This window comes from Netta rufina (genome assembly GCF_964035555.1).
Source record: "Netta rufina genome assembly, chromosome: 1".
Classification (NCBI taxonomy): domain Eukaryota; kingdom Metazoa; phylum Chordata; class Aves; order Anseriformes; family Anatidae; genus Netta; species Netta rufina.
Genome location: NC_140123.1, coordinates 44,853,094 through 45,141,451, shown reverse-complemented (window position 1 = coordinate 45,141,451; position 288,358 = coordinate 44,853,094). Strand labels below are relative to the sequence as shown.

The 288,358-nt window shown below is 37.3% G+C and overlaps 3 protein-coding genes across 5 annotated transcripts; 1 reads left to right on the top strand and 2 right to left on the bottom strand.

The window, feature by feature from the left end:
- Window positions 1–61,057: 61,057 nt before the first annotated feature.
- EDNRB (endothelin receptor type B) lies at window positions 61,058–77,987 on the top strand. Its single transcript, XM_084282392.1, has 8 exons — window positions 61,058–61,132; window positions 61,318–61,812; window positions 70,344–70,456; window positions 70,628–70,832; window positions 71,162–71,311; window positions 72,284–72,417; window positions 73,007–73,115; window positions 74,620–77,987. The coding sequence occupies exons 2-8, from the start codon at window positions 61,360–61,362 to the stop codon at window positions 74,749–74,751; spliced, it is 1,296 nt and encodes a 431-aa protein (XP_084138518.1). The 5' UTR covers window positions 61,058–61,132; window positions 61,318–61,359; the 3' UTR covers window positions 74,752–77,987.
- A 66,095-nt stretch (window positions 77,988–144,082) lies between these two features.
- On the bottom strand, window positions 144,083–192,607 carry SLAIN1 (SLAIN motif family member 1; the record flags this gene model as incomplete). 2 transcript variants are annotated; one of them, XM_084291224.1, is made up of 8 exons in its annotated part: window positions 144,083–144,158; window positions 148,557–148,836; window positions 150,734–150,898; window positions 159,643–159,981; window positions 162,205–162,354; window positions 164,218–164,367; window positions 188,869–189,008; window positions 192,204–192,607. In XM_084291224.1, the coding sequence occupies 8 exons, from the start codon at window positions 192,605–192,607 to the stop codon at window positions 144,083–144,085; spliced, it is 1,704 nt and encodes a 567-aa protein (XP_084147350.1). The 2 variants fall into 2 exon arrangements, with proteins under 2 accessions (XP_084147350.1, XP_084147351.1); XM_084291225.1 differs by lacking the exons at window positions 159,643–159,981; window positions 164,218–164,367; window positions 188,869–189,008; window positions 192,204–192,607 and having other exon boundaries at window positions 162,205–162,265.
- A 12,100-nt stretch (window positions 192,608–204,707) lies between these two features.
- SCEL (sciellin) lies at window positions 204,708–278,502 on the bottom strand. 2 transcript variants are annotated; one of them, XM_084306407.1, is made up of 21 exons: window positions 278,370–278,502; window positions 257,143–257,251; window positions 256,456–256,490; window positions 254,921–255,120; window positions 247,968–248,041; window positions 243,468–243,582; window positions 242,720–242,782; window positions 242,326–242,397; window positions 236,781–236,849; window positions 234,947–235,012; window positions 231,321–231,386; window positions 229,612–229,647; window positions 228,355–228,426; window positions 218,010–218,069; window positions 216,272–216,328; window positions 215,157–215,216; window positions 213,622–213,711; window positions 211,771–211,845; window positions 210,320–210,428; window positions 207,499–207,601; window positions 204,708–206,389 (listed from the first exon to the last, which is right to left on the bottom strand). In XM_084306407.1, the coding sequence occupies exons 5-21, from the start codon at window positions 248,008–248,010 to the stop codon at window positions 206,373–206,375; spliced, it is 1,173 nt and encodes a 390-aa protein (XP_084162533.1). In that variant the 5' UTR covers window positions 248,011–248,041; window positions 254,921–255,120; window positions 256,456–256,490; window positions 257,143–257,251; window positions 278,370–278,502; the 3' UTR covers window positions 204,708–206,372. The 2 variants fall into 2 exon arrangements, with proteins under 2 accessions (XP_084162533.1, XP_084162534.1); XM_084306408.1 differs by lacking the exons at window positions 254,921–255,120; window positions 256,456–256,490; window positions 257,143–257,251; window positions 278,370–278,502 and adding an exon at window positions 249,341–249,447.
- Window positions 278,503–288,358: the final 9,856 nt, after the last annotated feature.

The window sequence follows — 288,358 nt, the reverse complement described above, 5'->3', positions numbered from 1 at the left end:
TCACAGATGAACTCCCTGCTCACAAAAAAAAATAAAAATAAAAATAAAAATAAAAATAAAAATAAAAATAAAAATAATAATAATAATAATAATAAATTATGTGGCCTGATGACCTAATGGTTTATTTGGGAGACAAAGCAGACTTAAGTCCTATAAATTATGAACTTATTTTTAAAATGCAGTTGGGTGCGGATGTATAGATAACCTATTGCATGAAACTGAACATTCTTAACACTTAAGAGATGAGCAATAACCTTTTAATATGGTTATTGGTTACATATTACATATATAGCTACATGGTTTTTCCTACTGCCAGAAATACTGCCAGAATATCAGTTGTCAGCAGTGGAGGGAGAGATGGGTCTCGAATCCTAGTTCTGCTGCCACTTATATTCATTTTACATAGTATAATTTCTCTGGCTTCTGTGTTAAAGGTAGGATAAGTGATGATGGAATCGATTCCAAACCCCAGTTGTTATAGAAGCTGAAAAAAAAAAAAAAGTGAAAATTCTGTATTCTTTACTTATAAATAAATTAATGATTCCTACAATATTAAATTTTGTGGACTCTTTGCAGAAGAATGTAAATGGATGTTGTAAAGTCTACTGTCCAGTGTGCTCCTTTACAATTTAGTAGTCATAAATTTTTGGGGAACAAATAAATATTTCCTACCCCTTAAACAAAGCTGAAGCATGAATTCATGTAACTTTTCTGTACACATAATTTAACACACCAAAGTAGCTATTACCTTCTCAAAGCAAAGATTGCCTCTCAGATTAAATCATAATATTCCCTGTTTTACAAATGAACTAAAATATAAAGAGATTAAACATGGGAATAATGTTCTTCTAGTTTAAGAACATAAATTAAAGGAATGTGTAAATCAGAAATAGTACAATCTGCTCAAGTCAATGAGCAGAAACAGGTAATTCCATCATATGATTCAATTAACCTATTTTGAGGAACATTATGAAAAACACATCCAATGCTAAGAGCTAAGGACATAGATAAAATGAGTTCAGAACAAAAGTTCAGAAAATTAAGTTTGTATTTCATGCTATGCCATGTTGTACTAAATATAGAGATGGGATGTAATGGAGATAGTTTAAAAGTATATCTATTTTAACCACTGGAGTTAAGCACACTGCTTTTCTGCTTATACTATTTACATTTGTAGGTAAAATGAAAAGGTTAAACATTTTTCTTCCTTTTTTTCATATTTTGAGGAGTTGGTGATCCTTTTATTCTAATAAAAGCTAAACTTACCTACTAGTTCCCACAGTACATTTTTGCCTTTTTAGAATTGAGTTTCATTGTTAAAGTTTCTTCTACTTTCAAGAAGAGCACACAATCATTTCAAAGCAAGCTGCCAACATATAAATAAAAGCTAACACTAATGAATCTTCCAACACAGTGAAAAGTTTTAATATTCTAAAATTTCATAAGACAAAATGTAACTAAAAGCTCTTGAAATAGCACAAAAGAGAATTTTTTCACAAAAGTATTTTGCCTTCAAAAAGAAAAAAATATAAAGAAATAAAAATCGTACTTTTATTTTAATTTATTCAGCCATTTTTGGCAGCTGAATTATGAGAACAGCACTTCAGACAGATGTTCAGCAGAGGTTTCCAGCTGCTAGCAGAAATGATGTCAGAGCATTGCATAATTCCCGATGTTTGTAAATGGTTGGAATAAACAGTCACATCTTTAGGTCAATTATTAGTATCTAAATTCCTTCCAAAGCTTCTGTGTTATGAATTGAACGGCACTGTGTACCTTATAGCTCATTTCAGTGACCTTATAAGCATGTGGATTCTGGACATCTGTTTTATTTAGAACTGCTTGTCTTAACAGTGTGCATAATATGAGACTGTACAGGTAAAAAATTAACCCATTACTTTTATCTATACTTGATATATCAAAATTATCTCTTGAAGATGTGATTCTGAAATTCTTGCATCAGACAAAACTTAGGCTGCAGCATCAGACTTACATATATCTTTTTGAACTAAGCTTCATGGTTCAGAAGTTTCTTCATAAGATAGTTTCTTAGGAGCACAACGGGTGAATCATTTAACTGTGCCATGTTCTCCCATAGCCTCTGTCCCCCCCTTAAAATTTAAATCCAGAAAATCAAATTATAGTCTGTGAAGAGCATCCACTACACTTTATACTTCCTGCATGACGCTTCGAAGTTTGCTGTATATCTGCACAGTTCTAGAGAATACCATTAGATGGGAATACATGTGAGAATTGGACAATACACCTGCCTTTGAATCTGTTACAAAGAACTTGTCATACTGTATTATGAAGGAAATGTGTACACTCAAATCAACATCCAATAGTACATGTGTTAGACGAGATAATACCCGTTTTTCATACAATAAAATTGGTAAACCCTTTCTAAGCAGGTGGCTTACTCACATTGCTATGTATCTGAGAGTAAGGAATGAGGAGACAATACGCATTGCCCCAGCCAGAATTTTCATACTGTGAAAGGAACTCATCTATTTCAGATGATTTGAAAGTCAATGGGAAGTTGCTGACTCTACCGATTAGCACTTAACTCTTAAGAAGTGCAAAACGTTTATGTTTACTGACCCTCCCTAGTCTTCCCACATGGAAACTCATTGAACAAAAGGGCATTGTAAAGGCAAAGATCAGGAGGCTGCACTCATTCATGTACTTTTCCCTTTTGTAACCAGTCTTCATGTAGACGTTAAACTACGTATGAAAAATGACAAATTCACTGTGGGTTTTAAACACATCTGCACTCAACTCTAAAACAGAACAGACTACTGTGGGAGAAACAATGAGACATAATTTGCTCAGTCCAGTAAAAAATAGGAAAAACAAAAGAAGCAGGACAAGGTGGGAAAAGTCTAGCCAATCAGCTATTCAGAAACCATAATTTCACAATAGAAAGGTTAATATTTACATATGTATTTATATTATAGTAACCATTAAGGTAGACTTTTTTTTTTTCAATGTAGAAGACAGTGGTTTCTAAGAACTGAAAGATACAAGACAAAGGATATGTTTCTATTCACTCACTCCACTAAATAAATTATATTTTATTATCAATTAATGATTACTAATAAAAGCCTGGATCAAAATTGTAACTTAAATCTTTTCTACAATACCTTGATTGAATGACATGTTGACAAATTCTTCAAATATTACATAATATCCTAAAAGGCATGGCAGACTTTCTGGTGTAGAGTTCATAATAATCTCAAGGACTTCTCTGACTGCCAGGACTGAGAGCAATTCTAAAAGGGATTGGTTCCTGTTAGATGTTTATCAGTACCATATCCATGAAATGAATACATTGCAACAAAAGGAAAATGATAACCTATCACCATTCTTCCAGGCCACTATACTGGGGCAGAGACCTCTCCCATGATTTGTTGTCCTCAGATCAGCTTACTGAATCAATCATTCTTTGAAGACAATGAAGGAGTTTTCTCTGAGGAAGAAGCCACAAACCTCAAACAAGTTGCTTTAGGGTGGATCATGGGAAACAGGTTGTGAAGTTATATTTATCTCTACCTACATTTCAACTATAATTTCTGTTGACAAGTTTAAAATGTTTTACAATACATATTGATAAGTATAGGTCAAATGTTAGATGATAAAGGAAACCCAGAAAAGAAAAAGGAAAGCCTTGCTAAAACTGAAGTCTGCTAATATCCTTTCTTGATAAGGATTTCAAGTTATTTTGGGAATAGAGTTCTTGATTTTCTACTCCACAAACCAGGATCATGAGTCTTTATGGGCAAAATTAATTTTAAATTGAGAATTTGCCATATGTATCACATTTTCTATGAATTAATGAAATGTTTCCAAATGTATGGATCTGAATTAAACCTCATTTTGAATTTGAATTATAGCATAATAAACTATTATAAATTATAAATGCTATTATGAATTATAGCATAATAAACAGATAAACTTCCATATATTTTTCAATCATGTCAGAAAAATAGAAAAGTTTCATTAACAAACAGAATACTGAAAAAAAGACAGTCACACTTTTCTTCATTTGAGGTAAACTTTGTCTTGATGCACACAATGCCCAATTTTCCATTTTTTATAAAAGAAATAGTAACATTTTAGCTTGTACCTGCACCCAATTAATTTTTTTCCACTGACATCACTGTTACACAACCAGATAATTATCACAAACAAGGAAGTAGATACTGAAGTCAAAAATTTTTGGAAAAGTAGGCAGCTGTTGTTCTGTTGTCTCTGGAATTACCCATGGAGTGGACAGCAATAAATGGGGCAGTTCACATGATATAAGGCAAAAAAGCCTGAAAAATAAGGTAGGGCAGCCTTTGATTGCCAAGGTAAAAAGAAGCCCCAAGGTCATGCCTTCTTCAAGGCAGGGCAAGGCTCCTATTTACGTTTTTACACCAGTAAAAAGATGGATAAAATTGTTCCTTGTGGAAATCTCTTTTTCCTACTTCTTACTTTACCTATTATTTACCTAAGTCTATTAAATCCTGTTTTTAATAACTGTTTTCAATGTGCTAAAAATACATACAGTTAAGGAATATAAATGGATTCAGAATTGCTGGCATAAATATTTAGTCTGATATTTCCTGATTTACATAAATAACATAAGCCAGAATATCCTTATAATAGGAGTCTGGGTGCAATTATTTATGTTAGATATGAGCTAATACCCTTCTTCATCCCTGTAGAAAGCATTCACTGAATGCCAAATGTTACAAACTCCCTTTGAATACTCCTGAGCTATGTCAGTTATAACTATGTTATAGTTAAGCTGTTCACTGTACATGATGCATTGCTGTGAGGACATGCTCCTCTACCTAAGAAATTATTGTTATGTTTCAACCACTCTGATACTCTGGCAACAATTTTACTGCAGGAAGAAAGCAAAGAAGTTTCAGACAGTAGCCCAGGACTTAGCAATTCATCAGTTGGGGTTTCTGCTCTTCACCAGCAACCAATGTTATCAGACCATCATATAGGCACATATTGTTGCTGATGTTTGTGCATCTTATTTCCTGTGACTGGAACTGAACAGAATTATCCAACAAAAATGTTAGGCAATACATGTAGATCTCATGGCTGAATGGATGTGCCAAGTGCTTGCTTTAACTAGGAATAAGTTAGGATTTGGGGCTAGGATTCACAATAAATTTTATTCTACATTAACCAGTTGAAAACAACAAAGGAGATTTGTGTCATCTCTTCCAGATACAGAGTCATGTCTGAATTGGTATAGAAATCACTGTCAACCTAGTCCTTACAGCCTTGAACACTTTCTTGTATTTAGATTCTGCATTACTCTAAGTTCAAGGGACTTTGTTCATCAAAAGAAAAGTATACTTTTATTTGAAAATTTGGTGCCTGACATATATGGAGGTGCATTTCCCCTCTCCTGTCTTAGAGAGGAAATCATTCATTCCCGACTCTTTTGTTTCAAAATGTCATGAAATAGGCAACAGAAAATTTTGAATGGAGATTCTCCTTTGTCCTATACAATCACACTGACTGAGAAACCAATACCAGATTCTTAGGTCTGTGAGGAGGGCAAGTAAGGCTACCTTGAACATCAGACATCATTAGAAGTAGGGTTACCTTCATCTAACTTAAAACATCCACACTACTGATGTCTACAGCAGTTTGTCACTTCTATAAAGACAATGATAGAAATACATAGGTGTGATTTACCTTGCCTATTTTAGGCAGCACTGTAGATACCTTCAGTTGATCTCATGCATCCACCCCATGTAGTCTTTCTCCAGCATAGTCAGAGATGCAGGCTAGACACCAAAATAAGGTCTCTAATGACATGACCATTAGCTGCTTTTAAAAGAAATCAAATTGATATTCTGTGTAAATTGCTAGTTCTACTCTCAGGGCTTTAAATTGTACTATATCACTGATGATTTCATTATTTTTCTCTATGCAGTGCTGTACTGGGTCTGGCTGGGATGTTAACTTTCCCTGCAGCAGCCCATAACAGTGCTGTGCTCTGCACTTGTAGCTAGAACAGCAGTGTTATCACACCAGCGTTGTGTCTGCTGCTGAGCAGCACTGGCACAGCATCGGGCCTCTCTCTAACCCTCCTAGGGGGTGGACAAAAAGTGAGAAAAGAAACATCACCAGGGCAGCTGACCTAAACCAACCAAAAGGATATTCCATACCATATGATGTACCACACTCAGCAATAAAAGGTAGAAACAGGAAGAATAGGGGAGGGGTGGGTGCTCGTTGTGAAAACATCGGTCCTCCTCCCAAACACCAGCTACATGCGTTGAGGTCCTGCTTCAAGGACGTAGTCAAGCATCGCTCATTTGTGGGAAGTAGAGAGTAATTTCTTTCCTCTGCACTTCCTCTGTTAAAATGTTAAAAAACATTTAATTGTTTTGTTTGTTTGTTTGTTTTCTTTTTCTTTTTACCCCTTCCCTCTCCCTTTTCCCCTTTCCATTTAGTTAAATTGTTTAGTTAATAATAATCTTTACCTAATAATAATAATTATTATTTTCCCTTTAATTAAATTATCCTTATCTCAACCCATAAGTTGTTCTTTTTTAAAAGGAATCAATAAGGAGGATAGTGAAACATAACTCAGTATGAAATAGACATGCTAACGACAATGTAACAAGCATCTTGTAGGACAAAAAATTTGCAAAGACTTCTATTCATAGTTCATTTCTGATAAATAGACTTTTACTGCTAATGCAGTTCATAGAATCATAGAATCATAGAATCATAGAATGGCTTGGATTGGAAGGGACCTTAAACACTATCTAGTTCCAACCCCCCTGCCATGGGCAGGGATGCCACTCACCAGACCAAGTTACCCAGGGCTTCATCCAACCTGATCTTGAACACCTTCAGGGGTGGGGGATCCACAGCTTCTCTGAACAACCTGTTCCAGCACCTCACCACCCTCATAGTAAAGAATTTCCTCCTAACATCTAATCTAGATCTCTCCTTTTTTTTCATTTAAAATTTTTCCACCTTGTCCTGTTCAAGGATCTTGAATATAGGATCTTCAAGGATCTTGAATATATATTTCAGAAGAATTTGGGAATTTGGACTTCTAATGTAGACTATTAGCACTTACGAATAGTTTAATCAAATATGTGATTTCTATCCCACAACGATACATATGCTTCCATTAATACCAAGCACCATTGAACAGGTATGCAGTCAAAAGCAAGAAACAAAAAGAATAAAGAGATCCTCCTCAAGAGCACTTGTATGAGATCAAATCCTCTCTATATTCATAGTGTATTAATATATATATCTGTTTTCGATTATCATTTTATGATTCAACAAAGGGAAATGCAAAGTCCTGCAGCTGGGGAGAAATATTTCCATGCACCAATACAAGATGGAGGATTCAAATGTGAAGTGATGAGAGGCAGTGGACAAAAGTTTGAGCAAAGAAAATTCTCAATAAATTTATGGAAAATCTTTTTGCTGTGAGTATTGCCACTTAAGTAGGTTCCTCGGAGAGTCTGGACTCTCCATACACAAATATTCAAAATGACCAAATGTTCTTCAGCCACCTGGCCTCCTCTGAGTGGGTGATTGGACTAAATTGCCTTCCAGAGGTCCCTTTCATTCTGAATTGTTCTATGATTTTACTGAGTTTTTGAACTCTTCAAATTTTTTTTTTTTTTCTAGATTGTTTCTTCTTTCTTTCAGTTGCTTTAAGATGATTTTTGGAGCCATTTTCAGACTCAAGCTTAACTTTGTTTTGTTCTCTTAGGATATACTAAACCTTTCTCAAAGTTTGTTTACCTCTCCTAAGAGGCTAAAGGAAAGGATTTTGGAGGAAACAGCTGTTCAGGAATAGATAATAGAGTGGATTTATCCATCTTTTTATACAAAGTGCTTTCATCCTCTGTACTTAGAGGAAAATAATATTCTGTACTATTGACTCCCATATTTGTACTGAGACTACTGAAAGGAAATAGTCCAGCTCAAATATAGAATATTTCCTTTGTTATCTCCTACAACACATCATATTTTGTTTTTATTTTAGCTCTTGTAAAAGACAGTACATCTGTCCAACTGAGAAAAATTTTACAATCACTTGCTAAACCTTAGAGTTTAACAGGTAGACAAGAAAGATTTTTTCAGTTTGTAGAAGAACAGACTTGGATTCATGTAGGAGATTTTCTTTGGCTCACAGTAAAAGGGTCTAAAATCAAGGGGACTACCCATGTGACCAGTGGTTACTGTCAAGAATACTGGTGTACATTTAAAGCCTTAAATTTGAATTACAAATGTAATAGGTGTAGGAATACGGTCTTTACTTCAGTCATTAGTTGAAACACTGTAATGAGAAGCATTTTTGATTTAGGCTACCTCTAAAAGAAAAGTCACATTCTAAGAACCATTTAAGGTCTCAGATGTTCAAGCAAGTTTCAACTCAATTTTGGCCCACTGAACCTGACCTGCCTTAACAAAGGTATGCGTCTAGTCTCTATCTATTCTGAAAAGAAAGAGACTCTTCCCTTTAGAAGATGATTTTTCCCACCTCTTTTAGCATAGGAGTGTTGTCCTATGGAGGAAATTAATTCTTTTCACTGGCTATATATAAGGCTGTAGTGGGTTTACATGGCAAGGTTTTGGTAGCAGGGAGCCATAGGGGTGGTGTCTGTGAGAAGGTTCTAGAAGCTGCCCCATGTTTGGGAAGGGCCCCACTGCTGACCAGAGCCGAGCCAATAAGCGATGTTGTTTTGCACCTCTGTGAGAGCATATTTAAGACAGGGAATAAAAACGCTGTGCCACACAGCAGCTGGGAGAGTGAGAGGAGCGAGGAACAGCCTTGCAGGCGCCAAGATCAGTGAAGAAGGAGGGGGAGAGGTGCTCCAGGCGCCGGAGCAGAAGTCCCCTGCGGCCTGTGGTGAGGACCATGGTGAAGCAGGATGTCCCCCTGCAGCCCATGGAGTACCACGGTGGAGCAGGGTTCCAAGCTGTAGCCCGTGGAGAGGAGACCACGCAGGAGCAGGTGACCTGGCAGGAGCTGCTGCCCGTGGGGGACCCAGGTTGGAGCAGTTTTCTCCTGAGGGATGGACCCTGTGGTATGGACCCATATCTGGAGTAGCTCTGGAAGAGCTGCTGCCTGTGGGAAGCCCACGCCGGATCAGTTCATCAAGGACTGCATCCTGTGGGAGGGACCCCACAGCACAGGGGATGAGAGTGATCAAGAAGGAGCGGCAGAGAAGAAGCGCTGTAGACTGACCATAACCCCCATTCCCCCATTCCCCTGAGCCGCTCGGGGGGAGGAGGTGGAAGAGGGTGGATGGGGGGGGAAGGTGCTTTTGGTTTCTTTCCTTTGTTTCTCACTTCTCTAGCTTGTTAGTAATAAGCAATAAATCTTACCATCGAGTAAGATTATGCCGAGTCTGTTTTGCCCGTTACAATAATTACTGCGTGATCTGCTTGTCATTATCTCAAACTTTGAGCCCTTTTCATTATATTTTCTCCCTGTTCCTCTTTGAGGAGGGGAGTGAGAGAGTGGCTGTGGTGGAGCTCGGCTGCCCACTTGAGCGGAGCCATGACACAGGCACATGCCTGAGGCTGAAAAATATGATTTGGGAAATCTGTTACCGAATCACAGAATCACAGAACTGTAGGGGTTGGAAGGGACCTCGAAAGATCATCGGGTCCAACCCCCCTGCCAAAGCAGGTTCCTCAGAGCAGGCTGCCCAGGTAGGCATCCAGACAGGCCTTGAATATCTCCAAAGAAGGAGACTCCACAGCCTCCCTAGGCAGCCTGTTCCAATGCTCCGTCACCCTCACCATGAAGAAGTTCTTTCACATGTCAGTGCGGAACTGCCTGTGCTCTAACTTGCAGCCATAGCCCCTTGTCCTATCCCTACAAATGACTGAGAAGAGGTTGGCTACATCCTTCTGTCCCCCACCCCTCAGAAATTTATATACACTGAAGAGATCCCCTCTCAGTCTTCTCTTCTCCAGGCTGAACAGACCCCAGTCTCTCAGCCTTTCTTCATAGGGAAGATGCTTCAGGCCCCGTATCATCTTTGTGGCCCTCCGCTGGACTCTCCTGTATGAAGATACAGGGGAAAGGGAAAAAAAAGAAAAAAAATCTTGTGCAAATTTTAAATGTCAAAAAACTATTTCATTGTCAGTAACTAGTTTTGAATGCCAAACCCTTTATCTCTTATAATATTTAAGAGAAGGTGTGCCTTAAAGTTGCCCAAAGGATAATATCATTATTTTTTCATTGAAATGAAGTCATTAGTCTCTTTGAAAGAATTTTCACAGGACAAAAATATTTTTGGAATTATATTGAGAAAAGTGGGAATAAAATTTAAATCCAACATATCTTCATCAACATATTGAATACTTTATATAGTCTTATTAGGAGAAGTTTGTTGCCCACCAGGGGCTCATATTAGTGATGTTGCCAAGAGGCAGCTGAGCCTTGTACAGCCTACATACTTTTATCAACTGTTGTTGTTTCATATGGGCACCAATGACACTTTCAAGAGCAGTCCAAGGTGTATCATGGAGCAGCTTGAAGCAACTGGAAGAGGGTCTGGAGCACAGATGGTCTTCTCTTCAGTCTTACTGGTCAAAGAAAATGACTTTGAAAGGACCAATCAAATTCAGTGGATGAATGTATGACTGCAAGAATGGTGTCATAGCTAGGAATTTGGCTTTTTAGACTATAGGACTCTCTTTCAGAAACTTGGTCTAGTGGGGACAGATAAGGTCCATCTGTCAGAGGAAGGGAAGAGCATGTTTGGTTGCAGGCTTGCCATGCTGATGAAGAGATCTTTAAACAAAAGTTGCCAGGAGAGGCAAATCTCCATCCACCCAATTGGCTGGATACCAGCAATAGATGCCTAGAGTCAGGAAAAGGATCAGAAGTCAGTCAGAAAGCACCTGAAGGGCAGCACAAAGGAATTCCAGCCACCTCATCCAATAAAGCAGTTTCAATAGGGCCCCAACTTAAGTATCTCTACATAAATGCATGCAGTGTGGCAAATAAACAGGGGAAACTCAAAGTTGTAGTTAAATCTCATGGCTACGACATCATTGGCCTCAGTGAGACATAGTGAGTTGACTGGCATGCCAGGAGTGCTGGGATAGATAGTCACAGGCTCTTCAGGAGAGATAGACAGGGAAGCACAGGAGTTAGAATAGCCCTATATGGAAAGGATCATAAGGCTGATATTATGGTGGGAGCCTGTTACAGACCACCCAACCAGGATGAAGAGAGAAATGAAATATTCTATAAACAACTAGAAGTCTCATGATCCTTAATTGTTGTTTGTTGAGGGATTTTTGAAACAGCAAAGATCCCACAGCTTGCTGCAGCTGAGCAAACCAAGCTACCAGGGCAACTATGAGAAGTTCCCATGACAGTGTTCCCACATCGCCCAATTGAGGAATTCAGAAAAATATTGTTACCAGCAGCTGGCTTCAAGGACAAGGTCTATGTGACTGCTAATCACAAGGGGGTTGTTTTCTTGCAGGTGGGGTTGTTTTCTTGCAGTTGTTTGTCTGAGTGCTTTTGACCAATAATCTTGTGTGAGACACTATCCGCCCCTGTTAAGTTCATTATAAAAGTCAGGCTATTTGCATAATAAAATGGAGCATGATGTGACCATACTAGTGTCTGTCGTGTTTTCAGCCATTCTTCCTGCAACAGTTGTTCATATGGAGGACTTCAAATTTCCTACATATACAATATCTGGAAATATAGTATAGAAGAGAGAAAACAGTCTAGGAGATTCCTGGTGTGTGTCGAGGATAACTTTTTGACACGTGGTGAGTACACCTACCAGGGAAGGTACACTACTTGATGTGTTGTAGAGAAGGACTTGTGCAAGCAGAGAAGGATTTATGGGTGATATAATAGTTGGAAGCTGTGTTGGGTATAATGCTCATGAAAAGATAGAATTTTTTATCTTTGTTGAAGTAAGGAAGATGGTTAGCAGGATTGCTACCATGGATTTCCAGAGGGCAGACTTTATTCTGTTTAGAGACCTGGTTGACAGAGTCCATTTGGAGGTGGTTCCAAAAGGCAAGGGAGTCCAGGAAAGCTGGACTTTCTTCACAAATTAAATCATAAAGGTATTGGATCAGGCTCTCCTAATGTGCCAAAAGTTGAGCCAGTTGGGGAGAAGGTCAGCCTGGCTGAACAGAGAGCTTCTTCAGGAACTCAGGAAGAGAAAGAATTTATGAACTCTGGAAGAAGGGGCAGGCAACACACGAGGAATATACAGCTGTTACCAAGCTGTGCAGAGAGAAAATTAGAAGTGTTAAAGCCCTTCTGGAACTCAATTTGGTAAGCACAATAAAAGAAAATAAACATACTTTTATTAACATTAACAGCAAATAAAGGATTATGGAAAATCTTTATCCTTTATTGGATGTGGAGAGAAATGTAATGATGAAAGATAAGGATAAGGCTAGGTATTTCATGCCTTTTTTGCTTCAGTCTTCATTAGATAGGACAATTATTCCCAGGGTCACCAGCCTCCTGAGTTGGGAGGCAGTGACAAGAAGTGAGATGAAGTCCCTCTAATTCAATGGGAAATTGTAAGTGACCTCCTACATAATTTGAACATCCGTAAGTCTATGTGGCTGGACAGGATTCACCCAAGGGTAGGTAATGAAGGAGCTGGTGGAAGTGCTTGCCAAGCCACTTTCAATAATTTGCAAGCAGTTCTGGCTAACTGGGGAGGTCACAGTTGACTGGAGATTACCAGATGTGACTCCTACCTACAAGAAGGACAGGAAGAAGGATCCAGAGAATTACAGGACTATCAGTCTGACCTTAGTGAGAAGGAAAGTCATGGATCAGACCATCACACTGCACATGTGTCACAATCTAGTGATCAGAAGCAGCCAGAATGGATTTATGAAGGCAGGTCCTGCCTGACTAACCTGATCACATAAAAGACAAGATGTTTCACTTAGTAGATGATGTCCAGTCACTGCTCTTTATGGCTCAGTCTTGAGGCCAGTTTTGTTTAATATTTTTATCAGTGATCTGGATGAAGGGATTGAGTGCACTCTTAGCAAGTGAGATGGGGCTTTTGATTTAGGCTTGAGGGTAGGAAGGCTCTGCAGAGCGATCTGGATAGAATAGATCAATGGGCTGAGTCCAGTCATATGACATTCAAAAAGGTTAAGTGCTGCGTCTTGCACTTGGGTAAAAATATCCCCACCATGCAGTGGTATAGGCTTAGGGAAGAGGGGCTGGAAAGTTGCCCAGCAGAGAAGGACCTAGGTGTGCTGGTCACGAGCTGGCTGACACATGAACCAGCAGTTCGCCCAGGTGGCCAAAAGGGCAAATGGCATCCTAGCTCACATCAAAAATAACGTGGCCAACAGGACTAGGAAAGTGGTCATCCCTATCATCCCTCTGTACTTAGCACTGGTGGGACAGCACCTCAACTATTGTGTTCAGTTTGGGGCCCCTCACTGTAAGAAAGATATTGAGTTGCCTGAGTATACCTGGAGAAGAGGGACCTGAGAGCAGACCTCATTGCCCTCATTATCATTGCTATCCACAACTACCAGAAAGGAGGTTGCAGCAAGGAAGGTCTTAGTCTCTTTTCTCAGGTGATAAGTGATAGGATGCAAGGAAACGGTCTCAAGTTGGACCAGGAGAAATTTAGGCTGGACTTAAGGAAGAATTTCTTCACAGACAGGGTGGTCAAGCATTGGAATGGACTGCCCAGGGAAGTGGTAGAGTCCCTGTTCTTATTCCTGGAGGTATTTAATAGACATGTAATGGGGCACTAAGGGGCATAACTTAGTGATGAGACTTGGTAGGTTGGGTTGATGATTGGACTTGGTAATCTTGAAGGTTTTTTCCAACCTAGATAATTCTCTGATTCTGTGATTCTAAATGTACAGTACTTCATTTTTTTTTTTTTTTTTTTCCCTGATTATGCCTTTTAAAATACAATGATTTTCTAAAGTGCAATTGTCAATGTGCAAAAACCATTTGGTTCTTTTATCAGACAAAAATATGACATTATCTTCACAATTTTACTAGCTATATAGTCTATTCTTGGATTCATCGTATGTAGCATGTACTTATTAAATTAAAACCTGTCCCAAGACTTTCTGCTGCAATGCACAACATCTTCCATATTGATTGTATTATTATTGCCTCTAAAACTTTTCATCAAAAATAGAATTGAATTAGCTGAACAGTGGCTTACAACCATCATATAAGACACAGGGCGATTGTGATTGAGGAATTAAGTTTTGGTGAAAGATTAAGTATATTTCCATCTCTAAGAGCATGTGTTCAAATGCTACATTAAACTGGGCTCATAATCATCCATTAAAAGAAATATTAAAAATGTAATATAGGGTGAACTTTTTATGTACTTATTTTTTATGTTCTTCATGCTGATCATTGAAAACACCAGACAAGAATTTTTTAGAATGTTCTTCACTGCCTTGTGCTTACTTTATAGGCAGGGAAATGATTGGCCTCACTTTGTTTCAGGGATTAGAGACTCACTGTGTAGCCTGTAACCTGGTCACACAGAAATACCCACAATCTGAGAAAAATTATTAGAGTACTGCTTGGGGGAAAATTCCCTAGCCAGTGATGAATAGCTTCAACAAAGAAGTTTGTTCTCCTCTTCTGTCTCCATTTGCACAGAGCACGACCATGAATAACAGTTTTATGAATCCCATAACTATTTTTCAGACAAAGCTTCTCTACTTTGTGCAACATTGAATTCTAATGAAACAGCGAGATGATTAGCATACCTGAAAACATAAAAATATGTTGTAACATACATTTAGATGACTGAAGCATTTTACTAGAATAAGGCACAAGCATTTTAATTCTGACAATTTTGTTTTTGTTCAAAACTAGGCATTGGACAAAAGCAACTATGTGTATGATAGAATTCTGTGATAGACAGTTGGCATAAAGAGCTGGATAACAAGATAGATATCTTGACCCAATCACACAGGAATGGAAAATCTGGATAAGGATACTGGATGAAAAGCCTTCTCTGGAAAAGTTGTTCTGGAACCTTCACAGTTTGGCACTGAAATAATAATAATAAAATGTCCAGGTCTCACTTGAAATGCCATAATGGCAATGTAAAAAAAAAAAAAAAAAAAAAAAAAAAAAGTATAAATTAAACATTGCAACAAACAAAACTGCTCAACCTGCAGGATCTATTTTTAGGACCCCATTCAAAACAGTTACACGTAATAAACTCCAGAGAGCTCAGAATATCTGTTTTAAAAGTATAAAGAGCAACCATTCTTCCCATTCAAGGTTTCTATTTCAAATTAATGCTTAAACCAGGAAGTTGTTTTTTTCTGGAAATTTCAACCTTGAAGCTTCAATTGCTTATTTCTTTAAATTCCTTTGTATATCAGATGTAAAACAAGCTTTTTTAGAACACTTTTTAACAGCAGTGAAAATGTTCCCCTGCTTTTTTTTCCCTTTGTAGTAAAACCCAATCACTTCAGCATGTGTATAAAAGAATACTAATGTTTAACCAAAAATGAAAATCTACTTATATCCCTTCTTTTCTCCTTTAGTTATATTTATTTGGCACAACAACCTCTAGTATCAACTGCTTTCATCAGATTAAAAGGAAGGAAGGAAAGACTTAGTTTACAAAGCTCTGCTGTTGCTGGCTCTAGTATTTTAAGTCAAGAGTGAGTGAAGAAGGAAAATGTGAACTAACATGCACAAAACAAAAGACTGTAATTTCATTCTGAAAAAAAGAAAGAAAAAAAAGGGTAATAAAATTTTGATTTGTGTGGCTATCTTGGACTGTAACATCATTTGCCTTTTTAAAATCAATGACAGAATTCATAAAAACTTCATTATGAGCAACACTGAATCCTTGAATGCACAAATGATCATTAGAGTTATTTCATAAACTTATTTTAAAATATATTTAGTTTATTTAGTTTAGATCTCCAGTTTGTTGCTAATTTGAATGCAAACAAATCAGTGTTTATTAGAATCTTTGACTCAGCTAACTGAAGATGAAATTCTGAGCTTTTGAGTTTTGATAGCAACACAGATTTTGTATAGCCATTCTGGTTTACCTAATTCAGTGTTTTTGTTGTGTACATAATTTCATCTGACAACTGGAAAGTTGGAAAAGTATAGAAGGTATCAAAGTAAGGTTGTCTACTGTCTACTTTAAAAAAAAAAAAAAGAACATTTTCTTCAGAATGCAGATTGCTAAAATGGAGTAAGAGAGATTATTGGAGAATACCCTGAAATCTGTCAGAGTGTCAGAGGGTTTGTTGTGCAAAATATACATATACATAACTGTCCTCAGGCTCAGGTAAGAGAAGGGAGTTTGTGTAAGAGAAACGGTCTGAAAACTCTGTCAGGGCATTATTGCTGTCCAAGCTTGGACCAATGAAAGGGATCAATGTCCCTTTCAATGAGAAAAACTGCTTCAAAGTGCCTCTGTGAGTAGTGGTTTTCAGCATAAACAAATAAATAGAAGTCTCACAGACCGTTACTCAGAGTTGGAACCAAAGGGTCCTCAGATGTAAGATTAAAACAGGCAACCTCTGAGAAAGGGTGAGTTGAACTTGTCCTCTACAGCAAATTAATCAAATAAATAAATAAATAAATAAATAAATAAATAAATAAATAATATTTTTTTAAAAAAGAAAAAAAAAAGATAAAGAAAAAAAAAATGGAGAAGGTTGTTTGCCTTATTTTTTTTTTAGCAGCTATGTAATTTTCACTGCTCAGTAACTCAGGAATTGAGAAGTAACCATTCAATTTATTAGTAAGGAGTTATTTGCTTTTTGGACTGAATATCTTAAAATGTATTTGGAACTGTGCCTTGAGAAGAATGGTGGAAGCTTAATGGCTAAGTGATAGAGTGATAGGACAAAGTTGTGGGAAAGCTACAGCAAAAGATAATTTCAACATTTGCCATTGATGACTTAATATAATTTTCAATCTCTGATGAATTCTATGGCTCTTTTATTTACAGAGAATGCCAGATTCAAGTCTTTTCACTAGGAATGACTAGACAATTCATAATTATCGACTGCACATTATACTGTACACATTCTTTGCACCCTGATGCTTTATTGTTCATTCTCTTTTAGTGCCATAAAAATGTATGACTGTTTAATTGAATCTGTGCATGTAAATGATCTTTCCTATCCTATTTCACTTATATGTATTTGAAAGAAAACAGGGCCTTTCCGTGAAGGGTCTAGCAACAGTGATGTTTCTTTGATTTCCTTGCTGTCTTGCACATAAGTAAAAACTCCAGAAGTAGTTGTAATATAATTGTATTTTGTACTTTCTCCAAAAGAGTTACATCTGGACAGGCATGCCAACAGCTGCAAAGTCTGTCCTGTTCTCAGAGGAGCTTTCAGCAGAATAAATTTGGAAGCAGCAGTAAGCTCTGTATGGGGTAATGGTTGATCTTTGACCATGCTGACAGCCAGAGCTCTTATCTTCTTGCTCAGTAACAAGTCAAATTGGGCATTAATTGCTGTTCAGAGAACAGTGCACAATTAAACATATGAGACACGGATACTGGTACAGGGCAGAAGGGAACAAGAAATGTCAAGGAGTCATGAGACAAAACCTTTTTTTGATACTCTGTTCTAAAGACAATGTGAGCTTTATATGTAAAATACAACACTTGAGAAGGTTCCCTAATTACCAGGCACAGCCCCAAAAAATCAATACTTAATAACCAGTTTCTTATCAGCAGAAACTTGAAATTTATTTGGGACAAGTCTGTACCAAAGGTGTGTGCATCAAACTATCCTGTCTGGATCCACTTGCCTACTGTTCTTTTTATTATTATTATTATTATTATTATTATTATTATTAGCAAATGGTCACTGAGAAACTCAGATAAATTCAAATTAGCTACTGTGATGAAATAAGCTATTTTTTGTGAATATTCTTATTTAGATGTGAAATGGCTTTGCTTCCTTGTAATTCATTATTCAAATTTAGTAAACATTAATGTTTAGGCAAGCCTATCATCTCTTGCACAATATTACTCTATGAAACTTACCTATTCTCCTTTCTTCAGTTCTGTCATACTTGCCTAGAAATTACAGACAGCTAATGTTTAAGCTAAGTTTTCTGACGTTTTGGTAAGAGCTGTCCAGCAAAGTGTGTTTTCTTAAACAGGAGTAAAAAAAGGAGAAAAGATTGTAACTCTGTTTGCATTAATAACACTTTCCACATACAAACTCTAGGCACAACCACTTAAAACACATCTGCCTATTGAAAAAACAGAGACAAATCCAACCACGCTTGATATCTTAAACTTCTGTAAAGCAAGCTATAAAGGCCGGAAAACTGTAAAACCACAAAACTCAATAAATTGCAGCCACAAGCCAAGGTAAGCATGGGACCAAAGCTGGAATTTCATTTTAAAAGTAGAGACCAAATCATTCTGTCATAACTCCTTTTAAATGCAATTCCGGGATAAAAAAAAAAAAAAAAGCATTATATGACAACCTAAGTTCACCAGGTTCACCTTTGTAGGCGTTAGGGATTTGAATCAGACTGATTATGAAGAAACAAAAGCTGACAACCATTCACCTCCAGATAGCTTTGTGAAGCCAACAACTTTCTTCCATAATATTCTACAGTTCTTGCTGTAATCTAGAAGTGGAGTATGTGTAACCCTGCACAAGATCTGTACAGATAAGACCTCCAACTTGGTATTTTCAAAGGAAGCCACTCAAATTCAATAAATATATACTCTGCTCAAACTTTTTACTTAGTTTATATTTTAGCTAATATGACATTTTAAAACAGTGCTCTGGTATCAGAATATGTGAAAAAGCATTATGGTTTTCAGCTGATTAGATCTATAACTACACAAATGAAAATGCTGATAACATCTGTTGAAATTGGACAGACAGGTAAGATTCTGGGGGGAAAAAAAAAAAAAAAAAAAAAAAAACATGATGCCAAAGTGAAGCTAACTCTACTAAAGAGCTATATTTGTTATTTGGGCAGCCCTGAAAAATCTTTGTTCTGCTTTGATACTATAAAGAAAATGGAGAACATTGTATTTTACAAATTATTTTTCTTTTAAATTCAATTCTCTGTTGCAAAACATTTGAAGATAAGAACTACTAAGCAAAACAAAATAACAATGATAAATATTGAACTTATATTTATCTGGACAGCATGCCAGTGGAAGAAGGGATCTTGTCAAAATTAAAGAGATCAAGTTCCTGCATGACTCCTTATTAGTCCTTATTAGTCATGTGACTGAAAAGAGGTTATTTCATGTTTCATTATTTTACCATTGTTTTTGTGATAATGGTTCTAGTGAATTTTATTCATTTGAATTTGCCTGATGTTTAGACCCTTACTAATTTATATTCTTTTACATTATTTTACATTATTTAAGGTTAGATTTTTTTTCAGTGTTGCCAGAATATTCCTAGAGAATAAGTAGGCTTTCCATAGTTCCAGGGGTTCAAAATATCAGACAAAATGTTGTTCGTGCTAAGCATATTATAAATTCTTTCTTCCTCCAAAACTAACTCACATTTTGAAAAACATTTGTTTTGAGAAACATTAGGATAACTTGAAATATTGCAGCACCAGGATAAGCTATTTGAATCCCCTGATTCAGTGAAAGGATTATTCTACGTTATCTCTCCATAAAATCATTATATATTTAATCCAACTGAACAACATGCACAGTTTTAGCATTGTTCTAGCATGCTGAGAACTGCAAATGTTCAGGCTGGTAAAAGAATTGGGTGCTAACTCTGTTCCCATCTATTCTCTTTAAATCATTGTCCTAGCCTCTGGCTTTAGACATTTTCTGGGAAAAGTATTAAATGGGAGAATATAATCTCTTCAAATAAAGCAGAAATTTAGCATGATTTTCATACTCATCAAATTTGTTATTACACACCTGCAGATCTGACAAAAAGAAGAAATGAGAAAGAAAACCAGGAAGGAAAGGCAGCCTTCCAGTACTACTCAGAACTCAGAGAGAGAAAGCTGATAAATTGTGTCTACAATAACCTATTGTAGTTTCTCTCTTGATTCTGACCTTTATTTCGTAGAAGTTGCTCAAATTAAGGTTCAGGAGTCACTTTTACCAAAAGTATTGTACTCCTACTATGATTATAGAAATCTACGTATGCTCTAAAGTACGTGTTTTTGGATAAGGCATGCTATGTATTAATATAACACTTTTTTTTTGGGGGGGGGAAGGGGGGAAGATGTATTATGTTCAGCAATAATACAGTCAATAGCATAAGCCACATGTAACATAGCTAAAGAACCACAAGATTAGAACACAGGTTGTGAACCACCAGTTGTCAGGCAAATTCAATGTGATTCAGGAGATCAGAGAATACAGAAATGGAGGAGAAAAGAATAAGAAAAATATTCTGGACAGATGGGAAGAGTGTCCTTTTACACTTCTGATTATTATTTTCTTTCTATGTATGTTGCTTGCAAATTATGCTCTTTTTTTACCAGCTGAGTGAAAAATGAAGGTTGTCTACACTTTGCCACAGGCATCTGGTTTTCACCAGGTTGTAAGTAATAACGTCCTGTCTCATACTCATGTCAAGATATTTGCTATTTATTTCAGTGGAGCTAGGCTCCTGAATGCCTTTACTCATTTACATAATTTCTGAAATATAATTGGATTTTCCATTGCACTTACATTTTCTTAATTTATGTTGAATTTGATATAAGCTTTAGGGTCTCATGATCACCCAAAATCCACCTGGTTATCTGGAAGGATTAGAAGCATATTTTTTTTCTATTTTGAAAGATTTTCTTTCAACAGAAAAAAGCTACTTGCAGAAAACAGAAGAATCCACATTGGTCATATTTTTCCTCTTCCTTTTCTGACAATAAATATTTTTCATTGCAATGTCTTGTTGTCTTATAAATGTATTAGTTCATGAAATCCCCAAAATTCTACATGACTTTATAAAATGCTACTGACTATAAAGCATCACTATCCACATGGTTTAATCTTGAAAACAAAAAAAAAAAAAAAAAAGAAACAAAACAACAACAAAAACAACAACAACAACAACAACAACAAAAAGCACAGAATTAACTGCACATTGCTTAACTTTTAATCCAATCCACAAGAAATATTTCCAAGTGAAATGTTCTTTCAAAGGGAGGATTTGGAAAGCAATTATTTATGAAACTCTATATGACAACATAAAAACAGTAAGATGGTGATTGTGCACAAAAAAATTATAATAACAATAAAAAAATCTATATAGAGATGAGTAAAATTAGCATGGAAAAACAAAACAAAACAAAACAAAACAAAAAACTAACAACAGTTTCTAGGCTTCAGTCACATGGGTAATTGATCCTCCAAGAGTGGATTGTTTTGAGAGGAGCTAGAGGGTATTCTAATATCCCTAACATTCATTTAAGGTGAATAAGATAGATAAGTAAAGAATCGACTCAAAAACTGATAGTATCCCTACAAAGCTTTTTTTTCTTTCTTTCTTTCTTTTTTTTTTTTTTTTTTTTTTTGCCTTGTGTGTGTGTGACAAGACAGTAATGTTTTGGTAGTAACACATTTTTTAGAAGAAGTTCAAACTATCCCAACCTTTGAAATGGACAAAGACAACATATAGTAAATGTTCATATCCCCTTGCCTACACTGGCTATTTAGCCAATGTGGAATAAGGGCTTGTTAATTCATGTATCTTTACCTTTTAGCCAAAAAAATAAAAAAATAAAGTAGCCTTAAGAATTAAATCAAGACAAGCTTGTAAGCAGATTCTGTTGAATTTGAGACTGTGGAGACTATGATCAGAAGCCAAACCCTAAGACTTAAACCTTTTTATAACCAAGATAATAAAAACATTTTTGGATTTAGTCTCCTGAAGAAGATTTTAATGAAACATTATGAAGATAGTGGCTATAAAGAATGATAACAGAATTTCAGTCCTGGAGCCCAGAACAATTCTTGTAAGCAGTTTAACATCTGCCTACTCTTCTGTTGCAGATTAAATTGCATACAGAACCGATTCTACTTATTTTAGGTAATTCACTTGCAAGAGCTTGCATGATCCAGGTCACCTAAAACAACTGCCCAAATTCCTAAAATAGTCCTTGGAGATTGTGAGGTAAATCTGAAGATCAGTAGAAAATAATGCTGTCTGTACAACAGAGACATTTCTTTCTCTACACTTAGTAGAGAACTCGGATACCTCTAGATAATGATATTGCCCCACATCATTTCAATCTCTAATTCTGTTAAAAATACAGTGTTATTCAATGAGACATGTAAGTAACTCTAATTACCATTCTCCCCAGAGAATAGCAGCCCATCAGAGAAGAACGGGAAGGTAATTTCCACTCTTTGGTAGTATGATGTCTATGGCTGGAACTGTTCCCCAGGGGACAGGAGGCTGTATAAAGGCTGTATAAACCCCATGATCTAAGTCAGTGCTCAAAACACCAAGGAAGAAAACACTGTGCATAAAGACATTTTTTCCTCTTAGTACTGAGCTACCAAACCATGAGGCATTTTTACTGAAGTGACATAATTCAATTTCAATGAGAGGGTCACCTTATATACCCTATGGCTTGTTAATCAGGATATTCTCCAGCATTTCGGAGATGCTGGACCCTGCTCAGACTATTTCAGGTCAAACATTGTCTGATTCGTTTATTACTGTTCAGACTATTACATATTCTTTCCCAAAACAAAACAAAACAAAACCAACAAAACACAATCTTAGAATTTAGAAACCTAGAATTTTAGAATATTTTTAGAGTTTAGGTACCTATATATCTAATCTTGGATCAATTTTTTCGAAAGTGTTAAATTTAATTTTTTTAAGCAGTCACCAGTGACTTCCCTTAAGTATCCCAGAAATATTCCAGTTTAGCAAGGATGCACCTAATGAAAGCTGGCATGTAGAGAGTTAAGCAGTCTTTGAAAGTTGCTGACTCTAACTGCTATGGGTATTAGGCACTTGTGTACTCCAGCTAAATTTAGGCCTACTAGATACAATCTAGGGTTGTTTTGCACTCAAGCAGCCTCCATACATGCAGATTTTTTCCCTGTGAAACATCTGGCCTTTGAATATACATTATTATATCTTTTTTGAAATAAACTGTTAAAATGCAGGATAACTTTATTCACATCAAAAATACATGCAAAATGCTCAGAACACTATACATCTGTCAAGTTTGCTATCCTACAATATTCTGCTAGCTAGCTAAATCTGGTTATGTAAGCATTCTCTGTGATTCCTGGATCATTTAAAAGGGAAGTGTATTAAATTTAAATTTAATAGATTCTTCAATATTTAAATTTAAAGTAAATGTTGTAAAATGTTGTAAAAGTAAATCCTGGTGTCTCATCAGAATATGTCCTTTCATCTCACAGACTTCTGTCATGGTCCTAATAATTGACTCCACACTTGTTTATAGAGATTATTCTTCCTGTGTTTTGACATCTTCCAACTCACTACTAAACACCTTAGTAATTCAGAAAAACATATCAATTCTCCTGTCACTTTTTTTTCTGTGCTGATGCTATCTTGGCATTTCCTTTTCCATAGCCTCTTGACAGACTGTTCATTTGCTCTATGGCCTTTACTTGCACCTCTGACCACTGCACCTTCAGTCAAGTGGTGGCAATGCAAGGACAAACAAAGAAACAAACAAACAAAAAAAAAGTTTTATAATTAAGACTTTTTTTATTAGTGTTGCCTTTGTAGCACCAAGTGCAGGGAATTTAAAGCATATATCTGTACAGATATAGCTCACATTTTGATCAATTCCTTTAGCCACTAAATAATCTGAGCTCTTATCAGGTAACATCACAAAAGTACTGTGTTGAAACACAAATCGAACAACAAAATTGAACGATAATGTAAAACGTACTAAAAGCATCACATAAAAGAAAAAATTATATCATCAATCATATTTCTGGACAGGGCTTGATTAGTTTTCTCATTTCAGAGGGAATGAGAGCTGTAATGAAGTAAATCATTCTAGTCTTGCTAAACAAGGGTAAAAATTAAAAATAAAAGAAATAAGATCCTAAGTTCTTTTAAAGAATTCACACACATTATTTTATGGCCTGTAGAGTTCTACATATTTCATACAGTACTTGGCATAAAAGCCCACAGTCTGGAGCACCAAGGTCTCTTAGCATTACTTACAAGAGTAACAAGAATAGAAATTCTGGAAAGAGAGTTTTGTATTGTGTGAACCCCAAACAAGAATAGTCAGGACAGAAAACCCACTGGCTGCACCAGCCACATGATCTGCATGAGATAATTCACCACAGAGTTCACAGCTTTGGCTAGCCTGGGAGCAATGCTATGTGGTTGTGACTAAACTGCTTCCAGAACCTGAGCTACCAGCCTTCTTTTGAACTGTGTTGTCAGGGAGACCTACCAACACATGTAGTACCAAAGCAGAAATCCCTGTGTGATCATCATGTGGTCTAGACATACCCCAAATGGTCAGCAGCATGGAAACTTCCATCTGCTTTTCTTTGAACTCCAAGTATGTGTTGTTTTAAACTTCTCACATATTTCAAAGTGATGTAGCAGCATATCTCTTAAAATGTTTGTTTGCCAATACCTTCCTCATAAGCTAGACATGGATTTCACAGTAAGCTTTTTCCACCATTTCCCAGCTACTGATTTCTCATATATTCCATAAAGATAGCTGTCATTTTCAAAGCATTATTTCAAATTATAGTAGACATATTTCATAACTTGTCATTAAAATACCTGCATGTTTTTAGAGGACTCAACTTCAGACTTGTACTAAAGAGCATTTCTTTCTTCTGCTAAGATACATATTATATTTAAATTTCATATTTACTCTCTCCTTTTTCTTTCCTACTAAATGACTCATAGGTTTTCTAATCGTATTTCTACTGGTTTTCTGATGAGCTGCAGCTAAATACTGACTAGTTCCACACACAGGTTGCTAAATCTAAGAATACTGGAGGTAATGTATTGTGACAAGTACATTTTTTCACAGTGAGATCTTAAACTGAGCTTAGGAACTCAAAGGTATCCTGGGCTAAACAAAGATTCGACATTTGGTAAAAGCTTCTTCTCTTCCTCTTCAATTCATGAGTGCTTCATTGAGTGTCCAAACTCCATTCGCCCAATAGTCCTCAGGACTCTCTCTACTAGACACAATCTCTGAAATGCTTTGTACAAAATGATAATTAATATATAGATAATATATTATCATAAAGATATATTATCATAAGATATATTATTTATAAAGATAATATATTATCATAACATTATAATGCAATATGCAATAACTGACTGATATAATAATATTATAAACTTTATAACAGCATAACAAGTGTAAAGCTTCATCTATTGCTTGTTAATTCTGCTGTCACTCTGAAGCTACTCAATATTCTCTGTTTCCTATGTAAAAAAGATAGTTTAGGTGGTAATCTTCAAAGCAGAAGATAAGCTGTTTCTTCAAAGAATCAAAAATCACATTTTTCTGGATGACAATGACCAAGAACTTTCCTTGCTGAAGAATGTTTGCATGGAGCTGGTTCACCATTGCTTCCTGGGGTGGGGTTGAGATTTCTGAGGAGTGAATCCATCCCAGGAGAAGATTTGAGAGAATTACTTGCTTCATATTAATTTCCTTACAGTCAATTCTTGATGAGTATAAGCTACACACCTGTAGCTATATTTGCATTTTGTGTGATGCCTATACATATATGTCTGTATATGTGTACACTAATACACATAGGCAAACACGGTTGAAGATTGTGTATGTGCTTGTTTAGATGAATAACATATATATAACATTAACCATTGCTTCATCCAGATTCACCATCAATGATTTCCTTGAAACAGGGCCTAAATTACAGAAGCAAAAGGATAAAAGATGAGGAATGGGTAGGAAATGTTCACTCTGACCAACTGTGCCATATTCTGTTTTCATAACATCATCATTTTGGTCTCATTATACTCATACCCTTATAATACTGATAATTTTTATTTTACATTTATAAACGTAGCAGAGGATATTAGAAGGACTTCAAGATATCTCTAATCTCTCCTCTGATGAATCAATAAAATGTTCCATTGGAATTTGAAAAATATAGGCATACTGGTTTGCAAAAACTTTATAAGTGAACCTTACACATCACAAATCAAAATCAGAAACTATTTGAAAGCTCACATGTTAGTCGAAACCAAAAAATTCCACACATTATTTTTTTTAGCAGGAACAGTGTACACCAGAAAGATTCTTCTTCAACAGACAGACAGTGAAGCCATTAGCTGGAGACTCAATATTTATTTATGAAGGAAAATGCAAAGATAGATAGAAATCTCAAAAGCATTTATCAGCCCTTTAAGTTCATGCACTCATAAGTGTAAGAGATTTTCCTCATACTTTGAAGTGTGGAATAGAATACAGATAATCTGAAATAACTAAGCAATAGTGCTGGCAGAAATAGGAACAAATAAATTAACTGTCATTTGTTACTCTATTAATCTGAGTGTAAAATCAAAACAGACTAGAATACTCTCTTTTTAATTAATTTTGTTCTTACTTCATGAAGAATAATATCTCGACTAGTTTGCTCAGACAAATGTTTTAACGTTTTAATATAGCATCCTTATAATACATATTATTCCTTATTTGAAGCAATTATTCATCATAATTAAATATAAGTTAATTGTGCTTTAAGGAAAATTGGTGAGTCACAAGGGAAAAGTACCATGTTGCAGCTCTTACATTGCTTATTTTTGATGTCAAGTAAAACTATTATTTTAATAGTTTATTCCTTTAACAGTGTCTGTGCAGAATGCCAATGGCATTCTTAAACACACTTCAACAAGCAGATTTCATAACAAAGAAGGGCTTGTTGTGTCTCTGTTTTTAGTCTGGGAAGGTAAGGAAATTAACTGACTTCTTTACATTAATTTGCTTATATTATTTCATAAGCACAGAAAAGTCTACAGACACTTATGCCTTCTCTAATTTCTAAGAATTATTTATATGAAAAGGACAAATTACTCATGCTAGTGTCAGTCTCTTAAAGACCATACAATCAAGATAAGGCTTTTTCTTATTTTTTAACAGCAACATTGCTGTGCATCTGGCCTGTGTCTAGAGAATTCTAAAAAAATCACACTGGAGTTAATCCTAACTCAGCTGCAACAGTGATTAAGCTAATGGGGACAAGCTGTGGCAACCTCTACCGTTCCCACTATAATGTCCAATAATCAATTTTCCTACAAAGAAATAAACATGGCCAGGCTGAGCACAAAACAACCACAGTAATTTGTATAAGACCAGAATGATCTTCATAATATGAAATATTGCATAGAAATCCAATTTTTACCAGTTTCTAAGTTAGCTAAATTAGCAGAACGAACTATTTTTTTTTTTTTGGTTAAGTAAATTTGAACTTCCTAGCTTACTTTAACCAAGTATAACATGGATGTTAGATATAAAGCAAGCTGCCTCTTTCATCAGTAAAGAACATCCAAAGGGCAATTTATGGAGGTAATCTTGGACAAATCCCCTGAAAACACCTAACTTTTCCACTGATTATAGAAGAAACCTAGGTGTTGACCTTGGTTTAGATGTTTAATTTCAGTACAGCTCAAAGCAGCCAAGGTCAGTTATACTTCATCCATAATAAAATTTCAGTACATAATGCATATATTATATGTATACATATTATTCTGTGTAGATATAATTTTTACATGTGTGTATATGTATATGTGCGTGGGAGGAGTATAAATGGATTTTTGTGTGTGTATATATAAGCTCAAATTATAGAATCTGTATGTCCTAACTGGTTTACAAACTTAAACTAACACAGATATAATGGAGCACATAAAAATATATATACCTGGATATTTTTATACAATAAAAAATTTAAAGTTTTTAAGATAAAGTTCAACAGTGTACCAAAGAATATTTCCTTTTTGATCTCTGTTTATTTGCTTAAATTACATACATACTGAAAATTATTTGATAATTCAGGGCCTTAATCTTGAGACCACCATGAAATAAAAATAATGCCATACAAGGGTAAGAGAAAGCATGAGGTTTTAATCCATCAGCAATGAGATAAGTTTTATTTATGTCTAGTGCCCAGTGAAATCATTTACATTCATAGACCAATTTTCTTTTTGCCTACATGTTTCCTCATTGATATGATCTGTTTTTCAACAGTTTTTCTGCTTAATCAAAAACAAATAAATTCAATTTCTTTAGCAATAATTGACCATTCTCCAGTATATTTTCTACAGAGACGCAAATGAAAGAAGCTGCATAAGGAGGATGCAAAACAAAAGTAAAATGAGGAGCCAAAGCTATCACCACTGCTATGATGGAACAAAAATTGCAGATTTGTATTTAAAATAAGAGCTAGTTACCAAATTTTGATACTAGATTTTATTCTTGGATGCATGTACAGAACTCCCACAGATTTCATTAGGACTTGTTCTTCTGTACTGAAGAAGAGAGTTTGGCTTAAAACTTGTAATCCTATCACATTAAATAAAACTTGTTCTTCAGGTGCAACCAGAAGTTCAATGAGTTAGCGTCATGCAAACCACAATATGTAAATATTTGGACTCATTACTTTTTCTTTTATAAAACATCTCAGAGTGAGCAATGAATCTTATTACACTACTTGTCTTATTAGGGACAGTGTTTCTTGCCAATGGTCAAGTCAAAAGAAAACAGGAGAACTAAAAAAAAACATAAGGTAAAATGCAGTAAATAATGCATGATAAGATGACTCACTGAGAAGCACAGTAATAAGACATTAAAGGATTCTAATAGTTAATCTCTTGTTCTGTCCAACCAGCTAGTATCAGAAAGAAGCTAGGATGTTCTTAGCAATGCTGTTACTTCTAGCCACTGACACAATTACATATAATACAAGAATTCATTTTCAAAAACACCCTGACTATATCTCAATAAATATATACACAGAAGACATAATCAGTATTGTAGGTTGGAATAAGTGGAATAAGATTTACTGCTCTTTGTTCAGTTCTCAGTATTGTACCAGCGTATATGAACATGTGTCTGAGTGGGACTTTTTTCTGATTAAAACACTTTAATTCAGGTATTCATCACAGTGTATCTGTGTACTATGCATTGACTTCACATCACATTATAGACATGGTAATCTATTCAATTGCCTAAACATAGATGTGTGGTGTTTTCTGTAACATCTAAGGTTATCTAAGACCCAACACAGGGCTGACAAATATGAGTCAGGATGTACATAACAGCTGGATTCCTCTAATTAGCAGCAGAAGACCAAGAAGAATAACCCAAACGAACTGAGTCAAGGCCTTGGAAAATGCACAGTCACAGTTCACGTCCCTGGTAATAAGTATTAAGTGCCATTAAATATTCCAAGGATGCTAAAATATCTGTACAGATCTGATGAATGTGACTCAAGACCAACGGGAGACCTGTGATTTTCCACAAAAGTGGCTGCATACTACATGGAAGACTGTAGAGAGTATGAAATGTCACAGAACATAGTTGTTTAAGCAACCTCATCATGCCAAATGTAGAGCTGCTGGATTCATCCTATAGTAGGCATCCTGGGAGAGATTAATTCTGTTGAAGATAGGTTTTCCATTTGAGATTCCTTGGGGTACGTGAGAAACCTTCACAAGACAAAGTATGGGAGCACATATAGGAGACGTCCTGTTCTTAAGGGCCAGCTGGATACATCACTGATCCTAAAAGACCTAGTCACCTATCAGCAAGAAATAGCATGTATCTTTATGTTAGATGAGCTGAATAGCTCAATATTGCCCGTATGGACTTCATTGACTACAGTGGGATCTTGCATTGCGTGTTGGTATTTATACTATAGACACATATATTTGTGTGATTGCATCTAGAGATGAAATTGAACTAATAAATTAACTAATATCTGTTCTGAGTGCTTTTGAATTGTTGATGGAAAACTGGACAGGAGAAGCACCATTATAATACCCTGGATCTCAAACATTACACCAGCCAACATTAATGCTAGAGGACATCCCTAGTTTTTTTGTAAGGCCATCTTGCATCTAAACTGCAATACATAAGCCATATATTTCAATATCTCTGTACAATGACCTTCATTTGAAGCCACCTCTACTTCATAATCACAAGCAGTGCTAAAAATAGCTCTAAATACTGTGCAACATGCACAGAAAAAGCCTTGAACCTTTGTTGCATTCAATACTTTCTATGCAAGGTTCAGATGTTGTAAAATTCTTTGGATTTCTTTCACACCGTTTTATTAAACTTTCATTTGTTCTATCTAATATGCTCATTAACCTATGCAACTTAAAGCAAACAAATTTAAGAACTGGAAACTGAACAGGTAAGTTTAAGGCTCTGAGGCAGGGACATTAATATAATGCAAGAGCACAGATTTGATCTTACATTTCTACCTTGAAAACCAGACAAATGCTTACAGAACTGAGAGGTAAATAAATGTTTGGTCTATTGCAAATAAGTAGTCTACACAATTTTTATGTATTGTATACACATGTAACATGGCCTAAACCTTCGAAAACTGAGCTATCTTACTTCTGTCTTCCCACCAAATAAAAATAAATTACTAGATTAATGTTCATGTCTTTTACAAAGATTTGAACATGGAATCATTTTTCAGCGGAAACACAGTTGACTCTATAAGTCTTTTTTTTTTTATATATATATTCTTTTTTACTTCTACAAGCTAAAGATTTAAAAATTAAATACCACATAATTAATCACCAGAAGGTCAGATTTTGCACTCACTTGTGCCAGAATGTATTCAAAAAAGGACTAGTGAAAGCAATGTATTTACATTAATGATACATTTATATTCACTGAGAGATGAATCAAGCTTAGTGTATTTAAAATGAGCAGGGCACTAGTCTAAGCAACATAAATTCCCACAAGAATTGCTTTTCATGTGAGGTCATCAAGATTTGACACACAGAACTTATATGACAGTCCAAATAGAAGTACCCTGCAGAAAATTCTCCCAAGGTGATTTCAAGTCCTATGTAAGTTTAAGTCAGTGGAGCTCTGTTAAAAGCTCCAGTGAAGCAGAGTACCACATATATTTCTATCAACATGGAAATGACATACACTAATATAACGAGCAGGGCTACTTAGGGTCTAATCACTTTGGTGGCATAGAACCATAGTATGTAGTCAGCAGCTCTCAGTGTGAAATCAGTAGCTGTGAAAAGCAGGAAATAAAAATAAATCACTGTATTTTACAGTCCACATTCAGAAGATCCTGGCAATTGCTATCTTTTGCCATTCTTTTGTTTGAAGCACCCAAATTGCTCGATCATTTGGTAGCAGGGAACTGGGAGTGTGTGTTACACACCGTGGAGTGTGAGTGCACGAAAGACTTCTAGGTTTGTGTATACCTAAACTGAAGGATTCCTGAGGAATACATGAAAATGTGGCATGGAAGCAGTCAGCCATGACACTTCCATACAGGGAATAACCTCTGCAGTCAAGTGTCTTCCAAACTTCACCTAGGTCTTACATGGAGGGATTTAGTTAGCTTATATTAAACAGACACAGAAAACTAATACATATGCCGTTTTAGGGCCAAGATCCAGGGGTGACTTGGGAAGTTGCTTTCTTGGCAATGGAAACTTGACCTATGTCATGTTTAAGACTAAGGCAGCTTTTCTTGGAAAATACAAACTGCAAAGAATGACAATGTGTTCTGAAGCAGGAATCAAAATGGGAGTTATAAATGTAAAATAAAATGCATAATAACAACAACAAAAAATGTGTAGATAGTTTACTTTCCCTGGTGTTCTGTGGTTTTTACCCCCAGCATAAGGTTAAAAATCCTCTTCTAACAGGTGAAGGGCCTATCAGCAAAATTACTGTGATTCATCAGATGTCCTTTGAGGAACAGCCAAAACAAATACAGATGGTTGATAATGCACAATGTCTGGCATCTATAGAAAATTTTCAGTCTGAATACATGCTAGTATGAAAGAACCTGAAATTTGAAGATAAAATTTAGTCAGCCTAACTTAATCATCTACTCCTTCAGAAAACCCACACAAGAGAAGAGGAGGTAGTCAAAGTTTCTATTGCCTTCTTATAGAAGTTTTTCCAGGGAAAAATAAATAAATAAATAAATAATAAAAATAAAATAAAAATAAAAAAAAATTGTGAGATGTATTTTCCAGAGAAAAATATGCAGTATAAGTGTTCTGAACTAGTACATCCCATGGGTATCATGACCATCATTTTTAAGGTAATTTTGAGATAAAGAGAAACTGTGCAAGCACTTTGCATGATGGCAGTCTGTCCTGAAAGTCTTTTACTTATGAGCTCTGTAACTTTCCTGTAAATCTTACTGCAGCACACCCCAACAGGAACTGGGAATGATTCTCTTATTTTCTTATCTTTTTTTGCATAAAATGAGAAGCTTGCTGGAATAATTCTTTTTGGCTGTTAGATAAAATAAAATACAATGCTATATACTGTAAAGTAAAGACAAGGAAAGTCCCCCCTTTCAGTTAGTTCGTCTAAAGCTACCCAGCTACAGCTTGCTGGTTCTTCCTTGCCATTTCTCACAGCTAAATTGCGTTACAAGACAATGAGAAATACACTGAATACTTCCACAGTGGTTGCTACAGGAATGTTATGTACTTACAGATGTGAAGAGAGCTCGTCTGTATGAATACAAGTGAGGGGAAAGGCAATTCCCTTAGACAATCTCTCCCTTTCTTAGAACACTACCAAGATTCATATTCCAGGACCATGAAAAACTGTGAGAAAACAATGAATAATTGGCAGTCTCTTACAGTTGCTTCAGAACTCAGAGTTACCATGCAGTTAAGTGACCTCTGGTGCTGCTAGGTCATGAAGAGGTAAATAACAGGAGAAAGGCAGTAAATGAAGCATTATTGTGCAGACTCTGTCTGTACTGTATCAGTTCTGTAGAAATATAAAGGTTTCTTGTGTTCTTTTCCTACATGGCTTCAACTGTGCAATTAAGTGCAGCACTACACTATGTGTGGTGTGAGTTGCTTTGCCTCAGGCTTAAGCACTAGGAGGTTCAGGGAAACAAAGATTCACAGAATGATGTGGTTTACACAATGAGAACTTGGGTAAACTGTTTTATATCACTGGTCTGGAACATATGCACGGACTGAGGGACAGTTTCATGGCTGTGCTTCATACTGAGAGGCAAGGAGAGACACGGTCTTGCAACCTAAACTCCCTTTTCCAAGTTGTGTGTACCTCCTCTACTCCTGTCCCCCACGTTACTCAGGCCATATAATGTGAGACACTATCTTTCCAATATATGTTTACTACAAATCAGTGATTGTATTTCAATATGAAATATATTACTGGGAGGGGGTAGAAACAAGGTGTATTGGGCTGAACAGAACGCTATAGATTATGCTAATATCATGCTTCCAGACCCTAATCTTGATCATTCAGAGCTAGTTTATGTACACATGGCATTACAGAATTCATTGTAATGAGATTCTCAGGGATGTTCTTCTCCTTCCTCTAGCAAAAAGGAGAGTTAGAACACCATGGAGTTTTGATTATACTTAAAACTTAGAATAAAGCAGGTATATGAAATGCAGAATTACAACAAATATTTTTTTGTGTTTTACTCTCATGATTTCTAGTCAGTCTCACAGGTTATGATTTACAATTTTTAAACATTCAATACCTAGAACATCATGTTAAAGTTATTTTGCTCCAGCTAAAAGGTGATTGGCTTCTCAGCCAAAATATACATCATGTTCTGCTGCGTTGAAACCAGAGCTGGGCTTGCTCTTTGAAGCTTTTATAGTTAGTTATCCTCCTACACGGGAACAGTCCCAATTAAATAATCTAGATTATTCATTTCAGGCAGGATAAATAAATATGTTAGACTCCTTATCTTGCATATTCTGAGTCTCACTTTAGATTTTCGTCTTAAAATGCACTGGGTCAGAATTACACATTATATTTACACTTCCTTTGAATGTCATATTGGCTCCACCAAGTTTTTCACAAGCAAAGATTTCACTTTCACAATCCCCAAAAATTTCACTTTCACAACCCACTTAAGTCTAAATAATTTATCTTCTAACACTCTTCCTTCAATGATCCAGGCTGCAATTTATACCTTATTTTTCTATTACAAATGAAATATCACATGCTTAATGGAAAGAAAGAAATACATGACTTCTATGAATTAGAAGCAGATTTGAATTAGCCATAGCTGTACCATAGCTGCATCACTACTTTGTTTGTAGCTTGCTAATATTTATAATAAATACAAATGACAAAATCTCCAAGTAATGGAACATATTTCTCATTAAACGCCAACACATACTATGCTTACAGGCAAAACTACACTATTGACCAACAATATAAACTTAAGTAGCTATTTTGTACCCAGTAGCTCACTAGCTAGAGTGAGGAAAGTGCTGAAGTTGATATGGTTGTAATTCAATGAACAGTACAGGCAACACTGATGCAGGAATGATGGAAACTTTATTAAGTTGCATGCGTTTACAAAAGAAAGAAGGGAGGAAGATGAAGAAAGCCCACAATAGACAGTGTATCTGGAAAATGTGTAGAATATCTGTTGAATATCTGAGTCTGAAAATATTTCTCACAACAATCTTATCTGACACAAAGAGAATTAAGAATTTATTTCTTTACATCTGGCTTTCAACAAAGTATCTGAAACTACATCAGTGCTGGCTTGGGTGTCCACACTGCTTTGGTGGTCACTTATTTTCCCATCAGAGACATTTAAGTTTATCTCAGATTAAAGTTCTGCCATAATTAAATTTTATGATCTGCAACAGCAATCCATCCTCATTTAGACTGATGATATATCACCCTGAACATTCTGACAAGACAGAGAAGGTCTTGGAAAACAGGCCAAAAAATGTTGTAAATGTTTATATACATCATACCACTCAGCTATTTCACAATGAATCGGCCTGGAGATATTTCTATTTGTATTTTCATAGGAGATAGGAGGTTTTTATTTTTGCCACAAGAACTGTTGATTAAATAATGTTTGTTGACTAAACTTTAAGTTTGCTCAGTTTTCATGAAGCAATCTGACAATTAGCTTTTTAAATGTTGAATCAGACTTTCTTGTAGGAAGCCCGTAAAACTGAGGCCTTATTAAGGACAACTATGTTCAAACTGGTGTCTTGGGGTTTAAAGCTGGTTAGATTTTGGTTACTAGTGGAGACAGCCACCAAACAAATACAACAAACTACTCTGGGCTTCATCTGGAGACATCTACTCATGTAAATATTCCTTACTCAAACAAGTTCAGGGGGAAGAGCTGGGCGTGCCATCCAGCCAATAATAATCTGACTAGTACCAGTGTCAAAAATATACCCTTATGTCTGGTAGCATGCAGGCACAGAGGGAGCTGAGTGACCCAAGTGAATGCAGTTGAGCATGTTAAGTCATACCACCTTCTTCTTGCTTTGATTTCAATTCTTACACAGTGGTATCATTCATGCTTACATATTTCTGGGGTATAGGTGGGGGTGGAGGGTACATAAGTAATAACTGTACCCATACACTGCAACTTCAGTTTGGTCCTTCACAGAATGATTTTGTCCTTAGTTTCTTCTACTTTGAGAAACATTGCAGTCTAATATACTCTCAGCCAAAAGATTCATTTCATAAAGCTGCCAGAATAGCTCTGTATATGTATGTGCACAGAGTCCTAGTACCTGGTTGTTTCCTACAGGAAAGTGTCAGACAAAAGCAATAGTTCAGAGTATGAAACTCTTAATACATGAATCTATGAATCTCAGTTAGTGACATTGTCACAAGGAAAACACTTCATATGCAGTGAAGAAAAACCTCAATGGGGGAACATTGACAGCATTTGTTGATGTGTGCACACTGAACCTAGCCATGAGAAACTCTGCCTGACAAAACATACAAGTGCTTCATTTTCTAAATAATCAGTGCTTGGTGAAATATTTGTGCACACTTATCATCATGTCAGACATGTCAAGGCCAATTGAACGTCTAAGGCATTCCTCAACTGAGATGACAAAGGCCCTCCACTGCGCAATTCAGGCTGCTGTGGCTCACTGAAACCTTTTATGTCACATGTCAGACAGACGTGCTCAAATGTATCTGCTCTGCATGACATTGGTGGCATTCCTTCTTGATAGCAATGGACTTTCATTTAGGTTGGATCTGTTCAAGTTATGTGAGCAGAAAGGATGTGAATCTCATACTGAGTGCAGTTTGCCATGTGATACACACAGGATCTTTTCTTAAAAAAGCTTTCAAATATTTCTCGTATCTGTGGGTTGCTATTTCACCTGATTGTTATTTTAGTCTCCAGAGGACATTCTGCTCTCTTAATATCAGTCTATAATAATCAGGGGAACTTAATTTAAGCAATACCAGAATATCATAAATATACAACTATACTGGAATTTACTATTTTATTTCATATTACCAGGAATTCTATTACAAGCAAGAACAAACACCCTCTTTCTTTATCTCCAGCCCATCATTAAAGAAGAGAGCGCTCCATCTGGTATGCTCTAATAGCCCCATGCCATGTGAGATATGCAAAGCAATCATAAATCCACTTTAGCTTGTTAGTTTACTGCTGTTTTCTATCACCAGACAAGCACAAAGCAACTGGAATGTGTCAGTGAATCTGGCCCTAAATCACACTTCTTTTTTTCTTTTTCAAGTGGTATTTTTAAGCCATGCCAAGTAATAACATTCCAGAGAAGAGAGTTACGCCATATTCAGTGGCTTTCTAACATGCAGATGGCTCAATTCTCAATTCTCTCTGCATGGCACTCTTCAGGCAAAACAGTGTGAGACCAACTCAATTGACTAGTTAAATTGAGTTTACTAGAGTAGGATGTACAAGTATGCTATTTCTGAAAGAATTGCAGCAGTATTCAGCAACTTTATTTTTTGTTTTATTAAAATTTTCTGAGGCATTAATCAAACCATAATTGCAGTGGAGGAAATATTTCTTCCTCTTCCTACCTTCCTTCTATTTTGGACTGTGCTACATCTACATTTTACTGTTGTTTTGTCAAGAGGAAAACCAGAGGTATGAGTGATGGTCAGCAAGATAAAACTGCAAAAGCTAAAAACCAGATCTGCACCAAAGGCATGCATAGAAGATACAAAGACAGTGGCTGGTAAACCTAGAAAATGTCTTTCTTTGGAAAGACATGGAGGTACATAAAAGTCTTAACATCACATTCCTGAGTGACTATGCCTGGTTCCATACCCTGACTAAACCATATCTCAGCGATATGGTTTAGTGTTTGACTGTTAGTGTTAGGTCAGAGGTTGGACTCAATGATCTTGAGGTCTCTTCCAACCTAGAAATTCTGTGATTCTGTGATTCTGTAAATAAAATGGCAATTGCTTATCCATTACATTTTACAAGGATACTGCTGCTATTAAAAATCTTCTTTATCATGTCTCACTGTGTCCCAAATACAACCATGAGAGTACACCAATGGTTTATAAGATTTCGAGATGATCTGAATGCTCCTGTGACCAAGGAATGACTTTTAAAAATATGACTTTGAACATTATGGGACTTCAGTATTATTTTGGTTAACGTGCCAGGAAACAGCATCAGTTTAATTCTGTTTTTCTCAAAACCATGAATAACAGCTTTACTTGTTTTAAATAAATTAGTGGATCAAATTAGCTACATACATAAAAAAGAAAATTATCAAGGCCAACTTATAGACATCAACAGCTCAAGTAACCTAGGCAAGGAGAGAGAATATTTATACTAGGAGACAGTTTCCACGTTTGTCACTTAACTCTCCATCTCAGAAGGGTTTCAAATACAGCCAGCAATTAAAGGTAGTTAGGCAACCAAAGGTTTCATGGAGACTAATGAGGCCATAAAGGGGCCCTGCTTGTCAAAAAAAAATGTTGAGAATTACAGATTTCTTTACTGTTTATTATTCTACTCTTTTTCCATGGGTAATGTATTTCATAGGTATTCCACAGCATTATAACTTAGAGGCATGTGGCTTCCTAGAGCAGTCTAAAAGTGAGATAGTAAATTCGCGAGGTAGAGGTCAGTATAAATTAATGGCATGACTTCACAAAGACAAAGAATATTGTCATTTTTACCTTAAAGCCTGTATTTTTGCCTGATTTTACAAAGTTAATTAAGTTTTGTCAAGTATTTCAGCATATAAGAAAACCTTGATGCTACAGCTGTGGCTATCTGATGATGATGATGATGATTTGATACAATCATCTTAAAAGTGCTATGGGAATGTATTTCACATTCAGACTACCCTCTGTCCACATGTTTATTATGTGGGTCAAATCCCCATATGCTTCCCCTGAGCATACTACCATGCAATGTGGTCCAGAGGTTGTATCTATATTGGATAATAAAATAGCCAGAAATGTTTGTCTGGTTAAGTGGCACAGTAATTTCTTTTGTTTGTGCATTTCTGAAGTCTTATTGTAGAAGAATGTATTACTTGTGAAGTTTAAAATTCAGCCATTGGAAGTGTCTGTCTGCAATTCTGAAAATAAAACAGTATCTGAAAAGAAGGGGGAGAAGAAGTCCTAGAAATCATATATGACCCAGTATCTCAGTTTCTGTTTAGATCAATAGTTAGTCAACTTCTCAGAAAACTTTTTTGAATATGTACCTTAACATATTTCACCTGTAAACATGATGTGGGTATGTTGGAAGTCACCATAGGATGACGGGATGATTCAGGTGGGAAGGGACCTCAGGAGGTCTGTACACCAAGCTGCTCTTCAAAGCAGGGTAGCTCTGAGGTCAGATCAGGTTCCTCAGGGCTCTGTGCAGTGAGGCTTGGAAACTTCCAAGGACAGAGGCAGCACAGTGCAGCCTGCTCCACTGCTAACTCAGGACATTTTTTATACTTTGTACCACTTGGAAGATCCTCTGTTTCAATTTATCACAGAATCACAGAATCATCTAGGTTGGAAGAGACCGCCAAGATCACCTAGTCCAACCTCTGACCTAAGACTAACACGTCCTCCACTAAACCATATCACTAAGCTCTACATCTAAAAGTCTTTTATGACTGATGTCTCTTGTTCTCCTGCCATGAATGTCCTTAAAGAGCCTGATTGTCTCCTGATATCCTCCCTGTACATACTAGTGGGCTGTAAGGCCCATCTCCTCTCCAGGCTGAACCATCCCTCAGTCTTTTCAAAGGGCAAGTGCACTAGTCTCCCTAAGCACTCTGGTGGCCCTCCACTGAACCATTCTCAAGATCTGCACAATTTCTTCTTCAGTATATGCAGCTCAGAACAGAATTTGGGTAGGACCATTCCTTATTTAAGTTATTTAATTCAGTATGTATTTGAAGTATGTATCTATGGTACAGTGTCTTTAAAAATTGTTCATGCCTAAACTTTCCATTGTACTTCAGAGCTTCCAAATATTTCTCTTTAGACTTTCACATCTCACATGAGACTCCATGTGACATTCCATCACTGCCTTGAGACTTTCACCTTTCTCACACTCTCTCCCTCTTTTATTTCTCATTACTTCTTTCTTTCCATATCCCATCACCCTTCATATAGAATAAATAAATAAATAAACAAATAAATAAATACATAAGTAAACGTTTTGCTTTATACTTTCGGTGAGAACACTTTTATACTCACAAGACTGTAAAGTTACAACACACCCAAAAAGAAAAGACGTATATTTCCAGTTTTGTTTTCTCTGGAAGAATAATAATAGCAATAATAGCCATAGCACATCTTGATGCAAAACCTGGCAATACATAAGAATTTGAAATGAAACAAAACAAAACAAAACAAAACAGTCACTTCTGACAGGTACAAAATGTTTCTTTTCTGTGACTATTTTGAAATAGTTATCCCTGCAATTAGTTAACATTTTAAAAGAATATTTTTCTTAAGCTGACAGGCTAAAACATTTTCTAACATATCTAATATTCATTATCAGACTTCATAAGATTTCAAAGACTTATTAAAAATAGAAATATGATATTACTTATCAAAGTGTTATTATAAAACATATACTATTTTGGCAGCTACTTGCTCTCTGTTTTGGATAGGGAGTTCCAATTCACCTTTAGGCAGGAAAATAATTTTGGAATTAGCATGTCAGTTTTTGTACTTTGGTCCTCATTAAAATGAGCTCTAAGACAGTCAACAAAACAGAGAACAAATCAAGGTGAGTTTTTGTGCCATTAACTCTCTGTGCATCAGAACTCTGCTTCTCAGAACAGAAATCTTTCCTTCTGTTATCTGGCCTCCTCTATTTACACTATATGCGTAAATACTTCCACTGAGTGCAGCTAAATCTTTAAGCCTGAAAGGGAAACTAACTTTTATGATCATGATGGTCTCTATGAGCTAAATGGTCAGCACAAAGTCAGGAGAAGAGGCCAAATTTCTCATTGCTGTTCCTAGTTTACTGAAAGCCCAGATACTGAAAAAGCCCAGTTACTGAAAGCTAAACACAGCAAAAGTCCTTGTAGCTTGTGCCAGAACCCACTTAATTGTTGTATGCATCACCATATAGCCATTGGCTCTCCACTAAGGAAAGTACGCAGTACTTTGGTTGTATCAAGTCTATCAGGAAAGAAAAGCATAGGAATATTCACTTTCCAGATTCCAAATCTGTTAGCTCAGGTGTTCAGCCCTGCAAGAAACAGAGCAATCCTGGGTGTAGTTAGAAACAGGGAAGTCACAGAGGGAATTTTCTATGTTATTTAAGTAATTCAAGTTGTGATAGCTGAGTGTAGTCTAATTTGTATGCATACAATTGCAGTTTAAATTATGCACTACCTACTTAATTCCTGAGACATGATATAGCTCTTATTGTAACCACATCAGCTTTTTTCTTCTGTTTTCTTGCTTTGTTTCTATTTATGTCAGGTATCTACATAATAAGGATGCAAATGGTCATACAGCACTGGAGAAAAAAAAAAAAAAAAAAAAAAAAAAAAAAAAAAAAAAACAGCTCCCATCTGACCTGGCCTCCCAAAGTCAGGAGTACTTTCCAAAGCAGTAATTTCAAAGGAGCAAGATAACTGTAGATGAACTGAACTTGTTTAAATATCTTGGACAAAATAGAATTACTCGTGTTCCATGCCAAACCCCATGCCAAAAGTGTTTCTATCTTAGGTTTGTGAGATCTGTTCTTATGAAACCTTAATCTAACACAGCACATTTCTGCAAAGGATTTCAGTTTCAATAAGTGTTTTCTAATAAAAATCACTTTCCTGAGAAAAGCTTAACTGCTTCTACCTACGAGCAGAACTTCAGTCTCTTTTAAGTCAGATTATGACACACCCATTAGATATACCATCTTAGGAAAGACAGCAGACAAAACAGTAATTCAAAGTGAGCTTCAACAAATCCCATATTTGTCTGTTTTGTACTGTTTTATAAGGGGTCAATAGCAAGTAAACTTTGCCCCTTTGATGCAATAACAAAAGCAATGTGCATGACATACTAAACAATAAAATTCTCATGTCTCAAGATTATCCTGGCAAAATCCTATCAAATTTTCTTTAAGGCCTTGAAAGAAAGTTGGATAAAAACGTTGTTTTGTTCTCCAGTCATGACATAGTCTCGTTTGTTAGGCTCTCAGACAATTAATTCCTTGTAGAAATCTAGTCTTTTCTTAGTGGTCCCTTGGAAGTCAGACTGGCGTGGGCAGGAAAATGAGCATTTACCCCTTAGCCTCTTCGAGAGAATGATATTAAAAGAGAGAAATCAAATTAACTCAAATTTAGAATGATTTATTTCTATATTGTCTCCTGAAAAAAAAAAAAAAAATTACATTGCCCCAAAAATTGCTACAACCATTTCTGTGGTCTGTTTTTAGATTACTGCTAAAATTGTGGGCTTGTTTATTCAAAACAGTAAGTGTTACATAATTAAAACCAAAAGAACTCAGTATTTTATACTGATGAGGGCCACTTTGGATGAGATTCTGAATTGTTCATTTATTCTTTTGCTTGTCTCATTGTTCTTTAGCTAAAACAGCATCAGATGTTTATCTGCATTGAAAGAAGTTCAGCAGTCTAGAGTAACTAAGGACTTAGCCCTTCACAGAGTCCTCAGTCAAGGGAAGTTCAAATGGGAATACACTGAAGCATATGTTTAACTGTTTTACTGGATGAGGCAAAGAGCAACCAGCATGTTGGAAGATAAACTCCACCCGTGTAGTCCTTTGATCAGAAAAAAATAAATAAATAAAATAAAAATTAAAAAAAGGTTATATGAAACCTCTAAAGTTTTTGCATATATTATGCATTTGGGACAAGCAAGCATTCAGGATTTGCTATTGGAAGATCAAGCAGCAGTCTCTCTCCTGTATATTGAAGAGAGGGAAGAACAAATTGTCAAAGGAAAGAAAATGAACAAACTGTTATGGTGAAAGAAAAAGAGTATCAAACAGATGTCTCATGAAGAATTCATCTTATTTCTGAAAGATAAAAATGGAGTACATAGCATTACTAGGATTTTATTAAGAACTTGTTTTAACATCCCTTTCTTGCCTCAAAATTTATTAATGCCTAATTATTTGTGTCTTGTAATACTGTTGCTGCTTTCTTCAGTTCAGTCACAGCCAAGGCAAAAAAAAAAAAAAAAAAAAAAAAAAGACAATACAAAAAGAAAGCACAACTGAATCAAATATGCTTAAAGGTTCAAAGGTGCAAATAGAAATAAATATGGCGACACAGTGTCTTGTGTAATAAATGAACTGTCAGAAATCTTTAGGCCATTTTTTTCTCATTTTTTTCTCCTGCACTTAAATGATCATCCGTAATGCAGAGGATAATCAAGTCTTCTATATTCCTCTAGGCATCTGTGGATCACTTTTAACACATTTTTAACATGGAAAAAAATAATGAGATGTTAGCATTATTGGTGGTGGTAGAAAAGTTTTCCATAAGTGTATGAGGTAGGAAGCAGTGTGATTTCAGCAGACACAGAAAATATGTAACAGATCTAAACTTAGCACTTATCACCGTATGGCGTCATCAGACAGCAAATTTGTTACTACTGAACAGACTCTAAACTATGCACCAAAAAGTACTTATAAAGGTCTGATCTCTGCAATGATAACATAGATATATTTTACCAGGATCAGTATATTTACACATATTTCATTCTGTCCACATATCTGTATATATTGAGACCAATACTAATTTTCATTCAAACAGTAAATTCACACGGCTGAATTGCCTAAAATAGCCTTTCATTTTCTATCATCTCTGTAGGGCAGAAGCTTTTTATTGAAGACTTATTCTCAGAGCACAGGAAAATTGCACAACTATATACAAACAAGGATAGGCCGTGTATGAATAGCACAAAGCTGAACCAGTGGAGGTTCAGATAAGATATTAGGATTTTTTTTTACCATAGAACAGGCTTTCTACAGCAGTGGTTGAGGTCCCATGCCCGTCAGTGTTCAGGAGGCATCTGGATAATGCCCTCAATAGTATGTTTTAATGTTTGGTTAGCTCTGGTTTGGTCAGACTTGGATTTTATGACCTTTGTAGGTCCCTTCCGACTCAACTATGCTAGTCAAGTTTAATTGATTCAATTTGATTTGATTCTGTATGATGAGATTGTGTCATGTTATTTAGGTTTCATTTTAACTGTCTTCAAACACTGCAAGTATGAAATCCAGCATCTCTGCCTGTTCCATCTGAACATCACAAAACACTTCTTTACTGTGAGGATGACTGACCACTGTCAGAGGTTGCACAGAGAGGTTATGGAGTCACCTACCCTGGAGATATTTAAACACCATCTGTGCATGGTCCTGGGCAACCTGTCTAGGCGGCTCTGCTTGAGCAGATGGTCTCCAGAGGTCCCTTCCAAACTCAGACATTCTGTGGTTCTGTGACCTCCAAAGCCAACAAACAAAGCCTTATGAGGTAAGACTTTCAAAGGAAGGATTATAAGGAACTGGGTAAGGATAAGTAAGAAAGATGGATAGAACAGGGAATTTGAGTAACTTCCAAATATTTAGGATGAAAAGATACCTCAAGTTACATCTTAAGTAAATTTCATTCTCTGGTAAAGCCAGATTCTCCTTTCAGGAGTTGTAAGTGCTTTGGGTGGAAAGTCGAAAGAAGTCTTCACCCAGTAAGGCATAATTCCCCTTTTTGGTCCACAACTCTAAAATTCTTTTAATAAGGAGTTTTTCTGACTGACTTTCAGAAGGCATCTTCCTGTATTGGATCTTGGTTATCTGCGGCAATGTCTGAAGTCCCTATCTGTGTAATCTAAAATAGTTTAGACATTATTTTCAGCTTCCTAAAAATTTTCAAGTACTTTTCTTCTGATAGTATTCAAAGAAATCTTTCAAGACTTCATTCACACATCAGTTCATGGGTCAGCTGTATGTTATAATCCTGACATGAGTTTATCTAACTGGAGTTCACAGGAATCTTTTGAGATGTAACCAGATTTCCATTCTTTTGAGCAGTTTCATAAAGGAAATATGTTGCTTCATCTTTAAAACACCTAAAAAGTGTAACTGTTCTGTTACATTACTGAATAGTTTAGTTAAACAGCAGTTAAATCATGTAATTTACTGTGAATGCATTTAATTTTACTTAGATTGGATATTAAAAACCACATAACAAAGATTTGTTATGTTTCTGTCAGGTTGCATTCACATCAGACTTGGGAACTATGTAGGTACTTAATGAAGTGTTTCCATACAGAAAATCATGACTGAAGTTTGGTAAGCTTGGATAAACCAACAGATGTCCAAATGATTATTTAAAGGTCTTTTGAACTTGGTCAAGTTGTGTTTCATGACAACCTCATGGTATGAGTTCTCTCAAATGATTCCTAGCTTTGGCTGGACTAAAAATATATGGAAATTTCAATTTTTTAGAAAATACTGACAGAGGCATAAATAAACCAACAGCAAATAATGCCCTTTAACCATTTTAAAATAAAGTTAAGCAGGTTTGATTGGTTTGATTCTGGAAAGGGTTTTAATTAATTTTGTTCAATGACAGGTCTGTGCTTCTTATAATATTATTTCTTTTTTACAAATGAAGTAATTTTGTAAAAGTATCAGGAATAATAATTAAAATTAGCAATCACTTATGCTAAAGTAGGACATTATAATACATTTGCAAAAGATTCTATAGTGACTGTATGACTTTATATCACAGTTAAACACAGCAAAAGAAATTGTAGAAGAAAGAAACTAGGAGGGAAGAACAAGACAATTATAAAAATATTAAAAAGGAATAGGAAAAAAAAAGGGGGAGCATGTTTCAAATGCCTAGAGTTATGTCAGGAATCAGGAGCTGATCTGTCTTATTAACAGCAAACTCACACAGTGGCTTGTTGAAGTAACTAACACCTTTGCATCAGTTTTTCCACTTTTAACAAGAATACTTATCAGCACAGAAGTAATGGTTAAAGTTAGATTATCTTTTGTGAGATAAAAATTAATCTTTGGAATCTTACACCTTCATAAGATGTGCAATTATTAACTAGCTTATTTAATCAAAAGTTTTTAAAGCATAAAACATCATGACAAGATTCTTTTAGTAGAGCTCAAACAGCCAATAAAAATGTTTTTTCTTCATGTGTAGAAATAAATCGTTTGTATAAAATAGAAATTGCCTGCTGTGCTTTTTATGAAAATAACAGTAGCACTTCAGACAATGAAGCCGAGGGTGGGACTACTAACAGTTATAAATACAACATTAACAACGTCATTGTATTTCCCTTGACTTCCACACTTGTATCTCTGGGGAAATAAAGGCCCTGTTACTTACTAACTTGAATTCCTGTCATTGTACTTTGAGAATCAGTTGCTTGAGATGAAAACTTACAACATATGCCTAAGGTTATCATATCTGGGGTCATACACAAGCACTCATGTACAGTTAAAAGATTTTTTTTTTTAATTGGGACAGAGAGAGAGAGACACATGCAACAAACCAGAGTAAACAAAACATTGTGTGATGGCAGAAATAATAGCAGGAAAATGGAAGATCTCCCACAGCATTTTTCATTAGAAAATAACTATACTGTACTGTGACAATGGTAATTTTATTTTTAAGTTTTCAGCTAGTCCAAAGTGATGATGTGTCAAGCTTTGCAAAAACACCAATTCCATCATTTCCTTCCTGGTATCTTTGCCTTCCTCCTGTCACTACACAGTTAAAATGAACTGATGATATGAAAACCTTAAGCAAAATTCTTATCCTGTACTCAAGCTAAAGCCAGTGGGTACTTATGTCTCAGCATTTGCTAAAAATCTACCCTACATTAAAGCAGAGCTGCTGCTAAACTTCTTCCATCAAGCTAGCAAATTTCTTTCCCTCTAAAAATATAGATTTTTTGTTTAGAAAAGTCTGCATTAATGTCATTACCTGTTAAATTTCATTATACACTTATAGGCCCTTCTTTGATTGGTGTGGAAACCTGTTGCTTCTGCAAGTGGGTGACTGAGAGTCCTGGCAGAGCTAGGCATAGCATGGATAAACTAAGGATGGACCAGTCTGACAAAACAGTGCCAGAAGAAGTCAGCCAGACCTCCGAGGTCCAGGAATTTGAATGCCATCTCAAACATGATCTGGCTGTCCCTCAAGGGCCTCATTCAGAAGAAATTCTTGGAAACATAAACAAAACACAGGAACGCAGTCACACAGGAACAGAGGAACACAAAGGCAGTAGTTTTAGGCTGCATTGGGGTGCTTCTCCATAACCCATTTGTGCTTGTGTGTATTTTACTTCATATTTTACTTCATATTCTCATACGTCATATGTATTTTACTTCATATTTTACTTCAAGAATCTCTCAACTGCTTTGGAGAAATAAGGCAGCACAGTAGCAGCAGTCATTTATTTTGGGGTTGGATGTTACAATTCTTTGCTATTTCCAGTTTGTTTGAATAATCTATAGCTGACCATTTTAAAAGGAATTGCCAAATGACAGTGTCAGTTATATGGGAATACAGCAGCATCACTTTCTTGTCACAATATTGCTCAATCTGCGTAGTTAAGATAAGTCAAGGAAGAGTCTTTTCACTTCTAGCCCCTGGACTATGGCTACTTCTCTGATAGTGAAATAATATGTCCAAGCTATTCCATGGCATTGAGGTGGAAAGACTTCGGACAGCCAATATCCTTACAGTTATATTTCTAGTATTCAAGACAGAATAGTAGTACCCTAAATGATTGTTGGGAATAGCTCTTTCCCTGCTAATTCTGGAAGCATGAACAGATATTGTCTGGGAGCAACATAACTAGACCACCAGACCCAATGGTTTAACAGCATAGAACTCCACTTTTGAATGGGAAATTAAGTTTCTGAATACAGGGGAGGGGAGGGGAGGGGAGGGGAGGGGAGGGGAGGGGAGGGGAGGGGAGGGGAGGGGAGGGAAGGGAAGGGAAGGGAAGGGAAGGGAAGGGAAGGGAAGGGAAGGGAAGGGAAGGGAAGGGAAGGGAAGGGAAGGGAAGGGAAGGGAAGGGAAGGGAAGGGAAGGGAAGGGAAGGGAAGGGAAGGGAAGGGAAGGGAAGGGAAGGGAAGGGAAGGGAAGGGAAGGGAAGGGAAGGGAAGGGAAGGGAAGGGAAGGGAAGGGAAGGGAAGGGAAGGGAAGGGAAGGGAAGGGAAGGGAAGGGAAGGGAAGGGAAGGGAAGGGAAGGGAAGGGAAGGGAAGGGAAGGGAAGGGAAGGGAAGGGAATTCACCAAAGATATTTGTTATTAATGACCCCATCCTATCCTTCCAGAAGCCCAATGGGAGAGCTGTTATTGATTTCCAGAACAGTAGGATTGGGTCCAAATTATGTGAATCAGTGCCAAATAAAAGTTTGTTTTGGTCTGAGGTTTTGGCTAGTTCCTTATGACAAAAATAGAGATAAAGGAAATGTTTCCTCTTGATCGTGTATATTAACCCATTTGAATCAAAGTATGTGTTACACTCCGATTGTGATTTTAGAAATGGAAACTGTAAAGAACTGACAACAAGCTACTGCCTAGAGAAACTGATCCAAATTTATTGGTGATAATTGAAGTTACACATGACTACTTAGTTTATTAAGAAACAGAAATTAAAAAGATAAACAAATGACAAAAGAGGTGATATAACATCATCTGGTTTTGAGTGATTATAAAATGTATGTGACAAAACAGAGAAAGATGAGGAATCTCAAGTAATGCAACTAACAGACACAGGAAAAAGCTCATTCGTTTTTTTAACTTGTGTATCCTATCCTAAACATTCTTCCCACTAAAGCTCAGACACTGGTGTTCATTTCATCTAGTTTAAAACATCTAGAAGCCTGGCAGTTAACAGAGATTAGTAGATTATCTAGAAGGCAAATCCTTTGATCAATCTCATGTCCTAATCTCCAGAGGCAGTTAATCACCTTCAGAGACAGCTGGTTTCAGTCATGCAAAAAAAAAACTTATAGAAGATACTCCAGGTTTAGCATCTATCATGCCGATGTCTAGCTGAGAAATGACTCTCATGCAGAGTACAGCCTCTAGCACACTATTTATGGGGAAACAATCAGGTAAAACAGAACTCTGTTTAGCAAGAACCTGTCCACCATTGCCTAGTCATTGCTGTAGGCCTTATTTGCATCAGACACATCACTTTGAGACACAACACATCACTACACTACACAGACATCCTATGGCCAACCTACAGTGACCCATTATCCTATTTAGATAGCTCTGCACCTAGATCTAAAAAGGGATGGGCTTTTCTTCCATATTCCACAGCTGTCAGTCCCCTCTCATCTGAGCCTGAAACCCTTCTGTTTTTGCCACATGACCCTTTTCCATCATCTCTCATCTTCTCCACTATACGTGTTACAAGTGAACCCTGATCTAACTGTGAAAGTTCTGCCTTCTAACATTTGAGTTGAGTGGCTTACTAACTGCATGTCATTCTTCCCTAAGAAGACAAGGCCAAGTTCTACCATCATCCTTTCTTCAAGGCTTCTGTGGGACTTGCAGGCCATGTCTGTATCAGTAAATAGAATTATCCAGGAACCTAAAGGTCAGCAGCATAACACAAACTGGTTGTAGTCATTTAAATCCTTTCCCTTCCCCTCATCCCCACATGCATACACACCCAAACCAAGGTGGCTGTGTCCAGATATCTTACTGGGACAGTTTGTATCATGTATTACCCCTGCAACACACCCAGACATTATCTAGGACAGCACTAGCTGGCAAAGACATAGCAACACTGCTGTGTGGGGGTTCTTAAAAGAGATTCACCATCCATCAGTTAATAAGAAATACATGGAATTACTCTTCCTTGTTTGCCAAACCTTGCTCTTGCACAAGTGTTTAGATCCATAATTGTTCATGGTACATAACACACTGACATGCTCTTGAAGCAAATCACCTGCCAAGGGGAGGTAATAAGTGGGATGTGAAGCCCTCAGAGATTATGTTTGACTCACATTCTTAAAAACAGATTCATCATTCAGCTGATGATATGCCACATATCCACCCATTTGCAGCTAACATAAAAAAGTTAGGGAAGGAAACCATTTCTTTAACTGTTCCCTTCCTTTTTGTTTCAGGCCCAAGAAATATATTCATCAGCTTCATGTTTGGCCTGTTGAGCTTGATGGGGTTTAAAATGGTAAAAGAGGTAAAAATGTTGCTAAAAATAGCAACTGAAAAAGGAGTGATGAGAAAGGGAGTGGACTGTCTCTTTTTTTTTAGCACTGAGGGCAAGCACAGAAACAGGAGGGCAGACTCATGGCTGGTCTGAAGTATAGCATTATTAACTAGTCCTAACTCTGTTATATTATCAACAAACAGCAATAAATCTGCATCTCTGCATTTATCAATCCCTAAAAAGGGTATAAATTCAGTAGGAATTAATCTTGTTACATCCGTACTAACAGGTAACTTTTAGCAAATTGAATGATACTAGAAAAACTATCACACAGCAGAGAAAATTACAATTGCATTATTAAATATTATGGTATCTTATCTTCTTTGCCCTAATTCTCATGGCTTTTTGCCCTTTGCATCTGGACTTCTGGCATAACACAACTATGAAATAAATGTGCATTTCAGCTAAGTGTTTCAAAGGAAGGACTGCATCAATCTTAATACACAGGAATCATGTCTGAGGGATGCAACTTGTATTTATCCAGGAAATTCTCACTAAAATAAAGTGTCTTGTTTGCAAGGGCATTCTGTGTCTAAAATAGAGGAAGTAGTGATCTTCATGCACGTCATTAAAGTAAGGAGGCTACACATCTGTAGTGAGGACATGGGGGAATGGGTTATCATTCTCTTATATTTGACCTAAAAATACAACTTTGGCACTTTATTTTTAACATAATAGGAGCAAGTTCTTTCTGCTGACAAGGAACAGAAATAAGGGAAATGGCTCAGATATAACAGAACCCTCTCTGACACTTCTCCCAAATTAGAATGACCTTTTTGGAAGCTGCAATATTTGCACTTGCTTTTCTTCGTTATCATTTAATTTTCTGTCTCTGATTCTAATGAGAAACATAAGTGATGAGGAAACAAGTGAAAGATAGCTATTGCACAATTTCTGTTCTGACTAGAAAATAAAAATTGTAGAAGTGGCCATATACCCAGTTTTCAGTGTGCTAAAACTACTTCCAAAAACTTCTCAGAGCTGCATTTATTTACTTAACCAAACTGAGCACACAATCCAGGTAATATAAGGAAATACAATGCTGTCAACTTCTGCTCAGTTACTATGCGCATTTTACATGGACTTATTCTAAAAGACAATCACATATAGATGTCAGACAGACCAGAGAAGAGGAACACATGGCACACACACAAAGTCATGAACCATTTGCTTTGCTGTGCAGATTAATCAACACAGAAAGAAAAAGGTGTGCTAGAGTTGGGCTTGTAGGCCACCTGGAGACTGAAATTGCTGAGAACAAGAAATAAGTAATGATCAAAACTGGGAATGGTGAGAATGATGTGAGGCAGAAGAATCATGAAAACCACAATATCTACTTGTAGTTTTTCAAGATGCTGGTTATTTACCTGTAGAATTTATTTCCTGAGTACAGAGAGTATTTCAAGATGGACTCATCTGGACTGAAGCTAAGTTTGGAACTACCTTTCTAAGACTTTCTCACCTTTACATAATGTCTTTCTGGAACTTAAGGCTGAAATTTCATTAGAGAATTAAAAGTACTTTATCAGTCTGCTTATTGCAGAATGACAGCCCTTACTCCATTATAGCTGAAAAAACTATAAATACATCTATAAGAAGACACTGGCTTTGTGAAGTACTCAGAGTAGTTTCAAGCCTCCACAAACAGAAAATGAGCAAAATCAAGTTTCCAGAGGTAAAAATTGACACAATAGAAGAAAGATCAACAAATTTCATCTACAAAGGACAAGAGAGAGGACAGCAGCAAGATTTGAATACCAGTTTTATTCAGACCAGATATCTGGATGTTATTAGTTAGTCTATACACCTGTGAATGTGGAGGTCTCTCTGCACCTTGTAAAAGATCTATATTCAGAAATTCTGAAGCAGAAGGACTGGAGAAGAAACAAGATGGTTGTACTGAGAAGAAAGTATTCTGTGGCTGTGGCTTCCAGGAAAGTTCAAATTCTTCTATGGAAAAAAATCAGCAGATGAGGTCAAGGCTACAGAAAGTACTTGAGATATCACAGGAAGAGATATGCCAGAAGCAGGATTTCAATGCCTGGATGAAAAAGCCAGAAAATTGGGAAAAAGAAAAAAAAAAAAAAAAAAAAAAAAAAACAGGTTCAGAGAACAGTTAAAGGAAAAGAGACAGAGCAGAACATCTACAAATGTAGAAGGCTACATTTGTACCTCATGAAAACAAGGGAAAAATGAAGCTTGAACTGAAAGAATGCCATATTAGGGAAGCTTACTTGGAAAAATAAATACTAGCTGTAGAAAGTCTCCAGCTCAAAAAAAAAAATAATAAAATAAAATAAAATGAAATAAAATAATAAAATAAATAAATTGTGGGAGGAGTTGTAAGAAGTCATTTCTGATTGATGTTGGGGACAATATGATCATGCTAGTCTGGAATTTCAAGAGAAAGAGGATCCCTTCTCTAGCAAAGCAGAGAGAGAAGGAAGGTTCAGGAAGGGAAGGTCACTAAAAAATTATATGTGAAGGTCAAGGATGGGGAGAGAGCTAAAAACAAGTTAGGGGGAACTTTTCCCTGGAGAAATCAAAATGTATTTTTGAGCAGGAAGTAGCTTTGGAGAGTTCCTCTTGAAACAAGAATACTCTATTTCCTGGAGATAAAAAATAGATTGCTGTTAGGAGAAAAGAGGTCCACTTCAGAGAGCAGTGGCTTGATCTGACAACAAACACATTAGCAGGCTACCAGGAGTTTACTGTAAGTCTGTAGACTCAGAAACAAGCAAGACAATATTCTTTTAATGGCTACAAATGGAGTGGGTGCCATGGAACACAGGTCTGTGCAAGCCAGATACAAGAGTTCTGGGCTCCCTGGTACAAGAGATATATGGAGCTACTGGAGAGACTTCAGTGAAGGGCCTCAAAGATGATTAAGGGGTTGGAGCATCTTTCATATGAGGAGAGGCTGAGAGAGATGGGACTCCAGCTGGAAAATAGGAGGCTCAGGGGAGATCTTATCAAGGTGTATACGCATCTGAAAGGAGTGTATGATGGTGCCAAGCTCTTTTCAGTAGTAACCAGTGACAGGACAAGAGGCAATGAACGTGAACTAGAACAAGAGAGTTTCCCTCTGAATATTAGGAAATATTTCCTTACTGTGACGGTGCCTGATCATTGACACAGATTGCCAAAAAGTGGAGTCTCCCACCTCCATGGTGATATTTAAAATCCATCTGGACATTGTCTTGTTCAACTTGCTCAAGATGTCCTTTCTTGACCTTGAGCATTGGACCAGATGGCCACCATAGGCTCCCTCTAACCTCAACTATTCTGTGATTCTGTGAAGATTGGTGATGATGGTACTCATGGGTACCAAGCTGGCTCATCTGAAGGACTGAAGTCTTCAGAAGATGTCACACAAAATCAAAGCATTTAGAAAACAAAATGGATTCTGGGGGCAGGGGGGGAGAGAAAAAGAAAGAAACAAAACAAACAAAAACTCCAATGCACGTGGGGGAAAAAAGACAGCAAACTAAAAAAGCATCCTTTGTGTAACAACAGAGTGGTTTGTCTCTTTACAGAGGACTTAGAAGTTGTGAGTCAATACCTATACAGGTTCTATTAAGGGATTATTAGTGACATTGCACCTGGGCGAAAGAATGCACTTAGGCCATTAAGTCTGCATTGTGTGCCAAAGTAATGTAAAACATGACTGGAATGGAATAAAAGATTTTGAAGCTAAAATCATCTTGGTAATGTGCCTGTATCATGGTTCCGCTCGAGTGGGCAGCCGAGCTACACCACAGCCGCTCTCTCACTCCCCCTCCTCAAAAAAGAAGGGGGAAAAAATAAGATGAAACGGGCTCAAAGTTTGAGATAAGGACAAGCAGATCACACGGTGATTATTGTAATGGGCAAAACAAACTCGGCATAGGGAGATAGTAAGATTTATTGCTTATTACTAACAAGCTAGAGAAGTGAGAAACAAAGGAAAGAAACCAAAAGCACCTTCCCCCCCCCCCCAATCCACCCTCTTCCACCGCCTTCCTCTGAGCAGCACAGGGGAACAGGGGAATGGGGGTTATGGTCAGTCTACAGCACTTCTCTGCCACTCCTTCTCGGTCATTCTCGTCCCCTGTGCTGTGGGGTTCTTCCCACGGGATGCAGTCCTTGATGAACTGATCTGGCGTGGGCTTCCCACAGGCAGCAGCTCTTTCAGAGCTGCTCCAGATATGGGTCCGTACCATGGGGCCATCCCTCAGGAACAAACTGCTCCAACCTGGGTCCCCCACGGGCAGCAGCTCCTGCCAGGTCACCTGCTCCTGCTTGGGCTCCTCTCCACGGGCTACAGGTCTGGCCCGGAATCTGCTCCGGCAGGGGTCTTCCACAGGCGGCAGCCTCCGTCGGTGCAGGGCCACCTGCTCCACCGTGGTCTCCTCCACGGGCTGCAGCGTGGAACCCTGCTCCACCGTGGTACTCCATGGGCTGCAGGGGGACATCCTGCTTCACCATGGTCCTCACCACAGGCCGCAGGGGACTTCTGCTCCGGCGCCTGGAGCACCTCTCCCCCCTCCTTCTACACTGACCTTGGTGCTGTGCCTCACTCCCTTGACTCTCCCGGCTGCTGTCTGGCGCAGCATTTTTTTCCCTGTCTTAAATATGCTCTCACAGAGGCGCAAAAAACATCGCTTATTGGCTCAGATCTGGAAAACAATGGGGCCCTTCCCAAACATGGGGCAGCTTCTAGATCTTTCTCACAGAAACCACCCCTATGGCCCTCTGCTACCAAAACCTTGCCACATAAACCCACTACACAATAACAAAATCAGGGGTTGAGGCTCCTTCCAGAGGCCACTTTCAATTTAAAAATAAAACAAAGTAATATGAACAAACAAAAAAATGACCATATTTATATGACCATATTTGTTAATTGTTGAAGACTAGATTTTTCTGCAAAATGTAAAAGATAACAAAAGCACATAAACTTATGCCTGTTTTCAATACTGTAAGAACGGGGTTTGATGATCCCCTGAGAAAACATACGTCTATAGTAACTACTAAATGTCTTTGTAGAGTACAAAACCTTTAGCAATACCTTGAAAAATGTAGTTAAAGTTGCAACCTCAGCAAACAGCTGCACTGATTTGAAATAAATAAATAAATAAATGCAGTTTTATTTCATAAAAAAATGATGATCTGTGTTTCACAAACAACTCCTGCAAAAAGTGTGATCAGTAGGACTGATAGTATTGGAAGCTTCCTAAAAGGTATCAGACAACTTCAGTCTTCACCATCCATAGAATTATAGAATCATTAAGGTTGGAAAAGACTTCCAAGATCATCTGGTCCAACCATCCCCCTACCACCACCGTCACCCACAAAACCATGTTCCTAAGCACTATGTCCAACCTTTCCTCCACAGCCTCCCTGGGCAACCCATTCCAATGCCTGACTACTCTTTCTGAGAAGAAATGTCTCTTGAATTCCAGCCTAAACCTCATCCGGCACATCCTGAGACCATTCCCTCAGTCCTATCATTAGTTATGTGCAAGAAGAAGCCAACACCCAGCTCCTCACAACTTTCTCTCAGGTAGTTGTAAAGAGCAATAAAGTCTCCCCTGAGCCTCCTCTTCTCCAGAATAAACAACCCCAGTGCCCTCAGCCACTCCTTGTAGGACTTGTGTTCCAGGCCTTTCACCAGCTTTGTAGACCTTCTCTGGACACACTCCAGGGTCTCAATGTCCTTCTTGTGGTGAGGGACCTAAAACTGAACACAGTACTCAAGGCGCGACCTCACCAGAGCAGAGTAGAGGGAAATAATCACCTCCTTGGTCCTGCTGGCTACACTATTCCCGATACATGTCAGGATGTCATTGGTCTTCTGGGCACACTGCCAGTTCATGCTCAAGGCAAGCTTTGACACACCCCCAGATCCTTTTTCCTCTGTACAACGTTTGACCCACTCTGCCCCAAGCCTGTAGCATTGTATGGGATTGTTGTGATAAAAGTACAGTACTTGGCACTTAGCCATGTTGAACCTCACACCAGTAGTCTCTGCCCATTGACCCATCCCATACATGTCCCTATGCAGGGCCTTCCTATCCTCTGGCAGATAGACACTTCCCCCCAGCTTGGTGTCATCTGCAAACGTACAGAGGGTTCATTCAAGTCCCTTATCCAAAACATCAATAAAGATATTAAAGAGGATGGGCCCCAACACGGACCGCTGGTCCATTCTGACAGAAGAGACTGTTCTACCCTTCTCTGCACTGAGAACTGATGATAGCTACTTAGTTATTTCCATGGAAATACACTACCAATATCCAAAACCTGAGATGACCAAACACTGCTTTTCATCCACAGTCCAATGCTTATTTAAAATGATAGTGAGGAGCTTCTCCAAAAGTCTGAACAGTGAGGACTTATTTTCACATATAAGATTTCTTCATATCTTATACACATAAGAGAAAAAGAAATTGCCCGAGGACATGATGTAGATCTGTAGAAAGCCTTTTCTAGGTCTCTATGAGAATTTGAGCTTTCATCCTCATAAACAGTACTTCCACCTGTAGGGGTATATGGAATTTAAATAGTAACTCTTGATTATTTACTTAGGTAAATATATACTGCATTCTGTTAATGGGGTTCAGCAAGAATCCCTTTGAGGGAACAACTCTCACCTTGGAATTAGGAGTGACCCTCTCTCTAGCCTGAGCAGAGGTTCCCAGGGATTTCTTCAGCTGCTAGCCATGTTACTGTGCAGAAGAAGCCAATGGTGTTAGGTGGCAAGAATTGACTTTCATCAGCACTGCTAAGGGCTGGCCCCACAGTAACAAATTTGTTAAGGAGCTAGTTGGAACAATCCTGAACAAAAGATGCATGAAAGAAAAAGGGACTCTGTCAACAGTCAGGTGTCCAGCACTTGAAGATGTCTGCCTGGCCCTCTTTTATTTCACGGTACAGATTTCTTTTTTCTAGTGATTTTTAACTGAATGTGTTTTCTGTTCTATGATTGTATCAATACATTTTAAAGTCAGTATGTACTGGAGGATTCATTCTATTCTGAAGAATGCTGTGTTTGTGTTGTATGGTCACATTTGCAGAAAAGCATGGATGAGTGAATCACTGCACCTCTTTTCGAAGTCAGACATTTTGTCTGGAAATGAATTTAACCCAGACTGGAAAGGTTTGCCTGGAGTGATCTCTGTGCATCAACATAAACAGTATATGGTCAGTTATCACATTTCCCAGAAAAAAAAAAAAAAAAAAAAAAAAAGATATATAATATATATATATATATGTATTACATATAATATGTATTACAGCTATCTTATCTAGGCTTCCTGGGAGATTCTGGTCCAACCCTCCACTACTAAAAATGGAATTCACAAGTAAACTTGGTCACCTTTAATCTATTGAAATACTATGGAAAATTTGTCTTTAATCATTTCAGTAAAATAAATATATATATATATATATATATTCCTTATTCAAGCCCATTCAAACCTGCAGCTACATTCACAACTCCCTTTTGTAGTTTTTCCCTTAAAAGACAGTGATTCTGTGTATTTTATCATACCTTAAGTTAATTACATGAGGTACTACTATGTTAATTTTAATTTTAACTTTCATTTACCTTGTGATTTTCTTTGCTGATGTTGAATAGGAAGGATGAGATGAATAAGTTTTACTAAGTCCCATATTATTTTTAATCTTTGACTTAGAGGGGGAAATATTTTTCAGTTAGTGACCAGTCTGCCTGAAAGGCTTGAACTTTATTTCATCTAAAAATCCTTGAACTTATATAAATAAGGACTTTAAGAGACAGACAATTATTTTTATTTAAGTACAAATTTGATTGTCTTTCATTGTTTTGCATCTTACTCCTTTAAGGTAAATTATGGAATCATTTAAGATGTAAGCTCTTATATTAAAATAGGTATCTGCACTCAGATTTCATGTTTCACTTGTGATATCTTCTGACATTGTTTTAGTATAACCTTTAGTGATAAAATAAATAATGTTCAACTGTTTCAAGAATTATGTGTAACATCAATACATTGCAGTTGACAGGCGACACTGTAATTTATAGGAGGTGCTCAGCTTTGTAGAAGGAGATGTAAAGCATAGCCATACATTACACAAAAAAGAATTTCGAATCTTGGCATGAATTTAGACTAAGGGAGAAAAACGAGACAGATAATATCATTCTTTGTATCATCTGTCCAACATATAACCATGTGTAGTTACAAAGCTCTGTATCTTAATTTCTAAATTTCTCAAAGTACATTGTATTTATTCCGTTTAAAACTTGCTGCCATCGGTAATGTTTCTATGGTAACTTTTAAAACACTGAAAACAATTTTATGACTTTAATTCACCTCATGAGTCTAATGACCGGCTCACACAGAGATGCCTATTCTTTCTATTCATCCTGAACTTGCCCCAGTTAGTAGGCAAATTTCCACCAGACTCAATAAAAAGAAAAGAAGGCTTGATGGGGCAGATTTCCAAAGCTACTTAGTTACTGAACAACATCAACAGAAAAATAATGAGAGCTGCAAAAGTATCTGCAAACTAATGAAAAAATTCCCATTGATTGAATGAATACAGCATGCATTAAAATATAAATTCCTAAGATGTGTTTCATCTTCTTAATAGGAGGATTTTTTGGTGCAATAATCTGTACTGCTTCTCATGATTTATTTTACACATAATGGAATATTTTTTTAAAATCTTTCTGTTGTTGAAAATCATTCTGGTGGTGACTAAAAGTTACCCAGTCTATATACTTTGTGTATGACATTTAAAAAAAAAAGAGAGAGAGCATTATCAACCATGTTGCATCTGTCTTATAATTAAGAGAGTCACTGGATATACTTCACTGAAGTGGTAATAGCCAGTGGGATAAAATGCAGGGGAAGTACAAAACGTAGTAAAACAAGTGTCAGACTGTCTGGAGGATCTTTTTGATGCAACATTCCCCATTTTGTACAAATATGAACTTTCCAAAGGACGAGGAGTATTTCTGTTTTCTGGGACAAAAAAAAAAAAAAAAAAAAGTAACAACAAAAAACAACAAGCAAAGATATACAAGCAGCATTACTTTTTCACTGATTAAAGGAGACTTGGATCCTAGCGTATACTCTTTTTAATTTCTCAAATACTCCAAACTATGAAAAGACAGAGTAGAGAAAAAAAAAAAAAAAAGTAGCAAACTTAGACAATTTTCTTTCCTTGACTATCCCTTTAGTTCTGATGAATGGGCAATTTTCATTATTGATTGTTCACCATATCTAACAGTAATCAGGAAAAAAAGCTGGTCCAGGCAAACTGCTGGCAGACAGAAAGAGGTTAGATTCTTTTTTGTGCGATACCACAAAGTAATTCTGCTTCAAGTATCAGCAGTTGTCCAGAGTTCTGTATGAACTAATGACATTACTAACATTTTCTGAAGCTAAATTTCTATTACTAATAATTCTGATGGTGAAATAAGTGCTACCAAACAGTAACAAACATATCTAATGGAACTGAGCTAACAAAAGTGTTGGCAAACATATTTCAGTGTAGTCACAATCTATTTCGTGATGGTCAGGGTCAACACAGAATGTTTCAAGACCTATAACCTTGCATGTTATACAAGCTTGTTAACAGGCATGACCAGATAAAAGTTAATTCTATTTTAATTGGCAAGAGTTTCTAATAAAAATCGGTGCTGCAAACACAGACTGCAGAACAGGAAATGCAGAAAATGTAGAAGTGAAAATTGAAAAGACTTTAAGTCCACAAGTCTCGGAATTCTGTAGGGTTAATTCAATTTCACACTTGTGTCATCCAGAGCAGAATCAGACAGTGTTGCAAAATGTATCCTACTGCAATACATAATCTGAAAAAGTCTGAAAAGATCACTTTTTTAGCTGGAGTACAATCAACCTCCAGCTACACTCATGCAGTTGAGAAGTGAGTCTGGTGCCTTCATTTCACAAATACAGAACAGGGAGGAAAAAGGAATGTGCCAGCTAAATGAGGAAATGAATCAAGGGTGATTAAATGGGAAAGATGCTTTATATTCAACAAAGATGGATATGTGAAAAATGAGTTAAATGAGGAAGGGAAAAGGCTTTTTGCCACAGTGGCTCGAGGTGTTATCAGGAGATGAAGGGAAGACAAGAGAGATCAGACCAACAATTTAGTGAGAAGTTTAAAAGAAACAATTGGGTTTTGGTGTTTCCCCCCCCGGGCATGTCAATAATATAGGTGAGTGGGTCACTCTGTAATGAAGTGTTCACACATTCATGTTCTGCATATGCATGAAAAGATCGGGGAGCTTGTTCACAGATATGCTGGGAAACATCTTTAAATCTATTTTACTTAGATGTGCAGTTGTTTCCAGCCTCCTGAGGCAGTTCTCACTCTCCACAAGAGCCCGCACAAATCTCTCTGCTCCTTTTCTTACGCTTCACTGAAGGGCCCAATAACTGGGACGAGCTGGCTGAGATCAGATGCATTGCTCAAGCTGCCCAAAGCAACAACGAGATAACCGGGCTGGATTACTACTAGCCCGTGATGGACAAAACACTAGCGCTTATCTAAGGGCAGTATACGAAGTACCCCAGCTTGTAAAGTGATTTACATAGCGGCACCAGTCTCTCCGAAGTCTCAGCTTTCTGCAAGCAGCTCCTACAGCCCTGGATGTGCTGGGGGCTTGTTTGCAGGCAGGAATAAAACGCAGACACGGGGAAGGGTCTCGGGGAGGACAGCAGGGCAAACACCTCTTCGTCCCCGCAGGCGTCCCCTGGCAGTGACAAAATCTCCTTTAACAACCGCGTCGATTCGCCAATTGCTTGAAACCCCCCAAAACGTCTTCTCGCTGAGGCTGACACGCTCGACCTGCCCCAGGACGAGGAGGACGGGCTCCGAGAAGGGACGGCGGCGGCGGGGTACCGAGGTAGGGAACCCCTCGACCGGGGGGCGGCGTGAGGGGCGTCCCCAGCCCCGGCAGCCCTCGGAGCACCCCCGGCGGCAGCGGCCCCGAGCCCCGGGAGCTGCGGGGAGGGGAGGGGGGAGGAAAGGGGTGGGAAGGGGGTGCGCGGTAGGAGGCGGAGGGGAGGTGCGGGTGGGCGGAGGGCGCGGGTGGGGTCTGTCCGTGACGGATGGGCCAGCTGCAGGCCAATGTTTTAGAAAGGGGGGGGGGGCCGGCTCGGCTTTAGGCGGTGGGTTTGGCCGCGCTGCTGACAGCCGCTGGGGTCCCTCCGCAGGATCCCGACCCTCCTTCATTCCCTCCCTGCCTCCTTCCTTCCCTCCGGCCGCGGCCCGGGGCGCCCATCGCGGCGGCAGCCGGCCGGGGCGGGGAGCGACCGGCGGAGCGCGTTTCCCTCGCTCGGCAGCCACAGCCCCGCAGGCGGCGGGCGGGGAGGGAGGGAGGCTCGGCGAGGCTCGGGAGGCTCAGCGAGGAGAGGCGAGGCGAGGCTCGGGGGTGAGGAGCGGAGGGGGAACGCAGCGGGGTCCCCCCCCACCCCCGACGGGGCTTCCCCGCCCCAGCCTCCGCTCCGGTGCTGGGTGGCGGCACCCCCCCGGGGAAGGCACACACGGAGGCGACCACCCCCCTCTTATCTTCCCCTCTCCGGAGCTCACCCCCTGTCCCCTCTCTCCTCCGCGCAGGTCGGAGCTGACAGCCCGACGGGGGTCCGGCCGCGCCGCGCCATGCCCGCCGCCCTCCTGCTGCTGCTGCTGCTCGGCTGCCGCCCCGCCGCCGCCGCCGAGGGCAACGGAGTCTTGAGACCCCCGGGTCCCGGCCTGCAGGGCCCTCCGGGGGCCGCCGAGGCCGCCCCTCTGACGGCCGGGCCCCCCATGCCGCCCAACGCCTCCCGGGCGGCCGCGCTGCCCAAGGGCTTTGGGGGTGTGGGCGGCGGGCGGACCCGCTCGGCGTCGCCCCCCATGTGCACGGGGCAGACGGAGATCAAGGAGACTTTCAAGTACATCAACACGGTGGTGTCCTGCCTGGTCTTCGTCCTGGGCATCATCGGTAACTCCACGCTTCTGCGGATCATCTACAAGAACAAGTGCATGAGGAACGGCCCCAACATCCTCATCGCCAGCCTGGCCCTGGGTGACCTGCTGCACATCATCATCGACATCCCCATCAACGTCTACAAGGTGAGCTGGGGATGGGAAGGGCCCGGCAGAGGGCTCGGGGGTGCCTGCAAAAACCTCAGAGGGGGGCGAGCAGGTCGGATGTCCTCCCTCCCCCCCGATCCCTGCCCTGCCAGCTGGAAATGGGGCTGAGGTCTGCACTTAGGGGTGGTCAGGCTCCAAAAGCTGCATGGGAGCAGGTGCTTCAACCCAGGGATGAAGGACCTTCGCGGAGCAGGTCAATGCTCAGTGGGTACATTGCCTCTCTCCCTTTCCCGAGGAATGGAGGAGAGGCACTGAAGGCCGGCTTCTTCTGTGTCTGTGGGTGCTGCTCAGTGCTATGGGTTCTGCTGGGGCAGGGTCAGTTGTGTACTTCACATGGGCCCACACGGTCGCTGATGGCACAGGGGCTTTCAGACATCTCTTTAACATGTGAAGTGGTTGTGAGGTGTGATGCTCTCCTGAGCTGTGAACCCTTTCCCCAGTGTTGCAGCACGAGCAGCTAAGGGAGGGAGCCACACCTCCTGCTCTTGCACCCCTACTCCTTAACGTGGTAAGACTTGCTACAGGAGTATTATCTCGGTCTCATCTCTACCCAGCTTGAGCAGTCCATGTGTCCTTATGAATTCCTTGTGCATGTGAATCCAGCCTCTAGTTAGGATGAGCATTCCTGGGAGGGATGCTGGAAAAACAAGATACCTTCTGCCATAAAAATTTGCAGGCCAGGTTGCTGAATGCCCGTCAGTTATTGAGTAAAGTGAGCACAAGAGCCTTCACCTATTGCATCTTATATGTGCGGTTTTAAGCTCTGGGTTTTGTTACTTTTTTCTTCGGGGAAAAAAGTAACATTGAAAGTTCAGGTTTTGAGTTTAGTCTCTTGTATCTATAGTGATTATTCACAGAAGCTGCTGAAGTGGGAGAATACTGTATATCTATCCCGTTAAGTACGGAAGCATTACAAAGCAGGGAGTTTAAAACTCATCATGACAGTGTTAAACTCCTGAGCTAGGTAATTTGGATTACATGAGAGTCATTCATTTTGTAGTGTCAGTATTTTCCATGCTATATGTTTGTCATAGTTTTTTGAGAGGTGTGTGAGATTGAAATTTATGAAACAAAATACTTAAACTGTTTTGAAAAAGCATTTCTCTAAAATATATATTATTTTTTTCTTCTCAAAAAAAAAAAGTACATGGATAGCAGTTGCTCAGTACAAGACTTTGCAATCTCAGTGACACCGTTTTAAAATTAAATTAATGATAAAATGCAGTTATATGCCACAGTCCTTATCTTGATTGAATGTCATCAAGTATATCACCATGAGAAGGTTGGAGTGGGAGGAATAAAAGGTCAGACTGCAAGCTGATAAATATTATACCAGCTGCAAGTCTAAGATGTTTATTGTGTTAGCAGGAGAATTTTGGGAGCAGCACAATAGCTCTCAGGTGCTGAATGCTGCACTGCATCTTAATGAAGGGCCCGTAATAGAATTAATTCATTGGTTGGAATAGTGAGAGAAATACTTGCTCATTTAAAACAGGACTTTTGAATAAATGTCATTAAAATCAGCCTTTAAATATTGTTTGTTTAATCAAAATTAAGAATTGAATGCAATTTAAGGTGGTAACTTTTTTATCAATTATGCATCCACCCAGAAAGCAATGAGGGGCAATACTGCAAAGCAAACACAAGCTGGGTATAATCACCCAGCAGTGTGGGAAAAACAAAGGCTAGAGAGGCCTTCGTTTGTAAATCAAGTATAACAGTTGTAACTTGCAATTTGAAACAATTTCAAAATGAATGAAACAGATGTTCAGAATTGCTACCAGATCCTCAGTTAGACAGCTACATGAAATAGAGTGTGAAAGAATTTCTTCTGTTAAAAGAATGCCATCAGCTTACTCAACAACTCATGTAGTAGAAAGTATGGAAGTGCCTGTGAACACTTTCCAGACAGATCCAGAAGACAGAACTCAGAATTCACACTAGGAGCATATTTTTATTAGCTATTAAATGTGATAACTGCAAAAGATGTCCCTTGTGAGTATTTAAGTTAAGTGAGTAAGTAGCTGAAAAAATACACGAATGAACATTTAGATCACTCATTTGAGGGTATCTGAAGGGAAAAAAAAAATAATAATAAAAAAAAAAAAACAGATATTACGTATACTGTGAGATAAATGCAGTCCAATGTGTAATATGCCTATTAGTCCATTGAAGCTGGTAAATTTAGTGAATACTTTCTGTAGAAAATGTGAAGAATTGGAATTCTTCACACAATCAGCAAACAGGGTACAAAATTAGGGAAAAAGGAGTTGTGTCCTGGCAAGCTGAACATGGGAGACCTTTTCAGCTTTCAGGGTCCTGGCTTTGGCTGTACCCCCAGAATTGCAGAATGTGAAGTAGAGAAAAGCCTAAGACAATCATTCTTCAGTGTGCAACAAGATGCTTCGCCAAATTCCTGACAGTTGTAGCAAAAGTGTGAAGATGCTCTTATGCCTAGATCAGCTTCTTCACTGTGTCTTTGTTAATATGAGGCTGAAGTTCTTTAAGGTGTGAATGTAAGGAGCAGAAGGGTACAGTAGGAAATACTGTATTCCAGTGGTCAGCAAGCCTTTTATGTCCTCTTAATCTAAGGAAGATAGGAAGCAGTGGCCAACTGTCCTTCTGATTCCTCTGCAGTTCCAGAAGGCTTATACTTAGTTTCTCAAATTGTTAAAGGTGATAGCTCTCATGTGTCAGATGCCAAAACAACATCAAGACTGAAAACCCTAAACTTAATGTAGTTCCACAACATTTGGGTAGTCCTGTGCACAGCCAGGAGTTGGACTTGATGGTCCTTGTGGGTCCCTTCCATCTCAGGGTATTCTATGATTTCTATGGTTTCTATTATCTCTGCTTCTCATGTATATATCTGTAATAATAAAGGAACATATAATTTTAAAAGCTGTGATCAAATAATATAATACCCTGCTCTCTCTTCTGACATAAAAATATCTCTCTTTCTCTTGTTTTGTAATACTCATACTCATATATTAAATTCAATTTATTGTCATGTTCCAATAGATATTCAGCGGGGTAAAGAACATATCCTCTGCACACTTCTGTGTGGCTTTCTGAACTTCAGCTGTCAATTTGCTATGACACAAATGAATGAGGAATGTCTACCTGAAAATACTGTGACAGGTTCCTTTATCTCAGAGATAAAGAGAGAGTAGAGAAAATAAATGTCAGAGAAGGGACAAAAACTGGTCTTTATCCAAGCGAGTGATCAAAGGCCAAAGTCAGCTTTGTAGGCAATGATTTTTTTTCTATGATACATTTTAGGGATTACATAAAAATAGTTAAACATTATATAGCATTGTCAAGCATTGGTAAGATAAGAAAGAAACAGATTAGGGACTGCATACCACATGAGGACTTAAATCAGCCCCCTTGTTAATCCAGCTGTGTTCTGAAAAAAAAAAAGGCAGGGTTTCCATGGAAATGTCTTTGTGATGATATAACTCCTACAATGCAAGTACCTACAGGGCATAAGTCAAGGTTGCCTCCATCACGATAAGGCCAATTTTCCTAACTTTCCCCCAAAAGTAAAGCTGCTTGTCTTCAGAGAACATTGTTTCTGTTCTATTACAACACCTTGCCACCTGCCCTTTTGGTGTCAAAGAATATAACCATTTTTTAATGTGGGAAATGTGAACTATTTTCTTTTGTTCAACATCTGAACCATTTACTTGAGGTCTTTCAAAGTTCATCTTAGAATTTCTTACTTGAAGTTTATTAATCTATGACCATATAAAGTATGATGTTTAGTTGGCCTAAGATCATGGTCAGCAAATGCACTTGGCAAATACCTGAATTGTCCAGTGGAGGAACCTGCCTAGACTTTACAGACAATAGTGGCTAACTTTGTTCTGTAGTTAGATGGGAAAAGTCTATGCTGATGTCCCATATATGGAGTAGTAGAAATGCCTGTACATTGAAAGTGTAGTGTACACAAACAGTTTTCATGACAGATCTACAAGTCAGCATACATTAGACAACATCTACATAGATTTGTAAATTAATTTTTTCATTACATATACATTTGTTACTTATACATTCACTCAAAGATGCATGTGACAAATTTCAAAACAAGATTTCATCTTCTCTTAATTATTTAGCTTCACCCTGTGTTTATGCTTCCCTATCTGACAGCAGCACAGCTCAGCTTTCTTTCTTGTTACTTTTGATTCAGTCCTTTTACTGGGTTTGTGAGAGTGCAGAAACTTTTGACTTTGAGAAGACAGGATAAGGTTTCTGTCATTTTCAAGATGAATGTATGATATTGCTTCATCTTAATTCAGTATTAAAAAAAAAATAAAAGTTTGCAAGCAAAAGTTACTCATAAAGACACATCAAAAAGAAAATAATTATGTGCCTCATGTTAAGATGTACACTGCTTATTGGATAGATCAGTAAAATATTCTTAGCTTAGCTAGTGAAAGAGAAATAATTTTTTTATCTAAAGAGAGAATCCCACCCCGACATATGAATAAGTCCTAATTATTGTTAAACATTACTAAGTATTGCAATGTCTGACTCAGCCCTGACCGTAACCTTAATTTCCTGGGCAAACTCATTTTTGAGAAAGTTTACTCCTGTGAAATACTGAAAAATTCTTTATCTGCCAGCCATTTCATAAATATATTGAAAGAAATGTTGCTTATGAATTAGGTGTGCGATTGTATGTCTGATTTCTTGTGTAACTCTGCAGTTGATAAATATGAAAATCAAGTCCTATCATTGTGAACTAGGCTCACTGTGAATGCAGAGCTAGCAGGAAGTAAGAGTTCCTGCTTTGCATTTCCATGGGCATTCATTGCTTGGAACTAGGACACAGACATAAATAAGTGCACGCCTTGCTTCTTCTTCATGTCTGACTGTGGAAAGTCAACAATAGTGGGTTGAAGCCGTGGCATCAGCCCTCTCTGGCTGGTGGCCATAGCAGCTGAGCCATCAGGAGCAGCATATTGTCCTCACGTGCTAGCATATTCCAGCAGCAGATTGCTAACAAACCTGTCTTCCTACACAACCAAGAGGAAGCAGGGCAGGAATTGTAATTCACAGGTGTGTTTCTGAGTCACAATATCTCTTGGGGCTACTTTCATTACTGTGATGCTTTTACATCATCTCAGGCTCTGATCTGTGCCTAGTCTGAGAAGGAGTCTGCTAGGAGTCTGTCAGGTAGAAACAGTGCTATCACAATATAATTAGATCATTTCAGTATGAATTCACATCATTCTGCAATGTTTTCTTTCTTTTTACTCAATTTAATTTTCAACACGTTTCTGTGCCTTAGCTAAAACTTCACTCATGTAAAACAAATGACAATACAATACTGGAAAAGGTCAATCGGAATACAGCCAGTGGTAGACTTCTTTTGGCATTTTACTTCTGAAAACGCAACATTATTTTTCCTCTTTCCTGCCATTTGGCAGTACCTCATGACTCAAAGTCACTTGTCATTTCTAAGACTGCAGTCTCTTTGTACAGATACCCTGTTATGAATCATAAGAAAATAATTCTACCCATATGAAATTTTATTAGGCCACATCTGTACTTCAGTAAGAATAATCAATTGTTCTTGTCCACAAACACTTTGCAATGAATTTTTATTGAATACTTTATAAAGAATTTTCACGGTACCGTAAAGCACTGTTTTGAGGAGATGGCAATACAGAGTACAAATGAACAGAAGCATAGTTCAGTAGTTAAAATATTCTGCTTTTATTTTACTATCTATGTTTTCAAGCTTTTGCTGCAAAGCATATCATTAGCCACTTGCAATACCATGGTAGAGAAATTTGTGACTCATGCATTAAAATTCTCAAATTTCACAATACATCAGCTGCAAGAGATAAAGGACATGTTTTTCCAATCCAACAGACAGCTGTGTGTCCATTCTGCTCCTGATTTAAAAGCTGGATGAATGAAAGTAATATTTTGATGTGATGCTAAACCCAAATTAATGCACCCTTTCTCTCAGTAGAGCACATCCACTCATGTGCAGCCCAATTATAATCCAGCCATATGGCTTCCAAACTAGAGCTGGCTTAAATCCAGGCAGCTTGGAGCACAGGTGTGACCGTCTGCACCTGAGAGATAAGCATTAGTTCTGGGAAGTCTCATGTGTGGCTAAATTTTTATGATTTTAGTGCAGAGAGACAAGGGAGTGTTTTGTACAGACACCGGCTAGTTGTAGCTAAAATTTTTCAATAGGATGTGTTAACAAAAACTTGATCAATGTTCTGGGATTTTAGTTTGGTGAAGAGCAAAATACATAATTTAAAAATTTGTATACATATATCAGTTCTGGCTTAATATATACAAATGTACAATATACAATATATATTATAAACAAGTATACAATGTACTTGCTACTAAGATCTTGATTTCTATAGCAACTTGGTGTGTGGTAAGCTGGATGTTCACTGCCTGATTGATATTTATAAATTATTCCAGGTGTTGTTTGATTCGGTAGAGTGTATATTTAGAAAACCTGTGATTTTTCACATTGCAATCTTAACAGCAGTTTGTTACTATCACCTCCTTACAGCAATTAAAAAGAAGTCTTAAGGAGAGGCTTTACTGAAAATACTTTAATTACAGTCTGAGTTATTTTCCCACATCGCATAAGCAAAACATACTGTACAGTCCTTACAGCCTCCTCCCTGCTTCCTCTGTTTTATTGCTTTCCATGCAACTCTCAAGAAACATAAATCCTTAGAATTTATTTTTCTGCTTCATTTCTGCAGAAGCATTACACTCTTCATCTTACTTAAGTAGATCAATGTAGAAATAGATCAAAGCAGGTTTATGTTACAATTTTCCTACTGCTGCTCTTTCAAAGATCCCATTTCAGCATAGGACTAAAGCAGAGTTTTTGGAGGTATTCTGGTTCTTGAAAATACTGGTGGGGACTTCATAGGGATTTCTAAAAGCATATGCTCATGAAATGTTGTACTTAACTTCCTTTGTGTTAAAAGAAAATAAAATTATATTACTGTTTTTGAAAAATTGTCTGTCTTGGCCCATTTAACTGCTTATCCCTAGATGCATATAGACACGTTCTTGAGGGCTCTGCTGAACCAAACCAACATGAGCAGGCAATTCTGTGGCTATCTTCAATCATTTTGGACCTCAGCAGAATCTAACTATATGGTGATCTATTTCTTTTCTTACATTCCTCTTTAAAAAGATGATTGAGGAGATCTGAGATGAGGGAAAGATTTTGTAATCTTTTTTTTTTTTTTTTTTTTTTGGCAATTGCTTGAATTGTTCTTTCTTCTCCTTTTATATTTTGAACTCCTCTATCCACAATAGATCCAAGAGGCCCCAATTGAAGAAAGTTATGAAAAACAGATCCATAGAGATGGGCTTAGATAATGTAACTAATTACAGAAACTCAGAAGGTTTACTTTTGTATACAACAATTGCGACTATTTCTTGGCATAATCTCTATTCTGGAGGGCCTTGTTTTTATGAGGAATTGGAAGATTTGGCTGCTGCTGATGTATTTGAGCCATTAGAGCAGCTTGCAGCAGTACAAAGATTAAATATTTCTAAAATGCAGCTACAGGCAAACGGTTCATAGTGTCAGCCGCGAGGAAGTGCTTTCTGTGTCCAGTAAATCTTGTTCTCTAAATTAGCTATAGTGTACCACTAGGGATGTGATGGAAGATTTCCATGAAAGTGTAAGACCCAAACTGCCAACCTAAATCCAACCTAAAATTAATCCAGCCTGAGAATTATTGTGCTGTTTTCTTTCTTCCATAGCAGATACAGGTATATGCAGCTAGCTCTTTTGGTGTATTGTAATATAGATTATTGGAAAACTGATCAGTTGGTCAGTAAAGATTTTCAATGCAGGATGTATCTGATCTATCTTAATCTGAAGTAAATGAGATATTTACTTCAAATTAATTGGTTAGGTGTCAAGTGGAAGGAAGAGGTCCCACAGGAAGGCCCCTCCTTTCGTCACTAGATGGTCAGCTAAAAAATATGAGATGCATTGCCCTCCGGTGTTGCTTACTTTCTCAGCTGAGGGAGTCTAGACACCAAGCTTCAATTACACACCACCCCAGCTGTGCAGTTGTAGGCTTTGCCTCTGTTCTGATGAACCTCAAGTTACTTTCTCTTTTTCTAGTAAATGGAGAGTTACTTGCAACATTTAAGAAGCCATGAACACTCTTCCCAAGGGAGAGGGAAATCCCCACTTCTCAGTCACTTTTCACCATGAACACTGAGTTGGTGAAGCTGGAAGCAAAATGAGTGGAATTGTAGGGCTTGAAAAGTGAGGACTAAGCTCTTATGCTTATTCTTGCTCAGACAGGGACTGCCTGTGTTGCTACTGTCCTGTTTTTAGGACATGTACCTTAGAGACTACTTTGTAAGATGGCTCTAATTGACTTAAGTTTTATAAGCTGGAAAAGAAAAACAAGACTATTTTGCAGCTTTGTGAATTAATAAAAAAAATAAAAAGTTCCATTCTAATCTCTGTACTCTTTTCACAGCTACTTGCAGAGGACTGGCCCTTTGGTGTTGAAATGTGTAAATTAGTGCCCTTCATTCAAAAGGCATCAGTGGGCATCACAGTGTTGAGCTTGTGTGCCCTCAGTATAGACAGGTGAGAATGTTTTTTCATCAGACTCTATAATTTCTTTTAAATAAGAGCATTGGCTCAAATTCTCTTCTCCATTCAGCTGATGTGACACTAATAAGTTGAATTTAAGCCAATTAAACCAGATGGCTTTATATATATATATATCTAATCTGCAAATGCATGCTGTTGTTTCAGGTACCGAGCAGTAGCTTCTTGGAGTCGAATTAAAGGAATTGGAGTGCCAAAGTGGACTGCTGTTGAAATTGTACTGATCTGGGTTATATCAGTGGTATTAGCTGTTCCGGAAGCTATTGCATTTGACATGATTACGATGGAATACAGAGGAAAGGATCTCAGAATCTGCCTACTTCACCCCACACAAAAAACATCCTTTATGATGGTAAGACACTGAAATTTGTACCATAGCTCTCTAGAACAGTTCTATCATCTGTTCCAATGATCTGTGGATTGCAGTGTTCACAAGCATATATAAAACTTACTTGAACATAATGTTCAAATGAAATTCTGGCAAATTTCTGAAATACGTTGGTTAAAAGAACATTCAGAAAACTGTCCTTTTGTGGGTGTGGGGCATTTCATCTGTAATGTATGGATGCTTTTTAGAGACAGACTAACCAATTAGTTATAGTACACTTTTCAAAATGGTCAACATTAAACTCCTAACAATACTTTTTTGCTGTTGTGTTTTGTTCTGCTTTTCCCTTCTAGTTTTACAAGCAAGCTAAAGACTGGTGGTTGTTCAGCTTTTACTTCTGTTTGCCACTGGCTATCACAGCACTTTTCTACACTCTCATGACCTGTGAAATGTTACGAAAGAAAAGTGGGATGCAGATTGCTTTAAATGATCACTTAAAACAGGTAAAAATTTATCCCTGACAACTTTGCTGATAGTAATACCTTTACTGACTCTACTGCCACATCATTCTCTTGTTATTTTATGAAAAATTCAAAATAATTGCTAAGAAGTACTTCCCTAGCAGTGGTGCCAATGACCTTGCATATATATCAGAGCCATCAGAAATCTAAGACATTTACTGACAATCACAAGACACTTTTTCTCATTTGGTGTTAATCCTTCAGACTTTATAGGTTTTGTTTCTTCTTTATAATAATGAGAGATGGATATTTTGTAATTAAAACTAAGATCATACTGTAATATAGAAACCGGTGCTGTAAAGTTGTTAATTGTTTTGAATTAATTTCATGCCAAACTGTAGTGAGGTTAGCAGTGTATCAGAACAAAACACATTCCAAAATACATTCCAAGTTAGGAGTGCACCAGAGGGAAACATCAAATGTCATTAATTTAATTCTACTAAGGCAGAATTAAACTACATTAGTACATATATATGTGTTTCTTCCTTTCCTAATAGCCTTTTAGTTTGCATGCTAATTTGCAATGGTAGTGTAAATAAGTGTAATCATCTTACCTTGATAAAGCTGTAATTTAAATCTCTTGGGACCTTTAAAGTAAGGCCTGAGATCAAAGCACAAGAAAATGCAGTTGTAAACAAGTTGTCATTTGAAAGTGATTAGGCAGATGACTATCTTCCACATTTTAATTTAAATGACTGTTTTTGTGTTTGCCATTTTTCATATTATTACTCATACTTCTGTAAATTAGAGATATGGAGAATTGGTGGAATACATCTAAAACAATAGAAAAGATTAAGTACATATTCAAAGAAAATAAGTTACTCTGATGTTCTCTTAACTCCTATTATGATAGGGTTTTTATTTTGTTTATTAAACATTTGGATATTAGAAGGCAACAACAATCAAGAGAGAGACAGAAACTGTAATGATGTTCTTTCCAATTTTCATTTTCAGAGACGTGAGGTGGCCAAGACTGTGTTCTGCCTGGTACTTGTTTTTGCTTTGTGTTGGCTCCCTCTTCACTTAAGCAGAATATTGAAACTCACTATTTATGATCAAAAGGACCCAAATAGATGTGAACTTTTAAGGTGAGACTATAAACAGAAAATACCTATGTGCTGCTGGCATGCTCCATAAGCATACTTGGATCTCCTAATGAACTAACTTGTTCTGTATGCCTGAAGTTGTCTCTGCTTTCTCATCTAGTACATTCTGGTTTCACTCTGGTAGCAGACTTGGGAAATTATGAGGAAGCCCACGAACAGAGGGCTTCTGTCCTGTTTGCCTGGTCTTCTTCCTCATCCCTTTTGGGACCGATGTTCTATCTTCTGGTGTTATGTGGATATAGGGGGGAGATTCTGTCCCCATTTTCCCTTTCAGCTGAACAGCTAGGATTAAAACTGTGAAGAAAACCTCACAAATCTTTGCTCTCACAAGTTATGATGATTAGATCTTCTGAAACTACTTTCATAAGAATGGTCTACTGATTCAAACCTTATTATTTTGCACGGTTGTTACTTTCATAAGTTAATTCTATTGATGGAGGTCCATTTACTGCTACATTTAATAGATCATCTTTGTTGAGTAAAGCTGAATCTAGTTTTCATAACTGTAAACCTCCACTAAGCCTTTTCAGAGAAAATGTGAAGAATCTCACTAACTTTAATTTCCACACAGCTTTTTTCTTGTGATGGATTACATCGGCATTAACATGGCTTCACTGAATTCCTGCATCAATCCAATTGCTCTGTATTTGGTGAGCAAGAGATTCCAAAATTGCTTTAAGGTAAGAGACTGTTGAGAGCTACACCTCTGGTTAAAAGACAATGTCAGCAGTAAAATGCATTCCATAACACAGAGAGTGTTTTAAATGTTCATTAAATTTTACTTTAAAGTTATGATAAGTATTTCCTCCCTTTCCTGATGAAGCTATGTAGAAAGGTATTAAAGCTTTATAGGGACTAAAAGAGAAAGCAAAAGAGAGAAGCATAAAATAAAGCTTGCTGGTATCATGCTCATCAGGCTACATCACTTCCTGACTGGACCTGGCATGTGGCCATTTTGAGAGCCCTGACAAAGCAGGCTCAGTCTGCTCTGCAGAGATTCACGTAGCCATATCCTCTGCAACCCGACAGGGAGGGCACTGACCACATATTCCTCACATCCTGACTGAGCAGTTGAGTCAGTAGGCACTTAATTAACAAAGAGGGTACACGTATTCCCTTGTGCCTTTCCAACACCAAGCGACACACCTGCTCAGAGTTTTAACTTGGTTTAGGTGAATAGCCCCCTGACACTCATTCTCCATATACGATTTGAGCCTCTGGATTACAGTCCATCTCCCAGCAGTACTACAGCCTTCTAGCCACCTCGATCTATCATGTTTGCTTGGAAAATGTGTAGTTGGTGCTCAGCAGCACCAAACAGCACCAGTGTACTTGGAGCTTTTTTGAGGCCCCTAATTGTCCTCAGACACTGTATTGGGGTTCTTACATTACCACACACAAATTCGTAGACTTTTCTTTTGTTAAGAATGTTAACAGTTGACCATTGCTAGGCTTAGTGCCTAGTTGTGCAACTTGTTTACTGTCTGCATCTTTCAGTTGGATATCAGTCAGCTCTACATCTAGTAGCACTGTGATATCTCCCTCATAATTATAACAGCACATTACTGAAGCTTTAATGTTGGTCTCATCTTCCCTGTCTACATTGCTGGAAACTGAAAGAATCACTGGGTCTAAACACACAGCAGATCAAGCCTCAAGTGTGGAAACAAGTGGGCATGGGGAGAGAAGTCCATGGTAAAAACCTGACATGATTTTGAGCACCCAAAGCCAGTCCATAGCATCAGCAAAAGGACTGAAGTGCATCTAGTAAACTGTGTGTGGCTTTTCACTATTCTACTGAGTTCTTGTTGTTTTCTTTCCTCCTCTAAAAATGAACTAAACAGCATCTCACTCCAGAAGTATAGATTATTGAGTATAATTTTTACAAGAAAGATTATCAAAAAAAGGACAAAAAGAAGTCTCATTTCATTTTGAGATGCATTTAAACATTTCTCTTCCTGCCGTCCAGCACTCAGGATGCTAACGGGATATCCCACTGGGTAGTTGCCACTTGAGCAATGCAGAGCATAGCCTTGTTTCTTTGCTTATGCTGCAATGCCAAAATAGCATCTTTCATGCTTTCCATTTCCTACTGTACCACTGAAGAAGGTCAGTGTTTTGGTGCATTTTGCAACATGTGAAAAACAAAATGATGCAAAATATTTATTCTTTTTATTTTTACAGTCATGTTTGTGTTGCTGGTGCCAGTCCAAAGATCTGTTGTCCCTGGAGGAAAGGCAGTCCTGTTTAAAGTTCAAAGCTAATGACCACGGATATGATAACTTCCGCTCCAGTAACAAGTACAGCTCTTCATAAAAACAGGCATAAAAGGTATATTCTCTTACATTAATGCTGGTGCCTTTTTAAGTAAAAGTGGCAATTACTTTTAATGAAATGGTAACATTTAGAAAACTCTAGTTTTGCGTTTGCACAAAACCAAAAGAATATCATTAAAAAAAAAAAAAAAAAGTGAAATCTGTGCAACTCTCAAAGTCATGGACATTTACAAAACTCTAATCTATAGAACATGAGGAAAAGCATAAAAAGTCATTGTTAGCACTTGAATACTTCTGAATCAGCACTTCCAAATGATCCCCATTTCCTGTATATTAAACCGTCATTTGTATTCACTGTAACAGTTGTAGGAACTGGAGTCACGGTAATTACTAAGCAGTATAATGTAACTTTAATTGGATCAAAGCCAGTATTATTATATAACTCAATATATTATCTTTTATAAAGCAAATTAACCACCATCACTATTGTTTTGTTTTGTTTTTAAAATAAAACCTGAGATATGTTGTAATGCGAGTTTAAATGTAAAAAAGTAGAATTTATCAGGGTTTTATAGAGGTAGATAATGAAATATTAAAGGATGCAGTCAAGTTGAAAGTGCATTTCACTCTGATGATTGTTTTTACCTACTGTTGTTGGAAGGAACTTCCAAGACCTCTATAAATACCATTCTGTAGCCACTTCACTTGTTCAGTGCATTTGGCAGCACTTGGGTATGGTCCATTTCACTGTTTCCATGTTATTTGTGTTTAATGGCAGCAGAGGAGAGGAGAGAGGGAAAAAAAAAAAAAAAAAAAAAAAAAGGAAAAAATGTAGAGTAATAAAACCATAGAAGCAATGGCTAGTATTGAAAACTAGTTATTTTTAATTGAAAACAAAATGATTCTATCCCGTGTAAACAATGGGCATTCAGGAGCCCTGACAGCTTTCTCAGGATACATTTGTGACAATTTACAACTGTTTTTTTGCAATCTGTATACTGTCCTGAGGCAAAATCCTTCAGAAACAGCAGGTTGAAAAAAATGTAACAAAGCAAAACATTGGGAGAATTTGAATATTTGTTTTCATACAGATTTAAATTTTGATAAAGAAAAGTAATTCACAAACTGTACTTCTAAAGAACAGTACTATGTAGCACACTTGTCTTGATTCTGTTTTAAAATATTCTACTTCTGTAGTGCCGTATTTATGGGCTTAAGAAGATGTGTGATAAGTTTCTGCTTCTGTAAATAGTTTAGTGAAGCTTGATTAATTATAAAGTATTAAAATATGGGCAGGACCCTATAAGAAAGCAGAAAGATAAAAATGCCTGTAGTAAACACTATGTGTATTGCCAGGAGCAATGCACATTTTGTATATACATGACAGGTCATTCTTTGGCTTTTCATTTCCTACGAATTTGTTGCAGATGTCCCCAAAGACTTATTAACATATTTTGTGCACTAAGGCATGAGGTTTTTTTTTGTTTGTTTTGTTTTTAAGAAAAGACATGTTTTCAATAGGCGTGGTATTTTATTGTAATAAAAGTATTTATCAAAACTCAGGATTTTTTTTTTTAATTTCCAAATTTCGCATGTAATTTTTATCTTTTTTCCAGCGTTAATTAACTTCACTTTTTAAAAATTTTTTATCTTCCATGAAGTGCCTTAAATATACTCAAGATGAAAACAGTTTTTCTAAAATGTTCAGCTGATATTGCCTTGGTTGGGGTTCATCTCAGCTGACTTGAGGTAGCTTACACCTTGCAGACAACCGAAAATAGGAGAGGTGAACTCCATCCCTGGTGTTGCCCCATCAACAGCTAGTAAGTCTATGCCTGTAAAAACAAACTGAGGATGTATGCACATGCATTTGGGCATGTGTAAGTGTGTATTTGTGTGTGTGTACATGCAAGTGTGTATGTTTTCTGCCATTAGGTTGCTATTACTATCTTTCTCTGCAACACATACACCCAACTGCTATAATGCTGAACCTTTGAAGAACAAAACTTCTAATACATTTATACATTTATATTTATAAAATATTTTTATTTTAACTTTTGTGATAACTTTCTCATGGGAAACCATGAATATCACTTCACTTCACCACATCTACAGCTATTTCTGTGAAATGCATTTCATCTGTTAAGAATGGATAATCAGTTAAAACCTAAGTTTGATGCTGGTCAGTGTTATTTTCATCAAGTTTTATATCATTACAATATTGTACATGTATATTATTGTTAATTTTTATTTAAAATATAGGTGTTGTATTGGCAAGTGTGTAACATTTTTTATTTTTCCTGGACTAACTCTTTGTTAGGATGAGTTCTGCTAAGTCAGACATTTAAGTTTTGCAAATAAAAACCATATATGCTGCCCAATTTTTGGAGTAATATATACAGATTAGCACACTTTTTGTCTTTTTTTGGCAGTATTTTTCAAAGCAGTATTTTTACTGAAGGTATAATTTTCTTTAATAATTTTTTCAAAAATTCTACTTCCATATACTGAAAAGAATACACAGGAGAGCTCAAATGCATTTGTGTTCTAAATAATATTAAACCTTCAATAGTGAAAACTGACATTTCATAAAGTCCTCAGTACAACTCTATTCCTATGTCCACTGAAATCAAGGAATGTTTAACATTCATTTCAGTTTAACATTCAATTGGAGCAGAATTAGAACACAAGAGCTTTTTAAAATACTGAGCTGAAATGTGCTGCCTTTAATAAAAATAAATAAATATAAATAAAAATAAAAAAGCTAACTACTCTCTTCTTTTTTTGTATGAGGGAGTTGAAAATTTAGGAAGAGAAAGGGTAAAATCAGCTGTTGGTGTAAAACAGCCTGCGCAAAGCTCATTTCAGCCTCAGATAGAAGGTCACGGGTAACAGGACTGCAGAGAGGCACTCGCATCTTTGCAGGAGTTCAATCTTGTGTGACAGTCATCGGTCCCAATAGCCTGAAGAGCTGATATATTATGAAAACAAACTTGAAAGAAACTACAACACAACTCTGTATTTTGGCCCTCAGAGGGTAGCTTGATTTTACTTCTTCTGGCACTCTGAATTCTGCCTGCATACAGCTGTCACAGAGTTAAGAGAGGGGATTTCAGTCTCAGTGGTCTGAATTGATACACTGACAGCATACCTCAGAGAATCAAATGGAAAAGTCAGTAGTTATAGAGCATCTACTGTGAGCTTTGGTATTTCACTGTCCTGACCAGCTCTTAATTGGTTATAACACAGTTGGCTTAGCAAGAGAAGGTTGTTTGTACTGGAATAATGTTAAAAGAATTTTTTTATTGTTCTGTATAGCTGTGTAAAATAATTTTATATGTCATTTTCTGTGGTCACTCAAACTAGAAACCTCTTTGGTTCAGACAATGTAAGAAAACTAAATTACCAATAAAATATTCAAAATTTTCATTCATTAAAAAAAATAAAATAAAAGTCTGACTTTTTTTTCTTCTCTGGGATCTCATTTAGTGATTTAACTGACAGGTAAAAATGAGGTAAGCATTTCAGAATTAAAAGTTAAAGTCTTTGGTCAGGATAGCTTTATACAGCTTGTTGAAAACTGGAAAGAGTTCAGACTTGCATACGCATTGCAAAATTGTCTGTTTGTTGGAACAATCAGTCATGCCTATCTTTGCTCTGCTTGTTTTTGCTCAAAATGCCAGTTGCAATCTCTTCTCTACACACCCATATATAGTCAGAAATCCTCCTGTGTTAGGGACATAACAGAAAAAAAAAGGCATGAAACTTTAGACTTGCATGCATTCTATACTGGAATAAGCCTCATGAGAACCATCACCCCTTTGTATGATGACTGTAATTCCCTACACATTTCAATTTACCTTTCCTAAAGCAGTGGAAAGCAATATCAATCTAAATTTTCTGTAGCTGGTCAAGGATATAACTTTTTATGTTTGCAGTATTGCTACATCCCAAAATACATGTATATTTCCTGTTATTAGTGTTTGGATCCAAATAGTTTGGTTTCCTTCTGTTTAGTTGCCGTTTTGCTGCATCTGCATAGATTTGTCTTTTTTCCTGGTCCTTTATCACATAGCTTCAAGTATCCTGTGCCTGGAACAGAAGCACCTGTAGAGATGAGATCCCTTGTAAGTAAATATTCTATTTAATAGCTCTTATCACCACTTCCATTTCTTTTCCCTTCATTTTTGGTCCTCAGTAAGGCTACGGTCCAAAGTCTTTACCAACCAAACGTTTATTACGAAGAACCATTTTTTTAAAGCATATTTCTTTTGATATCCCAAAGATTTATATACTTAGAAAATGCATGGTGTTTGCAGCACAGCTGACTTACTCTATTGCCACAATTTGCTTGTTTAACTGTCTTATCCACAGTTTTATCTACTGCAGTCTTGTTTGGTTCATTTAGGGCATTAACCATGAAGATAACAATCAGTCAGATTTCCAAACATACTAGAATTTACATAGCAACATGGATATACGTGTAGTTTACATCCTTCAAATACTGGTTCATACTAACCACTGAGAAGAGTTTAGTTAGCACTGTGGTGTTGGTGGAGCAGCATGGTCCAGCTGGCTACTTGTGGCTGGTTCTGGCCCATGGTTCATGTTTTACTACACCTTCCTGTAGGAGAGGGTGCCATCCAATGAGACTTGGACAAGCTTGAGAAAAGTGGGTACGTGTGAACCTAATGAGGTTCAACAAGGCCAAGTGCAAGGTGCTGCATCTGGGTTGGGTCAATCCCAGTCATGAATACAGACTGGGAGAAGAACTCATTGAAAACAGCCCTGCAGTGAAGGACTTGGGGGTTCTGGTGGATGAAAAGTTCAACATGAGCCAACAGTGCATCCTTGCAGCCCAGAAGGACAACTGCATCATGGGCTGCATCAACAGAGGAGTGTCCAGCAGGTTGAGGGAGGTGATTGTACCCCTATGCTCTTCCCTTGTGAGGCCCCATTTGGAGTGCCACACTCAGATCCGGAGCCCCAGCACAAGAAGGACATGGATATATTAGAACAAGTGCAGAGGAGGGCCACAAGGATGATCAAAGGGCTGGAGCACTTCTCCTATGAAGACATGCTGAGAGAGCTGGGGTTGTTTAGCCTGAAGAAAAGGCTCTGGAAACACCTCATTGCAGTCCTTCAGTACTTAAAGGGAACTTAAGAAAAAAAGATATAGAGTGACTTTTTACACAGGCATAGTGATAGAACAAGGGGGAACAATTTTAAACAAAAAGAGAGAAGATTTAGATTAAATGTTAGAAAAAAAACCTGTACTATAAGGGTGGTGAGGCACTGGCACAGGTTGACCAGAGAAGCTGTGGATGTCCTATCCCTGGAGGTGTTCAAGGCCAGGCTGTACTGGGTTTTGGGCAACCTGGTCTAGTGGGAGGTGTTCCTGCCCATGGCAGGGGGGTGGGAACTAGAGGAGCTTTTAGGTCCCTTCCAACCCAAACCATTCTGTGATTCTATGATAATGTGATTACAAAGAGAAATTTTTATGAAACCATTTTATAATTTGGTTACTTTAGTAGTTGGCAATTTAATTGTATTTCATAATTATGTATTTTTTTTTATAACCATTTTACCTTTTCTAATAGAGAAAAATGTTATTTTGAGCAAAAATTTTGGAATTTTTTATTTTTATATGAGATGCGAATAGACTGTGAAATAAACCAACAATTCAGTATTCTGTTTCAATCTCCATAGGTCATGAAGATACTTCCTGTAGGACTAACTACTCCAATACTCTTGTAAAATTTGTTTAATTTGTTTGCTTGAATTTCATGCACATGAAAGAAAAAAAAAAAAAAGAAAAAAAAAGTGTGTTCCTGGAGAAGTCGTTAATATTTGCCACTTGCTTAGTATTTAGTATCCTGGAAGCATGGGATCTTTGTACATGTAGTTATGCTTAAACTGAGGTGTTTCAACCAAAGTACTCATAAGAAACACAAGATGTCATAAATAGTTGAGGCCCTGCTGAAGCCACACCTGGAGTATTATGTATTATGTCTAGTTTGGGCTCCCCAGTACAAGAGGGACACAGAGCTACTGGAGCAAGTCCAGAGGAGGCCTACTAAGATGATTAGAGAAGTGGAGCACCTGTCATATGAGGACAGGCTTAAAGAACTGGGCTTGTTTAATCTGGAAAAGAGAAGACTAAGGGGAGACCTCATCAATGTGTATGAATATCTGAAGGGAGGGTGTCAACAGGATGGAGCCAGTCTCTTTTCAGTTGTGCCCAGTGACAGAACAAGAGGCAACAGGCACAAACTGAAACACAGGAAGTTCTGTCTCCATATGAGGGGGCACTTCTTTACTGTGAGTGTGACAGAGCACTGGAACAGGTTGCCCAGAGAGGTTGGGGAGTCTCCTTCCTTGGAGATATTCAAAACCACCTGGATGCCATCCTGCACAATGTGCTCTAGGTGATCCTGCTCTGCAGGGGGGTTGGACTGGATGATCTTCAGAGGTCCCTTCCAACCTCGTCCATTCTGTGATTCTATGATATTGTTTATGTATATATGTAGTTTATGCAAGAGAATTTAACATATTATTTTTTAGTTGACTAAAAAAAAAAGATATTGTAATGATATATGATACAAACACATTATGTATATTCATATAGTTTAAAACATACCTATGAATGTGCTTCTTTATCATATATTGATATGTATATATTACATAAGTGCAGGTATGATTATATTTACCTGTATTTTATTTTTTATTTTTTTAACTGTAATTACATTTACAAATTATCACGGTGAAAGAAGCAGAAAAGACTAGAGACAGCTATACTTGGGAGTAGAAATGCCAGAAATTTCTAATGTATATGATTTGCCAAGATATCCATATTTGCCTACTTGGGCTTACAGTTTTGTTACAAATAACCGGTTTTCCAACTGTTTGAGATCTGAACATGATTACTCCAGTCTTTCAAATGAGTTGTTGAACCCAGAGTGCAATCATGATTTGTGGCACTCTTACAAAAGAGCAGGATTGCCAATTTGGCTCTTGCCCAAATTCCAATTTAAATAATTACAATCTGCTTCTTCTGTTCCTCTTTTGTCCTATCAACTGCAATGTGGTGGAGACAAGCATACAGCTCAGTTCTGCAGTTTCACACTCTGTGTGGAGACATCTGCTATGTCTCACGCAGAAGGTGACTACTTCAGTGCTAGAAAGTGGGAGAGTTCCAAATTCTCTCCATTTGTAAAGTACTCGGGGGTGGTTTGGAATGAAAAGCAGAATTTAAACATAAAATCAGTATCTTAACACTCAAGGTTCCTTGCAATTTACGTCAACTCAATGTTAAGTGGATCTAAATCACTCCTTTTTTTACTCACTCTGTTAAGGAGTTTTATAAACATATGCTTTAAAAGGTTTTTAAATTTTTGTGTATCTTATTTGTGTAGCTAGAAAGATTTATTATGATCTAGAATCCATTAAATAGTACTAAAGTACTTTAAATAGGCATTAGGTATGTCTACAAGGTTAAATATAGAAAGCCAGGAGCTGCAAAGCTCAGTGTGCACCATGCTGAGTCTAAGATAATTGTATCACTTCAACTAGAGCAGAACAGACTAACTTACATTCAGTTCAAATCTTGGGTAGAGGCAGCTAGTGTTAAGTTTGCTTCCAACCATGCAGGTAGATCCTAAATGACATGTGACTTCTTACTAAGGCAAGTTTTGAACCATTAGACAAGTATAACAAGATCATCACCCTCAATTTAATGGATCTATTAAAAACCAATAACAAACACAAAGATAATGCCTTGAGCAATTCTGAAGTTATAGAATTTTATTGGCTTCTTGTTTGCTTATATTCAGAAACTTCAGAATTCCCAAAGAAAGTATTTTCCAAACAGTAATATATGTGAAGTAAAAATTGCTTGGAAATGAACTTGATTTGACCGCATTTGTTTGATAGAATCAGTGTAGAACTGGCAAGATGGATTTTAAGGTATTTCATTGTTTGGTATTTCATTACATCATTGACCTGATGTTATCCAAAAGTTTCTGCCAACTTCAGCAATTCTATGATTTAAGTGTAATCTATTCTATCATGTATACTATCACTTTCTGAACCTATAAAAGTTTCCACTATTGGAGAATGGGTATTTGATCAGGCAGATAGGTTACTGCATTAGTAAAAAGTGGAAATCACTTTACCTGTGCCTACTTCAATCCCAGTCAAGCCACTTTTATTTGACTAAAAGGATACTGGGAGATCCTGTGTTGGTTTTACTCAGGTGGTCAGCTAAGCTCCACCACAACCGCTCTCTCACTACCCCTCCTCAAAAGGAAAGGGGTGAGAAAATACAATGAAAAGGGCTTGAGGGCTGAGATAAGGACAGGAAGATTATTGTCATGGGTAAAACAGAAGCAGCACAGGGAGAAATATGTAATTTATTGCCTATTGCTAGCAAGTTAGAAGAGTGAGAAACTAAAAAAAAAAAAAAAAAAAAAAAAGTCTAAAAACACCTTCTCCCCATCCCCCTGAGCATCACAGGGGAAAGAGGAATGGGGGCTGTGGTTAGCTCATGAGGCTTTGTCTCCACTGCTCCTTCACAGTCACTCTCTGCCCCTGCTCCACATCGGGTCCTCCCATGGGATGCCGTCCTTCCCGACCTAAGCCTGTGGGGGCTGCCCACAGGCAGCAGCTCTTCAAGAACTGCTCCCACACGGCTCCGTACCACAGGGTCCATCACCCAGGAGAAAACTGCTTCAGCATGGGTCCCCCATGGGCAGCAACTCCTCCCAGATTCCCTGCTCCTCCATCGGCTGCAGCTCCGGCCAGGGGCCTGCTCCTGAGGGGGCTCTCCACGGGCTGCAGCATGGAGATCTGCTCCATGTGGGACCCATGGGCTGCAGGGGGACAGCCTGCTCCACCAGGGGCCTCTCCACAGGCCACAGGGGAACTTCTGCTGGGTGCCTGGAGCACCTCCTGCCCTCCTTCTGCACTGACCTTGGGGTCTGCAGGTCTGGTTCTCACTCCTCTCTCCCAGCTGTTGTTGCACAGTAGTGTTTTTCACCTTTTTAAACCTGCTCTCCCAGAGGCCCAACCAATGCGACTCGCTTGGTTCTGGCCAGCAGTGGGTCCCTTTTGAAGTTGTCTGGAGCTGGCTCTGATTTGAAATGAGGCAGCTGTAAAGAAAGCCCACCATTTTAAGCCCCCTCCTACCAAAACCTTGCCATATAAACTCAATACATATCCATAAATATGAAACTGATATTTTGGTATGTAGCATTAAGCATGAATAGATGTACTTACAACAACTAGAGTCTATGGAGTTTGGAAAGGTTGTCTTACAACCTACCAAAACTGACATCATTTTTGTGTGATAGCTGGACAGTTGAAGTCAATGGAAGTTTTCCAGGCAAAGATGTGTTCACATGCAAGAGAAATGACAGGATTTCCTTAGAAAAGACCCTTCAGGGATGTAATTTTTTTAAAAAGTAGCATGGGAGAGTCATGTTGTACTTGATGTGTTGATTTTATGATAGCTGAACAAGTTGAATTCTGCTGAGTGATTTATTTATTTTTTTTAATTGTGGGCAAAATGCATGTCAAGAAAAGTGCTGATAATGTGAGGTAGGTATGTTTAGGTTCTAGTTTAAAATAAATATTTGAAGCCTACATATCTTCTTTCTGTAGACTCTGGCATTTTTATCTATCTTTTTATAGGCTTCAACATGGATTAAGTTATGATTGTGTCTCTAGGGATTTTATACTTACTTATAATTCATTGCATTGATTAACTTAATGCATAGTAAATACAAAGCTGTGATCTCTCAAGACTTTCTTCTTCTGAAGGATATTTTTTTCCATAACCTGATTAAATACAAGGAACGTAGTGTGTCTTCTGGAGCATAAAAAGCAAAATATTTTATTTGTAAGGTGATGCTAGGGATAATGAATACAGGTTCTTCCATTTTGTCCCATTAACAATTGTATGCATTTTGAGTGACCTTTGAAGTACTAATTCTGTTGTTCAGAAACCTTTGATTTTGCTGGGCTTTTGAAAAGCAGGAAGGAAGTTGTGAAACACATATCGTATATATACAGATGTCAAGTACATTTAATGAAGATAAGCAGATGCGTTCCATAATAGTAATTAACCAAAAGGAGGGAACACATTGTGCACTACAATTAAGAATATTCTCTTCAAGGCTCCCTACCTCACAAGGGATGTTAGTTCCTTCACCTCATTTATACCATATAAAATATGCTTTCTTTTTTTTTTTTTAATTATTCCTTAAAATATACAACGTATTAAAAACAACAGCAGAGTTCTATGTATTACAGGGTTACAGATTTGCAGCTGTAACTGCAGTGTAAGTACTTAAAGTCTGTGGCTTATTTTGCTATAACGAGCACACAGGAGACACTGACAAACTAGTATTACAATATTTGAAATATATAAATATTATTTAACACTCCACAGCAAGTTTATCCTAAATATGATTCTCCTTTCAATATATTCCAGAATGAGATATTTCTGTTTTTTTTTTTTTTTTTACAATGTTATCATGATGTTGAATAATCTTTACACAGTGATGCATTCCCACCCCCAATCTTCCCTGACTATTGTAGTATAGTTTCACACTTGATTGCAGACTACTGTATTGCTCTCTGATCCATCAAGACAGTTCTGAATTCTAATACAGTAGTGTATTTCCATACTCTGTCATATACAATTCATTGTGTACACTACCTGTAATCAATCAAAGCTGACTGTAAAAGTACAGACCAGGATCATGTTCACAAATGGTCCTTGCAAGGTTTTACATGAAATGAACTCGATAGAGCTCCTATTTAAGGGTGGTTTCTAAACCATGTGGGTTTAGAACAACATTGTAGATTACTTTTTAGATAAATCTTCTTCAGGGAGTTCATGAGATTGTCACGTGAGACAAGGTCAAAAGTCTTGACAAAGTCAAAGTCATGCCTCTAAGCTAGTCCATCCTTATTTGTCTCAAGTAAATCAAACTATTTCACCATGACCATCATTGCCTATACAAGGTCTTTTGCACAAAGCCTTATTTCTGTACCTGTTCATGCTGTTTCCAAGCAATACGGTAGTGCCTCCTGCCCACTTCCTGCTCCAAGTTTGGATACTTGGATTGTAAGACATAATAAGGGAGGAAGAAAAAATTAACCCTATGGTTACAGTGGCTATCCTCCAGGTCATTACTTTGACAGAACTGTCCTCTGGGATCTCCCTTTCTCTCAAGCAGAAAACAAGCAGAATTGGTGTCTTTGCCTCTTCTTCTGCTTTGAGCACAGTCAATTGGAGGTTCTGGGCCTGGAGAAAGAACGCTTGCCTTGTTTGCAAGGGACAAGATCTACAACATTGAACTGAGCAGTATTTAAAGGAGCTGTGTTCTGGGAGGGGAACGGTACACACAATGGGGTTTTAGTACAAAAACCTTGGAAATCTATTCTTAGGGCTGAAACTACAACAGAAAAACAAACAAATGAACAAAAAAAGACAGAACAGTTTCTAATGCATCTACTTGGTATATAGATTATTTCATTTAGCACATGGTCCTCTAGCTTTAAAAGGCACAAAAACACTTAATGTCAAAGTCCATGGCCCTTAACATAAGAACCAATTCAGAGTGCCCCAGGATTTCCCAATAGTGTTCTACTGTCACATCTGTTAGTTATACACTGGGCACTATGTGCTGGTGTGGACCACTGAGAGGTTCACACATCTGTATCAGACATTGGAGGACACTTCAAGTGAAGGTTCCAGTTTAGTTTCTTCCAAAACTAATCTAGTTTGAAACCACTGAAATTCGTATGAGACACAAAATAAATCCCAGCAAGTAAAGAAAATCAAGTGCTTTGCTTCAAAACCCACCACACTGCTCTGCACCAAGCAGATGTAACAGTGACCAAAGCACTTACTTTAGGAAGACTGATCCGCATGGCATCTAAAATTTGACACAGATTAACCCATCTTGATTTAACCCTCTTAAACTTTCACTCTTTTTATACCAATCCCCAGCCTTCTCTACTCTCTCCTTTTTCTAAAATTCATTATTATTAAAGTGTTTATAGGACAGCATTTAGAATGAGAACTGCACTTTTAATGCTGAGGTTTCGTTGAATATTTATGTATTAAGATTTACTTGTGGAAGGATTTTTATACAAATGTTGAAAGGTTCCAAGTGATGATCCTATCTAGAAAACCTTGTTTGAATCAGAATAAACAACATACCCCTTTAGCGCACAGAGGTATCATGAAATAAGAGAACAAGTCTGTGAAATACCAGGGGTGAGATCCAGTAATGCAAATAATTACTTGCATGTTGCAAATATTTACGTGGAGTAAATAAGATTCTGGTGCAATGAGTCTCCTACTGACTGAGGTAAACAATTACAAACAACTGTGAAAAGGTTTCCAGTAGATTTTTGTTTTTTTTCACATAGTTTTGCAGAGGAGTTATCCATTTTCATGTTATCTATTTCCTTTTCTCAGTAGAAATAATGTCACAATAAATCTCTGTTCAGCGTTTCTCCTTATGATACAAGTAGGAATGTCACACACATTAGAGCCAAAAATATGAATAGTGTGTCGTAGTATGGCTAGAATATTAAGGGAACCACACACCCTGTGCTGTCTCAGCTATCACTGGTAACCAGATATATAAAGCAATTTAAAATACCACAGTGGAACTTACAGGAATGACTTTACCTTCATTAAAGAGAGAAGCACTTTATTGCAGATGTTTTTCTAGTACCCAAAAACATACTTGCTTAGGGTCTATATTGAACTGTCCATATATCAAACAGCTGCACAACTCTAGTTGGTGTAGAGCCGGTTCTGCAAAGGGAAGCACCATAGTTGTATTACCATAGAAGATTGATTAGCCAAATTCATCGCCGGAACACTCTCGTACTGCTTATAAGATCTAAGGTAGTATTGTTCCAACATCATGCCAAGTAGATATAAACTAGATTGCAGTGGAGAATGCACATATACACACAGTTGTAGATAAAGGATGAAAGGACTCAAATATGCTTGTCCAGTCTTATCCCATCCATGATAGAGATCACAGAGTTTCAGAGTTATTTCTGCATCAGGATAAGTAGTCCCCTTGAAAATTAAAGCTTGTCTTTAGAGAAATGTCTAATCCAGACTTAAAAAATGGCAGTGATACTAGCAATATCACTACATACTTCTTTGGTGAGTAAATTTGATCACTAATTTCACAGGTTATTAAGGAAAACAAGTGCTTTGCTTTTTCATTTAAATTTTTAGTTTCAGAGGAGCTTGTCAGACCTTTGACTGCTGGACCAAACAGCCCTTCACTATTTGTCCTGCTTTTGTGTACCATGACAAGTTATCCTTGAGTCATCATGTTGATAAACTAAGTAGATTGAACTCCTGGAGACTTTCCAGGTCTTTAATATTCCCATGACTTTTCATTGACCCTTTTCCAAGTTATTCACATCCATCACGAACTCTGAACACTAGAACTGGACACACTATTCCGGTAACAATTGCTTCTCTGACAAATGCAGCAATATCCACTCCTATCCAGTGGATACACCTAAGGCTAGCATTTGCCTTTTTTGTACATGTGGTCTCAATTGAGTATTATAGTATGTTATTTTCAGGAGCACAACTTCATGGTAAATTTTTCTGTCCCATTTTTATGGCTTATACTTTTGGTCCTAGATGTTAGACCTTCTATTTAGCTCTAAATAAATGCCTTTTTTTTTTTTTTTTTTTTTTTTTGTCAATTCTTGCTTAACTAGTGTCCCTGTACATTCTTTATCAATGATCCATCTCTTCTTAATTTTCTATTCCTGTTATCTTTGTTTCATCACCATTTTTTTTTCGGAAAAAATGTCGTGCCCTTTTCCCCAGACATCAGTAAAAATGATCAGTGATTTCATGGAAAACAGCTAATCCAGCAAGACAAGGATACACCCTTATTTACGATTACTATGAAAGTAAACAGTTTTTCATCAATGCAATGTGTGTTATGTTTGCCTGTTTGTCAGTAGTGTGTTAATGAAGATGCAGTGCCAAGTTCTAGTGGAAGTTTCCATCAACAAAAGTTAGATATTCATTCAAAATATTCAGTATCTTTGTAAAGATTTATTTCTCGTGGTTTTGTTGATTGGAATTAATAATACTAACCTTTCTTAATCTTCTTTCATTAATTTTCTTTATGGTCTGTTTATTTATATCATTCAAAAAATCTCTCTCTCTATATATATATATAATATAATATTTATTCATCCCTAATTTATCTTACATCCAGACTGCTGCTTTTCTTAGATACAGCCCTCTGTCTTCTTTAGAGTACTGTAGTTTTTTCAACATGTAGTAAAATAGTGGGTCCTAGACATCATTCATGTTTCTTTTCATATTATTTATTCTAACTACACATGTTTTCGTGTTATTGAATGGTAAGATACAATAGCTGTGAACAACTAAGGGATGCAGACCAAATGTCAGAGACTGTCACTCTTGGACAAATCAGTCATCCAGCAACTTCAGACATCTGGTAATGGACCATCACAGGTTTAATTGGAACCAAGAAATCCAAAAGGATCTACTAGACATTGATTTGCACATAAAGCAATGGTACACAATAGTAGTTTCATCATATAAGCAGACAAAGGCATATAGGAATTTTGCATTGAGAATGAGGAATTGAATTCACAAATCCATGGCATTCAACAACATACACAAGAACAGTGTCAGACATGAAATTTTATTAAAATGCAATAGTGTTCCTTTTTAATTTGTGAAATCTCAAAACATATTTTCTTCTCTGTAAGAATAAACAGCAGCTTTGTTAATTAGATACATTGCATGTTTTGAGGCAATGAGAGCAAGCATCAGAAAAGAAAGTACACGGTATGGGTTTTGTTTTTCTTCTGGATTAAGAAGATGTGTTTGGTGTGTATATTAGGACAAATACCTGAAGACTGTGACATACCTTGTTGTCTGATCCCAGGAGGGGCTAAGGTTTGTTTTGTTTCATTCTTTTCTTCTTGTCTCCACATATTTATACTGCCAGCAGGTATGTTTCCTGTAGCACTTCTGCAAACATAATTGCAAGGGTTAACAAACCCCAGTTGCATTTTTGATGTGTGACAACAACATACTTCCTGTTAACTCTTCATGCCAACTTGCTTTCTTTGCACTGGCTTCATGGCAGACCATCATAGTGACAGAAGCCAGATGCACCAGGTGGCATTAATCTCCACTAATTTAAGATTTCTACAGTATAGATAACCACAATTTGGCTAGTTGTACTAGGATTGGCTTTTAGTCAATGAGGAGAAAGAGACAACCTCAGACTGAGATCCATTTTACCTGTTTTGGGGGTCTGTATTAGAACACTAGAGGGGGCCTATAATAAGTAGTGATATTTATAAGTGCAAAACCTTGCATTTTTTTAAAACCAGTGTAAATTTAAAATAACACAAAAATGATGAGCAGAAATCGGACTCTGCACTGTAATTTTAAACTGTAGTAAAGTTTCTGAAACATATCTGTATTTCCCTTCTCACTGAGAGCTATGGTAAGATAAGCCCAAAAGTTGCGGCTTTAGCACCTGAAGTATTAAAATCTCAGTTTATGTTAAACCTGAAATGTTTTATTTTGAAAAATATACAGATATTCTGAGATCCTTCAAACAGAATACCTGTGATGATAACGGTTGCTTACGCCTAGGATGAGTCAGCAATTAGCTAATAAGAATAAGGGAGAATAAAATGCAACGACACAAGTACTTCCTCATCTGCAAATAATAAATTTAGTAAACTAAGTAATCTTTTCTGATTACGAAATCTAACACAATGTATTACAATAAAAAAACAACAACATCAGCCCATCCCTGCTTCCAGTTTCTGTGGATGTCCATTTTGTGTTGGAGTTCAGTCAGGAGTTCCCTGTTCAGCCAAGCTGGCCTTCTGCCAAACCTGCTGTTTCCTGCACAGCTTGTGCTTTGAGGAGATGTCCCTGGAGATCACTGCCCTGCCCTGCCCTGTTCTTTAAGTGGCTTGCCATGCAATGCACGAAGATTGTAGCATTTCTGCTTTTCTGCTAAAAGAAAATTTATATTAATGCTTCCTAATTCATTTAGCACAAAGTAAGTCAGGTAAAATGCTTAAACAAAAGACATCAGTCCAAGTAATTTTTCCTGAAATGATTTAGGGAGTATTCACAAATAACTTTACTGGCAAGATGTAGGGCAGTGTACATGTGCACATATATTGAAGCTGCATCTTCATGACCTGGATTATGGGATAAACCTGGAACTTTCAAGGGGAAAAAAATAAATAAATAAAAAATAAAAAGCAATAATTTCTTCCACTGTTTTTGTTTGTTTGTTTGTTTGTTTGCTTTTTGTTTTTTTGTTTTTTTTTTTTTTTCATAATGATTTTATCATTGATAAGTCTCCTCCCCTTTACTGGAAATAACATTTCATTTTTCCTTCTCTTCATACATCCTAGTCTGCAGATGAGCAGGATACAGAAAAAGGCACACCTATTTACTGAATCTAAACACGCTCGAGTTATCATGACATCTTCAAAGTGCTCCTCTTCCTTCCACTCTGCCTCCCACCCTTGTTGCCACATACATATTACAATTGTTTTTGATGTCAATGTGTCTGAATTCCTGGTTCTAGTGTCACCCGTCATCTAGGATACTTAAAAGAAAAATTGAAAGAGGAAGAACAAGTCAGACTAGGCCTCATTTTGTTCTAGGAAGCCTTGAGAACATTAGTCATTTTAGACATGGAAATAATCGGATTAAAATCAGGGTTCTTTGAACCATTCATCTTAAGAAGCTGTAAAAGTACCTCACAAAACCAAAGACTAAGAGACAAATCTAGGTCCATGTTTTTGTATACATAGCATAAATAAGTGCTTTGAGTTATGCTAGATTTCATGAACAAAATAGATATGTTAATGTCTACTGTAATCAGGTAATCTGCCACACTAAATCCCGAATGGTGGTTTTCAAACAGGTGACTAGTATAATTTGAGGTGTCCTACACTTTGCTTTCTTTCCTACAAATCTTGTGACATATTTTCCAGCTCCTTTGGTTCTCAGACTGCACAGCCAAAACCCTTTCAGAGTGCCCAGCTAGAGTTTTGTGCCAATGCAGCCACACTGCAACAGCTATGTCGACTAGTTCTTTTATAGCTAGCTCTGGATCTGACGAGTGACCCAGAATTGCAGCCTAATATAAGATTTGAGCACCATTCAGCCACCTAAGACCAAAAATTGCCTTCCTGAAAATCATCGGTTGATACCTGGCCCCGGAAATGCCTTCATTTTGTATTTTTCTTACTAATTGCACTAGAAACTGCAGAGATGAATTCCAGATTATGGGATCTGCAAGTTTGCACTCTCTTAAATCAAAAGGCCTTACCACAAGGTTTTGTGCTGTGAGACACCAGCCTACAGTGCATTTTGAATATTGTCCATTTTAAGAAACTAAAGAGAAAACAACCCTACAGGTCTGTCTGCAGATGCCCCTGACAGCAAAGGGACTTCCAGGCTGATTTCAGATTGCCAGAGACCTCTGTGTGCTGCCAGGAGACAGATGCTTGAGTCCCACCAAAAAGTCAAGTCAGTCACACTTTCCACCCCAGTGTTTCTTTTTATGTGCCATAGTGTGGTAGTTTTACTCAGGTGTTCAGCTGAGCTCCATCACAACTGTTCTCTCACAACCCCTCCTCAAAGGGAAAGGGGGAGAAAATATGATGGAAAGGGCTCAAGGGCTGAGATAAGCACAGGGAAATCACTCAACAACTATCATCATAGGCAAAACAGAATCAGCACAGGGAGAAATATGTAATTTATTGCCTATCACTAGTGCACTAGAGCAGTGAGAAACTAAAAGAAAACTAAAAACACCTCCCCATCCACTCTCTTCTACCTCCTCCCCCCAAGCGGTGCAGGGGAGTGGGGAATGGGGGCTGCAGTCAGTCCCTAATGCTTCGTCTCCTCCACTCCTTCACAGTCACTCTCTGCCCCTGCTCCACATCGGGTCCTCCCATGGGATGCCGTCCTTCCCGACCTAAGCCTGTGGGGGCTGTCCACAGGCAGCAGCTCTTCAAGACCTGTTCCCACATGGCTCTGTACCACAGGGTCCATCCCCCAGGAGCAAACTACACCAGCACGGGTCCCCCACGGGTGGGTGACAGCTCCCCCCAAATCCCTTGCTCCTGCATGGGCTCCTCTCCATGGGCTGCAGCTCCAGCCAGGGGCCTGCTCCTGTGGGTGCTCTCCATGAGCCGCAGTCTCCTCCAGGCCACATCCACCTGCTCCACCGTGGTCTCCTCCATGGGCTGCAGCGTAAAGATCTTCTCCACGTGGGACCCATGGGCTGCAGGGGGACAGCCTGCTCCACCAGGGGCCTCTCCACAGGCCACAGGGGAACTTCTGCTGGGTGCCTGGAGCACCTCCTGCCCTCCTTCTGCACTGACCTTGGGGTCTGCAGGTCTGGTTCTCACTCCTCTCTCCCAGCTGTTGTTGCACAGTAGTGTTTTTCCCTTTCTTAAACCTGCTCTCCCAGAGGCCTAACCAATGCCACTCACTTGCTTGGTTCTGGCCAGCAGTGGGTCCCTTTTGGAGGTGGCTGGAGCTGACTCTGATCTGACATTGGGTAGCTGCTGGGCTCTGCTAACAGAAGCCACCCTGGTCACCTATCCCACTACCAAAACCTTGACACTTAAACCCAGAACACATAGTTGTTGTCGACGGAAGGAAGACACAGACGCTCAATATGAGTGAACAGTGAACTTCAACTTTAATGGATAGCTCAGTCGCCTTTTATCTAGTTCGAATATAATCAACTCATACATATTGCAAAAACTAAGCTCAGGATTGGCTAACATTTCCCGCTCTTTTCAGGTAGTTCCTCCTTCTTTTAGCCACCATCCCGCCTTAGGGACTTTCCCCATCGCTCAAGGGCATCGTGTCCTTGAGCCTGATTGGCTCTCAGCCAGCTGCGTACGTGCCAGACTCATGTGAGTTGAGTACGGTACTTCACTAGCCCATTGCCTCTTAACTGCCCAACATCCACGTGTCTTATTTCACTTAACCATTCCTCCACACATAGTCAATACGCTCATTGGGATAGTTGGTGAGAAACATCCTTGAGGTTTCTGGGTCACCTCCCACGTATCCCCCACCTATTTACCAACCTAACAGGTCTACATACATGGTGCCATTTTAGATACAGTCCTATGTTAGTCCTATGTTTGTACAAGTGAAAACCTGTGGTAGTCTGCTACTAAGCACACACAGACTTGCTACCATTTTGGTACATTTTACCAGCTCACCACATATCTCATGTTTATACATAAGTAGGTTTTAAAATTATGCCTTCTTCTGCCTATTTTCCCAAGAAGCCCAGTTTGGCAGTTAGATTTTGTGTACACATAACACACATTTGAGACATAAACTCCATGAAGAATACAGCAGTCTTGACCATCTTCCTTCTAAACTTCAGAAAAAGGTTATTTGCTATTAAAAAAAAAAAAAAGAGTTTATTAATTATTCAAAAAAGGTTATTCATATTCTTCTCTTCCAGCCCTTTATATAATAACTCAACAGATGTAGTAACTCTAAAAATGGAAGAGGAAACTGTTTTCAAATGTCAGTTTGCCTTTTCTCACCTCTAAAAAATGCACCAGACATCAGACTGCAGGCTGCTAGTGTCAAGAAGAAAAGATTAACCATCTCCGCTGTTCATCTGCGTGTTGTACAAAAATTAAAAATACAGCCAAGATTGATTAGTCTGGAGAACAAGCAGAAAACTGATTACTCTTTCCTAGCAATTAGGGAACTCACAAAAGAGGGAAGCTGGATTCTCTCTACAGCTTCAATTTCTTCATTTCACATGAAGCAGTCACCAGCTAGCACAAGCATCAAGTGCATTCATGATTTCCTTTTCTTGTTAAATTATGCAGAATCCTGAATGTAAAGAAAAAAATACTGACACACAATGAAATCTATCTTTCTTCACTGGAAAGAGAATACTTCATCAACACATTACAAAAGTCATCACAAAATAAAAGATGGGTTTGCTCTCTGTGATTAAATAGTATCTATTCACATCTTTATTTAGAACAGGGAGGGTAAGGTCAATGCAAATTAGTTTTCAGAAGTATTTAACAGAAATCAAATTATTTTGGCTTGCTATTTGTACTACTTGTTATATTTGAACAAGAGCAGAAATTCACTATGCTGCAACTTTTGAGGTAGGCAAGGAATTAGCTCTAAATTCAGATTTTCAGTGTGCCATAGGCAGCAAAGACACATCAGTGTTTTCATTGGAACAGATACTTACAAATCTAAGATTGCTGATGAACAAAATCTTTTCTTCAAACAAACTGCAAATTAGATTGAGTCTACTTGTTATGCGAAAGATTGCTTTGTGGCTCAGGGATTTCTGTCTTTATTCACATCTACTTGTTATCCTGTAATATGAAGAATTTCTAAAATTTGTCTGGGGGGGGTTCTTTCTTGGGCCTCAGGAAAAATAATTAAATTCAATTTAATTTGCAGCTCTATATATTCTCTTTTTCCAGCTCTAAGCCAAAATAAACAATAAAGCATGTCTTAAATTCCAAACCTAGAATTGCATATGTGGGCTTTGTTTCTTTACACACGCATATTATTTAATGTTTTAAATTTTAAGATTTGGATACAGCTTTCTTTAGGCACTTTTACTTAGAATAATGAACTTAATATGACAATATGACATATTGGGTGTTTTCAGACCAAATGCAGGCAATTCATTTATTGTATCTACATCTCTCCGTGGAAGAAGACTGGGAAAACTTGGTCCCTGCAGCCAAGGGAAACTATGCTCAAAACCAAGCCACAACACTTACAATGTGGTCAGTCAAACCTTCTCAATCATTTTAGTCCTTTCCCTTCAAAAAACAGCTATACAAGAGAGGGGCAGTTCCCCTCAAGCCTATCATCTCATCTTGGGGGCCATCATCTATGGCCCCCAAGCTCATGGGCCATACACATTCCTTATTGAAGAATAATGTACCTGCAACACTATAGACCATTGGCCACTGCTGAAATATGATAAACAGGTACTAAGACACATCTATGCTTTTATTTTATTAGTAGGTCCCCATCACAGTTTTGGCCCATGTAAATCATGTATTTTCCAAAACACTTACTAGGGCCATTCCACCTATATAAAGTAGCCACACTATTTGAGGGCTAAGGGAATTCAGCTTTATGGATGCAGGCCATTCCATGCAAGCAAATGTTTACGGACATATTTAATTTACTTACATGTAGGTCCATTTAGGCACATACTTCAATACTATTAAATAGAAGAGAAACAGTGGGTAAGGTCACACATTAGACCCCTTCATGATAGTCTTTCATTAATAATTATTATCTTTCCTAGACATTTTTGGTGTTGTTGTTATTATCTCTCACCAAGACAAATCTCTAGAGGTGGGCTAACCCTGAACAGTTTGGATGCTGGACAATCTCTGCTGCTAGCCTTCAGAACTAGGAGATAGTCCATGGTTCATTTTAGCTAACAATACAGGTATAATTTTAATTTTTCAAGGACATCGGCATGCTATAGGTATGGTAGAGGTATTGATAATACTTGATAAGACACTGCAAATCAGTACCAGAAAAGTCATGAGTTACTCTTCATATGCAGCATAAAACAGTGAGTGCAGACAGGGCCACAAGATTGTTTCACTGAGACAACACAGGAAAGAAAACACCCTTTTCAGTAAACCAGGGACTCAGGCAAGTTTGTGTTCTGGTCCATGATCAAGAACTGGTATAATCCCACAGCTTCTTAATAAAAAGTGGTTGAGCACTCCCAGGAGAACAGAGCCAAAGCCAGGATGCCTTCCTTCCACAAATTTCTCTTCTCACGAGGCTTCAGAAACAGCAATATTGATGACAAACCATTTCCTACAGATGTTCATCCCATTATAACAGAATCACAGGATGGTTGAGGTTGGAAGGGACCTCTGGAGTCCATCTGGTCCAACCCACTGCTCAAGCAGGGACACCCAGAGAAGGTTGACCAGAATGACGTCCAGGTGGATTTTGAGTATCTCCAGGAAGGGAGACTCCACAACCTCTCTGGGCAACCTATGCCAGTGCTCAGTCACTCTCACAGCAAACAAATGTTTTCTGATGTTGAAAGAAAGCTTTTTTGTATTTCAGTTTGTGCCCATTGCCTCTCATTTTTATACCTGCATAGTGTTCATCTTTAACAGCAAATTAAAACTGGCCCTGCATCTATAATTTAATAGTGATTATTTAATCAGAAGAAATAGCAACTTGGGATTCGAAGCTCTTTATATAAAGAAGGATGTGTAAAACAAAGCTCCCACTGCCTAACTATTTCATGAAAGACGACACGCCCTGCCTCTAGCCACATAATGAACTGAACCACATGTTGTCCATATATGCTTAGTGAAGCTGTCAATTCCAGCTGGGATTATCTTTACTTCATTCAGGTACTTTGCAGATTCAAACAGAATTGCTACAAGTGAGTCTATATGCATCTAGGGTCAGGTAGCTCTTGTTGATGCTATTTGGAATTTCTGTATTCTATATAGACACCATGTATATACAATATTTTTGTTGAAGCAGAATTCAGTATAGGTCCGAAAATGATTCACTTAGCTATCGCAATTGGTAGGGTGCATATAGCCCTACATATTTCCTTTAGCCTGTAAGTTGATCAAAGGATACATTAATAGAAAAGGGACACTCCTTGACAATATCAGATGGAAAAAAAAAGTACCTTACAAAATAAATTGTTAATAGTATCTAGTAAACACATCATGTCTTAAACATTATATTGTACTTTAATGGAATATAACAAAGATTAGAAGACATGAAGAAAACTAGCAATTATATTAATAATCTTGTTTATTGCTCACTGAGTTACTCTTCATCATCCTGAATGAGACTGAATGACCAGTCTGGCAAGTCTCTCTGAAGAATGGGTACTTAACATTTAACAGAAGCATTATTAGTTTGGCCTTTAATACCCCCTCTACTTCATCCCTGACAGCAGTTCAGCATTCAGCCTTCTCTGCACTCAATCTAAATCCCATTAAAGTCAATGCAAGTCTCTCCCATTTTAATAGGATTTAAATCAAGCATTTAAAGCTCAGTGTCTGTGTTACTGAGAGAGAAAATAATGAATCCGGGTTTGTGATGTAGATACCACTGCACTGGAAGTTGAATGGTAGCAACCAGTGTAAGTTACTGTGGAAAAAAAAAAAAAAAAGAAGAAGAAAAAAAACCACTTTGTGTATCTTCTTTTCTGATGAAAGCATAAGATGTCTTATCCTGTAAGAAAAGCTAAAGAAAAATAGATATTTTAAAAAATGTTAAATTTTGAAGCCTTTCACTCTGCCACATTTACACGTCAGAAGGAATTCATCTGCTTTAAAGAACTTTCCCAAAAATCAAAAGCTAATAAATACTTCAGGTTCACTTCACACTAAAATAAGACTCACCTCCAGAGGACAATTAATCTGATCTGTCTGATGTATAACTTCAGCTGAGATGAACAGCCTTCTTCTGACTCTTATTTCTTGCCATTGATCATACTGGGAAGTTTGAATGCATAACTCAGACATAGATGTCTAATTTTTAGCCATGTGAAATGAAGGCACCGTTTACTGGATTGTTTGAAAACTTTTAGAGGAACTCTTTAAGACTGAAAATTAGGCAGCGTACGTATATTGCGCTGATGTTCAGTTCCATTTCTAAGGCTAGATGCAACAAGAATAACACCCTGGTTTGACTTGCTTCTGAAGATCATAATTTTTTTGTTGAACAAGAATACATATTTTAGGTAAAAACTACTCTTACATACACCTTTGGTATTATGGAGATATCACATCTCTTGTTAGGTTATTCCTATGATTAACCATCTTCGCTATTAAGCATATTACCCAAGTTCCAGTAGAATTTCGTAATTTCTCTAATAGCGTAAGTCCTTTCTAATTTTGTAGTTCAGAGTCCATAGATTCAATGATTGCAGTAGCCTTTTTAATCACAGCAGTATTTGAGGATCTCATAGATAATTTAGTGTTCACAGAAACTCCTTAGATCTTTTAGGGATGTTGCCTTTCTATGCACATTTCCTTGAATAGTAATATAGTCTGTATTCATTCTTCATACAGTGAATGCTCCATAATTAGCTGTATTACAAACCTGTTTGTCTTCACTAAGGAGAGTCTGCAAATTTGCTCTGCTAGTAAACCTATTTTAGCAAAACAAGCTGTTAAAGGAGTTTTTTCCACTCACTAGTGTATCTACCACGCCCACTTTAATGACACTAACTAAACCAAAATTAGAGCTGCATTTTGTAAATACAGAGTTTAGGGTGTGTGACTTTTTCCTTAGCTCAGATGATATATGATATGATATATTTACTGCCAGAAAAACTGTTTATCATAGATCAGATCTTTACTTAACATCTTGCCCACAGAACCTTACTTATATATTTATACCACGGAAAGTGAACAAACGAACAAAGAAAAAAATCCCACAAAAAAAAAAAAAGTTATTTCAACATATGCAGAACATTTAGCAATCTATATATATACACAAATATAACTATTTGGGAGATAAAACTTGGAAAGCTACACTAGCAAGCACCTTATTCTGCTCCTATACTTTTACACTATTTTTTACTGCTTCCATTGATATAGAAGTGACATACCCCTGCCACCCCATCAAAAAAAAAAAAAAAAAAAAAAAAAAAGCATACCACTTGTCTCAGTCTAACTTGTAATATGAGTTGCATGAATGATCTTTCTTCCTCGCTAAGTAGCTGTTAATTTTCTGTGTTATTACCAAAATAGAGCTGATATAAAATTACAAGAGTTCAGTTATGGAAAATGTGTTGAAGTTGCTTTGTTATATAAGATGTGATCATCAGACTATGAGTGCTTTTGTTCTTCTGCCTGAGAAATAAAAATCTTAGAGTTACATTTTTTTCTGGATTTTCCAAAAGTTTGAAAAATTGCTCCTAGAACTAGAGGAGAGGAGAGGAGAGGAGAGGAGAGGAGAGGAGAGGAGAGGAGAGGAGAGGAGAGGAGAGGAGAGGAGAGGAGAGGAGAGGAGAGGAGAGGAGAGGAGAGGAGAGGAGAGGAGAGGAGAGGAGAGGAGAGGAGAGGAGAGGAGAGGAGAGGAGAGGAGAGGAGAGGAGAGGAGAGGAGAGGAGAGAAAGAAAGAAAAGAAGAAAGAAAGAAAGAAGAAAGAAAGAAAGAAAGAAAGAAAGAAAGAAAGAAAGAAAGAAAGAAAGAAAGAAAGAAAGAAAGAAAGAAAGAAAGAAAGAAAGAAAGAAAGAAAGAAAGAAAGAAAGAAAGAAAGAAAAGGAGAGGGAGGGAGGAGGGAGGGAAGGAAGGAAGGAAGGAAGGAAGGAAGGAAGGAAGGAAGGAAGGAAGGAAGGAAGGAAGGAAGGAAGGAAGGAAGGAAGGAAGGAAGGAAGGAAGGAAGGAAGGAAGGAAGGGTTATATATGGACTAGTAATTCGTGTCGAGAAAATGGTTGATATTAATAAAGATGGGGGAGATTTGCGAGTGTGGCCATAGGGGGTTGGAAGCCCCGTGGTTGATGATAACATCAGACTCTTAACAATGAGACCATCAGGAATGTAAAACAGTTTAGAGGGAACAAAGAAGGGTGATTCAGGAGGACTCCATGCAGTCTCAGGTTTCTTGTTCTCCAGCCCTTAAGCATGGAAGCTTCTGGGCATTTGCTGTTGTTGTTATATTCAAAGTTGTTTGACCAATGAAAGTTGTTTTCAAAAGAACTGTTATGGATGAAGGTATAAGAAGGGAGCCTGTCCTCAAGATAAAAAAAGAAGGCGACACGATGTAATGAAGTTATGTCATCAATAAAGAAGCAGAAAGAAGGAATGAAAAGGAACAGGCTGGCAGAATGGAGACCAGGACAGGAACAGGCACACTGATCGCCTCATGAAGATAGGTTCAGCCAAACTTGGCAAACTGCTCAAAGAAGCTCTTACAGAAAGTTTGCTGGAAATAGGCACACTGTAGCTGGAAAGAAGGCTCAAGCTGAGAGAAGTGGACCCGCACACACAACTGCCCCTCACTGATAAGCAGTTGTGCCATTATGGGGAATCATACGTCCTTAGAAACAAAGACTGTCCTGGTAACCTTTACAGCTTATTCTCCTTATTAGCAATCGGACAGTTTATGATCCTGAAACATGGGACCAAATTGAGGTCAAGGTGTGGGACTCTGCAACTAAAAACAACAAGGTTGTGGCGGGATTGCTCAGCACCTGGAGAGCAATCTCTGAGGCCTTAAAGAGCCACGTGGGACCACAGTCGGAAAACATGTGGTTTGCCAGACAGTGAGGAGCTGCGGCTCATTTACTAATCTGACTGCTACGCCATCGGCTCCTCTGCTGCTACAGCCATCGAAGGCTTTTGCTGTTACGCTCCCTGATGACCTGGACATGCCTTTTGACCCAGGCCCTATTGGCTTTGAAAAGTAGATGGATATGCTTTTCTTCGATCTGGGAAGAACAGGATACATAAGGCCTGAAGACCGAGTTGCTTAACAACTTAAAGCGAGACATATTGTTCACATGACTAGCCCTGGAATTATGGAAAATGGAGACTGTTGTTTGTAATCAGGAAAATGGAGACTGTTTAAGTCATGGAACTTAAAGGATTGTTTGTTACCTTTTCTGATTGTATAACTTAAAGGATTGTTTGTTACCTTTCCTGTTTGTATGTATGTGTAGGCATACTCGGGTTTAGTATGTAAAAGCAATGTTCTGTATATTTGGAATGTTTGATGTTCATGTGTGCGTGTTGGTGGAGTGTAGACTCCTGCACACCCAGCGCTGTTTACTTGCCTTTTATACCTTTTATACCTTTTATAAATATTCTTTTATAAATATTACTAAATTCAGATTGAGTTGAGACTTCATTTATAATGGAAGGAAGGAAGAAAAGAGAGAAAAAGGGAGACAGAGAGAGAAAGAGAAAGAAAGAGAGAAAGAGAGAAAGAGAGAAGAGAAAGAAAGAGAGAAAGAGAGAAAGAGAGAAAGGAGGAAAGAGAGAAGAGAGAAAGAGAGAAGAGAAAGATGAGAAGAGAGAAAGAGAAGGAAGGGAGGAAGGAAGGAAGGGAGGAAGGAAGGAAGGAAGAAGGAAGGAAGGAAGGAAGGGAAGGAAGGAAGGAAGGAAGGAAGGAAGGGAAGGAAGGAAGGAAGGAAGGAAGGAAGGAAGGAAGGAAGGAAGGAAGGAAAAGAAAAAGAGAAACGTATGAAGAATGAAGTAAGGAAAATCCAGCATCAAGAGTCAATTTCCAATTTGTTTCAAGGACCACTCGAGTGCTTGCAGCTCGCAATTACGCTGCTGGCAGATGTAACCACAGCACTAGCACTAGGTTGCATGTGTCTTGTCATCACAATGCTTTCTTTTGTCTGATGGCTGCAAATGTTGACAGTCATTAGAAAGTCATCCACGGAAATACTTCCTTTCCATGTACAAGATCCTTGTAATGGATTTTTAACACTGAGCTTTCTCAGTAATTCAGCTAGCATTAGCAAAAGAATAGTTTCTTACAGCCTGCTTCTGCCCTTAAGGGTCTTTTATAAAGAGGACAGAAGCTCTTTGTTGTTACTCCTTCATACGTTATTAACAGAGGTTTAACAGAAAGAAGAGGGGCTTGTTACATGCCCCTTGCAATTTGTCTTTTTTCAGTTCATTCAGATCATCATCATGTCCAACCAGAAGATGGATTAACCAGATCCAGGGGGACTGTTTCCATACTAAATAGAAAATGAATTTTCAAAAGGCAGACAGAGTAATCTCTGCAAAGAGCTAACTGAGCTAACTAGAAAGTGAATATTCCTGCATACCAAACAATATTTTATAAAGTGGTGTTACACAAATGAAAGTAAATTTCAGTAATAGATAGATGCATTATCTTGTTAATTTGATAAAGTTATCCTTTCTTCTAGTAGATGTTTTTTACTTTTTGTCTCTGCCTAATTCTTTTCATGCTACCTATGCACATCTGTTGCTGAGCCCACTGATTTGTGCTGTACAAGGCAGTAACTTACAATGATTGTTTCTAATCCTATTGCAAATTGATATCCATGATGAGGTTGTCAGCCTGTGTTAAACAGGATTGCTCTGCTGATGATGGAGAAGTAAGGCTGACTCACACTTGCTGAGCCTCAGCTTCCTCAGTTCAGCCTTTGGCAGGCAGGGTCCATGCACCCACGGTGACTTGCAACTTTTTACAACTCTAGTAATACTTTTGGTGAATTTGGGATAAGGCCGAGTATGACTCATAAGCAGCTCCCAGTATTGCAGCTCAGGATAGAAAGTTGTAGATTCTTCCATTACAGCCCAATGAGTCACTTAGGTTTCTGTGAAACTCTTTTAGTTCAGAATGTTATAAAGGGATGGTGAAAACCATTTCCCAGTTTGACTAGATGATTTTTGAAGGCCATTTCCAAATGAACTATTGTATTTTATTCTATTCTAAAAACAGAGAGGCAAATACAGAAAAAGGGGAGTTTGCAACATGGAGTTCAGTGCTGCACTTCATGCTGTAGTACTAAAAACCTCCCTGACTTCTTGAAAGTCGAGAGCTCTGAGCCTAAGATATTTTGAATGTACCTGAATGCTGAAGCTCGGTTAACACTGCTAAATGCAGCTTATTCAAATAATAAGATCTAACCTATCTTTTTCTTAGAGTGCTGGTTATGTGTTCTGTTTTATTGGGCAAGAAAATTAATTTCTGAAAAGCCCCCATCCCCTTCTGTTGCTTGTTCCCATTCTCCATTGTAGTTTTAGCTAGTTAGCTCATAAAACTAGGCTGTGGTCATAAAACTTCACAATGATGTGGCAGGTCTCTACAGTGATTTAGGTTGAAAAAAGAAAGAAAATCATCCCTCTCACCCCCTGCCAAATATAGTTATTGTAGCTTTGGGAAAAGTCAAAGCAGAGGAGCAAGTAGTTGGGGGTGAACAGGAATATTTCAAAACAATTTCAACACTGAAAAAAAATAAATCTGCAATGTGTAACTAACCTCCTATCCAAAATAAGGCAAAACAAATCAAAACACAAACCAAAACCAAAATCATCCCCCTTAAAAAAAAAAAAAAAAAAAAAAAAAAAAAAAAAAAAAACAGAGAGGGAGAGAGAAATTGAGAGAGAGAGAGAGAAATTGAAGGGAAGTATTTAGATTTAGATCTTCAATACTAATAACAGTGTTGTGCAGGTCTGCTGATCTGGTTCACTGGAAACAATTAGTTAATTAGTTATCAAGCAGAGGGACTACTCTCTCCTTACAGATCAATTTTATCCACATATCTGATGAACTGGGGAGACATCCTCAGTTCAAGGGGTGTAATACTTGTAGAGCCAGTGTGAGTTGGGTCATGTGTGTGAAGTTCAAGACAGCCTGTAAAAGACAGCCAACAGTGTGTCAGTGAAGACTATGGTTGATATGAAGTCATTCTGATAACATAAAAAAAAAAAAAAAAAAAAAAAAGCAGTGTAAAGAACCACGAAAGAACCTTAAACGATTAAGCAGTGAAACAGCAGGTGTAATTTAGAGTAAATAAATGTGCAGTAATGCAGAAAAAATTCATGGTTGCCCATACCTTGAATACTGTGTACAGCTCTGATTACTTCATCCTAGAAAGGTTATTAGGAAATGTCAATGACTTGCCCTGTTTTTCCTCTTCCATCCATGTCCACACATGGACACCGCTAGGGCAAGGTACTGTGCTAGACATGCTTTTTGCTTGAACCATTTTATGCCCTTACATGTATGTGGAATTATTTTATGTCTGAGAACTACTGCTGACTGTTCTGAGGAGTGTTGGCAGTGAATTCCAGCTGAAAAAGATGTGCTTTGGAAAAGGTTTACCTGTTGCATACTCAACTCTGCACTTCCATGTGAGGATAGAGGGATGGAAGACCTGATTACAAAAAGATTAGAAACTCTATACATGTGAATATGTTCTCCACATGTTCATCAAGTATGAAGCGTGATCAGTCTGAACTTTCTATCCCACCTATATAGATATACAGTCAAATGCTTATGCATATTGAAGTAATGCTATATAATGCAATGACTGCTCAGTACTGTGATCAGGTTTAAAATATGGCTCATACATTTCCAATGTCTGTGGCCAAACCATGACAAGGACAGACATGGATTATAATCATCTAATGTACTCTAACTGGGTTATAAAATCACTTAAAGCTGCTACATAGACAGGTCTTTTGGTATCATTCCCCATGCTCAGCTTAAGCCTACTATAGCTTTCCTGCCATGACATACAATCCCAGCAGTACACCACCAATGCTAGAAAGCTCATAAACACATTTATTTGAATATTCAACTGTTAGTGGTTACAAATCCCATGAGAAGCTGATTATTTCCATTTTGTATCAGCAATATTTACTATGTGGGAAAGTACAAGTAACTCAAATGATGTATTTCTGCTGCTGAAAATAAATGTCATTTTCAGATCTCTTTGAAAATATCAGAGATTCTGGTAACATCAACAGTACCCTATTGTTGGTAACAGTTACAAGTAACACACATCCCTTTCACTTGACTGCTTGAACACTAAGGGTTGTATTCTCTTTCTCATTCTGCTTTCCCTCTGCTCAGCTGCCAAAACGACAAAAGGAGGCCAGCTGAATACTATTGGCATTTTTATTTAGTATAAAGCTAATGCCTTCATATGGTCTTAGGAAAACAGTAGTTCAGATATACCCAGCTGCTTTAGAGCAATTGGGCAGCATGAAGATAAAAAATGGACTAACAGAGATTAGCATCAGCTAATACACATTAGCATTGTTTCCACACTGCTTCCCAGACATTAAAGCAAATTGAACTGAAGTCCTAGATACTTCTGACAATGCCTTCCTCAAATACTTTTCCTGGATTAGGGCTCACAAGCAGTTGGAGTAGCCGGTCTCTCCAATTACTGATAGTTTGGATGTAGTCTAGGAAAAACAGGTTCAAATTTAAGTTGGATCCTGTTCAAAAATATAAGTGATGAATTCTGGTTGAAAATTGTCCAACAGTCATTCAGCAGCTAGGTAAATGTTAAAAAAAAAAAAAAAAAAAAAAAAAAAAAAAAAAAAAAGCCTATTTCCAACCAAAAGCAACAGATGTTAAAAATAAAGCATCCCATCCAGAATAACAGTAGTAGAAGAGATAAGGACAATTATCCCTGAGGCATCATTCACTATAGAACCACAAAATCATAGAATGTCCCAAGTTGGAAAAGACCCACAAGGATCATCAAGTCCAACTCCTGGCTCCACACAAGACCATCTCAAATTAGACCATGTGTCTGAGAGCATTGTCCAAATGCTGTGGCAGGTTTGGTCCCATGATCTTGGGAGCCTGTTTCCTGATGCCCAGCCTGACCCTCCCCTGTCCCAGCTCCATGCCGTTCCCTCTGGTCCTGTTGCTGTCCCCAGAGAGCAGAGCTCAGCGCCTGCCCCTCTGCTTCCCTCATGAGGGAGCTGCAGGCCACCATGAGGCCTCCCCTCAGCCTGCTCTGCTCTGGGCTGAACAAACCAAGGGACCTCAGCCACTCCTCATGTCTTACCCTCTATACTCTCCACCACCTTTGTAGCCCTCCTTTGAACACTGTCTAGTAGTTTTATGTCTTTCTTCCTTATATTGTGGCACCCAAAACTGCACAGAGCACTCAAGGTGAGGCCGCACTAGCACAGAGCAGAGCAGGACAATCCCTTCCCTCAACCAGCTAGCAATCAAATAAAAGCAAATTAAATAGCTTTAATGTACCGCGGGACACAGTTGGCCCTTTTGGCTACCAGGGCACACTGCTGGCTCATGTTCAATTTGCTGTCCACCACGACTCCCACATCCCTTTCTGTGGGGTTGTTCTCCAGCCTCTCATCCCCTGGTCTGTACATATAGCCAGGGTTGCTCCATCCCAGGTGCCTCCTGTTAAACTTCATATTATGGTTGGTTGTCCAGCCCTCTAATTTGTCAAGAACTTTCAGCAAGGCCACTCTAGCCTAGATTATTTAGTATAATCAGCAAATGTGCTTAGTATGATTTCCAGACCTGCATCCAGATTATTAATAAAAACATTGAAGACAAATGGGCTTGTAGGGAACTGGCCTATTGTAGACAGTCTGAGACCCTGAGCAATTAATGTGTAGCTAATAAGAAAGGCTTAGCATTGGTTCATTCCTGTACCAGTGACTATCCCAAGTAATACAGAGAACAGAGAGGAAGCCTTCTGAAGCATAAGAAGATGGCAGGAACAGAGGACCAAATCCCAGAACCTCAAGGAGTCTTCAGGAAGTGTCACCCCATTTATGGTGTTAAATTAGTGTCTTTCATATGTGCTTACCAGTCTGATCACTGTAAATCAGCCCTGATCAGAGGAAACTGCTGGAGCTGAGGTTCCCACATGTCTAGAGCGGGAGACTTCTAAGCATGTTTTGTGCTCAGGAAACTCTGCAGTGCAAGACTTTTATAGTTGGATGTTTTCAAAGGATGTCAGATACAGATTGTAGATATTCTTAATTTCTCTTTTTAACCTTGAAATTTAACCTAAATGCATCCCAAATCCCTGTGTGAATATTTTAATTTGACACTGAGAGTGACTTTCTGCAGCTGAGCTTAATCCCAAATTATATCCTTTCCCAAAATACATTAAGCAAAACTTTACAAATGCATTGTTATTGCAGATAAATTAGTACATGTGACAAATTCAGGCTTTTCTTTCTTGGTGCCTTAATCTGTGTGAAATAAAACCAGAAAATATAGCCTGAACAAAAGGCTTCTCACATTGAACAATGTCTAGCTGAGACTCCATTTAAAGTCTGAGTGATTTCAATGGGGTAATCATGAAGTAAAGTACTATTCATATACAATATGCATGTGGGAAGCAGAAACATTCTTTTTACAGACTGAAAATCTCATTAAGAAACCCTGCTGTATTTCTAAAGCAGAGGCAGATCAACATACCAGGCAGAATGTTCAAGTCTGAACTCAGAAGAGAAATCAGGAAAAAGAAGGAAAAACAACAGCAATGACCTCCCTCTAATACTTTAGGAAATGCTTGTTTGGAAGATTTGCATGAGAACGTACAGACAATGTTTTTGGTTTCTTATCAGGCTGGACCAAACACAAAACAGTGACCTCAAGGTTAAAAGCCCTACATGACTTTTCCATGTTCTTAAACAATCCAGCAATTCCTACCAATAAAATATCTTATTCAGGATTCCATACCACTGGATTACATATAGCTTCTAAAAACAACTGTCTAGATAACCAAATGACAGTTGTATGCCCTCAGACAATATGAAGAAAAAGAGGCTGATGCTCAGCTCCTATAAAGTGCTTCCTCCAAGGTAGTGAAATAATACCTGTGAAGAGCAGATATGGGTCTGGTATTTGGTGCTTAAGGGTTTATATGTTTTAAGGATGGATTACTTATTAGGTATACATATGGGAGATGTTTCATAGTATCTATTCCTGAATGAGCTATGAACCTCTTAGATTGCCATGTAATTCAACTTTCCAGTATTTCATGTTTTACACTGGGAGATGGCAAAAAACAACAACAAAAAAAAAAAAAAAAAAAAAAAAACAAACAAAAAAAACAACAACAAAAAAAAAAAAAACAAAACAAAACAAAACAAAAAAAAAAAAAAAACCACTTGTCTTCACCATAGAAACATTGAAAGTTTCAACAGTGTCAAAGAAAATCTATTTCATAGACGTATTTCCTACAGTGCTATCTTATTTGGGGGGAGTAACACACTTTCTGTTTTTGTATACTTTTACCACTGACTTTTGTCTGACATAGGAAGCACAAAGGTGGTTAAGTTACTTACCTGTAAGTGGAATACACCAAGATGTGTGATTCATATGTTTCTTCTTCCTGCAGGCACAAACCCATCAAATGCTTGAGTTCTTTTTTTCCCTCCACATGCCCTTTATGTCCTTAGTATTATGAAGAAAAAGATTCAGTTTCTGATCCTATTCATGGTAAACATGTTGGTTTTTCTGTAGGCCAGCAGAGGAGTGAAATCTTATCTGAATCTTATCTTGTTGCCTTCTTCCTTCAGCTCTTCACTTATACAGGAAACATACTTAGTTTCACTCTTTCTAGAAAGAAGATGGTGGAAAATCTGTACAGAGAGAACTGGAATTGTGGTATGACAAGGAAAATGTGTTGTCAACAGCACTTGTTTCTAGGAAGGTTTGTATTCAGAAAACTTCTTGTCACAAAGCTGACATTCCTGTCTCTGCATATAAAGACTCTCTGACAGTTCAAAAGTTTGACAGGAAAAGAAGTTCTTTATTTCCACTCATGAGACACCTAAGGCTATTATAAATATTCCTGAGCAGGATACACAGCAAATATTTATTCCCCCTACCCCTTTATTTCTTCTAGAAGTCAGTGATTGTGTGAAAAAGGATGAAACAGACAAGAACATAAAAAATTATATGGCACAGAGCCTGAGTGTATATTAGGCATCCAAGCATCTTCTTTTACACTTGTTTCAAATTTCTGAACATCGAGAGAGAAAGAGAGGGAGAGAAAGGAAAAAAAGGGAAACGGGGGGGGTAAATGAGAAGAAAAAAAAAAAAAAAAAAAAAAAAAAAGAAGGAGAGGCGTAGGAAAAACCTGGTCTGAGTCAGTTGGTGATACGTCATTAAAATCCTAATTGTCATCCAGACAAACAGTCTTTTCTCAGTAGAAGTAATTTAGATAGAGAGTGTAAAAAGTTAAGTTACTGTTGTGCACAGAAACCCTCAGATCCAATTCAGTCTGGACAAGCTATTCCAAAAGACTCAATTTCATTGTCTGAAACATGGAAAAAATACATCAGAGAATAAATACGCTTCATAACAATGTTGGCATTCCAGAAACAGATACTTTAAAAGGTTGAAAGATACATTGTCTTTTTATGACTCATTTCTATATAGACACAAAAAGAAGTCACACCTTTTTTTATGTCAATTAGCTTGACAACTCTACTGAGTAAATAATAAAACACATCTTCATTGCATTACTTTTTGCATCCCTGAAGTTATCCTATAATAAAGTTGTTAATTAAAGCATATACTGCATTTGCAAATTGCAGTATTTCCAGTTTAGTGGATTTTTTTGTTCGTTTCACTAATTCAGTTCTCTGTGTCTGCCTCTAAACACTGCATATATTAATATTGGATATATATTTAGATCAAAATGCTGTTTAATTACCTAAAAATGTTAGTTTATTACAAGGAAAAGTAGTTCAATATATAGGAAAATGAATGTACAAATACTATGATGTTACAATGATGAATGAGTTGAAGGAATGGCATTAATATTACAGGGACACATTCCAAAATTAATGGACACTAGTTGAAAGAGCTTCATGTCATTAACTTTATTGGGAGCCATTCCAAAAGACTCAAGTTGAAAGAACTCATGTCATTAATATTATTGGGAGTCACTCCAAAAAAACAGTAGTTGAAAGAGCTTCTTGTAGGATGATTTATTTGTTGGTTTAAGCAGATAAGTTAACCCATTTGGTATTTGATGCTGAATTTTGACAGTAATTCACATTCATGAAGGGAGGTGGATTGTCCTGGACTAATATTCAGGAAAGGTTGAAGTTCGTAATTTGTAATCAGGAAATAGGTTTTCTGTTTTCTTCAAGACCCTTTAAACAAATCTTCGTTTTCTTTCTTTTTTTTTTCATGGCATAAATATAAACTTTTCATTTTTTGGCTCTTCACATCTCTGTCCTTCTCTATATCCTTCTGTCTTGTATTTATCACTGCTGCATGCAGTTACTACTACATTTTCATTTGAAGTGCTCTTTCTCTGCCAGGACAGATGATGCCCCTGCAGACAAGTTCTCAACATTTTTCATTTATCGCCCAGTGCTTCTGCACTGACAGCAGCTTGAAATGTTCACTTGTGGTCTTCTTCCAAACATATCTCTGCATGACAGTCTTACACAGGATGTACTCTGAGCATTGGTCTGTGAATGAATTACTATGAAATTTTCCTTGGTCTTTTGCATGGTGAGGGAAATAGATAGCAACCGTGTTTTTTTATGCTGGATAATGCTGTTATAGTTCTCTCCCATTTCCACATCTTTTTATATCCTTCTGTTAGATCTTGTCTTAGACCATTTGGAATGGGATCTGTTTCCCATATTTGCTTGAGAAGCACTCTGTATAAAGGAGTCCTGGACACTGCAGAATTCCAAACAGTGTCATATCTGTATTGTCGTGTTCCTTTGTCCATGTGTCATGCTCAGAACTCGGTTCTTTGATCTTCTTGGCTACACACATGTTATTTATCACCCAAAATCCCACTGTCGGGTGGTGAGTGGTGTTGAAGGTTGGGGGGAGCCTAAATAGCAGCCTTGACAAAAATAAATAAACAAATAGATAGATAGATAAATAAATAAATGAAGGCATGAACTGGAAAACATTGCATGCCTAGGTTTAATTCCTAATACAAAAATAAATGCTGGCATATCTGACTTCTTCAACCCACAGGCATCACAGCCTTGTGTGCCCTTCCTGATTCTCATGCTACAGACAAAAATGATATGTTTTAGCCTTGGCAACATGCTATAAAACATTCCTATGTTAGATTGTGAGGCAGTTATCTCATTTGTGTCCACAGCTGAATGAGTATGATGCTAAACAGCATTTAAAGAAGTGTCAGTTAGGGTGAAGAGGAGATCAACATTTATGGTTTCACCAGTTCAAAATCAGAAAAATATCATCTGAGGTCAAAGAAATAATCTGGATTTTGAGGAAAATTAGGAAGAATCTGGAATTTGAGGGACGTTTCACTATTTCCAAAATATGCACAAGTTGCATGGAGAACTAACCTTACAGTATGCTCCTCCATGCTCAGGCCAACCCTACACAGAAGTGCCAGAGTCTAAGAGCTAGGTCTGTGTCTCAGAGTCTCCAGACACCCCAATATCTAGCTGTGCAACATCACACAGGATTAGCCTTCAGTGATGATAGCTTAGTTCCTCAGTGGTGAGGAACCAAGAAGAACTGAACAGGCACATGATCATGGCATTCATGAATATCCACAATGAGCAGCAAGGTTCTGCAGAATCAAGTAGTGATGCCCCCACCAATTCACATATTGTAGGTGCTGACACTGGGAAATTTGGTGGACTGTGTCCCTTTAGTATCTTACATGCACAGTGGGAAGATACACTTACTGGTTCAGAGGGGTCAAAACCACAGTAATGCAATTGAACCACAAAATAGAATCATAGAATGGTTTGAGTTAGAAGGGACCATCTAGTTCCAACTTCCTCCCCCCATGGGCAGGGACTCCTCCGACCAGACCAAGTTGCTCAAAACCCCATCCAACTTGGTCTTGAACGCTTCCAGGGATGGGGCATCCACAGCTTCTCTGGGCAGCCTGTTCCAGTGCCTCACCACCCTCTGAGTGAAAAAAATTCTTCCTTATATTTAATCTAAACCTACCCTCTTTTAAAGTTATTATCACTTGTCCTATCACTACATACCCTCTCCTGCTTTTTTGTAGGCCCCCTTTATGTACTGGAAGGCTGCTGTAAGGTCTCTAAGAGCTTTATCTTCTCCAGGCTGAACAACCCCAACTCCCTTAGTGTGTCCTCATAGGAGAGGTGCTCTAACCCTTGATCATCCTCATGGCCCTTCTCTGGACTTGTTCTAATAGGTCCACATCCTTCCTGTGCTGGGGCCCCAGAGCTGAATGCAGGTGTTACTTGTTACCTTGTTACTGGTAAATAGTGAAAGTTACCTTGTTATTTGTAAATAATTGCAAGTTACCTTGTTACTGGTAAATAGTGAAACACCACTAGAACTGGCTCTGCACCCCTGTCAAATCAAGCTCCAGAGCTCCAGTACTTCAGCTGGGGCCACATGAGAGCAGAATAGAGCAGGAGAATCATCTCCCTCGACCTGCTGGCCACGCTGTCCATGCTGCTTTTGATGCAGCTCAGGATTGAGCTGCATCAAAAAAAAAAGGTTGGCTTTCTGTGCTGCAAGCACACATTGCCAGCTCATGTTGAGCTTCTCATCAAGCAACACCCCCAGGTCTTTACCCTCAAAGCTGCCCTCAATCTATTCTCTACCCAACCTGTATTTTTGTTTAGGATTGCCCCAGCCCAGATGCAGGACCTTGCATTTGGCCTTGTTGAACTTCTAGAGGTTCTCGCAGACCAACCTCTCAGGCTTGTCCATCCCTTCCCTCCAGAATGTCAAGCACACCTTATAGCTTGGTGTCATTGTCAGAGCTGCTGAGGGAGCACTCAGTTTCACTGTCCATATCACTGACAAAAATGTTAAACAATACCAGCCCCAATACTTGCCCCTGAAAACCATCACTCATCATGGCTCACCACTTGTACGTCAAACCATTGACCACAACTCTTTGAGTGTGACCACACAGCCATTTCCGTACCCACCGAATGGCCCATTTGTCAAAGCCATGTCTCTCCAATTAGAGACAAGGATGTCATGTGGGACAGTGTCAAATGCTTTGCACAAGTCCAGACAGATGACATCAGTTGCTCTTCCCCTGTGCACAAATGTTGTACCCCATCATAGAAGGCCACCAGATCTGTATACCATGATTTGCCCTTACTGAAGTCATATTGGCTGTTGCTGATCACCTTATTTTCCATGTGCCTCAGCATAGTTTACAGGAAGATCAGCTCTGTGATCTTGCCAGGCACATAGGTGAGACTGACTGGCCTGTAGTTCCCCAGGTTTTGCTTTTTTCCTTTTCTAAAAATGACATTTATGTTTCCCCACTTCCAGTCAGTGAAAACCTCACCAGACTGCTATGACTCCTCAAGTATGATGGCTAGCGTCTTAGCAACTCAGCTAATCCAGATTTGCCAGTCAACAAGGGCTGTGGTTGTCTCCCTGACAAAGCAAGATAAAAGTTAATGTCCCAGTCAAAACAGCCTAATTTGATGTCAGCTTCTGAGAAGAGAAAGGTCCATCTTGCGTGCATCTATTTTCCTATGCTAGACATCTTTGCTCCAACACATGAAGCATGAAGAAACTTGAAGTATTCTTCCCAGTCAAGGCCATATCACTGTCACTAACAACACCAACAGCAACAGCAATGGATAAATTATGCAGCAAGTCCAAGGAAGAGCTTAAGTGCCTGTCTCTGTCATAAAGGGAACTAGAGATACTTAAAACTCAACTGGACAAGATCCTGAGCAACCTGTCCATTGAGCCTGCTTCAACCAGACTGTTTTACTGAGGTTTCTTGGAATTTAAATTACTCTATTGTTCTGGGATTCTAGCTTATATTTATGTTAGCATATCATCACACAACTGTAGGGGAAAAAGACCATGTGACTTAAAAGACCAATGTACAGCCCAAATGAATCACTGAGGGAAACTGTGATGGTGAAATGCAAACCTTGAAAGTTCTTCAAAGACTGAACATATGTTTCTTTTCTCTGTCTTTACTATGTATATGATCAATTGTATATATAAAGTAGACAGCATAGGCTAACTTTCAGATTACTTTTCATGTACTGTACTCTTCCTTGTGGTAAATTATTCACTATGCAGCAAGACACAATGTGATGAATAATATACATAGCATGCAACTACAATCTTTTAATGACAGTCTATGTCATGGACAAATTTTCAAAGATGTGGCTGTTTGTAGACTTAAACATGAACTCCTGTTCTGTAGTATGTTTTTCAAGGCCAGAGTATATGTATTCAAGTAAGAGATGAGTTAATGATAGTCTTCAGTGTTACTTTGTGTATCAAAACACAAGAACCCATATCAAAGAAACAAATTACCAGTGTCCAACAAAATGACAAAGTGCTGCTTCTCCAGTGGCATCATAGTTTCTGACTTTGTTCTTTCTCCCCCAAACTCTGATGTTGATATGCATATATTTGATATGCATATACTGTGCAGACCAATGAGAAGCTATATATATATAACATATATATATAACAGTATGCCATAAGAACCATTAAGAAATAAAAAATTACTTTAGTTATTGCTATATTTTTTATGCATCAGGTACAGGACAACTCAATAGGCATGCATTGTGTTAGGCATTGACAGTATAAACATACAACCAGCGAAAGTCTCAGGACCAAAGAAATCATAAAATATATACACAAGAAAGACAAAGTGTAGAGGAAAGGAAGAACATACAAACACAGCAAACAATGTAGCAAAATTAGCTTTGCTATTATTGGCTTTATTTGTTGCTTAAATCTTTTCTATGATGCTCTGAGAGGAAAAAAGTAGATGGGAAAAAAAAAAAGGTGGGAGTAAATCTGTGAGAGTAAATGGCAAATCTGTAGACATGATTGACTATAGAGTCAATACAAATGAAATAAGCTATTAAAATAATCCCTGTTTTTGTTTTCATCTTCCACTATTTCTGCAGAAGGTCTGCCAACTTTACTTTTTTGACTTGCTCAGGTCTGCTGCTTCTTTTGTAAGTTTTAAAACGTTTATGATAGATGAAGAAAGACATTTAATTACTGTCCAAATTACCATCTGGATGGGCAGTGATGTACTTTAAGGTATCAGACATATCACAATGTGTTTAAAACACGGTGACTTCTGCTCAACCCTCATTTTAATATAAACTGGGAATGCTGTGTCCCTTTGTCACCTCAGTCCAGTATGTCCTTTTAGCCCTTGTGATCTAGCATCAATTCAACTAAAGCATCAATTGCCTATGCAGAGGATGAACAAAAATGATTAGTACTAGTTAAGGGTAAAAAATGTATAAATAACAGAAATTGTTTGTAAGGGGTTGTCCGACCAGCCAGTTCAAGAGGGTCTTTCAAATCTACACAGAATTTAGGCTTAAGGACAGAAGAAACGTCATTTCTACACTCTTGCAGTACCTTTCACACACATACACAAAACAGACAAACAAACAAAAACACCATACAGGTCACGTAAGGATTGAAGAACCTAAGAAGAGAACCAGAAATGCTTTATATTGGCTCAGCTGAACAGAGATATTGAGGAAACTGTCAGAGTTTGCTGTATATGCCAACAGAACAAGCCAAGTCAAGCAAAAGACCTCCTATTGGTGGCACAGGAAGAAATTGTTCCCTTGGAGCAAAACAAGATTAGATTTGTTTAGATTGGCCAAGAAAAAATGTACTCTTCTCTGGATTCTTAGTTGCTCTTTCCTCTAGTGGCATTACTAGAGTATATTACCAGTAAATAACTATTCTTGTTAATAATTTTGCAAGTGGGCCACAGTTTATTAAACAGCAGTATTTTGTGTTGTTTGGATACAAATAAGTTACTGCTAGTGTCCTTTATCTATAACACAACAGTGACTGAAAAAAATTACCACAGTTAAAATAAAAACTAAATACATGTCATCACTTTCAGATATTTGTTTCAGAAAACAGGGAGAACTACAATGCCTTTAATGATGATAGAAGCTGATGCCAGAGTTTTGTGAAAGTATGAATACAGCTATATGCAGTATGATCTGATGATCATGGACTTCTCAGCAATTCCTTGACTTGAAGCACCATGTCTGCACATGATATAGATCAATGATCAGAAAACAGAGATGGAGAAACAAGTCCCATTTAATGTGTCTCATATCATGCATTCTAATCATATGATAATTGATCAAATTTCCCAAACGTCATGCTCTTTCTATTCATAAGGTAGCTATACCCAGCCCTGTAAACCTGAAAAGGACTCAGATATGTTTGTCCCACATTTCTGTGAAACTGACAGTGTACAAATGCTGATATCTCCAATTTCAGGAGAGGAGATAAGAGCCCTTCAGCTTGCCTTTTTATTTATTTATTTTTTTTTCAGGTGACAGTCTCGATTAGGCAATGTTTACAGTATAGACAGCTAAATCCAAAATCTGTAATAGTATAAAACACAGCCACTTTCAATTTCCTATTAACACCTGTTTTATTATTTCAAGAGACCTACCAGTGAAATGCACTTCAGAGACAAGCTGAAAAATTATTAAGCTTAACACATGACTACATAACAGTTTACACAATATGTTGATTACAAATATTTTGAAGTAAGCTCCGTACATGTTGTTTAAGGAGGCTGAGCAAAAGAGATCAACCTGCCTAAAATGGAAGCCCTCATACATATGTCACCTTGATGGCATAGAGAGAAAAAAGGGGAAGCTGGGGGAGTGAAGCGGTGACTGTGCCTAAATGTATTTTACTTATGTTTCATGCTGTAAATTTATTTATAAGAATCATACAAATAGAAATAGCTATGTAACTGCAACCCTAGTAAAAGGCCTCCTAATCCTTCATCCTAAACTGGCTGATTGCCTGTATGGTCAAGCAGAGACTGAGACATAACCAGAAGTAAGTAGACAAAACTCTAAACAATCTCTTGCTAGAAAAAGAGGAAGACTCAAGCTAGTAGCTGTGTACTCTGTGGGAGGAGCTGTACATTTTTTCTGCTTCTTTGCTTCTCCTTTCCTCCTTCTCAATGCTCAATAGAGCATTGTTTAATAATCTATTCATTTGTTTGGTTCATAACATACAACTGCAGAAGTCTTTGTTCAGATAAACTAGGCTTATTTTCCCAGATTTCTAGGTGAATACTTGTCTGCTTTAGTAAAGAGACCTCTAGAAGCCTTTGCTGCTGCCAACAAGGCCTGACAAAAAGATTGTAGTTATTAGGTTTTATCTTGGAAAAGCAGCTCTGGCATATGAAATCTTACCTTTAATCGGTTCATCTTGGGAGGAGTCACTGATCAAAAAAGATCTCTCTCCTTTATCACAGACTCTGAGGCTATGTCTGCACCTCTCAACAAAGTGTGCCACCACACTTCAGGTGGCCTGAAGGCCAGGTGGCACCAGCATGCTTACCTCAAACTGGTTTAGGAGTAATCTCTTGAAGATGTGTCTTGGAGATGGTTATCTGGATCAGACCAGTACAAATCCAGGGAATAAGCTAGCAATTAAAAGAGGTAGTTCATGTTGGATGTAGAGCCTGGGTATGTTTAGCTGTGATGACTGTGCCCTATCCTGACCTTTCAACATGGAAGTGAAATGTCACCTACATACAACAAATGATTGCCTGAGTCCTTTAGAAGATAACTCAGGAATAGATTGGTCTACTGGGTCTCACCATCTGCCAGAGGGATGGGGCAGGGTCTGAGTTAAATGGTTTCATTTGTGCTGCAGGATAGAAAAGCAAAGAGAACAAAGCGCAGCTGAGGGCTGCATCTCAGGTACTAACCAGCAACCACAGCAAATACAGCAAGGAAGTCTGGAGTGTATAAGATGCAGGAAAAACACAAGTTGTTTAAGCAATACACAAAGGAGGATTCTGAGCTCATACCACTTGCAGACATCAATGACAACTGCAAAGAACTGCAGTAATGTCCATCACCAGAGTGATAAATTACCCAGAGAAACCAGATGAAGTCACCTAAACTAGGACAGATTAGAGGAGGTAGCTCTGCTGGCTGGTTTGGATTGCTGCTCAGAAAGTTTTGCTTATTTCAAGCTATTAACTGTGTAGAGGTCCTAGTATATAGCTTTTAAGTAAGGCTGTCAGACTACAGCCTTACACAATAGTTTACTCCTCTGTGTGCAGTGTGCTGCACCTTGACAGGACATACAGCAAAGTTACAAGGAGTGTCCTGCAAGTAGTTCTGCAGAAGCTGACACCAACACAAAAGTTCCTGAGACCCGCAAGGATGGTGTGACAGGTCTTCAGGGGGTCTTATTTCAAAACTGCCAGTCATCCTGCCCAGAGCTGGCTTGAAGTGAGCCCATTGCATTCATCCTTCCAGGTAGCCTCTTTGGTTTGTTTATCCATGCTCTTTGAGAGTAATTCTGTCAAAGCAAGGAAGTGCCTAAGTTGTCACCTCAATAACTATGCTATACTTACATTCTTTCACTTGAATACAGATTTCAAAAATGCTTCAGGCACTATAGAGCATCCAGGAGACTTCCTGCTTCTGACAGAGCACGTATCTAGACCAAAAGCTGCAAGAGGTATTATATTACATGAATAGCCAACTGTAAGTTTCTTTCCTGTGGTATTTTCTTATGGACACTGGAACAAGCCCAATTTAAAAAAAAAAAAAAAACAACAAAAACAAAACAAAAAAAAAACACTCTATTTTGTTGGGCATGCTTCTTACAGATGTTATTAATAACCCTCTGTGACAGAAAAATATTTTTCCTCATGCAAGTCTCTTACAAATATGATCTGAAGATTCTTTTAAATAACATTTTTATCCCGCCTTCAGGCATTACCTTTCTTCAATGTTTTGGCAAGTATGAGGTGTACTGTCATGTCACAGAATATCATCTGACCAGCAGTAAAAATAAACTGATGTACAGAGTACCTTTGTCCTGCAGAGTTGCTTGAAGCACTACATGGTTTAATATAAACATCCTAAAATATATAAACATGTTCTGATTAAAACCTACCACTTAAAATTCAAACAAATGGGAACAAAGTGAGGATGAAAAAAAAAAAAAAAAAAAAAAAAAAAAAAAAAAAGGCTTCTTGAGCTAAATAAACCCAAAGTCACTGTTGTTTAGGATTAACATATTCAACTTCATTTAAATGGTGCTACATCCGTTACTTTAATGAAAACCCCAGGTCTGACATCTGTATGCAGTTTGGAAAAGATTTCTTACTAAATAATTGCACTGCTCTCAAATAAGATGAATTACTAAAACTCTCCTCCCTATGCCTGCTAATAGAAGAATTTGGCTTCCACAAATCAATTAGGAAACTCTTATAATCATCAGTCTTGTTTTCTGAAAAAAGTTCTGTCAAATCATATCCTACTCTCCTGATGCTAATGGCAATAGTAAATAAATGTGGTTTGATTATAATGAGAGCTTAGAAATGCAGTTCATTTGCAGGCATTACATTTTGGCATCTACAGTCTGGTACACTCACAAACAACTTAAGTAATGAAAATTTAAGCATTTGGGACTCTATTCAGTTACTTAAATACAGGTCTCATAATTGAGCAGAAATGTCTTGTAATGGTCTGTGTAAGGTAGTAAGGTAAGTGTAATCTTGTAAGGTAGTAAGGTAAGTGTAATCTTGTAATCTTGTAAGGTCTGTGTAATCTTGTGATGGTCTGTGTAAGGGTAGTGATGACAGAACACCAACTCAAGGATGAATTTTTCCCATTGGAAAAATCGTAAAATGGAGGTAGGAAACTACAGTTCACCTCAATCTTTGTGTGGATCTTCGTGTGACAGAGATATCTTGTCTTGAAGGTGCATTGAGTGTATCTCCTTGAAGGGAAATAAAAGAAAATACCAATGTCGTTTCCTATTTATGACTACTGTCCTGGAGAGACAGAACTGTTCATAACACTGCACTTACAACTTCCAGCTACATTTCAGTGTTTCCAGCTTCATTTCATTGTTTCCATGTGTCAGTGGCCATGGATTACATGCTCTTACAAAAGCCCCTGTATTGCTGTTTGCCCTTCATGTTTTCCTTGCCCTTACAGGATCACTTCTGCTGTTCCTCTCCAGATAAAACTCAACCCTAAAGAACTTTGTCTTAGGCCATGACAAGTGTGTTTCCAAATGACGAGTGCAGTTTCCAAATCCAAAGTATAACAATGAAGAACATGTATCTCAGAAGAGCTCTGGGGAATGAACACTAAAACACACTTAAAATAAAAACTCCAAAACGTTAGATTAGCAAGAAACAACATCAGTCACAGGGAAATTCAAAACAGAAATGTAGTTATGTAAGAATCTCATTGTTAACAAGATGGGTTTTGAGGTGCATTATTTTAGAAATGAGAGGTAATGAGAAGGGGGAAGTCATGTATATTTTACCTACTGAAAGTAGCTGAAAGCTTCCTCACTTTCATGGAAAAGCACCACAAAATACAAGGTAAGAGGGTTGGAAAAATGTAATTTTCAGAGCAAAAATCATCGTTTTTAAAAAAAAATAATAATAATAGCAAAAATCACTCTTTCATTTGATAATTAGAATCTCATGTTAATTGCCAGGAAGGCTGGTGTTGGACTTTCATTTCATATTTTGACACCTTTTTCAGATAAATGTTTCTAAATTTGCTTTAACATTTAAATTTGCTTTAAGTGCCAAGGGTTTTCATTTTCTACAGTCAGTCTTCTCAATAAGAGTTAAAATTCCAGCACTATTTTTTCTCTAAAAATCATTCAGCCCTCATTCTCTCTTACCATACCGGAAAATCTGTCGTTTTTCATTACCTCAAGTCAATCCTCTTTCATTACCTCAAGTCATACCTCTATCCTGTAGTTATTTTGTGATGCAGACTTTGCCTTGATTTTGCTCCTCTGCTTCCTAATCATGATTGTTTTCTTGGTCTTTTAATCAATTACACTTTTCCCTCTAGCAAGAGTATGGATTACTTGCTTAACATACTTTATAGTATAAACAAAGCAATTGCACTGTAGTCAGGCTGGGATAGCTAGCATGATTAATGTCAAGCCTTGGAATTTCAAGGTAAGATTTTAATATATTTGTAAAATGCCATAGGTAAATAAATAAATAAAAAACACATAATTTCCCAGGAATATCAATAACTTCAGTACAGATTTTTGACCTTTTTCATTCTTTGGTTCTCACTCTTACGAATTCCAAAATAGACCATTCATACTTTTTGTGTACAAAATTCTGGTAAAAATGAAAACTCAACTTCCAGTAAACATTTTGTAATAAAGCCAAAAGACAGAAAATCTGTTTTCCTTCTCTGTTATCTATTAATAGAGGTCTGCTTCTTGTACAAACTTATTACTATGTAAAACCATTAAACTTGTACATTATATGTGTCCCATGTATATGTGTTTGGGAATGTAGGAAGAGTGAGTGTGAGTACAAGCACTACACATATTTCCAGGACTTTTAAGTAAACAATTTTGCTAGCAGAAGCTATGGGAGAATGTACTCATGTAGTGGAGAGGATCAGCAATAAGTGATGACAAATTGATGGTTAAAAATAGGAATCATAATTTGGCAGAGAAATTGAGAACATGATTAAATTAAAGATCTGAGGACAAATGTCTTGCTGCTACTTAATTAGAATGATGGGTGCCTCCCCTTTTGTCTATCGGTGCCTTATTTCTGCACATATTCCAGTGGTTTCTTGATTAGCTACAGTCCATTGCATTTGCTTTCATCTGTCTAGAATAACTTAACAATTATGGTGTTTCAGAAATAAAATGTTTCCTCTACCAGCAGTAAACATATTATACTGTAAGTACATGTATAAAGAATACAGAGCAAGCTTATCTTCCAGTGCGACTTAAGCCTTTCCGAAGTTGCCCATGGGCACATGGCAACTGACATCAGATCACTTATTTTAAATTTATAAAACTGCTTTCCTTGGTTGTCACCAGGAACACAAGCAGCATTTAGATGAAATAATCATTTTGACATAATATATATATATATATATTATACATATATGTAATATTATATATATATATTATATATATAAAATGTCAAAATGATCATTATGCTAATATTATTATATTATATATAATATATTATTTATAATATATATTATAATATATTATACATTATACATATTATATATAATATAGAATATATATTTATATATTATAATTTATAATATATATATATTATATATAATTATATATACATTATATATATATAATTAGCTCTTATGCTAATTGAATTAAAAGATATATATATATATATGTATGTATATCTTTTATATATATATATATATATATATCTTTTAATTCAATTAGCATAAGAGCCAGTGTTATACTGGCGGGAATATTGAGAGAATGGATAACAGCCTTTGCAACAGTCACAGAGACCCTAGGAAATTACAGGTACATGTTGTAAGACTGGGGGTGCTATTCCTCTCTCTCCAAAATTTAATCTAGTTGCTTGGGTCTTCTGTGCTATAGTGGAGAGAAAACACAGACACCTCCATAGAGAAGCTGATCTGAGTAAAGATCTCAGTAAAAGAGACAAATTGCCCCAACTTGTCTTTCCTCATTGACTACAGAGAAAATCTGTACGACCAGCTTAGCAAAGATACCTAATTTACGGATAACTGACATTAGATTAAATAAATCCTACCTTTAGGGATTATATCTTGGGAAGAAATAATATTTATGTTTCAGAAACAGAAAAGAACAGATGACAGAGAAACATTGGCCCACTTGTAATGATACTGAAGGATGTGGGAAGGCAATGCACCCTAGCAGGAGTACCCGGTGTGTATGATATGGTTATTTCCTATCAGTTGTTCCACTTGTCAGGTCTCTCTCCCTTTAGATTAAGTAATCAAATACCAAAACTGTCTTTCTTGTTTTGTTAGCTGTTTGTAATATTTTAGGCTTTTACTAGGGCTGAAATGTGAATACATGAAAGCAGTGTAACAGCAGACATATACGGTAAGGCAAATATTACAAATAAAAAAGAATGGCCTCCTTTGTAATTGAACTATAACCCATAAGCAAATTTCATTTTAGTGCAGCAAGGTATGCTGCTGGAGACACGTTCTTATACTGACTAGACAGTTTGTGCCATAGCACGGTTCAGATGTTACTGCTGGCAACTGCTAAAACTACTTGGCATGTCTACTGGCAAGCAGACTGTCTTGGAAGGTTAAACTATTGAGGCAGTGATTCATACCTGCTTGAGAGAACTGAATGGGCTAAGAAGTGCAAATAAGAACATTCACCATATTTAAACTGAGAGCCTAATTCTGGAAGTGCTGGTGCAGTTTGCTCATTCTGAAGGACTGTTTTACCAGTCACCCACCCCCCAAAAAAAAAAAAAAAAAAGCTTTCTCAAAGATGAAATGATTTTCCCTTTATGTTTTAAATCTAAATTTAAATCTAAATTTGGCCAACTAACTTTTCTGCCTGTTAAATTTGCTTCACATAATTTATCTGCTGTTTGCTATATGATATTTCAATAAAAACAAATATTACTAAAGAAACCTCAGAAGATGTAGAACCAATTACAATAAGTGCTGAGTTATCTCCACTAATGAATTTCCTATCTTCCTGCATCTGTCTTGTAAATTCTAGGCTATCCACATCAAATAGAGCTTTGCAAACACTGCAAAACACATTGCCTGTGTTAAACCAAAACCCGTCATTTATGGTACTACAGGCCTCATATTCTTTCCTGCTTCTATTGCAAGTGCAGGACCCAGATTGATTAGTGAGTTCTCTTAGCACAAATCCTGTGTCCAGGATAGGTACTACAGCTCAAGTATTTCAAACAGTGTCCATTTGGAGTAGACAGTAGGCCATACAAGAGACACCCAAGGGCAGTCTTTTTAACTGCTTCACCTGCATCCAAACTTGAAAGAATTGAAGCTAAGTAATACCGTCTGTGCTGGGTACTTTGCTCTAGCTAAATTTCACAAGAGTATTTTAAGACCACAGCCCAACGTTAAAAAAAAAAAAAAAAAAAAAAAAAAAAAGGCATTTCTGTGACTTGATCATTATTCCAAACTTAGACTTCCAATCCCTATGATTTTGAAGGCTTTAGACTGGACACAAGGATTGGACTTTTGTTTGACTGGATAAAAGTTAAAAAACATTTCCACAACAACTTATTATTTTTTTTATAGTCTTTCAAGAGCGAATGAGACCCAACAAAGCCCTCAGTAAGCCAATGTGAATAATAAATGACCATTTAATTTATAGAACTTTTTCTTCCTGATTGGGTTGTCCAAGAATCAACACACCCATTCATACCTGACTTAAATTTCTCAAATGCATACAGATGTTCTAAACCTGAAAAATTTACTAATGCAGTAGTCAGTACAAAGAAATGCTCATGAAGAGATATAATTAGTAGCAGCATGAACACAGGGACAAGAAATGTTATGAGTTTTAGAGTAGTTTGAAACAGATTTTGCATTAAGTTATTTAATGTTCAGGTGGGAGGCTGTGGAAAGAGGTGAGCTCATCAAACAGTGGAATGGAACAGAAAAGGAGTAAGAGATTGGGAAAGGGGAACACAGACATGACACCTGTACTCCTCCTTGCTGCATCATGATACAGCCCCTCTCCAGCTTTGGAAGAGTTGGAAGAGATGTGGTACTGCTCAGATGCCCCAAATCTAAGTCACCTGCACAACACAGTAGGAAAGAGAAATGGGATTAAGAAAAAAAAAGTGGAGTGCATAAAGCTCTCCCCCTTTCTGAGCAAATCCCTTTCTTAGGGAGAGGGAAGAAAGTGCATGGAATACACTAGCAAAGTGCTTTTCAGTAAAACAAAAATGTAAGAATGCAAGAGAACTTGTAACCCAAACAATCCTACAGTCATTGAAAAAAATTATTTGAGATAGCCAATAACTGAGAAAGATACAGATGAAAATTAAACATGAGTTTCCTTTAACACAATGAAGAAAAAACTCTCCAAAATAGTGAATGGACAGGAGGGCAGACAAGCTTTTTTTAAAGACTAAAACCAAAATTAAACAAGTCATTTTTCCTGCAGTTGTGATCAAGAGCTCCTTAATGTGAGAATACAGAATCACAGAATCATACACTACAATGTGGTGTTCATTATTGACAAGTATTGTTACATTCAATGTAAGATGCATTTACTTTGGCTACTACTGCTCAGGACTGAATCTGCTTCATTACAGCGAATTGGATATCATTTGGGTATATATTATTTTGGGAACAATATTGTTCATTCCAATCACATGTTTGAGGAGCTACTCCCTTTCCTAAAGGAAATGTGATTTATTTCACTAAGTATGAAAGATCTGCAGACATACAATATATTAAGGGGGCCAATGGAATACCACAATCCTACAAACCCAATAGCTTTCATTTTCCCTACACTAGGAGTTTAGTTAGCCAAAGAGGAAGGAGATAGGCATTTTAAGCATTAGGTGGTAAAATATCCTATTATCTCAGAATGAAACTTCCAAACTTGTGAGTGTTTACTCTCCCTCCCATCCTCTGAGCAAACAAAATGCAGTGCAGTTTACCAATGTCCTGGGGAGTGTGTGTCATACACAAAGCTTTAAAAGTTCCTGTTTATTCTGAGTGGACATTTGAGATCCTGGGATATAGGATCATAAATCTAGGTCTTTTTTGCTTTTATACTTTGCCAAGAGCAGACTGTTTACTCTTCTATGGTAGTATACATGTATATATACCAGCTTTGGGATATTTGAAAGACACCATGTTAAGTTACAGTGAAAATAATGTAGTTTGAAATCCATGCATAGCTTTTCTGAGTGTAAATGTTGACAGCCATCTATTTAAAGAGTAAGATTGTAAAGACCTCTTATGAGCAAATCAATTTTAATTAAAGCATCCACAGACAGCTGTTTGTATTTTTAAAAACATAACAATTATCCTTTGCAGCTCTAGTAGTCTTACTGGTACAAAAAGAAGACATAAAGCTTCACATTATTACTGAGTCATACACTAGTGTGACAGCTCCTGTTTATCTTAACTTTCTGCAGCTTTAAACATGAAATCTAAGAGGGAGGAAGCAGGAAGACAATTTAGTGGTCAAGAATAGCTGGTGTGAAAGGAAGGGAGGGAGCTTTCCCCTTGAGCTGCGAAAAGATAACTTGCAAACTCTTGCTCTTTCTTTCAAAATGCACTTAAAATTAGGGATGGTGATTTACTAAATTCCCAAGTTCTGGTACTTAAAAGAAATAAATTATGCTGATAAAATATTGTGTTCTCTCTCTCTCTCTCTTTTTTTTTTTTTTTTTTTTTTTTAATTAATCTGCTTTTGGTCCTTTTTTTTTTTCCTTAGAAACAGGTTCCATAACATGAACAGCAAGATTGTAGGTGACATGTGCATGCATTCACAGTGCACAAATTTTATTTTGTGGTGTATTTTCTATAATGATTTCAAAAGCTAGATTCTACATTTCACAATAGCATAAAAAGATTTTCAAAGTTCAAGCCTCCTGGTATTGAAGTAAAAATAATTTTGTTTCTAGTTCTGAGTCTTACAGTGGGTTTAGAAATTACCTTTGAAAAATATTTATATTCTTTTCAGAAAGGGGGAAGATATTCCAGTATTTTAGATAGCTATACAAATGTCCGCATTTAGCTTTTTCATATTAAATAAGAGTAAGTAGGAAAAAAACAGCCCCAGCTGTGCTGTGCTGTACTGTACACACACACAGCAATGCCTTTTTTCCCCGTCATATAACTACCAATATATACTGCACAAAGTGATTCTACTGTGAGGAAAAATAAATAAATAAATAAATAAATAAATAAATAAATAAATAAATAAATAAATAAATATGGAGTTGTTGTAGTCCTTCTCATCTTTGCTTGATTATAAGAACTTAGATTGCATAAATCTGCAATCTTGCCATCCAGAAGTAGAAAGAAAATTTAAAGCCATGTGCATTCATGTACAAAGTGACAGGAGCTGCCCATGGCATCTTTTTTCTCATTATTGTATTGAAATTACACTGTTGTTGCATTTCCACGCCAAAATTCATTTCCATATCAAAATTCAGCCAGCAGGTGATTAAGCAAACTGGTATTTGTAAAACAAAATTTGAATCTGTAAGAAATGTGTTCTACAATTATTTTCAGTGCTGAAAAAGCTCTGAGCTGGTATGGCACTCATGCTAGAAGGAGATGAACATTTCTTGAGAGTTGTTTTTTGATTTATGAAGGGGCCCACAGGTAGACACCATGTGATAGAAACCTCTGGTGTGAATGCAGCTTTTCCACAAGGCAGAGCACTTGGCACATGCCTGAAAGTCATGAGGCTTGCATGAGACTTGGACGTTGCTATCTATACCTCCGACCTCTTTTGTAAAATTGCAAGAACCACCACTGTTCACTCCCAAATGTCTGCTACAAAGTTTAAGTAATCACTGGTAATAAAGCTCTCTGAGGCTCCCTCACAGCATGGGTATTTGGTTCTCTGGGACAGAAAAACATGGAAAACGGGAAATCTGAAGCTTTGACTCCATCTTAGAAAGTTAAATTTCATATTAGTAAGAAACTAGAGATTACTAAGGAACTCAGAAGAGCAGAATTTCAATGAAGTCTGGTGAACCAAGTGGACGCATCTCAGTGAAAGATATGGCCCTCAGTTTTTAAGTAGCATTTTAAAAACGTTTGAGAACTGAAAAAGAATTTATTAGCTGTGCTTTGGCACAGATTCAGAACAGCCTGTGCAGGGAACGCAATTAAGTGCTTTTTAATTAAATATACATCACACTTAATCTTAGGAACATATTTTCATGCTTTCCTGGATAGGAGTGATATCACTGTTGTTTAAGAGCTCTCTCCATCAGATTCCACCACAATTATTATTAAAAGAATCAGATAGGTAGGGCTGTTTCTGAGGTTTCAAAACAGAAATTCATGTCCCCTGTGTGCAGTGAACCAACATCTATCCAATGTTCATTTCACAGAGTACAGGCTCCCCAAACTATTTTCGCAACTGTATTTTCACAGCTTTAATTTCCCTGGCATTTGGAGCCATTTGCTCATCTGCAGCAAAAGCAATACTGTTTCTGCCAATATCTAAGAATGAAAGCTGAAAGAGCATTCAAAATACATCTTGAATAAATGTTCAAAACCGTATCCTTAGGGTAGTTTCCTGTTTTACTGGCAAACCTACTTTGCGTGCATCTGATAAAATGGTTTGAACTACGAAAGTTTAATATTGCAAAGAGTGTTTGATGATGCTTAAGACGCGGCATATGACAAACTCGACAAATTTTTTCCTTGTGCTCCTCTTTTATAATTTCTTGTCACTGAGAAAATCTTGTCAAACTTACTGAACTGGACATCTATTTTATTCATTTTTCTGGTGCCTGGTATCTGCAGCTAATTTCCATACTTTTGACTCCTAGCTTTCTTGGTAAGCCTGAGGATTTTTATTAACTTTTCTGTATTTCTAGTATGAGATATAAAACTCCCTGAACATTTTTTCCTAAATGATCAACATGGTGGTCAATGACTTCTATGCTCCTGAAGTGAGAAGCCAGCTATATATTTTTACAACTGGAGAGGATTATTAGCAAAGGCAAACTTTATCAGGGGAGTATTTTTATACTTTCTGTCTCCTAAGCACTTCAAATCACGATTAGATGACATCCCAGATATTCAGATAAATACAGGGGCCAACAGCGAGGTAAGTGAGTAAACCAGAGAAAACAGGCAAGATTTTGATCAGTCACTAAAGCAAATAAAACCAAAGCAAATCAAAACAAGGCAAACAAATAATAACAGGGCAGAATTAATGCTTTAAATAAGTTTAAAACCATGTCAAGTGCTACCAGACGAGTAAAAAAACTCTATTTTCAGGGATGTCCTTCCACAACCATCTCTGTTATTGTCACTCCACTGAGGTTTGGTGTGTAAAGTACTGTGTAAAGTAAAGTAAAGTAGGAAAGAAACGAACCTGGTTATGAAAGATAGCTCAGATGCTGGAGGCTCTAAGACGGTGAACAGTATAGATAACTGTTTCCATCTACTGAGTTCTAATAGGAATTCCCGAGAAACTGAGGAATATTGCTCAGAATGTTAACATTCATTAATGTTAATGTTAACAATGTTAACATGGTAACATTCATTCCATATTCTACTTGTGAAAGGTCTACTTCACAGAAACAGAGTCTCCTGATGTCCTAACAATGCCTGGTGCTGGTGAGGTCAGAACCATTGACAACAAAAAGAAAATTTTTCTAGTTTCATTATTATTTCATCTGCTGAAATATTTAATTGCCATTTTCACTGTCACTCAGCTCTGTTCAAAGGAGAGAACTGGGATCATGCTAGATTACAAGACAGTGGTCAGCAAGAGCTCTGTTACTTTAGGCTGACTTGGATCCAGAGGTGACTTTGCACCATTTCACCAGGTATTAAAATGCTCCCTGATTTCTTCCAGACCAAAGAAACCACAGACTTTTTTTTTCTTTTTTTTTTCTTTTTTTTTTTTTTTTTTTTCCTGGAAACTCTTCAAAACCAATACAAACTGAATGCCTCTGAAAACTGAGCACATCCTTTTTAAAGTCTTACTTTGAAAGTATTTCCAAAATATTTATAGATGAATATATTTGCCCTCGGCTATTACATTCCAGTTTTCATCTGAAAAGCAATAGAAAGCAACATGTTCATCTGTCATATGGCCTTAAGTATAGCCAATAAAAATAAAATAAAAAATTAACGTTAGGATTTAAGACTGCTAATTTTCACTTCCCTCTTCTGGTCACATTTTGAAAGACTAATGATGACTCCTGTAAGCTATGTCCAGAGCAAAACTGGATGGAAACCACAGGTTCTGTCTGCTGATGTTAGTTATTAACATCTGCATAAACACTATGCTGAGTACATCTAACAGCTGCAGTTGCTTCCAGGAAAGTAACAGTAAAAAGACTATTACAACAGCAGATTTTCAGATCCTCCTGCAGAACATGATCCTTTCTATGATAATATACACAGCTTGCATCTACATCTTGTACACATCTCGTACCTGCATTTGTCATGACTGCTTTATTTGGTACAGCAAATTTTCCAAGCTTATTTTTTAGACTTGGAACCATTAAAAGGAACTGTAAGCATTTTAACTGCATGGCAATCCTTATACATGTATTCAGTAGTTGCTTGAGGCAAAATACCGAAGTAGTCCCAGGTGAAAACCAAACCAAACCAAAAACGAAAACAAACACAAAACAAACCCACCAACACGGTGTTTCCTTTCCCTTAACCACTAGTATTCAAAGTTATGCTGAAACTTGTGCTTTCCCTCAGGCCCACAATTTCTGGTAATCTCTTCTGCTCAGTTTGGGAGGAGAATTTGAGGGAAACTATTGGCAGTGGCACTCCTTTGGGTAAAAGCCAGGTGTACTGCTTCTTCAGGAAGCATTACAACCATCAACCATCAACAATATAAAGGGCTGCTATATTGGAGGATATCTCTAAAGGCTGAGAGTCCCGCTACGTTCTTACAGGGCACATTTTTTTCTGCTAGAAAAGAGAGGTGGGAATTTCAATTAAGCAGTAGGCCCCCGAGTCATCCACAGTATTTCAATGTTAATTCACACCCTGGTTGCCTCTTGGACTGCTTCAGGTAACTCCTGAATATTTTTTTCCAGGGGGAATCCCTCAGTTGTGTAGCCAAGAGCCAGTTTGTGCCATCTGGCTTCAAGGTCACGAATTGGCTCATGGCCATTTAATTAGCAGCATAAACATGGCTTCAAATAACATATGTGGGTGTCAATCCTCATTAGGAGATTTGTGTTTCTGAATCCCAAGTGATCAGGGTCATCTCTGTCATAGCCTTAACGCAGTCACCTACGGTCTAGAAAAGGGAAGAATTTAATTAACATTTTTATCAGCTACCCCTAATGAGAGCACTCCTCTGGGTTGTTTCTCTCTCCCTTAGCAATTAGGACACTTTCTTATTTTACTCAGGATTTTGGAGTACCTTCCATTGGAATGGGAACATCAAAGGTAGGCATCACTTTTCTGACCAGATAGGCACACACCTCCACTATTGGATCCACCTCTACACTCCTTCATGGATAGTTTTTCTTTTCTAGGTTTTCACCAAGCTTATAATTACAATCTCTGCTCATGCATTCTCTGATGATGCAAATTTAGACGAAACATGGAAGCTTTCTGGTTGAAACAGATTAGAAGTGGCTAACAGCCCAGGAAGGACAAGAGTTTACATAGACGGAAAAATCATGTCATGAGGTTTTAAAACATAAAATAACAGCACTGTATTCCTATTCCTCTTCTGTTTTTCAAATCATGGTAGTTGCCATCAATTCTGCTTTCTTTTCCTTTTTAAGGGTCTATGCCAGCTGAGGGCTGACCACAGTTGTGTGGTCACTGACTTTCACAGTCCTTGTTTTCAGAACTAATGCTTCAAGGTCAGTCTCTACTGTAAATCCTAAAAACAAGGATGCCAAAAAATTGCCAGAGATATTTCCCTTCCAAGTACATACAATCTAAAACTTGAACTGCTCTATTAAATTACACACAGTTTATGTTATTTTTGCCTTGCTTTTCAGACTCTAAACTGTTCAAGGCAGGGACTTATTCTTGATTTCATCTAATTTTACCTCCTTTTTAATGCCATGTGCATAGCAGCTGAGCAACAGAAGTGATTCTGCAATAGCAGCACAGAATATCAGAAAACAGTTTTGTTTACAGTCATTGGAGGACAATACACAAAAATACTCAGATGTTTGGTTTTTGATGGAAAATGCATGCATTACAATTATATGTCTTTAGAATATTTTGTGTCCTAGCCCAGATCCTCTGGCTCATTATTACACTATAACATAACATATAACACAATGTAATATAATATAATACAAATGAATACAATACAATCTACTGATAAATACAATGAACTCCAATACTGTCCGTTTTCTCACATCCTCTCTCCTCCACTAAATTTTGACAGCTGGATTAGCAGCTGGCACATGTTAGTGGACACTAAAGGACACTATTTTTTTTCTTATTCTAGACAAAATTTTTCTGCTGTCTGAATTCTAATCATGCTTATATCATCTCATCTTGGAACATCCCAGGAAAGTCCACTGACCTTTGGGATAAGAATCAGTGTGTGTGAGATAAGGACGGTATATATAATATGGTTTACAGTGTTTTTAATGTCTCTGGAGATATTTTAGGGTAGCTTTCTGTTTACAGCTCAAAGAAAACAGTACAGGGCCAATAAACTAGCTTACAGTTGTTACTTGTCTATTATATTTAAAAATAGCAAAATGAAAAATTTAAGCCAGTATTTTGTAAAAAAAAAAAAAAAAAAGAAGAAAAAAAAAAAAAAAAAGAACAAATTCCTATCCCATCCACATTGATTCTCACTGTTCAGGGAAAATTATGTCTCTTCTCCTAGTACAAAACTATTCTGGCAGCTAGAAGGTTGCTACAGATCATCAAAAAGCCATTTATTCTCAGAAACGTGCACTTAACCCAACAACATACAAACGCAAAGGGCCTCGAAGTTGGGAGAGAACAAAGAGTTACTTTAAGCACCCTTTCTCGTGCTGCAATTTGATGTCAGTGAGGAAAATGCAGACTGTTGGGTGCAAATGACAGATCAGTACCTGCTAAGGAAGCTTCTGTGCCTTCAAATGAGTGTTGTTCCCATAAAATGACTTTATTTCCGATTCTCCTTTTCCCCCTTCCTTCCACTTTTGTTTAGCCTATTTTGTTGCATGACACGAAGACACAAAACCTTCATCAGTTACAGAGTAAAGAACAACTATGTGAGCTTGTGAAGCATTATTTCCTTATAGCTACCTAAACTTGCTAGAGACCCTTTGTTCATTACCTAATTGCATGGTTAACATCAAATAATCCCATCTCCACGGTATCTATTCATAGAGGAAATAGCTTTCAAATTTGAATTAGAAAGTTTTATTATTTCACTGCTTCTCTTCATTGCTAAATGGATATCCGAGTTCGTCAGCATCAGAAATTATTATCTGCTTCACTGTAGTTCCTGTAAGACCTAAACAACAACTCCATTATTCTTGGCTTTATGAGCACATGGTAAGTTTGTTAAAAAAAAAGACTGTTTGGTTAAGCAAAGATGTTTGGTTAAGCAGGGAAAAGAACTCAGATTTTCTGATGTCCACTTTACTATCCTATTTACTCTTTTCTCAGAATCAGTTCTGCTATGTTCCTCCAGCTGGAACAACTTTATTCATATGACAAGGTGCACAAACAGAGCTCAGGCAACTCACTCGCTGAGACTGCCAGCTGCTTCAAACAAGGATTTTTGTTTTTATTGCATAAAGTCCAGCTTGCTTCCAGCCCACAGACACTACCATCATACAGACACTTAATCCTGTTACACAACTGTGGGCATGTACAGTGGGTTTTCCAGTGGTATTGAGGTTTTTTTACAAAAGGCTTTCACTTCCACTTCTTTGTGATTTTGTCAGCAGGCAACCACATGCCATGAAACAGCTTTTTCTGTATCTTTTTTTCTCCCAGAGGAAGAAAAAAAAAAAAAAAAAAAAAAAAAAAAAAAAAAAAGGTATTTCACAACAAACTTATCTGCTTTGTGGAACTAAGGAAAAGTTTCAAAAAGGAGGGCAAAGCAGCAGTTTACTGCTTCACAAAGGATTAAAGGAATATACAGGAGATGTGCTTTATAAGTTCTCCTTAAGGAGATGGTCTGCTTTTACGTAAACTGCCTTTCATCTTATCATATATTGTTCACAGTGAGGATATAAAGTAGACAGGATATTGAGTGAGGCTACAAATGATGCAGAAGGAAACACAGCTCTTTTCAGCAGTTTATGTTCTTAAACAGTGTTGAAATATTTTGAGTTTTCCACATCTCTATTTCTTTCTTGGAAGTACACTTTTGCTTATATAAACCCGACAAGCACCTGTGATTTATATTTTCGAAGCAAGACATGAATTTATTGAGCAAACCATTGGTTTAGTCTATAAGCAGGCTGTAAGCCTACTCTTTGGGATACTGCTGAGACTTGTTGTGATGGAATCTTCCTTTACGTAAACTTTCCTTGGGTGTCATTTTTTGCTGTATTATAAAGTTAACCTGGACTTTTATGAATACCTAGGTCTTTTTATTAATACTGGTGTTTACACTTAATGCTGTATAAAGCGATTGGGTTCTAGGAAAACCTATAATTCCAATTGTCTAGAATACTTTGTCAAATAAATGGCGTTTTTCTCCCTGTTTGCTTTGGAAAATATATCATCAAAAATGCAAGAGAATCTAAATCATTATTTTTAACAGAATGACCTGTGCACTGAGATTGGATTCCACAAAAATGCACAATATCCCCATTCAGAGAATTAATTTTATTCCAAACTATTTCTACTCGGTGCCATTGGATAAACTGCTTTCTGAAATAGACTGTAAGATGTGCACTAAAAACAGAATAATGAAACCTCAGCTTAAATGGGACTTAGTAAAAGAATATCAGGGAGATACAATTTATCCAGTGTCTAATCTCAGAAGTGTTAACAGTCTTACAATTTGAGGAAGAAGCAATGGGAGCTGCAAGTACTCAGTACTTCAGAAGAACTTCTCCTTCTTGTCAAACAATTACTTTTCATCTAAGAGCATCATTCAGTAGTTTGCTTGCAGACTGTAGGCCTGAAAACAAATCAGGCTAGCTGATTTGCTATCAGCTATCATCTACCAGGCTGACAGCACTGCGCTAGGTAAGGCAAGGCAGATGCACAATCTCCTACCCAACCTCAGATCTCCATCTGCATGAGACTGTATCCAAAGTAATAAGATATCCTGAGAAGCACGATAAGCTCCACTAACACTCAGTATAGCTTCTGGATCAGACTTCACTTAGAGCAACCATATCTGAGCATACCTCAAAGGACCCGAGCACATCTGCACCCACTCCAAGTAGCTGCATCTATAAATTAAGTGGGATGGGGCTCATTTGAAACATCATTATCTCACATCGATTGAAAAGAGAAGGTGCTGAAAGTGTTCGTTCTTTTACAGATGGAAGCAGGTTATATATTGTGAATTCTGATCCAGCTATCAGTACAGCAATATCATTTTGTCTGATTTTTTTTTCCCATTCTCTCATATATACAAAAATCCTTCTTGTTGTATAAGTATACATCATCAGAGTTGCATAATACTTTCCAGTCAGTGACTGCCCAGAAAAATGTGGATAAAATCAAAACACATTTTTATGATTTCTTTGGCTAAAAAGATCTTATAAATTAATTTTCCTTCTGAAATTTTGAATATTAACTTCAATTATTGCTTTACATTTTGCAGGAACTGAACAGAACATTGGCAGCATTATGGAAAAAAAAATTATATGCTGTTGCATATAATGCTCAAATTAGAATACCTCAGTTTTAGAGGTAGTATAAGTCTTCTAAACAGGTCACTGTTTAGAATCAATAAATCACTAATCTAAATTTGCTAAAATTCAATTCAACACATTTTTATTGGCTCAGTGAAATTCATAATCAGAAAGTGCTCTTTAAGTACTTATCAAGGGTATCCAGAAAGGAAGCTATTATAACCTCCTGTAAGGAGGGTTGAAAAGCAATTTGGTAGAAACATACTAGTATATTTTTTATTATTGCAAAAAGTTGTTATAGTTGTTCCAGTTTAGGTGCATTGTAGTTTACATATAGATTAAGTTTGCTGCTGCTTCTGCTATTGGAAAGTTCAGTATTGGATGCAGATAATATACCTTTCTTAGAAACATCTGCTTTCAGTCTGCAAAGTATGAAGGCTGGATGGACTTCCAGAGCTCAGTTCAGGAATATTGCTGCAGGTTTTTTCCTGGTATAGGTCTGGCCAAAACGACAAAAGAGTAATATTTTATTTTTCTAGGGGAATGAAATAAATCTGTGGGACAAGTAGTGAGTGAAGTGAACAGAAACAAAGAAATACTGTTTTAATTCTTTTAACTCAAAAAACGATCACAACAAAAAATATAATTGTTGTGCAAATTTATTATGACTGTGCTAGATATCTGTATCTCTAAAAATCAAGATGAATTGTCAATACAAGAGATTAACATTTAAAATGTTCTGTAGGTAAAAAAATAATAATAATTAAAAAAAAAGAAATCATAGAACCATAAAATGGTTTGGATTCCAGGCTGCTCAAGGCCCCATCCAACCTGGCCTTCAATACTTCCAGGGATGGGGCATTCACAACTTCTCTGGGCAGCCTGTGCCTCACCACCCTCATAGTAAAAAAGTTCTTCCTTCCATCTAAACTAAACCTACTCTCTTTTAGTTATCCCTTGTCTATCACTAAGTGCCTGTAAAAAGTCCCTCTCCTGCTTTTTTTGTAGGCCCTCTTTAGGTACTGAAAGGCCGCTATAAGGTGTCCCAGAGCCTTCTCTTCTCTAGGCCAAACAACCCCAACTCCCTCAGCCTGTCTTCATAGGCAAGGTGCTCCAGCCCTCTGAGCATCCTCATGGCCCTCCTCTGGGCCTTCTCCAATAGGTCCAAGTCGTGGTGCTGCGGGCCCCAGTGCTGAACACAGTACTCTAGGTGGAGTCTCACAAGAAATGTCTTATATCTCTACAGCAAGTTTGAAGTTCAAAAAACATTCATTGTACAAACTTCTTGACATGATTCTGAGAGCCCAGTCTATACTTCTATCAATTTTCCATATGAAGCAGTGAAAGACAAGAAAAACAGTTATTTTTATACGCATGTATTTATGCTTGCCATCATGTCATACTCTGCTCAAGGGAGTGAATGAAGTAAGAAATGTGTTCAGCACTACTTTAAAAAAAAAAAAAAAAAAAAAAAAGTAAGAATGCATTATTCTCCCCTCCAGATCTAGGTTAATATGTTCTTTGTCACTGAACCTATAAATCTCAAATAAATAAATAAATAAAAATAAATAAACAAATAAATAAATAAATAAATTGTCTTCTCAATATCTCTGCTCTGTTTATTTTCGTAAACATCATCATACTAGTGCAGTTTCTTTCACTAAGAAACAAAAGCTGCTAAAGTCAAGGTCACGTTTAAAAAGGCAAAACTGAGCACTATAATGGTCACAGTGCAAGATGAGATGGCCACTAGTGTGTACATGTACATGAATGGTTGAGGACAAACTTTCCCCAGTAATGCAAGCAAGACTTGAAAATGACCCAGAAACCATACAGTAGTTTTCAGATAATGCTATGTTCAGCGTACCCTGTCCCACCTCTCGACATGTTCAGATTATTAAAACCTGCCATGTAACACAGAGCATGTGCTAAGAAACTTGCGTTTATAGTCTCAAGTGGATTAGAGTGTCCCATGAGCTAGTAATATTCAAAAAATGGCTGGGATCTGCAAAAATGTATCATAAAGACATTTGAAACAGGTACTGTACAGAGGTACTGTATGTCACAAAATGGCAGCTACAACAGGTTTCATACAAGATGTCTTGACTTCTAACCTTCCTTCTCTCTCTGTTCCTCTTGTGAGCTCAGGATGCCCAAAACACACTGCTGCAATGAGTGTGGCACAGGTGTGTGAACTGCTTGTTATTGGCAAGCCTTCAGCAGTGCAGTCACAAATAGATCCACTGACAGTAGCCCAGCTGCCATAAAGATTATGCCAAAGTCAGCATTCAGGTACCAAAGGACTCCCAAAAAATACTTGTTTTTGTTTGTTTGTTTGTTTGTTTTTTGCTTTGGTTTGTGGACAAGAGTTTTGTAAATGCAAAAAAAATCACCTAATGTTTGGCTTGCATAAAAAAGGAATTAGGTTCCAGTTTCAAGAATAAACCTATCTAATCTCTCCTTTCATTCCTTCCTTTCATTCATTATGAGATTCCTACAGAGTCTCATACTCTGTAAAAATTGCTGTTGTGGTGCACATGTTGAAAGATCATCTCAGGACTCTTTAGGTCAAAGCCAATGTGTTGAATTGCATTTGGAACTAATGGGCACTCAGATCAGACAGTAGAGGTGTGATCTAGGTGGGGGACCTCCAGCTTTTGCAGTACCTATTCAACCTATTAGCATGCTATCATCTCTTCATGCTTTAAACATCCACTGTCATTAATTCAGATCAAGTATAACTGCTTACCTTACAAGGTAACAGCTGCAAGTCCCAATGATGAGATGGAAGATGCACTAAGGGTCTGTTCCCCAGGGCTGGGGAGGGAGCAGCAGTTGGATCTGCAGGTGGATGGACGGTCAGGAACTGCACCATTCAAAAGAGCACATACAACCACTATCAGAAGCTACAAGGTGAGAATCTGGGGATAGGAAGAGTTAGAAGTGCAAACGAAGGGAAAAAGTTGGCTGAGCAGATGGGCTGCAGGCGTTGATGTAAATAAAATGTGATTCTGGCTGGGAACAAGAAAATTAAACCAGATCAGCCAGAACATGTTTTTCACCAGAATGGTGACAGGGGAAGTCATCCAATCTTACTCATTTCCTTTTTTTTATCCAGAATTTCCTAATTGATAAGTCATGCTTGAGGATTAAACACAACAAATGTGGTTTTAAGTGATAGTGTGTCTTATTCCCTAGTTCTTTTTATTAATGAAACTTCACCCATCATTCACAGTTGTGATTTAACCTTGCAGGCAGTGAAGCACCACACAACCATTCGCTCACTCCTCACTTGCACCTCCCGCCCCTCTCCCGAATAGGGGAGAGAATCAGGACAAAAAAAAAAAAAAAAAAAAAAAAATAATAAAGCTCATGGGTAGAGATAAAGACAGTTTAATAGGATAGAAAAGGCAGGGAAAACAATGATAATAATTATGATAAAAAATTCTTTACATCAAAAAAATGATGCATAATGCAATTTCTTACCACCCACCGACTGATGCCCAGCTAGACCCCAAGCAGTGTCCTCCTCCCCCTGCTAACCCCCCTCGCAGTTTTATTGCTGAGCATGCCACCATGTGGTATGGGACATCTCTTTGGCCAGTTTGGGCCAACTATCCTGGTTCTGTCCCCTCCCATCTCCTGATGCACCCCCAGCCTGCCTGCTGGCAGGGCAGTGTGAGAAGCTGGAAAGTCCTTGGCTCTGTGCAAGCGCTGCTCTGCAACAACTAAAACATCAGTGTGTTATCAGCATTGTTCTCATCCTAAATCCAAAACACAGCACCACACCAGCTACTAGGAAGAAAATTAGCACTATCCCAGCTGAACCCATGACAATAATGAACGTAACTAGTATTTTCCATATGAAAATGCTAATTGTTAGTATTTGTGTTAGCATAAAGGCATTGTAACAGAGGGCCTTGAGATCATACTGGGCTTCATGCTATAAAAACGTAAAAGGAAAAGACAGGAGTCCAAGCCTACAGCAACTTGCAGTTTGGGTATAGCAAAAACATGAATCAAATAAAAAGAAAAAATCATGAGGCAACATTAGTAAATGGGCTCAAGAGCAGTCAGAAGACACAGTTTAACTGTTGCCTTGTTTTTAGTGGTATTGTACCAAAGAAAAGCCTTTAAGGAAGGTTCTGAGGGTGAACTAAAACCAGGATCCCGTTAGGGGAGCTATGAGGTGCTTTGCAACAGATACAATATAGTCTGGCATCACGGATGTAGATATGGGAATCCGTTTCAATACTGATTGAAAAACTGTCAGTGGGATGGGATAGTGTCAGTTGCTTTGAAAACGAATACAACTTGCTTATAACCGAACTGTTTTCCACAGGAAGAGGGAAATCAGTAGCAATACACAAAAAGTGGTAGTCACATGGTCAAAGAAAGAAGATAGGAAAATTATATAGTTTTAGTTTAGATAGATCTCACATGCTGAAGAATTTACTAGTTAAGGTCAAATAAAAAGATGACTTCAGGTAAGGAGATCATGGATGAATACATTTAAGAATGGAAAAGGAAATTTGCATCTTCAGTTTATCATGCAAAGCATGCAAGACTTAGAATTAACTAGACTGTTAGGTTGTAAGAAAGTCAGACTGCCCAGGTTATGGGGCTGAATCACTGGAAAGTTTGAGGTTTTATCCTGGGACTGAAAGTGGAGAGGGGAAAAACTTATAGAAGACGGTTGAGCTATGTTTCAGCCATATGCTCAAGATCTGAGGCCAAGACTAGTTAGGACAGTAGGATGTCCTACTGTCCTACTGTTTGGGTTATTTCTGAGTCATTTCTCGGACTCAGCAACAAAGAGACAGGAGTGTAATTTGCTTCCATGGACCAAAAGAGAGAAGAACCAAAGGGGGCCACAAGGACAGTCCTCAAGTGTTCCCTTAAATTCAGAAATGAAAATAACTTTGGTTACTCATGAAAAATATCAGTTTGGTTCTCTGTTTTAAAGAAATCTACATGATCTCGCTGTGTTGCACATTGCCTTGGAGACTGGCCTCACACGAAGTCGAGACTGACGGAAGTGTTTTTGTTTTGATGCATATTCCATATAGTTTGCTCCCAGAGAGACTGTGGTGAAGTATGAGACACTTTGGGCACTGTTCAGTAGTATTTGGTTAGTTGATGATAATCTCAGGGGATACAGCAAGCTCCCTCAGCTAGAGGTAAACAGCAGCAATACCACAGTCAGTGGTTGAAATGAGAGTGATTCTTACGATTCTTTCAGAATAGAAAAGAGATCAAGCTGCTCACAGCACTGGTTTCCTTTTATAGTCTGATGGCATCCATCTAATGTGACAGATACTTAACAAAAATACTTAAAACAGCAAAGCTATCCAGTTACCAAATCCTGACCTGATGAAAGAACATATTGTAGGGGACCAGAACAGTTGAAAAGGGAAAGATAACTGCATTGTTTCAATGAGTTCAATGTATCAAAAATGACTGTTTCTCCAATTCACGACACTTTAAAGAATGAAAATTATATTAAAGAATGAAAATCTCAGACATTTTGGCACACATGCTGTCTTCTTACATAAACAACACTGGAAAGAAACGTATGCAGAATTCAATTCAAGAGCCTCGAAAACAGAATAGCTTTAGCTACTAAAAAGAAAACATTTTCAAAGTATATACTGCCCTCCTGTGTACTATTCAAGTATTGCCTCCAAAAAGCAAGTTCTTACCTCAAAACCTCAGAGTAAGGTGGGGCTGTGATAACGTATTTAATCGAGAAGTATGGATAAAATCCAAGCAAAAAGGAACATAGTGAAGAGACAACTCAGACCAGGGCTGGTACATCCAGCAATGAGCAGAAGCTGATCGTTGTAACTGGTCTCCAGACAGTTTCATCAGTTTCAAAGCATCATCTTTTATGAAAAAGACCATGCTGGTTCCCTAGCACCAGAAGTCACGAGAGTTTATTCATTTGGGAACTGCACAGATGCAAATGCACAGTACAAACTGTTGTTTAAAATAATATGCACTCTGATAAGCTGAGAGCCACAGCGTGGTTATAGGGTCAGTTTAGATGGGTTAGCTCTGCTTAAGCACTGCTTGTGCCAGACAAAAATTATGAACTGAAAGAATTTGTCTGTGTTTAATGTAGGTTAAAGTCATAGGATCATACAATGGTTTGGACTGGAAGGGACCTTAGGACCTTAAAGATCACCTAGTTCCAACCCCCTGCCATGGACATGGACACCTCCCACCAGACCAGGTTGCTCAAAGCCCCATTCCGGCCTGGCCTCAAACACCTCCAGGGATGGGGCATCCACAGCTTCTCTGGGCAACTGTGCCAGTGCTTCACCAGTCTCTGAGTAAAGAATGTCTTCCATATATTTAATCTAAATCTTCCCTCTTTTAAATTAAAACCTTTACCCTTTGTCCTGTCAGTACAATCCCTGACAAAGAGTAGATACTAGAAGGCCACTATTTGGTCTCCCTCGAGCTTTCTCTTCTCCAGGCTGAAAATGCCCAGCTCTCTCAGCCTGTCTTCATAGGAGAGGTGCTCCAGCCCTCTGAACATTTTTGTGGCCCTCCTCTGGACCTGCCCCAATTTCCTTCTTGTGCTGGAGGCCCCAGGGTAAATGCAGGTTCTGTAGTTCTCCTTGTCCCAGGCAAATAATAAAGCAATGCCAGAGCTGCCTCTACATCCCTGCCACGATCGGTCTGCAAGCAAAATAAATTGTTCAAGATAACTAAGGTTGTCTAAGAAATGACTGATTTCTGTAAGCAACAGTAATTTTTTCCAATAAAAGTTTCTTATGAACAAGATGAGTTCCATGCATATGTGCTGAAATACTTATCTGTGCAGAGACAATTTCCATGCTGGAATATTTCTTGATAACCTTCTCAATGATTCTACTTTTTTGTTTATTTGTTTGTTTGTTTGTTTAATTTTAACTGGATTAAAAGGACTAAAGTGTGAAAAATTAATTTTTAGTCTCTTTTAAACAGTACTAAGCTGTAGAGAGGTATTACTGCACTTATATACAATCACATATCACCACAATATAGGTTTTACTTACCACTAAATTCTTACCTTTTGTTTTTCATTTTAGTTTGCCCTTTTAATAAAAACAGGTCCCCAAGCAAATTCAGAGATAAATCCATGGCAAAAGAAAGGCTTGGTACATTGCAAGTCACATTTGCACTTGCAGAATCTGAACATTAAATTGGAAAACAAAACAAAACAAAATAAAAACAACAATAAAACACATTATAGTAAGACTGATTTAAAAACAACACTTACCTGTCTTCCATGAAAATTATGGCTTCATAACTTGATTTAAAAAATAAATAAATAAATAAATAAATAAATAAATAAATTAAGATTAACTTAGTTACTAATTGCAAAAATACAGCATAATATAGATGTTAAGTAACAAGAACTCCAGCAGTTAAGTCAAGTACTAAATTCTGACAATGTTTACATTGCACACTCAAGAACAGCATTATTGCTGAAATAGATTCTTTATTTCTGAAACATTCCAAAACAGCAGTATACACAGTTGTAATCAAATATTAGGTCATATGCCATTATAAGAAAGCATTGATTAGTGCAATTTGATTTTGTAAAAGATCTATCAAAAAGATTTATTCACATTAAAACTCATTTTTTCATAAGTAACTGTTAATAAAACATTACAATTTTATTCTTTGTAACAAAGTATTGAAAACCAAACATAGTTGTAGAGATCACTGTATCTTGGTAAGTGCAACATGACTTATGCTGCCATTTTAAATACAAAACACTATGACAATAAATTAACAATTGAACAAACGGTGAAAGACCAACAAAACCATGCTGACCCTGCTGGATGGCAGTTTCCAGTGAATGCTACTTATTTTGTGCTTCTGCAACATAAATATACTGCTTTGTATTGCCAATGGTATGATTTTGTAAGATATGTTCCTAGCGCTAAAAAAGTACGTTACCCCAAAAATATTATTTATGGCACAGAAAAGTTAATTTATCTCTCTGTTGTTCAAGATTCAGGCAAGTTTAAATGAACTCAAGTATATAAAACAAAATGTACAGGAAGCACTAAAAAAAATAAAAAATTAAGCACATACATTAAGTCCCCTCCAAATTCAAAATAAATGCATGATGCCTTTACAAAGAATAAATTATTTTAGAATTTCAGTATGGCAAAGCTGCCCCAAAAGCATTAGCTCCAAGTTCTTTCAGAGGAAATATTCTGGTACTTTTCACATATATAATACTTCAGTTCTATGTGATAACACTGCCACTGTTAGTCTGATAACAATGCAGCTGTTCAGGTAACCGATTTAAGTGCAATATTCAGTATTTGATAAGATGTTCATTTTTTAGAAAATGGCATTGCATTATGGATGTTTACATAATAAAATCGCAGAGGAAATAATACTGCATGACCCTCCTTTCCCAAGTCATCGTTACCCAGCCAGCTGGGTAATGAAATCCATGTTACTTATTTTTCAATGTTCATGGGCATCCTTCATCAATAGCAGCCATCTCTCCAGTTCCCATCCCGCATCGTGCTCAGCGATGAAAGTGGCTTAGGAGGCTGAAGAAAACTGTATGAAACAAATCATAGAAAAAGACAAAGGAAGTCATATTTCATGTGAAAGATCAAGATAGCAAATACCATTCTCTTCTGTAGTGATATTGGCTTTGTAGCTTGCTTGGAGACTTCACTCTATCATATTCCTGGCTACATGAAATAATTATTTAATTAATGAAAATATAAAGACCTATGGTGAAATTAAGACCTCCAATGAGATCCCATTAATGTCACTGGATAAAGGATTTCAAAAAGGAATTTAGTGAATAATCCTAATGATGTATGAGACCCCTCAAAATGGGAAGATTTAGTTCTTCAGGTTAAAGGTTCTGAAAAATATAAATATAAACCTCTTTTGTCACTATGGACAACACACATTCCAATAGAGACAGGCAGCAAAGATGTAATGGGAAATAATCAAAAAGCTGTCATGCTCAGCATGCTCTCTCTCTCTAAAAAACAAACAAACAAACAAAAAAAAAAAACAGCATTTATAGAAACTATGCCGGCACTAAGGAATTTAGGCATCTTATCAGTTGAAGAACTGCATTAAGTCCTGCTCCAGATCCTCTTATCCAAGACTCATAATTACACGTTTCCATCACACAGCCAAAGTCAGAGAGCTGCCAGTTCCTACACCACTACCCATGCAGAGAGCTCGTGGTCCTCCAGCACCACACCCTCACAACACCTGGGCTGTGTCTCTCATTAATGAGCAGGGATTTATTTAAAAAGTCTTTGCTGACTGTCCTCCAAAACTGACAGGTTTTTACTTTTGAAGTAACTGTTTTAAATAATATTAAACAAGCAAACAAACAAAACAACAAAAGAAAAACCTGTTTGATTTGACCTAAATGTCAAACCACTGGTGACAAGGCAAACATATTTTAGTTACACCACAGTTTGCTGAAAATAAACTGTCCCGATTCTGTGAAACTGTTTCTTATAAAACCAGGTCTTAAGCCTTGTTCTCTCACTTCTCTACTTTTCCTTTAATGGTAACTGCTGTAACTTACTGATGCCTCCTCTCCCTTCTGAACACCCTTGCATGGAAGAAAGCAGATGTATGTTGTAAGAGAGTCAGTAAGCCAAAAGCAGTCATCAGAGCAGTGCCTCACGTCTCTGCTACAACTGATTTTCCTACTGGCCAAAAAATTACACTTAAGTAAAAAAGATGAGTAAACTTAGGCTCATCCAAGATGTTTTTGTGTGTCTCCACTCTATTGCAGTATCCCTTATCTTTGCTATAAATCCAGTTTATTATAAATCTAGGCATAAAACATGACCAGCTTCTGCCTTGTTCTACAACTGCTGCTTTCATTTCTGTTTTTTTTTTTTTTTTTTTGGAAGGAAGGAAGGAAGGAAGGAAGGAAGGAAGGAAGGAAGGAAGGAAGGAAGGAAGGAAGGAAGGAAGGAAGGAAGGAAGGAAGGAAGGAAAAGAAAGCAAGCAAGAAAGAAAGAAATAAAGAAAGGGAAAATATTTAACAGTGTTTGAGAGAAAACAGAGAGGACAAAAGTAATGAAGAATTAGTGAGCTAAGATGAAAATAAGCATAAGAATACTGCTACTTATCCAGAGCTGGATTCCTGCTTAACAGGAAAACACACCAGCATTGAAAACTGTTGCAAAACAAGCACAAGCTGTCAGTATGATGCTATGTAGTTTGAGATAACAAAGTTTTGGAGGGCCTGCAGACTCTTTCAACTTACCTGTCATCAACTAGATTGTAGTCAACCTGTTCCAGCACAAGGCAACAGGAATAATCAAGCCTTCCACCTTTGCTCCATGGCTGCATTTAGGTTGCTGCCATGCCTTTGCCTGCTGCATGGGAGAACCTACACCCACACTTAGTGACTTGACATCCTGGGTTAGCTGAAACCTGCCTTGTCACTGGGGACTCTTCTGGAGACTGGGACTGTTGGCTGACCCTGGTCCCTGCCATAGCTTTGCTCTTCTGTTTTGGGTATTTTGGGGCAGCTTGGCTGTCCCATGTGGCTCCCAGCTCACCTTGTTTCTACCACCGTGCTCCTGTGAAGAGCATGAGTGAAGATGTAAAGTGGAGGACTGGAAGGTAGGAAAAGGGGTTTAGGAAGGTGGGTCTGTAAGAAGCCCAGAGCATGAAGTTGGAGAGTGCTGGCAGTTAGGGGGATACATTTAACAGAAAATAAAAATAAAAATAAAATAAAAAAATGATGCCTCACTAGTAAGGCTAAATATAGGTGGAACATACTCATTACAGTTTCTTTACACTGCTTTGGGATGCATGAAACTCTGATGATAAGGAGAAAAGCAGGTAGTATTTAGCCAAGTTGGTTATTTTGTCTACTATAATTTTATTTTACAAATTGTCAAAAGCACTCTCTCATATGTTTGGTTCTGTGCAGTAAATACTGAAGTTCACTAACTTTAGGGCTTATGTAAAGTGTCTAACAATCCATTTTAAGTATGTACAATACCAGTAACTTGTCTGCATAATAGTCTGGCCATGGGTAATAAAGACAGTTTTATTCTGAATGTGCACTTCTTCCTGAACACCTGATTTATTACTATATATATATATATTCTACCTTCAATGAAGTTACAACTAAAACCATTTAAAGTTTCTGTGTGCTAATAGAAGCTAGAGTCTTGAACTGATAATCAGAAATACCATTCCTTAGAAATGATCACAGTGACAAAATCAACACTTAGAAAATCTGCCTGTCATGGTTGACTTCCTTCCAATAAAATTTTGTATGCACTGAAGATACTTTTATTTTCTGAATGAATAAATAAAATTAAACTAGGGTCTTAAAGAACTGTTGGCTGACCTCCAATATGTCTGTGCTTTTGGAGTCCTATAAGCTTGTCATTCACACACTGTAAACACTATCTATCTTCCAGGATCATTGGTCTGGTTCTACAGCAACATATGATGCTGCTAAGGTACATTTTAAGGTGAGAAGATGGGAGCCCAGTGTTTCTGTACTATAAATAGCTTTTGAATCAGATAAATTTGAATGAGCTTCTAATAATAAATAAATAAATAAATAAAATAAAAATAAATAATAGATATAATAAATAATAAATAAATAAAGTGTTGAGACTACAGTATTTCACCCTCCCGCTGAAACCTCTTAATTTTTTTTTTTAAGGTTGTCTCTTGTAGGAAGGATGAAACAATAGCAAGAGACTGGTCTTTGTGAACCAGAAAGTCTCTGCTTCTCACATGTTGCTATGAAAGATTTAAGAGCCGTGCAGAAGAACATGAAGTCGAGGGAAAGAGAAAGAAAGAAAGAAAAAAAAAAAAAAGAAAGAAAAAGAAAGAAAGAAAGAAAGAAAGAAAAACCGCTACTATGAAGAACTCTAACAGGGGGAGATCCAGCAGAGAGCAAAGAAGGTTATAATAGAAATCTCATGGTACAGTCTCCATCAAAGAAGAAACCTGACAGCTTTTTATCAAAGTTTCACTGCAGTTGGTCAAAATCTGTTGTCAGTCACATCAGTGTAATCCCTGAGTAACTCAACCAAAGAGAGAATGTGAGCAATTGAACTTATTCTGGATCTAGCAAGTACCTAATGAAAAGCATAAAAATGGTGAAAGTTAAACACTGACAGTTCATCCAACAGAAAACCAGGTGGTCAAGCAGCAGGCCTTCACAACAGGAGGGATGCACATGATGGGAAGAAATAGTGGGAAGAGTTGACACAAGTTGATTAGAGTTTCTTTTTGAGAAACTTCAACACCTATTAATCGTAGAATGTATGATACATAGAGCTAAGAGTTTAACTCTCAGCTGTTATAAGGTGATTAAAACATAGTTCTTTCTTCAGGCTTATTTTATTGCTTACCTTAAAAAAATATTTGGAGACAATTCTCTTGCAAAATGCAAAAATTCATTTGTTTAGCAGTATAGCTTTTCTACTGTTTCCCAGCTGAAATTGACAAGATGCTGCTTCATCCCAAGAGGAAGACATCCAAAATATCTCCTTCCTCATAATTCTGTAACATCACAAGTTGCATTTTTACAGTCTGTTGCTTTTTACAGCAACAGGCATGCAAATCTTTCTCATGCTCGTCCTCAGAGCTTGAAATAGCAGTTGGCACAAGTCTGGAAGATGGTGAGTCAGATATACTAATGCTACGAGATTTCCATTTGTTTTGATTTCTTACTGGTGGGTGGTATTACGTTCTTATTTATATGTAATTACACTCTATCTGTAACACAGTTTATTAGAAATTACCAGCAGGCATTGTCCATCGCTATTTGTGGAGTTAAATCTTCACCCATTCACTGACTCAGCACTGGGAGCTAGAAATGCTTCTCCTTTATATCCCAGATTCATACTCCAGAGGAAAACAAACAAACAAACAAAACACAATCCATGCTAAGGCCAGCTATACAGGAACAATGGCCTGTTTAACTCTTACCTTCGAACTGGCTGTGCAATTTTACTTCTGGGTATGCTGCTCCCATTAATGGCCAGCGAGGGTCTTGGAAGAGCACTGCGCCCCACAATCCCTTGACTAGCAGTCTTGTTTGGCATTGGGATCCCAGTGTTAGAATATAGCTGTAAATTGTTGGACACTGGAATGCTACTGCCTTGTACAGTTGGGCTTACATAGGCAGTAGCTTTGAGAGGCTGTCTGACAGATACTGGAAAATGTCCCACACTGTGAACTCTGTGCTGAAGCTGTCCTGGTGATGGAACTGTTAGGAGAGGTAGAAAGGAAGTAACAAGATCAGTACCCAACAAATGAGGCCAGATAATAATGCGCATCTCTATACAAATCTAATTACAGTTAAACACATCATTATGCAATTAACTTGCTAATTATAAACTACTGAAGAACCCCCTGGATCCAACCTGCACCAAACTAAAATATCCTGTTCCATCCCCACACCAAACAAAAATACCACCCTTATTTATCCTTCTTTCTCCCCTCAAAGAGGTTTTGTTTTCCATTAAAAACACACTAATTCCACCTATGCAATTAGAGCCTTAAAACTGCTGAAGCTCTGAGTTAATTACTTTTAGATTGTTTAGATTTTTGTAAGGTTGCTTGTAATAACCATATCTTGTTTAATGCTTATTACATTAAAGCATTACAAAACATCACAAAAGTCTAAGCTTTATTTATAAAAACAGTCAAAAGGCTATAAAAAGGTCCCAAACATAACAAGATATTCCAAAGCTGATGCTATGTAAACTATCATTTTAAATCAATGCTACCCTTTCCAGAAGCTTTATATATAGATTCTTTACACAATTCTGCCCTCTGGTGTACATCAGACACACATCTATTCCAGAGTCCACATATCAAAAGCAAACTGTAAAAAGCCTAAAGCACATAAGCCAACTACTGCACACAGGCCAATCCTTTTTCAACTCTTTGAAAAAGGACATCCTAAGTACATTTAAAGATGCAGTTGAAGAAACAGATATATGAATCAATGAAATATGACTGGCAATATATTGCTAAGGAAACCTTATCATAACACATCTCCTAAAACAAAAACAACAAAAAAAAAAAAACAACAGTGCTGCCACTTATTTTTATGTTTTTCAGAAAGGTCATTTCAGAAGAATTGCATTTTACACACACATGTTTACATACAAAAACACACAGAGAAACATGTATTTTTAAAGTAGTAAGTAAAATTAAACTCTCAACACACCACCATTCAATTTACATGTGGGACCCTGAACAACTATTTCCAATCTCCTATTAGAAAAGGACAAAAATAAAACAAACTAAATCCACCACTACGGTATACTATCAAGAAAAGATTCAATTTAATCTTTTTGAAGATGTTTGAAACTTCTACTCTGATTTGAAGGAAAGAAGAACAGGTTTTGCCAACTTCTCCCTCCAAAACCTCATAGGAAATGGGAGGCTAAAGTTCAATTCCTTCTCTTCCTTGCATCAAATGAAATCCACTTTTTCCATTTCCCATCAGAGGATCTCAATAATCATGCTAGAAAAGAATGTCTTTTTGACATTCTATGTTCATAATTCCACATCCAATAGATCAATACTGCACCCCTGCCACCTGGAAGTCAATTAAATTAAACTAATTAGAGACATTTTAATTCACCCACTCAACAAGTATGATATACTTGAGGATATAATCCTCCATTTACCGCATTTGCATGGAACAGAGTGGCTCAAATTCAACAGGAGAGAGGTCATGTGTTTTGAGATGGTATTTATACAGTGTACTGTATAATACAGCACTGTGTAAATTACTAAGAAAAACAATGTTTTAAATTCTAGTATCAAAGCTGAAGAACTAAGCTTATATGAATTAATTGCATTATTGGTTCTTCTATATTACTACTACTAATAATAATTATTATTGTAATTTTAGTTGAAAGGTTGACAAAAATGAGTGGGCAAATAAAATAAAGGTAGTGTTGACACTCAATACTGCATAACAAGATGGGCTAGATGTTGCCTTCCAAACTAGCAGCTTTAAAATCCTGAGCTATATTAAAATCCAGTGTAAAAGGAACACAGCCTGCTTTAATTTTTCATAAAGCACAGACATAAACTTTACCACTCTATTGATCCCTTGCACACTGCCAAAGAACACAGGTACTTACTACACGACTGCATCCTTGAAATCCCATTACTTGCTCCATGTAGATTGGAATCAAAGCTCTGACTGTTCCTCACAGTGACTGGAGAACTAGCAAAGCCAGAAGCGTTGTTAATGGCAGGAGTACTTGGCATCCGAGCTAGGTTCGGCATGCTTCTTCGGAGTTTATCTGAAGCAAAAGAAAACACAATCCATAGTCATGTCAGAATTTGCAACAAACACAAGAAGCCTCTGAAAAAAAATCTGTAAAAAAATCAAAATTAAAACCGAATTCATTCAACACAAAGAAGGGTTTTGCTCCATAGGAAGAATAGGAATACATAATCAACAGCCTACCAATTGAACCCTTCTGACTATTGTAATACCACAATTATTCACAAGTAATTTATAAAACATCGATAGGCAATGCATTTTAGGGATAACAAAGATCTAAACACTATAGTGTAATAATAAGGATGATTTTCATGTAAACGTGTAAAATAGGTCGGATGAATCATGCCCTAAATGTGCCTATTTCTTTGCAGTGAATACAGAGGCGTCAGTGACAGTCAGAATATCTACATTGTGGATGTCTAAAGACAGGTGAGATGAATCCATCATAAGTGACTAAGTCTTGCTTTCAGGTGCCAATGAGATGCTAAAAAAAAATCTATTCAGTACCTAACCTTATTAGCATGTTAGGTTTCTGCAGGAGGCCATGCACAAAACCTGCTAAGTCGTGATGCTGTCAGTTGCTTGGAGACCTGGGTTGACATCAGGATTTTCAAATCTGGTGGGTCTCCCTCCTATCCCACTTGTGGTGTCTGATTTGGTGGGCATTTTCAGAGCAGGCCTGTAGGATAAGGTCCTGCATAAAAAGAAAGCTGGAAATGAGATATCTGGGGGCAGGCTTAACAGCTAACTTAAGTGTCTAAGAGACTGAAAGTCTGAATTGCCTCCTGTGATGTGACAGACTTCAGTAAAGCACCAGTGTGTGGAAATAACAGGTCATTCATTAAATCTTGTTTGATAATAACACTAATATTGGCCTCAAACGTTGTGCTGCTGCTGACATGGCTACATTTCCTGTGGTACCATTCTCAGTGCAGTCCACCAGCTCATGTCCCTTCAGCAGGTTCCAATGCATGGTACAGATCTGTCTTCAGTTCTTACACTGCAACAGAAAGCAAGGGTGTGCTTTTCCTGTAAAACGTATCTGTGACTTCTCTCCTCAATTAGAAGCAGGGCATTTTGAGATTACAGTTTTGGATTTATGCACAGAAATAACACTTATATCACACATGGCTTGGAACTGCTGTTTTGGGTTGACCTCTTAACCCACACAGGGCAAGTTCAATTCACAGAAACTTGATTGACTTAGGAGTCTCTGTTAATCAGTTCACATAAATATATAACCTATTTAGCACTATCATGAGCTCCTCTAATCCTTAAAGCTGATAACAATTGAGAGTAATAAGAAGTGACAGTATAGTTCTATCTATACAGTGTATTAGTAGTCACTAACAGTAACTTGAGTACATATGATGCCTATGTACCTTCAGTGAACTAAGTCACATCACAAGGCTACAAGCTGTTAGCTGTTCTTATGACTGGTCCTCATGATAAGAACTGATACAGGATTCTGAAAATATTCAAAACATCTTTGCATTTCAAAGGTCCAGCATTTCTAATATCCTCATATCCCCACTCCCAATTAGTAGTGCCTACCTGCCCTTGTTGGTCTTCCCTTCCATCCCAACTAAGGTTGACTTGCATATGTAGTCTAACACAGAAAACCATTGCTATCTAGGAAATAGTTTAGATAGCCCTATTCATATTATTGAAATCAAACAGTAAGTGTGGAAGGTAAGTCAGGGAGGTGTTCAGTGCAAGTAAAGGGAATTCAAGGTTAGAGTTCCCAGAAACTAGAGCATAGCTAAATCACAATAAATCTTTCCCAATATGAAATAGAATTGGAAGAACCTCTCTAAAGGGTAACTCTTCATCAAAGAGTTAGACGTGTTATGCTTCTGTGGCTCATCACTGACACCGGCAAACTGAAACTGTCAGTGGTATAGCAACAAACATTAGCAAAGGGATTACTATTGTGATTCAGGTAAGTATTCATATAATTGGTATAGCAATAACACAACTGTTATCAGGCTTCCAAAACCATCGTGGGGATGTGAACAATGGCATCCACATAGCTACTGTGTGCTCCTATTTCTGAAATATTCATGATTTTGCAAACTGGAAAGGGAACTGCCCAGAGCTGCAGAAATTTCATGAACATGAGACGTCTGTAACTACTGTTTATTTTGAAGACCAGGCCAACCCTTTAAACTCATAGGCCATGAAATCCTAGGCTAAAATTACAGCACTTGGCAAAAAATCATTTGAGCAGTAGGATGGTGGTAGGGTAGATTACACTTCATAAAATAGATTTTTGTCTAATACTATCCATGTATCACACAGTATAAGCCAAATTCCTTGGAATCTACATGCTTTTCCACTCTGGGACTGCATCAGCCACAACAGGAATAATCTGTGCCTAGAACTGTCCAGTGGATGCAGCTATAGTAGGAAAAAAAATGTATAGAAGTAGCTTGGATTTCCTCTGTGTCAAGGGTGGCCATTTCTTTTGCCTTCTGTTCATGTGTCCCTTCTTGTTCCAGCAGTCTGCTCTGCTGATGATTCAGTCCTCGGGCAGCAAATTCCTGCTGCACCTGCAAATTTTCATCCATCAAACATCTGCATTACTTCTTTGATGATTCCTTTTGTCTGCTGAGATAAATGGCCCTGAAAAGCAATGAAAATAGCAGGTCAATGTTATGTTTAAGGAAAACCCAGAAATGCTCATCTCGATAGTATTCTGCAGCTTTCATTTCCTTGGATGATGCATTCTCTTTCATCTCTTTCTTGAAGTTTGTTCTGTCACCCGTTCCCCTCCTAAGAACAGTGGAGAGTCTTATAGAAGTTTTCAGTGAAAAACTGTCTTCTGTGAGTGTGGTATACAGAAGTAGACAATGGGAGTTTTGTGATTTTAATATTATTTCAGGCCACAGAGACATGACTAGATATGAACTTGCTGGAAATCTATGAGAAGAAAACAAAAATATTTTGCTAAGCCGCATTCCCTTTTTAGAGCTCTTTGCTCTTCTAAGACTGATGAGAAAATTAACAGAGAGAAGGAGAGAAGCAGTAGAGCTGCGATAAGTTCATTCTGTTAGGGACATGTGGCTTCTAACACCAGCGAGGAATTCCACAGCACCTGTGCCTTCCACAGTATCAACAGCTATTGTGATCCACTACTGAGTCTCATTTAAAATTTGGGCTGAGATAAATATGATGTTTAAGTAGGATGCAGCCATACAAGGCAACACAGATGTATCTTTGCCTTTCCCAGCCTTTTTTGAGATGTATTAGCATGACCTACAGACACTGTATTACAGAAATTTTTGAAACGTGAAGTACAAAATGCAACAATAGGTCATGCAACAAAAGTAATAATCAGTTTGTGGTTATTACCACCTTCTCAGAGAAGTTCATGCGTATACACACGTGCTTGTCACTTCATGAGTATTCTTTAGGTGGCATGCATTGTCCATGTTTCTCGTATCCGCAGCAGAATGATCCACAAAAAATCTCCTATTGCATGTTTATGCATCTTCCTCCACGTGGCATCCACACTGAACTGCACGTTGCCTACAGCACAGGAAAAACTAGGAATTATGAAACAGAGGTCCTCTGCCCTCACCTGAAAGTGTCCATGGAAAGACCTCCCCGCAGCATAGATCATAATTACTACAGCAAAGAAACTGGTCAAAAAGCAGGCAAAAATGTCCCTTATCTTGTAAAATATGCCATGAAATTACAGTTAAAATTTACCTGAAATTACAGGTAAGAGGCAGTTTGCCTCTTACCCAGTTGCTTCAGTTCTGATTTGTCCAAGAACTTCCTCCCCAAATGCCATTTATTCTCTGAAGTCAGCCAGGGATCTGCAGTCCAACATCTTTCTGGTAGGAAAACACAACAGGCAGCACCTCCCTGTTGTCTTCTGGTTCCAGCTCTGTTGGCGGCCTCCCACGTTTCACCATTTCTCTCCTTCCACTGACCAAATACTATTATCAGCTGAAGATTAACATCCATGCTGCATGCAGTCAGGCTTTGTACTTGGAGCAAAGCTGCACCACAAGAGGTAAGATCTTGGTGGGCTGCCAGACTGGGAGTTCTGATCTTTGGGTTTCCTATAGATGCTCTTGAAAAATATTATCTTCTCTCTGCCAAAACAGCTTCATCCACTGTGCTTCATCAACTAAAGCACTTCTAGCAGCCCATGATTATGAATAAATGTCTCTCAATTGTGATTCCCTCAGATCTCACAGAAGTGGCCCAGAGTCTGAGGGAACAGTTTTGAGAACAGATATTTCCTAGAATACTAGGAAATATAAAAATGTTGCCAATGCAACAGGTCCTTATGCCATGTCAGACTGAAATATCCAAATGGTATATATAAACCTGTCAGTGATTTCTAGAATTGGAGAAAGGTGTTAGCAGACAGCAAGAAAACAAAACCTAAAATGATCTATGGGAATACCTACTGGAGGACTACAAATGGATGGCCAACATCTTGCAGATTGATTAATCTATATCCACTCTGTAAAACTGGCAGGTTATCAGCATAAGTGTTTTGAAAAAAAAGATCATTGGTCATATATGTAATAGGAGTAACTAGCCCAGATTTAAAAACACCAAACTGAGGTTAATTTGGACATTTAATGACTATTGACAGGAACAAGACTAAGCTCAAGTAGAGGTTATGTTTGGTCTATAGTGAAGCGTCTTAAAATATATTTATTCATTCATCGTTTTTTCATTTAGGTGTTGTCGACATTTTATTTGAACAGATTCACATGCCTGACCAAAAGTGCACTATAGTTAAGGAATCTGACACAATGAATCATAATTATTTTGTCTCAGAGAAATAAATATCACTGTTTAAGCTACATTAGCAGTTTCTTTCACATATTTAAATCCTCCACATAAACCCTACAAATTCAACCCCACTTTATCTGTACCCAATGCACGAAGAAGTTAAGGGAAAAAAAAATAAAAGGAAAAAATCTGAGGTTATCTATTATTAAATATTATGTTCTATATTATTTAGATACTCAGAATTTGTTCTGAAATCCTAAAAAAAAAAAAAAAGCACTTAATTACAACTTCACCTTAAGGGATATATACTGTTAATTTCTCTTCCTCATCTTCAAAGACCTGAGATAGTATATACATTACATATATTATGCTTATAATATTTATAAATTATGCTTGTAACATCCTAAGTACACCAGGGTCTAGTTAAAGATTTATGGAATCATCTGTGGTGTAAAAACACAAATACAGATTGAGAATTAAAAATAAGTCTTTCAGTTAAGCAAGAGACACCATTCTTCATTATTGAAAATATTCATATTTTGCTATGATGAGCACTTTGATTTTAATCAGACTTATTACTTCATGCTGGTATGTGTCCCCCTCCAAAGATCCCTAAAGCATATTAAAGATTTTTCCATTATCCTTCCATGACTTTTCTCCACTGTTTACTATTCTCAGTAAAACTTCAGGGATGACTGAGAAAATTGTTTGTTTTTTTTTTTCTCCTTTTCTTTAATAGTCTGCTAAAATTTCTTACTGATTTCTCTCTTCCTTACAGAACTTAAAGAGAGGCTAAGAGCAGAAAAGCATTCAGTAAATCAGTAAGAACAGGCCTTTTCTCACCCCTCCAAACACACAAATCAATGTCAGTCTATACTGAACTGGTATCTAAACACAGACCTACTTACTGACCCTAAAATGCTGCTGTTTTATAGAAGGAAGGAAGGAAGGAAGGAAGGAAGGAAGGAAGGAAGGAAGGAAGGAAGGAAGGAAGGAAGGAAGGAAGGAAGGAAGGCAGGCAAGGAGGGAGGGAGGGCAGCTGAACTGGGCACTGCATTCGCATGTGGGCACCTACATCCCAGCATAGGTGTCTCCATCAGCAAGGCAGATCCCATCCAATACATGTGTATGGACACACAAAATGCATCCTAGGAATAAAACATTCCTTACTCATCCCTTAAAAAGTCCAAAAGCATTTACAGCAATGAATCAGAAGTCTTATCTGCTCAAACCTTTGCAAGGTCAGTTAAGGGAAATGACAAGGAGGAGCAGCCACCTCAGTCCCCAGAAGGCACGCATGTCTGCACAGTCACCATGACTGCCAACCTCTGTTTGCTGACAGCTTGTTCCCCTTGCCCTTTCCTTCAGGCCAGCATTAAGCTCCTCTCAGCCTTGTAAAAACAACCCTGTTACTGGGGTGACAGTTAGGGGACTATCTTCCCAGACACTGGGAACCTGGCTATGGCATTTGAGTGCTTGCTGGGATGTTCACTGTCTAGGTGAACGTTTTATCTTTCCCATTTTTTTTCTTGAAGGCACTTCTTAATCCAGTTTCATATGACAAAATATATTAAAACTACTCAACATGCACACAAGAGTATACTCTTTAAAAAGTATTGAAATTTTCCAAGTTTATCACACCTTCAGTATATTTTTCACAATACAGGTAGTACAGGTCTAAAGTTAGAATAAGTATCTCAACTAGCATACCATACCAAACAAACTTCACTAAGGGCAGGTAGAACAGTACCTCCAATACTGTTCTTACAGGCCAAAAAAAATGTACTCCAGCTAAACACATAGACAATTCTGGGGGAGGCAGTGCCAAAGTTAAACGCTGTTTTTCCTTCCCAGACTGAGAGCCAAAAGTCAACAATTATTTGCAAATTACTCTTCATTTATGGAGAATTCTGTGAATGACAAGATGAACCAGTGGCCAGACTGTTGACTCCATATACAAGAACACAACTGATCGCTTTGGAGGAAGAGAGAGGAATACTGTTGTAATGGCAGTATTATAGCACAGCATGGTGAAAGCTCAATTTTGATTAATTATCCATGATACTTTCCACATATATTGAAAGGAGTGACAGTTTAGCCTCTCCATCCATCACACACCCTTTCTCATCTGCCTTGGTAAAGTGTAGCAGTCTGAAACATTATCCATCATACTGAGGTTCAGACAAATTCTTATTCTGCAGTCTATCTCAATTTCAGCCTGTAGGAGTTCTTGAAAGACATTGTTGCCAAGATGATGAGAAGTGTGAATGAGAAGATACTGTCATAATACTCAGACATCTTTGATACAGAAAAAATAAATAAATAAATAAATACTCCTTGTCTGCCAATAAAACACAGCCAAAGTAAAACATTTCTCATGATCAGCATTTTCTATTTCTGTTTATCACTGCTGCATGAGTCATAGGGTGAAGGTGAAGAAGCTAAAGAGATAATTCTCCTCTAAAGATAGTGGTATAGTCTATTACAGGATTGTCTGTCATGCCAGCAAACAAGTAACTGGAGCCATACATGTTGATTTCCTAAGCAACACCAACCACATGACCCATCACCTGGAGATTTTTGAGAAAAAAAGACAACCAGGTGATAAAATTGGTGGCATTTTACATTTACATATTTTCTAGTTAATAGTAAGAATTATGTTATTTTTAGTGTGCTGCAAATATTTTTTGGGATTTCCATGTGGGAATCCAATGCCTAAGTTCTACTGACATGAACATGAAAAAAATCATTGAAAAAGGCTTTGGAAACCATACAGAGATTGCAGCACAACATCCTGCCCACATTACTGAATCAAAAATGTCCCATAGCCTTCCTCTCTCTCTCCCAAACAGATTTTCTGAAAGCAGTTCACCGTTGTTCCATTCTTATACCTCACTGTCAAGAAAAATAACATTGGAATGAATGTGGTACATATGCTGTACCGACAAAAGCCCACATCGCTGTACTCTGCATTAACCTTAGCCTTCTTTATATGCTGCCACTTGTCGATTATACTTTCATGCTGTGTCTTACTTTCAATGCCAGTGCTCTTGGCACCAACCTGTCATGCCCGATTTGTCAGGAAAGTAACATGCATACCTGTAGCACTCTATAAATAGGAACTGTTTCGAACAACACATTTATTTTCTTGCCCAAGGCTGAGCTGTAACCTGTAATGTTACAAACAAGACCTTGACTGAAAACTGACAGTCTTAAATTAGCTTGGGGACTGAAGGAACAGCAAAGTAAGACACAGCAGGAGGAAGAAAATTGTGATCATAGTAAGGAGTGAAAGGAAGGTAACAGCAACAATGGAAGGAAACTTAATTCTTGAATAAGTACTGAGAGGAAAAAAAAAATCAGAGACTCTGAAACACATCTCTAATGCAGTGCAAAAAGCAGTAAGGGCTCAGGGTAGTTTGGAAGTGACATTATCTTATACTACTTCAACAGACCACCCTACCAGACTTGGAACAAGAGCATTCACCCTTGTCACAAGCACTCATTATGCATTCACAGCAAAGCTACATTAATGGAAAAGTTAGGAAGTAAGAAAGAGAATGTAGTTAGGAATGAAATGTCTTGTAAATATTTCATATTTTGATGGATCTATGATGGCCATACATAGGTCAAGCACAAAAACCTAATCAGGTTTTCCAGCTAACCAGAAGATGCCTAGAAGATGCTCTTTTTCCTTTTTCTTCTTTCTCCACTTGTGCTCATACAATTTTACAGAACATTTTAATGCTGACTAAAGTACTTTCATGACTGAGTCACGGATTACATTTGGCAGCAAATTACCTAACAATAGCACTCCTCTAATAACAAAAAGTCACAATCATTTGCACAGATTTAAAGTGGTTGTTGCAATTAATGGACTGACCTAGTAGTCATAAACTAAACACTTGACACTTGATTTTCCCAACGTGATCCTTACAACTGGCAGTTTGAACAGAGAAGCACAAGGAAAAGACTTTCTTGGAAAAGCATGCAACCCACCTCCATTAATCCTATTTGGTTGCTGCTCTGGTGTTTGGGCTTGAGGAGAATAGTAGGGCTGCTGATAAGTGCTTGAAGGGAAGTGCTGAGAAGTTGGGCTCCTCCTGCAGTCCCGAATACTGGAGAAAGTCTGTGAATGTGGGATTCCTCTCTGGAATGGGGAGCAGCGGGTGAGGCGTGGTTGTGGAGGTGGGAGGTGGTCAAACTCTTCCTCGTCTTCAAGGCTATAGCGATCATATTCCTGGTCGCTGCATGTCCCCTTCTTTCCTGAGTGCAGTGATACACTCGAACTGTGTCTTGACACTGACGCTGAAGTTGAAGCATAATCTTGTCTAAGGCCTGTAAATTCCAAGAAGAGGATGACTTGGCTTCTGTTAAGGGATCAGCTCTTAACATACACTTCAATCCTGCAGACTCAGCAAGTAAGCAGACATAATTTTACAGCAAGAACTGGATTGGCAATGTGACCAAGCTGAAGATCTGCTGTAGGATTCAGCAGATCTAACTTTCAGTGTCTCCCTTCAGGTATCTGAGCCTGAATTACTTCCCTTGAGATTTCTTTTTAATATGTTTGTGTTGTGGTTTTTTTTTTTTTTTAAGAAAAAATAAATACAGTCATCTCCAAAATGCAATATGTGTGAGTTAGATGTGTTAGATGCTTCTCTTAAAATAACATGAACTGCCCTCAGGGGGTGCCTATTTATTTCTCTACCAGTGAGAAGACTACATGAGTATTAAGCATTTAACTTCTAAACACCCTAAATCAGAGGAGAAGTCAACATTCACCCAATGAGTTTTCCAAATCACTATTATACTTTTATATTCCTGCAATAAAAATGCTAGCAATTACATTTCCTAAACATATAAGCCATGAAAATATTCCAGCTCTCCAACCTCTCTGAACCAGAGAATTCCTGCTACCACCCAAACTCACATAAAAGGGTTGGAGGTAGGTAGCACCACGGTATTTTAGACACGTGCATTTTACCACATTCTTCTCAAAATGTCAGTTGTTGAAAACTATCCCATTATTAGCACTGCCCCAGAAGAGCAAGTTTGCTCCAGGTTAAGTGAGGGGGAAGTATCCCTCTCAGCCCTCCCACATCCTCTTTTTCCTGACTGCACAGCAGACAGCCCTGGAAGGCATCACCTTTCCAGCAGCTGAGTAATTCTGTGAATAGCTGGGAATAACAACTTCCTTAAATTTACAAAAAACTCTCAGCCTTAACAGATGTCTTTGTTACCATAATGGAAATTACTTAATATGCTTGTTTTTCCCTCTTGAGTGGGAGTTTCTATTCATGCAAGCAAAGGTGCATGCATAAACATTCGCATAAAATGCTACCACTTTCTGCAGTGGACAACAACCATCATTCACAGATTGTGTACAAATTGCTACGACAAGAATGAGATACAACAACACTTGAAGTAGATTAGAAGAAAAAACGTATTTTTTTCCAGTTTACCAATGACCTGATTTCTTAGAGAGCTAAGTACCTGAAGTCTTTTTTAAACTTAACTCTGAAGGATAGCACAGATGCCATTTAAGTAACACATTCCTTCATATGTTTGATAGTCATAAATATACATATATATTTAAATTCTGATCACTTTCACATAATATCAGAAATTTTCCAAGCCATGACAATACACATTCACTAGTTGAGAATTCAGCTCCCTTGGAAAGTTTCACACTTGCTGAATTTCTCTGCTGAATGTAACTAGTGCTACCAGACTTACAGCAAGTTCAATTGCTGACAAGTCTGGTTGGTCCAGCCACATTGGATCTCTTAATTTCTTGCTCACATTTTATCTTCATTTCACATAGTCAGATATTAGTTTGCACTGTCCTTCAGTCATCATCTCTGAACTTCCTTTGTTTTTAATAACATTATTTCCTCTTTTATGTATTACTTGGCACTCATAGAAAGTAAGAAAGATACTGTCTGTTGTCTGAATGGATTCTAAGTCAAATAGTCTTTAATAAAACAATTTTCTATAAATTACTATCAAGCCAGAATATAATGTCAAAAAAGCCCTTGGGCTCAGATTTGTGCATAATCACAAGTCTTACACCAAGATGTCAAATTCCTATACCTCAAAATTAAGAATTTAAAGTATCAAAATTAATTTGAGAATTAATAAAAACAAAGTAGGGGCAAAAAAAGTCCATGAGAACTGCTTATATTTTTATTTTCTCACGACATTTATGCATGAAAAAATGCTTTAGCATCTCCCTTCCCCCTCATATAAAATAATTTAAATAGCATGGTAAGACATTTAAAACAGCTAACTAAAAATGTGCTCAAGGGGTATGGATCTACCAGTTGGGATCCAGAAATACATAAGAATCATGTTTTGAAATATCCAGTATCCTTAACATGAACCCAACAATGTTGACACCTTGTGCTTCCAGGTGAAAAATGTTTCCACCTGCCACTGAAGAGGTGACTCCTTTTAAGAAAGGTCCGGTTGACTGAGACCAGGCAGGAGCAGTTCTGACTGTTGTGGGTGATCTTCCTCAAATTATTCTGAAAAACAATTAAGAAAAAAGCCACCTACTCTCTTCCTGCAGACGAGCCATGATCTGAACATCGGTGAGGTCCTGCAGTTTGTATCCCATGGAGATGGAGTCATCCTCCAGCTCTGAGGTGCTCAGCTCACTGTCTATTGATGACTGTGGGCTCAAAGGGGAACTTCTAGAAATGTAACCTATGTAAAAAGAACAGATAATGTTTGTGAATATGTCTGGCCATTTCTCATTCATGACTAACTTCCCTTTATGTTACAGTAGCTTAAAATATTTATATATATAACAGATGAAAACCTTCAGAAGTATAGTGCAACCGACTAACAATTAACAAAGGGACTTGATACTCATAAGAAGCATAGTAACAGATCACAAATCCCTCTGCTTGTTCCCAAAAGAGTCCTACAGAGCCCAGACAATGAATAATTTACTGAGTTCAGTTCTGATAGCTCAGACTAGCTAGTGTACTCTAAAACTATCTGCATTTGAATCCTTACGAGACTCTGGTTCTCCCTGTTTTGTTCTGAAAACTGAGTGCATATGTGCCTCCAACTTCTGCTCAGTACTCAGATTCCATATTCTAGCAATTTACCTGTTTTTCTTTAAATTGTTTATTATCATCTGAGAAATAAGTTATTATAAAAATTAAGACTGAAAAATGATGCAACAACAGAGAAAACAATGCCTCCTTCACAGAGGTAACTTTCGGAGAGGGCTCTTGATTCTACTTTTTCCTGCATAGTTGTAAAAGTATAAACTAAATTGCAATTAGTTGAACGAGCTAGTTTTTGTCCAACTTTAGAGAAAATTTTTGCAAATAAAATGCAGTTTACTTCTTAATATCCTTTGGACCACCAAAGACTCACTGCCTACAGGATAATAACCACTGTGATGAAGGCTCTTAAACTGTGCTTATATCACAGATGTGTTTGCATCCTCTAGCACAGCATCCAGTAAAATTCATCATAAAATCAGCTGTTCTCTAACAGGATCTCCAACAGAATTATTTTGCGAATTATTAAAGCGAATTATTTTGCTTTGGAAGGATTGTAAGGGGGAAATATATTTGTTTGCCTTTTCAAATTTGCAAGTTATAATGGTTCTCTAGGTTTTGCAGAGATAGTAACAGCTGTACTCTTTTGGAGCATCAGTTGGAAACTAGACATCAGAGACAGAACTAGATGCTTTTGTTTAGGAACTAAACGGCATCCCACTGAATAGGGGAACTTAGATATCTAGCTCACACACACCTACATGAGGCATTTAGAGTCTGTGTCTGTATCTCACCTGCTGCACCCTTATTTCTTAACAGGGCTTTGTGCACGGATTTCACACATGGTAAAGAAAATTGCACAGAGAGCAGTGTGGCACAGAGCATACCTGCTACTGCCAGCAATACAATGTTAATGCCTCTTTCCCAAGGGATTATTTTCTCCATTGCCATTTCAGCTTAAGAGAAGCCATAGATATAAACTGACTCCTGATACCTGTACTGAAGAAGGAAAAATGCAGCTCTTCACAATTAACTGAAAAAGTGGGTCTTTTTCCTAAAACTCTTGTGTCCCCTTGAAATTGGTGGCAAAAGTAAAATAAATCTTGGATAGTAGCACTGGTGCCAGATTGAAAACAGTCATCTTTCTGCTGGCTGTTTTTATAACAGGTAAATTCTCCATGATGCGGTAAGAGGGAAGAAAGGGCAAAGCTGGGGACCGTTTAAAATGATGCTGTTGCAACTATACACTCAGGTTAACCATTATTGAGAGCTAGGCTGTTTATTAGCATTGCCTTCTCTGGCAATGCTAATCAAAAAATTAAAAATGGAATATAAAAATTCCACTTGCCGTGGAACACAGAAAACAACCTACATTGCTAGGTAATTGCAAAATTTTAGGTCATTTTAATAAAAGAATCTCTCTGAGATGAGAGATTCAATCATCTGAGAGACACAATCATCTGAAAGGTGCATTGTTGTTAAATGCTAGCAAGATTAGATTTGATTAAGCAATTTTGTAAGCCCCATAAATCCACAAAAAGTTAAGCATTACCTGTCCGTTCAGGTGTTAGTATTGCTTTACTGGAGGTTTTAGAGAAGCTGGGAGTGTTAAAGCCATTGGTATATGGGGTGAGTCTTGCAACAGGACTATAGGGAAAAGCCAAGGAGACAGGTGTAGAGAAGAGGTTCCGCCATCGGCTAGCTGTTACAGATGTGAGGGAGGAGGGAAAAAAAATAAAATATTTATAGTTATAAATAGAATAGTGATATTAGAGAGAAAATCATCTAACAATAATCTCTTCATTACACATTGTTTACTTATGGCAAATGGGAAATAATGGTTCAAGTTCAGCAGCAAAACAGAAGACCAGCAGAGCCTTCTACATGTAAGACTGTTCCACTGAGTTTTCTAGTAAGAAGGTGTTGTTTGCTATTTTCTATGTATACACCATTTTGGCATATATTTATCACATACATCATTGTGTGTCAAGACAAAGTAACAGAGGAAGCAAAACCTGTTACAGTTAATAGAGAAACAAATTAAATTTGTAGTGCTCTTCAAGGAATCGTTCATGGCAATCAATCATCACACAATTGAATTACAATTATCAGCTGTGAGAGTTCAGAGACAAAGCAGTAAAATATACCCAACCAAGTGCTAAAAACAACCATAATCCCATAGCAGGCTTTTAAGCTACCATGACATATTCTCACTTCTCTTTTCACAGTGTTAAGTTTGTGGCTACAAAAGCATGACATTTTTTCACTATTTTTGAGGACCAACCAAGTAATAGAACAGAGCATATCTTTTTCTATGGATGGCTTACAACAAGGTTGAAAGGCATATGGTCTATTCAGTAATGTCACAAAGAGCTTAGAGTGGGCAAAAATACTAAAGGTTTATTTAATTTATATTCTCTTAGTTCTCCTATTAAAATAGGAATACATCTATAGTTTGGTTTGCTTATTTTTAGCATGTGTTAAAAAAAAAAAAAAGTTAAAATAAAAAATATTCATGCGGTCTTTGGAAAATAAATACTAGATAGAAAAGTTGCTGCAAGCAAAAGGAAAATTTTTAAAAATTAATTTCAGGGAACACATTCAGATGCAAGCAGTTTGTGCAGAAAAAAAAAAAAAAAAAAAAAAAAAAAAAAAAAGATCATATATTTATTTGTGATAGATTCTGTTTTGTCCTGAGAGGTGCTGTATACAGTGACACAAGGGAGGGAGCTAGGGATATATACTCATATCTAGCTTAGAAATCAGTGGGATAACTTTGACATTTAGCAGGAGTACTTTGCTGTGACAAGTGTTGCCAACCAGTTTCAAAACCAAAAGTCCTCAAAAGCTAAGTGCCTAGCACTGGAGTTTATATCACTAATCTGCTCTATTATATGGACTTGTTCATCTGGTTGTTCTATGTGCTCACAGATATTCAAACAATGTTCAAGCATTCCATGTTTTAAAACCTCTCCATCACCGAAATGATTTAGCAGGACATACAAACTTTATTCTTCCTTCTTGATAACATCAACACAGAGTGGCCATGGGGACAGAGGGGAAATGCATCATGTTGGCAGGCTGTCAATCTCATTGCTGCAACCTTTTGGAGTAATCAATTAGCTATCATTCCAAAATATAGTGTTTCCCCCATTCCTTTTGCTTCGTCCCACTCAAAGAGTTTGTCCCACTCCTGGGTTTACAAGGACAAATCAGCCTTTTGTACTCTTCCCATCAGTGCTACTAAGCTTACAGTGAAGGAAACTGCTTGTTTCCAACCCTAGCCTGCAGTGGAAGGGAAGCACCTGCAATCCTTAGTGTCTGAAGGAGGGAAGTAAGATGTAAGAATGCAAATTGTGATCTTTTCTGTCACCTCATCACAGAATTACTACAATTCCCTCATTTTTCATGATTCTAATTCCTTTAAAAAGCTTAAAAAACAAAAAAAAAAAAAAAAAAAAAAAAAAAAAAAAAACACCCTACAGTTCATAACTAGGAGTAGCATCAGCACCACTTCTAGAAAATTGCCCAGTGCCTAGCAACACAACTGCTTCCATGCAGAGTTATTTGTCCTTAACATTTATTGAAGTGATCAGTTTAAAAGTCAAGTATGCAAGTGTTACAGGATGAAAAGGAGAGCAAACTCAGATGACCACAACTCTACAAACTAGTGCGTAATACAATGGCTAGGGATCAGATTAACTCAAAAGAAGGCAGAAACTAAACTGCTTCACAGCATTCACTTAAAGAAACATGCATGATAGTATAGATCTAAATATCATATACACAGCTAATACTTGCCACTTTCACTAGAAGTCATCAGTGAGGAGCAAAGGATGACAGTTCCTTAAAATTCTATTTTTCTGCCTACCACAAGATCTGGTTTTGTCACAGTCTGATCATTTGCCAGGCCAATTAGCTGCCAGCATGTTCTCACCCACAGATGTGGTCAACCCTACAGCACAAATAAACATCATTCATTACTCTGTACAATCACTACTGTGAGCTGGCCCATGAAGCACAAAGCAACAGTTATCGTGACTATGAAAGCAAGAACCCACAGTACAAATATAATCAGTATTTATGGCAAAACAGATTCCAAATTACTCTTTCAAATAGTATGGGTTCTCAAGGGAAGAGGGAGAAGGATGCCAACAAACTCTAGAGAAATACTGTTCTAATGTCCCCAGTTCTACGGCTTTTGGTCACCATGTACCATCTATAGCCTGAGAGTGTTTAAACTTCACCTAAGAACTGACATTGTTTGTATATACAATTAGTTTCATTATTTAGGATCAAATATAGAAAAACATTTTCATTAGGTTTCAAATCTAAATATCAAAATGAAGTACATACCGAGTACCTCAGCAGTATTAACAAAGACAGCAAAATCAGACTTACATAAGTCTTGTGCTATACCAAAAATATAAAAAGGTACGTAGGAAAAGACTGATACGTACATCTAAGCAAAACTATAATTTAATGTAAAAATTTGTAAAATCACAGAATACTGAAATGGATAGTCATTTTAGGACAGTTATTTTACTCCAGACTGATTCTGAGACTGCCCTGATTAGCACAGTAAAACACCATTACTCATGCAAAGATTTGCACTTCCTTCACTGTTTGCAGCAGCCTCTTTCCAGAGAATGAGACAATGTTGTGATGACCCATATTTTAAATTTAAAAGTCCATCTGTTAGACTCCGATTTTTATACTCTTTGTAGTTTTTCTTAAAGCCCCAACTCTGGTTGTCCAGAGATGAATTAAAAAACTCACCTACCCTTCAAAAACAAGGAAGTTTCTAACCCTTGCATTTGAAGAGAAATTTGAATAATCCCTCTCTGAGTGTCTTATACTGAAGACACACTAAAGGAAGAAAAAGTTTCAGCCATGGAAAGGAAAGCAAGCATATCTAAAGAACCATCAAGAGAAAAGAAGCAAAAAAATAAATAAATCCATTTGACTTACTCATGGAAAAGTATTAAATGCATTAACAATTTGACTTCTTGACTTCTTGAAGTATGAAGCTGTTGGCCTTTTACACCAACAAATGGAATTAATATTCTTTAATATGAAAATATAAATTGTCCTAGTCTTCAAAGTAAACAGTTAGAATTGAAGTGCCCCATGACTTTCCTGGATTTGATCAATTCTTAATAACTAGATTGCTGATAGCATAACGTGTTATATATACTATAACTACTACATGTACAATAATATTTTTTAAAAAGACTTCTCAAAACGTCTACATGTACATAATCAAACCAAACCTTTTCTTTAAAAGTTAAATCAGCAACAAGGGGGATTTTTCATAACTTTAAAATGTTCACTAACACAACTGAAAATTTTAAAAATTACTTAAGATCTCATTTTTATAACTTTTCTGGAGATATCAGAAGCTACAGTAGACTAGAGTAATAACTCAGAGCACCTATATACACAGAAATATTCACCATATTGATTGTTGTTAATAATCAACTTTTGATAAGAACTGATGGAAAAATTTACATGAAAATGGCAATGGGGAATATATAGGGAATTTCATGGCTCAAAAGTAATGGAACACACTGCAAACTCAAAGCATGCTGTACCATACCTAAAACAATTCCTTTATTAGAAGCAATTCCTAATTTAAGCTACATAATCACACATACAAAAATCTGGTCTTGAAAGTAAAGCCAAAATGTACTATTAAAATTAATGGGATCATTCATAAGCTGGGACACAAGATAAAAATGGCATTGACCCTCATCATGTTTTAATTTTGTGGAGTTACACTGAAGCAGAACAGAGACAGATCGAGCACTGGTGCTGTATGTAAAACACTGTACTACCTAAGGATAACAGCTTCCAAGAAACCAAAAGAAGTACATGCACATTTTAAACACCGTCCATTTTCATAACTCCACTATGAAACTCAGTTTGACAGAATTCTGTAACATGGCAACTTACCTTCTCTCTAACAACACAAATGAAAAATATTTCTTTGCTATAAAAACAGAAAATAAAGTCATAAAAAATGTATAATATTACTGACTAAACAAATTATATTTGAGTTACAATCTAGGCTGTTCATCCACTCAATTAGCTTAAGTTTTATATAAGCCTTCCGGCTAGAGACAAAAATACCTTTTGAATTCAAATCTAAAAAATAAACTGAATTGCATATATACATTTATTTGAACACAGGTACTAACTAAATGGCTTCAACAAAATCTCTTTTTTGAGAGCCAAAAAATTGGAGGATTACTTACAATACTGTCAATTCAGTAAATTCAAAACTGCAGGTCAGGATAAATCTAGGGTCTTCTGCTGTGCCCTGTGCCCCTGCACTGTCACCATGTCCTGCCTGCATATCAGTCACACAGCCCTTTCTTGCTGACGTACTTTCTTTTTAGAAGGAAACACAAACTATTTCTGTGGTACATTCCGTATATGGCCAGTTGCACAACATCTACGCTTAAAAGAAAAATGTCTTTCCCATGAGTAAAATACACAACCCTGCATGGGAAATACAGGTATTTCATTGATCACTGGGGAAATTAAAGAGTGCTAGAAGAAAATTCAAAACCCACTCCTTACTGTAGTCTAAACCAGCTAAGAGGCATCATCCAACTGAGACATATGTAAAAACACCCTCCCAAAGATATGTTTTTAACCTTAGTTTTATATCCCTGTAAAATGGTGATTCAGAGTCTGCGAACTCCTCCTGAGGGTATATGTATGCCTGGGAACAGGTGAGTGGATAATGCATTTGAAAAGACAGACAGAATAGGGAGATGCAAGTTCCCACTACTTGCTGAATATTGCAGTTTTGAGGACATTTGCTTAAGATTTGGGAAACATGGGCTCCTACTACTCACTGTGTAGATCTACTCAGGTTCTTGGAAAACCCAGAGCTCGTATATAACAGTTTTAAACACTCCTAGGTGGACAAGAGGTGCTATACACCCAGCTTCATCCAATGCCGTACTGCCACTGTGCAGGGATGGATCTCCAGGTACCTAAATTTCAAAGCAAAGCCTAAGCAGATCTTGTCTCTCAACTACCTCAGTAGCTCTCCAGCAGAAGGAGCTCAGAAGTACTCACAGTCCTTAGGCCTGCATCACATGTTGAGGCATTCAGCTTCTGTGCTCAAAAGAGAATGACTATAACATCTTCCAGCATTTATCTGAACACTGCGCTTCCAAGCTACCCTCTGTAATTACCAGACTAAAAACCTGTCTGTGAAAAATTTGGCTTTTTATTAGTTAAAAATATTATGAATTCTGGGCCTCTAGTAACTGGGTGTATGAGCATCGAGTTGTACTTGTAAAATTGGAAGTTAGTCCGGAGCATGTATATATTCCCCTCTTGTTGAATATTATTATACCACAAAGTCTCAACTTTTCAAGCATCACACTCTTCGTTCCAGTCTCCCACAGCACTTGTGGTCATCTCAACAGCTTGTTTTAGCTCTTATGGTTTCAAAACCACAGCTGTATTTCCCTTAGCCACTCAGTTACCAGTAGAAACTTTGCCATCAGCATAGAGTCACATTTCATATGTTTAATGCACATTTTCACTCACACTGAATCTGGCATTGTCCAAAACTATTTCCCTGCACTGCCATGCCCATCTCACAAAATGCTCCTGGGGCTTGTTTGCTGTTTTTGTCCCTTGATGTCTTGTTCAAGAGAGGCAAGGTACTTCATTTTCCCCAGATGCAATGATGACAAAGATAAACTCTGTAACTGTAGACCACACAAGTCCATAAACAAGGGTCTCCAAAATAAAATTTTGTGTATGTATTTATCTTTAAACCTCCATAATCAAACTGAAATGGTTGAATAAATAAATGCCAATATTTTCCTTTGGTTTTCTTTGTTTTTCTATGCTAAATTATATGACTTCCTGAACTCTTAATGTAGGTTAGCTAGTGAGAAATTACATATCAATTAAATGTTTTAATTTGATTGCTTTTTGCAAGAATGCGATTCTGCTACAAAATTCTACATTTTCACAGTGTTTTTAGTAATCAATACACAGGATTGCCATGTAAAATAAGTAAATAAATCAAAAAGAGAGATTAAATACTCTTTTTACAAAAAGAACAATCCAAATCAACTTCAATTCCATGTCAAATGTCTGAAGAGAACAACTGCCACTATGGCTAGACCACACAGTGATACATTAGGAGGAGCTCAGAGAATTAATAAAGATTGCCCACTTTCAAATAATGTTAGTTTTAAATGTATGTGAGACCAGAAAAAGCTTGTTTCCCAATTCATTCAGATAAAGCAAGTCCTTTTTGAAAAATACCGTAAAAGGATTAAATATTAGTGTAGAATGAGAAAGCAGTTCTGTTGGTTTGCATTGGTTTACTACTGTCTAAATACATCAAACTACAGCAATTCACATACCTCAAGATCTGCCCCCTACAAAGATAGCATAGGCCTCTTTTAAAAGTACAATCAGAAAGTGTATCTAAATGGCAGTAGTTTCTAGAACTTCCACCTAGTACAGCAAAGCAATGTAATCAACAGCATGTGTTTGGCACACTGCAACTGGTGAACAAAATATAAATCTAAATAAGACTTGGGAATGCTGTACTTTGTTAGACATATTCCAGTTGTGCCAATTATTACCTATCAGTATGGGCAGGTAAGTTTTCTACATTTTTTAAGACAGATGAGCTATTAAGTTACTAAGTTACATTAAGTTACATTAAGTTACTATTTCAAAGTAACTTAATGAAAGACTGATCTGAAAATCGTCTTTGGACATATTATATACTGGAAAAATTACTACGTTACATTCCAACTGCAGTGCACTGAATTGCAGAGTCTCTAACTACCACTCCCCAACCCAACTTTTTCATAAAATTGATTTTTTGAAGGTATTCAAAAAAATAGAAAGAAAATGGAATTGAGAGGTATAAGTTACATGCCTCCTACAAAAATAAAATAAAATAAAATAAAATAAAATAAAATAAAATAAAATAAAATAAAATAAAATAAAATAAAATAAAATAAAATAAAATAAAATAAAATAAAATAAAATAAAAATAAAAATAAAGAAAGAAAGGAAAAAAAAGGATACCTTCCCTTGTAAAAACTATGTGCATTGGATGGTTATTTTTTTGTTTTTGTTTTTGTTTTTTTTTTCTTTTAGTTTGCCTCTTCTTTTTAGGTGAACTTTTAATCAACCAGTTATATAAACAGTCAAGTACAGATGCTTCATGAAAAATGTAATTGTCTCAGCATTTATTTTCTTTCCGGGCACACAACTCTCCCTGCATGCACAGATCCAAAAACAAATTTTCAGGGAAGAGGTAACAGACAAATCTGGCTTCCAAGTCTCCCTTTTTAGAGAAATTGGCCAAATATGGTGCTGAAATACTAGACCTAAGGAATGACCTAGGGCCCAAATATCTGTTCTCTCCCCAGCTCCCATATTCAGCAAGTGCCATTTTATATAAACTGCTAGTCTGATGTATTTTCCTTCTGTTTAGTGGATTCTTAATCAGAATCATAAGCATACAAGCTCTCACATTTCAACTAGTCTGAAACAAGATACAATTACCTAAGCAGAAGACTCATTCTCATGAGAATTACTACATAAGATAACCTGGAACAAATCTATAGCCCCAATCTCTTCTGCCAAACTATAATAATCTCATTCATTAAGAAGGGTGTTTGCATCACTTACAGTTAAGAGTCTTCAAACAAAGAACTAGGAGCTTCCAGAATAAGGAATTCTTACTAAAGGATTCTTACTAAAGTGAATGCTAAATTTTACATGGGGAGACCACACAAATTCACTCAGGAGGAATCCACCAAAGGTTAAATGATTACATCTAAATCAGAAATCACATCTGGTTCAGTCAGTCTCTGTACTGGAAATACATTTGTGAGTGTCAGGGAAAGCGTGTATGCTCTTTCACCTTGTTCTCACTCTCTTCTAGTTATCTATTTATAGTGCTTTAGGGCACAGGAACCTGTGTCACAGAGACACAATAAAGATGTACTTATGTATGGACATTTATGGCTGACCTCGTCACCACAGGACAGAATATACTCAAAAGAGAAAAAACAGGGCATGATTCACCTTCCCTCCACTTTAAAAGGACAAGAGCGGTGCCTGTTTTTCTCCACTGACTACAAAAGGAGCCCAGTGTAACTGGCTCAGATACAGATCTCTGCATATATTCAAAAGAAACTAACTCTGACAACATTCATTACAGGGAACAATAAACAGAGCTTAGAAGCAGATTTGAGAGACTGCCTTCAGTTTTCTCTTTCTCAAAGCAAATGAAAAAGACAACTCCTCTGTAGCACTAAAGCACAGCAATGCTTGCAATCATCCAACCTAAACAGTTTTCACAATCCAATTAAAGTTGTTGCACATCTTTCTTGGCAGCTTGAAGGGGAGGCCTTGCTACCTTCCTACAGGATGATGCTTTACCCCAGCCCTCCCCATGCCATCCTCTCAGCTGTACTGGTACACTGTACCAGCAATTAAAACTGCCCTTGCAAGACTTCATGCTCAATCAGACCAATTAATTCATCTTCACTAAAATGAACTTTTTGTAATTATTATTTTTTTTTAATAAAGAAGAGTTCTTTGTTCCAATTTACCAGGAAGATGCTGGCAAGTTGTCAGTACATTTAAGAGAGAGATGGAGAAACAGAAAAGAGCAGCAGGAATGTGGGGCTGATGAAGTTACCATTGCCTCCAAAAGAAATGCTTGTTAGAGAACAGCCTCTACGATGTGCCAAAAGGAAGGTGAGATGAACTTAATGTCTTACAATAATTACTTACACATATAGCACAGAGCAGAGTAACATCATCGGAAATTCCATCATATTTTGATTTTAACAATTAGCATCCAAAAAATGTCATGTAATCATCTCAGCTAGCAGATCTGAAAGGGAAGCAGTTCCTGCAGGCAAGACTGAAGTTAGAACAGGATGTGTATGCCTGCTGAAGAGAAAGTGGGCTATATTTCCATATAAAAAGATTAGAGGAAGACACAACCATAGCAACCTAAGTTGTCTTATTCCACATGTGGAATAAGTGGATCGAAGGGATAAGGGGTAAGTGTGAAATATGTGGATCGACAAGAGACTTGCAGGTTTGTTTACACCACAGAGCAGAGCAGAGTGTCAAAGAGCCCAGAACAGGAGGAGGCTGGTACATCTATCTACCTAGAGAAAGGTAAGACCATGACAAAAAACTAACACCAGTTCCACAATCAGCACACCTTCACTGCCAACTAACAGCATCCAAACTAGCCAATATAACTAATCTGGTCTCACATAGTTCAAATAACCTTGCAGAAAGCTCCACACCATACTAATTTATGAATGGTGTTTTCATTCCTCTAGCATGAAACAGGTGTCCTCACAGGGGCATTCCCATTCAGTCTACAGAATATAAAAGCATTAGATTTAAGCAGAGCGGTGTCAGAAGATATGACGCACACATCGTTTTAACATTCTGAGCATAATGATCAGTGTAAATCACATTTTTCTTCCTATCCATTTAACACTGCCTGCTAATCCAAAGGGAAAATGCTTTGGTTGGCACAATTTGTGAAATACTTTACATATTCCTTTTTAAACCACAGGTCTGTCACTGATTACTCTAACATTACCATTCTGAAAAAGACATACTCTGTAACAACACCATCAACAAAATCAGAAATCTCATGCTTATTGCATAAGCATTGTGAAGATGATCTCAATTGTTGTTTTTTTGTTTGGTTGGTTGGTTGGTTTGGTTTGGTTTGTTTTTCTCCTTTGAATTCATTAGGCTTGTTAACTGCTTTGTCTATATTTCAGTGATTGTGTGATACAGAAAAATCTCACAGAATACTATGGGAAACATACCTGCAATCACTCAGTGCAGGTTTACACGTTCCATTTGCTATAGTTGTTTTTGTTATTTGTGGATGACTAAGTCTTGAAATGAAAACTGCCCTTTAGTTTTTTTCTTTAAATGCTGGCTTTCAGGTCTGAAGTGTCTCCCAGGTCTGAGAAATAGCCTGCCTGGGTCTCAGCACTTCTCTTAACTAACCTGCTGCTTGCCAGCCCTGGAAATCTATGTATGCCATATCACTCATACCACTCCCACCCACCAGACATTTGCTCTGCAGAACAGTACAACATCCTCTTTGAGGTCTGAAGGAATCATGGGAATGTCTGTAGATAAACAAGCATCCAGGATTATGCAGCTGCAGGAGTTATCTCCACAGCCTAGATAATTCAACACCTGCAGCATCCTCATCAGAGATACTTTACCAGGATGTAGCTCTGTAGTGGGTTTACGTGGCAAGGTTTTGGTAGCAGGGAGCCATAGGGGTGGTTTCTGTGAGAAAGATCTAGAAGCTGCCCCATGTTTGGGAAGGGCCCCATTGTTTTCCAGATCCGAGCCAATAAGCGATGTTGTTTTGCGCCTCTGTGAGAGCATATTTAAGACAGGGAAAAAACGCTGCGCCACACAGCAGCCGGGAGTGAGGAACAGCCTTGCGCCAAGGTCAGTGTAGAAGGAGGGGGAGAGGTGCTCCAGGCGCCGGAGCAGAAGTCCCCTGCGGCCTGTGGTGAGGACCATGGTGAAGCAGGATGTCCCCCTGCAGCCCATGGAGTACCACGGTGGAGCAGGGTTCCACGCTGCAGCCCGTGGAGGAGACCACGGTGGAGCAGGTGGCCCTGCACCGACGGAGGCTGCCGCCTGTGGAAGACCCCTGCCGGAGCAGATTCCGGGCCGGACCTGTAGCCCGTGGAGAGGAGCCCACGCAGGAGCAGGTGACCCGGCAGGAGCTGCTGCCCGTAGGGGAGCCAGGTTGGAGCAGTTTTCTCCTGAGGGATGGACCCCGTGGTACGGACCCATATCTGGGGCAGTTCTGGAAGAGCTGCTGCCTGTGGGAAGCCCACGCCGGATCAGTTCATCAAGGACTGCATCCCGTGGGTGGGACCCCACAGCACAGGGGACGAGAGTGACCGAGAAGGAGCGGCAGAGAAGAAGTGCTGTAGACTGACCATAACCCCCATTCCCCGTTCCCCTGCGCCGCTCGGGGGGAGGAGGTGGAAGAGGGTGGATGGGGGGAAGGTGCTTTTGTTTTTTTTTCCTTTGTTTTCTCACTTCTCTCGCTTGTTAGTTGTAGGCAATAAATCTTACTATCTCCTTATGCCGAGTCTGTTTTGCCCGTTACAATAATTATTGCGTGATTTTCTCGTCCTTATCTCAATCCTTGAGCCCTTTTCACATATTTTCTCCCCATTCCTCTTTGAGGAGGGGGAGTGAGAGAGCGGCTGTGGTGGAGCTCGGCTGCCCACTCGAGCGGAACCACGACAAGCTCTCACGCAGTAGGGTTAGTAACTACCAGTTTGAGATGACTGTGCGGCACTATCACCACAGTTCTGTGGACAGCATTATCAAAAATAGATGAAGAACTTAAATCTGTTTTCTCTGACTCAGAACTTCCACACCATGATTGTCCCTTGGAGAGGGACTTTGCTTTTGACTGCAAAGGTATCAACAATGTGGGTTTGTGGAAGGGGAAGGAGATGCTATCTAAGCAACCTAACATGAAAATAGACTGTTGTACGGTTTGTCTTTTGCATGTTGTTCCTGTGCAAAGCTTACATAGTATTCACCAGAATAAATACAATTAATATTTCCTGTTTCTACATAAAATGTATCAAGTTATGTAACCAAGTTTCAAGTATACTGTAAAGAAGCCAAAAAAGTTTAAAGTCTAAAGCCAGGACCATAATCTAATGAAGTCATTAAAAAATAAATAAAAATAATAATATAATATAATAATAATAATAATAATAATAAAAAGCTAATTAAGCTGCCCTAACCAGAAGAGGAGATGGAAATTGCCCCATAAGAAACACCTACTATCCCAGTACCAGATCTCAAGGACAGGTCATTTGATTTTGAGACAGAAAGTAGTTACCAGGATTGCTATTTAGAGAGACTATGTGATTCACTGTTCAGAAGGGAGGTGGGAAGTAATACCTCTACAAACCTTCCAAGGCATATTCTCTTGAGTATGCTGAATTCAACACCCTCACTAGCCAAGATTCTGGATCAACAAAGAGGAAAACTTAGTATTATCTATAAGTATTATCTATAATGCATGTTAGGGTGAGGGGGTGAAGGGTAGGGAGGGTTGCTAACAGTATTGGCCCATGATAAAAAAAAAAGTGCACTTAAGTAAGCACTTCATCATCCTAAAAAATATCTGGTGACAAAGTTGACTTAGGAGAAACCTGACCTGTCATTCCTTTGGACATGGTTACCTATTGTTCAAAAGTGGGCTTTTAAGCTGCTACTCCATCTGATACATACATTGGGTATGAGACTTCTGTTATAGGTTCTCATGTTTCCCAGTCGCACAGCTGTGTCCCTTGGGACTACCTGGATGGGGGGAGTTTGCTTCAGTATCCAAGGGGAAGGAGCAGCAGTATCACATCCCCTATTCACATGGGCACATGGGTTCTGCATCCACCCATGTACAAGATATGGAGATGCAGTGACAATCTTTTTCAGCTACAGTAAAAGCTACTGACAGCTGGCAAATGTAAAATCATTTTTGGACAATTCTATGTCAGATTACTCCTTAAGCTACAAGTTATGGGAATGAGCATTTCCATAGGCATCTTTCTTGCAGCTTGAAGACAGTTGTTTCCCAGAACGAGTCTACTCCACATATCCACTCAATTCTTTACTTAATAAAGACCAAATAGACCTGTTGCTGAAAGATTATTTTGACTATACAATACTGAGGGACTTCTAAGTGACTCTTACACCACTGAGAAAAGTTGTTCTTTACATCCACACTCTACAAGCATGCCATGAACTAAAGAAGTTATAAGAATAAGATGATTTTTTTCCAGAACAACTATATGAGTATACCATAGGCTCCTTCCAAGGCAGGTCATGGATTCACATTCTTTTCATGTTCTTAACAAACAAAACTATGTTACATTCAGGTCTCCAGTGCAGACCTGACCTTCCTGACATTGGCACAACTGCAAGAACACCATGCCTACATCTGTAATGTGTACCAGAAGAACCACACCGTGTCTAGTCAAGTTTTGCAAAGTCTTCCTCAAGCAAAGTGTCTAACTACAGGCAGTCAAACTCCAGAGTTTTAAGCAGTTTTGTATTAATCACTGCCAGCTAACTCAAGAGCATTAATTTATTGTATTTTCAGTGACATTAGAAAGAGTAAATCCTGAATCCTGGTTCATCAAATTTTAGGCCATAAAGAATAAAGTTTTCAAACTCCTTTCAAAGTTATTTGATATTCATCTCATTAGCAACCAAAATACTTTAAGGACCTAACATAAAGACATTGCAATGACACCGAAGTCAGTTAAAGGATTTTCATGATTTTAATAGTTTTTAGATTAGCAATCTGATTTTCTACTACTAGGAGTTTTCTTCTCCTGCTATCTAGGATACGAGATATAATTACAAAAGCTTATCATAACACCAATTTTTTTGTACTTTTTTTTTTTACCTTCCTTCCTGCCTTAATATTAAGGAAACATTATGAATGTCTCAGGTTAATTTTACAGTGGTGGAAGGCCTGCTTTCCATGGATCAATTCCAGTTTACCACAACATACGTAAACACTGTGAATTCATTTTATTTGATATTTGATAATTCTTACAAAACCACTGGTATGGAAGCCAATCTGAATTTTAGCCACACAGGAGAGGAGAAGTGGAGAACAACATTTTGCAAAATGCAGTGTGCCCTTCATCTTTAATAAATTCTGTGGTCAGTATTCAGATCAACTAATTTTCAAAGTTCATATTCAACCTCCAGTCCTACCTAAACAGCTGTGTTCCTCTCTGTCCCTTCCAAGTCACTTGAGAAAGACAGCATGAGATGAATCTTACTCTGGGGACATCTGTTTTTCAGCAGACACCTCAGTCCCTGACTTGAGATGTCAAGCCTGACATTTAAGAAGGTTTAAGTAAAGAAATTTTAACCTTATCTTGAAATCATTTACAGCACGTTTAACACAGAGAAATACAGACATACATGTATATGGTAGCTAGAGATGTGAAAATTGAAATACTAGGAGTATCATGACATGTATTTAAATTGGATCCAAGGGACTATGTATACATATATCCACATATATCATCCATGCAGCATTGCACTGCCATGTGTGGATTTACTGAAGCTAGACAGGTTTGACGTATTACCAGGAGCAAGTCTTATGGTATACTTATGTTTTGATAAAGAAACAGTGAGATCTTCTGGGTGCTCCATATACATGTTTACCTTTCAAGACCACTTGAAAGACCACCAAGAACATCAGAGGCTTTCATCTTGTCAGCAATCTGCTTTCTACATAGCAAAAAATGACAGGTGCCATCTAAATTCTTAAGTCCAGTCTGAGAAGGAGGCCTGATTTCAAAACCAGCTAACCTGATAGGGCTTTTTTGTGCAGAAATAAAGTCTCTCTAATCTCTAACAACTGTACATTACATGGGTCCAGTTTACTCAGCCAGAAGCAGTTTAAAATGCTCAATGATAGTACTCTTTTGGAAATGTTTTCAACCCTAGAGAACAACAGCTGCTTTGTGATCTCTTGAGTCTTTGTGTCTTTGTACTGGTAGATCTACAATTGTCAGTGCAATCATGTTTCTCTTCCTGTGAATTCAGTACAAAGGTCATTGCAACCACAGCAGTCACACAACATTTTGCTGGACAGGCTCCCTTTCTGCAGCTTGAGTCTCAGGTGCTGAATAAAGGAATGGAGGAGACAGTAATGAAAGAGCCATTCCAACAACAACAAGAAAATCACATCAACTAAAACTCTTCACAGATATGTAGGAATTACGGCAAACTGTATAAACACAAGGAGCTTTCATGATCTTCTGTTGAAGCTCTCCTATTCCTTTAGTCTATTCATTGGACTAGAGGAAAAGCAAAAAGACTATGTCTGAGCAGTTAGCATACTACTTCAGAGAAGGGCCTAGGGTTCCTCTCTATTAATGAGAGAATTTCATTTCCACCTGCCACATAGGATAGAACACAGTTCCAAGCAGACATATACTATACTGTTAAGCAGACACACTAACAGCAATTAAAATCCAAGTCAAACAGATTTAATTTTTTTTTCTCAGAAGAACTACTGGCTGCAAGAAAAATATAGCTAATTTGAATTTCCTAAATTTAAAATTTTGATAGCATATATAATTCTTTTTCTTTTGCACGCTGACTCATTTCTTTCAAATAGAGCCCACCATCTCCAATGGAGGTAAGGATAACAGGTAAGGAGCCTGTTCTGTAAACAACAGACTCATAGAATGACAATTTCACACCCTTCTCTTAACAGTGTAGGATAATAATTACATACCAGATGGAACCCAAATATATGTGTTCATAAGGATATAACTTTATCATATCACAAAGTGAAAAAGATCAAATAATTCAAGCATTAACTCTATGTTTTTTCTAACACTATGGGTAAGTCCCAAATCTCCCCTACATCCAAGAAACAGCCTTAAATGCAACATTACAGTTTCCCCTACAACTGTGTCTACCTGATGCCTTTATTTACATTTTAAACCTTTGGCAGGAGGGTTTTGCAAGGGACACTCTCTAGCTACATTTCTGAATCTAACACTCTCTTCCAAGATGTCACACTTCTTTTTCTTTGCACAAGCATAGCCACTGCCTATACCACATCAGAGCAGAAAAACTAAAAGTTAGACTCAAATCAAGGTTAAAAGCAGCACTACCCTCCAGGAGCCCTGTGCTTTTTGGATACACAGAGCAGGTGTCACAATGACAAGGTTATTATGAGAAAGTGTTAACACTTTTACTCAAAGCAGAGAAAAGATATAAAATCCTTCAAAAAATAAAAGATATTGTAAAATATGGCTTTCATCCAAATAGGTCAAAAACCACAATACTGGGATTAAGAAAATTCTGATACAGGTTTAAGTGACTGATAAATGTAACAGGAAAGTATCAGGAATATACATCCTACTGTAGAATTAAGGTTCAACACCAATCTAGCATCACACTTAGAAGCACTAACAAGATAGCCACTTCTAGAAAAATGAGTAAAATGACATATAGATATTTGATATAGATACCATTGTCATCATTATTATTGTCTGTGGGGTCAGGACTTCTGTAATGACAATTTTTAGAGAGACTACTCTCTAGACTCCCAAGAGAAAGACTGTCTCCTCCTGGCACTAATTCAGAGCATGTTGCTAAGTTTAGGCTCTTCTAAAAAAATTTCAGACACCTCTCCAGAGACACCCTAAGCAAATTTTGCCTTGTCAGTACTTCCCGTAGGTACCTACACTGCAGTGAGAACTGAACAGTCGTTTAACAAAGAGGCAATACTTGCTTCTTGCAAAGAAGTAACACAGGAAAGAGAGAGGAGTATAACACTATCAACAAAGAGTACAGTACGACAGAGAAAGCATGAGAATAGCACAAAACAGAACAGTCAAAAGCACACAAGTTACAGAAACACCATCAACACAATTATTACACTTCTGCAACACCTTTCTTCCCAAGCCTTACTCTGTGGGATAAAAAGCACTCTACAGTATCTTTTTAAGCATTTCCACCCCCAGAACTAGTCAGGTCCACAATAAACAGAAATGAGCTTAGACAGCAAAGTTTAAGATGCTTTTCCAGCTATTCACTAAAAAAAAAAAAAAAACAAACAAAAAAAAAAAAAAAAACAACACATTTGTTTCATCAAAGTAATAATTTCAAACTTATCAGCGCCCACATATACCAAAAATAACAATATCTTTTTCTTGGAATAAGTCCAACACAAAAACATACGTGCCTCCTCACAAAGAGACTTTTTTATTTATAAATAAAGATTAATTTGTAATTACAGTGAAGCATTTCAAACCCACTATTTCAAAGTAAGTTAAGAAACAATTGTGAGACACTTTTAATGTTGAATACACTACAATACATGAAGTAGAAATGACAAAAAGAAACTTGATGACACCACGGAGAAACAATGACTCCCTCCATCACTTTATCCTGTCATATTTAGTGCTTGCCTATAAGTGCTTGCCTATTTCTCTTTTACTAAGGCCTTCTACTGTGATGTTTCCCGGAGTCCAATGAAACTGGTATTACATTATACAAGCTACTCCTGAAGGATATGATACATTACAGCCCCCATCCCTAAGAGATGACAGTCTAAACACCACTTCTGTTTCTGACACATATCTTTTCATGGCTTTGAAAACTCAGGAATGTTATTTTTTGTAAAACACAATGTCTCTAACATTCAAACTAACAACCCATCTTGAAAAATTAAAAAGATCAAACAAATCTAGTGGGGTTCTGCAGGACTCCAATTTAAGCCCTGCATTTTTCATAAATGACTTGGATGCAGGACTCCATAGATCTCTTCCAACTCAGGATATTCTATGATTCTATGATTTGTGAATGCCCACTCCTCACTAATATTCAGATCAAAGCTTACTGACTATATTCCAGTGTCGGTGTCAGAAAGTTTTACTGTATTACAAGAACATTTGCACAAAGCCCAGTTAAAAACTAATTACTGGTCTATATGTTGTATATCCATAAAACGTGATAACAGATATACTGGATGTGGAACACTTGGTAAAGAAAGTGAAGACAATCAACTTCTTTCTAATATATTAAAATACGAGTTGAGCTACCAAGAACAAAGACTATATGTCATATTTGCAAGCCTGTGGACTATATTCTAGAAGTAAAACAGCTCTCAGAAGATAGACATCATGGCACAGAAGAATCTGAACAAAAGATGCAATGCTACAAAGACAAGAAACAAAGTGCTCCCTGTTTATTTCTTTTTTGAAGAAAAGAAATAAACAATATCTTTATAAAGAAGTAGTGCTACCTCTATATACCACATGGGGGAGGCTCATCTACATCCTGAAATGTTATTTCCAGTTCTCTTCTGTAGATATCAAAAACTTGCAGTGAAAGATAATGAGAATAATATAAAAGCTATAATGATCATTTGGGGACTAGCAAACAGTGAGCAAGATACACAGGCTATCAGGAGAAAAATTATATGACAGCTTCCAGAACAGTCTAGTTTTGAAAATATTCTCTTTCCCACAGAAAAATTATCCTCAGAGGATGAATCACTAAGTGTATCTGTGCCCATTAATAAAAACTAGTTTTGTTTTTAAATTCTACCTGGGAAAGTAGTTTTATACCTTGGAAACAAAAACAGCGATTAGTAATCCACTGGATAACAATAATAGTGCCTGTATTTTTAGGATAACTGTCAAGGATGATGCTACTACTATTGTTTTTAGACTTATGCTACCTTACAGCATTCTAAAATGAGACAGATATCTTCTCTACGGAGGTAATACCTAACATAACTACTCTACAAACCTTTAAATTATGGACTTCAGATTGCAAATTCTGCATTTTCACATAATTATAATGACAACTAGAACTCATTTCTAAGAAAGTATTTAATTATAAGTCACATAACAGTCAATTCCCAAATATGAAAATAAATTCTTAAGTAGCATGCTTATTATAGTTTAATAAAAAGTAGATGTCATATCTAAGAGCCATAGTAAAAAGACAAGGGATATCTGCACTGTGAATGAAGTGTCTGATCTATGCGTTTGTTGTCATAAGAATTTTTAACCAAGCACTTCTATCTTGAAGTGCAGAGTAGAAACGTTCCAGTGCAGAAAAGAAATACTGTATTTGAAATGCAAGCACACGCTTCCAAGTAGAATATAAAAAATGAATTTTTCCCAATTGAAATATACAAACCATCTTCAGCAACTGTGTTAGAAAATCCAGTGACAGCAGCACTTGCAAAACCTCTAAGAACTGCTTGGAATTATACAGGTGTTACAAGGGGTTATTTTAAACAAATGAAATCTAACAGGAAATAATTCTTACAAATGTATATGTGTGCTCTGAGCACTAAACTTGCATTGTGGGGAAAGACAGCTATACATCTTTTCCTAGTCAATGTCGTATCTCCCCAAAAGTACTGAGATGCTGACAGGAATTACAGATACCCAGCACGTTTTGTTATCAGAATCGCATACAGAGAGGAACTGAATTGGTCTTGCCAGTTCTTTCATTCATTCTAGAGCATTAGAAATTGTATTATTTATGATGGAAACAACAATCCTATCATTTGCAAGCTTCAGGACATTATCATTTGCTACCCCAAAACCATTGTATGTAAAATTTTAATCTCCATTACATATGAAAAATAAGGACAAGAAAGCTGTATTAGATCTTCTTAATCCAGTCCTGAATGCCATAACATACATGTGTGATGCATCAATGCACATCAAAAAAAAAAAAAAAAAAACAAACAATAAAACCTTGCAGTTCAAAACCACCACTGGATTCAACTCAATACACAATATAAGCTTTTTTCCATTTATAGTATCTCCTGCTTGATTCTGCTGTTAACAGAGCACAGTGTAAAAGTTCCTTATGACTGCAATTTTTAGTAGCTGACATATTTTATATCTTAAAGATGTATTTTATATCTTAAAGATGTCAAACTAAATGACTTCAAGATGAACCCCTGGGAAGTGAAAAGAGAATTAGGTGAACAGGACAGAACATGGCCCAGTTCTGTGTAAGCACAAAGTTTCTCATCCAGGTGAAACAGTCTCTCTGGGGCCCTATCAGCTAAGACTTTTTACAGGTAAAGAGAATATAGTTCTGCTGAATTACATATTCCTCCACCCCACTCCATTTTTCTTGCAGGTTTGTTATTTGTTTGGACATCAAACTTAATTGATGTGACATTGGGATCCAGCACAATAAAGGCTAAAATTTCACTGATGAGGTTCTTGGGTTCTTGGGTTTTGTAAAATCATAAACAAAGGAAGAACTGACAGTGGATCTGTTTTACAACATCCATGGACAACAAAATGACATCCATCTTGAAATATGTTATTTACTTTATTAAACGAATAATAGTTTAACCTTAAGGATATAAATTAATTTCATTTCTGAATGAAAATTCATCCAAGGCAAACTCTGAATCTAACCAGTATTTCATATTCTCCAAGGAAGTGAGGTTTTCTGTCTGGCAGGCTGAACTGGATGAGATATGCTTTGAAGCTCTGCATAAAAGCTGAGCTCCTACAGACTGACTCCTTGCTAAGCCTCTTAACTCCTCAGTTTATCCATCCGGCTGCTCGACAGCAGTTTACAGAAGCAAAGCTACGTAGTGTAGTTTCAGCCAGGGTGTAAATCAACATCATTTCATCGATTTTGGAGGAGTTATACCAACCTGCAGCATCTAGGAAGTTTACATACCACATCTCTCTTCTCACTGGACTTAACACTGACATCTCCCAGCATCCCCAAGTATTACCAAGAAAATATAGAAGCTCCACCACAGCTTTAAGACTATTATGTGACCCTGCTGATATGAATGAATCTCAGGAAACAAGATAGAAAGCAATACTAAAAAATGAGTGACAGGGAATTGATTTTGCACAGAGAGCTGCAGTAAACAAAACAAACCAGAAAAGTTTCACAGAAAACATGAATGAGGAAGGCTAAAAAGAAAAAAGTGACCCAGGTCAGGCCATTAAAAAAATAAAATAAACATAAAAATAAAAATAACAATACCTCATCACAAATTGCTCATGAAAAACAGGAAAAATTCCAAGCAAAGATCTTATCATATGAGGTTACATTTAACTTTCATCCTCCTTAGAGCTAGCATGCTCAGTCCACAGAAGTAGGGCTTGTAATAAACCTAGTTTATTATAAACTAGATATAAGCTTTAACTACTTATTGGTAGACCAGAGGAATGATGAGAAGCTTGTCACAGTGCTTCACAGAAGAACCACCTGCAGGATACCACCACCGTGCTTATGCCCTTAAAGATTTATTCCAAGATGAAATCTTATTTCCACAATGAAACACATAAAACACTTTTTTTTCACTAGAAAAGAAACAGGTTGGTAAGCACAGCAAGGTGAAAAGCATGATCCAAGTGACTCTTGAGCCTGAAAAATCAAGTAGTCATTTTATTATTTTATCACCTAGGATTGCTTTGACATAAGTCTCCCACAAGACCTTTAGTCTTGTTATGAGATAACCTAATTTGGGATAGTTCACCAAACAAATTAATATTTATATGAAGATCAGAATGTAATGCAATAAGGAAAACTTACATGAGCAGGAATAAATGAGCACAGATTTACAAGTTGCAAGTAGGGAACATGTATTAGTTAAAACCCAGAAAAACAGCCTCACAAAATTTTACCTTTTTTTGGTTCACAGCTCTTTTCTCTGCATGTAGTCATTCAGATATGCTGACCTTGCAGACAAAAATCAATTTTTACTGCTTTTTATTTCTATGTGCACTATAGTGCTTAAAGAGCTATGAGAATCTAAACCAGATTAATTTTTTGCTGATGCATCATGGACAAAATTACTAATCGAATTCTACCTACAAAACATCTCAGGAAGCACAGACTAGTACATTATAAATGTTTTTTCACTACATTTTTAATATTTCTCACATACATCAGTGTTACTATTGACTCTGTGCCAAACAGAAGAGGCATGACTAGATTTCAAAATCCCTCTAAAATACCCTTTCAGTGCATATGGCTAAAGGGAGAAAACACTGTTCAACTCACAAGTATGAAGTTTGAAACTTTAGTACCAGAAAATAAGAATGCTATTCTTATTGAGTCACTTGTTAAAAATAGAATAAAATTACATGTATGTATTTATACATGCATGTATATGTTTACTGACAGAGTGAACAGCAAAATAAAAGAACAGGAAGGTCAGATTGGAGAAAGTTTGTTGTACTTTAAAATGGAATTAATAGATTCTTAAAACAATCTCATATTTGGTTTCAAAACCGGAAAAGAAATAAATAATGTGAAACCAACTTCTACAATGTTAGAGTAAGAAAGATGATGTTTTCTTAACCCACACAATTTGTAAAGGTACAAGCAATAATAACTGAACTACTGGAATCATAGAATCACAAAATGGCTTGGGTTAGAAGGGATCTTAAAGCTCACCTGGCTCCAACCCCCTGCCATGGGTGTGGACATCTTCCACCAGACCAGGTTGCTCAAAGCCCCATCCAGCCTGGCCTTGAACACTTTCAGAGATGGGGTATCAGCTTCTCTGGGCAACCTGGTCCATTGCTTCACCACTCTCATACTAAAATATGTCTTCTTAAAATCTAACTTGAATCTGTCCTTTTTTAGTTTAAAACCATTACTCCTTGTCCTATCACTAGACTACCTCACAAATAGTCCCCCTCCTGCTCTCAAGTTAATATTAAGTCAATATTAGTTAAATTTTACCATAGAATTGCTGCAGTAGAAACACGAGTCCATTCCCTCCTTGAACATACTGCTCCCATAATGGGTTTTACACATGGCATGTAATTTCTGAGAAACTTTCTGCAAAGTCCAGGAAATTCATGATGCCACAACAATGACTAAAACATAAGAGATCAAAGTGACCCATGGTCAATATGTCTATGGAACAAATGTCACTCACTGTGACTTCTACTTAGAAATTATACTGATAACCATATAGTGATTTAAATTCCAAACAATAAAATTGCCTTTCTAATGCCTTTATTGTCTATTAAATCTAAAATAATACATTGGAAGGGAAAAACAGGTCATGCATTCCTCTGTATTGTTTCTACCTTCACAGCATGGATTTGATTCAGTTGCCTGTACTTAGATGCACAGGCCTGTATCAAGATGCTTTTGGGAGGCCAAAAGAGTAGCAGAAAAGGCACAGAACCTATGGAAGGTCTGTATCCTTCCTGAGTCATCCAGATGCAACTGAGGGCATCTTGAATGGTGCTAAATGCCTACAGGAGTCAATGGGAAAGTAGACTCTACACTGGGATTCAGCTCCAGACTGGGACACCCTGCATGACAAAGATGTGTCTTCAGGTGGGTGCCAAGCACCCATTACCATCAATGGACTCAAGAGAATCACTGCTTTCATCCTTGGGTCAACACCTACACCATATCCCTTGAGCAGTTCCCCAGCTTCTTCTGACTCTGGACAAGACTTGCACTGATTGCAAGCACAGGCATCCAGTTCACACTGCAGACATGATCTCAGTGGTCTGAATCAGGAGCCAAATTCCACCCTAAAGTTAGGTGGGATGATAACCAACATGTGGACCTCAGTTTCACCTACCTAACTATAGGCAAATGAGCTCAACTGCATATTGCTAGGACAGTAAGTGTTGTGGGGTCTTTCATAGTCAAAGCAAAGAGGCAGATACCTTCAGAGACTGATTCAGTTAAATGCCTGTTTTTGGATGAGACTAACCACAACTTCCTTTATCCTCCAAAGCATAAAGGTACCTGCTCAATCTCTTTTAACAAGGGCTGTAGCTGACTTATACAACCATATGCTCATATTGCCATTGGCTTTATTTCCTTCTCCTGTCATCTTCCTATACTGTTCATTTATGTTTTCTTTCCTAGTGACTTATAAACCTTAATTCCTATCTTAATCACTTTCTTCAACAACACTTATTACAAGGTTAAGAGAATACTATATGGTAAAAGAGTAAAAATAATGGTGGCTGATACTTAATTAGAACAAAATTCAGCACACTGAGATACAGCTAAATTCACTGGCACTGAACAGCAATCTGATTTATCCCAATACTCAAGTCTACCAACAAAGCAGTGCAAGCAATCAAGTTATAGATTCTCTTTGTCTGTCCTGTACTTAACAAAGTCCTGATAATTTTATTACATGTGGATAAAAATGCCCTTAAAAATGTATTGCATCTTGATAATTTTGGTTTTGCATAAAACCAAAAGCACTGTTTTACAAATCCCAATGCCAGACCAGTAGTAAAGTTAGCATCAAAGTTTTCTTGCAAAGAGCCCAATAAATCCTATTTTAAGAAACATATGAAAAATATCAAATATAAAAAGTGGGAGTTTTGCAGCAGAAGAAAAGAATTAGAAGGAGAATACTTTTAAACCTACATCACCAGAAAAAAAAAAAAAAAAAATATTAGCATCCATGGAGTGGAGGAATACTTGTGTACATGAGAAAACTGCATGTTGGCCACTTCTGGAGCTTGCTGAACACTGAACACTAGTCAAATGCTAGGCCAAAAATGTCAACTTACTAGCAGAGAAATTCAAAGAATAGGATTACCTTGTTCCAATCTAAAGCATAGGGAACGTTTTGCAGCCTCTATCTCAGGACTTGGATGATCCAGAACACGTCTGCACCACTGCAGAGGGCTCAGTGATTTTTCTTGAAGGGTAAGAGTCTTGGTAGGCAAGACATACAACCTTAACCAAAATACACACAAATGTCAGCAAGATAAGCAATACTTAAAAGTTTACTTTTGTATTCTCAGCTTTCTGCTCTCTAATGATTTATAACAGTGCAAATCTGCAATACACTAATAACAAAATACATTCCAGAATAAAACTTTACACTCTTTCACTCGTTTTCTTGCCTCCTCAGAAAACTAGGTGACAAATTACAAACTGTACAGGTCCAGAACTTCAAATCTAGGTTCTATTAGACATCTTCTAAAAATCTTGCAACACATTATTACCACCGTCAGAATTTCAGCACGGCCCAAAGTTCAAATGCATTAGGTACTCTAAAGAAGCTACCATTTTTCCCTTCTATATTTATCTTTACTGGAGATTAGATAATTTCAGCATTTGAATTTACATTTGAATCACAATTTCATTGTCACCCACTTCATAATTTTACCTACGATTTGATCAACTTGTCAGGATGCTGGTTATAACGTAATTTTTACACACACTATCTTCTCCTACTTGTACAGCAGTCATTTTAAGATTAGAAAACATCCATTGAGAAACAATGAAAACCTCATTTTGATATTCAACTCCTGTAAGGGGAAAAAAAAAAAAAAAAAAAAAAAACTATGCAAGAACTAGTACATATGTGTTATTCTCAGACTACAGCAGGCAACTAATCAGATGGTCAAGCACATTAGGAAGCCAGGTATCAAAGCGGATTGCACGGGTAAATTCTTGAAGCTGGAATCTGTGCTGCTGCTTCTGTCTTCATAGATTAGTGCGTCAGCTCACCTGGGAGAACACAAATCTCCCAGGATGTAAACTATTATTAGCCACCAAAGATGGCTTTCAGCTCCTTGGCCTTACCACTTCTGATTAATGTGACTGCAGACAGTCTTAGGTTTTTGGCACCAAAACACTCCACAAACTGTAAAGGAATTTGGCATCCAAACACGGGGTGAAAAAGGCAAGACAATGACAGCAATAAAACGATTGAACCTCTCGGGTGCCCACTTTCAGTCTTTCACCTTTAGGGTTTTGGTTCAACAGCTACCCAACCCTGAGCGTAACTCTTCTCCCATGTCTGCTCAGTGTCTTATTTATGTGAAGTGAATCAGCACTCCCTGACCAGCTCACAATGAATAAATCTCTCTACAATCAGTATCTCCTTTGGCAATTCCAGCTGAGTTCAACTGCTGAATTTCTCTGAGGAGAGGACTCATTTCCCCTTGCTTCCTTGCCGTGCTTGGCTACACATTTAAAAAAATTATCCTGAGAAAAACAGAAATGAAAAAAAAAAAAAAAGACAAAAGAAATGCTTTGAACTCTCCTGCTGACTTGAGGAACTGTTTCAAAACCTAAACATCTGAGTAATGAATTCTCAACAATCAGATATCTAAAAAGCTGAAAATCAAAAAGTTTTTATTTGTCTGCAATGATGCTAGTCCTAGTTTTTTGTAACTGCAGTTAAAAAAAAAAGAAAAAAAAAAAAAAAGAGGTCTAAAATTAATAAATCAACAACTAGGATACACAGTGGTCTTTAGCTTTCCAGATATCAGTTTGCTTTGAAGATTTATATTACAAAAAGCCCCAAGCAGCTGACATCACACAGCTGACCATTGATGGACAATGATGGAGATTCAGCCTTGAACAAAAAATGCTGAGCAGCTAAAACAACTCACTCTTAGCAGAATAAGTTATCTAATTCTTCCCACAGACACATACATCCATGACATGTTGATAAGTTTTAACCTCAAGGAAACATTTAGGATTGCTTCCAGGGTGCAAATAAAATAGGACCTCGATCAAGATCATCACTCTGTTGAGGCACATAAAATAATGCTGACTTTGTACAGCCCTGAAATATAAATAAGCGGGAACAACATTTTGTTTAACATGACTGGTTCACACCAATTTGACATTCTACAGCACTTAGTGTGAAAGAAAGTTTAATCATTCCTGCTCGTTTGTCATAAGCAATGGGTTACAGGACTGAGTATTCAGATACGCAGATTCAAGGCAGGTCCAAAAATCCCAAGCAGCCCTGAACAACCAATAGTGCACACAATGAAGCATCACTGGCAGAATTTCTATTCAATTTTTGGATGACTCTTAATTGGAAAAAGCAGTTTTCAAAAACTGAAGCACAGCATTATTTCATACTGTGAATTACACATAACCAACACTGAAGAAATATTTATGGTGTTTGGACTAATTATTAAATCCTATCTCTAGTGCCAAAATAAGGATGTTTATATACATCTCAGCTACATTACACTGTATTTTATTCTAAGCTGACGTAAACTTCTGCTCTATTTAAATACTGTAACCATTCTAAAAGCTATCTTGAAGCATTGATAGACAATTGAAACAGGTATTTGAATATGGATAATACACATTTTATTACTGACACTTTAACAGAATCGGGCATATGCTTGACATGGTTACGTAGCATGATTTCCATAGTAATTCTGCAGGATGTGGATAGTTGCTAAGATGTCTGCATGCTTTGCTGAGGCGAGTTTTGAGGCGCCAGACTTTTAAATGCATTGATATCTTTAGTCTGTAATGACCCCTTCCGCTTGTTTTCAAGGAATCGTTCCTCTAGGTCAAAGCATCTGAGAGCGTTTGGACAATCAGACACATGGGTCGTCCTTTAGGGACGCAGGAGTTGGACTCGATGATCCCTGTGGGTCCCTTCCAGCCCGCATACTGTATGAATCTATGAAATCTATGAATTTTTATTTTCGGCTTTATTATTTGCCGTTCGTTTCTGCTTCATTCTGGGCACTAACGCACTAGCACACCGCCATGCGTCCTGCAACTACACGAGACGCACAAACAAGCCTTTAGATCAGTGCCTAAAAGACAAAAGCCCTCCCAGCTCCCTGAAGATCTGCGACAATCGGGCCGGGGCTTTAGGACGGGGATGCAGCGCTGCCCTGATAACGGACCTCTCGATTTTCATTCCTTATGTAAACCGGAGCCCGAAACCGGGCTGAGACACAAAACCAGGCGATCCCCGCATCCCCAGGGGTTAAAGATGCGCAGACCGGGGGGCAGCGACCCCTCCGTGCCGCCCCGCTCCCGCTGCCCCCCACCCGTGCCGGGAGCACCTCGGGGGGCCACAGCGGTGCCCGGGGGGTGGCACAGAGCCGTGCCGAGCCGTGCCGTGCCATGCCGTGCCGCGGGGCGAGCCGCACGTACCACGTATCCTCGTCCTGCCCGCAGCATCCATCCTCCAGCTCCAGCACCGCCACCTCGTCCAGCACCGTGGCAGCCCCCGGGGCGCTGTCTTCTTGCCCCCCGCCGCCGGGAGAGGGCTTGAAATAAGCGAGGGGCTCCTGCAGAGTAGGGGGGGGCGCCGGGCTGGGCACGCAGGGCGACACGGGGGGGCTGGAGGGGCGCAGCCCCCCGGGGGCCAGCAGCAGGTGCGGGCCGGGGGTGGCGGCGGCGGCGGCGGCTCGGCTGCGGAGCTGCTCGTTTTGCTTCTCCAGCTTCCTCACCAGCTCCTGCAGCTTCTTCACCTCCAGCTCGGCGCTGACGGCCGGGCCGGAGCCGCTCCCTTTCACCTCCGCCATCATCGCTGGCTTCAGCAAGGCGGCCTCCATCCTCCCTACCTGCTCCGCCAAGCCGCCGGGGGGCAGCGCCCGGCACCGCGGCTGGGGTGGGGGGCTCGGGGGGGCTCCAGGGAGGCTCCGGGGGGGCTCCGGGAGCACCGGGAGCACCGCGCCCGGGGCCCTGCGCTGCGCTGTGCGCGGCGAGCGGGATGCGGGTGGGGTCCCCTCCCCTCCTTTCTCTCCCCTCCCTTCCTTCTCCTCTCCTCCTTCTCTCCTCCCCTCCTTCTCCTCCCCTCCCTTCTTTCCCTCCCCTCCCACGGGTGGGGTCCCCTCCCACTCCGGCAGCCGCCCGGGGAGGGAACAAAGAGGAGCGCGGAGCCCCCCCGCTCCTCCCCGGCTCGGGTCCAGCCCAAGGATGCTGCCCCCTCTCCCTGAGCCCGGTGGTGGCGAGGCTGTCACTGCGCGGCCTGAAGTGGGGTGGGAATGGGAGTCACAGCCAGGGGTCGTGTCGGGCCACCCATGCAGCTAGAAATGCCAATTGGTGGCATTGAGATGTGGGTTATGGGTTTTGGAGATGCCCTGCTGATGAAACAAGAAGACAGGACAATGCATACAAAAAAAATACACGGGGAAATTGGTGATGGGTAGGACAACCCCTGGGATTAAAAATCGCCCCCATATTGAAAGGATTCCCTTTGACGTGGTTCACATAAGCAGATCAATCTGCTATCCTTCATTATCCTTCAGTACTGAAAGAAACCTCCCGTTGCATCCCGCAGCTCAGCCATTACATACCCAGGTCTGGCCCTCATTGGGTTCATTTACACTTACAGGGGACAGCCTCCCGAGTTTCTTACAGCTCTGACACGAAATGCAGACCAAAACTCCAGGAAACACATGGATTGCCAGGCCAGCCACCACTGAGAGATGTCTGGATCAGTTCATCGCCACCCAACTGCTCAGCACCAGCTTTGGACAGAGTAGCAGCAACAGCAGCCAGCACTGCTGTCAGTGTTCCCTATCCTATCTCATGTTTGGTGTGTAAGGAGGGACAGGCTTTGCTTTGATTCTCTGTCTAAGTCATAAGTAAACTTGGAAACCATGCAGCCTGTCCAAGCCTCCCCTCTTTTGTTTACGCTCTTTGAAAAAGAGTCCTTTTTCTGCACGTGGATAGGAAAAAGCCACGATTATTTGGTAATCTCTTAAGCACTCTTGCAATGTAAGTAATAACAGCTAGTGCTATGAGAATGGCTGGAAAGGAAGCCAGAGCAGGGAACAAAGCACTGACTTCCAGATATACGACTTTTACCACTGAAGAGAATACATATAGCCTCCAGTGTAACAGACTGCAAACAGACAGCACTTAATCCAAAATTTTCATTTGGTCTCCTCTGTCCATTTGGAAGAGAGAAGTAGAAAAATGTTGAGAGTGTAAAAAACTCCTGGCCCCAATTCTGCCAAGCATCATCAGAGTAACCTAATCCAGTTTCCACTACTACAGATAGCCATAATCTTTATTCCCCTAAGGAAAAGAAGAATTGAGCTTCTACATGTTTAGCCCCAGGAAACAGGCATATCTCTCAGGTCGTTATCGCTAATAATGGTACTAGTGTTAATTCTTAGAAATACATATGCTAATCCATTAAGATTGTAAAGTGATAATTAGCAGCGTATGCTGTATAGAGTTTATTGGACATCAGTAATATACAACAAGAAAAAAAAAAAAAAAAGCTTACTGTAATGTCAGCGCCTGTGACAGAGGAAATATTTCCTCTCAGCCAGAGGAAATATTCAAAAGAGATTCAAAATGGAGTTGTTTTTTCTCTTTTAGCCGGACAAAGTTAGACCAACAAAAAGGAAGCAGGTATCTGATTGTTACACCTTTTAGCTATATAGTGCTTTTTCATGTTGATAGCACAGGCTTAGCTTCAATGAAACTTAATAATGTATCTGAAAACAGTATTTTGATCACTTTGCCAGCTAGGTTTTCGCTGAAAAGCATAAAACAAATGTCCCAGGCATACAAGCTGACACATTGTCCTCTAACTGCCAGAGCAGGAACATGGCAGTGTGGTCAGGGCCCTTCACTGACAACAAGTCTAATGCACACACCAGTTTGGAGGCAAATCAGGACACAAATCTGGAGATGCACTACAGTATGTAACACCACAGCACGGGACTCTGAGTCACCATGGAAATGCTTGTCCTCAGTTACAAGTAAAAGTAGTTGCAGATCTTCAGCTACCTTCTTCTGTTTGTGCTGCCTACACAAATGTTGTATGCAGACACTTCTTCAGGCAGACTTCCAGAAGAGAAAGAGGTTAGGACCAAGCATAGTGCCTTAGCATGGGTACAAGGACTTTTTCAGGGAGTTCAGCCAAATTGATCACAGGCGGGATAAGGTTCACTACATCTCGTAGTGAGCAGAGAGCAGGCCAGGAAGTTGGCTCTTCTTTGAGTAGGGCTGCTTTGAACCTAATCTCCATCTGGCAAAAGAGCTTAAACTTGTGCACACTTCAAATGCTGTGCTAATAATCAACGTGAGACACACTGTGTTTTGTTTTGTTTTGTTTTCCAGGTATTTCCTGGATGGTTGGATTTACTAAAGAGTAAAAATCTATTTCACTGTTCTGCTTTTGTTGCTGTATTTCAAATGTATGTAGAATTTCACTAACACATCTTCACCCAAGGGTGCTCATAAACACACTGTTTCATGGTCTTTATGCTGGCTTGCTAGTCTTCTGCAAAGATGGTTTGGACATCATTAAAATATTTTTACCTAACTGTTTAAAATATATATATATAGAGAGAGAATATTTGTCATTACTAAAAAAATGTTAACAAGCTCCATTCAGTGTCCCAACACTAGCTGACAAGTTACTGAACCCATAAGCTCTTTACAAAACACAATAAAGCCTTTATGGTTCCATCCATTTTTATAAAGTTATTGATAAAATATGTTTTAACACTGACCCCAAACATCTGAGCATGCCCATGAACCTCCTATTCCTGCACCTGAGAAACTGGGGTGGCAGAGAGGGGGCTGATTTTGGCTACTTACATGGCCTGCTCTAGCAGAAATTTCTGAGTCGATGTAGTTGCTGATAGACTCCCAATGCAGAGAACAAAGAAGCAGGAAGTCTACAAATCCCATCTGCTCTTCTCTGATAATAAGCCTGTTGCTTTATTCTATAATAGCTGCAGGCTGGACCTGCCTTTCAGGCAAGCCAGTAAAGAATTAATTGCAGTAATCCAGTCTGGGTAATACAAAAGACGTGTTACAATAAGGTCAGAGCACGGATGGTAACCTCCAAGTCTGGTGAGATTTTAAAAGTGCAGTTCCATTCTGAAAAGTGATTATGAACGTAGCTTTATAAAAATAGAGACACTAAAGTACCAGCAGAAGTCCATCTAAACCAGTAACAAAGACTGATAGCAGCTCCTTAGGTAAAAACATACAAGAAGCAAGAAAAATAGTGAGGGATCCTCTCCAGCTTTCAGTAGTCCATGGACTGGGACATCTGGATCGTTTATTTTTTTATAGCTACCAATGTGCAATAATATTACATTTGCTGAGCCCCATTTTTAAACCATTTATGCATTAGGACTCCACAACACCCTGTGGCAATTAGCACTGCAATTTAATTATGCATTGTAAGAAAAGCTACTTCCTATTATCTACTTTAAATCTGCTGCCTTTTAATTTAATTGGGTGTCCCTTAGTTCTGTTTTTCTAAGACGGAATGATTAATCATTCTCTATTCAGCTTCTCTTTTGTCATTCATGACTTATAAAACTCAGTTACTTCTCTTCCAAGCTGACAAGCCCTAATTTATATCGCCTTGCCCCCACAGAAGCCAGGCTGAACTTTCCATTGTTTCCTGTCTCCCCCCATAATAAAAAAATGAATTTTCCAACCTATTATTTCCTTTTAATTAAAATTCCTTGTTTTCTTATATCATGACAGCTTTGGGAACAACTATGAAAATTTGCTTGTAAATCCCAATATATTCACTTAAAGAAGCCGCCTTAACCAAAAACATATTGATGCCTTCAGATACATTCATGTATTCATGAGCATACCTTGCCTTGAAAAAGCTACACAGAATCTCCTCCAATGTATTATACATATCCAGATGCCTGTGTATTCCATTATTTATTAAAAATTGTACAAATTGGCTCAATAGAAAAGTTGAATTAACTGCAATGTAGTTCCCCAGAGCAGCTTTCATATTTATTCGTGTCTGATGTCACAGCTGATGCTTCCAATTCATTTGACACCAGGCATGCTTTGAGCAATAGGTTAAATGCCCGTGAGAAGTTCAACAATGGGACATCTGAGCTGCTGGAGAATTTTTGCATGGGTACTGTCTGGTCCTAGATATTTTTTATAGCTAGACTTACAGATTTGTTCTAAAGTACTTGAGTAGATAAATATTTTCCTGGAGTTACAGTGTGGAACCTTCCTTTTCAATGTCTCTTGAGAACATTTTGCCTTCTTAGTTCTTATTTTCCATTTCCTGCTAATTTACATTATTATTTTTATAGAATTTCATTTTTTAAACTACTATAATTCTTTCTGGCTTTTTCCTTATTAAATTAACATTAAACTTAAAGTACATAGTAGTTAGTATGAATTTTCTATAGAATAAAGTTCAAAACCACATCATTTTCTCTGAGCCCCAGTTTCTCCAGGAAATCAGTATTTATGATATCTAAAATATTGCCTATGCAATAAACATATTTATTGCATAAATATGTTTATTCCCTTCCCTTCCCTTCCCTTCCCTTCCCTTCCCTTCCCTTCCCTTCCCTTCCCTTCCCTTCCCTTCCCTTCCCTTCCCTTCCCTTCCCTTCCCTTCCCTTCCCTTCCCTTCCCTTCCCTTCCCTTCCCTTCCCTTCCCTTCATAAAGCATCAGCCTGAATCAGGATAGCTTGTTTCTCTCTTATGAGTCTTCACCAAGAATGACAGAAATACAGCTCACAGCTTATGGATTAGCCCCAGCAGGCAGCTGAGTACCACACAGCCACTGTCTCACTCTCCCCAGATGGGATGGGGGAGAGAGAGTCAGAAAGGTAAAAGTGTGAGAACTCATCAGCTGAGATACAGATAGTTTACTGGGTAAAGCAAAAGCTGTGCACACAAGCAAGGCAGAACAAGGAATTCATTCGCTACTTTCCATCAGCAGGCCAATTCCAGGAGAGGAGGGCCCAGCATGCGTAATAGTGTCTTGGGAGGATAAATGCCATCACATCCCCTCCTTCTTCCTCTATCCTACACCCCTGATGTTATACAGTATGAGACATCCCTTTGGCCAGCCTGGGCCAGCTGTCCTGGCTGTGTCCCCTCACAGCTCCTGGTGCACCCCCAGCCTCCTCGCTGGCTGGGCAGTGTGAGGAGCTGCAAAGACCTCGGCTCTGTGCAAGCACTGCTCCACAACAACTAAACCATTGCTGTGTTATCAGCATAGTTCTTACCCTAAATCCAAAACAAAGCATCATACAAAGCCCCTGTGAAGAAAATTAATCCTATCCCACACAAAACCATAACACTCCAAATGGCTAAAAATCCACAGCTCACATTTTGCCTGACTTGATTTCAGCTTGATTTGTCTTCAGGGAAAAGTGGCTGTTGACAGAGGAAAAATGTTTTACTTCATGATGACATGAATATACTGAGAGTGTTCAACTAACTCTGGTCATTAGTTTTCTCTCTCTTTTTAAAAAAATTTCTGTCATAATTAATTCTATCTATAGTTATCTGGAGAAGAAGATTCAAGAAATTCAGCAGCTGTACAATAAAGTGGGGAAAAAATTACCATCCATGTTAGGAACCTTATCATTAAGGTAACTAAGTAATTTTCAAAATTTGTAAAATTTTAATAAGTATAGGCCAGCAGACTGAATGCTTTATGATATTGTAAAGTGATTTAGAAGTTACCATGTTAAAAAAATAAATAGCAATATGCTCAGCACTGGTCATGTGATATATCTAGGAAAAAAAATAAGTATCACAAAAAAAAAAAAAAAAAAAGTCCAGCACTAAATATGTTTGTTGAGAAGGCAAATCTGAGTGCACCGATAACACAGTTGAATGAATGTCTAAAGAGCATGGAAAGTTTACAGTTGTTTGGAAGGTTTTATTTGTGTCCTAGTTTGCATGTATTTAACTCTTAGAGAGGGGAATGGTTTCATAGAGTATCTGAACTTTCATCCAAATTCACTTTGTTCAAGCAAAAATTTTTGCTGGACATTCAGAAAAACCTGTGTTACTTTTTGTGATTTCTTTAATTCCCATCATATGGTATTAAAAACAAAACAAAACAAAACAAAAAAACCCTCATGTTCAAAAACCTCTTCTTGCACTATCTTGAGAACTTTCCTGCAACAAATCATTTTCCAGCATTAAAAACATTTTCCATTCCTTCTAGGTCTCAGTAGTGCTGTATCAGTCTTTCTGGCTGTGATGGTTTGACACTGAAGGATAATTCAGCATGAGCATGTTGCTCTCTCACAACCCCTCCTCAAAAAGACAGGTGGAGAAAAAATGGTGAAAAAAGCTCATGGACTGAGTAAGGACAGGGAGATCAGTCACCAGTTACCCTCATGGGCAAAACAAACTCAGCATAAGGGAGATTAATGTAATTTATTGCCTTATGATAACATACTAGAATGGTAAGAAACTAAAAGCAAACTTAAAACACCTTCTCCCTATCCACTCTCTTATACCTACTCCCCTCGAGCGGTGCAGGGGAACAAGGAATGGGGGCTGCGGTCAGTCCCTAACGCTTCATCTCTGCTGCTCCTTCACGGTTACTCTCTGCCCCTGCTCCATGCAGGGTCCCTCCCACAGGATGCCATCCTTCCCAAACTGATCCTGCAGGGGCTGCCCGCAGGCAGCAGCTCTTCAGGAACTGCTCCCACACGGCTCAGTACCACAGGGGCCATCCCCCAGGAGCAAACTGCTCCAGCACGGGTCCCCCACGGGTGGGTGGCAGCTCCCCCCAGACCCCTTGCTCCTTCGTGGGCTCCTCTCCATGGGCTGCAGCTCCGGCCTGGGGCCTGCTCCTGCAGGGGCTCTCCATGGGCCGCAGCCCCCTCCAGGCCACATCCACCTGCTCCACCGGGGGCTCCTCCACGGGCTGCAGCGTGGAGATCTGCTCCATGTGGGACCCATGGGCTGCAGAGGGACAGCCTGCTCCACCACGGGCCTCTCCACAGGCTGCAGGGGAACTTCTGCTCTAGTGCCTGGAGCACCTCCTGCCCTTCTGCACTGACCTTGGGGTCTGCAGGGCTGGTTCTCACTCCTCCCTCTCCCAGCTGCTGTTGTGCAGCAGGTTTTTCCCCCTTTAAATCTGTTCTCCCAGCTGCCCAAGCAGTGTCGCTCACTGGCTTGGTTCTGGCCAGCTGCAGGTCCCTTTTGGAGCTGGCTCTGATCTGACATGGGGTATCTGCTGTGAGAGAGGGAGTTAGGAGAATCTTATCAAGTAGAGATAGAGCACTGACGGCATTAAACTAGGATGCTACTTAGTGTCTTTGCTAACTATGGTGCATTGTGCAAATAAACTAAAGCAAGAAGCCTTGGGCCCCTTACCAAGGTCAGTCTCTTAATTAGAGTGTGAGCCTATCTTAAGAAACTGGTAGAAACTGGTCCTGCAAATGGACAAGAGCCAAGGAGCAACTGAGTCTGTGCAAAGACAAGAGGTCAACTAGCAGTGACGAAGAAGAATCATCAATCTTCGTCCCCACGACCCCCAACGACCACCACCAGAATACACTGCGTGATGTGAGGAGTTTATGGAAATGACTCCTTGAAACAAATTTTAATACGAAGCAGGGAGATGTTATGAATATGTATAGGGGTATTGTGAAACTTCATGCATATGTAACTCTTTAGTGCATATAACCAAGGCAAGTTGCTGCCTCAGGTGTGCATGACTTTGGTGGAACTACTCCCCATGCTGCCCAGCGCAGCATAAACATACCTACTTTACAATCTTACTGATTGTGGAGTCCGTTTTCTGCAAGTCAGCTGGGCTCTGCTCACAGAGGCCACCCGTTCAACCTGCTCTACTCCCAAAACCTTGCCGCGTAAGCCCAATATGCTGACTCTGTGTCATTTTGGTCCATTCAGCAGGTGTACAGTCAGTGTATATGAATTGTGGTTTAGAGCATATCCTTTTCAGCTAGATTTTTTCCTTGTGTTTGTTCAGATTTGTTCATAAGAAACAAAGATCCTCCTAGCCTTTCTTTACTGTTTCGTCTGTGTTCCTGCTAAGGAGATCTGATTCTACTTAGAAGGCTCAATTTAAAAAAAAAAAAAAAAAAGAATTCTCAAAGCATGTGCTCTCCTCTGTCTGATACTACAGTGGAAGAGGCAGAAAAAATAATATTCTTTCTTGTTTTCTTCCCCAAGCTGTCCACAGATGTCAAAACACAGAGAATATTTTTCCCACAGATACTTTGGTAAACAGATAAAAGCAGTTTTCAAATGTATTATCAATAATATGCTTTTGTAGACTTTCTAAATAGTAGTTAGTATTTTTAATTATTGGCTGTCAGAGTTCAGCAAATTGGTTAGCTGGTACCACATTCTTAATTCCAGTATTTGAACTAAAAACAGGGTTTTTGTAATTCAAAGTTCCACCTGTGAAAACTTTCTAGAGGAACTAGAAGATGTGAAGATAAAGTAACATTTGCTAGAATATTCAACTTGCAGTCAAGTTTTACTGTTGATTTCAATGGCACCATTATTTATGGCAATTTTTTAAATTCTTAGCCCCGGTTTTAAAATCACAGATTCTGCTTGTCCCTAATTGGCTTCTTTGCATAATGCTTTCATCTTCTTCTGAATCTTTTCTCCTTTTTCTGCTTCTTTTGTCTATTTTGACATGTGAACACTAACACTAATACTAATTGTTTTCCTCCATTAGGAAAAACATCTTGAAAGCCAGAAAAATATTGAATTTCCTTTTCAGAAATTATTGTTGTTTTTTTTTTTTCTTTTTTTTTTTTCCAGATGAGGTAGTTTTAGAATGTTGGCTGCCGTTGTTTTGACCACAATAGCTGTCTGAGCTTCCTAAACAGATGTCTGATGATTGTACAGCAATGCCAATACAGAGACAAGTGCTTTTGGCACGATTATTCTCAGATATTGAATCTAACAGGACAAAACCAAGCAGTTTTAAGTCTTGGCACAGGCTATGAGTCTGTAGCTGTCAATTTATAACTGACACAGTTATAAAAACTCCACACAAATAGTAAATCTACAAGTAGTTTGCTTGCAAAGGGAGGTGAAATCAGTTTTCCTTGAGCCACATACACAGGTGCAGCAGTACCACCCAGAGGCCACTGCTGTGCTGGACACTGCACAGAGAGAATTTAGTCCCTGACCAGCAGAATTCAGAGACTAAAAAGGCAAATAAAATAACGAGGCTCAAAAGAGATCATCTGAAGACATTTCTAGTAGTATGAAATAAAACCCCCAAACTCCCACTCCCTTGCTATTGTGTTCTTACCAAATCTGACCACAGGTAACTCTTCTAATATTGCTAGAAGGGAACATGGCATTAACAGAGATTAGTAGAGAATCATTAAGACTGCTTTTAATTATAAATTAGACCAATCTGATGGCATGGAGAAATTGATAAAATCATAGAATCATATCTTACAATGGTTTGGGCTGGAAGGAACCTTAAAGATCATTTAGCTCCAACCTCCCTGCCATGGACACAGACACTTCCCTCCAGACCAGGTTGCTCAAAGCCCCATCCAACCTGGCCTTGAACACTGCCAGGGTTGGGGCATCCACAGCTTCTCTGGGCAACCTGGTCCAGTGCTTCAGCACCCTCATAGTAAATAATTTCCTACCTATATCTAATCTAAATCTACCCTCTTTTAGTTTAAAGACGTTCTCCCTTGTCCTATACCTTGTCCTATATACCTCCTGAAAAATTATCAGTTCCAGGATGTGTTCTTGCTCCTGGGACTGTTCCCATACTTTCTATCCCATAGTAATTCCTGAGGGGTCAATAGGTGAACAGCAGGCAGTACAACTATTCTGTGGTCCATGGGCTATAAGAATCCACCCTGCACAGATTGGAACATGTTATATTTCACACAACAGACCCTTAAACGACCTGGTTAAAACATAGGTAACACTGGGGGAGAAATTGAACTTGGCCCTCCCACTGTCTGGGTCAGTAAGCTTTTCAAAGAGGAGAGTAACACCATCGCCATGACTTTAAAAGATGAAAATTTTGAAGGGGTCTGATCTTCACAGCACATGCCTAATATGCTTTGAGAATATCTGCAGATTCTTTTCCCTGAAATGCACAGAATGTTTCTAAGTCACAATTTTTCTGATGTGGGAGATAAGAACTGAGTTGCTCAGACAAGGCAAAGAGCAAAACATCTTGATGCCTTTCAAGTTAAAGAAGCAAATATCTAATTACCTTAAGACGTCAAGGATATTCATCAGTTAAGCAGCCAAACAGAGCATTTTTGGTCAACAATTTCAGACTTTGGCACATCAAACCTACCTAAGTATTAAGTGTCTTTATCCACTGTCTTTATGGAATGAAGTGTGTCTCTGGTGTTATGCTGCTGTGAAGAAAAACAAGGTGTTTGGGTACAGCAGAAAAGGAGGCTACATTTCTCCCTTGTAGTCTGATACTGACTTGACTGGAAGCTAAAACTGTCTCCTGGTGTAACAGAGTAGTTACAACGAACAACACTTATGATCAAAAAGCAAAAACAATGATGAAAGAGAATACTTTTTATCCTAAATAATAGGGTTATGTTAAAATATCAAGAGGGGAAGAGAGGGGACATAGTTCTGACCTATACACATTCTGAGGAAATAAACTGAACACATGAAACTATCCCGACACAAAATGCATCTCCACACCAAGAAGAAACATATTGAGTTGACCTTGTCAAACTCACAGAGATGTTTATTACAAGAGGAAAAGGACTGGAGGACAATGCTAACACGTTTGTCACTTTGCTTCAAGCACCACTAGGGAGGGGATGCTAAGAGTGTTCTGTAAGAACCTATAAATGATAAAACAGGATACATTACTACTCTGAACGTGTACTTGTGACATTCCTTGTTCGTGTAAATATCAGTAGTTTTGATACCAACTACATGTTTAAGTGCATCAATATGTATCATATGCATTATTTCACTCCTTTTCTCCTATTGCTTGATTTTCCCCCTGTAGAGCTATGCCCAATCTTTGTAAAATAAAGTATCCATTACACATTGAGAAAACGTGCCTGATGAATCACAAAACCCCACGTAATTTAGTATATTATCTCTCAATACAGCTTTTCAGTCTAATTTAATGCATTATTGAAGATAACGCGTTCATTAAAACAGCTGCCAGCAAACTATTCGTTTGGATTGTTTCATGGAAGCATTAGTCAAAGAGAAATAAAACACCACATGCTAATGATATGCAAAAAGGACAAAAAACAATTAAGTTTTGATACATTGGTATTGAGATGTTAATATGATTTTTTTTTAACGAGTACTGCTACCCAGGCTTTTATATAGGAAATATAAAGCAACACATAACCGGTGTTTCTTTTCAGGAAACTTACAACATACAATAAAAAATAACAAAAGAATAAAAAATAAGGGGGGGGGGGGGGGGCTGGAGGCAAAATTACCAGGGCTGTTCAGCAAGGATGAATTAATGAGCACAGAATTATTATTTATTGTTTCTGTATTGCTATGTCTCTGTAAGCGAGCATTTAAGTAGCAGATATTTGGATCCACAGTTTTCTCCTGATCTCCAATGAAGACAACTAAAATCCCCTCAAACTCTGTCCTGGATTCTAATGTACTAGCTCAGATGAATATCCAACCTCTACCATTGCAACTCAGCCTTAGCAATAACTGTTGGTCTATGAACAGGACCAAATTTATGACCCAATATTAAAACATCTCTACTGATTTTCTCCACCTGTTGTGCAAGTCTCATCACCCTGTTGAAGCATTGGGTAATACTGAGAGTAGTTTAACCACAGTATGTCGTCAGCAATAAGCACACAAACACACAAATATTGATAATAGATTTAATAAAGGTACTGCCATTAATTCATAAGATTTTTTCATAAAAATAATGAAACCAATTATCCACTGTTTCATGGCCCTTTTTCATATAACAGTACAAACATGCTTTAAGCCAGGCAAGACAGATTGTATCGTTATTCAGCTGAGGGTCCAATGGTTTAAATTACACATAAATCCATAGCTCCTGTCTCCACTAGTGTAGGTGCAGTTGAAGAGAGAAAGTTTGGCTGTGATAATTGTTCAACACTCTAGTGTTAATCTATGGCTTTGGCACTTTTTGACTTTCTAAGCTCTGCTGAGGTTCAGCAGCCTCCAAAAGCACCCTAATGCTATCATATTCATGTCTAAGAAATCCTTTTCAGATGAGAGGTAAGGGAAGAAAAGCATTTTTAAATAACCATGATCTAAAACTTCTCAAGGTGGAGACTAGTAGTTAACACCTTTGTTTCTCCAGTAAACCACTGAAATAATTATTATTTTAGGCAAATAATGCAGATAAATTAGTGTTGCAGAAACATATAACAAAGAATGAACTCTTCTTTCAGTTTCTATACCTCAACAGATATACATTGTACAAAAGGAAAAAAAAAAAAAAAAAAAAATGTTTTCACCGTAGGCTCAAGAGAAGCAGGGCATCTGGCCTAATGGAGATGTCTAAAATTTGAACTATTCACTCCAGTTTCCTCTGCAAATAATGGAATGTAAAACATACGTTCAGAGTATGGGTAACCTCATCACAAAATAGGTGTTTGCAATATGACCAACTGAATCATTTCCTAAAAATATCTACTTCTCTCTAGTGACTATAAAGACAGAATAGATTAAGTAACTTAAATGTAGATGTCCACACCGTAGGGGTTTAAATTTAGGAGAGATTAATCCATCCCAGGTGTTCAGATAGGCAGATTAAAATAGCAGAAAAGATAAATACAACAACATAATGTCACACTAAGTATGTAATTCCTTGATTTCATGGCAACTATTAGTGTGCACATAAAAAAGAAAAACAAAACAAAACAAACAAACAAAAACTAACAACAACAAATATGTAATACAATAGTTACCAAGCTTAAAAATATGGAGTCTGATACTAATAATTTAACCCTCCTAATAATTTTTGTCTAGCATCCCTCTGCAGTTTATAAAGAGAGATCTATTTTCCAAAGATTATTTGGAAAAACAATAATCTTAAAATTATCATCTAGGTTACTTGGGAAGAATCTTACTCTGGAGACTGATGTCTGTCCTCAAAGCATGGAGAAAAACCCACCTCACTGAGTATGAAACCAGTAGCTTAAAATGAATAGATGATTTTCAGATGGCTAATTTTAGATGAGATTAATCCCATTCACACTACATAAAGATAACAGCTCCTTATTTCTGAGGAGATGTGGTTTCTGAATAGAATACAACATCCTTCAGAATGGGTGTGTAAATTCTGCAGTTCATAACTTTTCAATAAATTATCATTAGTTTTCCATACAGTTTAGCAATTTCAGAGATCTGATGATCACTGAACAACATCTTCTTTCACTTTCAGGAATGTGTGTATGAAAAGGCATCTAAATTCTCCTGGAATTAATTCTTTTGGGAACAATGCAGTAGGACTGCATTTAGAGTACTTATTTCTAGAAATTAAAATTGATAATTTTCCACAGTGGTTTGAAGTAGCAGGCCAATACACTTTACTAAACATTTGTGGAACTTCTTTGTCTTGTTTTCTTTATGTTAAAATTAGTAGATCCATTTTTCTGCAAGAGAGAAGAAATTGATCAGCAATGCCAAGCACATAAACATTCTCTAAACATCACTGAAATTTAAGACAATTAATTGTTTTTTAGAAAATCTGCTGGAGTCTGCCTGTCACATCTTATCATTTGCTGAAATAGGATATATAAGTTTATAACACTTAATACTTAACACTTAAGAAATACTATAACACTTAAGAAATACTTTGGTATTTCTTTATAGAGTTTTGTAACTGTCACAATGCCTTACTTTTTTAATCTGGACTCACTCTTCTCATCCAATTTTGCAATGGTTAATAACATTATGGTTTTTAACAACACACAATGTTTGATATAATAACAGTTTACATGATTTTCTCCCAAAATAAGTACAGAGGTGAACACCAGTTTATCAGAACATTTCATTTAGGTTTCCATTTGTCTTTATTTGGTACTGACATAGTATTAGAAATTAATAATTGCCATGAAGAAAGAAGACTTAAAATGTAGCAACTTTTAGAGGAGTTAAAACAAAAACTTCTTTCTTCACCATGTTGCATGTTTGTTTACTCGCTGTCCTCCTCACATGGGAAAGAATGGCACTCACAGTCTAATATTTTCATTATACTTTAATAGATTTCGTAACTGCTTTTTTTTTTTTGTGTGTGTGTGTGTGTGTGCGCCAATGACATTAGGGTTCTGACCTCAGAACCCTGTTCAGAATACCTCAGAACCTTGTTCATTTCAGAATAACAACCTGATCCTTGGATACCCTTGAAATACATTCTTGTGACTTTCAGAGCAAGATTTATTTGCCTTACTGCAGGGTCTCCATTGACTGCACAAGTAGGACTCTACAGGTTATAATGAGAGGTGAAGACATCTCACTCACAGTTACAGAATAATTATTGTTTCTAGAACCTGGGCTTGTATATAATCATAAGCAATTCTGAATTAAATACTTTGAATAGATTTGTGTACACAGATAAAAGTGAAAGTGAAAAAAAAGTGAAAGCAGTAGCTGCATTGTAATATATTGAAGTTATTTGAATGAAGTTCTTTATGATTTTTTCCTTATGTTCAATATGATATATATTACCTTCTTACCTTTATGATATATATTACCATCTTACCTTTAACTTTGGAATAGCAAGGCTCACAATGCACAGTTTGTCTGTAAATCCAAATGCTGTCTCCTGCTTTCAAATCTTCCAGTGGTCTTTTGCATACTTCACACTTCAATGCACAAGTAAAAGTAAAAAGAAAAATTAAAATAAAGCCCTTCACTATTCATTCCCAGCATGCTGTCTTTCAGGAAGTAAACATACCCAGACAAGAATAGGGGTTATGAGAACTGCTATATTGTCAAATCTGAACTTTGAAAAAATAGGTTTCATGAACACTAAACTAGACTTCTAGTTAGATATCTATCTCAGCTGGTTCCCTATGTTCTATTTACCAAATCCTTCTCTCCCCCAGACATTTCCAGAGGGTAATTTCTCTGTTAGCATAGAAATTTATTCTAAAATAAGATGATTCACCCTGTCAAGGTCTTTTTTTTTTTCATTGATTAAAGGGAGCACAATCAGACTTAAACATCCAACATCTCAAGGAAATCTTATTTCAAACTGTTTTATAATAACTTATCTTAACCATAAAATATGTTACTCATTACTGTAGATTCCAAAGATCGCTGTAATAAATTTATGGAAAAGCTAACTTTTGAGATACAGAAGTATTTCGCCTTTTTCATATATGAAACTGCACAGATAAACACAGATGCTAACTTGCCAAGTTCACAAGGAAATCTTACAGTGTATCAAATAGCAAAGGAATTCTACCTACAGAACAGAATTTTGACCACCAGAGCAGTTGTGGTTTTTTGTCTGTTTGTTTGTTTTTCCTGATTGAATGAGTGAACGGCAAATTCTGGTTTCTTTCTTTATCAGTGAATATTTTATAATGAGGATTACTTTTACAGCCCTGTTCAGTAAACAAATATTCACCCATCCCAGAGGTTTGTATGTTTTTCCATAATTTTCACAATGGCTGTCTATTCAGATAAATTTCAAGTGAGAATCTTTATTAAGATAAAAAATTAACAGTCTTATCCATAACCCGCCTTTGCAGCTAAATGAGTAAAGAAATTGTTTAATGTCAACATTATGGACAAAAATAAAATGTGAACTATCAGATCCAGGATCCAGACAACATGCAATCATTGTATTTTTCTGATGCTCATCAGGGCTAGCATGAAATTTAAATGTAGTTTGACTGATGTGTTAGAGCACTAGAGATCACACTTTTTTTATTTTTTAATCTTTTTTTTTTCAGTATTACAGAATTATGTTTTATTATGCCTTTTCTAAATAATCTTCTGGTATTAAGGTACTGCAAAAACTTTCTCTTTTATGTTTTCTTTCATAAATCACCAAAACAGATGACAGGAATATTTTCAGAGCTTTGATAACCAAGATCAACTAGCATTTTTATATAGAAAAACACCCTAGAACTTACGTTATTTGCTCACCAAACTTTTGCTATATACCTTTACAAAGAAATAAAGACCTTGTAAAGTTCTTTCAACTGCAAATCTCTAATGGATATGGTATTCATAAGATACTAAATGAATATTAATAATGAGGTATTGCACTACTTAGCTAAGTACATAACTGTAAGCATGAACCACAGACCTACATTAGTTGTTTAATTTTCTGTCAATGCTTTCATAAGCATGTGGTTACACAAAACTTAAGCTGAATTTTGCTGGCCAGACACTGCCATTTGGGAATAGTAGCAAAAAGAATACCATCTAAGAAATAATCTGAAATATTTAAATAGCTCAGACAGTACCAACAGAAGATGTTAACACTCCTAACTGCATAAAAAAGGCCCATTCTTCTTTATGTGGGTTCATCCATCTAAAAAGAATAAAAGCAAACCTGAGTCTGTATTTACTTATAAGAACAGTTTTGAGCTAGACAGGAGCCAGCAGTGTGTGCTTGCAGCCAGAAAGGCCAACTGCATCCTGGTTGCATCAACAGACAAGAGGCCAGCAGGTCCAAAGACAACGGTCTGCTCTGCTCTCACAAGGCCCCACTTGGAGTGCTGCATCCAGGTCTAGGGCCCCCAGCACAAGAAGGATGTGGACCTGTTAGATTGGGTCCAAAGGAGGGATAAAAAGATGCTCAGAGGGCTGGAGCACCTCCCCTATGAAGAAAGGCTGAGAGAGCTGGGAATGTGTGTGGTGAGGCACTGGAACAGGCTGCCCAAAGAAGCTGTGGATGCCCCATCCCTGGGGCCATGGGAGACTGGGCAGAAAATAAACTATGCTACTGAGGTGATTTCCCTGAGTTTTCTTTGTTACAGTAACAAACTGCACATGGAGATGCAAGCAGAACCAAGATTAATTTATCCTATAGCATGAACTATCCATAGCAACACAATTTTAACCAATACTCTGATCCCAATGAGTAAAATGATTTCACCCCTGCTACTTATGTTAAATACCTCTTACTAATGCCTTTGAGTATGGCTTTCCCGCAAACCATGATTTTAGAAGTCACGCAATCAAGTAAATCCACGCAACTTCATAGAAAAGTAGAAAAAAAAATAAAAATTACAGTATGATGAAACAGTAAGTAGGATATAATTCACTATATCAGACTGGAAGTATATATAACTGAAGGCTTATAAATGTGTATGACATTCCGGTTATGTCCTGCTGCATCCTTTATCCTTGTGGTTGTAAGAGAAAGAAAGGAGAGGCAGGGGGAGAGAGAGGAAAGTACTGGGGACGGAAGAGAGAGACTAGGGACTAGTATTTCCTAGATTAATCTCCTCCTCCAGTGTGTAAGCCTTCCTCTTCTTCCAGGTGGGGAAGGCCTAAGAAATCTGTTTATAATGTAGGTATTACGTTTAAGTTTTATTTCTTAGTAGCAGGTGAAATCTTACCTTGAAGCAAGTCGAATGACAGCAAATTTGCAAGGCATCTAAGATCATTTTGGCATCTATGCCCAAGGGCTTCCTGCAGTATGTACATATATCTTTTCCAATTATACTCCTGTGTATATAATATAAAATCAGCTGTCAGAAAAAGAACTACCACTGAAATCTCAAGGATAAAATTGATAAGCTTAGTGCATTATGTGGGAAAGACATTAGTATAATGTACAAGGGCCATAAATGTAAAAGAGTCACATGTGTATTTCCTCCATTCTAGTTGACGTGTAATACATGCCCCCGTGATGGGCCAATCGATGAACATAATTGCCAAATAGCAACAATACCTTGAGAGAAAGAATCATTTTCTTTGGTGAACAGAATTATTTCAAACAGTGAGACTGTACTAAAAAGAGTACAAACAGAAACTGTACTAAACTGCTGAATGTCTAGGAGCATGTATGTTAAATGGGGATGAAGAGGAGGGTAATGATTAGAATATTTTAATTGCAAAAGTAAATTGGTAGTTGAACTTAAATTGCTATCATTCAGTCAGTCTGGTATAGAATTTTCCTCTATGCTGCAGAAGTGCCTGGAAACATTTATTATTTATTGTACTGCAGACAGAAAGCCTACTTTCAAGGCAGCTATAGGGAACATATGCATAAGACAGCCCAGCTGGTATTCATAAGAATTATACTTTTTTTTTTTTTCCCTCATTTCTTTTTGCATCCTCATATGACATCAATCTGTACTTTCTCTAGATTGGTGTTGGTGCTGTTTTTGCACTATAAAATTAACTGGTCTTGCTCTTTTCCAGTCCATGATAAACCATTGTACTCATTCCTTAATCATTCCCAGAGTTCCTTATACTTCCATTGGCAAGAATACAAGTTTTTATGTTTCTGTATGTTTCCAAGCAATGGGAATGTCCAAAGTATCTGAACTGAAAATAGCAAGCATATTTACTTTTTTTTTTTCCCCAAGAGATAAGATACTACTGATTTGAGCAAATATGTTTCTATGTTTGGGAATGCATTAACCACTGTGAAAACATCAAGTTTTTAACAACATTATCATGTGAACCTATTCCCCTACATCTGGGCTTAAACTTGGTCACCACAAACAAAATTTTATTTTCATAATGGAAGGAAATTTTGTGGAGCAAGAAGGTATAAAAGACAGAAACCTACATAATCACAAAGCCAACTCTACCACTTAAGGCACTGGCTATTGTTTTAGATATTTTAAATGTCAGCTCTGACAAGCCTAACATAATATTAGGCTGCCAAATTGTGGTAATGATTTGATGGCAAGATGCCACTGAAAGGGAGCTTTGTATGAAAAGCTGCCTGACTAGCCTAATGATGACTTCCACTGCTCTCTTTTGTCTGAACACCTGAAAGCTTATGTAAAATGTCTGTGCCCTTTCACACCATATAACATTATTAATGTGTACTTACCGATCAGAAGTAGAGTAAACAGTTTTGATGGTATTTCCAGTTATATTTTCTTCATAGGCACGATGTGATGATTTGCTATGAAGTAGTGAGTACATAACAATTACTAAATAGTACTTTTATTTTAAAGGCTTCACTACAATGACAGTATGAAAATTAAACATGTAACATGCTTGTAAAAAAATCATCATGCTTAGTGATTTCTTTCCTTCTTTTTTTTTTTTATTTTCCCAACCATCGAGAAATACATATCACATAAAAAAAAAAAAGTAAGTTAGACGTGAAGTGTCTTTAGACTGCATTTTGTTGTACGATTCCTCAGTATTTCAAAAATGAAATCCACAAGCCCACTAAGTGAATTCTACACTATTTTATTGGCCTTGCCTGTGTTCACATTCCAGCCTAAATGATACATATCAGGAAACGGTTGTATGTCGTGGTTTTTGTTTGTTTGTTTTTCTTTTGCTAGTCCTCAAAGAGCTGTCAAACAGCCAAACAAAATTACAATATGTCCCTAGAAGTAGAATGAGGGTCTTTAAAATACAGGCTGTTCAATGTGTTATTTGTGTTCCCTACAATAACTGTATTGTTCCTTATATACAGATTAGGATGGAATACACTGAATTTAGCTACCATTTAATTCTTCCTTTTTTAACAGCCCCAGGTCTAGCTACCAAACTGTCAGTTTTGTTTGGCATGGAAGGGATGAGCAAGTATGTGACAGCTGAAGAAGCCATCTTGTCATACATGTTTTGAATGCTTCTGAACTGATTTAATTATCCTATTTCTCCAGAAATTCATAAGGTATATGGCAATTATTACATTTCATATTATGCTAGTTTAATATTCAGTAATGTTGAGATTTTTTTTAATAACTGTATATTTGCAGAACATATCTATTTTCAGGGAAAGCATAACAGACCAAAAACATGCATGTATGTGTTACACAACCCAGATATACTTTCCACTTATTTGTCTTTTATAATGTATATTTGTCATATTTGATTACTGTGCCACACCATAAATGCATTAAAATTGCAGATGTAGTGAGAAATTTAAATGAGATTTTATTTTTGTTTTATAAAACATAACAATATTCTTGTTATTCAATAATAAAGTAGCAAACCTGGATTTGCTCATCAGACAGAAAGCATCTCCTCAGATGAACATCCAATGATTTCCCTTTAGCAAGAGACCTGGTGTTTAGTTCTGTTAACTATCCCTATATCACATTTTTTTTCACTCAGATTTGCAATATGTGTGTTTCTAAGGACAGAGTCCACATAAAGCAAGAGTACTACAAGAGAGATGGTTTTAAAAATAGTTTGTACCCAGTTAAAAAGTCAGAAATGCCCCAGTCACAGCTTCAGTGATTGGGGTAAGGGGGGTAGGTACATGGATTCAGATTCATCCCATATAGCTTTAGGAACTTCACAAAGCACATGAAGAATGTAATGCTTGCCTTATAGTCTGGAAAAGAAACAAGCCCTCCTACCCCATGGTGAACCTAGCATCCGAGTAACGTGCTGGAAATTTGCTCTATTGATTATATAAGAATGCTGGCTTAACTGCTCATAGGATTTCATGCCCCAGCTACATTTATAGAGCTACACAGGATATGTCTTGCCCTGCCCACCCTGTGCACTACAGATATGCTTTGTGGGCTTCTATTCGTGGGATTCTGGAAGCAGAATTTGGAAGAATTTGGAAGGGGGTTGGGCATGATTCTGGAGACCAGTGTGAGATTTCCCTGAAATTTCTTTGTTAAAGATGGCTTCTTTTTTTTTTTTTTTTTTTTTTTTTCAAGAAATGGCACTTTAGATGTTATGGTTCTCAATTCATTGTCCATAGTACCTGATCTTTCTTTCACTGTTGCTGGAGTAGCTCTTCTCTGGGAGATTATTTGGAGCACTTGGACGATTTTCATATGTTTTCTTAGTTATCCTAAAAAAAAGTGACAAGAAAACAAAGACTTTAAAAATCCTTTTCAGCTACATAGCTTTTAGTTACACTTACATCCATAAATGTAGAAGTTTGTGCTAGTAACAGCAGGTATAAGAAATTTATCTTTTTCTTACTGTTGTTAAATTGTTGCTTGTGAAAAGTAACAGAATCAGACCTATAATTTTAAGCTTTCCAGTTTATGTTGGTAGATAAATTCATATCAGAAACTTGACTTAAATTGAACCCTATGTTCCTTGAAGTTCCCAATGATGTCTTCTGCTGTATGGTAATGTTTCAATGGTTGATAACATTCTGCATGTTCTTAGCCATAGTCTGTAATGTTTTATTGTTTTTACTGAATTTTAGTTCCAAGTCAGCAATGGGCAATTTTTCCCCCTATATATATACTTCAGTGATGTTTTTATTTGAAATGACGAACTAAACAGACACATAAACTCTTATTTGTACAAGCAGGATTATGATACAAGCAGAAGAAATCTTGTCTCCTGCAGTTTTTCATGCCATAAATGTGATATGCAATCAAACATAAGAATAAACTTTGTCAGACAAATTATAGGATTTAAGTAGTAAGTGCTAATAATTTTCTTGATTTTACCAAGCAGCTCAGACAAAGGCTGCTCTTGTTTGGTTCTGCCAAAGGTTATATTCTGAAACAACTTGATGATTATAAACCTTAACTCTGAATGTTTGGTCTGCAGCTTGATTTATTTCAGTGAGCTTGCCAAGCTCTGAAGCTTTGCTAAATGAACCTCGCTTAGTGCTGGTCACTGTTTTATATGCATAGCATGCTGCATGAAGCAGCACCCTCTATTGTGCTTTAGTCCTAATCTGGCAGGCTTCTTTTCAGAACTAAAAGAGAAACTCATTCACTGTACCTTTTCAGTAAATGTTTCTCTGGTCATACTGTCAAGAGGGACTGCTAGGATAAAAATACTTTTACATATATATAAAAAAAAATGTACTTGTGTAGCTGTTTTTCTTCATTATTTAGATATAAAAATAAATGGAAGACTCAAATACCATGTTACTGGTACCTGAAAACATAATACTAGCTTCACATTAGTTGACAAGCCAGTAGCATTTTTTAAAAACTATGAATGCATTTACTTATGTTTCTTTGAGAAGCTAATGGCTGAGTTCACAAAATACCTAGATAAGTACAAAAATACTTATGTGGATCTTCATTTTCCCTCACTACAAGAGATTATAGGTTTGAGTTATTCATTATTGTTATCAGAACACATGCAGTTATATTGCTATACTTGGTAAATTAGGCACATTTTAGAAATAATATAGATATCTTACTCAAGTTATGCAAATTCTTCTGGTTTGTATGAGAATTAGCATTTTCAGGTACCACACTAAACTACAACTCTTGATATTAGGTCTTAAAAATTTAGAGAGAATTGTGAATTGAGTCTCACCCCTTTTTGCTTTGGTCATCAGCAGACTTTACTACGGTGAGATCACCACGATCCTCATCCCTGTGGAAGTTAGAAACACCTCAGAATTAATCAAAATATTTGATTCAACTTAAACACATTAAATGAGTTGAATCATTTACGTTAAAGAAAAAGATAGTATACATTTAACAAAGAAGATTTCTCACTACACTCTGTACCAAAATTGTTTCAAATCATAAGTTTTTAGTTAGTTAAGAATTGTTATCAGTTCAAACCTCAGTATTTTTCAAGTTTCTTTCCAGTGTGTCACTACAAAAGTATGACTAGCTACTCAAAATTGTTAAGTTAAATCCTATATAGGTTTGTATAATTCAGGTTGGATGGGACCTTGGGAAGTCTCTAAACCTCAAAAAGTCTCAAGGCATGGGTAGCACTGAGTTATGACCAGCTTGCTCAGGACTTTTTCCAGTTGACCCCTGAAAATCTCCAAGGACGGCGATAGCACAGCTTCTCTGCGCACCCTGCTCCACTGCTGGACTGTCTGCCTTATATCCAGTCTGAATCACTTGTGTTGCATTTCGTGGCCATTGCATCTCATCTTGCCATGCTAGAGCTGAAGAGTCTGACTACATCTTGTAAATGGACTATGGCTATATTATTTTGACTTGATAACATAATTTCATTTAGTACAGGCACCACTACCATGAGCTATAGATATGGCTGCAAAACTGTTATCTGCTTTATTGATATATCCAGCACAGATTCCTCTTACTGTTATTTAGGTCTGTATATATTCTCTAGGACTATATGACCACATCTACACCAGTAACTAGTAACTCACTGGCTGTGAAAAAAATGATTTGATGATAATATTTTTATTAAATGGTCTATAATTAAAACAAAATTATGATCATGCACTGACTATTAAGAGTTAGAATAATATAAAAACTAAGTGTCCTCCACATTGAATTACTTATCTTTATTATCGTATATTTAATAGGGAATTTTAAAAAGTTAGATGAAATCAAAGTATTAATTTTTACTCCCCTAATTATATTTATAGAAGAGAACCTATTAATACCATTATGTAACCAAATACATTTTACGAGAGTGTAAGGGAAAGATGACAATCTTGCCTCCTATTTTTCTGAGAAGCAGCATTTATTTCAGTAAAATCCTCAAGATCCTTTCCTCTGAAACAACAAACAAATACAGCCATTACAATATTCCCTCTAGCTGGGAAGAGGTAAAGAGTAATAAAATAAAGGAATGTATTTATACACACATTTAAAAGGATAAAATTAAATTGTTGGCTACATTTATGTTCAGCATTTGCAGACATTTAAGTTCTTGACTATAATTAGAAAATATATTAACAATTTTCCACTGGCAAGGTAAAAATCTGTAAAATTAAACAAAAATTATTATCTGGTACAGACAAGAAAATACAGAAGGTTTTGTTTAAGCATATCAGTGCAATAGCTAAAAACTCTTCTTTGCCGGTGGAAATAGTAAAGGAGAAATATGGACCTTCCAAATAATACAGCATTAAACTGCAGACTCCAGTTCAAACATCTTAACCACAATAAAGGTGTTATTTAGACTAAAACAATCATACTTCTAAAGACAACACCTAAAAATAAGTCCAAATATCTACATAGTTTTTGCTTCTGGAATGACAAGAAGTTATCTGTGTGTGTCATCACCGTTAACAATGAAAGCATTGATTATGTCTGTCCATGTACTGAAAACTAAGTATCCAGAGACTCACAAAGTTCACACATAAGAAAAGATTTTCTTTTTTTTTTTTTTTTTGTCAGAAGTATGATGAAACTAGATATAAGCTTTGCCCCCTTTGCCTCTGTTTTTTGTTTTTTAACAGACTTTAAACTGTTTCCATTAATTAGAGAAAGGACTGACCTATGAAAAACAGTCTAACTGATACAATAAACCCCAATTCTCTTTAGGCAGATGAAGGGAGAGAAGGCAAAAGGCCCAGTTAATTCTATGAATCTGATAACATAGTTGGCCATTTCAATTCATAATGGAATTATTAATCTTAAAACTCTGGGTGTCTCCCAGAATTAAGTAGTATCTCAAAATCTTGGACTCTGTCCTAATAAATTCTCTGTGAATTAAAATTAAAAAAAAAAAAATCATACGCAACTTACAGTTTGCTGCCAAGTGTACAAATGTATAATATATATGCATATATGTCAGATTGTCTACTATAAAACAGATGATCACATCTTGGCAACATTTATGTGCTGCTTCTGTTTAGATAATCATTCATGAAGATATCTGCACAATGTTAGTGTTTTATGTGAGAAATATTACATAGCTCTTAGTAGCACATTATAATATTCCATAGCTCTTATAGCACTAGTACAGGGCAGTTCTCCATTCTGTATGCTGATGTGCTGCTTACAGACCACAAGAAATTTGTCCTGAAACACACTGAACTGACAAACTGTTCAAAGGCATACTTTCAAGCTGCTCTTTATAGCTTACTTCCCTTACTGACTGAAAAGCACCCTGTTGGGGCAACACTCATAATCCATGATTTCTACAATAATGTGCTCAATGCCCCTTCTGTAACTATATTAAGATATTTGTGTAATAGTTTTATGAGAAAGCATGTAAGGCAAGTATGGAAGCTTGCCACAGATAACCACTTGTTCAGCTGACAGTGCACATGTCATTTAATTCATCTGTATTTTTATATTCATGTTAATATAATTCTGTATAAGGAATTTTACTTATAATATCTAGGAACATTTTAAAGATTTGCAACATTACCTTTCCTGACATTCTTATCATTACAAACTACTCGCTGCCTTAGAAAATCAAGGCCTGAGAACTTTGAAGACTTACTCTTTGTCACTTGTGAAAGACCTTGCATTCACTTTGATGAGGTCATCAAGATCTTGTTTCCTTTACAGACAGAACAAAAAACAGATCAAATCACAATTAGTACAGCTGGCTAAAAATTAGCCAATTTAAAATTACTTAAACAGAAACAATAATTCACACATTCTTTATGAAAGCTGAAATTAAACTGATAAGAATTTCAAAGCACACATCATTTTAGTAATTCAGTGATATTCATAGAATCAGCCGTATGCACATAAACACACACTCTTGCTGCAAGCACCAAATTAGGTTTCGGAAACAAGTTATACCTTGTCTCAAAAAAGATAATTCATGCTAAGCATATCATGGGCAACTTCAAAGACTGCCTGTCTGTTAATATGCTATGATATAAGCATCTTTACCAGAATCCCAAATCAGCCAAATATTCCTGATATATGTTTGAGCATTGTCTTATCTGAAATGTAATTGTGGACTAATTCTTTCTGAGTCAGTCAAAGAGTCATTTAGTCTATTTTGTAGGCTATCTGGACCTGCTCCTTCCCAATTAAACTCTCCTCTCTCACAAGAAATTGCAGGTTTAAACTGAAGGACACTGAGCACTAGTTACATCCACCAATTATTGAACTCTCATAAAAGAGATAGAAAAGAGGTTATTATTATCTGATTTAAGGGAAAAAAAAATAATGTTCTCAAATTAGAACCTGTTGGTTAATTATTTTTCTCTTTTTCAACATTAAAGATATATACAATAAAGTAATATAACTATTAGAAACGTAAGGCAATATCTTTCATACTTTTTAATTGAACATTTAATAGAATCAAAGCCAAACATGGGGTGATGCTTGAATGCCTTTATTTCCTTTCAAAGGATTTAAATGGTGTCAGTATGTTTCTGTGAAACACCTAATTTCCATGAAAATGCATTTTTCAGCTGAAAACCCCTCTACTGAAAAACTTCCAACAACTTTAGCTATGAAATTACCATCTAGTAACCTTAACTTGCAACAACAATAAATAATGGTCTGGAAGAAAAAAAAATAAAATTGTCTTAAGAAGACAGCAATAGGAAAAGAACAACATTCATGATTATATTACAATGTTCCCCTATAGGGGCTGACTTAAATTTAACTTTGTAGTCAACAATGTTCCATATGTCTTGTTACTGACATTTCATTCTGAACAGTTCTGTCATGAAACAGCATTTTAGTGAAAGATAAAGACAGACCTTTCAAATTGCTTCTTAGTCATGTTGGTCAGCTTTGAAGTTCACTTAGATATCAGGATATCTATTTCTTTATGAATGAGACAAAACCAGCTCAATGCATGGAGAGTCTACTGCTAATTAGCTAGAATTCCATACCAGCCATGAATAAATAACCTGTATATTACAGAGTTTTGCAAATTCTCTTTACCACAGATTTCATGCTTTTCAGAGTTTTTCTCCAGAACATGGAGTCATGAAGTTATGCAAGAACCTGATATTTCCTTGATGAATTGGAAAACATATTGTTTCCTCAATATTTGGAGGTGGCAATAGTAAGATGAGTAGTTAAGTCATGAATAAGGCCTCAGATAGTTACTTTGCTCACTTGTATTTTTACAGTTTTTATTAAGCATTCAGCTGTGTGTCTGGCTTGCATAAAATATACATTATTACTTGTTTCCTGAATCCTCTATGCCCTTACGTTCTCACAAGTTTTTAAAATATGCATCTCAAGTCTTCTATAAAGTCTACTGAAGCTTTGTGGATGCATCTATGTCAATTATCATCTTTATGTGCCTTGCAACCCTTAAGTATTTATCAGCCTTAGGGTCGTGTATTCACCAAAAACACAGAAATCAATAGGCTCCTGTTCATTCAGCAGACAGTCATGGCTGCTGTTTACTCAACAGGGTTGTCAGTAGCTTTTCTGCTTACTTCTGCTGACTCATAGCATTAAGCAACAGAAAGGCTATGACAGTATCAAATCTGTGCCCTACAGCACCCTGCTTTTGTGTTTGATTTTCAAAGGAATACAGGGAATACAGGCATTTGGGGAACCAAATTCCAATGGGCTTTTTTAAGACTTAGCTCAGTAAATAGATACACTTTACATTTTTAATCAAATTATATATATATATTCACTTTTTTACAATTTTCAGTTTAGTATTTTTTAATATCTCCTGGGTATTCTTCTTTTTTTTAGAATCAGATAAATTTATTGAAGACACCTTCCTATAAAAAATCAAATTTTTGTAGACAAATTTTGGGCCCCTCACTACAAGAAGGACATCAAGGTGCTGGAGCATGTCCAAAGAAGGGTAACGGATCTGGTGAAGAGTAGAAAACAAGTCTTATGAGGAGTGGCTGAGGGAGTTGAGATTGTTTAGCTTAGAGAAAAGAAGGCTCAGAGGAGACCTTATTGTACAATTACCTTAAAGGAGATTGTAGTGAGGTGGGAGTTGGGCTCTTCTCCCAAGCACCAAGTAGTAAGATGAGGGGAAATGGCCTCAAGCTGTGCCGGGGAGGTTTAGAGAAAGGGATATTAGGAGAAATTTCTGTACTGAAAGGGTTGTGTGGCACTGAAATAGGCTGCCCAGGGAAGTGGTTGCATCACAGTCCCTGGAGGTCCTCAAGAAATGCTTAGAGGCAAAACTTAGCAGCATGGTTTAGAGGTGGACTTGTCAGTTACCAGGTTAAAGGTTGAACCAGATGATCTTAGAGGTCTTTTCCAACCGGAATGAGTCCATGATTTTCTGAAAATGTGTTCCTACTACAAGGCCCAAATACAAGAACTTTTTGTATTCATCTTTGAGAGAAGTATTAAAATGTCATAATGGTCTTGTATCAAAAGCTGCATAATGTAATTAATACCCTAGAAACTGATTGTAGAACACTGGCAAGTTATATTCTCGTTCTTCTTGTAGCTAACATTTTTCTGTCAATGGCAAAGCCAGAAACTACCTCAAGACCAGCCATAAGCCCAATCTTTTTAAAATTTTATATGTATTTTAACTCTCTTCCTGGGTAACTTCAGATTTGCTTTACCTTAAATTACTCTGTTCACTTTTTACAGAGTTTTCAAACAGTGACAACAACAGCAACAAAATTTATCTGAAATAGTTCACCCCTTACGTACTGCTTTTTTGTAAATCACAACAAAAATAGATTCACATGCTTGCAATACTTTAAGAATCATTACTTTAGAAATGTGTTTCCTGGCCATATTAATCCCTGTGAGGGATAGATGAGGTAGTCCTGTTCTGTAGACTTCAAACCATCATGACTATGCAGCCAGCAACATTTTTTAATTCCTCCTACATTATTTTCAATACTTGGAGTATTAGAGTGCACTAACTGGCTTGAAAGGAGGATTTTATTTGCTGTCCAAAGGAATTGTAACAAAAGTAGTAAAAGTCTAGGCTGCATGTGCACACCCTGACAACAAGCAGCCTGATTTATAGAATACTAACCCTAAGCCTAGTAAGTGAATAGAAATAACTGCAGCTGCAGCTTTCAGCACAAAAATACATGCTGACTGACCTGTTCAGCTATGCTTTATGGTTCCCAAGGTAGAAAACTTCTTATGTAAAACATAACCCTTAGAAGATATTAATTTATTGCACTGGTAAGAGTTCTCTAACTTTCAACTTCATGCAACAGATGCTTGGCATGACTCATGCAATCAGGGCTGACATCTTGCAAGTTCTTTGACTTGAGGTAGCTGACTTGTGCAAAGGAGAGGTCACAGGATATAGAACTTCAGGCAACTGGTTCAAGGATAGTGCAGGTTAGCAACTGAAGTTAATGTTTGAGAGCTATTCTTTATAAAAGGATAAAACATAAAATAGGGCTAATTGCAGGAATTAGTGGGTAAATCTGAATTTATCTGATTAGATATAGGACATACTTTCTGGGATTTTTTAAATCTCTCTAGCTGTCCTTAGCAAAATGACATTTACTTTAGCAATAGTACACATGGGACATCAATGCTGATAGAACCACATAACCAAGTGTTAGATTTATTAACAATTCTAAAAGAGATATTAAGTATTAATGTAGGGAACAGACTAACCTATAAGGTCATATATTAAAGAAGTTCCTTTAACATCAGAAAATCACATGCAGTGAAAAGCCACTGTGGAGAATTCTTTCCAGTTCTGGTATAACTGTCATCTGAAAAAAAAAAACTACATCGGTGTCCAAGGCTGGCTGAATTGAATTCATACTTCTTAAGTTTGTCAACAGTATTTTAGGATATAGATGATGATGGAAAACAACAGCATAAAACTTCTGGGATTACACAGAGCAATTTAGACAAACTTGAGGAAATATCTTTCAAATATGGTAGGTGGCTTGTAACAGATACTGACATTTTTCAAAAGTCCTTCTGAAGCATGCCACCCCCAAACACAGTATTTTCAGACAGCCATTACACCACTACAAACATACTGCCTGGGGTGAGTATTTTTAGAAATGGATGAGAACGAGGCAGGACAGACAGCCTGCCAGGAGGAGATTATATTCTTTGTTCATAAATTCAAGAAGATGAAATATTTTAATACAACCTCAGAACATGACTGGAATTTTTTAGGAACACCTAACTCAGGATAATAAATGTATGTTTTTGTATTCTGCATTAAAAAAAAGACTTGGAATAGCAGTACAGAGGGTTTTCTTGCCATATTTTATACAAAAGGATTTGTTAAATCAAGTATTGACAAAATTAATATATGTATTATAAACTAAAAATGTTAAGCCTTAAATTAAGACCTAGCTGTGCTTGTAATCTTCACAGAAGTATGGAGCACATTTCTATTGATTCATTTACTTTTCCCTTTGTAAGTAACCAGAGGGGAAAAAAAAAAAAATAAAAAAAAAAGTATTTCCTGCTTTTAACTTTTCCTTGCAGAAAATGCCTAAAATAGCAATATGAATCTACACGAAAGCCCTATTTTGAAGGTCAGAAAAACCTATGTGCAACTGGGCCACTGTGGGCCTCATGCTGCTGCCTTTTATTTTGCCTCTAGCACCTTTTGTAAAATAGGATTAGAAATTTGACAACTAATGAAGAGTCCAGCAGAATAAAAGGCTGGCAAAGATAAGTAAAGGAGGTTTAAAAAAAGCTGTCAAAGCAGGCTGCATGCAAAAATTATGGCTTACTTTAACCAGACACTCCTATTCTGCCATATCTTGAACCTCTGTGCTTCTCAGACACAAACAAAAAGGGAAATTATTCAGGGATTGTGTAACAAGCTCTCAGAAAATTAGCTAATTTTCAAAAGCTTAATATCTGTGACCATGAATCAGTATTAGCAAAAGTTTCTTCACTTACACAAAAATTCTCCTTTTGGCTATCTCATTTTACTCACGTCTTTCTTGATTTAATGTATAAAAGACCTATAGACATATTCTGTAAGTAAACTTTTAAAGGTATCAAAATTAATGTATAATGTAACCACCAAGTATGATTTGTTTCCTTTTATGCTCTATATTAAGGACTCAGAGAAATTGAGTCGTCTATATTTTGCTATAACTTTCACTCTGCATTTGAGTTCTAACTCAGTTCACTTGAGATAAAGCTCTAATATTTTCCAGTCCTTCTGTTCTGTCAGATACGTTTGTGAGTCTCTCTTATTTCAGTGGATAATCGTTTTGTAATTCTGGTTTATCTGGTGACAAGTCAGATCACCATCAAAAAGGAAAAGGCAAGTGAATCCCATCCTGACATTCAAGCACAGCTAATACTTTATTGGTCTTGAAAACATTCAGATAAAGTTCCAAATGTCATAGAAAAAGGAAATGTATGAATCATTGCCTAAAAAAGAGCTTTAGCAACGTCACTGATTGTTTGATGAAAGCAATGAAAACTTTTCTAACACTTGTGTTTGCAAATTTGGAAGGCAATGGAGAAAAACATAATCCAAAAATAGATCTTAAGATTTTGATCACATTATTCTGACTGTTCTTATGCTAAGGCCAAACTGAAGTTGATCCTGGACACATCTGGGAAAGAGAGTGAGAAAATAAATTTTAAACAGACCCTGGCCATATTCTTGAACTATGCATCCTCTGAGTATAAGGCAGGAAAATATGTCACAAGTCCCTACTCATTCAGTGGATGTATACTCATCCTGTAGGTCTTGCTAAGCCCATTTCTAGGTCTAGGTGTTCCCTAATTCCTGAAAGATTTATTGCCTTATTACTTATAATTTCATCATTCCTTTTTGCTGATACAAAAATAATTCACATAAAGACTCCAGTAATGTAGGTGGAGTTTCATGGAGGAGAAAACAGGAGCACACGAATTTCACAAGACTTGCTGCAATGTCTGTAATCAGTGGGGCACTTAGTGTCAAATCTCAGGATACTCAATGAAGTTTTACATCTACTCACTCTATCATCAGCATCTTCCTCAATAATCAAGACGCTTATATTGAAGAAGTCATATACAAGATTTTTCATAGACCTCTATTTCTTTTCTGATTACAAGCCATGAGCAGGCTTATAAAAATACTGAGGTGACCCCCTTTTTCTAAGAAGATAATGATGCTCATAGAAGAGTTGCACAGAATTTGCTTTTGAGTTCATGGCATGGCTTCCTATAAATTCATGGGAATTCAAAATACTCTTACCACCATCATTATTGCTATCGTGCTCAGCTGATTGTTAGGTATGATGGAGAAAACAGCTGCCCAAGGATCTTAACTGAACACCATGCTGACTGTTGTCTCTTTTGGTCAATTGAGGCCAAGAGGCCATGGTGAGCTATATTGAGCAAGAAGTCCCTTGGTCTTAATATTGATCATGATTCCTAAAATCTGCTGCTAACCATCAAGCAGCCCCCATCTCTATGTTCAGCAATGACTTTTCTAAATATGACACCAAACAAGTTTTGTTTCTTCTTCTTTCTTCAGTGATCTTTCCCAGCTGACCTCCTACAAAGCATCTGATCTACAGCTGTTCCCTCTGCCATGACTGAATATGTAAAGGCTGCACTAATGAAATCTGGCTAAAACCTTAAGGGCATTTCTGCCCTTACCTAGTAATGTCAGAACAGAAGAAGACAGTTTAGGGTTACAGAAACAAATTGCTGCCAAGTGAGCCTTCCAAATCTGAACTAAGATTTAGTCTAGAATATATTAAGCATGTCAGGTACCTTGCTGAATAAAGGTTAACATCATGGGCCTGTCTGAATTTTCATCTGCCATCTATGGTTGCTTTACTGTCTCCATATCACGCTTAGTCATGTATAAATGAGAAAGAATAAAGAAGTTCTTTGAGAAGACAGTGGCATTTATTCTGAGGCAGGATGCATTTCCTTCTATACCATTATGCTCACTAATCAGTGCCAGGAGCCCTCATTCAGACCAAAGGCTGAGGAACCGAAGAGCTCTGCAGTCAACTGTGAAAGCCAATTTAAACTGTGCCAAAACCAGCGTAATGCTTAGCCCTGAGGTTTTCAAAGTTAAATAAAAAGGAAGAAGCTGTTGATCGGGATGTTTTGTAGAAGGTAGACTGGGAAAGATCACTGAAGAAAGGACAAGAACTTATTCAGTTTTGCTTGGAGAATACGTATGACCCTGCAAACACTGCATTAACTTTTCAGTCAGGAATAAAGGGTTTGGGTCTTAGTACACAAGTTCTGCAACAGCAAATCATTTATATCAACATGCAGAAAAGCTGTAAATCAGCACTCCATTCAAAGCCAGATCTGTCAGAATGGGGAGGCAGAAGGTCCCTGTCACTAGAAAGTAAATTAAGGTTTTTGCCTTTTACTGAAATGCAAAAATGTATCATCAAAAATACTATTAATTTTTACTATCAAAAACAATTTTGAAAGTTTTAAGCCACTTCTCCTAACCATAAGAAATAAATTGTCATTGTAGCCAAAGCCAGATCTGGCTGTAGTCATTACTATTGAATTATGGGTATGCTTATGTGACTCCTGTTTTAGTACCTTTCTTTCCAACATGTGAGTGACACAAATATCTTTCATACCATTTAACATTTTACAGGTCTGCTGAAGTATTATATAGTCTCTAAAAAGTGTAAGTAAAGAGAAAAAAAGAGAGACAGAGAGACCAAGAGACCTTATTTGAGGACAACCTATTATACTCTGAAAAATACACAATAATTATTAGACAGGGTTATATTTGCTTCTACTGGCTTCTTGCCTACTTACATATACTAGTATACTAGATGTATACTGTTAGACGCCCTAAAAATGGTGAAATACCTATTCTATTAACTGCATCCAAAAGGTGGATGTCCACTTATTAATTATACCTCCATATATTCTATATATGTTATTGTTTTAAGACAGATACTACATCTAACTGTTCTATTTGAAAACAATGGAGAAATTGTTTTGTACTTTAATAGAAGCAGGCTCAGGCCTGGCATGGAACACTACATAGAGAAGCTTAACTCTTAGCCGAAAGAGATATAGTATCTGACATCCTTTTCAGGTAAGTCTCTTTCAGGAGTTTTTCTTTTTATCACTGACCAGTTTGATAGAAAACCAATTACCATTTGCTATTTATTTTATACTGAAATTAATCCATTATGCCTTTAACATCTTCATCAGAATCCTTGACAAAAGATATACAAACATTAAATATAAATTTAAAATGCATGACCTGAAAATCTCTCCATTCTAAGTAAAAATATATTAAATTAAAGGAAGCAAGATTGCTTTTAATAAATTTCACTATTACTACAAATATTTTTCATGTAACTATTTACTTCCCCTGTGTGGCACAATCATTTTTGCCAAAAGCACAGTATTTATATGGCATCTTTAATAGAAGAAAAGCACTTCTGCTGACAGCTGCTTAATGCATATTTGGTTAGCATAAATTTAGCAAAATTTGTAGTTTTGTGAAATTGACACATGAGTAGCAGATGGTTGACATCTGAAACACCAGCCAAATCTGAAGGAATTATAACAAGAGTAGAGGGGGCGGAATTTTGCCCACCAAGATTACAGGCTACTTATAGTTTACATACTGACACAAATAGCTGTAGCGCAAGGTTACCATAGTAACTTGTAGACCAAATATTCCTCCAGCTCTCCACCAATGGAGGGAGAGCAATACAAAGCTTGATATGGTAATGAGAGCCACCGGGGGATGATGAATGTCGACTGATTGAGAGTGGGGATTAAGTAAGACTTTAACACGCTTTTAGGAGTGAATGGCTGTGACTTCCTCAGTTAATATGGTGGCATACTTAATTCCCTAAGATTTCCCACAGTTGTTGGCTGGAAAATGTTTCACTGAAGCATTGCTTTTTTCCTAGGGATTACACTGTCACATGGCTTGTGCATGTTATTCTTACGTATTTTTTCTTGTTTTTACGTACTGAGGGGAGGGGACATGATTCAAAATAATACAGACTGTGACTTCAGACCTTAGAAAACTATACACCGTGAATCAAATGAAATCCAATTAGCTAATCTAAACTCATTTTAGTACCTGCACAGCTTACCATTACCAGTTAAAAACTGCAAATATGAGCTACCATAATTATTGGTGCATACCTAGAAATCTATTTCTAATTAATTCACTTTTTAATTGCATGTTCAGGCACTTTATTATGGCTGAAGACAAATTTTTTAAGTCAAAATATCTCAGCTCACAAGCTTGTTTTCATCGTATTTTCTCCCCTTGTTCTTTTGAGGAGGTGGAGTGAGAGAGCAGCATGGTGAAGCCTAGTTGCCCATCAGTCTAAAACCACCACAGATGGGTATTGCTGATTGTTTTGAAAAATATGCTATCTCCATTAGTAGAGAACCTTACAGTTTACTGGAATTTCAGTTTAAAAACATTTCTGTCTTTTCCACCAATAGTCTTCAAGATATTCTATACACAGATACATTTGTAAGATACATTACTACATATGCCATGTTAATAACTACATACCACAAGAAAAAATGCATCTGCTTAAACATAATTGTTTGTCACACTAAATGGTATATGCTATTTTTTACTATTTAAAATTTTAACACTAGAGTACATACATTTGGACTTTTTATGTACATAACTGCGTGAAGATCCTACCGCTCCCACAATTTACTGAAGCCCAAAGAAAATATACTACATAATCCATATTACTGCAATTCATCTGCTTCTATTCTTTTGCAGCAACTATCTACATAGTACTCTTTATGATGCAGGCTAGACACAATGGAAGAATAAAAAATGAAAACATCTGAGGTAAGTTAGCAAGGTAGAATAGAGGAATGCTGCATTTATCTGTGTCTAAAAAAAAAGCTAGTAAACATGGAAATAAAAAAATGAAGTACATAAAATCATATTTATCACACACTATAGCATTGTTTTGAACATGTCTGCTGTTTACCTTGCTGTAGATTTATCTTCCACATCAGTCTTTGATTCTTGAGGGGTAACTTGTTCTGATGAAAAAGCAGCACTACAATACAAAATGTGAAAAGAAACAATGCATCCGATATTTGGAAACGCATTATAACATTTATATGGGCTACCATTGTAGATGTATATTTTTAACAAACATAACCACAGTGAGTTTGGTTTTTTTGAGATTTTTTTCATTTTGTATATTCTTTGTACATATTTATATATACAAAAATGAATATGCCGAGACCAGCTGTTTTACTAGTATGGATGTAGTAATAAAGTAGAGTCATTTTACTGTTCAAAAATTATTTTAGTAATAATGGAATTTTTGATTACTTTTCTACTACATACTAAACAAATTTTATTTATCTAGTAAAGACTGAAGTTTTAGTTAGTAAAATACTCAATTAAAAAAAAAAAAAAGTAAATATTTACATTTTCCTATTTTTATTTATTTGTGTCAGATTGGTCTGACAGGACCAGTCAGATTGGTCACTACTGGAATACTATGAAATGATAATAAAGTAAGAAGGTGGCCAATACAATTGAAAATAAGAGTCCATGCTTCTTTAGACAATCTTTCTATTAGGATGGCAATTAAACCGTGACAAGTTTTGTAGCTCCTTTAATCACAAGCCATGAAATTACAAGCTAGTTAAGTAACCTTTTCCTAATTTAGGCCATGTGAAACATACTTTTCTTTAATGAATGGATTTAATGAATTTATTTTCTAAAATTAGAGCAACCTTTGCTGACACTCAAATAAGCTTATGAGTACATCAATTAGTTTTATATTAATGCCTTTTACTACAAGCCTATGCATTTATATGGCTATTTAATTTACTATTTTCTTTACTTTGCTTACCTATTCCTATTCCTATTTTCATTCTCACTTTAAAACAACAGTTTAGCATAAAGGAATAGTTGCATTAAAAACATGTGAAACTGTGGAATTAAAATTGTAAAGCAGTTTTTAATTTACTTTTTTTTTGTTCAATTTCAATAAAGATCCAATTAACTGTTCTAAACTATACAAAAATAATTATAGTTCTGCAATGAAAGATATCTTTTTCATGCACTTCTGGGACACTGGCTACTGAAGAACCCACCCCATCCTCAGTAAATTACACAGTCTGTATTAAATGTATATACATTATATCAAATAAATAACAATAAAAAGTGTGCACAGGGGTGTGTTGCATTTCTAAATCTATTAAGAAGAAAAGTAAACAAGATGTACCTTGTTGGAGCCTTTGAATTTTCTGAAGAAGGGGTCCTGTAGAGAAAGAAGAGTAAGTATTTCAGAAAACAGGCAACAAAATGTCATTACTGAAGCACTTTACAAGATTTTGGATCAGTCATCAGCAATTAATTTTCTTTTTCCTTGTTTCCAAGACTACAGTTTTGTTTCTTAATGTAGAACATAACTTGTTTAACCCAAGTAGCATAATACTAAATTCTGATCATATTCTTTATATGTTAGTAAGACAATCATTCTTCGATTAAAATTCTCCAGCAAATCACTCTGATCAGTAGTGTTTTGTTTCCTGCACATATTCCACAGCCAAAAAAAAAATAAAAAATCAATTACAGTCATCTGCTTATATCCTTAGCTTTAATTGCAATTTCTTTTAAGGGTTCTGTAAAGTGTTCTTAATCAGTTTTGAACTAAGGCAAAGCACTACAGAAGTTCATGTCATGCTTGAATAGAGAATGCTAGAATCAGGTCTCAGAATCAGAAAAGCAAATTAAAAAATAAAATGACCAAAAAAAAATTATTTAATTGCTGAATTCCTTTCCTGAAGACAGGCCATTCTCATATTTGAAGAAAAGACACAGGTCTTCACTGCAGCTGTCTTTAAGACTGAGAGTGACCTTTTAAAATTGTAATTATTATTAGCATCTATGCATGACACTTTATTTCCTGAAACTCACAAGCATATAAAAGGTTCTTCTTTGCTGACTATTACTAGTTATGGTAATATTGCAATTTCATACAGTTCACACATCTTCAAAGATCTTTTCAAAGATAAAAAAATTAATCATTTAATGCCCGTCCCTGTTTAACCAAGTATCCTTGATGGCATTGTGTTATATGATAGCAAGGGTAATGAAAACTTCATAAAGAATATGCCTTTATTTTGGTCATCTCTGTATAATAAAGGAGTAATTGGATAATTAGTGCTGAGAAGGAATCACAACATTTTACTGGAAGATGGGTAGGTGTCATATAAAGATATACCCCATGCTTTCAATATTACCATGATACAGTAAGACATTCAAATGAAGCCAGATAAATTCATGACAGTTGACATAACAAACTTTTCTTTTAAGCACTGACTTAAAATAAAATAAACTTTCGCATCTAGGAGCTATCTATGTGCACACAAGAAATGTCTTCCCTTTCTGTCTGAGATGCCAGAAACAACTGTGATTTTAGAAATAAACATTAAACATTCAAATGCAAGTAACTTTATCTTGAGATTTTCTTCTGAACTGTTTCTTGGACACCTTACTGGGAGTTAACTAAGCAGTTTTGTGAGGTTATGTCCACACTGTTAACCAAAAGTGCTCAGAGTTAGCCCGACTGTCTGAGTAAACAGCACCAATAGATTCCTGCCCGTATGACTAGTTACTCTATAGCAGACTTGTCTTGTATAGAGCTAACTGGAACAGTCCAAAGTAAAATCAGAGAAAGCATACAAGCATTGTAGAAAATTTTGGGAGCACTTACGTAACCTCAAATCACTGGCACTTCACATACTCAGACCCGTCAATGACAAGCATCAATCTAGGAGCCCAAACAAGTATTTAGACATGGGATGCTTTCTCTACCCACAACATCTTAGCATACTATGTCTCTCAAAGAATTGACCTGTTGGCTCCCTCCTGAAATTAACTCTACCCCAAAATTACAAGAGGAAATAACCAGCGTTCATCAGTACTTACAATTTGGTTTCCACTGTTTCTGTTGTGGTCTTACTACTTGAAACAGGGGGAGGCATCCAAGATTGTCTGTCAGTGTTAACAAATAAATTATTAAGTATTAGTATAATGTTATGGGGCTGAAAAGTAGTTTGGGTCTGTTTCTCTTCAAATGAATGTTAGAATCTCAGCAATGCTACAGAAATGCCTGTAAATGTCCTTGAATTATTAGTATTTTGAAAACTTTATAATGATACTTTTTAGATTTTTTTTTCAGACAACTGAATGGAATTGGAAATAACATAGTAATTTTAATTACTGTATAAAATGTATTTTCTGACTCATTTTCAGACTTCTGCAGGTCTCTTCTGCAACATGAATGATTCAAAAATAAGTGGATCATTTTTGAAAAACACAATCCAACAGAATGTAAAAAGCAGAGGGTGTCAAATACCAACCCAAGAAACACATTCAGGCTGGTATTAGAGGCCTTATAAGCATCACAGGCACCTTCAGGTCTTTTTTTATATTTTCCTCAAGCCTATCACTCAAGCAGTTGTGTAGAAAAAGCATTTGTACCATAAACAGTGCAGTTCGGTGATTGCCTTTCACATATTCAAAGGGCCTGTAGAGAGCTACTTGGGCTGAAAACACCATAAACTTCCACTGAATTAAGGTTTTTAATATGAAGACAATGACATTTTAATTTCTACTTTCATAATACTGCTGACCATAATGTTTGCACATGGAATGTGGAAAATAAAATCACAGACAGAATTTATAACTGGAAAGGATACACAAAGCAGGACTTCATAGACTTGGGGGCACAAGTGAAGGGATGGGGGCCCAAGAGACAGCCTCCTGTATATTGCCAGAGATAGGAGTCTGGGAAGAATTGTACTCATGCAGATTTACACCTGGCTATGCAGCTATAGCCAAGGCTTTGGATTCTCTGATCACATAACACATCTCAGCAAAAACAGATCACTGGAGAGATATGGGATCAACCTGACTAGGAAAGGAAGAAGAATCTTCACTGGCAGGTTGGTTGACTTAGCTAATTGGGCTTTAACCTAATGGACTTGGGCAGTGGGTTTCAAAGCTATGACACTTGTATACTTGCAAGCTACAAGGTGGAAGAATGCACCTACTAGAGTAGTGAGGAATGCTCCCCAGCCCTCCAGAAAGGTTCTGCCAGAAAAGTTAAACAGTCCAATGGAAATGTCTGTGTTAACAAACACAGCATGGGTAACAAACAGGAGGAGCTGGTAGCCACTGTCCAGCTGGAAAGCTATGATCTGATTTCTATCAATGAAATGTGGTGGGATGAATCACATGATTAGAGTGCTGCAATCAGCTTCTATAAACTGTTCAGAATGGATGGGCAAGGAAAGAAAGGTAGTGGGAGGTTGCCCTCTATGCAAAAACAAACAAACAAACAAAAACAACAGGATTGATTGCACAGAGCTGTCTCTAAAAAACAGCCACACACAGATTGAGAACTTATGGGTGAAATTTGGATATCAAGCCAACAAAGAAAACTTCTTGGTTGGTATTTACCACACACTGCCTGATCAAGAGGAGGCTGTTGATGAAGAGTTCTTTCTTCAACTACAGGAAGCATCATGCTCACCCACACTGATCCTGCTACAGGACTTCAACCTCCCTGGCATCTGCTGGAAAAGTGGTGCACAAAGCTGAGAACAGCCTGGGAGACTCCTTGAGAGTGTTGAAGATAACTTCATATTCACAGAATCACAGAATGGACAAGGTTGGAAGAAGGAGATCTGCCCTGAAGATCATCCAGTCCTACCCCCCTGCAGAGCAGGATCACATAGAGCACATTGCACAGGATGGCATCCAGGCGGGTTTTGAGAAGAAGAGGTTCCAGAGAAGGAGACTCCTCAGCCTCTCTGGGCAACTTGTTCCAGTGCTCGGTCACCCTCACAGTAAAGAAGTGCCCCCTCATATTCAGCTGGAATCTCCTGTGCCCTTTGTGCCTGTTGGCTCTAGTCCTGTCGCTGGACACAACTGAAAAGAGACCAGCTCCATCCTCTCAACACCCTCCCCTCAAATATTTACATGCATTGATGAGGTCTCCCCTCAGTCTTCTCTTTTCCAGGCTAAATATGCCCAGCTCTCTCAGCCTGTCGTGGTACAACAGGTGCTCCAGTCCTCTAAACAAAGTCCAGATGATTGAAAGCACAGCCAGAGGAGAAGTGTTACTGGACCTTTGCTTGCCAACGCAGAGGAACTTATTGAAGAACACAAGACTGGAGGTAGCCTGGTCTGCAGTGACTGTGCCCTAGTAGAATTCACCATCTTGAGGGATGTAGGCCAAGGAAAAGTATAGTCAGGACCCTGAAGCTCAGGAAGGTAAACTTTCAACTGTTTAAAGGAAAAATGGAGAGGACCCCCTGGGAAACTGCCCTCAGGAATAAAGAAGCAGAAAATACATTTTTCTTAGGACACAAAAGCTCTCAATTACAACATGCAAGAAATCAGGCTGAGTCAGGACCTATTAACCAAACTAGAACACAATAAGAAAATGTATTAGCAGTGGAGGAAGGGTCATACATCCTCGGAAGACTATAGGGATATGGCTTGGGAGTATAGGGATGGAATCAGGAAAGACAAAATACAGATAGCGCTAAATTTGGCTAGGGACATGCAGAATAATAAAAAGGGTCTGAAGGAATGAAGTCCTATGCCGCATAGGAGAAAATCAAGTTCAAGACCATGTGAAGAACCTACATGTTCACAAGTCCACAGGACCTACTGAGATATCCCAGGGTCCTGAGGGTACTGGCAGATGAAGTTGCTAAGTCACTATCCATCACATTTGAAAAGTCATAGCAGTCAGGTGAAGTCCCCAGTGACTGCAAAAGGGGAAACAATACCCCATTTTTGAAAAGGGTGAAAAAGAGAACACTACAAGACTGGTCAGCCTCACTTCTGTGACCAGTAAGATCATGGAGCAGATCCTCCTGGAAACCACATTAAGGCATATGGAAGACATAGAAGTGATTGGAGACAGCAAACATGACTTCAGTGACCCCATGGCAGGGGGCTGGAAGTAGATGAGCTTTAAGGTCATTTCCAACACACACTATTCTGTGATGAAAGTACATCTTTCCCCAGCAGTACATTTTAAATAAAAATTGTTGTTCTTTGTTCTAAACCTTTTTTTTTTTTTTCTCTTATTCAGACAATATTATCTGAAATACAAATTTTTAAAGCTAGCTTTGTAACATACCGAAAACCTTTATGTAGTTCATATGTACTGAAAACAGCACAGGGTCAAGTTTGGCATCAGAGATTTCAGCTGGTTGCAATTAGTGTGAGCTACACTTCTTAAAATTTAGACACGAAAAGACACACTCTTGCTGAGTTAGGGGCTGCAGTGAAGAATGAGCACCTATTGTTCTGTGTCCACAGAGCTCGCAAACTGGCTGTACTGAGACAGTCTTGCAATACAGTACTCCCAAGGAAAAAGAGCATGGAAAAGATGAATTCTTCCTGAAAAGTTAGAGCTGAAAAAGTTAGAGCTTGATAGAGGAAAAAGTTTTTCAGTACAATTGTGATACAATACTGAGGTTTAATTCAGTGCTATATATCCTCTGGCAATCAAAACATGTGGCAATGAATACCTTTTTTTCTTGATTGGAGAAGTGGCAGCAGTGTTTGTGGATGATGCCTTAGGAGTCCAAGATTGTCTGTTAAGGAAATAAAATTCATTCAGTCAGTCAATTATCTTCAATAAGTGCATCATTTAAAATGAGAAAACAAGAATAAAAATGAAATTTCCATTTCATTTCCAAGATACAACTTTCTGATATGGTCTAATTATATTTACATATGCCAACTGAAATTTTGGAAACACTTCAAAGGATATCAAATTTGTAACACTGTAAGGTATTCTGACGCTTAAAACTACGTCTTTACTTGATACTCATTTCTGACTTTAAATTTTATGTATCTTATTGAATTATGTCAATGCTGCTCTATTTTATGATATGCCTATAAAAGGAGCTGATATCCCTCATATTTCTAACTACAGAAATTCCAAGTCAGTGATTTTTCTCATAAAGTTAATCAAAAAGTTGTCTTGTCCTCTTCAATTCTTAATGTAATGAGAATAACTGAAGAACATAGTTTTAAAAACTTGTTTATCACTGGATGGCAGGAAAAAAATGTATACCATTTAGGTCTCACGTAAGTCCCTCTTCAGAATTCATAATATTTAATAATTTAATATTTAATTTTCTCCATACAAAATAACACAAAATCCAATTTATGTGATATTTCATGCATCATCATCACTATGATTTCCAATATTATGGTACAAAATCATATTTTTTTAAAAAATGACCTTGCTTGAACTTTAAATGCCGGAGATACTCATTTGCTCTTCAGAGTGAAATCTCAGCACTTTGTAAGATGACATTTAATTGCTGGGCTCAGTCTTCACTAGCAAAGGTATTCATTTTAATTTATTGCTTGTAGAACTCTACTGACATTGCTGAAGGTACACAGTAATATATTTATTCCTTTACAAGTATGGCAACTGAGCTTTTTTGACTTCTACTTTTTAAATAAAAATAATAAAGAAAAATCAATTAGTAGAGTTTTACGTTCTTTAGAAAATAAATTTTCAGTGATGTTGAAACATGTTAGATATATCATGTGGCCACTTCTGCATCACAACTGACTTACTTATAACATGTCAAAGATTTTGTACTGTCTTATTTTAAATGAAAAATTGGCGTCAACCTGTTCAAAATGAAAAAGGGATCTTCTGATAAGAGCAAATCTGTCAAATAAACCCTACATTTTCTGTTTGCTTTCAATTGGAAAAATCAGTTAGCCTTGCTATCAACAAAAATATACTTTACATTTTGATTCTCAAGTTGTCCATTGGTCAATGTTCAATGGTATTTTCCACTGAAAACATGAAGCTGATTTTTTTTTTTTTTCATGTAGACCTTCCTCAGAAAAACTGTATTTGATAGAATTCACACAGACATGTATAGAGCTCTAGAACATAACTACATTGGACTGGTTTCAAAATGTTCTTTCTTTTATGCATCTGCTTTATATCTAAAATACTGTGTTTCTTATGTTGTTATGAATGTAAATTTGTAAATCTGAGCTGGTCCTTGTTTTAATCCATGTGGAGAAATGTGGCAGTTCTGGGGGAAAATTCCTCTTACTCTGAAGAATAAGAAAACATCTGAAAGACATCAGATGAATTGTCCTCTTAAGGACTATTTTTCATCTCACTGACTGTAAAAAGAGTCTGATAACTTAGGTATGGATGGCTATATTCCAGATGACAGATGGTGAAATGAAGCCTACAGTTAAGCTATATTAAGCTATATACATATTATATCTCCATATATTCCTGATACATATATATAACTTAGATGAATACATGATAAATGATACGTAATACTTAGATGATAAAGTTTCCAAAACTCTTACCTATTGTTTTGTTTATTATTCAGAGTGGGAGATTTATTTATGTTATCAATATCACTTCTGCCTGGAATTCTGTTTAAAAAAAAAAACAAACAACAACAACAAAACACAACAGATTATTTATAAATTATGTACATACAAATAAATACTTATAAATTATGTATTATTTGTAAAACATGCCCTAGATCTTTATTTAAAACCAATTTGAATAAAATTTAAAAATGAAGTATTGTTTTGTCCTGTGTACAGATTAAAAATTCATCAGAATCACTATACATTTAGAACAGAATTAGACTTAATATAAATTTAGTGTATTAACATGCAAACAGTCTAAGTAGCTCACTGAAAAAAAAACCAAACTTTTAAAAGATTATATTCATACACTGAATAATATATTGAACCTTATTGCTGCAACAGTTAATTTATGGAATAGAACAGAACAATTCCTTTAAATTAGATCGGAATACTAGAAAGAAGGCAATGTTTCTCATAGAAGCTGTAAATAAACATCCCCTTTCCATCTCCCTCACTATCACTTGAGAGATGCAACTCTTGTCTTCTTTATGGTTTCTAGAGATCAAATTGATTTGAAAATGCTCTAGTGTAAAATGCCTGATAAAGCATAGTAGTGACCTATAGGAGCAATATACACCACAGCAGTTAGATTGTTTTAGCCTAAATTGATTTTATTAAGTCATTCAGTTTACACTAAAAACAATGTGATTTTTCAAGCCCTTCATGGATTCTACAGTTGCTGCCCAAAATCCATCCATGGTTTCACAGAAAGCATTACGTAGCTGATATGTAGCTTATGTATATTATATATTATATAATATACATAATATGTGTATATAATATATATATACATATGTATATTATATATAATTTATATTATATATTATATAATGTATTATATATTTTATATGTAATATATATTATATAATATATTATATATATTATATATTATGTAGCTATGTTTCATAGCTGAAACATAGCTTAGATACTGATATATTTAAATTTTCATTCCAAAAATGGAATCACAGATTGGTTAAGGTTGGAAGGGACCTCTGGAGATCATCTAGTTCAGCTCCCCTGCTTAAACAAGGTTAACTAGGGCAGGTTGGATGTGTAGATGTGTAGACAGCCAGAATATCCTTTAATAAGGAGAGTACAAAATTCTCAAATATAAATTGATATGTACTCAAATAGATCACAAATACTAAGTTGAGGTGTTTTTCTTAAATATCCTGATAAATTAGCTGAAGAATATTTTGAGCTACAACTTATTTATATATATAAATTACATAATATTATTTAGTTATGTATTCACATCTATACTACAGGAGCTACAATAGAAGATACAAAATAATTAAGTCTACAACTGTAACGCAATATTATGTACAAAACTTTTTGTACGCCATTGTCAGCCATGTATCACAAGTATTTAATGGAAACCCTTCAAGTGGGCTCTGGAGCACAATCTGTTAAATTTAATTGTGCAGACAACTACCTCATATCATGGGCTGTGACCCGCAGTTACAGTTACTCAAAAGATCACTAGAGGTCTCACTAAACTTGCAAACATTGCTGTGGATGAGTGTTCTAATTCACAACTATCCAATGAATCAGCATTTCATCAGAGTTCCATTTCACGTTTTCAGGATTTAAGCACAATATTTTAGATGGTGATGTATTTTCTCATTTTAGATAAGACTTAAAGGGACCCTCTGGCCTCCTACTCTACTGCTGCTCAATGTAGCAGTATTTTGGGAAAAAAAAAAAAAAAAAAGTGAATAATAAAGGTAAATATGATGTTAACTTTTACTTGTAAAACTTTCCAAGTGATTGAAGAATATCCATTCGCACACACAATGCTGTCTCCAACAGCCAACCTTTGGATCAGTAATCCATTTATCCATCTAATATTTTTCTGAACCAATTTAAACATCTGAACTCAAAGATACCCTGCAATGATGATTCCTATAAAAAGTATATGTGCTAAATGAAAAACAAATGTTCTTTTTTTAAATCATTACCTACACCTTTCCTTCTCCTATTTCTTAAAGTGAAAAAAATGGCAAATTCTTCCTTACTCACTTTCCCTGCATCACATTCTTTTCCAAGCTGAGAATTTTTTTCTCTTCAGACATTCTGCATATGAAAGCTATTCCTGCAAGCATACTTTCTGACCTTTTATTTTCTCTTCAGGATCTACTGTATTTTCTTCACTTAAGTGAATATTGCATTCAGTGTTCAAGATGTGAAAAACTGGTTCATACCATGACTGAACAGTGGTGTCTGGTTTGCTCTCAATTCCTTTTCTAATAATTTCTATGATTTCAAAGGATTAGATTATTAATAAAGCAGACAATGAACATGTTTTTTTGTTTGTTTGTTTGTTTTGCTTCAGTCCCACATCCTATGATTTGACTGCTATAAATACAGTTAGTATTTATTCTTCCTGGAATTTATTCTGGACATAGTAGCATTTAGTACTTGGAAAAATAACGTTATTTTAATTGTCATTATCTGATTTTTAAGCTTTCTTCCATCTTTTGTTTAATATTTAGCTAGTTGCTATTAATAAGAGAGGAATACATGGATAAATAAAATTTTTCCTCACATCTGAATGTTGCGTTTTTTCTCTGTGATATGTGTAGATCTACATGCCCGTAATATGTGCATCTACTGCAGTCAAGCTGTGGATCTCTAACAGGTCAGCTGTACTTATGCTTGCAACCAATGGTGCAAACATGTAGTCATCCCCAACAACTGTTCCAGGACCTTAATATTAAAACTGAAGTTCAAATTTTGTAAATATTGGACTAGGCTAAATTCATATCAAACAATAGGTTCTTTGAATATGGAAATGGCAGTATCCAGGAAGCAGAGCTGTACTTAAAATGGCATGTATATATTCTTTCACTGTCAGATTTCTACACGTTGTGAAGAACCAAATATTACTCCTTTGTTCCTCAATCAGTTTATTTATGATCTTTTTCAATAGAAATTATTTTCCATGTAGACAACATGACTTGCAATAACTTGATAAACAGCTGAGAGAGATCTCTAATACTAAGGATATTCTTCTCAAGAACTGTCAAGCTAGAACAGAGCTTTAGATTTTATTCCACATTCCAGAATCATACTCCGTTTTTCAACCACGACTTTTGAAAAGATTTAAAAAAAAAAAAAAAAAGCTTTCTTATTGCCTTTTTTTTTTTTTTTTTTTTAACAATTTAGGCAATTAAACAATATGGCTGTTCTGGAGACTAGTTTATTCTAAGCTGAGATTTTCTTTACTATGGGTATGCTTGCCAGAAACAATTTATAAGAAAATGAAGGAATTGTACCTGGTAGAGAACATCCTTCAAAGAGGAAGCAAAAGTACCAAATCTGACTGCAGGCTACAAAGAGGTGCTAAAGGAAAATACATCACCACACCCTTTTATGCCTTAGGTTGCAAGTTTGAGGAGATGCAGAACACGTGGTCCTCCCTTGCAGAACTGTCTGCTGGCAATGGGTGTGCACAAATTAATCCTGGAATGATTATGTTTCAGTTTTGAGAAGATGAGTGATGACTGAGAAAAAAAATAAACTACTTGACTGCAGCTTCCTCATTTTGATAATTTTAAGATAGAACCAACAATATTTGGTCCATTAATGGACATATCCCAAATTAGTTAGCAGAAATGCATATTCACATATATAATATTTTCTCTATGTATTCTCTTTTTTTTGTCATCTGTTGCATAATAAGAACTATTTATCTTAGATATTTGTGTGTATGAGAACACAAAGACAGGCAGCTTACAACCTAAAATACTGCAGGCATCTATATTATCTCAGCATAAAACAAAAAGTCATAGAGAGATAGAGATGTGCACATCCCAAGGAAAAATGCTGTTCAGCAATGCTGGAGAAACTGGAATTGCCCTACAACTTCTAAAGTAATAGTCAGGGATTCTATGCAGGACATTAAAGATTCAAAAATAGTTTTGAAGTCAATGAGTATATGTGTAAGTTTGATATAGCTGATATATTCTACCTGAATTTCCAGATAGACTCATAGAAACTTCCCTGTTAAAGACTTTAAATAAGCTCATCTACTGCGTGGTAATAGAGAAGGTTCTTTCATGAATAAATAAATGGTTAAAAATTCAGAAACAAAGGTTTGGAATAAACAGCTTTTTTTTTTTTTTTTTTTTTTTTTTTTTTGAGTGGAAGGAGGGATCTGTACAAGACCTGTGTTTTTCCATATGCTCAGAAATTCAGAAATTATCTTGAAAAGGAAAGTGAGATGATGTTGCTTGCCAATGGCACTAATTCATGGCAGTCAAAACAAATGCTGACTGGCACAGTTTTCAGAAGTCATCTGCTAAAATGTCAGATTTCTAAAATGGCAGATGACATTCATTTTTCTTAGATGCAAAGTAATGCCTGACAAGAAAAACAATTGATCTCTGAACTAGCTATTATCACTCAGGAAAGAGGTCTTGGAGTTATACATACAATATTGTGAAAACGACAGCTCAATTCTCAGCAGCACTCAAAAGAGCAAATTCAATATTATGAAGTATAAGAAAAGGAATAACAAATGAACCTGAAGCTATTGTTATGCTCTTGTACATATAGAAGGTATGTTCTGAAGTGGATCCTAAGATCAAAAAGACTAATACGGAGATAGAAAAGATATGGAGAAGAGCAATAGGCAAAATAAAGTTACAGACTGGCTTCCTCATAATGAGGAAGCAAATACAGTAGGAGCCTGTATCCACCAGCCCATGGAATAATTGATGTAGGGGTGATAAAGAGCTCTGTAGCCCATTCTATTTCAGCCTTCCACGGGCACAGTAGATTTTATGCAACAATTTTTCATTGTTTCCTACAACACAAGAAGTAAGGATCATTGAACAAAATTACACAGATCCATGATCCAAACAAACGTGCACATTTTCCAGAATGTGCATTTAAATTCTGGTGCTGATAGACTTGGGGTGTTGCTGATACTAGATACTAATGTTGACTGAATTTTGAAGAAGTGATACAGAAAGAATCTGAAAATACAGGTGTAGTCATGTCTTGACAGAGGTCAAAGCTGGAGAAGACATTCAAATTAAGTAATTTTAAGATAAGTATATGGTTCTGATATTTGTACTGATCGCTCTATGAAGTGGCAGTAAAGATTTGCAAAGAGCTATGGTTTTAGACATGTTGTGCTTGACTATTGGAGATAGGATTCTGATTTATAGTTTGACAAGCAGGAAAGTGGATAGTTCATGTGTACAAGGATATGTACATTTATGAGCACAAGAATTCACAGAAATTGATACAAAAGAAGAGCAAGATGTCAGAAAGAACCTTTTCTCAAATCATACTTCCATTTGTCTCATTCACAGTTCATGCAAAAATCATACATAATCTTCTATTTAGACACTTAATAAATACAAAAATTAATATATAATTTATTTCATTCACACCTTCATGTTTAAGTCCACTCATACATATGAGAATCACAAAATACAACACATATGGAAAACAGCCCTACCTGTCCAAGGTAGTATCAGACCTGTATCGTCCAAGTACAGCTTTCTGATCTTCCTTTTCATTTGTGCTACTGCTATAAAAAGGTTAAGAATGACAATTTGGTAACTGCTTTTATCAAACAACTTGTCACAAATAAAACAATATATAGGTCTTAAGTTTTAAAGTACTATACACAATTTCAGACCATTCAGATGTTAACGGATCCAACTCTGCATCCATTAACTCAATAATTAAGTCATATTTACAATAAGAACAATAAGAACAGATTTGCAATGGAAGTATGACTACACTATAATTGATTAAAAAAAGCTCTTGCTATAAACAGGATATAGTAAAAGGGTCATGAGTTTTCTTTGTCAATATCATTAGAAAGACATTTAGACAGTCTACCATACCTGTGTAGGCTATCTTGGGATTTGTACTGGTTAAGCACTGCCCTTCCATAGTTTTCATCAGCACTTCAAGGAAAAGAAAGACAGTGGTTAGTTAAAATTTGAACTATATATTAAAAAAAAAAAAAAGTAGTTTTGTTTGTTTTTGTTTGTTTGTTCGTTTTTGGCAAAAGATTCATGTATTCAATAAGATTTTACAGTCATTTACCAGTAGCCACACCAACTACACATCTCCAGGTTAGATTACTACAGATTACTACAGACATTTTGGAATGTTTGAATCATATCTTCCTATGTGCTGTTCATGGGCCAAATAATGAGGGCCTGGTCTCAAGACAAAGTTTCTACTGTAATATAAGTCCCAGTAAATTTCAAATGATTCCAACTTCACTAAGCTCCTTAAAGGAATTTGTCAATATTTATAATCTTCACACCTGTAAAAATGAGTCAGACAGTATTCTTGCAACCGAAATATATGAAATGTGTATTTTGTATGTAGGGAAAAAGATTGAGATACTCATTGCATCTCATTAAATGATCATTGCACAAAAATCCTGATTAAAAAAAAGTCAGTGAAAGTCCAACAGACTAATAGTTCCAAAAGGCAATCAGTATTTCATCAAGTAATAGTTATTTGATGAAAATTACGTAATTTTAGGTAATATAATTCATGACAAAGTTGACAATCCCAGAAAATGTACATAGCACACAAAACCAAAGACAGAAGAAATGTACTTCAGATCTTTCCTACCTTTCCTCTTCAGGTCTCTTCTTTATCCAGCTGTTATCTTGCAAAAGGGTCCGTCGCTTGTTAACATCATGAACAACTTGTCTGCTTTTAATTGCAACAGAAGGGCTCTTATTATCTATAAATGCAGAGAAAATTGTCTTGAAAATGAAAGTAAGGGAAAGCTTTGGAAAGTTAAAGTACTGTTAGAAGAGCTGACATCTGTAGAAGTTCAGGACAGATTGAATCTTCAGCTATCAGATACAGACAGAATACTTTTTTTAACATCAGAAAAGAAAAAGCATGAACATGTTTGAAGATCCTGTTTAGTACAGACTCTTCTTGAAAAGTTTGCAGATTAATGCCTACAACCTTAAAGGTTGTAGAAGACCAGTTAGCAGACCAGAAGACCAGACTTACAGAAGATCAGTTTACCAAACTGAATTCAGTTTTGTCCCTAATATGAGACAACTTGTTATATTTTTTTACTATAAACAAGTTTTATAGATCTGATAAAAGAATTATAAAGTATACATGCAACTGTAATTCCAGGAAAGCTAACCTAATGAATCTTATTTCTCAGGGGGTTGTCTGTGGTTGGATTTTCAGATGTGTGACAAGATACAAATTTCAAATGAACGCTAATCTTGAGATGATCACATGGTCCTCCACCCACACTCAACCCATGTGTGGATTTTCAGGTTCCTCAAAGGGGTCAGACTCCCTCTGAAGCTTTTATCTCAGTGGCTGAACGGAGTGGCTGAAAGAGAGTGAAAGCTCTCTTTTCTAAACAGCTATCTATTTTTACTTAACTTTTTATAAATGCAATACCTTTATGTTTTCAAAGGTTATCAGGACAGACAGACAATCAGACACCTTTCTTACTTATGCTAACAACCTAAAATCTTTGCCCAACAATGCTAATATCTAGTATATTGAGTGACTAACAATATGATGTTCACTTGATCTATATGAATATGTATTCTTCACTATGTTAGAAATCTGATGTTTATTTCCTTTGGTTTCTCTTTATAAGGAGTTTGACTCAGGAGCAAGGAAAAATATTCAAAGACTATTGTCCATCATTCCCGTTTGTTCTTCTTCTCACTAAATTTCATATCATATTATTTCAAAGAGGATTCTCTTTGAAATGGAATATTTTTTGCTACCATTACGACATTTCCCTTTAAAATGGAAGACTGTAAGTTGAGTCCTAATAGAAACTCCATTTTTGAATTGTAATATGTGCCCAAACTTTCCCAAATAAAAGTTGAAAAATTAAATACACAAAACCTTCTGTATCCAGTTAATCAACAAACTGACATTAAGAATACTGAGTTTATTGTGTTTTTTTTGTTTGTTTGTTTTTTTTTTTTAAGAGATTTCAATGATTTTCTCCTAAGTCCTAAATCCTTGAGCATCCATGCAAAAGAATGTCTACACCACCTGATTTCAGCACGTTATTATCTGGTGGTCAGTAGGGACGTTAGATTGTAAAGGCTGTGTATAGAAAGATCACACTTCACAGTCCATATTGTGTCATTTGTCAGAGCTGTGTTTGGCATTCTGCTGTGATTTATAAGAAAGTATAGTTCTTGCATTTGATCCAAGAATTTCAGCTGCAGTGATAACATGAAAAATGACAAATAGCTACAGTGAGGGGAACACAAAATCATAACAAAGCACCAAAACATTTACTTTAAGTAACAGAGGCCAAGAGTGATATTTCAAATACATTTCCTTCATGAAAGAAAAACACTGCAATACTATGATAAAATTCAATCTAAAAATCTATAGCTGACTGCAAACCAAACCGTGCTTGCTCTTAACTGTTGCAATTCACTATAGATATGACCAGATTAATAAATAAAAGAAGACCAGTGAAGGAGTTCATGGACTGGATTCTTCATCATTTGTATTTGCTTAGTTGCAAGCATGCACTCTGGCTTTTTGTTGGACTAGCTCTCTCCAAGACTAAGCTGCTAGAGAAGAGACATACATTTAAGAAGCATGGATGGAATAGCATGTATGTGTGTTGCTGTCACAACAGGGCTGTTGGCTCTCATCCCAAGGTTTGCTTTTCTTTCTTTGACCAGCACAGATTCGGTCCTTTGAGATTATTACAAAACGAATAGGCACATCAAAGATGGGATTTATAAGAACATGCTGACTATCACAGTAGGTTAAGAACAGTCATCCATCCTCATTGCATGATTTCCATATCAGCTTGTTCACTTCCACTTTAGATAGTTTTCCCTTAAAAATATTTATTGAAACCTGACCTAAAGACTTCAAGATGGAAGGAAGGAAGGAAGGAAGGAAGGAAGGAAGGAAGGAAGGAAGGAAGGAAGGAAGGAAGGAAGGAAGGAAGGAAGGAAGGAAGGAAGGAAGGAAGGAAGGAAGGAAGGAAGGAAGGAAGGAAACATACAGCATAGCCTTGCCTGCATAGCTCCAACGGTTCGTTAAAATATCTATTAAAAATCTATTTCACTTCATGCAAATGCAAGAGAGGATGAAGATCAGTTTAAATAATGTCATTGTCTCACAATCACTGCATGGAGATCATTGTAAGAGGCAAACAAGACTATATGAAGTTCACTTGATTGAAATATTTATTGTTTTGAATATACTATTAGTAATGACTGGAATGTACTAGGCACTTCGATGAATCTGCATATAAAACAAAACAAAACAAAAACACACACACACACACACAAAAAGAACCTGAATGAAGATAAAATAGCAAAAACTGTAGCTTCCTATTCTCATAAATACAAAGATATTTTTAATTTGGTGCAATTATTTGCATTGAAAAAAAAATAAAGAAAAGTATGAGTTCAAATATATGCATTCAGAGATAAAACTTCTCTTCAGCACAGATAGCTAATGGCAACTGAAGGGTGGAAATAACTCCAGCATTCCTTTCATATTAATAGTTTTTAGCCAGAGATTATTTCAACAGTCTGCAATACATTTAAATCTGTGCTGTGCTTTCAGCCATAACCTCCTCTGAATCTTGAAAAAAATGACAGGAACATAACATAAACACACTGATATGTTGAAGAAATACTCAGTATATACCCAGCTATTAAAATTAGCCAGTTATATACAATATTTCTCTTTTCCAATGCCATTTTAGAACAATTCCTATCACCCACCCAAAAATCACTTGGAATTCATAGAAAACAAGACTTTTTTAATTACTTAGCACAAACAAGGCTTCAGGAGGTCTCCTATAAAGGCAGCAGTCAAAGGATACATATTGACCTTTCTTTTCAAGAAACATCACAAGTAATTTGCTAAGGCTTAAGGCCCAGGATTTGCTGAACAGTACTCATTTCTGGTCTAATCAATTACCTCCCAAGTTTCAATTACAAATTAAATATAGATCCAATACAACAGTTTGGGTCACATGAGTGCAGGTAACTTATTCCCTTCTTATTTTGGCAGCAGTTTGAGAGACTTGAACAATGGTGTTTCTACTTATCATTCATTTTTTTTCTTTCTATTTTTTTCCATTTACTGCTTCTTCACTGTTTTAACCTTAATCTTTTCAGCAGAGCTTGAAACGGGAGCAGAGGAATTACCTCTCAAACCCCAGATGAATTCAGCCACAAGTACTGAACATTAGAAATAAACTGCTGATTTCCAGCATGCTCAAGGGGGACAGATGGTAGAGCCTATTTCAGGGTGCCAGCCCCCAAAACCAGTTTCCAGAGTCCATTTCCAATTTTGCTGCTTCTGAAGAGCTCTCCTCAGAGGGCAGAGAGCTCATCCCCTCCCTGCCCTCTGCTGCTCTGCAGCAGGGCTGCCTCACCGTGAGCACAGCCTCCAGCGAATGGAAACATCAGCACAAGTTCTTCAAAGTTGTAAATAGATAAACCCACAGATAATAAAGCTGTTTGCAGTCAATCTGTCAGGCAGGTTGCACAGTGCTCATGCCTGTGGTCAATCTGCTTCCAGTCCTGGCTAGCACTGAAAGCATGGCCACAACCATCTTGATGCACTGTGGCCTCTTATGTCTCACCAAAACCAGGCCCTCAACACACCTCAAAACATCTAAGTCTTTAGAAATACTATGTCCTATCTGACAAAGATTAAACAGATTTTCTCCCTCCTTCCTTACATTGTAATTCTCCTCAAATTCTCCTTATTTCCCAAGTCAGAGGGTAACAGATATTGCCTGCCCATTACCCTCCCAGCTGCCATGCTGCCCTGCATTTTCCACAAGGCACCCACAAGGAACCCGCATATTGAACCACACTGCCTGGCTTGCTAACCAGCATGGTGGTTTGGCCTGAATCTCTGCCAGCAGAAGCTTACACACAACACTGCTGGCTTTGCAGCTGACGTGGGTCTGCCTGTGAATCCCATAACTAGCATGTCCCCTACCAAAGAGTGGTGGTGTGCCCTGGAAAGGTAGCTGCGCAATGGGTATGGCCGTGCTTGCAAACAGGAAGGCAGGGAGGCTGTGCTTCAAGCTCTTAAGGGCCCAGAGAGAAAATGGAGGAGACTCAGTATTACCGCTTTGATTAGGAGATTGTTTTCGTAAGCTGAAAGCTGACATTTTGTTCAGTGGGGAGTCCTTCTGTGGGTATCTAAAAGAGAATGACAAAAAAAAAAAAAAAAAAGACGTCTGTGAGATTTGGAATCAGCTCAAAAGCCAGCATGAATTCATTTGCCACTTTGATCACCTCCTTGTACAAGCTTAGTAAGATAGAATGACTTAGATTTAGCTGCAACCTCTTTGAAATGAAGCTCAGACATGGCGTTCACTTTTCCATCCCTCATTATGACAACATATTATCGTGCCCTGCATCTGTGCCTATCTCTCTCTTCTCCTTGTCTGGAGCTTTTTTCCTGAGCATACGTGGGGTGATGAGAGCCTTCAGAGGAAAAGATATAGTAATGAAGACTCATATGAGATGATGAGCTGAATGGGAAGATCTTATCAGCCAGTGGCTCAGAGCAGTGCCTGGAGCACACATGGGCTCACCCAGCTCTGCTGACAGGTCTCACAGCTTCAGTGGCCTGCAGCTAGTACAAGGCTCTGGGGATGGAGGAGGAGGTGTTTCTTCTCCCTTGCAGCAGTTCTCAAGTCACTGACTTCTTTCCACGTCCCAAATGAGGTTAAAAAACAAGCTTCTAAATATGAGGATTTGAAAATACATATATATATGGGAGTTGAGTCACTCAAAAGATTTCATGTTGTACTTTGAAACTGAATTTCCATTATCAGTTTTATACAGAAAACATAATGATATTTTAAAGATGAAAAAAATTTCCCTTCAGAAATAAAAAATAAAAAATCAACAATTCTAACATTAACTTAAGCATGTGGACAAAACTGATCCTCTTTAGGGGTTAGTTAGAAATTCTGCAAATTAATTATTTATTATTTTTTTTTGGAAAGCAGCTTTTCCCAAGAAACCAACATTAAGCTGAAATGCTCCCAACCAGCTCCACTGGTTATACTGCTAAGATTTAGAGATGACAACAAAACTATTTTTGTGACAGGGATGATCATTAAAAATCACAAACATTCCTTGTTCTCTGGGTGTATTTACAGATGTAAACAGTGGATTGACAGACCAGAGCCTGTGGCCGTTTCTTTACTGATACAAGGTGAAGATGTTGAATTTTGGCAAAAGCTTAGCAAAGGCATTAAAGCAATGCTTAAAACAAAGCATGGAAACGAAATACTACAGTGGATGCCACGATGAATTGTGCGTAGAACAGATTTTTTCTGGTATATTTTTACTGCCAGATGATTGCTAAAAGAGCTTATGCTAACCAACCAAACAAACAAAATACCTGGATGTAAACAGATCTTTTTATAAAGTAAAGATATAAATACAAACATAATATTGGAGTACAAAAGTCCACATATTTCTTACCCAGCTCTGAAATTCCAGATGTTTATAGGAGTTTAATATTTTGACATGTTGATTGAAAAGCTCTGACCCACACTCCTCTCTTTGAACATTAGTTGTTAGTACCAAACATATGTTGGCACACTGCATGTAGAAACCATGTGACTGCTGGGTCTGGTTCCCACCCAATAAAAATATGCTCAGGGCTATCATGAGCCTTATTTATTTTGCAATAGGTTACAAAATACCTTTCAAAATTACTGATACAAGGTTTTAAACAGATATGCACTGAATTTCCTAGAAACTATTAAGGTAGTTATCAAGGTTATCGAGCAATCAGTTTTAGATAATGACTAGTCTTGCTATATATTTTCCTGAACTGTCACGATTGTGTAATAAATAAGATAGTAGAAAAGGTTCTGATTTATTTATGTTTTCAGCTTAGCACCAGCTGGACATCTGATACTGCCATTTATTTTAGTCCTTGGATAATAGGAAGCTTGACATTTCAGTATATTTCACAAGAAATGAGTGCTGCATTTTCTTGACTTTTTTACCTGGAGAAAAAATACAGTAGTAGAAGGAACTTCGATATATTTTCTAGTAAAGATTTTTAAAGATATTTCCTAGAGGAAATGTATCATAACACATTGAAAACAGAGCCTTCCTTTGTCAAAATTAGACCAAATGTGGTCATTTTAAGGCTTGGAATTTTCTTGTAAAAAATCACACTTTGCACTTTAAACATTTCATATTAAAAATGGCAGGAAATTGCTTTGTAATCTTCATGGTATACTATCTACTTTTTTTTCCCATAGATTCATGACGAGATATGAAATTTTTCACAAAACTGACAAAGAAAGTGTCAGTCATATATCTTTGTTATGAAACAAACAAGAAACTCTCAGACATTAGTTCAGAAATACAAATTATCTTTGAAGTAAACGATCCATACATTTTGAAACTCATGCTTAAAATCTACAAGAATAAATAAATAAATAAAATAAACATACGTTAATGGCGCTGGGACACTGAAAAACAACTGAAAAACAAGTTTGCTACTCCCACTTGTGTCCATGCATGATAAAAGTCAGCAGACAACTAAGAACAGTCCATAACAAGAGTACTTCCATTCTCCATCATTTAATTGAAACTCTATGTTGTCTCTTGTCTTATTTTCATTTTTTAATGTTGTTAGGGCAAAACAATATTTCTGTTGCACATGTATATAGCACCCAAAATAAATTACTACCTAGTCTTCAAGCTCCAAAGCCGTACACATAAATAAAAATAAGCTCACTGTTTTGTACAGTCAGTACTGAAAATGTGTCAGGCGTTCAGACATTTCAGACCCAGGCACTTCAGTCTTACAGAATACTGTCATGTTGTCCTCAAGCTTTACTTCTTGCTTTGGTACTTTCAAGTTGTATATCAAAGATTAATCCATTAAAATTTAAAATGCAAATTAAAAAAACACCTACTTTAGTCTCTAGCACAGATAATCAAGAATCATCAGAGTAAGATTTACATTTCAAGATCTTAAAAATGAAAAGAATCTTGAATAAAGAGGCAGGATACAACTCAAAGCATTTTTTTTCTTGGTCTTCACCGTTGTGTGAAACATCTGTCTATGTGAAGGTGTGCGCATCTGTGTATGTGAAAATAGGAATGGACAGAAGATTGTGAGAATCATGTTATTTTAAAAAGTTCAACTTATAAAGACCTGGAACCATCACATTATTCACGCAAGTCAGTTCACTGTTTTTGTTTGTATGTTTGTTTGTTTGTTTGTTTAAAGCTTTTTACTCCATAAATTAAGTTCTGAGAAAGAGAAGTTGTAGTCCTCTATACTAAAGTAGCAAATTACGTTCAGACATTCTTAATAAGAGCTCAGCCACTGGAGAAAAAACAACTCAGCTGGAATGCAAAACAAAAACAAACAGGAATGCATCTCCAGTGCAATTTGAATTTTAAAACAGCGTCAGGAAACTAAAAGAGAATGAAAACTGCCCCAGCCAGTCCAATGAGCTGTTCCCAAAAAGTTTTAAGGCATACCAATCCTAGATTCAGAATCCTCCATGTTTCTGTGGAAATCCAAATATAATCCCAAAGAAACCCAGGAGGAAAAAAAAACAAAAACAACTTCAAGCATGACTTCAGAGAAAGTCAAATGCCTCTCCAAGATAGTAGCAAGTTATTCAGAAAGCAGCAGGAGTCTTCAATTCTATTTTTATCACAAATAGCCACATTCATGTATCTGCATCTCCTTTTCACATCCTGATCAGCAGAAGACCTCAGGCTGCCATAAATCTTCAAAGCTAGACCATCTAGTTTTTGGCTAGTCTGAACACACCCATTCTTCCAATACAGAGCTCTCTTGCCTTCCGTGTTTTATTCTGGGCTGTAGCTTTCTACATAATTAGGTTTCACATATATGCATTGCTGCATTTTGGAAAGAAAAAAAACACACACATACACAAACAAGAATAATAGAAGCATTTCTGGTAAGAATCATTTTTTCCACATTAGACTGAACTAGTTATAGACAAAAAAAAATATATTTGTTCTTTAGCTTTTAGCTGTGACAGTTATTAAGATCTTATTTATAAATATTTAGATTACGTGTATTTTGCTTTTAATAAACAATATTTCTTTCCTCGGCTTAAAGTTACTGCATATCATCACACTGTACAAGTAATTCACCATAGGAAATCTAAAAATGTAGATGTGAGGTACACCCTCTTCTCTGAAAAGTCAATAAATTTGTTTTTCTACAGCAGTTTTTCATATAAAGTGTTGCCAAACATCAATGTCTAAAATATTAAACTTCCTACTCATGAACTGGACAATACAGAAGATTATAGAAGAAGCGTTCTAAAACAAACAAACAAACAAACAAACAGTATTAGAATTTTCCTGTCTTCTGCCTTCTTATGCTATATTGTTAAAACAATCTAGATTGTAGAGAAGCCTCTGAGTTTAGCATTTCCACATAAAATGCCATATGGAACAAACAGGTTTCTTACACATGGCTCTTCAGAGCCACAGTTTGCTGATTACATGTACTGTGTCCTTAAAGTTCCAACTTTTCAAAAACATCAAACAAATATCTGCCATTTGAATATGAACAGTACTTTGTTCTTTATCCCAAATTCGAAACTTTTCACTAAAATGTCATCTTGAAGCCCAATTTTCTCTAAAGTGAGTTGAAAATTTGGTGTCTTGTGAGTAATCAGAATTCAAAATTTTAGAATTATTCAATTAGAAATCTAACAGATGGTTAAGACATTAATGTACCACATCCTTTGTGCTTTAACTGATTTTCATTCTTTCACTGCAACCTAGGAGAAATTTTGGCCAGAATAACTTCACTGATGATTGAATAAAATGAAGGTTTACTTTGGTTTACCTTCTTGTTTTTTGTTTGTTTGTTTGTTTGTTTTTTGTTATTTTTTCCATTAGAACTGTTTAAGTTAATGCTGTCATACATAACTTATTTTCCATTTATATGAGATGAATGTCAAGGATATGACATTTTAAAGAAAACAACATTTGATCCTACTTAACCACAGATGCCTAAAACACCACAACATTTCTGTGCCCTCAGTTAACATATTCTATGTCAGGTCAGCAAACTTTGTTATTTTGTCCATCATTTCTCTTGAACGTAGTAAGACAAAGATGAGCAGCAACTGATTGAAATCTCTTTGTCTTGAATAATGATAGGGATCTCCAAGACTTAGAAATAAGGTACTGGGAAGACACATCATTACAATTCTAAATAGATAACCATACGTGTGAGATGCAATCTTGCTTGTTTGGAAATCAACACCAATTTTGCTGTTCTCTGTACCCATCATTTCTCCCCTCAAATGAAGATCTATCATAATCCTATCAGAACATCGTGTCTATGCTATCACCCTACCTATACTTAAATAATAATTTGTTTTTCTAAACATGGGTTCACTTCCTTATTGCACATAAAGGCTGTTTTTCAACAATCATAGCTAGAGCCAGCCAAATCTCTATCATCCTTCACGTTGATAACTTTGCTGTTTCAGTTAAGCATATGATCCTTTAAATAGCCTTAAAAGTCCACTCTATCAGATGCAGATCTGTACATATGCTACACTTTCCTCCCTCCGGAATTGTCACCAGCATCCACTGCCGGAGTTCAAGACATGCAAAAGTCAGGACATGCAATAGAAAGAACAATGCTGCTGCTAACAGCACAGTACCAAGTACATAGTCTGAGCTTAAAAACAAACACTTGAATATAATTTATATTCTTCAAAATTGTAAGCCACTTGTATCTCTTTATTCAGAAATCCATTCATCTTTTTGTCCTTTTGCTGAAATCCATATGTAAAAATAACTAGATTTATTTCATAGACATTAAAGAACAACAAAAAAACATTCCTGGAATGATTCTTTTTTCGAGTTTCATGTCAGAGAAATAGCAATGTAATGCATTTTTAAACTTCTGGAAATAATATATTACATTTAAATGAATATTTTACTATATGTTTTATGTCAGAGAATTGATAATGATAACAACCCTCGTAAAGAACAGGAATAATATGTGCATATACATAAAAGATAAATCAGGCAAGGCTAGGACAGGCAAGGTTGGGCTAGAGAACACGTGAATGTAAAACAGAAATCATTCATCTATTTGTAGCAGAAAGAACTCTCAAAACTGGTTTTTCAGGACGTGGGCGGAGGAGATTCTGTTTTGAAAGAAATTAAGCTTTGGAACTGTCCCTAATGTATGCTGAAAATGAGCTGCTAAGTCATAACTCAAATTTGTATGTGCTTTGTAGTTAGGACTATATGATCAGTTTTAAATGTGGCTTTTTTTTTTTCTTTTTTTTTTTTTTTTAACGGAATGTAGAAGGGGAGTAATAATTTCATATTATATCATATATATATTTTTATTAACCTACTTCCTTTCACTTTGCTACATTTTTAATGAAGAACCCTTCCTGTTTATGCATGAGTTCAGTTCAATGTGTGGATAAGTCATAATATCAAAATAGAAAAGATACTTCTACTATGCCTTTTGCAAAACTGGAAATGATTTCTGAATATTTAACTAGCAGTGTATTCTTAAAAAGCAAACTATTGCTATTTTTCCTCTTTAAAATCATATAACTAAGGCAAATTCAAGTAAATGAGATTTTAATAATTTTTAATTTAATTTTAGATAAAAATTCTGAAGAAAGAATAAAGAAACAATAAACCAAGCCAAAGAGCAAAAATGACGTTAGAAAAGCAATTCATGAAAAGTGGTCTGAACAGTGAGTTTGTCATGAGAGAAATAACACTAAAATGCAATACAATTAGTAATAAAATGTAAGTAAGCAATTAATTAAGATTGTATGGGTAAGAGACGACTTCAGGAAGGTCTAGGAAATTTGAAGACCTAAACTACGACGCTTTAAGGGCTGGGTTTTCATAGCACAGTCTTGGCACTTCTTTAAAATCATAACCCTTGAAGTGTGATCCTAAGTTAGATACTCAGAAATCACAGAACATCTGAAAATGTAGGACTTTTGATACATGATAAAGCAGATGTGATAAGCAGAAACATAAACGCCTTACCTAGATATGGCAGAAGTTTGTGTCCTAGTGTTGTTCAGTGTGGTAAGTCAACCTGGAGATACCTGCAAGTGAGGTATAGTCAAAGCAGACGGAGAGTTGAACTCTTGTTCTCCATCCAGCTGTCTGAAAAGCCAAGAGACTTCTCCTTCAGAGGCTGAGTCACTTAAGGAGGAGGTAGGAGGTGTGGAAAAGGGTGGCACCTTGTAGAAATACCAAATCAATTAAAAGTACTGGTAAGTTGTTATACTTCTGTGCTTGCTGTACTTTTCAAGTGCAATAGGGCTGGGCTTCACAAAATGAAATACTTGCGTACACTTTGAAACAGAAAAACAAGCAATTACTATCTGAAACAATATACTGCTCTCATATGGATTTTCCACAGAAATATATGTTGCAGAGTTAGAGGGCTGCGTCTCATGTAGAGTGTTTCAGGTATTTACACAGGCAAACATAAAGAAAAAGTGCATTTCAACACAGGAAAAATCTGCTGAAGTGTTGTGTGAACACTAGAATCTGATACACATTAGGTATTTGCTTTGTTTGAATATGTGGGCAGAGGCAAAACATCTGTGGGGGAAAATCCCTCCTACATGAGATCTTGTTCCAAGTCTTATCCGTGCATAGTTACTTTCTCCTTCAGCACAGCCAGTAGTAAAAAGAAAAAAAGAGACTGCCTTTGCTTTTTATTTTGTTTGTTAATTCCTTATAATAACTGCAGTTTGTTTCTCTGTAGGCTAAAACTGACTTACTATTAATAAAGACAGTAGCAGTAAACAATCACTTCATTATAGAATCACAGAATGGTTTGGGTTGGAAGGGACCCTAAAGATCATCTAATTCCAGCCCCAAGATTCAAGAATTTCTTCCTTATATCTGATCTAAACCTACCCTCTTTCAGGTTAAAGCCATTCCCCCTTGTATTATCACTACACTCCCCAATAGAGTCCCTTCCCAGCTTTCCTGTAGGCTCCCTTTAGGTCCTGGAAGGCCATCTTAAGGTCTCCTCAAAGCCTTCTCTTCTCCAGGCTGAACAACCCCAATTCCCTCAACCTGTCTTTAAAAGATAGGTGCTCCAGCTCTGAGCATCCTCGTGGCCCTCCTCTGGACTCTTTCCATGACAGAAATGTTGTGTAAGACCCTATGTTTCTGTTTGGGACACAGGGTCAGTTTTTAAGGTATCTTATATAAGCCCATGCTTATTGTATATTCAGGGAGCTTTCATATTGAAATACGTGAGACGTTGTTATACAAGATGCTGTGTCGCCTAGTCCTATTGTCTTTTGTGAAACTTAAGACCTTTCAGTACTAGAAACGCAAACTGACAAAAGCAACTTAGTAAATGTGTCTTTAGCCATGTTCCTAGTCCTTATTTTTGCTGATGGTTGTGTCTTCAGAGGCTTGGTAGTTAGCATGCAGTTACTGTCTAAACATTGGTTACATCTGAAGAAATGCAGCTGATGAAGCCACAGACCAGAAAACACTAAGTATAAACTACCAACTACCACAAGTTTCACAATTAATGAATGCAAGCATACCTTTCTGAACTTTGTACATCTCAGCCTCCAGGTTTCTGAAAGTAAAAATATTTACAACAATCATAGTGTGTTCAAGTATGCTATACTATATCTTTAAATTTTTACAATCAAGATGAAAATGTTTTGAATGCATCTCTGTTCATACATATTGCAGTTTTACATTTCTAACATGCATGCCTCCCAAATGAAACAGAAGTCCTTCTTCATAAGCAATGCACAGTGGGAATTAAGTTAAAAAGAAATTCTAATACTGTTTTCAGTTGAAATGGAAAAAATAGCTTTGATTTGTAACAACAACACCTGAGCGTCAGAATATGTTTTTCTTTTGAAGGGTTTTTCTTTCAGAGTCCAGGTGCTGGATGACATTACTTTGTTGGCATTTTCAATTCAACCAAAAATGTTCTGCTCACAAATCAGAGATAAACAACCTGCCTCACAGCATGGCTTTCTTTGGCCAAAATGTTGAGAAACACAAAAAGGAATGCAACCAATAGTCTATAGAAATTAAATAGATACTTTCCTGTATTTATAACCTTTGAACTCAGCAAAAAAGAACTATGGGACACAGCAAGCCAGTTCTGCTACCCAAAGTCAGAGGCTTACTTTAAGAAAGTCTTGCTGACATGGCAGCATAGAACCTCCACATGAAAATACATAAATATAAGGAATTCTACCAATGGTACTTACCTCAGCTTAGGAAAAAAGCAGGCCAGACTGTCTGATCTGCAACAGTCAGTGGTTTTATTGGCTGGTAAATTTTTGACATTAGCTACGGTAATTATTTAATGCTTCAAAGCTGGAAAAATAAAAAGAAAAGAGAAAACAAACAAACAAAGCAAAACAAAACAAACAAAAATTATTCTTCAAATTAAAGCAAATATGACTAACTGCTAATCATTCAGTCTGATTTTCTCTGTGGTAATTGTACAAGTATTTTACCTGGTGAGTGAGGAATATATAATGCAGTAACACATATCAGGAATTGAACATCTTGAGCATAAGTGTACAGTGAAAGTGAACCATAACTATTTCCCATAAACTAACTTCCCATACTCAGAAGAAATTTAGCTTTCAGAAATTCAGAGGAACTCAAATTTTGCCTCTGGATCTCCGTATAACCCACAGATTGTGTGAACTATTCTGCAGTCAGCATTAGAGAAGTCTTGGTTTTAGTCCCTACTTTAAGGCCCTATTTAAGTGAAGGAGAGACAGAAACACAGAGTGAAACAATTGATCAGACTATGTAAATTTGAATCATGTCTCCCTCATTCCATTCCTTGCCTATGATAAAATTCCCCAGATATAGCACAGACGGAGTATTCTGGACACAGATTTTTCAGTGTCAAGACACATAAATGCAAAAAAATACAAGTGAATATATGTCTCTGTATTGTCCACCAGTGACTTTCAACTAAAGGATGCAATTTACCTAATCCAGTAGTTCACAGCATTGGGCCATGCTGTCCTATTGATGTATCAGAGTTGAATGAATTCTTTATGAGTTCAAACTACAAGATAGCTTTGGTGACAACAGTCACTAATTTAATATCTACCTATTGCCACTGTGTCTATACTTCTTGTGAATTGTGCAAATACTCTGCTTCTTTCAAGGAAAAACAAACAAACAAACAAACAAACAAACAAACAAAAGAGAGATAAGCTTCTTTAAAAAGTAGATACATACACAAATAGCCACAATTCTCAGGTGATACAATGAGGCGTAACTCCACCAAAATCATTCTGATAGCATAATTCATATTAGCAGCATATAAGGTCTGGCACGGCATATGAAGGAAAGCAAGAAGTGACTTAGAATTCCTCCTTATATTAACTCATTTAAAAAATAAATAAATTAAATTAAAAAGTAATATAAACACATTAGTGATTAGTAATCAGGGGTCTCTATCTCTTGCTGATCAGACTGCTAGCAAAGTTTGGAGGCCATTTCTTAACAAGTTCATTTGAATTCTTCTTTGACAATCAAGCTTCTTTAGTCAGTCAAAGAATTCTTAAAATGCCTCCTAATAAATTGCTAGTTTCCAGTGGGGAATGTTGACTTAAAGTTGTGTAGCACTGGCAGAAAAGTGTACATAACTCATTCAGAAAGACCATCATTTAGATTTGAATGGCTTATTCAGTGTTATTAAAGTCAAACCTATGTAGCACCCTACAGTGATAATATGTTATTGCCCTTCCTGATTCCTGCCTCTCTCCAAACAGGATAGTTGTGTTCCATGTACTTAGCTTTAGCTTATATTTTTCTATAAAGTCTATGTCTCTCGACAGCTCCTAAAATGTATTTTCTCTACAGGGTTTTCTTGTCATTTTTTGTTGGGTTTCCATTTTTAAGTACAAAACATAGTACGAAGTATTGTTCTACCTCCAAATCCTTACTAAGGTTTATAGAGTGGCCATCATATGAAAAAAACATACTGCAGCCTAGCCCTGTTGAGCTGTTATATGGGTACACAAGAGAGAGACAGGAATGAGCGATGACTCAGCAGGCAACTTTTTGGACAAATACAACTCTGTGACTCCTCCCAAAAAGGAAGGAATACTTTACTGAATACATTATTTTCGTAAGCACAACCCTACAAAAGAAAAGTCCTTTAATACTTTGGACCTTCTATTTAGGATTGGGAAACACGTCTTCCAGGATATCAGATGCTATTATTGTTATTGTTGTATCCAAAAGACTTAAAGACGTTCTAGCAAGCAATGTTCTAATTTTTCAGTTTCAAGATCCAAATAAAATAGCTATATGTATCCTACATAGTTAAACATACCAAGCCCATTCCCTGGCGTAAGGGGAAGTGATACAGCATGGTTTGCATCAATAGGGCTAAACTTGCTTTCCAAAAAGGAGTGTAGCCTTGTCCCCACTCCTATGAGAAACAATACAGGGCTTCTACTAGAGATATCCATACATAAGGTGTTTGTTTGTTTGTTTGTTTGTTTGTTTGTTTCAGAAGGAACTCACTGGCAAGGACAAAACTATGTCAAGGAGTACACTAACAGATAATGGCTCTGACAAATGGGGGATATTGCTCAAGTCTACCCCTACTTAGTTAAGGAGTGTGGCCCAACTCATTTAACCTGATTTTTCCCAAGTGAATCATGTTTAACATAACTTGTGTCAAAAGGTGACAAAATTATAACATACAGAGGTGTCAGCAGTGGATGATGACAGGTTGCCAGCCTGCACGGGTTAGCAGGCAGAAACAGATAGTTAATGTAACCTTTATTTGGGAGGAGGGTTGCACTTCTGTGCTACCAACATATTTTTCTTGCTAAGGCTTGGTCTAGGATCACCTACATATGTATGCAGCAGTTTTAACAAGTAAGTCAAAAGGAAAGGGTGATTTATGGAAGACAGAACCCAGCCCGGCAAACATAAAGCTATAAATGTAAGGAAGTGGTACTCATACATGGGGTGACATCTTTCCCTTGAAGGTGACTCCTCCCCTCATTTCCACTCCAGCCCTACTTCATAAAATTAGGGTATGCTTAGAACTTTTGCTAACTCTGTGTACAGGGTACATTTCAACCCTAGTGACAACAGTTTACCAAGGGAACATATTGCCAATGGGTACACGCTTACCAAGACATATTTGTGACTCAGAACTAGGCTAGAAATAGTTCATGAATCCCAGTAAGATTCACAGCTGCAACAGAGAGGAGATAGAGGAATAAGAAATATGCTTTTTTTTTCCACAGGTAGGTTATTCCAACATTAGATCCCCACAGGATTTCTTTTCCCCTACAGATTCTGGTTCTCCTGCACATGGGAAGACATCTCAAAAACAAACAAACAAACAAAAACTTATTGATTTGATGGGAGATGTCCATGGGCATCCTAGCGCAGACTAGGATGTATATTGTAAAGGTAGATAAGCAATTTCCTGGGCAGCCTTGCAAAGCCTAACTACTGGCATTGCCAAGAGCCTGCACTCCTTTTTAATAACTCTTTTTCCTCCCCTGATGTTCAGAGGTCAGAATTTCTCTGCCTAATCTGCCTGCCAGGCTTATCTCAGAGCATGCCTAAGGATAGAAATATCATATCAAAGCACAGAAAGAGAAAGCAACAACCTTCCAATTTGGAAAAATCATTTAGACTATTTAGCCCAAATTCACAGAATCATAGAATGGTTGAGGTAGGAAGGGACATTAAAAATCATTCCACCCCATCTGCCATAGGCAAGGATGCCACCCACCAAATCAGGTTGGCCAGGGCCTGGTACAACCTGGTCTTGAACACCTCCGGGGATGGGGCATCCACAGCTTCTTTGGGTAACCTATTCCAATGCCTCATAACCCTCTGAGTAAAGAATTTCCTCCTAACATCTAATCTAAACCTCCCGTTTTAGTTAAAAAACATTCCCGCTTGTCCTATCATTATCTGCCTGAGCAAAACTACTCTCCATCTTTTTTTACAAGCCCCCTCTAAGTACTGAAAAGGTACAGTGAGGTCACCCTGGTGCCTTCACTTCTTCAGGTTGAACAGCCCCAGCTCTCTCAGCCTTTCCTCACAGAGGTGCTCCAGCCCTTTGGACATCTTCATGGCCTTCCTCTGGATCTGCTCCAACAGCCCCACATACTTCCCCCACTCCAGGTGGGGCCCCACAAGGGCAGAGCACAGGGGGACAATCCCCTCTATTGACCTAATGGCCAATTCTCTTTGATACAGCCCAGGATGCAGTAAGCCTTCTGAGCTGCACACACACACTGATGGCTCCTGTCAAGCTTTTCATTCACCAGAATACCCAAGTCCTTCTCTGCAGGGCTACTCTCAATGAGTTCTTCTCCCAGCCTGTACTCATATCTGGGATTGCCCCAGCCCAGGTGCAACACCTTGCACTTGGCCTTGTTGAACCTCATTAGGTTCACATGGGCCCACTTTTCAAGCTTGTCCAGGTCCCTTTGGATGGCATCCCTTCCTTCTCTTGTATCTACTGCACCACTCAGCTTGGTGCAAACTTGCTGAGGGTGCACTCAATCCCACTGTGTATGCTGTTCTTGAAGATATTAAACAATACCAGTCCAAGGACAGACCCCTGAGGGATACTGCTCATCACTGGCCTCCACCTGGTCATAGCTATTGACCACCTCTCTCTGGGTGTGGCCTTCAAGCCAATTCCTTATCCAGTGAATAGTCCACCCTTCAAATCCGTATTACTCCAATTTGGAGATCAGGATGTCATGTGGGACTAGATGATCTTCAGAGGTCCCTTCCAACCTCAGCCATTCTGTGACTGTGTCAGAGGCCTTACAGAAGTCCTAGTAGATGACATCGGTCAGTCTTCCCTTGTTAACTGATGCATTCACTCCATCATATAAGACTACCAGATTTGTCGGGTACAATTTGCCCTTGGTGAAGCCATGCTGACTCTCTCAGATCACCTCCTTACCCTGCATGTCTTAACATCATTTCCAAGAGGATCTGTTCCATGATCTTGCCAGGCAGAGGTGAGGCTTTCTGGTCCGTAGTTCCCCAGGTGCTCCTTTCTACCCTTTTGAAAAATGGGAGTGATATTTTCCTTTTTCCAGTCACCAGGGTCTTCACCTGACTGACAGGCCTTTTTAAATATGATGGGGAGAGGCTTGGGTTCAGATCAATTCTCCTTTTGAAAGCAGCCCATTTCTACCAGTAAGCTACTTTAACGGCTGAGTTGTAAGGTGTCTTCTGTGGGAGGGATCACAATTACCACAGTTATTTTACCTTGGTAAAGTTTAAATATTCACTGGAGAGAATAGCTCTACAATGCTTTTACTAAAGCATACAGATATTGATCCCACCTCTGCCTAAATGATTATTTATATATCATATTTGGATTTTTTCCCTTTCTTTTTATGTTATTTTTCAGAAGTTTATGAATTGTGTGATTGAAGTATTTAGAGAGGAGGATCTTTTTGTAATATCAGGTAGAAAGAGCTGTTGTGCAGAGACAAAACAATTTAAACCACTTTTAGTAGATTATGTTTCTGTTAAATTGAGAAAAATATTTCAGTAAGTCTTAGACTGGTAGAAATGCACCAGGCATAAGGGTGGGTTTTATGGATTTTTAAAATGTATGAATGCATTTTTTTATTTATTTGCCAACCCAGCTTGTATTTGTTACTGCTACTACAGATTGCCATTCCTGGGGAAGACCTTTTGTCTGGTATGTGTAAGGTATGCCCTACGGTTGTTTAACCACACCTTCCTGAGTACAAGAAGGAGCACTATCAGAGCTTTTTCATATGCATTTTTTAAATGCTAGGAAATCAGTGACATTTCAGATGTATTTGGTAGCCCATTGTTCTCCCAAAAGGCGTGGCAGAGTTCATAAGCTAAAGAAGGAAAAAATAGAATGCTATAAATAGTATGCAAAGTGTCTAAACCATTTCAATGCTTTTAGCTGCCACAGAAAATGGCTGAACAGTTTCTTCTGTTTCCCTTTCTAAAATTGCTTCATAGAGAAAACATGCTAATCATAGCAGGTGCCAACACATTTCATGGCAGATATATAATCTTCAGTGTTAATAGGCCTGCTTTTTGCATATTTTGAATACCTCCCTACTCTGCAAATGAGTGGAATATCTTGCAAAAATCCCTGAAAGTCTCATCCACATTATGCTAATCTTGTGTATCTTAATCTTGTACCAGTACCATTACTACCTTAGCTTAAAAAAAAATAAAATAAAATAAAATAAAAATTACTGATAAAATCAGTTGTCTAAAGAATATTGTGCTGAAAATCTGGCTAAGTCAAGTGACATTTGCATGGTACCAGCTGAATGGCTGTAATCAGTTTTATAGCTCATGTTACTGATAAATAGCTTATTTGTTATTGTGTTATCAGTAACAAAGAACACAAATGGGAGTGGCTACAATAGTAGTGGGACTGTGAGAATTATGATTAGCTGTGTTTTTTCATTAAATTATAAACAAGACTTTGCAATATCCCCATCACCTAGAAATCCTCACTGAGAGCTCTAGGAAAGAAGCCATGTTAGCAACCTCAGGGAAGACATCTTGTTAAAAGATGCTAGAGGAGAAATTGAAGAGCGTAACGTGCCTTCCTGTTACCTAACTAATATTTTCTTAAAGAAATTAATTGTCCATGGGCACTTTAAATACATTGAAGACATCCCCACAGGCTGTTCTTTTATTAGAGTAGATACAGAGATGTATCTACTTCATAAAATAATATCTATGTGAGGAGGTTCAAATTACACTTATCTGATAGATTGTGTTTCTCTCTTTAGCTTGGTGTGGTGCTGGATTCATCTGTGAGGGCTAAGAAGCTTTTGTTGTTATAATGATCACTGTATCTTTTACTATTAGGAATGAATTAGGTGATACAGAAATTAACAATTGCCTGTCATTTAAAAACCTATATGGAAATGTATTGTCAGTCTAAAAACTGATGGACCGGTGCAACAATATTCCATCTATTTAATCAAATCTTCATTTCGTGCTTCCACATTTGTGTTACCAGCACACATAACTGCTGCGTATGCCTTCCAAGCATAACAGAGCATGATCCCATTCCCTATCCACATCAAAGTCAAACATGACAATGGCAGAAAGGTATCTTTTCCCCCATTCCCTATATATCCGTATATATCTGTGTATATCTCTGTTGCTCTGTGAGCGTGTATATGTACTTATATATGCATTAGTACATACTGATATATAAAAGAGTTGAATGAGAATGGCAATAAGCTTGTCAAAGACAAATCCATTGATTGTTACTAAGTAAACAGAAACCACATTTGGCTAAGACTCAAACGTACAAATTGATAGAGCCTATAAGGGCACTTAGGGAAATCAGTGCTTTCCCTGTTCTTCCATGCTTCCCTAAGCATCTGCTTTTCGCCACTGTTGGAGACAGAATATTGGGCTAAGTAGATCTTTGGGCTGACCAAAGACTGCCACTCCAATGGTTTACCCCTATGGTCAAAATTTTTATAATGTACATAACTAAAATTGTATTAAATTGTTCCTAATTATTTGATGCTGATGTAAACAAAAAGCAATATGATTAAGTTGTGTCCTGGTTTCATCTGAGATAGAGTTAATTTTCTTCCTAGTAGCTGGCATGTTGCTGTGCTTTGGATTTAGGATGAGAATAATGCTGATAGCACACCAATGGTTTAGTTGTTGCAGAGCAGTACTTGCAGAGTCAAGGACTTTCAAGCTTCTCGTGGCCCTGCCAGTGAGGAGGCTGGAGGTGCACCAGGAGCTGGGAGGGAACAGAACCAGGACAGCTGGCCCAAACTGGCCAAAGGGATGTCCCATACCACAGGGCAGCATGCTCAGCTATAAAGCTGGAGGGAGTTGGTTGGGCTGGCAGCCACTGTTGTGGGTCTGGCTGGACATCAGTCAGTGGGTGGTGAGCAATTGCATTGTGCATCACATGCTTTGTACAGTATTTATTATTATTATTGTTATTGTTGTTGTTATTATTATCCCTTCATCCTCTGCCCTATTAAACTGTCTTTATCACAACCATGAGTTTTTACCTTTTTTTTATTATCTCCTCCATCCCACTGGGGGAGGCAGGGAGTGAGCAAATAGCTGTGTGGTGCTTAGCTGCCTGCGAGGTTAAACCACATCAAAGTGATACCAGATTTTTTTTTTTTTTTTTGAAAGTTTATGCTTCGGTATTAAAATAAGCCAGTCTCTTTAGTGAAGGGGCTGACTTTCAGCCACTTAACTGAATCATTCAGCAAATTTATTTTAGATTCTTCAGACTGAATTTATTCTCTAGTTATATGGCAAATGGGAAGAGTATGTACATATGTGATTATGGAGAGCACTGTGTATTTGCTAGCGCATGTTTAAAACCCTTTGCTTAAAACTACCTTTGCAGTCAAATAAAATTGCTCATCTATTCAAAGGACAGATAAAATCACAAAGCAGATTTGTGATATGTGTTGAAATGTAGGTCAGCTGCAGGAGTAAAATAGAAAATGGCATTATAGATGTGGCATTTTCACTCCTTGTCCCCCTCCAAGCTTCTCTGGACAATAATTCAGATGTTTTGTTGCCCTCCCTTGTCCACAGAAGTAGAAGGATCAATAGCATTTCTGAGCATATTCCAAGAAATAAATTTCAGGTGCAGATTTCAATCACAAAGAAACTATGTGAAAAAAAAAGAGAATAATTTTCCAAAACCAACACATATCACGTAAGTCATAGTAGGGTGAGAAGTTGAATAAAAGATTGAGTTCTCTTCTTGCCTTTATAATATATTTGTATGTTGAAACTTGTCAATAGAATGTTAGAATATATTTGAAATACAAACTTCTCCTTCCCTCTTATTCTGAGTAAATTATATATATTTTTTTGAATAATTGTTTTAAAAACTGTAAGTGGTTTGGAAAGAATGTTGACAGAAACAGTCTTTCAAGTGAGTTTTAATGTTCAGTACGTGAAGGGTTGGGCTGAAGATTTTTTCATTTATTTTTGATGCTGTTGTTTTTCATTTGTTTGTTGTTGTTGTTGTAGGTGCAAGGGAAAGGAGGCTGGGCTTTAAAACAGGATGTTTCCAAAATAATTTGTGTGTTATTAGAAGGAAAAGAGTCTGGACAGAATTATAATTATCTGGATGTAATCATGGAGACCCAGATCAGTTCCTGACATTCCAGATCCTGCCATGGTGCTATGCATTCCATGAAGAACCCAGTAATTTCAAATGTGGGCTGCTCCGGATCCTTTTTCAGGCTATTAGCCTGAGAAAACTAAATTAAAATTAATGCCTAAGTAAATAATCTGAATTCTACTCAATGAAAGGAGAATCCAAACTGGTGACAGCTATGTTCAAACACTCAGTTCCTCAGTGCTGGGCAAGACTTTCCAAGCAGGCCTTGCTTAACAAAATAGCAAGGCAACATCTGAAGTCAGACTCCTGCTTCTACATTTGTCACCCAAGACTCCACTAATGAAATTCATTTCACTCTAATGTAAATGACTAAAGTAGGTCAGAGCACTGGGCTCCAGGAGTTGCTATTTCTTTCCGCTGTCTTGAAAGGGAGCCTAAGATGACAAGTCAGATGTAGGCATCCACACTGTAAACACATAGACATGTCAGATCAATCCCATGTAATGGCAGGATTTCAAATTAAATTTTGCTCTTGCAGAAAGCCATGATTCTTGCCAAATTTCAAACAAAAGGAAACATGCATGCAGATATTTTTTTTCCTCTGTCTCTGGCCAAAATTGTTGCAAATAGTTGCAAATCTTATTCTGCACCCTTGAAAATAACAGCACCTATACTAAATCAAAATTCGTCTAATCTTCAAGCAAACTGCATGTCCTGTGATGCATTGTAGAAAACAGCTTTCCAGCAACACTGTGGCCACTTACAGAAAAAGCATGGCAAGGAAACTCTAAACTGGGTATGTTGGAGTCTAACCCACAGAGAACATGCAAGATTAGTGGACAGAGAGAAAGCAAACAAACAAAAAAAATCATTGAGTTTTTTAGGCAATTCCTTCCCTCTCATTCATGGGTACAAAGGGAATATTTCTAGAAGGAATATGTTAGATCTTTCTGGATTCAAACCCTCTCGCTATACTAAAACTAAAGCTTTAATTTTTAGCTGTCTTGCAGTTAAATTTTTTTTCATTCTGTTCAGAGTCCTGAGCTGCAGATAAACCAGTACAATTGAGATTTGACATCATCTATGTATCTGTGAGCAGAACCTCCATAGTATTGTGCCTAAATCACAGTATTTGAATTATTTATCTTTTCTCAATTTTTATTTTGAAACTTTCAATTCTGCTCTAGAATATTTGAAACTTTTAAACCCGTAGTGGTTTTACCATTTTAAGTTGCAGAAGAAAGTTCCATGTCAGTGAGCTATGCTGTAGCTTAATTATACAGCCAGCATGGGTGTGTGAGAATAGCCACCACATACTAGAGAATAAATTGCTGGGTTTGGTTTTTCTTGATTTACAAGTTGCTATATGAGGCGCATGTTCCCAGGGAGTGGTGAAAAGTAGGGGTGTGTTAAACAGGTTTAAGAACATTTTAAAGAGACACAGTCAGGTTTGAGACATAGTAGATTTGGTGTACTTCCTCCTTCCTGCCAAATAACATTTTCTGTTTCTGTGGTTAAAAACAGTTGAGCTGCACCCTGTCTCTCTGTTTAAGTGATACCACAAAATCCAGTGTCGCAGTATGTGTCACGCTGGTCTCTCTCTCTGTCTTTTTTCATTTTTTTGTCATCAGTAAGGAAATGAAACTGCCAAAACTGCTGGTCTTCATGCTCCTTGGAGAGCAGAATTCACATGCCATTGAGCTCAGCCAGTAAAATCTTGTGGTTTTCTGTAAAAATAGCTGTGGTGAGGACACACAACAGTTGGATCAAATTATTTCTCCACTCAGAGCAGTACAGAAGTTATTTGCCAGTGTTGCTTGGGCCACTTGTTTAGTGTCTGAAATACTCCAGTGTGAAACCTGGTTTTCAAGTTCCCAGGTACCTTCTCAAAAATCACATGTTGTTGAACTCAGATTCTCTTGTTTCCCAGATGTTTTGCATGGAGAATGAGCATTGTTTTGAATCTTTCTTACACATAGTGCTGGCTTTGAACCTTGGAGAATTAAAGGTTATTTTCTCCTTCTGGGTAAAGATCTCTACTGGAACTAGAGATCATTTCAATTGAAAATAAGAACAATCTTTTTTGCTTTCACAAAAGATGAATGGAATATCAATTTCAATTGCTTGTTTACTACAGGAGAACAAAATTAGCAGAGCACAATGTATATACAAATTTCAGCATGCCATTATTGCAAATAACATTGAAGTTTTTGTTTGGAAGCATTTAATCTCACTTTCTTAGAGAAATTTTGTTGTTGTTATTGTTGTTCCTCAGCTGATAAATATGTTAAAATTTGGATGTTTTCCATTACATTATACTATATTACTTGAAGTGCTATCTTGTTCTATATAATCAAAACTTTTAGCACCAAAAGTTCCAGTAGTTATTTGAGAAAATACATGTTTTAAATTTGATCTTCCAAAGGTACTAGGTGAGCACCATGACACACACAAAGATCATTGTTAGTCAGACCAAAACTTAATCCATGAAAAAAGCACAATGGGGACATGACTTGCAAGTGCCACTGTTTGGAAGAAGGGGAGTAAATGGAAACAGAAATTTGAAAGTAGGTAGCGAAGTAGCTGAAGAGGAGTTGAAATAAATAGGAAAAATTTTATATTCTAGAAAATCTGTGATCAGATGAGCAGTGATGTTGCATGAGAGCTATGTCATGAAAAATGTGTGGCATGTTAGCAATTCTTTCCACATGGCCTGTGGTCAGGACAGAGTAATATCTGAATTATGCTGCAGAAGTAGCAAATAAAGGCAAACGCACAGGATGAGGAAGGATGGTTGCTTAGCTGAAAACATGGGAGCTGAGAGATTTGAAGACAATACCGCGAATATACAGTCTGCGGTGGTTTGCACATCAGGCCAAGTTCATTGATAGCCTCTTATTGTAAATTTTCTAAGGATTTTGTGAGTTCAGCCTCCTAAATGGTCAGAGGTGTAACTGCAGTGACTATCTGTTCAGGAAACACCCCAGAGATTGCCATGAATCAGTGTCTCTGTCACTAACCTAACTGTACAGTGCAGTGATCCAGTAAACGGGTGCTGACAATAGCTTTTGTGGTTAGCAGCAAGGGCGCGGTTTCATTATCAGTTTAAACTGATCTAATACCACATTCCCACCAGAAGGAGCAGTTCTGCCTTCCTCGTCCTGCCCTTGGCCATGTTCATGCAATAGTCTCTTACATCAACTCAGTCATGTCAGTAAACTGATCCAATTCACTACAAGTCTCATGACCAAAAGAACTGAAACAAAGCCTACAGCAAAAATAAATAAACAAATAAATAAATAATAGAATAAGTAAATGAAAATATAAGAGAGAAGGAAAAAAAAAAAAAAAGATACTGGGTAGGGCAACACCACTCATTTGTCAGGGTACTATTAGGTTTACACCAGTCATGAAGCCATCTTTTAAAGCTAGTACATTAATTTAGCAACTATTGAAACAAAAGGACAGTTCACACCTCAAAATCAGTATTTTAACTTCTCTGTAAATTCAGTCATATGGGTTTTAGTCATAATCTTCCTCCATAGTACAGAGTATTTTCTCTGCCCTAGCAGCTACAATCTTACAAGAGAAATTTCCCACAGGATTTCAACCTAAAGGACATGCCATCTTTTAGAATGAACAATCTATCTTCAGATAGATTCTTCTGCTTCTTTCAGAGTATGTCCTGATTTTCATAAAGTCTTAAAATACTGTGCTAGCTTTCCTCTCATCTACAAATCACATCTTGCTTATATGTCTAAATGTATACATATGGGAGAAGCATTTGCCAAATATTATCCATACATCATATTTTCCATATGGAAGAACTTTTCTTTCTTGTCTCAAAATTTGTCTCTATATTAGTGATCTTTGATATCTTCCAAGCACTATTGGGAAGGACAAAACTAGAGGATGGGATGTGAGTGATAGGAACCATTATCACTTTAGGCATTAAGGAAGTCAACTCACCACTAAATTGGTCAACAACTCAAAACTGAAAAGAAATACTTTCCTATGTTTTTACACTACTACACTTGCAGGCAGACTCTAATCAAATAATAGGATCAATTCACTGAAGCACAGAATTGTTGAGGTTGGAAGGGACTTCTTAAGCTCATGTAGTCCAACACCCCAGTTTAAGTATGATCAACTAGAGTATGTTGCCCAGGATGGTGGTCTGGTTGAGTTTTGAATACCACTGAGGATGGAGACTCCACAGCCTCTCTCGACAATCTGTTCCCATGTTTGACCACACCACATAGTAAAAAAGTGTTTTCTTGCGTTCAGATGGAATTTCAAGATTTTCAGTTTCTTCCCATTGCCTCTTATCCTGTCAGTGGGCACTAATGAGAAGAGTCTGACTTCCTCTTCTTGATTCCCTCCCAGCAGGCATTTATTCACATTGACGAGATTCCCCTGAGACCTCTCCAGGCAAAACAGTCCCAGCTCTCTCTGCTTTTCCTCACGTGATAGATGTTGCCAGCACTTAATCACCTCTGTGGCCCAGTGCTGGGCTTGCTCCAGTAAGTGCATATCATTCTTATACTGAGGAGCCCAGACCTGGACATGGTACTCCAGAGGCAGCCTCACTGGTGAAAAGTAGGGAGGAGGTCTCTTCCAACCTAGAAATTCTGTGATTCTGTGAATGATCACTTCCCTCAACCTGCCCAGGATACTGCCGGCCCTTTTGTGCCATGAGGTTTCATTGCTGGCTCATGGTCATCCTGTTTTCCAGCTCCTGGGCAATTTCCACTCTAAGGACCTTCTCAGCAAAGCCACTTTCCAGTCAGCCAGCCTCCAGCATGTACTGGTGCCGGGGGTTAATCTTCCCTGGATGTAGGATTTTGCTTTTACCCTTGTTACCCATGCTTTTACTCCATGAAGTTGAACTTCATGAAGTTACCCTCTGTCTCATTCTCCAGTTTGTCAAGGTCTACAACCACCTGGCACATCAGCCAGCCCACCCAGTTTTGTATCATCCGTGAACTTGCTGGGAGAGCACTCTGTTCCTTCATCCAGATCATTAACAAAGATGCTAAACAGTATTGGCCCAGTGTTAAGCCCTGGGGTATACCACCAGTAACTTGATTAGGTTAGACTCAACCATCTACAGCATATTCTTTCCTTCCTCTTATGAGTGTCAATTTCCTAAGCTGTATGTACACTGTATAAATGGCTACTTCCCAGAAGATGAAGCCAGAATTACTAACTTTAAAAAGAGTCCACACTTTCTCTGTAATTATGTACACCTTTTCATCGGACAGTGCTAACCTGTTTCCTTCCTTTTTTTACTCCCATCCTTACCACATCCTATCTCTGACAACTATGGTTGGTAAAAAAGATTAAGGGCTTCCCTGAGCTTTTCATGTAATAATGAACAAGACGGAAGGAGGTAATCACACGTACATTTGCAAATCTATTATTATAAAGTCAATGAAATGTAAACTATCTCCTCTTCTGCCTTATAATTAATTAATTAATTATGAAAATGTACCGATTTATTTTTATTCTTCTGTTGCAACAGAAGTGACTATTAAGAAGTTTGTGAAAAGAAAGTATAGTACAAGCTCAAAAAGTGAAATTCATGTACAAGAGACTTCTTAAAAAATAGATAAAAATTTCTGTTATGAGCAAAGGAGATAAACATCATAAGAAGGCATATTTTGATGCTTTGCTCTGAGCCAAATAAATTTAGTCACTTGCAGGATTGTGTAAGTACTAAAGATGTTGATCTGTGAAGAACAACCAAGCTAACCTGAATTCACAGGCACAATATCTCATAAGCAATAGAACTATGAAAGCTGGAATACATAACAGCTTTGATTTATTCAACAAGATACAGAATATGCATTCAGGCAAATATACATCTACACATTAGAAGCAGACATCATAGATAATGCACAGATGAGGGAAACTTTAACAATAAATTTATATATTTTAATTCCACAGTATACTTCACAATTGTAAAAAATAAATAAATAAATAAATAAATAAATTAGTTTACTGAGCTTAAATATGGTCCTGTAAAAAATTAATGTTCCATATGACAAGCTTTCTCTATAGTTGTCATGAGCAGCATTCCATAATAACAGGAGGAGTTCTACTTATACAGAGTCTCTGAAAACAAGGCGGCTGTGTGTCTGTGTGTCCCTTGTATTACTTTCTCCACAATTTGTTTTTACTAGAGTAGTCCTTAGTCAGAATTTTGAAGAAACAATGGTGGACACTAGTCTGTTTCTGGTCCCAGATGGATAGACCTCAGGAAAAGGTAACAGCTAGATGTAGGAAATCCCCCACCCTCAGTGTTTTTGTATTGACTACTCGTAAGTGTCTACAAAGAAAAAGTGAATTTCAAGTAGCTCCATATTTGGGTGTCTCTGTTTCCATGCCTCATTTAAGGTCTCTGACTCCATACAAAGCTGACTCAGAGCTTTGCATGCCAGTGTAAGTGGCAGACACCTCCCTGAATGCTGTGGCTATATCTGACTTTCCCTAAACTGCTCTGATGTTCTTGCTGAGACCTCCAAAAGTTCTCCCCATAAAACCTGGGACACATGGAAGTTCTGAAATCCTCACGAAACAGCACCAAACACAAGGGGTTAGATTACTCCCTTTTAAAACGTTTATCAGCAGATAGGATTTTTCAGTCCACTTGCTTAGGCATGTGCAGGTGTGAATTCTTATGAGTCCTGGGCTGCTCTGCCCACAGCTGTTGCTGCCCCTACTTCCCAGCCCACTGTGATGCCTCCAGGTTATGGCAACTGATACATTTGCTACATCCAACCTTCAAGCAAGGATCAGGCTTGGGAGCTTGGCTGTATTTCACACATAGTACAAGAGGTTGAAAATTTGTGAACAGTTAATTCATTATTTCTGGTATCACCAGACTGTTCTAGGTATATGAACAGCTTTATTAGCTTCATGCTAGAGGGTGAGCCATGCCCTTACGTCTGACTGCAGATCCTTGCAATGCAGATCCTTCCTCTGAGGCATCTGACTGAGCTCTGTCAGAAATAAGTTCCTGGCCTGGATGGTTCTTTATGTCTAATCTAGTGTGGCCATTCCTCTGTAATGGAAAGCATCAAAAAAGAACATTAGTCAAAGGTGCCCTTCTTTCTACTAGCCTTCTTAATAGAAAAGAGTGATTCAAAATATATAGTACCAGCATTAAAATGTTGCAAAAATCAAAGTCAGCTTCCTCCTTACTTTACACTCTAATAATTTATTTAGTTTTCCACAGTATCTCTCATAAAACATTTTCATCCACATACTCATTAGCCCAAAGATCCCAGGACAGGATTGTATATACAAGGCTGAAGAGGATACTTAGTGCTAATTTAGTTTAATCACAGTCTATTTGCATAAATGCAGTCCTCCAAGGAAATCTATTTATTTTGCCAAGAGCAGTTCCTTAAAGGATGATAGGGTAAGAAATATGACACCTATTATTACAAATGATTACTTAGAGGTGAATGTACTGATTTTAATTATATCAGGTAATCTTGAGGTTTCCCATACCGTCAAAAATAATTTACTCTGCTTGCACTAATTTATTGTTGGTTTTAGATACTGGCAGTATGTTTTTTCCTCCTGTAGCAAAGTCCTGCCTTCCATCCCCTCGAAGGGAAACCATCCCAGTCCCACTCTACTTAAAGTACCATAAAAGCTGAGATTGTCTTCATATGATCAATATATGATATGCAAAATAAAATAGCCCCTCAGCTTACCATGATCCAAAACAAGAGCAGCTGTTCCAAGATGGGTGCATCTTCCCCATAGAGCTACATCCACGGTGATGCCTTCCCTAGTTTACAGGTCTTGCCAGATGATTTTGGGACTCAGACCTAGCAAACCTACAAATCTAGCAAATCTACACTTCAATGCAGGAATCTCTCTGGCAGGGATAGGGCTTTCAGGTAACAACAGAGAATATCATAAAATAGCGTTCTTTCCTTCCTAACCCTCTCCATGGAGTCGCCATTAAAAGCTCAATTCAGTTAAGATTATTTCACAAATAAGAAAAAAAAAATGCCATAAATAAAATTTGGGTTTACTACTCAAGCAGGAAGGTTGGGTAGTAGCAACTGATCTAGACTTGAACCATTCTGTAGCTCCAAGTTCAGACAGTAATGCTCACAGTTGTTAAAATAATCCAATATTTTTCTGATATTTCTATATTTCTGATAGACAACTGCTGACCTGTAGATCCATATGCGCTTAGTCTTTAGAGAAGTTAAATTAATTGGTTTTTTAATGTCACTATAAGCAGTCTGTAAATCAAAACAAAAACACATTTCAACAGAAAGGACTCTTTGTCTTACACGTCTATGATATTAATACACCACTTTACAAATCAAGGAAAAAGATTGGCTATGAAAATGAAATTTAAATAAAAAGTTTTAACTCTGGAAACATTAGCCAGCCTCTTGCCTATCTCTTGCAAAATGTAAATTCCCTTTTATTCAGAGTTCTCCAGCCACATACACGTATACCTCTGCATAGCTATCTGCCTGGTTTGGAGCAAGCACCTTGGTGTCTAAGCCACACCTCAAATGGGTGAGAAATATCTACTCATTTAGAGGAGATACTTCCTCAGATGAAGGCCTGAAAGGAGTTGAGTGCAGTGCAGGTTGTTAGGCATTGCCTAATGCAGTAACCAGTGCTGGACACTTAAAAAAAAAAAAAAAAAAAAAAAAAAAAAAAAGGTGAAAAAAGTGATAACAACAGCTAGTACACTGTCCTGAATGAAACTATCCAAGAAACTATATCAAGAAACTATACCAAGAAACTATCAGTTAGTTCCTTAATCTGGACATTAACTTTTGCATGTGCTCAAAGAGAGAATGTAAGGGAAAACAAAAAAAAGCATTTTTCCTAAAGAAAAAGTCCAAATTACAAATCCTCAAGACAAGTAATTCTGTCCCCATACACATCAGACATTAGAAGCTTGGATAAATAATAATTCTGTATTTTTTCAGATGATGTATGTGGTGCAGTTAGGTATTTTAGCTATTTTGCTCTAGTTACAAGAACAGGCAAATAAACAGAATTATTGTATCTAGAATTTTATAAGAAATGCGTAAATAAAAAATATCATATAGCTATCAAAGCTGTTGCCATACTTGTGTTGTATGAATTGCTGTCTGAGATTAGCAATACCAGTATATATTTTTTTTTACTTTTTGTAAGCGTATGTAACATACTAAAATGTATAAGGCACAATTTATTTTGTCTTAGAACATAACAGAATTTAAAACATCACTGTCCATACATGCTTTTTATCTGTCCTTAAGCCTCCTGCTACATTTCACAAGGTAGAGCCACAAGCTGTGTATTCTTGCTATGTTCTATTGAACCTCCCAAACAAACCAGAAAAAATATTTTTCATAGTTCAACACAAAAATTTCTCTTTTATTTCTTCCTGCAACACAATGGAGTTTTTGAAGCCTCCAGTATCTGTTATTAAAATCTTATGGTTGTTATAAAGCATGAAAATACTTTACTGACATATGGTAAAGACTATACAGGTAAGTTCACCTGGAAACCTCCATGTAGTTTAGTGACTGCCTTCTGGACTTCATTCTTAGCACACACTTGCCCATGAGAGTAATGAATGTCTTTCAGTGACCACGGTGTGTTCATTTGTCTTCAGTTAACAGCAGACCTCACACAAAAAAAAAAGATTATATCCATGAAGGATTCTGACATTTAGATCATAACTGATACTCCTGCTCCTTAACAGACTGTGTAGCAAAGATCATAGTAGATGCTTGACATCCTTTAGTGTAGAATCTACTGCAAATAGTAGCAATACCGTAAAAGAAATATTTAATATTACTATATCCATTTGCTTATTTTTGATGCAAATCCCTCCTAGCTGAGCCCAATGCTGATCTGCAAGTACTGATTCTAGAACATACTTACAATTTAGTGTGATTTGCAGTTTGAACACTAGGTGGAAACAAAGTAATAAAAATAAGATCTGTTATCAAATAATCTGCAGCACAGCAAATGGAAGAGCTTTCTCCAACACACATGACTGAAATCCCAGAAGCCAGAAATGGCAGCTTAAACCTGCTTAATTGCACCAGAGACCTCTGTGATTCTCACTTCTTGGGCACAAGAAGAAGAGGAAATAATCTCCCTAAACTTCTTAAACTTGAACATTTGATTTTCTTTCCTTAATGGCTTACTTTAAATTTTGGGATACGTGAATTCAAAATGCTCAGATGTATTTGTATTGATCGTTGTTCAAGTATTTCTGTGAAAACTGGTACCAGAATTCAACATATAAAATTTTTCCCCTCTTGTTTTTCAGTTTTGCAAAACTTAAGATTCAATACTTAGAATGAGCAGCTTTTGCTTGCTGCCATTTGTTTGTCACAGATAAATAGTTAAAATAGAAATGTATATATATATATTCCATCTCATGGTTATGCAACAAGAAAAGCACAGCAAGAAAAGAGTCACCCTCATTTTACTCTTTAGTGTAACACAGTTCTAGGAGCCTCTTTATTATCATTCCAAATTTCCTCAGATCAAGAAAGGGAACAGAAATGATATTTAGTTTTGGATGATAGCCATCTTTTGATGGCTTTAGATATTCTGTTGCTTGTGGAAAACTTGGCTCTAGAAAAATCCATATGCAGAATGCAACTGCAGCAAAAGCCCATAAGAAATAAAGAGGAATGATGTAGCATTTCACTGCAAACCACAATGCAGAACTGAGCTGCACAACAGCAGTGCTGGTCAGGATTTGACATTCAGGCATTTTCATCTTCTTTCCAGGAAAAAGCAATCTTAGCATAAGACCATCCTGCTGAAAAGATGCAGCCATGTTTTACACAAACTCAGAAGAGACTGGCCTAGTGATCCCTAGTCCCTTTCAGTACTGTTTGCAGAATTTGAAATGGTTAAGAAGCTGGTATAACAGCAAGGGACAAACCTAGTTTTATTTATAGTTCATAACATAACTCTTTAAAATGTGAGTGGTACCCTGCCTGCATCCAGTATGAATACATAACAAACTGTGAGGTTTTCAGCAATATTTTCAGCTCTTCCAAATTTTTCTAATTTTTTAATTAATACATTCGTTATCCCCAGTACCTTGCTCTACTTCATTCTACATGTTAGTCCAAATTCTGCCTCTTTGTCCATCTTTTCACACAATAAGACAGCAGATGCTAGCTGGCTTCAAACAGGCTGGTTTTACAGACTGTTTGAAGTAGATTTCAACTGCCTGAGGTGACTTAGTCAATTGGCTTACATACCAGAGCAAGTATTCATACTGATGGAATGCGAGTCAAAATCTTAACTGAATTTGAACCTGTTGAAGCTTGGTGAATAACTAAGCCTATTGTTCCTGATCCAAGTAAATATAACCTTCTGTCTACTGAGTACTTCTATTCAATGTCTTAGATTAAATGATGTTGTATATATTTTCTAAACTCTATAGGAACAAATGCTACACTAAACTCAAAGAGTTTATCAATATCAAGTAGCTGCATAAGGCCTACTGTCATCATTCCTGAAGAAGGTTTGTGTGTGATGGGTGCAAGGACACAGATAGGGCAAGATATAAATGTAACAATGAAGTAAAAGCTTTGGGTTTGGAAGAGTTTTGAGGAAGTCAGTGTAGATGTCATTGAATTCAACCTACCGTTGAAAGACTGTATATTTCCTCAAAGCTTTTATAAAGAAAAAGATTCTGCGGAACAAACAGTGTCTAAGTTAGTTCTAGATATCTTTTAGAGAAGACACTTGTTAAAGAGCATGGAAATCTCCTTGCAGTACAATAAAACAGTGTCAATTATCCTTTAGTTATGACTGAAAGGTAATGAACTCCCAAATAAAATAAAGCAATTGTTAAATGTAGAATGGCAACCCATCCTTAAGAAACCATGTTCTGTATACATTCAGTATCATCTCCACTTGAAACAATACCAGAAAACTTTGGCATCTTTTCTATTTGTCTTACTATTCCCACCCTGCTAAGTATGTATGAATTGGATTTTATATCAATGGGTCATTTTAATACAGTCTATCTAAATAACTGATCAGTTTCCTGATATCAACTTAAAGAAGTCAATCATTAGGGAAGAGAATTAAAAAAAAAAAAATAAAAAAAAATGACATGGCAATCAGAGCCCAGATTACACACAGCAAGACTGGAAGGGGAAATGCTACTTGTAAATTTAGAAGAATCTATATGGAAAACACTGAGTATCAAACACAAATGCATTTGCTTGTTTGTTTGTATGTTTTTTAAAATAATCCCCATTTCAAAGTTCCCCAGGCAAACTTAATGCTATAACATTGACTTACCAATTTTGGCACTGAAGAGAGTAGCTAGAAAGACTTTTCCAGATGCAAGAACTTCCACTGTGTGTCTATTGATCACTGATGAGAGGTCCCTTAATATGCCTCCAGTTACTACTTCCTATAGCTCGAATCCTTCTTCCACCAAGATTCAAGTTTCAGGTTAAAGCAAATTGAAAGTTTGTCTCTGCTGTTATCTGCTCTGGCTGGTTGGCAGTTGCTGCTGGTGACTGTGTTACTAGGAGTGGTTTTGGCTTTGAGTAGGATAGTTGTGAGTCAACATGTGGGAATAAATCCAGACATGCCCAGCTTTCCTCCTGCTCTGTAAACAAAGTGATCTGATACAGAAATCTGACTGGGATGATCTTTAGATGCAATAAATATATCTGCCCTTCTGACACATGAAGACTATCTTCCTACTGAACCCAGTAGGCATGTGACACAAGTTATTTTTTGAGGCACTCTAAATTGCAGTAACTTCCTTGCCTGCAAGGTCAGGTATTAGTGATAAGCAACAAGAATGGGATCCTTGCTGCACAAAAGCCAGGAGCAAAAATCCCATTGATCTCAACAGAATAATGGCATTGCCACAAGGCACTGCAGAGCACTGCAGTGAGGGAAGGCTTCCCACAGAGCCTATTTTCTTGCTCTCCATCTTACTCTTCTAGCACCTTCTTTGCATTCTTCCATATTTGTTTCCAGCCAGCTCCTTCTAGCAGAAAACCCCTCATGACAAATTTCCCTCGGACAGTCTGCCTTTAAATTCAAGTTTGTTTTGGTCAAGATAAATTCCAGCTAATAGTGTAACCTGAAATCTTTCCATACTACTTTTTTTTTTTTTTTTTTTTTTTTTTTTTTTTTTTTTTTTTCCAGGAGAAAAGTTGCAGTGAAGCAATGGCCATTCAGCTGAGCTCTTTAGAGCATTCCTCTGTGTTACATATCGTGGGAATAACAATTTGCTTTCCCAGGTTAATATCTCATGTTACACAAGTCTTGGCACTGTAAAGTATCTTTGCAGACAGACATTATTTTAAGCAGGTGACCAGCAGGAATCTGTGTTCATTCACAAAAGCTACTAAATGCCACTCTAAAACAAGAACTGTGTATAAAAACTGTTGAAGGAATATATCAAACAGGCAAGCTAGAGCTGTGCTTTTCCAACAGAGGACTTCAGAAATCTGTGTTTCAAAGGCATAGAAATAAACTGTACATAGAAAGAGAAAGACATATCCATGTTCTTTGTAGACTCCTGCTATCTTCAATAAGGTAAACTAAATAAATAAATAAACAAATAATACACAGGCTGCAAAATGTTTGTTAAGAAAATTCAAGAATAAATGAAATTAGACAAATTTTATAATAAATTAGACTAATTAGAGAAATTAGAGAATAAATGAAAATAGACAAATAAGAATTACTTCATTGAAGTCAGGATTTGTTCTAGAGTGTTTACTTATATCACCTACTCTACTCATCCACTAATGAATCTCCTTTTTTGTCCCTATGATACTGCACAGTCATAAATTATTATCATGAAAGAGAATACTTTGATCTTTACCTTGACATCCTGTAGAGTCAAGGCCATTGAACTGCTTTAAATTTTGTTTATAGATAATGTTTTTTCACATGATGTGGGTAATATTTTACTTTATCACACTGCAGTAGAGATTCTGCTTTATCAAAGATAATAGAAAACTGGATCTTTGCAGCAATGCTACATCTGTAACACAGTTATTTGCGGAATTTGTATGCAGGGCATAGTAAAATTTGCTCATTACTCAAATTAGGCCATCAAAGTGGCAGGCCATGGAGGAATTCTCACATGGTCCTCAGATCATTTTCCATCATCCTTTAAAACTGTAAAATTTATTTGCCATCTGATCCTTGAGTAAACAGCAATAAAGTAATCTCTCCCTTAGTTGTCGAAAAGTTTGACAGTCCTTGATTAAAACATAAGCATCTTAGACGCAGAACTGCTGCCTGTAGAATACTTTTAGAAGTAAAAACCTTATCTAAAGCCAAAAATAGTTTATCTGTGTTGTTTGGTGAGCTTTTGGATGCTGGTCTTCATCTTTGTAACTGAAAGGTACTGAAAGTAATTTATTATGAGCTCTGTATATATAGACACACTCATGCCTGAACATACTAACCAGTTGTGTTTAATTCAGTCTGTATATCAAATCTCTTTTAAGTTATTTAATTAGACTGGTGGTCTGAATGGTATTTTATAAGTGAATCATGGATAGCATAAACTATAATGGTAGCACACATACAAATAACCCAGTATATGTCAGTACTCAGTGGAGACTACTGGCACTTACACATTGATATATTAGGTTGACACAGGAATTTTCTATCAAAATAATTCATAACTAATGATATGTTACAATTTTAGCATAGCTGAATATGGGTCGATGGTCGATGATAAGTAGAAGTTTTAACAGCATTTTAATAAGACAACAGTGTCATTTAATGTCAGTCAACCATGAATGCAATTCTACAAAATGTACACTGCCTGCAAGACTGATTCTTGAGTAGTAATTCAGGACATGCTAATTTTATAATATCAGTGCCCCCCCAACCTATCAAAACCTTCGATTCAGTGCCCCTTGCAAAATGGCAGAAGTTCAAGAACATATCAAGGAGTGGAGAGCTTAAAGCAGACGCAGTCGCTAACAAGTATTATCATGCACTCAAAATAATTGCTACTAAAAAAAGTCAGCAGCTATCAAGCAGCATTTTAATCTTAATTCAGAATAACTACAGTATATTAAGCCCCTCCTCTCATTCATCCCTGTCTGCTGCAATTTCTACCTGGAGATGCTGAAAAATACTTCCCTTTCCAGCAGGAATGAAGGGAACTGTTGAACAACTCTAACCCAATGGTTTTTCCGAAATATACTGAAAAATCACAACAGTTACAAGGCGGCACAACTTCTCCTTCATTTTATGAAAAAAAAAAAAAAAAAAAAAAGAAAAAAAAAAGTTGGATTTTGACTGATAGCATCCTCTTATATCTGTGTTTTAAATATAAGTCCATTTGGCATGTGGAAAACGAAATGTTGTCTTCCTACTTGCGATATACAGAAGCATATGAGCTGTATCTTAAGAATGAGTTCAGTTCACAGTTTTGTGTTAACCTACAGTACAAAATCTCCTACAAATCTCCAGAAGGCTGAACACAAATCATAGGCATGCATACTATACATAAATTGAAATAGACTGTTTTTGTTCTCAAATAGAGAACTCACAAATGAAAGCAGCCCATTCCCATGCAGGAAGGCCATGTGGTTCTTTAATACATTAAGCAGAAGGAAAATTTGACTTCATCAGCAAAGACTATTTCTTCCATACAAGGTAGCTCAGCCCCTAACTGCCTCCATCCATTCTTCAGAATTGAGACATCACATCATAAACCATTCCAAGCCAAAAAGGTCAAATGACAGTCTTAAAGATAGTGAGAAATTCTCATAATATCTGCTATGAACAAAGCCAGGAGCTAAACAGAAAGTAAGACAGAATAATTACTTTCAGTGTTCTCAGGTGCCTTGCTCATATTCACAACCATGAGAATTAAAGCTATGCATCACTCATTAACTAAGCTGTCTCTTTTCACAGGTTCGATGTAAGAAGAAATACAATTTATGGAGGCACACACTGTCTTCAGGAGGACTCTCACCATATCACATAGGTTCATAAGTGCAGATGGGGCTATATGTGAAAGCTGCTTATTCACAATGTACCAGGGGGAAATGTTTCCTAGCTTGCTTTGCTAGTGGAGAGCATGCAGGCTGGCAGACAAAGAAGTCAGCTGGTCACTTAAGCTTTGCACAACTGGTGATCTCACCCTCTCCTCCCACTATTACAGAGGAAAGGACTGCTACGGTTTGACTGATTGGTTTTATTTTATTACCTACTCTCCTGACATATGAGAGAAGTTAACGCCCAGTTCTTGGCCGTTTAAATTAATTTTAAATAGTGCTGCTTGGAATTATTGGACACAAGCCAGCCGATGATGACCGTGCTTGGGATTTATTTTTTTTCTCCCTATAGGAAAAATAAAACAGCGCTGGACAGTTACATCAGAGCTTTTTAGCAATGCATTAATAAATCATGTGAAGATTACTGATACTGACGATTACTCACAAGCAATACTTTAGACTTCATGTTCCTGAAAAGAACCGGGTGCCTAAAACTATGTATTGCAAAGATTTGTTCTGAATGGAGAGTATTTGTTTTCTTTGTACTGTTTGATGGTATGGAATGAAGCAATCATTCATAGAAATACTATGAAAAGGTTATTATTTGTTTCAATATTATTTTTGTATAGACAAAGAAATATTGCAAATAGAATCTGATGTATTTTGAGAAATAGTTACTAATGAACAGACTGCATAGGATTGATCACTATTCATTTAATAATGCGGTTTAAATTTGCTTAGCAAGCAAAGAAAAATGTTGGGGAAAAAGTGATTCTCAGTGTCGTGGAAGACAGCATTATGTTGATGGTTATGTATGGAATCGAGAAATGGATACTGAAAAAAAATAAAAATCTACATGTACAAAATCTATATAAGTAATTTCTGTGAGAATGAAAATGGGGAGAATATCTGTTGAATTATTTCAGAACTAGGCATCTGATCTACCTGACAATGGTATTCTGTGCATTGGTGAACTGCTGAAAAAGCACTTCATAAAGTTTGAATCCTCTGCTTCATCATTGTTTCATGGTGCTATATTCAACCCTGGATGTTCTGCCACCCTTTATTTTTTATATTGTTTTAAACTAACAAATGCTGCTGCTTTGATCATCTGCAGCATATGCCAAGGCACAAGACATACGCTCCAATGGTGCAGTTGTGCAACATCAGAAGATATCTTATTATTGGAGAAAAAAATATCTCTGCACTTGAGATTAACACAGGGATTTACTTTTCCTTTGTTTATTCTCCTGCTGATGGCACAGTGCAGCTGCCTCTGAGAATGGCAATGTACACACAAAGAGGCGTGGAGATATGTGATTAATGCTAAGGATTAAGCAGGGGAAGTTAGAGATTTTTATCCTGATCTTCCATTGTCACCTAGGCAAGTCCCCTAACTATGAAGTGCAACACAAAGGCAATCTAATGTTTGATTATTTACTGATTTTTTGAGCAACAAAAGGTAATTTACCTCAGGTAACTTGCAGTCTTTCTTTAGAAACAAAAGGATTTCACTGCTTTTCAAAGATGTAAAAGCTGTGAGAATGGACAGGAGGAACACCAGGGCATACCTAAACTGCTTCTCGGGAGGCAGAGCCCATAGAGGGCAGGAAACGACTTACTAATGACAGGGGATGTGGAAAAAAGTAAAGAGTCCTCTCTGCTAGCAGAACTGGGGAAATACAGGCAACATCACTCTTTCCCTAGCCTTCAGGAAGAAATTCCCATTAAAGCTGCTAACACAATGCAAAATCTCCTTTGCTGCCAAAGGGAAGCTTTAGAATAATATACTGGCCAGAACATCCTGCCATCATTTTGGGAGGGTTTTTCATCAGTGTGGATTTGGGTTTCATTTATTTATTTTTGATTCTCTTATCAGCTCAAGACCACTCACTGATTTAGTCCCAAAGACTCATTAACACACTGCTAAATAAATAAGGGTAGTCTGTGAGCTCCTGCTCAGGATCTTCCATCACTCATACTGCCTAACTTTTCTTTTTTCTGTGGCTCCACTGTGGACCACAACTGTCTCCAAAAGAGGTGTGTTAGAGAAGGGATGAGCCACAGGCAAGATGGACATAAGCCAGCCTGTGGGCTCAAACATTCATCCCTTTCTCTTTCCTTTCAGCTGTGTTGATGTATCCAAAAGTCATATGACAAACTATGGCCAAAGGTATTGTAGTCAGCCCAGGCTGGCAAGCACACTGACACTGGTTCATATCAGGACTGGATTATTTCATCACAGGTTAAAACTTGAAGATACTTGAGTTTTTGGGTTGCTTTTGGACTGACAGGCAATACTGTCCAAATGAAGTGCTTTTCTATGGGATGGGTCAGATGCTGAAAGCACAGTCTTTATTGGCAGTGGGAAGAGCATTCTGGGTTATTCAGGTTTTAATCCAAGCCTTCCTCTCCTCTGGACACTTAATTTATCTTCCAGTTATACTTCTGGGAAACAAGTGATTGAAGGGCAAGAGTAAATTTTCATCCGGAATACCGGTTGTGGGAATTGCAAATGTTAAATGTCACAACTGACAGAGGGCATTAAAACAAAGAGCAGTTCAGACGTGTCATGAAGCTGTCTGTATTGTCCAGACAGAGATGGAGATACCACTATTTCACAGTAGCAGTGAGTAGTAGCTTGGTCTAGATGTCTATTTGCAAAGGAAACCTTCTACAAACAGTTCTCAAGAATGCAAAATGTGAAATGAACTCCTCTAAATGATGAAGTGAAATATAAAACAACACATATGTGGTAATACTGATCAATTAATAAACATTTCACAGGTAGAAAATGGGTACAACTAACAAAATTACAGTTTAATTAATTTAATAAAATTTAATAAAAAGACAATTTAATAAAATTGTCTGTTAATAGAATTTAATCAAAATTTAATAAAAAGACAGACTACAGAATGGATTCACTTAAAATTTGAGAAAGGATGGAGGGAAGGATGGAGGGAAGGATGGAGGGAAGGAAGGAAGGAAGGAAGGAAGGAAGGAAGGAAGGAAGGAAGGAAGGAAGGAAGGAAGGAAGGAAGGAAGGAAGGAAGGAAGGAAGGAAGGAAGGAAGGGAAGGAATGGAGGGAGGGAGGAAAAGATATAAAGAAACAGAAAGAAGAAAGCAATATTGGGAAGCTTTTTTTCTTTTTTTTTTTTTTTTTTAATTTCCTGTCAAATTCACTAAGTAAACAAAAGGTTTTAATCGGAGCTACACAGAAATTCTACAAGACAGCTTTCACTATTGGCATACTCTTTACTTCCTTTTGTTTTACCATTTTTTTGCTGTAGTAGAAATCTGTGCTCTGTCTCCTTCCCATCCCCTAAAGCATTTCTGACATAACCATTAGGGCTGTATTAATTCAGAATGACTCAGTCATGCTGTTCTGCCAGAGCAAACCCAACTGTCCCAAACCAAGCACAAACTCCGTTGATCCAGATAAACACTTCAAACATGTACTTTGGAAAATAAACTTTATAATATACTTTATTTCCTGTAATGAGACAAGAAGGGTCACATCTTAAAGACAGTCCTGAAATATTTATAGGAAAACAAAAATAATGATGGTTATTAGTCAAACTTGTTCCCCTGTAAAGCATTATCTAAGGATGACATTTTAAAAGTGATCATAAATTTATATGAGAAATAACATCTTTTGATAAACACACTTTGTTAAGTTATAATTTGTATAAGTGAAATGACCTCATCCAATGACCATACAATCTCACTCAGAGAAGAACAAAATGAAAGTACACCAATTTTAAAAGGGGAGAAAGAAAGAAAGAAAATAAATAAAGAAGAATTTAAAAATAAACCTTTTTGATATGCTTCTATCATCCTTTCTTTTAAATCTTGGAGATATTTATGCTTAAACACAAGTCAGTCACTGCTCATCATACCATTCCTGCACTACATTTGTACCAGCACAATGACATTAGTCATTCCCAGAACCATAGCCATTAGAGATTGAAGTGACCTTTCAACGTCATCATGGCCTCCCCTGATTCCTACGATCCATGGCAACAGACTAAGGCCAAACACGTAATTATGACTTCACTGCAAAATGTAGCAAAGGAGAAGCTGATTTCCAGTTTAAGCTAAATCTCCGAAGGCGGAGGCCTAGCTTTCTGTCATCTAAATTAAAGTTACTTGCATTTCTTCTGCAAGTTTCTCAGCAGTCATTGTGTTTGTAACCACACACCTTGATTTGGTACCTACATGGATTGTTAAGCTGAGGAAAGAAAACAAAAATGGCCAAGTCATGGAGAAACCAGCATCTGAGCCAGGAACCTTCCAAATAAAGGACAACTTTTTTTTGGAAAGCTGTTTAGTCATGGTCTATCTGCTTTTCTCACCCCCACCAAAGTGTGGAGGCCCCTGGCTTCCATGGCAGGAGATATAGATGGCCCCGTGCTCATTTGGTATAACGGACTCCAGCATAAACAAGTTCCCAGCTCTATCCTTCTCACCCTCCAAAGGAACTACTCTGTTCCAGATCAGGCTGAATTAACCTGTCTGCAATATTGGGAGCTGGAACCTGAGATAAACACAGAGAATAACCAACTTCATGATGTAAATGCCCTTTTGGAGATGAACAATTAGTTTCTATCTGGCTGGGTGTATCTAGCTATGTGTATATCTGAAATGCATTACTGTGCTTTTCAGCTCAATTTAGGCTAAAAGCTATGTAACATTATCAGTGTAGCAGTATGCTTACGGTAAGTAACCCTTCCTCAGAGGTAGGAATAGTTTGGGCCATTAACATGCTAATACAGAACTATTGCTTCTAGAACCTGAGATAATATGTACATGTATATGGGGCTATTTGCTCAACTATACCTTCTTGGTTTTTAATTTATCTTTATTCAAAACATTTCCCCATCAAAATAAAGGTGATAAACTGAATTAGATATTTTCTCTTCAAAAGGACTGAGCAGAACTGTGTAAGGACTTACTTAAGAAGTTGTCCCAGAGCTTTTTAAAATGCAGCATTGGAAAACCAAGCATCTGTGGTATTATGTTTCAGGGATGATGCAAGATTTTTCGACCTTTAAATTACAGCTTGTGCAAGCAGTACTCTGTTACTTAACTCTAACAGATTTGCAGATGTGTCCATCTCCAAGGTAATGGGCATTTCTGTCATTCAAAAGGCTGAGATTCAAAATAAGTCAAATAATGAATGAATACTCTCCTCTCATTCTCTAAAAGCCTCTAAATACTACTTGGAGGAATTCTAGCAGGTATAATAATAGATTTTTATAAAAAGACTCTGAAGAATTTACAGGGAAAAAAAAAAAAAAAAGGCAAGCTTGTTACCCTCTATTTTAGAAACAAAAGAGAAAAGGGGGCTTTGCTTGATCAAGTTATACAGACAAACACTGCCAAAGGTTAGTGTAAACCCAGTCCAAGGTCTGGGCCTTACTAACTATTTTATACCTCTCTCTTTGCCCACCTGAAAAAAAAAAAAAAAAAAAAAAAAAATCCAATATGACAGTACAGATGGACAGACAGAAGAAAGAAAGGAAGGAAAGGAGGAAGGAAGGGAGGAAAAAAAATCAGTTCTGGAAAGTTAGATTCGATAATATTTCATGACAAGGTTTGTAGGTATTTTCATTTGACTACTGAACACGGAGCTTACAAAAAGCTGCATATTTTTATAACCGATAATATCTGCAGTGATGCAAGCTAGCATAACAGTTCTGTCTCAGAAATAATGGCAGAGTTCATTGAAAGGACATGATGATGATGTTACGTGTGTGCAACCACAGGGAAATACTGACTGGCATTTTCCCTTTTGACCTGACACAACAATGTTACATTCCCACTCAGCCTAAAAACAACACTGAATAAAATAATATGTAGCAAATAAAACCAAAAAGTGCCTCAGTGAAAAAGGACCATACTTGGAGCTAACAACATCTCTGAAGTCTGTTTATTCTGTTGCCTCAAATCTGGCAGGCCCATAACCAATTAAAGGAGCTACAGTTAAAAGAAATGTTTGGTGCGAACTAGAAATGCTTTGTTTTCTTTTTTCACACTAGGACTCAGCTGACTTACATACCTAATCATAAGATGCAAGAATGTGACTCTGCCTTTCTTACTGTGTGACAAAAAATAAATAAATAAAAATAAAAATAAAAATAAAAATAAAAATAAAAATAAAAATAAAAATAAAAATAAAAATAAAAATTAAAATTAAAATTAAAAATAAAAATAAAAATAAAAATAAAAATAAAAATAAAAATAAAAAATAAAAAATAAAAATAAAAATAAAGGTGATGATAAAATTAGAA

Bases quoted from the DNA above. Each gene is read 5' to 3' on its own strand.
- EDNRB (XM_084282392.1), top strand. From the start codon at position 61,360: ATGCCCGCCGCCCTCCTGCTGCTGCTGCTGCTCGGCTGCCGCCCCGCC. The intron at 70,457-70,627 runs GTGAGAATGTTT...CTGTTGTTTCAG, and splicing joins TGTGCCCTCAGTATAGACAG to GTACCGAGCAGTAGCTTCTT. The intron at 72,418-73,006 runs GTGAGACTATAA...ATTTCCACACAG, and splicing joins AATAGATGTGAACTTTTAAG to CTTTTTTCTTGTGATGGATT.
- SCEL (XM_084306407.1), bottom strand. From the start codon at position 248,010: ATGTCAGCTTTCAGCTTACGAAAACAATCTCCTAATCAAAGCG. The intron at 228,427-229,611 runs GTACATCTTGTT...TTTGTATTGTAG, and splicing joins AATTCAAAGGCTCCAACAAG to TGCTGCTTTTTCATCAGAAC. The intron at 207,602-210,319 runs GTAAGATTTCAC...TGTGCATTGAAG, and splicing joins GTCATTCGACTTGCTTCAAG to TGTGAAGTATGCAAAAGACC.